The sequence below is a fragment of the Monodelphis domestica genome, chromosome 3, assembly GCF_027887165.1.
Source record: "Monodelphis domestica isolate mMonDom1 chromosome 3, mMonDom1.pri, whole genome shotgun sequence".
Taxonomy (NCBI): Eukaryota; Metazoa; Chordata; class Mammalia; order Didelphimorphia; family Didelphidae; genus Monodelphis; species Monodelphis domestica.
This window is the reverse complement of record NC_077229.1, coordinates 99,189,550-99,460,709: the sequence shown is the minus strand read 5'-3', so window position 1 is coordinate 99,460,709 and position 271,160 is coordinate 99,189,550. Positions and strand designations below refer to the sequence as shown.

General features: G+C 38.0%; 3 protein-coding genes and 1 pseudogene across 10 annotated transcripts; 3 read left to right on the top strand and 1 right to left on the bottom strand.

Annotated features, from left to right (window-relative positions):
* Positions 1-53,966: 53,966 nt before the first annotated feature.
* Positions 53,967-116,621, top strand: LOC103104724 (zinc finger protein 271-like). The gene is made up of 7 exons (XM_016431992.2): positions 53,967-54,311; positions 62,764-62,848; positions 68,071-68,162; positions 78,717-78,843; positions 79,256-79,369; positions 82,432-83,634; positions 108,764-116,621. The coding sequence occupies exons 3-7, from the start codon at positions 68,130-68,132 to the stop codon at positions 109,942-109,944; spliced, it is 2,658 nt and encodes an 885-aa protein (XP_016287478.2). The 5' UTR covers positions 53,967-54,311; positions 62,764-62,848; positions 68,071-68,129; the 3' UTR covers positions 109,945-116,621.
* Positions 116,622-119,242: 2,621 nt separating this feature from the next.
* LOC103102244 (zinc finger protein 420-like) lies at positions 119,243-200,567 on the bottom strand (annotated as a pseudogene).
* On the top strand, positions 137,786-166,530 carry LOC100014895 (zinc finger protein 345-like). Of its 8 annotated transcripts, XM_056822798.1 has the most exons (7): positions 137,786-139,072; positions 146,875-147,046; positions 147,801-148,072; positions 151,012-151,086; positions 152,598-152,724; positions 153,262-153,375; positions 162,214-166,530. In XM_056822798.1, exons 4-7 carry the CDS (start codon positions 151,051-151,053, stop codon positions 164,403-164,405), a joined length of 2,469 nt encoding a protein of 822 aa, XP_056678776.1. In that variant the 5' UTR covers positions 137,786-139,072; positions 146,875-147,046; positions 147,801-148,072; positions 151,012-151,050; the 3' UTR covers positions 164,406-166,530. The 8 variants fall into 8 exon arrangements, with proteins under 8 accessions (XP_056678776.1, XP_056678778.1, XP_056678779.1 ...); XM_056822800.1 differs by lacking the exon at positions 147,801-148,072; XM_056822801.1 differs by having other exon boundaries at positions 147,801-151,086.
* Positions 200,568-200,612: 45 nt separating the features above from the next.
* On the top strand, positions 200,613-205,411 carry RPL8 (ribosomal protein L8). Its single transcript, XM_001363997.4, has 6 exons — positions 200,613-201,224; positions 201,548-201,695; positions 202,167-202,308; positions 203,120-203,338; positions 204,460-204,575; positions 205,190-205,411. Exons 2-6 carry the CDS (start codon positions 201,558-201,560, stop codon positions 205,346-205,348), a joined length of 774 nt encoding a protein of 257 aa, XP_001364034.1. The 5' UTR covers positions 200,613-201,224; positions 201,548-201,557; the 3' UTR covers positions 205,349-205,411.
* Positions 205,412-271,160: the final 65,749 nt, after the last annotated feature.

Here is a 271,160-nt window from a genome sequence, read left to right as displayed (position 1 = left end):
ATCACAAGACTACTGTGAAAGACATTGGTACATATCTTATTGACTTATAGGTATGTAATGGTTGTGGCATTTCCCTGATCGGTCATTCTAATGACTCTACTAAAAAGAAAAGAAATAGTTAGCCTGACATATTATGTCCTTAATTAGTCTATTCTTACTTCCTAGGACTTCATGAGCTATCTATTTAATAATCCATTATAGAATTCTATTGGGATTAAATTGAAGAATTCTCATCAGTTTTCCCATCTCCATTCCCATAGCACCCATCAATTCTCCATAGTTTTTAAAGAAAATAATTGGAAATTATTAATTAAATTACATATACAGTCTTACAAGATGTGATTTAAGACAAAATGACTCATTAAGATCAACTAGGAATGCTCTTATTTCCTTAATATCCTTGGTTCCAATCCTACTGTCAAATCATTTTTTTTTCCTGGCCTTCCATTCTGAAGGACACTGAGCATTATTAAGAAAACTGAAGTAAAATAAAAGGTGAGTAATTCTGCCCTTTCTTGTGGTTAAGTTATCTTCCCATTTGCCTCAAGAAGTACTCATTCCTTTTTCTTCTTGTCTCTAACATAATTTTTCTTAGAATTTATTTATCTTGAGACGGTTTTAAGCTTTAACTTTCCTTGACTAGAATTTATACTTTTTGTAGTTATCCTTAATTACTCACCCTTTCCATCTTTTTATTCATATCTTTTTTAAAATCCAAGTTCAACAATGAACTCCTTTGCCTTGCACATCATTGGGAGAGAAAAGCAGGTAGGGGAAATTAGTTCTCCCTTTCTTGCCCATACTAAAAGTACAATGACCTCTCAGTGCCCTGTCTCATTGCTGACTGGCACAGTAGTTTGACTTGTTCTGTTTACAACCTTTCTGGGTTAACCCCTCCTTAGTTAGCCTGATGGTCCCTCCAGAGGTCTCGCCATATTGGAGCCAGACTTAGTGTGTCCCAGTTTAGCTTTAGTTCTACTGTAACTGAGTAGTCCTAAACTTAAGCAGTCTACCAGCTTTAGCCTCCTCAGTAGCAGTGATTACAATGTGGTCAACACACCTGTGCACATCAGTTTCTTAAGATACCTATCAAGGATCTCATCCTGGGCCATAGATCTGAATGACCAGTCCAGCTTCCTGAGCCATAAGCTCCTCTTTAGAAGGGAATATTGCCTTGAGTCCAAAAGTTCCCTCCTTCACTAATTTCTATACGGATAGCAAAAGTATACCTAACTCAAGTAGGAGTCTTCTTAATCTTAGTCCATGAGTCTATGTGATTCCTTGTGTTTAAAGTTCTTAAGTTACTCAGTTCTTAAATATCTCCTTCCCTTCTGCTGCTTTTGTCATACCTAAATCCCTGATCTGAAATGCTCATTCCTTCATTGCTTCTATCACAAATGCCAGGCAAGAGTTTACTGTTAAAGTTTGATCACAGAGGACCTAAGATACTCCCAATTTCCTTAGTAGCCTGACTCCTTCAGCACCTAGCCTATAATCTTTCCTCTCATTTCCTGCCATCATCCTTCAGAACTTCTAGACTTGTTTTGATGTCTCATCTAACATCCCACTATCCCTTCAATAGATCTTTTCCCTTTGCCACCCATCCATTTTTATCACCCATTCAGACTTCAACTACTGATAGGCTTCTAATGCCACTAACTCCAAATCACAGAATGTTAGAGAAAAAAGATAGCTTGCATGTGTGTATGTGTATGTGCATGTGCACACATGCTGAATCCTATGAACACCCTCTCAGGATAATGGGTTTTAGATGAATAAAATTAATTACATAGGATTACAAAGAAAGCCAATTTTATTGAAATACATTTCTCACCTTAAAGAAACTATTTCACAGATGTTCTGAAATCTGTTGGTGGACCCCTTCCCAGGCTCTGGATGTCAGATTAAGAACTCCTGCTTTAGAAAATTCCATCAATTTAACAAGAAAATAGTCCAAGAGATGATGTTACACCAAAGTTTTACTTTGCCCAAAAGTTATGCCACTTGCTAGCAAAGAGAATTGGGGTCTTAGAGCAGAAACTGTTTTTCATTTTGTCATCTTTAGCACTTAGCATAAGTACTTTGCACATATTAAGTGGATATTGGGTCAAACCCAAGTCTTCATATTCTCTGGTTCAGTGAATTTTCTTTTATGTCACAGCTGCCTTTATTTTGAGCTAGTGAAATGTCTCTAATTTCAATGACCTGCTATGTTCCAGGCATTGTGCTAAGCACTGTGGAAACAAAAAAAGGCCCCAGAAAAAGTTCCTATCCGCAAGAAGCTCATGGTCTAATGGGGGAAAGAACATGCAACCAACTATGTGCAAGCAAGATAACAGGATGAATTAAAGGCTATTTCAGAGTAAATCACTCAGACTGAGAAGGGATGGCCTCTTGCAGAAAGTGGGATTTTAACAGATCTGAAGGAAAGTGCATTTTTAAGCATTAGGGACAGCCAGTGATAATGCTTAAAAGTAGAGAAATGGAGCATCTTATGGGAGGAATAGCAAGAAGGGCATCATCACAGAACTGTAGAGTTGGTGGGGATGGAGTAGGGGGTGGCACAGTAAGGTATTTAGAAAACTGAAAAGACAAGAATGTCAGGCTATAATGAAATTTGAAAGCCAAACAAAAGATTTTATATTTGATCCTAGAGGTAACTGGAAGCCATTGGAGTTTTTTTAAATAGAAGAGTGATAAAGTTGGGTCTGTGTTTTGGGAAGATCTGTTTGACAAAAGGACAGATTGGAGTCTGGTGAAACCTGAGGCAGGAAGGCCAACTAGTAGTCGAGATGTAAGATGATAAGAGCCTGCACTAGAATGGTAAAAGAGAGAAGTGGGGCAGAGATGTTACAAAGGTAGAAAAGACAGGACTTCACCATGAATTGAACATTGGTAGTAATAAAAGAATGGAATATTTCCTCAGTAAAAAAGAAGTCCATATGTTTTTAAAGTTTATCTTTGTTTATACATTACAGCAGTCTGTCTTCAGAAATAATCTCATATTACTGTGTTAATAATATTTTCCCAGTGAGTTAACAATGAAAGATGTGACAAAAAGTTGCAGATGGAGAGTTGAGTATAAAAGAAATCTGACTTACATTTTCATATTTGTATACCCTTGGTGATACCTAAATTTTACAGTTTTTCTAGCTTCAAGTATAGTTTGACCCCTATGATTTTGTTTAGACCTGGAATCTGCTCACAACACTACCACCACCCACATAAACACACACACATACATTTATTCTAAGCCCACAAAGAAAACTTGATTGCTGGTAGACAGTGCTACACCCATTCATATATAATCATATAGCAAAGTGGAAAGGTTCCCTCCACCCTAATTAGAAGATTGGAATAAAAAAATTTTTTTAACTTTTTTTTAAAACTTATAGTAAGATATTTGGAATAACCTGCATGTAACTAAAGTTTCTCCATCACTCAAAATACAGTGGCTAACAGATTCCCAAAGTTCTCATACACAATAATCCTCTGGAATGATGATGTCATTGGATTGATGAGAGTTCTTAAAGTCAGAGTTGTTTCTTTTTATACTTTTATTATTGTATAAATCCCTTTTTCATGATAATGCCTATCATTTTGCTTTCTAAGCGAGAGCAGTTGTTATTGTTTCATTCTGTGGATCCTTCTATCCCCCTTGATGTAATGTCTCAGGTTCTGGTATCCCACCTATCCTATTCTTAAATCTGAAATACTTAATGTCTAGGGTACTCATCAGAGTAGAGTTCCACTCATCAATTACAAACAAGTTGGCAAGGCAAATGGCTCATCAAACAGAGATTCAGGCCTGGAGATACGAAGTTCTGAATTCAAATGTGGCCTCAGAAACTTCCTAGCATATGACCTTGGGCAAGTTAATCGCAACCACCTAATCTTTACTGCTCTTCTGTCTTGGAACTGATACTTAATATCAATTCTAAGACAGAAAGTAAGGGGTTGGGAGTTTTTAATGGCAAGCCTGGGTGTCCAGCAAGTTGAATTCACTATCACTACTCTGTCAACTTTGTAATCTACATAAGGAATTCACAATTTAATCTCTTTCCTTCTCCCTCTCTTCTTATACATATCCTTTATTTCTCCTGATATATGGTTCTTCATTTACAATATTTCTCTATTGATAGGTTAATGTATTTTTCCTTTATTTGAACAAATTGTATAACCTCTTCTATTATTATATTCCAGTCATGATTTGCATCCTAACATATCTTAGTAATACTTAATGCAGTTATCTTTTTACCCAAAGTGAAGACTTCTCTAGCAGAATGGGGAAATGAGAACAATTTGTTCCAACAACCATGAAAGTGAGTGAAGCAGCTGCTATGGAATGGTACCAAGGTCATCTTGACTTTTTATCTTGTCACTGGATTTTGATTTCTCTGGAGTTAAGAGTGGAAATTGTTGACTTCATGTCACTCAGCCTGGCTTAAATCCAATTAATATACAAATCAAAAAGTTACCCTATGATGACTTTAGTCCTCTTCAAAAACAAAGGATAAATAATATAGAACAATTAACATTTATCTCCTGTATATGAAGATCTCACTCATACTCACATGCTAGTATATAAATTCTTGAAACAATAATTTTCCCATACAAATTACTGGAGCCTTTCACTGGTATTACCATACCAAACCTGGTGCTCTCTCTGGTATCTGGTTTGATAGTGTACATGGGCAGTTTTCTCCTTCATTTTCACTTTCAAGCCCTTCAGAAGTAATCAACAAGTCTCCAGGTCCATATAGTCCTACATTAGCTAATAATACAAATCAGTCAAAAGTCCATCTTTTAATCATTTGTTTATCTTCTACATTCTCCTTTATTTTCTACTAACTTTGCTTTCTAATAAGCAGCAATTTTTTTACCCAGAATTCTTGCCACTTTCCTTCTGATATATCATCAGAAGTGGGTGGTTGTCTGAATCATTTTAGAAGGCCTCCATAACATAACACCCAATGAAGACAATATCCCTCTGAAGTAGTCATATCAGAGTACACCAGTATTTTCACTTTTCAGTGGGAATACCATCTACTATAAAACAGCTCTTCTCCAGTTAGAGGTGTCCTTACTCTGTGGCACCTATTTTCTCTTTTGTTTAAATAAGAAAACATATCTTATACTTTGTTTTACTTAGCATTAAAATAAAATATAATTCAGGATTTTAAAAAAGTAATCTACATCCAACATCAGCATGCAATATTCAAAGCAAGTGCATGTAAATAGTCATAGGTGTTATCATTCATGGTTCAGTCACATACCACCTTTTATATACTCTCCACATAATCTTGGCATACTTTCGACCTACTTCTTAAAGACTGCAATAATTTTCCATTGTCTTTACTACCTGGCAGAACAACTGTTGGAATGTCTGTTCCTGCCCTCCATGGAAACAACAATAGCTAGTAGGTTTTTGTGTTTGAGGTTTGGGCCTTTTTTTTTGTCCATTCCATATTTCCTCTGTAAATAACTGGAGGACAACAGACTGTATACCCAATCCAAATATCCTCCAAGTAGCCAACAACAACAGATTGAGAGGCAAGAGGCATAATGGGCAGGGCTGAATTTGAAGTTAGGAAAACATGGTTTCAAATCGCATCTCTAGCCATTGGTTGTGTGGCCATGAGCAAGTCATTTGCTCTAAATAGGTTTTTCATCTATAAAATGGCAATGATAATATGTGTAATGCCTACCTCACAGGATTGTTTTGAGGCTTAAATGAGATATAATATATATAAAGTGCTTTGCTGTATAAATGTAGGTAATTATTATCATGTTTAATTGGATAAAGTAGAATAGCATCCACTACTGGAGTTGGGACAAAGCTTCAAAGTGAGATTGTAATCATCCTCATCACATTGTTTTAGCTACAGAATCATATACATTCCTGAATACACTGACAGAAGTGAAGAAGCATCCACAATGGAAGTTTCCATAGTTGGAAACTCAATTCTGACAGCTAAGGTAACTGCCACTTCAAAGTTGGTTATAATTGATCAAAGTTGGGGAGTTTCTGGCTCTTTTACCCTCTCATCACCAAGTAAATGTTTTCTTCTCTTTTTGTTTTAAATCATATTAACCAAAATAGTTTGTCTATTTTGTTGATTTATTAAATAAAACCAACTCCTAGATTTATTCCTTAATTCAATACTTTTCTTATTCAGTTTTATTGATTTTGCCTTTAATTTTTACAATTTCTAATTTAGTATTTAGTTGGGTATTTTTTCTTTTTCTAGTTTTTAAATTGTATTTCAAATTCATGGCTCTGTTCTTCATTTTATTAACATAAGCATTTCTTTTCCTCTTAATTACTGCTTTTGCTATGTCCCTCAGGTTTCGCTATGTTGCATCATTATTATCATTCTCTTTAATGAAATTATTTATTGTTTGTATGACTTGATCTTTAACCTATTCATTCCTTAAGATTAAGTTATTTAGTCTCCAATTAATTTTTACATTCTCTCTCCATTATATACAATTTTTATTGCATTATGGTCTGAAAAGGATGCATTTAATAGTTGTTTTTCTACATTTAATAGTTTCTGTGCCCTAATATATGAACAATTTTGACAAGGTACCATATACTGCTGAAAAGAAGGTATACTCCTTTCTATTTCCCATTCAATTCTCTCTATCATATTTAACTTATCTAAAATTCTTTCTTTTTTTTTTGTTAGATCTAGTTCTGAGAGGAAAATTGAAGTATATGATATGGAAATCACTTTGAAAGACTGATATATATTAATTTAAGATCACCAAGGAATTCAGCTATTTAATTCCTAAATGAAAACTCAAGTCAGCTGTCAACCTTTTTATGGTGTTTTAATTACAAACAGGAGGAAGAAAAGTATTAGAGGGAGAGAGAGAGAAAGGGAAAAAGGAAGAGAAGGAAATAGGGCTTAAATACCCACTCTGCTTAGGCTGAGCCAAAGGCTCAAGGCCCTGGATAGCCGAAGCAAAGAAAAAAAGATCAGTCCCTATCACTCACATGACCAAAATGGAGAAACGGTCTGTGGGCTCCTCCACTCCAAACACCAGGCTCCAACAACCACCACCTTCTTCCCTCCACACAGGGAGTCCCCAGAACTCCTGAGCTGTCCTCTACCTCACTTCCTGTGTCTCACCTGTGATGGCTCTAGCTTAACCTAGGACCTCCCAGAGGTCTGTCCTTTTTTGCACATGTCTGGTGAAGGCCATATTCTCAAATAATTAAATCTTGAGTTTTGCTGCAGCCCTTCCTAATCTTGTTACCCTGAGTAGGGTGGAGATTGTAGTTTCCAAGACCTGATTCTGTTGTTCCAAGTATCTCTATTGTTATTGATCAGGAAATAGCTAAATCCTATCTTCTAAAGAATGGTCTGAATAGGGTTGAGTAGTTTTGAAATTCACAATCCCCCTGAGGCCCAAGGAAGACTAATCTCTCTGATGGGTCTTGTAAACATACCAGCTATGAAATTATAATAGTTAGAGATAAGGGAAAAATAGGAGAAAGAGAGAGAGACAGCAAAACCAATGTTTTGCTGGGCACATTGACAAAAGCCAATTAGGGGGCAGTACATTTTGGCAGAAGAGTGTACATTCAAAATAAATTCAATCAACCTTCAGTTCAAGCAACCACACCCAAAGGTTCATTCTTGATCTTGATGTAATGTAAGTTTTCTGGCATCTTTCTGCAACAGTTCATTCTCTGGATTTAGGAGTTATCAAGCTTCTTCCTTGAAGATGTTTCTCAAACATAAAAATAACTTTTCAAAATCTTGGAATTTTATAAAAATACAATCCCCCCTGAAGTGGGTGTTAAAAAAATCCAGTTCAGCTCAGGATGCATTGTTGAGTTATGGGGGTATATGAGTCAGTTATTAAAAGAATTCAAAAATAATAAAAACAAAACAAAAAATATAAAGGGAAAAATATGGAAGAAAGTAAAACTTTTGTGAGAAAGGGAAGAAAAAAAATTCAAAATCAGAATCAAAATACCAAAATCTATGTATGAAATGTTGAGTAAACAAGAATAACTTCATAATGGGCCCTTGTAAAGGGCCAATTTAAAGTAATTTCTATCCCACAAGTCTGTAAGACAGAATGCAGTAATATTTCACTCACCCATTTGCAGCCAAGAATACAGGAAGTCAGGCATCAAAAGGAAGGAATGTACCTCTAGGGGTCCTACAGACACCATTCTAGGGGGAAGTCTTTTAACTCTTTGGGATATTCCTGATACACCCATTACATTCTCTGAGCCAACAGAATAACATTGTAAATCAGGTGTTCTCTTTAATACAGACCAGGAAGCTCCAGTGTCTAATAGACAATCATAATAGGTGTTACCCACCTTTAAAGTAACATGGGGTTCATTAGTATGAGGGGGGTAGTGGATAGGGACATTGGGTAGTAGGACATCAGGGTCCAGAAAATCAAAGGTTGTATCCTCTGATTCCTGTGCCCCAGCCCTCCCCAGGACACCATTGTGTTTGGGAAGTTCCTTGGGAACCCCCCTGAAAAGCGCCCCCCTGAAGGGCACCCCCCTGAGGGGCATTAGCACCTCAAGTATTTTTTCGGTGAGCACCATTTTTTATATTTTGTTGTGGAGTTATTTCATTTGAGTTATCATTTTCCCAATATCCATTCCTATAGTCATCATTCCTAAAGTTGTGGTTTTCATTGTCATAATTATATGTATTCCAATAATTATAATTTCTGTAGTTGTTATTAAACTGTGTATTCCTTCCTATAATCTTGAGAAAAGTTCTATACTGTACCATATTGTGACCCTTCTTCCCACAAAAGTGGCAGGTAATGGATTGGTAATTAGATTTCTGGAGTGGGACAAATGTTGTTGGTCCATTATCATGCTCACTTTCTAATTTAGCTATCCTATCTTTACACATCTCATTTTTTTCTTAATTTCCTCCATGTCATCATTATTTTCTTCTTCCTTTTCTTTGTTTCCCTTTAAAACATATATAGCTGTTTTCCGCAATTCTTCAAGGTCCATCTCTGACCATCTTGGACATTGTGTTCTAAAATAATTCTTAATCACTTTGCAAGAGTTATTGACAAAGATCCTTCTAATTTCTCTTAAGCTATTCTCTTTAGTTAGGTCCCAATCCAGGTATCTGTCCCCAAACTCAATTATTCTATCCATGAATCTGGAGGGTGTTTCTTCCTCCTTTTGCTTAATTTTTTCAAGTTCCATCCACTTATCTGTACTGTCTGCACATTCCTTCAATGCTGTAAGGATGGCCTCTCTACAACGGTATAGTTGTAGATAATCTTCAGGGTTGTTATAGTCCCATTCAGGATCCTGAGATGGCCAATGTGCTGCATTTCGCCCCCGGGTCTTGTCGACATGAGCAATTACTTTCTTTTTCTCACATTCAGTTAAAAAAGCCTGTAGCAAGTTCTCAACATCCTTGTAAGATGGATTATACTGAAAAAATATATCCCCCATCTTTTTTGTCACTAGAAAGGGATCTTGTTCATATGTGGGGATATTTCGTGTAAATTCGTTTATTTCTTGGGGAGTAAACAGTATCCTGTGTCTTAAAGTCACCACATCTCCATTCCATCCTATTTCAGGTACTTCTCTTAGAGGAAACAGGCCTCTAGTTGAATTTTGTACCTGTGGGTCAGTTTGACAAGGACAGATTTCTCTAGGAGGACATGATTTCTTTTTGGCTGGAATTTGGTTTTCTGTAGGAGAGGGAATATGAGAAACTGGGATTGCAGGGGAAGGGTTTGGGGGATTAAATTCAGTCAAAATTTGCACTACACGAGAGAAGTAGTCTGTTAACTGAGCTATAGGGAAGGTGTTTTCCATCTCTATTTCAGGGAAGGAAATTTCCTCATTCAAAGGTTCAGAAACAGGTCTGTTTCTGGTAGAGTGGGTGTTTGCCCATTGATCCTGTAAGAAATATTTTAGATCTTCTAATTGGGCTTGCATTTTATCCTCAATTTTTTTTCATTTTAGCATCTCTAAATACAGTATTGAGGAGTACAAAAATGACATTACATATTAATATAAAAAATTGGAGGTATCCTGCATTCCTCAATGCCCCTAATTCTTCAACTACCATATAAATGTCAAAGAATGTAGTATTCATTTGTATGTATATATATATATATGTATATATATATATATATATATATATATATATATAATATATAGTCATTATTTTTCTAACAATCTTCACAAAACACATAGGGAGCAGGACAAAGCAAAAACTTTCCACAGTTTGTTGTTGTTGTTGTTGTTGTTGTTTACTCCTAATCTAGGTAGTTGTTCCCTAAAGGAAAGGATATTTAGAAACAGCTCTCCCAGCCAGAACTTTAGGGTCCTGTTGCTAAGATTTAAAATGGCTGTTTTCTATCTAACTATCAGAGTCACACAGCTGGGGAGTATCTGAGGTCCGATTTGAATCTAGGACCTTCTGTCTCTAGGCCTGGCTCTCAATCCACTGAGCCACCCAGCTGCCCCTTAAGATTAAAGGGAAGAAAAAAAAAACCTGCTGATTCCAATTTAGCTTAAAGAGAAAAGAGAAGAGAGAAGTTTTTTATACTCACTTGTTCTAGCAACTGTGTCTTTAAGCCGAGTTAGCTGTTAAAAAGGACTGAGTGGTGAGAAAGTAGAGTAAAAAGGCACAAAAATTCAGAAAGTTTATTGAGGGAATTCTTTAGACTTCCATGGTCAGCCACAATGTGATATGGAAATCACTTTGAAAGACTGATATATATTAATTTAAGGTCGCCAAGGAATTCAGCTATGTAATTCCTAAATGAAAACTCAAGTCAGTTGTCAACCTTTTTAATGGTGTTTTAATTACAAACAGGAGGAAGAAAAGTATTAGAGGGAGAGAGAGAGAGGGGGGAAAGGAAGAGAAGGAAATAGGGCTTAAATACCCACTCTGCTTAGGCTGAGCCAAAGGCTCAAGGCCCTGGATAGCCGAGGCAAAGAAAAAAAGATCAGTCCCTATCACTCACATGACCAAAATGGAGAAACAGTCTGTGGGCTCCTCCAATCCCAAGCACCAGGCTCCAACAACTTTTCTCCCTCCACACAGGAACTCCAGAGCACTCCTGAGCTGTCCTCTACCTCACTTCCTGTGTCTCAACTGTGCCAATGGTGGCTCTAGCTTAACCTAGGACTGCCCAGAGGTCTGTCTTTTTTGCACATGTCTGGAGAAGGCCATATTCTCAAATAATTAAATCTTGAGTTTTGCTGCAGCCCTTCCTAATCTTGTTACCCTGAGTAGGGTAGCAATTATAGTTTTCAAGACCTGATTCTGTTGTTCCAAGTATCTCTATTGTTATTGATCAGGAAATAGCTAAATCCTATCTTCTAAAGAATGATCTGAATAGGGTTGAGTAGTTTTGAAATTCAAAAGCACCCCACTCTAAGTGTTTTCTTATCTATTTCTATTTATAACCCATTTAGCTTTTCCTTTTAAAAAACGGATGCCATAACATTTAGTTCATATAGGTTTACTATTGATAATGCTTCATTATGGTACCTTTTAGTGTAATATAATTTCCCTGTTTATCTCTTTTGATCATATCTAATTTAGCTTTAACTTTGTCAGAGATCATGTTTACTATCCTTGTCTTTTAATATCAACTAAAACATAGTATATTCTGCTCTAACTCTTTATTTTTACTCTAGGTATATCTCTTAGTTTTAAGTGTGTTTCTTGTAAATAGCATATTGTCAAGTTTTTTGGATGTTGATTCATTATGCTTTCCATTTCTGTTTTATTGGTAAATTCATCCCATTAACATTCAAAGTTATAATTACTAGTTGTGTATTTTCCTCCATTCTATTTTTCATCTATTTGTCCTCTTCCTCTCCTTTTGCTGTGTTCCTTTGTTGTCTAATTTCTTCTGTCCACTACCTCTCCAATTCATTCCCCTTTTTAAAATCATCTTTTATCCTCTCCCCTTGCCCTCCTAGTTCTAAATCAACCTACCCTTCTAAGAATCGCTCCTTTGTTCCTTCCCCCTTACCTCCTAGTTCTTATTCCACTCCCCCCTTCCAAAAGTCCTTCCCTTATCCCCTCACCTTGCCCTCTTATTTCTTGATATATACATATATTCCCTTTTAGGAATCGCTTCCTTTTCTTATTCCCTTGTCCTCTTTTCTCTTAATCTACTTTCCCTTCTCTTACCTTAAGGGGACTCCTAGTCCATTGATGGGAACCCTTTAAGAGAAGGAATGCCAAACCCTGTTCCCACCCTACTCCTAAGACCCCTCCTTATCCTAGACAGGGGAAGGAGGGAGCACTCCTATTGGGCTGCTGGACAGAGGAGTGGGTGATGAGAGGCATGTGTGGAGAGGGGAAGGAGAGTGGCCCAAGGGCTATGAGCTATGCTCCCCTCAAACCTAGCTCCTCTCCAACCCCACAACCAGAATCACCTTCACAAATTCAACAGGCTGCTGTCTGCACTTCACCCTCATGCAGAATATAAGTTCCCTACCCCCACCCCCAGTGCCTTACCCCAGACAGGGGAGGGAGGAAGTGTTCCCATTGGGCTGCTGGGGAGAGGGGTGGGTGATGTTGTCCTCAAGTTCATGGAGAGAGGAAGGGGAGCTGCCTTGCCTCAAGTCCCTCTGGCTTTCTAGTAAGGAACTTTACCGGATGTCTGCAGGCATGTCCACAGAGAGGACTCTGCATGCCCTTTTTGGCATGTGTGCCATAGGCTCACCATCACTATCCTAGTCCTTCCCTTCTTTATCCTATCCTCTTTCCTTCATATTTCTCTGTACTTTAAGACTTTTACCATTCTAGTTTTATATGTTGTTCCCTCTTTAACCCAGATCTGATGACAATAGGATTCTAATACTACCAGTCCTCCATTCCTTCCTCCCCTTCTCTATGACAGTTCTTCCACTCATGCCTCTTTTATATGAGATAATTGTTCCATTTTACCTGTTTCTACTCTATTGTCATTTTTAGTTCCTTTCATTATATTCAATTTGACCTCAAGTCTTCAAGCTATGTATGCTATTTCAAACTACCCAAGTAATGATGTCACTCTTTTTTTTTTTTATAAACCCTTACCTTCCGTCTTGTAGTCAATACTGTGTATTGGCTCCAAGGCAGAAGAGTGGTAAGGGCTAGGCAATGGGGGTCAAGTGACTTGCCCAGGGTCACACAGCTAGGAAGTGGCTGAGACCGGATTTGAACCTAGGACCTCCTGTCTCTAGGCCTGGTTCTCAATCCACTGAGCTACCCGGCTGCCCCCAATGATGTCACTCTTAAGGATTATATATAACATTTTCCCAGGTGAGAAATAAACAATTTGACCTTGTGAAGTTCCTTATAATTGGTTTTTCATGTTTACCTTCTTATGATTCTTAGAGAAAAAATTTTCATCCTGAGTTCTGTTTTTTCCCTAAAAATATTTTGAAATTCCTTTAGTTTATTAAATCTTCATTTTTTTCTTGTGTAATTATGCTCAGCTAGTTTGTTATGTTATTGTTGGTTGTAAACCCAGCTCCTTTGTTCTTCAAAATATTGTGTTCCATGCCCTTTTTTCTTTTAATGTTGAAGCACCTAAGTCTTGTCTTATTCTGACACTAGTTTCCACTGTATTTAAATTGGGGGGGGGTGTCCCCCTTATTGCTTGTAGTATTTTCTCCTTAACCTGGTTGCTATGGAACTTAGCAGTAATGTTCCTGTGTGTTTTCATCTTGGAATCTCTTTCTGGTGGTGGATTCTTTAAGTTTCTATTTTACCCTCTAGTTCTAGAACTTCCAGACAATTTTCTTTAATGATTTCTTGGAATATTGTGTCTAAACTTTTTTTTAATCAAAATTTAAGGTAGTCTGACAATTTTTATACTCTCTCCACAATATATTTTCTAGGACAATTGTTTTGTAATAAAATGTTTAATATTCTGTTATTTCATTCTTTTGATTTTGCTTTGTTAATTCTTTTTGCCTTAGGAACTGATTAGCTTACCATTGTCCGATTCTAATTCTTAATGAATTATTTTCTTCCTTTAGTTTTTGGGTCACTCTTTTTGAATTGAATTTTTCTTTTGTAATTTTCTTGATTTTCATGTATTGTTCTTTTTTTTCCTAGTTTTTCCTCAACCTCTCTCATTTGGTTTTTTAAATCTTTAAGCCCTTCCAAAAACTCTTTTTGGGTTCATGACCTTTTGATGTTTTTCTTTGCTGACTTAGAAGTAGGACTACTCTCTAAACTGGAATGCAAGTCTTCTTTGCCCTTATAATAACTATCTATATTTGGGTTCTTTCTCTTTTGCTTACTCTTTTTTTTCCCTTCAAATTTTAGCAGCCAAACCATTACACTCTATTCTCAGGGTATGAAGGATGATGTCTTAAGTTTCAGGACATTTATTTGTTTATTTCCTGGGTCATACTTAGTTCTTATATTTTCTATAATATAGTGTACTCCCCACCCACCCACCCAAAATCCAGTCTGTGACTGACCTCAAATGGTCCAACTAGAACCCTGCCACTCCTCAACCCCAGTTCTGTCACTGCAAGTAGATAATTTGCCTTCTCCCAGGGACTCCATCCTCCTGTGTGTGACCATAGCTACCAGGGCCTCAACCCCTCAACAGCACTCACCAGTGTGTGCTCCCTCTTCACTCCTCTCCGGATGTCACAGCCTGGGACAGCACTAATGTGTGGGCAGTAGACCTAGGCCCCTGAAGTCCTTCCTTGTTCAACTATCAATTCTGAGCTGTGTGTGAGTGGGGATCTCTGCATCTAAGACTGCAGCCCACACAGTGGGCTCCCAGGGCTCTCTGACTATTGACTCCATTGATATCTCCCACTGGGATATAGGCTCCTAGGTCAGAGACCCCTCTCCCAAATTATCCCTTGTTCTGCTTCACTCCTCACTCTTACATTTTGCTGCTTTTAGCAAATTCTGTGGAGCTATTTCTAATTGTTAGTGGGGGAGTTTGGAGAGCAGCAGTCTCACACCCTACTCTTCATTTTTCCCAAAACCCCTGCCCTCCTCCCCAGCTCATCATTACAAAGTAAATGTAAGTCATTGTTGAGTGCATGAAGCAGAAGTATGAACTCTCTCAGTCTATAAATGTTACACATCCACTTGAACAATAGTGAAATAGTTCTGAAGATCTTTTCTACACACAAGGGCTTGTGATCAGCTCTGAGTATAGAATATCAACATGTAAGCTTTTTGAGGTCTGAAACCATAAGAAATCTTCCCATCTTCCCTTTACCAGTGTAAAAGCAGCGTGTTCAGAAGGTGACCAGGAATAATAGGACTGCCATATTTTACATGCACTTCTCTTGCTGTGTTTCACATGGTATACACCTTAGGGAGCTAAATAGCACAGTTTGGACACTCCAACTACCTGAAAGAGATCACATTCTCTGGTATATCACAAGTACCTATAGAACATTCACATTTGGTTGAAGTTACTTTATTTTAATTTTGCTTGGCTACTATCACCACAGTGATTAGGCATATTCTGGTGGCTCACAAGTACTTCCATTACAATACATGGTCAGATTTAGATGATCAGTCATTCCTTCAGTTTTTGATTTGGTTTTTTTGGCCACTGATCTGTTTACATTATACAAATGCCTATAGGGTTAGACCATTTTGCTTTCTTGCATAGATAAATTATGATGTTTTAACACAGCAACATGAATATGAATATAGTATGAAACTAAGCCCTTTCAGCTTAAGAAGTTTAGGCAAACTAGAACTTTCACCTTGGAAATTTTCCTTTCCCATTAAACCATCATGTCAATGTTAATTCCTTTAGAACAATTCAATATTCAGCTAAAATTCCAAGTTATCCAGGTTCAATTCTGCTTACCGTACACAAGGTTTACTATAGTCAACATCTCCCTTTCTACTTCAACCCCAATTGCAATACCAAATTTCCAACTCAATACCAAGATTCCTGGACATAAAAATGTATAGATTTCCACCTCACTAGCAATTTGGCTACCTCATCTTCTTGGTCTCAAGATTCCTTGTCTCAGCAAACTGAATATACTCCCCAGTGGATCAAGACTCTTTTTCTGCAGAAAGAAACTTGCATATAGAGTTCACCTAGCTCTTGACTTCCTCTGTAAGAATTCCCAATTGTTCCTTTGGAAAAGAAAACTGGTAAAAATAAAAAAATAAATGACAAGGGGACTTGAAATCATTATAAGGCCTGATTGAACAAATTTAGGGTGTTTTGCTTAGAAAAGAAAAAATTGGCTGGAATCAAATTGTTGAAGAGCTAGCATGTGAAAGAAAGGGTAGGATAAATGTAGGTAGCTTTTGGCCAAAGAGATCAGAATCATGACCATGATGAAAGTTACAAAGAGACAAGATGACATGGTAAGTGATGGAGAAGAAGAGGCTGCCCTGCAGCTGACTCCTGTTACTATCAAGGAACTAGAATGTTCTAAGCATTTCCAGGTACAACCTCAGAATCATATGTAGACTTCACTGTGACAGTGGCCCTAATGAACCCATTTATATATGCAAAAGTATTCCATTGTATAAATGAGGTCAAAGCCACTTTCAACAAATATTTCATTTTATACTTGCTCAGATCTAGTCTTTTGTGATGGAGGCCTGTGATTCATGACATGTTTTTCCTTTCCAAAGAAAGTGTCTTCCAATACAAAACCCTCTATATACTCATCTCAAAAATTAACTACAGTGGTCTGAATCTATGTAATGAAAATATTAGTAGAAGCAGTATGACTGTCACCCTATTAGTTTCAGGTTTAATGCCGGAACAAAATGAGGCATCCTTAAAATTAAACAGTTGACAAAAGTTTTATTTAGTCTTAATAAAGCAAGAATATTAAACAAGGCTACAAAAGCACTTATCTTCAGTAGACAAGGCCTCTGTTGTCTACATATGGTATTTAGTGGGCAACGGAGGGTATAATGACTTACTTAAACTCAGTATCTGCCAGGTGAGAAAGGTGTTGACCCCATGAAAATGGAAAATTTTATGTCCTTAAGTGACCTATATCAATACAGCCAATGGCTACTGGAATCTGACAAAGGAAGCATAGGACAAGCCTTATCCCTCTCCTGAGCCAATCAAGTTTGTGTGGTTGCCTTTTAGGGAAAATTTAGCTTAACTGGGAGAAGAGGATAGGCAGGGGAGATTGGAGAACCCTGGTAGATATTGGTTCCATTATAAAGGAATGAAACTCCTTGTAGTAAAGACTTCACTCAACATCCTAGAGGTATTATTTGAATAGTGCCTTACACCCCCATTGGCATCCAAACATCACAAAAATTAGGAACATCACAAACTACCTAAAAATTCAACCAGTAGATCCAGTGAACACAAATTTTTATCTAACTTTCACCAATATATAAATTGCCTGGGAAAATCATTGACTGTGTTTATTGTCCTCTAAGATAACATTCCACTAACCACCTTACCACTGCTGACATTCCTACCATTTAACAGTGATATATCCCTGTCAAGATGCCTTAGAACTGATTATCCCAATAGCCAAGCCTATAATTTGACTTAGCTGACCACATCTGCACTTTTACACACACACACAGGGTATCAGTTTCCAATGTGCTTCTGTACCTTTATATCTGACCTCCCTGGACACTTACTGGGAAAGGCTCTGTCTATGTCAGAGGCTATCCATACTAGAGTAGAATCTTTGAAGCCCAATATATTTATCCCCTGAGATTTATGATTGTCATAAGTTTGAAAAAATGCCAACCACTAATTAGGATCATGTAGTTGAATGTACCTGTGCCAAAAACCCCATCAGAAAGCCAACATGGTTACTACAGCCATACTTGACAGCCTTCAGATAATCAAAAACCTGGAACCTTGGAATTTATCATTGACTTGAACTATCACCTTTTACCTATAGTCATCAACACAGTTGAAAATAATCTACTTCAATCCAGCTGTGACACATTATTTCTGCTGAGCCCACTTTCCTGTTTCTTGGGGAGATGTTTAGAGTTATCTAAGTAGAATAGATGGAGAAGCTACATAGCATGATGGATAGGGCACCAGGAGTCAGGAGGACCTAGATTCAAATCTGGCCTCCAATACTGCCTACTCTGTGCCCCTGGACAAATCAATTAACCCCAGTTGCCTAGCCCTTACCACTCTTCTGCCCTAGAACTGACACTTAGTATCTATTCTAAAACATAAGTTAAAAGTGTTATTTTTAATACTCGTTGATTGATAGATGTTACTAAAGACTTTCTACCAGATCCACACCAATTCCATAAGTAATAATAGTATAAAAATAATAGTTAGCATTTATATAGCACCTCAAAGTTTACAAAGCACTTTATATATATTATCTCATTTTATCTTCACAAAAGCTCTGGGAAGTAAATGCTATTATCCCCATTTCACAGACAAGAAATTAAGGTGACTGAAGGACAGTCTCCACACCTGGAGTGCTTACTGGTGGTTCTTGTACCTTTCTTCCTTGAGGGGATTGGGGGGAGCAGAGTGAGTCAGTGCACAGGCTCAGCTGGGGCTCCCTGCTCTGGAAGAGGACTTTCTGTTCTCTAACTCCTGGGAAGAGAGAGAAGACGCAGGTGGACAAGTTGTGGGTATACAAAGAGGAGGTCTCCCTACCTTGGGGCTCCCAACACCTGAAGGACCACAGCCTGTCTGGAGCAGAGATCCCGGAGGCAGAGAGAATGGCCCCCAGGACCCTGAGGTTCCCATCCCAGGAGTCAATAACATTCAGGGATGTGGTTGTGGGGGAAAAAAGAAAGAGCTATACAAGGAGGTCATGCTGGAGAATATGCAGAATCTACAATCTGTGGGCATTACAGTTCCCAGAGAAAATTTTGTCACCTGTTTTCAGCAAGGGGAATCACCATGGCTGCTAGAACAATAAGACCAATGGAACTCCTGTCCAGGGGTAGAGACTAATTTTAAAGCGAAGGGGATATGTACCAACCTGAGCTTTTTTGTAGAAGTATCTGGCCACCAGATGCATCAATGAGGGCCCTTGTGACTTTATTGTGAGAGAAATCTGTGACTCTGATAATAAGGTAAATAAAATTCCAATGAGTGACTATGAATTTGAAGAAACTGCAGAGAAATTCAGCCAATATTCAGTCCTAAATCTGCACATGAAATTGACCTTGGGAAATGACTTTGCAGGATAGTGAATACAGCACATGCTTTCCTGAAGAAGTAGGATTTATTCAGTTGCCAGAGAAACCTCCTGATATGCTCATGTATCAAGGTAACCTAGGTGAAATGGCCTTTGGCTAGAGTTTAGACCTCATTAGTGTGAATCTTAAAAACTACTCAGACTGTACTTTAGAAGATTTTATTTAGCTATTTCCTTATTGTAACAATGGAGATACTTGATCTAACAGAATTAGGAATGTCTTGGGAACTTTACATTACTCTACCCATACTTAGACATATTTTAGGGGAAGATAAAGTTGTAAACTCCTGATTGAACAATGAAGGTACTTAACTCATACCTCATAGTGAAGCTAGAACTTAAACTAAGTCTATTTTTAGATCTAATACAAAAAGTTGTTAAGTACCTGTAAAGGTTAAATTAATCACAAAAAGGTCAAGTAACTCACAAAAGGCAAGCTTAACAAAGAAGTGTGAAGTACACAAAAGATATAATTTAACCAGAGAATGTGAGAACTAAGAATGAGCAGTCCTGGAAAAAAAAGCATCTACTGTGATTGGTAGGTGTGAAAATTTAGGGGAGGTGACATAAGAGAAAATTTCTTTAAAAGGAGGGGTAAAAAGTCAGTTCAGGCAATTCAGTTCAGAGTGAAATTGGGTTCTGAACTCAGTTCAGGAGATTGAGTTCAGTGGAGGACTGGAGCTTCCTTGGAGACAGTCTTGTGGTGACTGATAAGACTGACTCCCTTTCCTTTAGACTCAGGAAGGCCACTTTTGCCAAGTTCTTTAACAACTTCCTGGCTCAACCTGAGGCAGAGCAGTTTAAATTAATTCTCTCTTTCTCTCTCCCTCTCTCTCTGTGTGTGAGTGTGTGTCTCTCTCTGTCTCTCTCTGTCTTTCTCTGTCTCTCTTTTCCTTAATTCCTTCTCTCTATATTAATTAAAATCTCCATAATTCCCAGCTGACTTGGATATTTTATTATTTGGGAATCATCCCTGGTGACCAAATTATTTATATTTAAGTCAAAATGCTAAAATTATCCTTGCATTAGCCATCCAAAAAGTAAATGTATAGAGATGCTTACTGTGAATAATAAAGTTGGGATAAATTTCAGTCAAAACTCTGAGTTTGGTTCTCATCAAATATTCCACTCTCGAGAGAAGAAACCTTATGAATGTACACAGTGTGGAAAGGCTTTCACAGAGAGGGCCTCTTTTCGTCTACAACAGACAATCCATACTGGAGAGAAACCTTATTAATATAAACAATATAGAAAGGCTTTCATACAGAAGGGTTCTCTTGGTGTACATCAGAGAACCCACACTGGAGAGAAACCTTGTGAATGTAAACAATGTGGAAAGGCTTTTAGAGAAGGGTTCTCTGAACCTTAAAAATTCTCAGACCCTACTTCATAAGGTTGGATTGTGAACCTTAAAAATTCCCCATTGGGACCATTCCCCATTTGGGAAGTGAAAGTAACTTAGATCAGGAATGTGAGAACTCTACTTAGATCAGGAATGTGAAAACTCTACTCCACCCCTACTTAAGCCTGCTTTAGGGGAAGAAACTCCTTGCTGAATAATGAAAGATATTTAAACCTATACTTATAGTAGGACAAAAGTTCTTTAAGCCATGCCTATTTTAGGACTAACACAAAAGGGTGCTAAGTACCTATAAAGGTCAAGCAACTTGTGAATTTACAAGGAACAAAGAGGTGAAAACTTACTCAGAGATTCTAGTCTACTCAGGTGTGAATTACTCAAAAAGATTAGTCTACTCAGGTGTGAACTAAGAATGGTCTGATCTTTGAAAAACATCTACTGTGATTGGTAGATATAAGACCTTGAGGGAGGTGACATAGGAGAAAATTCCCTTTATAAGGAGATGACAGTCTCCTAAAAAAAACAGTCTCTAAGGAGGCTGTTGGGAGAGGCTCTGAAGAGTCTCTAAAGAGGCTCTGAAGACAGTCTGAAGGAGGCTGACTCTGGCTGGAACTCCCTCTGAGGAGATTCTGTCCCTCTGAATCCTTGCTTGGACAGATCTTGTGGTGAGTGATTAAGGATTGACTGAGCTCTCTCTTAAGACTCAGGTCTAGGCCATGTTGGCTTAAGGCCCTTCATACTTATTCCTTTCTTATTCTCTCTCTCTTTAATTCCTCATTGTATTAATTAATTAAAATCTCTATAAAACCCAGTTGACTTGGGTATATTTCATAATTGGGAATATTTCCCTGGTGACCACCTTATATATTGATTAAAAACAAGACACTGTAGTGAAAACATATTTTCTGCAGTCACAATTTACTCATCCACTCTTTTATCTACTACAATTTATATCTTCCACTATTTTAATCACTACAGTTTATGTCTCCCACTATTTTAATTACTACTGTTTTCTTGGTGCACATCAGAGAATACACACTGGAGAGAAACCTTATGAATGTAGACCATGTGGAAAGGCTTTTAGAAATAGATCTGATCTTTGTAAACATTAGAGAGTTCACACTAGTGAAAGGCCTTATGAATTTATATAATGTGGAAAGGCTCTCTTACTGAACATCTGAGAATCCACACTGGAGAAAAATTTTATAAATGTAAACAGTGAGGGAAGGCTTTCACACTGTCTTGCTGTTCATCAGAGAACCCACACTGGAAAGAAACCTTATGAATATAGGCAATGTGGAAAAACTTTCAGACTAAGGCGTCATCTTGCTAGGTATCAGAGCATCCACATAGGAGAGAATCTTTATGCATGTCATCAATTCAATTAGACTTTCCAATGAAGTTCCATAGTTGCTTCATTTCAGAAAATCTTCACTGTAGAGAAATCTCATGAGTGATGCTAATCTTATAATTGCCTCTTTAACTTATTTAACATGAGAGAATCAACACTAGAGAGAAACTGTAGGAATATGATCAATGTGGTAAGGCCTTCAGGCAAAAATCATGTTATTCCCATCTAAGAATTCCTTTTGGATAGAAATCTTATTCCTCTCATGAATGAAGAAAGACATTGAAATGGAGAGTCCAGAGCTTGTTCAGTATGGGATGAAGTCTTCTGAACAGACCAGTTCCAGATGGATTCCCTATAGGAAGACTTTCAGCCAGAGATCATCCCTTACTTTATATCAGAGGATTCATAGTGCAGAAAAACCTGATGAATGTGCTCAACTTGTACATGTTTTCCTAAGGAGGAGGGTGATCACTATTATTTAGAAAATTAGAAAAGGTCTTTTGCTGTAGCCCAGCCTTTATATATGGTCCCACAGAGGAGCCCTCATTAAATACCCCAAATTTCATACTGTGTAAAAAATGTTACAATGATAAAGACTTTCTCTGAAAAAAAAAATTAAGGTGACTTGCCTAGGATCCCCCAGCTGGGAAGTGCCTGAGGCTGGATTTGAACTCAGGTCTTCCTGACTCCAGCTCTAGCATTTAATCTATTCTACTTAGATCCCTCTAAACATCATAATGTATGACTGAAAAGGATAGTCTCCTCCTTTGCAGATGAGTATAAGAATAAAAAAGAAAGTAAGAAGTCTAAAAATTACAACAGGGATAGAATGAAGAAATATAGCAATTATATCTTAGTTTTGGGGCTTGGAATATTTACTCTAAAATATTTTAAAGCATATGTTTGATTAAAGCTGCATGACATAAATGAAGAATTTAAAAATATATAATGGAGTGGGAATTTATAATGAAATTTGTGAGAGGTAGCACAAGGAGCCACACAGAAAATAAGGTAAGACCTTTGCTCTATAATTCAATTCATGTGAAAGGTGCCACCAAATGGCAGGCAACATATACAACATTCTAGAAGGCAAAAATCACCCTAAGAAAGTAGAATTTGTTCGATAAAATTCACAACCGGGAAGATTTGCCCTAGGTTGTCCTTCCAGAATAACTACTTGATAGTTAATAAAGCTGGATAAAGTACTGGATAAAAACTTGAATGCTTTAATTTTATCTACATACTGTTTCAGAGTAGAAGTGCCTTATCTATGAAAGTGAGATATTATTACCAACTTCATAAGAATTTGCAATAAGTATTCTATAAACATTAAATTGCTATAGGAATGGGAGTTTTTGTTATTATTTTGCTTTTATTTATAAATCCCTTGCCTCAGTTCAAATAAGATTAAGAATTTCTTGTCCTTGAAAAAAACTACAAACCCTCCTGAGCATTTCAGACATCTCTTTGACTCATTAGGCCAGATGCTCAGATATGAGTTCCCCAAGAGAAGGCTTACACAGAGAGATCATGTTCCTATAATTTTCCAACATCATATCTCTATATAGAGGCCCCTCTGAACAGGGCATAGAAGATCCTACTCTTTCTATGAAACAGTTAGAGAATCTATGAGGTTTATCAAGATCTGGGGGAGATAAGGGAAAGGTTTCAAACTATAATCAAATTGGGAATTTCTATTACATCTCATTTGCTTTTCTTTTAAATATATGATCAAGTCAATATACTACTTTCAAAACTGTCTTGATTTTCTGTGATTTTTTTTCTGGTATTCCTTTTCTTCTGTGCATTTCAAAACATGTTCCAATAGCCAGATCTTTCTTTTTCTTTTCTTTTTTTATGATCCTATCTCTAGATTTTCTTTCCCTCTTCTAAGTTGAAGAAAAAAAGAAGCAACTAGGTGGCTCAATGGACTGAGAGCCAGCCCTAGATTGAGGGTAGGGGTCCTGGGTTAAAATCTGACCTCATTTACTTCCTAGCTATGAGAACCTGGATAAGTTATTTAACACCAATTGCTAACCCTTACCACTCTTCTGCCTTGGAACCGATACTTAGCATCAAATCTAAAACAAGTGGTAAGAAGTTGTGGGGGGTTTTATGCTTTGTTACATTTATAGTCATTTGTTTCAGTAAACAACTGTCTCCTTGTGCAACTTGAGTTCACTACTTCCTTAACAGGATATAGGACATGTGCTTCATAACTGGTCCTCTGGAATCATGCATGGTTTGGTAATTGCATCTAACAGAGCTCTTAAGTCTTTTGAAGTCGTTTGTCTCTGCAATGTTATTGTTTTTGTACACATTGTTCTCCTGGTTCTGTTTACTCTATACCAGTGCATACAAGTCTTCCCAAGTTTCTCTAAAACCATTCTTTTTCTCGTTTCTTATAGAATAATAGTATTCCATTACATACATATGCTCTAAAGTTGTTCTGCCAATCCCTACTTGATGAGTACTCTCTTAGTTGCTAGTTCTTTGCTATAATAGTGTTGTCATAAACAGTTTTGAAAGGTAGAACCTCAGTTATTTTTTTTAATTTCAAGGGAGTCACTTCTGGTTGGAAATTGTTACTGTTTATCAGTTATTTGTTCAGATAAATACCATAACTTGATATCCCCTAACTGTTACAAGGCTTTTGTTTTTCTTTTTTTCCATTTGGAATGGGGACTGAGATGGGGGGGGGGGGGGGGGCAATAAATTTTTGTTATTTGGAGGGGGAAATTTTTAAAAATAAAGCCTTGTGTGAGAAATCAAATGAAATGTAGGCACTGATATTTTCTTTCCTGATACTGTTTTCATCTCTGCTGTCAGAAGGTAAGGATTTTCAAAAAGGGAGCAGCATCTGAAATGTGATTACAGTTGACTAAAAATTTGGTGTCAGAAAATGGGATTTGTCACATACCTTTACATGCTATATATCACTGACTTCAGATGTCCATGTAGTAGAGTATCAGATAACAGACCAAGTGAAATGGAGATCTGAAGACTCCAGAGATAAACAAGCATTGTATTAAAAAAAGAAAAGGAGAAAAAAAAGACATCAACTAAAATCTAGTATTTATTAACCACCAACTACGTATCTGTCAGGTAGTAGGAAATATAAGAACAAAGGATAAAATAATCCCCATTCACAAGGAAATCACATTCTGATGGAGAATACAACAAATAGGTACAAAAATATACATAATATAAATACAAATATGTACAAAGTAGTTAGGTAGGACGAAGTATGCTATCAGAGGAATCAACACATGATTAAAGTAGAAGCTACATCTTAAAGGAAGAGAGAGACTCTAAGAGACAGAGGTAAAGAGGGCTGACATTATAGCCATAAAGAAATTCCAGAGTCAAGGCATAGGGACAAATGATGGAGTGTTGTTTGCAAGGAACAGAGGGATGGCCAGTTTGGCTTAATCAGAGTATGGGGAGGAGCAATGTCCAGTGTGACTGCAAAGACAACTTGAGAACAGATAGTAAAAGCCTTTAAAGTAATAAAAGGAGCTTATATTTGATCCTAAAGATAATAGGAAATCACTAAAGTTAACTGAGTGGGAAAATCACATGGTGATGTTTACCCTAAAGGGAAATTCATTTGGCACAAATCTGTAGAATGGAGTGATGCCAGACTTGAGTCAGGGAGACCAGCCAAAGACTAGCTGTGGGGGAGGGGCATGGCACTCAGTTGGGGGGGGCACAGTACTCGGTGGGGGGCAGGACTATCAGGGGACAAGGCCCAGCACTCTATCTCCAAAAGGTTCGCTATCACTGCCTTAGAGATTCTTCAGTTCTATGGAAATTCCTGTGTTGGAAAAATTCCCATTTGTAGTATATTTTCCCAGATATGTCTCAGAGCTTAGCTCTGCATGGCATTGGTGTGTGTGAACATGACTCTATGGTAGCCATAAGAGCATTTTCTTCCTTGTACTGATTAAAGACATGTTCTTTGTAACTGCTTTGGTGGTTCTGTTTTTCCAGAGAACCAATGCTTAGTGTTCCAAGATGGAAGTTATAGATTTAAAAAATGAAAAACAAAAATTTTTCTAACATAATAGCAGAATCAGAATCATTAGATATAATCCAAATTAGAGATAGGTACAGGTGGTTCAGTGAATAGAGCGCTAGGTGTGGAATCAGGAAAATATGAGTTTAAATCTGGCCTCAGACACTAGTTGTATGACCTTGGGCAAGTCACTCAACCTCTATTTGTCCCATTCCTCTTCTGTAAAATAAAGTCACCCTAGGGAAGGAAGTAGCAAACAAATCAAATACCTTTGCCAAGAAAATCATAGACAAGTTCATGAGGTCACAAAGAGTAAGACATGACTAAACAACAATAACATTATCACATTATTTACACTTATTTTGTTTCAGGGAGTAGATTCCTTTATGTTTATTTCATTGGTAAATTTTTAGTTATTTACTATCTTAATTCTTTATTCAAACTTTCCAGTTTTACCAAATTATCCATAATGAACTTTGGTATCCCCCCCCAAAAAAAACCCTAACTAAATATAGATGCTGATTATTTTACATGCACTTTGCTGACATACTAACAATCAATTTACCATGTTGAACTTGCTTTAAGGGAAGTCCCAGACTGATCTTATCTTAGACTGAACAATGGACCACCCAGCACCCATTAGGCATCCTGAAGAGGACTGATAGAAATACTCAAACCTCAAGCATCCTTTTTGTCTTAAAAGTTTCTCCCATTGTATCTTAGGCTACTCCCTGGTACCCCAGCCTTTTTCCCAAGACTGCTTATAACCAATCAGTGTGTGTTTCCTGTTCTTCATTTCCCCAGAAGGTATATAGAACCCCAAGTTCTTTAGCTCATCGGAAAATCTCCTTTCACAGTGCTTTTTCCTAAAGACATTGTTCCCACAGTCCCAGAACTTTGTCTCTGTGTGGCATCTAGCACATGATTCTGTGTAGTGGCCAATCAGAGAATTGTCTTCCTTGTCCTGATTAAAGACTTGTTCTACTTTAGTACTTGTGTGTTTTTCAAGGTTGACAACCATAAAACATATTATCATATCTTTTCAGTGACTGATTTTATATGACCATGAAGCTATTAGTCACATGATCAATTGCAACCAAACTCTAATAGTTCTCCACTAAACTGAATTGTGAATCACTAACACATAAAACAAAGTAGACAGGTTTGGAGTGTGATGCAGGAAACCCAGAAGTTTAGGGGACACCTCAAGGAGTTCTCTAAACTCAGGAACCAGTCTGGTCAGAGACTTTGATAGTTTATATTTCATTCAGAAATTATTTTTTTTGGATTTTTATATTTTTTATTTCTCTTGCCAATTGATTTGTATACCTCATAACTCAGCCATGCATCCCTAAGTGATCCCTGTGTTTTTCAATCGCCCTCTTCAGGGAGGTATGTATAATTATTGTTATTTTACATTGCAAAGTGTAAATCCCTTTTGAGAGTAATTTTAGGTTAAGAAACATGATACCTCTCCAAATCCAGAAACTGAACTGTTTGGAGAAGACACCATGAAGATGTCTCCACAGACCACAAGCTGCACCAGAAGATCCAGAGTGAACTTTGGAATGTGGTGATTCGAACTGTGTGGGGTTGAATGCATTTGTTTTGTATGTATACTTTTATACCAAAGGGGACTGCCCCCTAACTGGCTTTTTGTCAATGTGCCTAGTGTAAAAATGGAGACTTGAATCCAGGACTTAAATCCTCAGAAATCCTTGCTCCACTTCCCCAGAATGCTTTGTAATCTCACTGAATTCTCACCTGGGTCAAGAGCAAATCATTATTTAAAGGATCTCCTCCCACGGCGGGGTCTCTTCTTTTCCTGTCTCCGCTGGCAAACAGACGCGACTCATGATGTGAGTGAAATTTGGCTTGGCCTCATGGCCCACCTAGCACGTGCTTCTCTTACTTGTGTTTTCTTTATATTTTAATCTTCAATAAACCTCTAAAAATATAATACTCCTTGCAGAGAGAAACTAATTTCTACCTGCCTCAGTTTCCCCTAAATTTTAATCTTTACACTAGCAATTATTGGTTTTGTTCTCTTTTCCTTTTATCCCCAAATTATTGTAATTTCAAAGTTGGTTATGCTTACAAGATCCATTGGAGACACAAGTCTTCCACAGATCTCAAGGGGGGAATGTATAATTGAAAATATGTTATCCTATAAAGGTTAAATTGGTTGAGACTGAATATAAATATTATTTTGGTCACCAAGGATTTTAATTTCTAAAATCCTAAATGAAACACTCAAGTCAGAGTGGAGTTTTATGGTGATTTAATGACAATAGGAGGAAGAAATTAAGAAAAGGAGAGAGAGTTAACTCAACTACTCCGGCTCAGGCTGAGCCGGAGGCAGGAGTTCAAGGTTTTTTGGCCAAGGGTGGCCTTCCCCTGAGAGCCAAGGGAAAGGGGAATCAGTTCTTATCACTCACCCACGTGACCGATTGAAGGAAAGCTGTCTGCAGGGCTCCTCCAAGCTCGAGTTCTGGGATCGAACTGGCGTCTAGCCCTCTCCACAGGAAGAGACGAGAACTCCAAAGACAGTTCTCTATCTCACTTCCTGCATCTCACATGTGCCAATGGTGGCTCAAGCTTGACTTAGGACAGGCCAGAAGATAGTCAGTTGTTTCTGATTTGTCATTTGCTAGCACATGCCAGTGTATTGTGGGTGTGTACATCCCTGAATGCTAGACCAAGCAAGATGGGGAAAATCTGAAAATCACAACCCTAAAAAAAAAAGAACTACATATTCCAGGAGCCCACTGACTTCCTGTCATTACATACTTCCTGTAGACAAGGGATTTTAGGTAGAGACATGGAAGGTTCCACCTCTTTACTTCCAATCTCAAGGTTGGTGGTGGTAAGGGAGGTGTTTGAACTGACTGATCAGCCATGGACAAGTGGTCTTTATTTTGTATCCTCTTTATTCCTTGATTTCTAATGATCATTAACAAATCTCCTAAAATATAATATGTTTATTATTGAGATTGTGAAGATTAAATTTAAGTCTCTGCTGATTGTGAAAATGAAAATAATTAACTCTCCCCTGATTGTGAAGATTAAATTTTAACCCCTGCCTATTTTTAGATTTTAATCAACAAAAGTGTAAACACCCTACTTAAAAGTTGAGTATAGAGATCTGTCCATTTTTAGATCTAATTGCCAAAAGTGTAAACACCCCACTTAATCATTGAATGGGAGGTCTGTGACCCACATGTGTGATAATGGGTAACAAATCAGAATCAACTGACTGGCTTCTGGGTAGTCCTAGAGCAGAGCATCAACTGTGATTGGTAGACATAAAATTAAGGAAAGACACAGGAAGTGACACAAGAGAAAATGTCCTTAAAAGGGAGTGACAACTCCTGAAGGAGTTCAATTCTTCACACTTTCAAGTTGAGGTTGGTGAAGAGGGGCAGAAGGATCTGCTGACTGGACACATGTGGTGAGTGAAAAGCTGACTCCTAACTGCTGGATATTCAGAAGAGACTAACCTCAGGAGAGACTTATCCTCTGGAGAGAAATTCCTTGCATTCCCAGAGCCTTAACTACAAGGGCTGAGGCCCCTCCGGTTAAGAACTAACTCTCCCTGTCCAGGGGCCAGGGGTAAGTTACTTAGTGTTTAGGCTAGATATCTTACCTTATTCTCTCTCTGATTTCTTATTTCACTCTTTCTACATTTTGTAAATAAATTGTAAATAAAATCTCTTTGGTATTAATTAAATTCCTGGTGACCACACTCTTAAATAATCAAGTCCAACCCTTCAAAAAAATAACCCCTTTTTTCCCTTACAAGATCTAATTGTAATTCTTACAACAGCTAGGGAGTCAGCTTTGAACCCTGGTCCTTCCAATTCCAGGCCTGGCACTTTATCCACTGACCCATCTAGCTGCCCTTTAACAACTAATATATTAAATTCTTTTTTTAACCCTTATCTTCTGCCTTTGTATCAATTCTAAGACAAAAGAGCAACAAGGGCTAGGTTAAATTGAGGTTAAGTGCCTTGCCCACCATCAGTTAAAAAACATTTGAGGTCAAATTTGAACTCAAATCCTACTAATACTGGACCTGTCATTCTAGCCACTGTGCTACCTAGTTGCCCAAAATCCCTTTAGCAAGCAAATATTTTCTCATTTTAAGTCTCATTTAATATTAATAATCAAAGGGTCTGTAAAGATTAAAATTAATATACAACTAAATATTATATTTTATAAAGTTTCATTAATAATAGCTAAAACAAACAAACTGCCTGAATTCAGCCCAGTTGCAGGTCAAAAAGAGTGCATGAGAGGAGCATACATCCACTTAAAAACCAATAACATGATCTTGCCAACGTGAAGATGCAGTAGAGATTATAGGGAATTTTGGGAAATACTAAGGACTTCTGGGGAATGAAGTCAAAGGTTCAAAATCTCCATTTATACATCCCTCCTGTGATCCTTTTGGGGAAACCAGTTTCCCCAAAAGGATCATGGAAACAATCAATTTAAAAATTGCAATAATTTACAGATAAAAGGGGGGAAAAAAGAACAAAATCAGTGATCACTTGGTTGACAAAAAGCCAATTTGGGGGCAGTCTCCTTTGGCATAAGAGTATACATTCAAAACAAAGGCATTTCAACCCCACATAGTTCAATTCACATCCCAAAGTTCACTCTGGATCTTCTGGTACAGCATTTGGTCTGTGAAGGCATTTATCTTCATGGTGCATTCTCGATTCTGGGAGGTAGCAAGTTTCTTATCCTAAAATTGCTCAAATTTAAATAAAAGTTCACAACAATAACTTGGCTCCCCTGAGGTGAATAATAACAAACACAGGGATCACTCATGAGGTATATGAATCAATTTGCAAAAGAAAATCAAAAACATGAAAAAATCCAAATAAAAGAGAAAAATAACTTGTGGATGAAATACAAAATGTAAAGGTATCATGTCTAAAAAAATCTAAGTAAAGGAAAAACAAATTTATAATGGGTCCTTGAATAAGAGACCAATTAAAATGATTTAAGAAATTTTGCACTACCCAATCAGTAGCTAGAACTACAGAAAATTTGCCACACCGTGAAAGATAGAAAAAGGACTAGATTTCAGCAGAAAATGGGAGCCAAGTTGGCAGCAAAAAGGAGGTGATTGATAAAATGTGACTCAGAGGAAGTCCAGCCTCTGACATATGTTAAAACAGCTGCAACCTTGAACCCAAACTTGATTAAGTCCTTGTGCTCTTTGCGCAGAATGTCATCAATCCACGTATGATTGGTTTGGTCTCTTTGTATTCCCTTCTCCTGGAATCAGATAGAATCATTAAGCAAAGTCCCATAATTTTTTTAAACAATCATTGGCATCATTTTTATAGTCTAAAGCTTTTTGGTTATGCATTAATATTAGAACAAATGTATTTTAAACTTATATTACTACAAAATAAAAAAATTAAAGAAAAATATTCTCTATACTGTTGGCATGTGCTTCAAATACAAAAAGAAGAGAAAAAATAAAACCCAGATACTATATTACATATGCAAGGAAAAACAATAATAAAAAATAGTTTTAAAAATAAAAAACATTTATCTTAAAATCAGTGACACACTGTGTCAGCCATGTGTGAGTACAAATGATTTACAGAATAAAATAATAACACAATAGATAATGCACATTCAAAGAAGTACCAAAGTCCCCAAAATTCACAATACCCCAGTTAATTACAATAGCAAACAAACCCACTATCATATTTCATATAAGTTGCTGTATGACATAAAAAAAACTATGAACTGATGTATAGTTGTCACAATTTTTACAGATATAGCAAATCTTTCAACCTTGGCAAATATATTTTTAAACAAAGTAAAACTTATTTGGGTCTAGAACATTACTAAAAAAATCTAGATTGTTCTGGTGGAAGTAAATTAACTTGGAGAGTTTTGCAGGAGCTCTTTTTAGCTTCCTGCTTCATATAAACACCTTGGTAGTGCAAGAACTGATTATCACAACAGAGAGATTTGCAAATAGATGCAAGAAATGGAAGCTTGAAGGTCTGTCAATCAAGGAGAGAAGGAAAGATTCCAAAGAAGAATCTGGTCAGGAGGGAGGCAATTAAATAAGCTAGCACATGAATCTGTTCATTCAATCTTTCCTTTTGAACTCTGAGGAAGGAGCTGGCAAATAGACTACTCCGGATTCCTGGCTATTGACTTCACATTGAAAGATTGGAGTATAGCTCTGAGGATCTTTTCAGTTCATCAATAATATCCCCTTAAAGACAAATAACTTTACTTTCCTATATTGAACTTATAGACAATTAGGGAGATCCTAATTCCTCCTCCCTCTCCCAATTCTTTAATCTTCCTTCTTTAAAATAAATCCCGTTTAGAAGGTACTATAGTGTATAATTAGTCTTTTTAATCTGCTGTCAACTTACCATCTGAGAAGAACTGTTAAGACCAGTTGAGAGAGAGAGGGACAGGAATAAAATATATTTTTAACCCTAGACTTCAATCCCCAGAAGTCCTTGATATTTCCCAGAATTCCCTATAATCGCATCAGAGTCTCCACCAGGGCAAGATCACAATTAGTATTTAACTGACAGTAATGCCTACCTCACTCTCTTCCATTGCAATGATGTAGTAAGTAAACTTTGAATGGGCTAATCATCCCTGGGCACCTGGTTTCTTATTTTGTATTTTTTCTTTATTCCTTGATTTCAAGTAATCCTTAATAAACCTCTTAAAATATAATACTTTCATTAATAGATATAATTTAATTTTTGCAATTACAATAGGAACATTTCTTTGTTTCTTTACCTTTAATACAATATTCTTTATAATATATAAATGTTTTTTTTAAATCATCCATTCAGAAACTACTAGTTATCTAAAATTATTTCTGAAGACCCCTTATGTCACAGGCAAGGTCCAGCCTCACTCACAACTCCTGGGGTTCCCAACAAGTGGTGAATGATTAGTCAAGAAAATAACAAACAGAAGATAGCTGTATATTTACGGCATGCTTTGCATGATAGCTGCTCCGCCATCCCCAGGCTTGATGTTTATTTTCATACCCATTTTCTTGGCACACAGATACATTACCTAACACATGTCTAAATAGAGATAATTGGAAAAGTGATACATTTAACTTTTAACAAATCACTTAATTAACATTCTATATTCTTATATTATGATTATAGATTCTTGACAGAAAAAAGGTTTTACACAAGATAAATGATTTTGTCACAGGTGGCTTGATTTTCTCATTACCCTATGAGAAGTTCTGAGCTTACAAACAATCAAGGAAATTAACTTATTAGAAGTAATCGATCAGAAGTTCTTAAAGACAATTCAACAATCATATCACTGAGGTTAAGAGGTACTGGGAACACAATTCAGATTTTATATTAGACTGATCATTTTTCAGGGTTTACTAGGGAGTTTCTCAAGGGGAAGAATCAAGTTACAGAGGCATGATCAAGCTTGGTGTACCTGTACATTTTGTGTGGGTCTTTATGATTGATTTGTATGCTGGCTTCATTAAAATATGTTTCTGTGAGTGGGAAAGTTCTGGGCTTGGCTTGTAGGTACAGTTTTACTGGGAATTATGTACCTAAGTAAAAGTTAACCCATAATAGTCTTTTGGGATTGGGTTTGAGGGTCTGATCTTTTGGTGATGTTTTCAAGAATTAGGGTACAGGTATTTTGCTCTTGCATTATTCCTTCTGAGACTAGGGGGAATAATAATCATGTCAATTCCTTAGGTAAGGGATGTTAATGAGAGCGGTTATGAAAAGGAGATTGAGTGGGCAATCACATCTTGCCAAGGGCCACTCTGTGGCCTCCTTAGCTACCATGAGTGACTTTGTCAAGACATAATGGCCTGATGGCTCCCAGCACCCTTAAAATTACAATTTAAATTCTTAGCTCATTAAATTCTCCAAAGGTTACATACAATTTAACCAGTTTTGTTGAAATCCATATGTCACCATCTATGTGACAATTAACAAAGTCAACATGTGATCTTCAATGGATCTAGTGACAAGGGTTTGGGGCAAGATGTTCATGGGCTTTGTTAATGTTAAAAACCGTGAAGGCCAAGCTTGTAAGGTTTTGGCCAAACTGGTAAAAATGATTTTTAGTGTCTTGATTTAAATCTAAAATTAAGTGGTTGCCATAGGAAAATTCCCAAATATGAAAATACCCAAGTCAGCTGGGTTTTATGGAGATTTTAATTAATACAAATGAAGGAATTAAGGGAAGAGAGAGAGAGAGAGAGAGGGAGAGAGAGAGGGAGAGAGGGAGGGAGGGAGAAAGGGAGGGAGGGAGGTGGAGGGAGGAAGGGAGGGAGGGAGAGGGAGAGGATAGCCAAGCAGTAGAAAAGGGCCTAGGCCTTTGGCCTAGGCCTGAGCCTAAGGGAGAGCGATTCAGTCTTTATCATTCACCACAAGATCATCTCCAAGCAAGCTCCTGAACTGAGTTCAGAGTCTAACTCCACACTGAATTCAAATGAGATCTCCATTCAAAATGTTCTCACTTCAACTCTGAACTCCAACTCCAATCACCTTTTACCTCCAACCTTTTAAAGAAATTTTCTCTTATGTCACCTCCCCTAAATCTTCACGTCTACCAATCACAATAGACACTTTTTTCCAGGACTGCCCATTCTTAGTTCTCATCTTCTTTTGTTCTCACCTTCTCTGAGTAGATTAAATCTACTGAGTACTTCACACCTCTTTTGTTAAGCTTGCCTTTTGTAAGTTGCTTGACCTTTTAGTGATTAATTTAACCTTTATAGGTACTTAGCACCTTTTCATATTAGATCTAAAAATAGACCTAGTTTAAGGTTCTAGCTTTACTATAAGTATGAGTTAGGGATTTTTTGTTATTCAATCAGGAGTTTGCGACTTTATCTTCCCCTAAGGCACTGTGTGAGTAGGGTGGAGTAACTTTAAAAGTTCTCAATACATTCCTAAGTATCTTCATTTGTTAAAAATGGGGAATAGTTTAATCAAATCTTCTAGAGTCTGAGTAGTTTTAAGATTCACAGCTTATACAGTGATATTTTGTTCTTCAGCAGAGATAAAGGTACAAATTAAAGATCAATATAGGCAAAACATAGTAGCTTAAAATGATTCAGTATTACAGAAAGGTATCAACTAATATAGATAAACTTAAAAAAATATTTAAAACTTAAAGCAATCAGCAAATACAATATATAAACAAATGAGAAGATGCAGGCAGGCAGGCAGTCAAAATCCATCTTTACCAATCCCAATAGACTTGTTCTATATTATAGAAGGGGAATAAAATCAAAATAGTTAGCAATAAACTTCCAGATCTCTTTTAAAGTTTCCTTCCCCTCCCCCAGTATTTATCATCCATTTGCATCTCTTTTGTCAGAGCTCTGAAGTTTCTGATAGAAGCAGTGGGCAGAATCTCCACTCTGCATGTTGAGAATATTTAAGACTTTTAGAACTTTGTCAAAATATTTCAGTTTGATTTGTAGTTTAAGTAGTATAGTTTGCTGCATATTCTTGAGGGGAAGTAAACAGAATGGGAAATAGCCAATGAAAATACAAGCCACTAGTAATAGATTCAAGCAGAGCCAATATGTGCTTGCCAGATCAAGCAATTCAAACTGTTCTTTGAAAGTTTGAAGAATGGTTTGGAATAGAATTTTTTTTCCAAAAAAATAAAAGACAGAATGGAAAGGAATTAGTTAGGAGGCTTGGAAAAGTAGAGAGAAAACTTCAAGGGAAAACAATAGCATATTTGCATATGATAGAAAAAGTACTGCTCCTTGGTGTTTGGGGTCAAGAAAAAGATGGGAAAAAAACAACTGGTTTATTTCCCACTAAAGTAGGAGCCCAGGATCAGCTTAAAAAAAAGATCTGCTTGAAAATTAGAAGGTGGGTTTCTTTCTCCACACTGAAAAATGGGTATGGCAGGCTAGAAACACACCCATGTGATGTAGAAAGGGATTGGAATGGAAAGATTTTTTATATATATCCCTGGGGAAAAAAATGGCTAGCATTGGTAGGCTCTTCTGGTGGGTCTGGTCTTATCAAGAGGAGGCTCCAAGCTGGGTGGAGAGCTGTGATGCATGCTGGCTTAAGCAGATGGACTGGAGAAACAGCAGACAGTGGTAGGCTGAAGGGCAGGGCAGGGCAGGGCAGGAGTGTAGGCATACCCCACCACCAGACCCTCTGGACCATCACATTGGGCAATGATGAGGCAAACTTACTATCTTTACTGTGAGGCTATCTGCTCAAAAATTTGAGAATTCGTAATTGCTTCATGGTAAGCAAAAATGTAAAGATTAATATATAATAACTAAATATTATATTTTATAAAGTTTTATTAATGATGGCTAAAGCAAAAGAACTTCCTGAATTCTGCCCAGTCACAAGTCAAAAAGGGTATGGGAGGAGCATACATCCACTTAAATACTGTTAACTTGGAAATAATAAAGAACTATTAAATAGTCAGAAAAACCAAGTCTTTAATCAGGATAGGGATAAGTCCAATATGGCCCTTTACTCAGAGTCAGCGCCACAACCTTTTCAGGGTGCAAACCCTGGACTCTGGGGATGTTATCCCTAGGGAGTGCCACAACACTAGATGACAACTCCTAGGAACAAAAGAATTTGGGGAACCTATATACCATTTGGGGAGTCCAGGGGCAGGGAAAGATAATTAACATCACTATAGCTACAAAGGAAATAGGAGTATTCAAACTACACAGACAGGATATGTAGCAGTCCACAGCTGCATTTACTCAAGAGAGATAATTAAGCTATAAAGATGATCTTAGGAGAGCACATTCTCTATCCTGCTCATGGCCAGTAAGGCACTGACCTTTGACCCCCAGGAGTTTAGGCACGAAATCAGGTTTCTTTGTTCTCACCAGGATGTGAAAAGGCTATGCCCTTATCTTGTCACAATTTACTTTTCTACCAATGATAATCCCCTATGTCTTTAATTAATATGCATTATGTATCTTTACATGTGAAAATCAATAAAAGACAGCTCACAGGCCCAGCCCAGCTTTTATCCACTTGTCTCTCTTCCTTACTACTATCTCTCTTTCTCTCTCTCTTGGAGCTGGCCTCTGGCCGTGCTCAGCACCTTTGTTTCTCTAACCCCTATCATTAAGCTGTAACAATCTGGATTCAAAGCTCAACTTTGAGGACTGGGCTTTGACTCTCCTGATCTCTAAGCTTATTTCTGATGCCCATGATGTTGTGTTATGGTCTTCTCACTGTCTCATGTATCTATGAAGTGGAAAGCCGAGGCTAAGTCTGTGAGCTCGAAATTCATATATTCGGTGTCTGGTTCTCTCTCTTGCCATCCCTCCTGCTTCAGATCCTATTCCCCCCAAAAGATAAACTTCTATCTTTCCTCTTGTGTGAGGGCTGCTGGCCAGTCCCTCCCACAGGATACAATCAAGCTTGGAAAAGGACTCTTAGCTAGAGGCTAGGGTGTAAAAGAAGAGGCTGCTTACAATAGATACTAAAGGATAGTTCTTGCTCAGGTGTGGATCTTCTTGGGAAAGGTTCTAATACAATAGGGGAAATTACCTAAAACAAAGAGGGTCCTTAGCATATGCTTATCTCACCCAACTAGGATTGTCAATCCCCTGAGGGTCTCCCACTCATATCTGAAACTGCTAACCTGGAATTCCCTTCAGGGTAGATTCCCATGGGAACAGGGAACAAGTACAAGCTTTGGGGTCTCCAATCTACAAGCTAGTCCTGAAACTTGGGGTTCATCAGATCCCACTAGGCCTCAAGTTTGGGATTCCTAAATTCCATGTTGACAATACCAATAATGTGACCTCACCAACATGGAGACGTAGGAGAGATTATAGTGAATTTTGGGAAATACTAAGGACTTCTGGGGAATGAAGTCAAAGGTTCAAAATCTTCATTTATATAGGTCATAAAACAAAGTTATTTCTGTTTCAGCAACTTTTCTCACTTATAAAATGGAAATAATTATACCTATAGTTAATTATTATTCAGGATTATGATTGGTATTATAGATAATATATATATAAAGCATTCTGCAAACTCAAAATCATTATATGATTATAGGTTATAATTTTTATTCAGTTTTTACCTTTATGTAGACCACTCCCAAATCCAGCAACTAACAAATAATATTCTTATGGCACAGGTCTGACTATGTGACTTCCCTGCTCAGTGAACACTAGGAACTCATTATTACCTTTAGAATCAAATACAAATTCCCCTGCTTGGGAGTTAAAGCTTTTACAACCTGATACCAATCTCCCTTTTCTCTCTTATTTATTGCACAATTACTCCTTTTTATACATGCTATGGTCCAGTAAAACTGTCCCTTTTGTTGTTCCTTATTCATAATACTTCACCGCCCATGTTCATCCTCCATGCCTAGAATATACTCCTTCTTCATCGCTGTCTCATAGAATTCATAGTTTCCTTCAGAGCTCACTCAAAAACTACCTCCTTAGTGAGGCATTTCCTAGTACTTCCAGCTAATAGTACTTCTCCCTCCCATCCCAAATTAGCTTTTATTTATTTTAAATATGTGCAAGGAACAGAAGGCAGTGTGGTTTGGTGGGTAAAGCACTAGACTTGGAGTGAGGAAAATCTGGGTTAAAATCCCACTTGAAAAAACATGATTTATCACATGGTTCTATGGGTATACAATTAGAGATTTGGGTTTCATATTACAAATATGAAAAACATGCAAAATCTTTACAAATATTGTCTGATCTGGGAGGATCTCACAACCCTGGGAGTGCATTGATTTAGAATCTTGAACCCTTGAGACTACATTTCCCACAATCCCCTTTTCCTGTTTGTGCGTCTCCTTACATGGAGGGAGTTTTGAGTTTCCATTTTCCACCCATGTCCTCTCGATGGATCCATGTGGAGGAGGGAAGAGCAGCACTTGGTTTTTTGCTAGCCTTACTTCCTTATACTTCAAGATAAATATTTAATAAATATTATTAAATATATAGTTGGAGTATTGGATATTAATTTTAATCTTTATAGGAGAGAAGCTATTGTGAAAAATAATTTGACCCCCATCCTATATGAGTAGACCTTTGCCCACCTTAAATCAAGGATTCTATTCCCTATGCTAATATTTAATTAGTGTAATCTAATTTAATATGATTCCATAAGGGAGTAGATTCTTTTTTCTAATGTTAAATTTATGTTCAACTTTTTTTTTAAACATTATTTTATTTGGTCATTTTCAAACATTATTCCTTGGAAACAAAGATCATTTTCTTTCCTCCCCCCCTCCCACCATCCCTCCCATAGCCAACGTGTGATTCCATTGGGTATCACATGTGTCCTTGATTCGAACCCGTTTCCATGTTGTTGGTATTTGAATTAGGGTGTTCATTTAGAGTCTCTCCTTAATCATGTCCCCTCCACCCCTGTAGTCAAGCAGTTGCTTTTCTTCGGTGTTTTTACTCCCACAATTTGAGAATGGCCAGGGGGATAGCAAGGTGGGACAGAAAGATGGGGAGCAGTTCCTGGGAGGACAGCATGAATGAAAAGGATGTTCCCCATGGGAACAGCATGGGTGGAAAGTCTATCCCCCAGATGACATCAGTTCTGGGGTTTTTATACTATTTAGATGCTATGTCCTGTTGTGGACATGACCTAGAGTATTAGTCCCTCAGGAATTTGGTGGGGTGAGGTGGTCATCTGACTGGGGTCTGCCTGGAGGCATAAAGATTCATCTCTTTGTCCATCTTAAATATAGAGGACAATTAAGGAGGATAAACATCTCAGGACCCTAGGGGGGTCATTGGGTGTTTCTAAGTTTCCCTGATAATACTTAGCCTGGGTTTCTAGGGATATAGTGCCCATGTCATCTCCCCCCTCTCCTAATATGTAAGGGTAAAGGGACAATGGTCTCAGAGTCTTCTGTAACTTCTTCAGAGCTGAGAATGGGCATAGAGTTGTCCCTGCCTAACGTTAGGAGAGAGAGGTATTGACTGTAGGTCATGTTCAGAGCATCAGGCTGGGATGGTTGCTGAGGTTATGGTGGCATCTGGCATCTGGGTGACTCCCATGAGTGCTTTTACCCTAGAAGCAACTAGAGAGATGACAAGGTTACAAATACAAGGTCCACATATCCCACGGGGAGTAGCCAAAACTGGAGTGGTTGCTAATCTCCTTAAAGCCTCAGGTCTTGGATATAACTCAGAGGCATTGAGTCCTTGGGCTAGAGGCCTGGGGTTCTCTCCACTCTGGGGGTGCTTCATACAGACCCAACAGTTAGAGGGACCCACTTTGGCTACTGCCTCTCCAAGCTGAGTCAGAAAATTATATGTCCAGCTGGCTGGGTATGCATGATTTAAAACATAGGAGAAGACCCAACATTTAAGGAAAGAAATAGTTATGGTCAGGTAGTTAAGAGCTAAAGTAAAAGGGGTTGAAGATAATAGGGAAGGAAAGGCTGTGGGCACAGGGTCTTAGGGACATGTCCTCAGTGAATGCCTGGGTCCTAGGTAGCTGGGAATCTGCTTGGAGATGTGAAGGATGTCCAGTGACTGCTTCCCCTGATGGGCAGAACAGGTCACAAGGGGAGAGTCAGCCCCTAAGATAGAAGTGTAGAAACCAGGACTACAGCAAACACTAGAACACCAGATAGAAACAGAGAACAATACAATACAGTACAATAGCAATTGGCATTACACATTTGCATTTGGGTATCTTAGCCAACAGACTTCTTCAGAAGTCATCTTCTGACAGGGATAGATACCTTTAGGAAATCGGATTCCTGAGTTGTTTGCAGAGCTGGTATGTGATGTTTCTATTAAAGAATATCCTTTTGCAATGTACACATTAACTATAACATCCATAAACACTTGAGTAACAATATTTTACAGATGAATTTCTTTACTCCAGATTCTGGGGAAATTCAAGAGAGCTTTGAGCTATTCCAAGCTCAAGATCCAAACTTCAATTAAGGCTGCAAATATAAGCCATCAATTAATAAACTTCACCTACTTCTCAAAGTATGTTCCCTAACAGTTTGAGAATGTTCAATTCTTAACCTAATAGGTTGTTTGGGGAAATGGAAACTTTAATTTTCCAATTTGTATTATGTGCTGATTATGGGGAATTTGCCACAAAGGAAGAAGGCCAAAAAAGGAAAATATCTCCTCATGCCACAAAGGACACAGTGAGTGGCTTTGTGTACAAAGCAAGGCTATCACTGCCATTATTGTTTCACTCAAGGATTAGCAGCCTAGATGGTCAGTTAAGTCCTGTCCAAGGTGAGCCTTGATCTGCCTTCTCTAACTATCCTAGGACTTTCTCTCTCCTTTGTATACTTTGCCACCATTAGATCCCAGAAGCCTTCCTTTTCCTTAAAGGACAAGTCTCACCCATTACAGCTCAGAGAAATTCTGCTTATCAGCAGACCAGAAACAAATTTCCATACCCTCAAACAAGCTTTTCTGACCATTTGCCCTCTCTAAGGATTTCTTATAGCCTATGAGTCTACATTATAGCAATTATTCTTACATATTTTTGCAATAATTAATTTTCACAATTTAGTTATAAGACCTGAACAGGAATGTTGAATTCATTAGCTCTATAGTGATATGCAAATCTGGGCTAGATCAAATCCTGACCTTAGGCCATCTGAAGGAACTAAGACAAGGAATCTCTCTAAGGAATTTTCAGAGAAATTCCAGAATTATTTGTGATTTTCCAAAACTACATACATCAATTCTAGAAATGATCCCTAAGTTAAAGATCCAATTATGAGGACAGAACATCTATCTGTTCTCTTTCACCTTCTCTCTCTCTCTCTCTCTCTTTCTCTCTCTCTCTCTCTCTCTCTCTCTCTCTCTCTCTCTCTCTCTCTCTCTCTCTCTCTCTCTCTCTCTCTCTCTCTCTCTCTCTCTCTCCCTCTCCTTCAAAACCCTCTGCTTAAAAAGCAGAACACAACTTCCATTCTTCCTTCACAAACCTGCATACTTAAGCTTTATGGACTTTAGATCAAAGTCCCTCTTTCTTCTGAATTCAAACCCAATATACCTTCTCTACTTTCTCTGATTTGCTTTTACCATCATAAGTCAACCAAACATTCCATTGGTATCACTTCAATTGCTAATCAGTAACCAAAAGAATTCTGATTTAAAGGGTTGCATCATTGAACCATCATTAGCATAGGGCTCAACCATTATAAATTTCAGTTCATAGTACAAATTGGTAAACTGAGGTAACCATTGAGTATTGAACAAAATCTATGGTAGAGTCAGGTTTACAATGAGCTCTTGTTTACATCCAAACAATATTTAAAATACATGTTTCAGCAGCAACTCATATAACATTTCAAAAATTTTCATAAAGCATTTAGTATTACAGGACCTATTTTAAATTTAGAGATTTTAAATCTTTTAAGGACTTAAAGCAAGCCTTTTGATAAGCAGGCTGATTATCTATTTTCAAGATAAAGAAGTTAAATGTAATAATAAAGTTAGTCCAACTTTAATACACTGGAATGAAAAACATTGAGATGAAAACCATTTGATAATTTTAAACAAAAACTCATTTTTGGTAAGTTTAAACACTGCTAAAACCCATTTTACAAAACTGATCCATGGCTTTTCTATACAAACTGAAATTTCACTGTGTGACAAAATTAAAATTAGGATGTTATTTTTTAAACCCATATAAATACATGATCACAATTTTGAAATAAAATACCAATAAATACCTCTAATAGATTTAAGCATTACTTCCTTTTAGCTAGCAGACAGGGAAAGGAGAGTTATCAGGTCTTCTTATCTCTCCCTGTTTACCTCAAAACAGAAGATAATTAATAGGTTGTTCTACAAGTTGAAAAAAACCTTAGTTTTGAAAGTGTAAGAAAAATCCCCAAAACAGGGCTTTCTCACCAGTTGTCTCTCTGTTCAGAATCAACCCTCTGGCTCTCTGCAGCAGAGGAGAAGGTAGATCCGATCAGTGAACTGATAAGCTTCCCGGTTTCCTTTTCCCCATCTCTGCCTGGATTTCTTGGCGGGCCCTTGCCTTAAAATCCAAGTAAAGAGTAGAGTTTGGAGAACTGGGATCCAGGTGAGGGAATAAATCTAAAAGGTAAGGAGCTTCTGTCCATAAGATATGTCCAATTGCCACCTGGTGGTAGAATTTAGTGTAACAAAAAGTCAATTTCCTCATCATTTTTTTCTTTGATGGTGCTCAGCTATTTAACATGAGAGAAAACAAACAAACAAACAAAATCCAACTGAATTTTTTCTCAGGTTGCTTAGACTTGATCCCTTCCCAACAGGAGAGGCCTGCAAGCCTGCTTCTCCCTTTCTCTTAATTGGGTTGGCTAGTTCCTATCTGGCTTGACCTCAAGCTGATAAAAGGGTGCCATGGATAGGCCATGCCTCTTGCTTACCAAAGATGTAACATGGCCAGTCAACATTACAAAAAGAAATTAGTTGCTTTTTCTTTTTTCTTTTTTTTGTCATTTCCTTCTCCACCTTTTTTTTAAAACATTATTTTATTTGGTCGTTTTCATACATTATTCACTGGAAACAAAGATCGTTTTCTTTTCCTCCCTCCCTCCCCCCCTCCCCCCCCCCCCCGGCCTTTCCCTCTCCCATAGCCGACACATGATTCCACTGGTTATCACATGTGTTTTTGACTCGAACCCATTTCCCTGTTGTTGGAATTTGCGTTATAGTGTTCATTTAGAGTCTCTCCTCAGTCTTATCTCCTCCAACCCTGTAGTCAAGCAGTTGCTTTTCATCGGTGTTTTTACTCCCACAGTTTATCCTCTGCTTGTGGGTAGTATTTTTTTTTAGATAGCTGCAGATTGTTCAGGGAAATTGCATTGATACTAATGGAGAAGTCCATCACCTTCGATTGTACCACAATGTATCAGTCTCTGTGTATAATGTTTTCCTGGTTCTGCTCCTTTCGCTCTGCATCACTTCCTGGAGGTTGTTCCAGTCTCCATGGAATTCCTCCACTTTATTATTCCTTTTAGCACAATAGTATTCCATCACCAATTTATACCATAATTTGTTCAGCCATTCTCCAATTGAAGGGCATCCCCTCATTTTCCAATTTTTGGCCACCACAAAGAGCGCAGCTATGAATATTCTTGTACAAGTCTTTTTGTCCATTATCTCTTTGGGGTACAAGCCCAGCAGTGCTATGGCTGGATCAAAGGGCAGACAGTCTTTTATCGCCCTTTGGGCATAGTTCCAAATTGCCCTCCAGAATGGTTGGATCAATTCACAACTCCACCAGCAATGAATTAATGTCCCCACTTTGCCACATCCCCTCCAGCATTCATTACTTTGCATAGCTGTCATATTAGCCAATCTGCTAGGTGTGAGGTGATACCTCAGAGTTGTTTTGATTTGCATCTCTCTGATTATAAGAGATGTAGAGCATTTTTTCATGTGCTTATTAATAGTTTTGATTTCTTTGGCTGAGAACTGCCTGTTCATGTCCCTTGCCCATTTATCAATTGGAGAATGGCTTGATTTTTTGTACAATTGATTTAGTTCTTTATAAAGTTGAGTAATTAAACCTTTGTCAGAGGTTTTTATGCAGATTGTTTCCCAATTTGTTGCTACCCTTCTGATTTTGGTTACATTGATTTTGTTTGTACAAAAACTTTTTAATTTGATGTAATCCAGATTATTTATTTCACATTTTGTAACTCTTTCTAATTCTTGCTTGGTTTTGAAGTATTTCCCTTCCCAAAGGTCTGACATGTATACTATTCTGTATTCGCCTAATTTTCTTATAGTTTCCTTCTTTATGTTCAAGTCATTCACCCATTTTGAATTTATCTTGGTGTAGGGTGTGAGGTGTTGATCTAAGCCTAATCTTTCCCACACTGTCCTCCAATTTTCCCAGCAGTTTTTATGAAATAGTGGATTTTTGTCCCAAAAGCTGGGATCTTTGGGTTTGTCATATAATGTCTTGCTGAGGTTGCTTGCCCCCAGTCTATTCCACTGATCCTCCTTTCTGTCTCTTAGCCAGTACCAAATTGTTTTGATGACCGCTGCTTTGTAATATAGTCTGAGATCTGGGACTGCAAGACCCCCTTCCTTTGTATTTTTTTCATTCTTTCCCTGGATATCCTTGATCTTTTGTTCTTCCAAATGAACTTTGTTATGGTTTTTTCTAAATCAGTAAAAAAAATTTTTGGAAGTTCCATGGGTATGGCACTAAATAGATAGATGAGTTTGGGTAGGATGGTCATTTTTATTATATTGGCTCGTCCTACCCATGAGCAGTTAATGTTCTTCCAATTGTTCAAGTCTAGTTTTAGTTGTGTGGAAAGTGTTTTGTAGTTGTGTTCATATAGATCCTGTGTTTGTCCCAGGAGATAGATTCCTAAGTATTTTATTTTCTCTAGGGTAATTTTGAATGGGATTTCTCTTTCTAGTTCTTGCTGCTGAGCTGTGTTGGAATTATATAGAAATGCTGATGACTTATGTGGGTTTATTTTGTATCCTGCAACTTTGCTAAAGTTGTTGATTATTTCGATTAGCTTTTTGGTTGAATCTCTAGGATTCTTTAAGTAGACCATCATGTCATCTGCAAAGAGCGATAGCTTAGTCTCCTCCTTGCCTATTTTGATGCCTTCAATTTCTTTTTCTTCTCTAATTGCTACTGCTAGTGTTTCTAGTACAATGTCAAATAGTAGAGGTGACAATGGGCATCCTTGTTTCACTCCTGATCTTATTGGGAATGCATCTAGTTTATCCCCATTGCAGATGATATCGGCTGATGGTTTTAGATATATACTGTTTATTATTTTTAGGAATGACCCTTCTATTCCTATGCTTTCTAGTGTTTTTAGTAGGAATGGGTGTTGTATTTTATCAAAGGCTTTTTCTGCATCTATTGAGATAATCATGTGGTTCTTGTTGGTTTGCTTGTTGATGTGGTCAATTATGTGGATAGTTTTCCTAATGTTGAACCAGCCCTGCATCCCTGGTATAAATCCTACTTGATCATGGTGGATGACTCTTCTGATCACTTGCTGGAGTCTTTTTGCTAGTATCCTATTTAAGATTTTTGCATCTATATTCATTAGGGAGATTGGTCTATAATTTTCTTTCTCTGTTTTTGGCCTGCCTGGTTTTGGAATCAGTACCATGCTTGTGTCATAAAAGGAGTTTGGTAGAACTCCCTCTTTGCTTATTATGTCAAATAGTTTGTATAGTATTGGGATTAACTGTTCTCTGAATGTTTGATAGAATTCGCTGGTGAATCCATCAGGTCCTGGGGATTTTTTCTTAGGAAGTTCTTTGATGGCCTGTTGGATTTCTTTTTCTGATATGGGATTATTTAAGAAAACTATTTCTTCTTCTGTTAGTCTAGGCAATTTATATTTTTGTAAATATTCATCCATATCACCTAGGTTGGTATATTTATTGCCATATAGTTGGGCAAAGTAGTTTTTAATGATTGCCTTAATTTCCTCTTCATTGGAGGTGAGATCCCCCTTTTCATCCTTGATGCTGTTAATTTGCCTTTCTTCTTTCCTTTTTTTAATTAAATTAACCAGTACTTTGTCTATTTTGTCTGTTTTTTCAAAGTACCAGCTTCTAGTCTTGTTTATTAGCTTAATAGTTCTGTCACTTTCTATTTTATTAATTTCTCCCTTAATTTTTAGGGTCTCTAGTATGGTTTTCTTCTGGGGGGATTTAATTTGTTCATTCTCAAGTTTTTTTATTTGCATTTCCAATTCCTTGGTCTCTGTCCTCCCTAATTTGTTAATATATGCACTCAGGGATATGAATTTTCCTCTAAGTACTGCCTTGGCTGCATCCCATAAGGTTTGAAAGGATGTTTCGCCATTGTCATTTTCTTCAACGAAATTGTTAATTGTTTCTATGATTTCTTCTCTAACTATCCGATTTTGGAGTATCATGTTATTTAATTTCCAATTAATTTTTGATTTGGGTCTCCATGTACCCTTGCCAATCAATATTTTAATTGCCTTGTGATCTGAAAAGGCTGCATTTATTATTTCTGCTTTTCTGCATTTGAGTGCCATGTTTCTATGACCTAGTGTATGATCTGTTTTTGTGAATGTGCCATGTGGTGCTGAACAGAAGGTGTATTCTTTTTTGTCCCTATTTATTTTTCTCCATATGTCTATTAACTCTAATTTTTCTAAGATTTCATTCACCTCTTTTACCTCTTTCTTGTTTATTTTTTGGTTTGATTTATCTATATTTGGTAGTGGTTGGTTCAAGTCTCCCACTAATATGGTTTTACTGTCTTTTGTTTTACTGGGTTTGCTTTATTGATTCTTGCTGTTTTATCATCTCACTTTCTTCGAGGTGCTTAATTCTGGTCATTAGGGACTGGTTTTGCTTTTCAGCCTTGTCTGCCCTTCTATTGGATGCTTCGAGTTCTTTTTCCAATTGAGCATTCTTATCTGTCAGACAGCTGATCTCTTTCTCCCATTTTTCTTTCCAGGTTTCCATCTTTTGGATAAGTTCCAGTTTGAGATCTTCCAGAGCTTGTTGATAGTTTCCATTTTGGGAGGCGTGTTCTGAATTTTTTTGGATTTCCTCCTCATTCTCCTCTTTTCCTTGGGTACTTCCACCATAAAAGTTTTCAATAGTCACTTTTTTCCCTTTCTTCCTGGAGGCTTGATTTTGGGCCATGTGAGCCATCCCTTTGGTGGTTTTATTCCCCTTTCCTTTTTGGTCTGGGATCTGGGTTATATGGGTGGTTTTTCTGTGAATTTAGGTTGCTTCAGACTAGTTCTTCCCAGCCTCCGAGGTTTCTTAGAGTGCTGGGTCCCTGATCACAGCCACACTGCCCAGGTGTTCAGCTCCGCCCAGATAATCAACGCGTGGTCCACCCCTGTCTTTGTTGAAGAGGAACATCAGCTCTGCGGAGATGTTCAGCGCAGCCGCCCCAAGTACAGCTCCACTGAAGGGCTGGATTCTCCAGTGAAACCGCCCTGAGATGTTTGTTCCTGGCAGTCCCCAGATCCCAAGGACCCTGGAGTGCCCCCCCCCAGACAGAGATGTTCCCCACTCACTCGTTGTCCCGCTCACTCTGTTTTAGTGGGGGAGGTGGGGGAAGGGCGTCTCAGTTCACTTTTCTGTGCAAGCTTTTCCTTCTTATTTTAGTGTGGAAATGTTCAAGCCCCACGTACCTTTGCCTCTGGGGGGTCCTGGGGAGTCCTTCTGTTCCTCCAAAGGTGATTTTATGCTCCTTTGATATAGTCTATTTCGTTCGGTGCCGGGGAGAGGAAGCATGTGGTGTCTAGATTGCAGCCATGATTACCCAGAAGTTCTCTAGTTGCTTTTTCTTTAAGTTGTTTAGTGCCAATTTTTTTCCAATTTTTAAGTATATACCCCAAAGGGAAATCTCAGGGTACTCTCTGTCTCTGTCCCATTTAGATGCGGGATGGCCAATTCCACACCAGAGGGTCAACAACTGTGCATCCACAGAGGTTACCTGTTCAAGAGCACTCAGTTTACCACTGAGGCGAGACTTCCCACACACCAGAATGTCTTCCAATATAGAAGGGGAAGCCGATAGATAGACCCCAAAATCCAGCAGCCAGATTGATCTGGGGCCAATGGGAGAGAGAACATGAAAGAGTTCCCACAAAGATATCACCCAAAAGATGGGGGTTTCAGGAGTCAAAGAAAAGGCTCCTTCCTACCTAAGAAATTGTGTCCTCATGGAAGATCCGGGGTAGAGGAGTAGCTTTCAGGAGAGCCAAAAACGATGGGCATCAAAATGTTATGGGGTTTGGATGTGTACCCCTGGGGTTTGGGAAGGATACCTTTTGCAAGAATGCAAGACTCCAAAACTTAGCTTAAAAACAAAGTTATTAAGTTAGGGAGTAATGTTGAGAATGGCCAGGAGGATAGTAAAGTGGGACAGCAAGATGGGGAGCAGTTCCTGGGAGGACAGCATGAATGGAAAGGCTGTTCCTCCATGGGGACAGCATGGGTGGAAAGGCTGTCCCCCAGACGACATCAAACTTCAACTTATCAGCATGGCTTGCAAGATTATTGGAAGAAGCCTCCATCTGAGGCCTGAACAGTTTAAGTATTGCAAGATAGAAATGTCACAAAATTCAGGAGAAAGCCCTCGATATAAATTAAGAGCCTCTTCATCCTTTGCCATTTCTTTCTCATGACCTAGGTGGGCTTGAACAAGGGGCTGGACCTGGTGACCCCTCTTAGCCAAGTTAAACCAGGCCCTGTTGCTAGAGTATTGTCATGTGAATGGGAAAAAGGACAGGTTGCCATGTGCCCACCCTGTTGTTTTATGGCAACCAGACTTAGGGAAGGTCTAAGAGTTTGGAATTCACTAATGAAAAGATATACTTTGTACTAACAATGACTGGACCATCCAGATAGTTAAATACTAGGATGACACCCTGAAGAGTATGATAACTGTAGTCTGGAGAAAGTAAGGGTCTCAGACTTTGGGGAAGGTCTAGGATTCTATTTGTTGATGAGGGACAGGTGCCTTTAATAAATAGTTAATGGTGGGGTAGCTAGGCGGCTCAGTAGACAGAGAGTCAGGTCTAAAGTTAGGAGGTCCTGGGTTTAATCTGGTCTCCAACACTTTCTAGCAGTGTTACCCTAGGGAAGTCACTTAATCCTGTGTGAAGTAAATATCTAGGGGACCTCCATCCCAGTCCAATCCCAAAAAGGACTCATTCCAGTGGATGTATAGAGGAGTCACTAGTCACCTGTCTGATATGATGGCCTGAGGGAACAACAGAAGTCAGATGGCAAGCTGTTGAACAATGGAAGGAGTTGGAGGAAGGAGCTTAGGTTTGAAGAGCCATTTTGGGAGACTAAATCACTCTCTTTGTGTCTGCACCTACCTCTGCTCAGACTCTTTCTCTCTGGGCTGGCTCTTTCTCGGAGCTCATATCTTATCTTGCCATCTCTGGCAGGTGGAAGCAAGGAAGGAACCTTGATGGTTGTAATTTGAGACCTGGTTTTTACCTTAAGTTAGAAAGGTTGGAAATCTTATTTCCCTCATTTTTCATTACTAAGAAATGTTTATAAATTTAGTATGAAGCATCTAATATTAATTTTTATTTATATCAACCCCAGTTTCCTAGCCCTTACTATTCTTCTGCTTTGGAACCAATACTTTAGTATTTATTCTAAGATGGAAGGTATGAGTTTTTAAAAATAAGTAAATATTTTTTGGCTGAGAGCTCTGCCTCAGTTGTTTTGTTGCAGATTGGATAAATATTTGGTATTACACTATAATTCTCTTCATTTTAAAGATGAGGAAAATGGGATAGGAGGTTAAGTGAGTTGCCCAGGGTCATCTAGCAAGGAAATGTCAAAAGTGGGATTTGAAAGTAGGCCTTTCTGCCCCTAAGTCTAAGATTCTATTCACTCTGCCACGTAGACATTATTTTGATATTATATCTAGTTTATGCTCCACCTAAACTGAACTACTTTGTCATTTATGTGATCTGAGCCCCTTTTATGGCCATGTTGTCTTCTACACCTAGTACACCTTCTTCACCTCTTTTACCCCTCCCCACAACCTTGTTAAACTCTTCCTTTCTTAACATCTTTCAGAGACCAATTTAATTTAACAAGCACTTATTAAGTCCAGACTATGTGTAAGGCACAGGAATTAAAAAGACAAAAAAATAAATAAATTTCTGCCCTCATGGAGCTTTCAATCTAGGGAGGTAGTGAAAGAAATCTGTAAGTCAGAAGGCAATATGAGATAGAAAAGAATGTTAACAACTGAACTAATGTATCCTCAGGTGTTAGCATAGTGCCTGGCCTTCCCCAAAGTCTGAGACCCTTACTTTCTCCAGACTACAGTTATTATACTCTTCAGGGTGCCATCCTAGTATTTAACTACCTGGATGGTCCAGGCATTGTTAGTACAAAGTATATATTTTCATTGATGAATTCCAAACTCTTAGACCTTCCCTAAATCTGGTTGCCATAAAACAACAGACTGATTGATTGGTTGGGGGTGGGGGTGTAGTAATGAGGAAGAGATGGCACCTGAAATGAGTCTTGAAAATTTTTTAAATAATATTTAACTTTTTCTCAATTACATGAAAAAAAATTTTTTTAACTTTTTTTTTAAGTTTGAGCCAAATTCTTACCCTCTTTCCCTCTTTCCCTCCTCTCCCTGAGAGGGCAAACAATTTGTTGTAGATTTTAAATGTGTAATAGAGTAAAGCATCTTTCCATATTAGTCATTTTGTGAAAGAGAACTCCAAAAAAAAGTGAAGAATTAAAGTGAAATATATTAGGTCTCAGAGTCTGCAGTTAAACTCCATCAGTTCTTTCTCTGAAGGTAGACCTTTTTCAACAAGAGCCCTTGAGGATTGTTTTAGATCACTATGTTGCTAAGAAAATTGTCATTCATAAATGTTCATCATATAATATTGCTGTTACAATGTATAATGTTCTCATGCTTCTGATCACTTCATTTTGCAACAATTTATGTAGGTCTTTCCAGGTTTTTCTTAAATCATCCTTCTCATCATTTCTTATAGCATAATAGCATTCCATTAAAAATATATACCACCATTTGTTCAGCCATTCCCCAATTGATGGACATTTTCTCAATTTCCAATTCTTTGCTACCACACACACAAAAGCTCTAAATATTTTTATATAAACAGGTTCTTTTCTCTTTTCTTTATTTCTTTGAGATTCAGACCTAGTAGTGGCATTGCTGTGTAGCATACCAGGCATCTTAGCATCTTGGAAGTATGATTGATGTATTGATATTGTATCCTGTATATTCATTTACCAGACACATGGTCAGATCACTTGATGTTCATTGTATGGAAAGGGACAGTCCAAAGGACTAGCAAAGGACTAGCAAATTCTTGGGCTGGGTGTTGACAGAGTCCTGGCTTGGACTACATTCATTTACAAAGTGTGGGTTGGATTAATCTCCTCCTCTGTGATTCCTTCATTGTCAGTGCTACCAATATAAAAACCTATGTCATGTCACGTATTCATTAATCACCTCCCACTTGACATTCCTAAAGTCCCCAATAAAGGCTGGGGAACATGTGCAAGCCTCCTCTTCCCTTCTCTTCTCTTACACCTCTTACTCTCACAGGGTTTGCTCTCCCTCTGGCCTCTTACAATATTGATCTTGCTGTGGCCTATTATGTTCCTCCTGTCTGACTGACTTTCCCATCTCAGCTGCCCCACACATCTCCCATTACTCTCGTGGCCGTGTGGCCCATGGGGGATGTCCCAGAGTTCTCAGCTCCACACAGGTTCTCTTGGTCCTCATACTTATAATTTCTCCATTTGCTTTCTCTTTCTAGAGAGGTAATTACAGAGCTCGCATCTCCCCAGGTGTTTTAACTTATGGTCTCTGAGTTTTTATTCCTGCATCTCTTGCTCTGACTGCCTTATTTATCTCACATCCATATTCCTCTAGCCTCCATTCTCCTTCTCAGGTCACCCCCCCTACAGATAATCTATATAGGAACCGCTATATGTTGGATTAAAGGGTATGCACAGTTTTAAAGCCCTTTGAAAAAAAAGGTTGAACCACTTCACAACTTCAACAGTGCATTAGTGTCCCAATTTTCCCACATTCCCTCCAGCATTTATTTTTTTCCTCTTCTGTTCATTAGCCAATCTGATAGGTGTGAGGTGGTAGCTCAGAGTTTTTAATTTGTATTTCTCTAATCAAGAGGGATTTTAAACATTTTTAATGATTTTTGATAGCTTTTATTTCTTCATCTGAAAACTGCTTATTCATATCCTTTATTAATTAGGGAATGACATTCTTATAAATTTGACTCAAGGCTATTAAGATTTTTAAACAAATTAAATTTTTTTCAAGTAATAAAAATCAAATTTTTCTCCGTTCTGCCTCCTCTTGTTTCTCTAATCAAGAGCAATTTAGAACATGTTTTCATGTGATTTTATACAGTCTTGATTTTTTCATTTGAAAACTGCTTCTTCATATCTTTTGGCCATTTATCAACTGGGGAATGATTTGTAATCTAATAAACTTGGCTCAGTTCTATATATATTTGAGAAATAAGGCCTTTGACACCTGAAATGAAAATCGAAGGAAAATAAGGATTCTGAGAGGAGAATGGTGGGGAGAAAGGGAGTGTATTTCTGGCACCTAATATTTTAACCATCCAGTTCAGGAAATAGTTAATGCATGGCTAGTAGAGTTCATGAAGGAGAAATAATATGAAAAAAAAAAAAGCTGAAAAGTAGGCTGGAACTAAATTGTGGAGTGCTTTCAAAGCCAGGTTATGTTTGTATTTTAAAGGCAATGGGAAGTCACTGAAGGCTTTTGAAACTGGAGTGGCAAGGTCAGCTCTATGATCTTGGCATTACTTTTGGCAGCATTTATTGCAGAATGAATTGTTGAGGAGAGAGACTTGAGGCAGGAAAGTTTTTAATTAAGAGGCCAATGCAATGATCCAATTACTGAGCTCCAACTGTATACCAGACAAGGCGCTAGGATCTGGCAATAGAAAGAAGAGAAACAATCCTTGTCTTCAAGGAGTTAACATTCTCTGGGCGAGACAAAATGTACATATGGGAGGAGGATTGAGAAATGCTTTTTTCTAGAAAGGTGGTGCTGAAGGCAAGTCTAGAAAAAAATCGGGAAGTGTAAGCGGAGCGCGGAAGAAAGTGAGTGTATTTCAGGTAAGGGAGTCCCTAAGGCAGGTAAGCTCGGAAAAGTGAGGCGACTGAGGCACGCATTAGAGAGAAGGCTGGCTGCGTAAGTGGAAGAGTACTGGTGAGTATGCAGCGCCTCCTCCACAAAGCCTTTCTAGCTACTGCTGAGCTAAAGCCCCGCAGCCCGCCTCAGATAGCCCTGGATTCGGGTTTCTGGAATACTCCGCCCCAGAGGACTGTTTACCAAGGCTTAAGACAGTGTCCGGGGCAGTTCTCTCAACAGCACGGCGCTCCTTGTAAGCTCGACCTGGAGACCCCGTGGACAGAGGCGCTCTATGACCTGCCCCGCCTTCTTAGACTCACCCACTACCAGGTAGCCTACACGCGCCGAACCACAACAACCCGGCGCGGGCCGGAAGTGACGCTATCACCTACCTCGTGGGGCCTAGTTTTGTCCCGGGACGGAGGCTGGTGGAGGAAGGCTCCTCTCCCCCATCCCTAACCCACCCCACCCCACCCCACCCACCCACCCCTCCAGAGCCAAGGGAAAGAGTAACAAGCAACGGGGACCACCGAGACCGTGACTCCTCCTGGAGGCCTAGAGCAGTCTGAGGCCAGCCGACGGCCCGGATTGGGCGGCTCCCAGGGGCGGGGTGTCGAAGCATACTTCCGTCCAGGGAGGGCGACCTCGGGAGGGGTGTTGAGGCCTTTGGAGCTCGGCCGTACTGTGCCCGGCTGCGGAGCTGCCGTGTCCACGTTTCCTGCACTGCCTGGGAGCAGAGGGTGAGTCCGGCCTATGCCCCGAGGCCCTGGGGGATAGAGGCCCCGGAGCGGAGGGCTAGCCAGAATGGGACGGAAGGGCACCCAAGAGGGTGCCTGGAGGGCGAGCGCACCCGATACCGTGACTGTGGCCTATCCCCAAGGGCCGGAGCGGCGCAACCGTCCCTGCCCGCCATGTCACGTCATGCTATAGATTTCTCCGCAGCTTGCAGCCCTCCAGCTCCCCAGATTTTCTTAGCGCAATTTAGCCGTTTCTCCCCGATATGTAGCCCAAGTGTAAGACTTTACATTGATCCTTTCTTAAATTTCAGGGGGGGTTGGGACAAGCTTCAGGCCCGTCCGAATTTGTTTGGTTCCAACGTGTTCTCATTCCAGGCTTTGGAATAAATTAGTAAACTTAATGAGTATACTATCATCTATATTTATCCAAATTAAACAGTAAAAGGCGAAGCACAGATCCCTGGGGCACTCCACTAGAGACCTTCAAAGTTGGTATCAAACTACCACTACCTATTTTTGAAGTCTCCTCATTTTGAATCTACTTAGTTGTACCATTATTTCATCTAGCGAACAGCTCAACATTTTCTCTACAAGGATAGCTTGAAAGACTTTTGATGATGTTTTCCATTAAATATCTAAGCTAAATTACTTTGATCTGCCAGTCAAATAACTCTGTCAGAAAAGGAAATGTTAAACTATTAGTGAAGCCATCAACATCATGGAGGTTCTTTGTTGTCACCGTTTCCTGTTCTAGCAGTTAACCAACCATCCATTTAATAATGTACTCTGTATTTTCTCCAAGTTAGTTCGCTTGTTTAATAGATATTTATTTTTCTCTGCAATTGAGATATGTTAACTCATCTTCTTTTTCCTGTTTAGTTACTAATAGTAATAATTATGGCTAGCATTTATATATCAACTTAAGGTTACAACAGTGCTTTATGCGTTATTGCCATATTTTACAGATTGCTGGAAACTAAGACGGGTTAAGTGACTTAAAGTTAGACATTTTTATTGCATTTTCTGAGGCAATTTAAAGTTTTAAAGTACTTTATATTGTTATCTCTATCTTTTACTATTGAGGAAACTGAAGGAGATCGAGATTAAGTAATTTAATGATAGTAACAGATAACACTTTATATATTGCTCCATATTACAGTGATTAGAGGATATGAAGTTAGTTTTCAAAAGAAGAAATCCAAACTATCAACAATTTAAAATGTTCCAAATCACAGATTATTAGAGAAATCCAAATTAAAGCAACTTTGACATTCCACATCACACTCATCAGCTTGGCAAAGATGACAAACAGGAACATTGTTGCACTCTTGGTAGAGCTGTGAACTGATCCAGGCAAAGCAATTCAAAGCTCTCAAGGTCACTAAATTGTAGCTTATCTCCCCAGGGAAATTATAAACTCTCACAGTATTCCAGTGATTAAATTTCTGGGTGTAACAGAAGAGGGAGAAAAAGGACCGACAGCAGAAAGGCAAAAAAGTGGTAAGACCACAAAACTGAAAGATTTAAGAGGAAGAAACGGTCCTTGAGTCTATATCTAAGTATGTGATTATAGGGGTATTTTAGATTAGCAGTGATACCACTATTATTTTTTTTTTAAACTCTTACCTTCTGTCTTTGAATCAATACTGTGTATTAGATCCAAAGAAGAAGAGTGGTAAGGGCTAGACAATGGGGTTTAAGTGACTTGCCCAGGTTCACACAGCTAGGAAGTGTCTTGAGGCCAAATTTGAACCTAGGACCTTCTGTCTTTAGGCCTGGTTCTCAATCCACTAAGCTACCCAGCTGCCCCTCTATTAGGTCTATATCTTAAAGTAAGAAGAAAGGGGCTCATTCCTACAAAAATATTTCTAACATTTTTTTTAGTAGCAAATGTTAGAAATTCCCAGTAAAACCAACAAAAGGTGAACGAGAAAGACTTCAGATACACAATAGACATTCCCAACCCTAAGTGGATGGAAAGCTAGCATACCTTACTTGCATGAAAGGGATATTAAGACTATGTGCAAGGAAAAATGTTTGTAGGACTGGACAGCTTCATTGTATCTCCTGCCAAGCAAGACCAGAAATCCTCAACTCAGGGAGTCAGGAGGAAGAAACTTCTGCTGAACTTAGAGTTCCCTGACTGAAAAAAGCTTTGTAACACTCCATCCAAAGAGAGCACAAAACCATTTCATATTTGAATGTCAAAAAAATTATATATTGGCAGCAGCTTAGGTGGCTCATTGGATTGAGAGGCAGGCTTAAAGACAGGAGGTCCTGGGTTCAAATCTTTCCTCGGATACTTCCCAGGTCTGTGACCCTAGGCAAGTCACTTAATCCCTTTAGCCTAACCCTTACTGCTCTTCTGCCTTGGAACCAATATACAATACTGATTCTAAGATGGAAGGTACAGGTTTATTTAATATATGTAGCTACCCATCAAAAAACAAGCCACAGAGACTAGGGGATCCACCCAGCAGAGATGCTGTACTCTGAAAAAAGCCCAATAGCAGAGCAACCTAACTTGGCAACCTGGCAACATATCCCTACCAATAAAGTGGCCTGCTTTATCATAGAGAAGACATTTAAATCCATAGTAGCTGATAAAATCATAAGGAGAGTATATAGCAAGTGCCCAAGAGTCATGAGTGCATCTGTGGTGAAGAGGTAGTAGCATGGAAAACATAGGATTACAAAGGAAATCAATTATATTTAAATAGTTTTGAAGGTTTTTTAAGTCCATGGACCTCAGGTTAAGAATCTTTTTGGGGACTAGGTGGCTCAGTGGATTGAGAAGCAGGCCTAGAGACAGCAGATCCTGGGTTCAAATGTGGCCTCAAACCCTTTCTCCATGTGTGACCTGGACAAGTCACTTAATCCCCATTGCCTAGCCCTTACTGCTCTTTAGTCTTGGCACTGATAACAGTATTAATTCTAAGATAAAAGGAAAGGTAAAAAAAAAATTAAACCTCTTGTCTAGGAGATATTCTACAATGGCAGATGCTACAGAGGTCAAGAAGATGAGAACTGAGAAAAGAATCAGATACACCAATTAAGAAATTATAGGTAACCTTGGAGCAGTTACACTTGGAAAGGATTTTCCTTTGGATTGTGAGGTCCTCCTGGCATTCCTGTTTGCCACTAACTTGTAACCCTTACCATAGATAATTGGTTCTGATTTAGAATCACAAATACCTTCTCCCCTCTCTACTTTCTTTTTTCTGGCTTTTTCTTTGTTCATCTTAAACAGTGATTATATACCTATATATCCAACTTTGATATTTTGGACTTTGAAATATAGATCTTTTTATAATTATATATTATATCATATTTATTTTATGTTGCACATATATTTTTATATTTTCTACATTATATGTTTACATATTATGTGTAACTATATTTTAAATGTTTTTTTTTCCCCACTATAAAATGAGGAAATTAGACACCAGTCTCAAAGATCCTTGCCCTCTCTTAAATCTTACAGTCCTATGGTCTTTTATACCGTTTTGCCCCTTTGTGAGGAAGTGTTCCATTTCCTCAACCCCTAAGGTTAGACTTGGTAATTTAATCAATGGAATTCTGTTAGTTTATAATTTCCATTTGGAAGATAAAGAAGCTAGCATTTCCGGTTTGCAACACTTTTTTTGGAGTTTGCAACTCTTTTTATCCACATAGCAACTCTGGGAAGTAAGTTATTATACTCATTTTCAGCTGAGAAACTGACAAAGGAAGAGGTTAAATGACTTATCTGGGGGTCACAGCTACTAAGTGTCTGAGGTCAGATTTGAATCAGGTCTTTCAGTCTTGGGCATTGAGGCTCTACCCATTAAGTCACATCTATTAAGTTTACATATATTAAATATATCTACTCTTGGGGGCAGCTGAGTAGCTCAGTGGATTGAGAGCCAGTCCTAGAGATGGGAGGTCCTAGGTTCAAATTTGGCCTCAGACACTTACCAACTGTGTTACCCTGGGCAAGTCACTTGACCCCCATTGCCTAGCCCTTACCACTCTTCTGCCTTGGAGCCAATACACCATATTGACTCCAAGACAGAAGGTAAGGGTTTAAAAAATATATATATATATATATATACATATGTATATATACTCTTTCAGACTTCAACTTTTTATTACTAGCCAGTTTTATATATGTATTTAAGTATCTTCCTGAGGTGGAATGCAACAAACTTTATTAAGTACCTTCTATGTGCATTGTACTGTGCTCAGCATACAAAGACAAAAATGAAATCATCCCTTCACCAAAGCAATCAGGGAAGATAACTACATGTATATAGAAAAGTAAATACAGAATCTGTACAAAGAATTTCAGGAAATGAGTATAGAACAGTTAGCAACTGAAGGGAACCAGGAAAAGCATGAAAGTATAGAAAGAAGTTAGGCATCTGAGCTGATCTTTGGAGGTGCCTGGGCAAAGGGGAGAGGGGAGAGCTTTGCAATCCTGAAATGTTTTATTGGGGAACAAGAAGAGAGGTAGCTGGGTGAAACAGAGTGAGCAAGGGGGAATAATATGACTAAGCCTTTAAGTGGGGTAAGCATACTCCTTGCCCAACTCAGATCCAGAGCATCCTTAGAAGAATAACTTTACTCCATCAATTCTTTGAGCTCATTTTTAATGTTAAATGTTCATCTTTTAACTTCCTACAGAATACTTAAGCTTGCTGGGGTCAATACTCATGCTTAAAAATGTTATATTTGATCTATCTCATTTATTTTGTCTCTTGAATTTTGTGGGAAAATCTGTTGAAGACTGGTTTTGAGTATCTTTTTTTTTCTGGTTGCTTGGAGAAGTTTTTTTATCACTTAAGTTTTGAAGTTTGCGAGTATGCCAGAATAAGCTGAATTTTTTAAGTTCTTTGTTAATTTTTATTGGGTATATTTCTCTTGCTGTATATCAGTTTCTTTCTTTTTCAATGTGTTTGCCAGTACCAGGAATTCTGAAGTTCTTTCTGGACCAGCAACGTTTTTCTGAATTGTTTCCAAATCTTTTTTTCCTAGTTTTCTTATTTTCCAAGTTTTTTTAATTCCAGCTGCATTATCTGTTTGTTCTACCTCTTTCATTGTTTTTTATGTATCTGTTGAGATCAATAGGTCCTCTGTGTTGTAATTTTTTTTCCTCATTCTGTGATTTCTTGGCCACATTCAGTGCTTTAATTCCTCTTGTAATTTTGTTTTAGAAATTGGAATATTCCTTTAATTCCATTAATGTGCTTTTTATGCATTCTTGAAATTTTCTTACCTTGTATCTAAAGAAACTCAGATATTTTCTTTTTATTCATTTTGTTGTCTTTTTAGCACATCTTATTGTCTTATAAGTGTTTTTCTTAGGAATTTTATTGCTTTTTTTGTTTCCACTGTTAATTCTGAGAAAGACAATAAGTTACCTGGCTCTTTTTCTATTGCCCAATTCATCATCTTCCTAAGATGGAAGCTTTTTCAAAATTGTATATTGGGCCTGCTGTGTAGGAAATAAGTGTCTACTCTCTGCTCTTGAGAAGACAAAAAGTATCATGTCTGATTCTAAATACATGGCATGGAAAATCAGCAGAGCCATAGATTTTTGAATTGGAAGGTACTTTATAGGTTAGTCTACCTACTTAGGGTAGCATATCTAACCTGTGGTTATCCAGGCATTGTTTCATCTTTTCATTCAGATCTCACTACTTTACAAGCAGTCCATTATTACATATGTATTCAATTGAGCAAGAATATGCTTTGTAACCTATATCTACTTGTCCTAGTTCTTTCGTCTGGAACTGCTATCCTTCCACATGACAACCCTTTAGATGTTTCAAGATAGTTCCTGTGATTCTTTACTGCATTTTCCTTTCCACACAGATTTTGCCAATTTCTCGATTATTGCTAAACTCCCTATCATGGCCTCCGTCTTCTGGCCAGCCTAACTAGTTAGTGTCCCTTTAAAAATGTTGCAAGGAGAACTGAACTTAATAGTCATTTGTTTCGACCATTGCCAAGTAAAGTGGGCCTGTTATCATAGCTTGGCATTAGTTATTTTGGCAGTCATGCCATGCTGTTACTTTCTATAAAACTGTAGCCTGCTAAAAAACCCCAATATTTTCTTTTTTGCTTTTATATTGTTATTTTTTAGCATTCTTTTTAGATATTGAATTGTAAATTCTCTACTTCTCTTCCACTTTTCCTCTACCCATTGAGCAGATAGCAATATGATATCAATTGTGAAATCATGCAAAGTATATATCTCAAAAAGAAAACTAAAGAAATTTGTGCTTCAATTTGCAGTTCTCTGTTTGGAGGTAGATAACATTTTTTCATCATGAATTCTTTGGAATTGTCTTGAATCATTGTGTTGATCAGAGTAGCCATTGCTGTTACTGTGCATAATGATTTCCCAGTTCTCACTTCACTGCATCAGTCCATATAGGTTCATGCCACTTTTTTTTTTCTGAAACCACCTCCCTCATCATTTCTTACAACATAATTATATTCCATCATTCATACACCACAATTGTTCAGTCCTTTCTCAGGTAATACATATTCCCTCAATTTCCAATTCTTTGCCACCACAAAAAAGGGCTACTACAAATATTTTCATACATATAGGTCCTTTTCCCTTTTATTTGATCTTTTTGAAATATTCATAGGTGCGCTCTTTGTGGTGGCCCAAAACTGGAAAACGAGGGGATGCCCATCAATTGGGGAATGGCTGAACAAACTGTGGTATATGTTGGTGATGGAATACTATTGTGCTAAAAGGAATAATAAAGTGGAGGAGTTCCATGGAGACTGGAACAACCTCCAGGAAGTGATGCAGAGCGAGAGGAGCAGAACCAGGAGAACATTGTACACAGAGACTAATACAATGTGGTATAATCGAACGTAATGGACTTCTCCATTAGTGGCGGTGTAATGTCCCTGAACAACTTGCAGGGATCCAGGAGAAAAAAACACCATTCATAAGCAAAGGATAAACTATGGGAGTGGAAACACCGAGAAAAAGCAACTGCCTGAATACAGAGGTTGAGGGGACATGACAGAGGATAGACTCTAAATGAACACTCTAATGCAAATACTATCAACAAAGCAATGGGTTCAAATCAAGAAAACATCTAATGCCCAGTGGACTTACGTGTCGGCTATGGGGGGTGGGGGGGAGGAAAAGAAAATGATCTATGTCTTTAACGAATAATGCTTGGAAATGATCAAATAAAATATATTTTAAAAAAAAGTATTTTATCTTTTTGAGATATAAACTCATTAGTAGTGTTGTTGGGTCAAATAGTATAAAGGGTATGCACAGTTTTATAGCTTTTCGGGTCCCATATCTTTTTGAAAGGAGCTGTCCTTTTAAAAGGACTTCCCCACTTAGGAGGCATTTGGTTTTTATCTTCACGATGGTCCTGAATACAGGAGATAAATATCTATCCTATAAACTGTGGCCAGGTTATTTTTTTTAAGATTCCATTTTTCATTCCAGTGTTCAGAAATCTTCTGCTCCATACTCCTTAGCTAGAGTCCTGGACCTCTGTTTTTGGCTGCATCATCAAGAATACTGGCTCTGACAACAGAGAACTTGGCCTCAAATCCCTATTCTTCCACTTCATCTTGGGCACTTCACTTACCATCAGGGGATCTTGTTTCCGTATCTGTAAAATAAAGGAAGCAATCTAGATAACCTAAGAGGTACTATCCAGCTCTAAGTCTTTGAACTTAGGAATTTTATCTCTTCCTGTTTTCCCTATATGAGCCTTTTGCTATAGCCAAACTGGCATTTTCATCACACACACGCATGTGCATACGTGACATATTACAGACACTTGGGTGGGATAGGAGAATACAGAATGCTAGACTTAGAGTCAAGAAGACCTGAGTTTGACTCCTATCTCAAGATATTTAACTAACTTTGTGATCCTGGACAAGTCACAGAACCTTTTCCTGCCTTGGGTTTCCTCATCTGTAAAAATGAAAAAATTGGACTCATTGATCTTTCTGTATCCTTTAGAGCTTTAAGTCTGTGTTCCCATAACTTTGGGCTTAGATGCAGTAGGCAAGACTCACTGTTGAGCACTGTCATAATCAGTATTCATATCTAGTCACACTTATAGTTGATATGGTACATAATCTCACACCAACAGTAGCCAGCTAATGAAAAGATTCTTATGTCATGAAGCCCTTTGACAATCTAATGGAACCTATGGACATCTTCCCAAAATAATGTTTTTTAATGCATAAAACTTGTATGATTATTTGTTATGAATGAAATACATTTTCAAATATATATTTTTTAAATCATTAATGGACCCCAGCTTAAGAATACCTGGTCTAAAGCTTTGATAACAATGAGGTCCTAAAGGGTCCTATGGTCCCTAGAAGCTCACATGAGAAGGGTTATATTCTGAGTCTGGGTGAATACTAAGCCTGAACTGTTTCTCTTTCCTGCTTCTTTCTTTTCCTTCAGCTCAGTGTGATTCTAAGGTTCCTGTCTACCTCCAGAGGAAAGCCTAGGAGGCCAGGTGACCAAGCTTCTACAGAGTAGCTACCAGGTGAGCTCTTCTTAAAATTCCAGTGCTCCTTTGGTTTCGGTATAATCTTGCTTACTTCTCTTCAAATTAGTTTTCTTTGCCCAGGAGATCCTCAGCCAGAGACTGGAATCCCAATTCTCTCACGAGAGCAGACTGGGATAATTTTAGGGATGAGGACCTCCATAAAGAATTAACCTTAATTCTTTACCTATACATATATTAGATCTGAAAATAAAACCCTTAGGACCACCTCTTGGAGCTATTTGAGTAGCAAAAGTACTTTAAAACTAACAAACTTCTAATTCCATTCTTTCCCATTCCTCTCTTGAGAAATGGCCTTTAAACTTCCTTGAAGTTGAAGTATGTGGCTATAAATCTCATTGGAAGAAATATAATTTTTTTTTTAACTCTTCTTGGAGGGGACTTATTGAAAGACATGATTGATTCTGAAAATTAGGTTTTCCTGGGTCTGGACTATGTTGAACTTCTTATCTTCCTGCTTTGAAAATCAAGTGGGATCTGCTATGTTTAGATTCAGAGATCAAAGATTTTTAATCATATCAGAACAGCCTTTAATCACAGCCTTGTTGCTTCCTAAACCCAAGTTATCTTAGTATACCTACGTATTCCCAAAATCAGAGAACTTAAAATCTGTGAAAGAGAACTCAGAGGCCATGTAGTCCAACCCATATTTGATGGAAACTCCTCTCTAACATCCCTAAGAAGTGATTGCCCAACCTCCATTTGAAGACTTCCAATAAGAGAACCTGCTTCTCTCCAAGTAATCCATTCCCCTTTGAGGTACCCCTAATTGTTAAGAAGGGAATTTTGTTTTTGTTTTACTTGACTTCCCATGTTGGCTCAGCATTTATTAAGTTCCTATTATGTGCCAGGCACTGAGATTACAAAAAAGGGAAAAGATTGTTCCTGTTCTCGGGGAACTTACAGTCTAAAGTAGACAACATGCAAATAACTTGTGTACAAATATTGGGCCTCTATTTGGCCTATCTTTTCTTTTTCTGAATACTTTGAAATACTTTTTCCAAAATCTCTATCATGAACTCAGTGAAAGAAGGAATGGCACTATGGTATAGGGTAAGATTCCTATCTTTTCTAGCTTAACAACCAATACATCTTGTTGGCCAGAATCGCACCTAAAGTAGCAGTTTTCCTTGTCTTTTCCTCTACCATTGAAGGATGAAATTATTCAAGGCAAGTCACAAATTTATTTGCTGCTATACTTTTGGCAGCAAGTACCAGCAAGTGTTGGGATAGATGACATTCCCCTTTGTGCTAAAATCACCAGCTACCTTGATGCAAGTACTGTAGGGAACAAAATTGTGAAGCTCTGGCTGGATCACGTTTAGGATTTCCTTGGACCTCCTGCAATCACAGCCTTTCTATGTGTACATTGTTCTTCTTTTCCCACTTGCCCCTTGAAAGGGTTAGGATTGAGCTCAGGATAAAACATCAGGCCCCCCATTTTCTTTTCCACAAGCAGAATTTCCAGGATTATCTGATATAATCACACAAGGAATTGAGGGGAAAGAGATCCCAAAAGGTAAGTGAATGAGAATTTTTTCAGAAATTGAATATGGATTTTCAGAGCATCAGCTGTTTGCTTGGCTGTGCACTACCCACCACCATTGGCTGTATAATCAGAGAATGTTGAAGGGCCAGTTGCTTTTGGGAAAGGATATAAACCTTAAATTTCCATGTAGTGGAAACTGTTGCTTATTTAAGCCCTCCAAGGGATCCCATAAAACTTAAATCTTTTACTTGTTCTGTCACCTTGGAATTGAGGCTATTTGGAACTAATTAAAATCCAGAAGTAAGTATTACTGAGTCCAATATCATAAAGTGAGATTTGGATGGGTGCTCCCAGGCCACCTTGTCCAACCCACTCTTGGAATAGGAATCCCTTTTACAACATACATGACAAATGGTAATCAAGACTTTGCTTGGAAACCTCCCAAGGCAACCCATCACAGTTCTGGAGATTTTTTATTAATAAAACTTTCCTTACATTAAGCCAAAAACTGTCTTTCTGCAACTCCTCCTTTTTACTCCTAATTCTACCCTCAGGAGTCAAACAGAACAAGTCTTAACATTCATCCACATTCCTTTAGCTCTTTGCCATATTTGCTATGTCCTGAATGAAGTCCCTTCCCAGTCTTACCAACCCTTCTCAGGATATTCTCCAGTTTGATAAATACTTATTGAATGAATCAATACCCTTTTTTAAATGTTCTGCCTCAAAACATGTGCATGATACTCCAGATGTGATCCAATGACAGTAGGACATTAACATTTGGCCTGCTCTAAACCAACCAGTGGAATGTAAATCTCATGAGAGAAGGCCATGTTTATTTATTTTTGTCCAAACTTAACACCATTGAAATCATAGGTCCTTCCTGATCTGCTGTATCCCCTTCATATGTCTAAGATGTTACCTTATACATATAAGACATAGGATATAAATACCTGTTGGATTAATAGCTAGTAATAGCTAGCAGTTATATAGAACTTTAAAGTTTATAAAGCATTTTATATATGTTATCTTGTTTGAACCTAACCACAACTGTGGGAGGGAAAAACTATTATCCCCATTTTACAGATGAAGAAATGCAAGCCCAAAAAGGTTATGTGAATTGCCCAGAGGTGCACAACTAGTAAGTTTCTAAAGTGGGATTTGAACTCAAGTCTGCTTTACTCCAAGTCCAATGCCCTTACCCACTGTGTCAGCCCAGTTGAAGCATATTGACCTTGAAATTCCACTAAAACTCTCAGATCTTTTTCAGATAAATTGACCTTTAGGTCTAGCCCTCCTTAGGTGTTCCTTATACTAGTGACATCACAGAACCAGAGCAAAAAGAAAAAAAGATGCTCACATTGTTCAGGGTCACTGCTTTGTTCCTAAACTTGTGTACTCCCTTCTAATAATACATGCTAGGGATGTTTCAGTAAAAGAAGCTAAGGTCACTGCTCTAGAGGAGGCAAGCTTCTTCAGTGTTCTCACTATTCCATTTTTTAAAATGGAAGTAATATTTGTCCTTCTCCAGCCTTCTTTACTCTGGCACAAGGAGGTACACGGTGAAGGCTCCCAGGATTCATCATGGGCAGTCAGGTGCTCCTTGACTTACCTTTACTTTGTTTCCTTTTAGCAGTTTGTGTTTTGTCTGTTTAGTTCAAAATTCATTCTCTTTAAAGGAAAAATAGAGCCAATAGAAGATTTGAATATTTTTGCCTTCTCTTCATTGTCCCTCATCCCTTCTTTGATCCTCTTTTCTACAATATAGCTTCTTTGTTTAAAGGCCCTATACTGATAACTAACTTCAACTCTTTCTAAGCTTTAGTGCTCCTGACACTTCTTACAGGAGGATCATACTACACTCGTACTCATCTTCAATTACCTGCCCTTGCTTCCATCTTCTGTATGTGTTTTTTTTTTTAATTTAATTTGGTTGATAAATTCCTTTTATGCATTCACAGTGGTGTCTGCAAACACATTTTTTCTTAATTGGAATGATTGCTCATTGTGAAAGAAATCTTTTGATAATTTGTCTGGGTTAATAAAGTGTACTGATTTCAGCACACTTTTCTGTCCCTTTCTAAAATATCTATCTTCTTATCCTGTTTCCATAGATCTTTGTTTTCAATTATCCACAGTGTACTTAAGAATCCTTTTTTTTTTCATATCATTTATTACCTTTCAGATTTAGGAAAGGTATTAAGTCTGTTTTTCTTAAGAACTCCACACTTTGTCACTTTGAAGATATTTTCTTAGAACTATGCAGTATCAGTTACTAGGAGGCTAGAAATTTAAAAAGCTAAACCATTAGAATCTGATTGGCAGGTTGCTTTTTATCTCTCTTAGATTGATTCATTCCATTAACCTTCCCTACCTGCCTCAGATACAAGATGAAAACCTTTTGAAGTCTTTTCCTTCTCCTTAGAGTTAGCTGCTAAGCTTTTGTTGTTCCCTGCCCCTTTTAAGGAAATTGTTCTTTTTTGACAACAACCCCCAATATTACTTCTGCTGACTATAATATAAAGTCTTTCATCTCTTACCTTCTGTTGTACACTCTTTTCTTTACCAGTGGTTCACCCAATTGGCAGAGACTGTTCAAGGCATAGCATAGTGAATGATGTGCAAAAGTACAGAGACCAGAAAAGACAGATTAAGATCAGAAAGCAGCAGGTAATCTTTAGTATATTGTATAGAAACCTATAAAAGTAAATTGAGGGGTGACTCTAACCACCCCCCTTCTCCAGTCATGAATTGCTGCCCTACTCAGTAAGCTCCTATGGCTCGCCATTACCTCCAGGATCAAATATAAAGGACCTGCTTGACATTTAAAACCCTTCACAACCTGGGGGTTTTTCTTTTCAGTCTTCTCATACCTACTTCCTTCCATACCCTCTGTGAATCAGCTTCATTGGCCTTGCTATTCTTCAAGAATGACACTAAAGATAATATATGTATAAGCCAGTGGAATTGCTTGTCAACTCCAGGAGTGGGGAGTGAAGAGAGAAGGGAGACAACAAGAATCATGTAAACATGGGAAAAAATTAAATTAAATTTAAAAACAAAACAAAAAGAATGACACAGTCTCCTGAGAGCCTCTTTGCTGACTATCCCCAAGTGCCTGAAATGCTCTCTGTCTTGACCTGGCTTCCTTCAAGACTCTGCTCAAATCCCACTTTCTGCAAGAGACCTTTCTCAGTCTTCCTCAAAGCTAGAGACTTCTTCTGTTTGAAATTGCCTTATTCCCTGTAAGTTTCCTATTATTACAGTTGTTTTCGTGTTGTCTCCCCTAGTAGCCTGAGCTCCTTGACAGTAGGAACTTTTTTTTTACCACTTTCTTTGTATCCACAGTGCTTAGCACAATCCCTGGCACACAACACAGTAAGCGCTTACTGAATTCCACTGACTAAGATGACCTGATTTGAAATGTTTACTCTAATTCCACTGGTTCCATTGTTCTACATGCATTGTGTATGCCCCCATTGAAGGATTTTAAACACACAAAAAAAGTCATATTCAGTTTAGCCATACCTTCACTGGCAAAATGCAGTCCATTACAGAGTTGGTGTTCATGATGATTTAACAACAACATGACCTAATGGAACCTGTGACTCCCCAGAAGACCTTGTTGGGAGGGTGGTGGAATCCTGGCATGAGATATCAAGGGGCACTGTGGGCAGCCGTTTCTCAATCATGACTGCTTTTTTCCCCCCAGCTCTGCCTGCCCTCCAGGTTCCTGCACATCTTCTGAGGGGACCCCCAGGAGACCAGGTAATGGCAGCTGAGCTCCTGCCAGCCTGGTCCCAGGTGAGCCTTCCCACCAGAAATTCCAGTGTTCCCTCATTCCTTACCTTTGCCAGGACCTTTTATGTTTTGTAGGTATTCCTACCAGGCAACTTTATCCCTAATTTTCATAACCATTAGAGCATAGTTCAGGAACCATATGGTCTGCTCCCTGGTTCCCTTCATACCCCATTCCCTAGATTTTACCCTTCCTTTCCCATTCCCTTCAGCTTCACAGAATCCAGGAGTATAAATCTAGTCTTATCTAAAACTTACCTAAAAGGAGCCCCTGCTTTGCAGTATTTGACTCTTATTTTGAGGATCTCCAAGAACAGGGAACTCACTTCCTACTTAGGTAGCCCCTTTCATTTGTGATTCTCTCTAGTGGTGTTGTGCTAAAAAATGTCTCCCTTTAATACAATTAGTACCAGTTCTGCCCTCTAGCAGCCACTGTTGTTGTAGGACCATGCCTCTTTTTTATGTTCAATTATCTGCCATTACTTTCATCTCTTCATTTGTTGAGAGTACTGGATTTCTCCCCCCCGCCCCCACATGGAAGATCATGTCCATCTCTGTAGCTGCCTCTATGCTTCTACTCAAACTAATATGTTCTGTATCCCCTAGAGTAATAGCAATGTTAAGGGCTGCAGCCCTGAGAGAGACCTCCAGAGGGTGGCTGATTTATAGCAATTATCCATGTCCTTGATGCCAACTCTTATGATCTCCACTAGAAAATCATCATCCCTTTCTTTCCCCTTTGCTCTCTCCAAGCTATGTTGCTTTTGTCCTTACTGACATCATCTTCACCATCTCCTCAGTGAGGTTTTCACAAAGCTGAGCATTTTTCTGATTCAGTCAACCCTTTTATCTGTTTTATTCCTTCTGAACATGTTGTTCCCTGGCCTTTGTTGTGTTCAGATCATGAACCACACTACAAGCCACACTACAAGATGCCTGTGAAGTCATATTTACCTACTTACTTTATAGTCTGATTCACTTTGTACGTTTCCTGTACTGTGATCATTTAAGTATTAGCATCTTCAACTACAAATCCCATTTCTATGCCTCTTCCCTCTTTTTTACTCATAACTCTGGATTTTGGACACCTTCACACTATAGTTCTTTTCCTTTAATTACACCTGCTTTACCCTATAATATCTGGCTCAGTTGTAGCTAGATCATTTTATTCATACACCTACTTTTTTATTCTAAAATCATTCTAAATTTAATAACTATCAGGAAAGATAAACATAAAATAAAGGATCTTACCTAAAATTGTTAGTACATTTAAATTAAAAGAGTGACCAAACAAGAAATTTGTTTGTACTATTGCCCTTTTTTCTCCCAGTTTTTTTATTTTTTTCATTCAGTTCCGTGTAGAAACAATTTTTGACAATTGTTTTTTGACATTTTAGAATTCAGATTTTCTCCCTCATCCCTCTCTGTGAGGCAGTAAATAGCCTGAGATTTAGGTTATATACTCATACTTTTATGTAATTAACATGTTTTCATATTTCTCATGTCATGGTTAGAAGTCATATATCACACATACAGTAGAAAGGAAATATACCAGAATATGGCAGGCTCCTTTTTTGGCTGCGGGGAGCATTTTCTCATGAGTCCTTTGTAGATATCTTAAGAGATTTGCTTTGTTGATAATGATTTAGTCCTTCATGGTTGATCATCAAACAATATTTCTGTTACTGTATACATTGTTCTCCTGGTTCTACTCACTTTGCATCAGATCATATAAACTTATTCCCCTTCTAAGACTGTTGGAAGTTCTGCTACCTTGGGCTTTTTTTATTTGCAGAGTTATAGTCACTGTATGTGTGGAGTTGTGACTCCACTTTTTTGCTTTACATCATTTCACATGTGTCTTTGTTTTCTCTTGTTCATATTCATCCTTTTTTATGACACCATGGTATCACTCTGAAAGGTTTCGGGCTTCAAGCCTATGATTTCATCTGAGGAGAAATTCAGTGTGGACATACTTAATTGATATAGATTGAAAATTTGTTACTTTTAAGTCTTAGAGAGTTACCTTAGAAATCTAGAGATTATGTGATTTTGCCCATTGTCACAGCTAGTATTGTTCAGGCTCAAAACAAATACAAGGCTTTGTGATTTCCAAGACTACCATGCCATGCTGCCTCTAATATTACAGTAATGTGCTATAATTTAATGACATTTTCTATGGATATAGTTTTAAATTTTGTACTCTTGCAAGTAAATATACAAGCTAATATTTTTACATAGGTATGAATTTTTTTTTTAAACAAAAGATCCTTTTTTTCCTGACAGTGAATTGCAGGGTCAGAAAATACAATTGATTTTGTAACATTGTAGTCCCACCAACAATATATTGAGTGTGGATTTTCCTACAGTCTACCAATATTGTGTACTATTTTGGGGGTTTTGCCATTTTAGTGGAGAAAAATTATCTTAGGGTCAATTAATTGGGGAAATTGATCATTTTCTAATGTGGTCATTGACAATTTATGTTTCCTTCTTTGAAAATCTGTCCTTGGATCACTGAGAGGTTTTAAAATTTGGTGGGATCTTATATAGATCACAATTTTGTAGATATATAGAAGTGGTTTTTTTTAACAGCTTCTGAATATTAGACCTTTATTTGACAAATAAATCAATCTTAATCATTTTTTCTTTTATTTTTTAGAGGCATTACTGTTTGTTGTCCAAAATCCTTTTATCCTTTTTAGCATAGGCATAGTCACACACCCACTATACCAGCAGTTTAGTTGTGGATGGTGTTTGGGAATGGTAACTCTTAAACCTAAAACATTTACCATGTAATAATACAAAAGCAGTAACTTCACAACAAAACAGATGCAAAGCCTGTCTTTCCCCATTTCTCTCTATCAAACTAGAAGGGGCAGTAGAAGTCCACCAGGCACCTGGGAGACATCCCATTTCTAAGGCTGTAGATGGCGGTAGAGAGTAACATGCCCTAGCTAGCTCAAGGCAAGGCCTCTGAAGAAACAGCTATGTAAGCTGAAAGCTTTCTGTGCCTTCTGTCATAGGTCCTTGTTGTCTCTCCTGTACTCAACTTTCTCTCCTGTTTCTCTGGTTTCTTGAAGCTCTCAGTCTAGTAATCAGAGAAAGGGAGACAGAAGGCAAGAGAGACAGATAGACTCCAGTTACTTGATTTAATGTTTCTCAATTATAAAAACTTCAAACCTTAAAAAAAAAAAATTTTTTTTTTAAATCACATGCATGTGAACTGAAAGAGTATATTGCCCTGCAGTCATCCTTCCTGCAGCCATTTCTCTGCCTTCAAACAGTTCCTCTCAGTATATTCATCTGAGGGACAATTCTCTTTTTCATCCTGACAATATGTGGCTCGCCTCAGCATTTTATCTGAAAGATTATGTTTCACAAGTTGATTTTTATCAGTTTTCCTTATACCCCAAAAAAATTAGTCCTTTTCAACAGCAAAACTGTTTACCTGTGCAAATCAATGCCTTACATTTATATTATCAAACCTATCATTTTTGACGCCAATAATTTCATCCATGTATTTTATTGATAATGTTCCTCCCCACCATTGTCAGATCCGATATAGTTTCTTTCTTGTGGTTGGATTTTGTTGTTTTGTTTGTTTGTTTTTGGTCTTTTCATTGTTTTGGTCTATTTACATCTAGGTTTTTAGTTGTTAGATATCTTTTAACTTCAATTATTCTCTCTTATGTTAGGCCAGATACTTTATCCACTGTGCCACCCAGTTGCCCTTAATTATTGTTTCCAAAGATAATGTACCCATTATTAGTCTCATGTGTTATTGACCCACCCTGAACCAGTCTAAAAAAAAGTTTTTCTGTTTTATGTTAATTGTGTTGATTTCTTTTTCTTTTTAATGTGATTTCCTCTTTATGAAAGAAGCTTTGCTTTTGGATTTCCTTGTTTGCTCATTTATTTTTATCTCCACTTTTCCCCCTTTCTGTTTTCTGGAATATTAGGCAACACAGGATATATTTTGTAGGCCTGCATATTTTGTTAGCAACTAGTTTGTCATAAGAAAATTGGGAATTAATTTTAAATGTTCATCTTTTTTCACTTCAAGTCAACTTTTGTTTCAAACTTTCCTTGAAATTCATATGTCTTTTTGTAAACTTTTCAAAATCAAAATACTTCTCAAATGTCCATCTGTATAAAGACTGAGGTCTTTATACAGCAGACTTCATACTTCAAACCGAATTTCCCTGGGTAGGTTTAATTCATTTCCATGTGACCAAATTTTGAGTATGTAATCCATTACATTCCTTGAACTCATTAAAAAATTCTCCTGTAATTCTAACTTGGTTAAGTAATTTTTATGTTTCTGGCACCCTATAGCATTTTTTCTTTATCATTTTAAGAGTTTATGCTGTGTTAGATCCTGGATCTTTCCCAGTTGGAGTCTTGTGGATTTTTTATTTGTGTTGTCTTTTCCCTCCCTGCTTCTACAAAGAAACTGAATAATTTTCTGAAATATTGCATTTATACTGTTTTTCTAAATTTTCTGTGACATCATTATCCCTCAAATTATTGTTATCTTTGCCCAACTTCCCTGTCTTTTGAATCTGGATATGTTCTTGTTTAGATAATTCAAATATTTTCTGAACCTGTATTTCCAGGGCATTTCTTATTACCTGCCCAAGGTCACACAGCTACGAAGTGTCTGAGGCTAAATTTGAATCCAGGATCTCCTATTTCTAGGCCTGACTCAATCCACTGAGCCTCCTAGCTCCCAGCCCCTGCAGTACATATAAGAATAGAACTGGAAACAAAGTTCTATATTAGTTATTTCTACTGGGGCGGGGGGGGGGGGGGGGGAGGTGGTGAGGGAGTAACAAGGGAAGGTGTTATTATAGTCTACATATTGATTTAATTCATTATTTCTTTCCTGTCTTTTATCTCTAGTTTAATTTCTTTATGGGAATTTTTTTACTTCAGGATTCTTAATATGATCTTGTAAACTACTTAGCATATTAATTCTTGCCTTTTTTTGTCATTTATCTTTTTGAAGACACATTTCAAGATACATTGTTTCTTTTTCCACTTGCATCATTTCTAATACTTTAGTTTTAATTCTCAACAAACATAATTGCAAATCCATTACATAGAACTCATTCCTTTCAGTAGTATCAACATTGTCTTGCCTGTTTCTCCTCAGAAGACCCTCTCGTTTCCTGTTTTTTTTTTTTAAATCTTTCATTGAAGTGCTTTTCTTCTTTTACCCTTTTGTCATCACTTTCAATATGCTTACTGCCATACAAGCTCTCCCTTAAAACAAAAGCATATTCATGGAAAACAAATTTGTTTTGTAATGGTTGTGTCTAGAAATGTTCCTAATAATGGTAATAGCTTGGTCAAAGAGTTTGTGCAGTTCAGTGACTTTTTGAGCATAGTTCCACATTGCTTCCCATAATGATTGAACAAATTCATTCCTCTGCCAGTTGCATTAGTGTTCCTGTCTTTTCATAGCCCTTCCAACTGTTCCATGGTGTTTTTAAACTATATAAACACTTTTCTTAATATTTATCACTGATTTAGAAATTGCATTTAATTTTCTTGTGTGACTTTTTTTTAAAGTTCTTTCATGTTTGAGAGGGGGCAGGAGTACTTGGTTTTTTAAAAAGCAAGAGCTTGACTTCCTCTGAGCTTTAACTCATTATCTCATTTGGAAAACTAGTTTTAAAATATTCTTGGTTAGATCAGCAAACCTCTAGGTAAGTCCTTATCATTTCCATATCCTCTATCATGGCCCAAAAAGTCAAATCCCATTTTCTGATACAATTTAACCTACCATTCACCTTTCAGATTCTACTTTTCTAAAGACACTGGTGAAAGGACCAGAGATCACACCATGGAAATTTTGTTTGAGGAATCTGAGGATGTTTAGCCTGTATAAAAATATATAAGCATATGGTGGAGGAAGGGAGAGGTTGGAGAAAGAATGTTGCCAATTTTCAGATGTTTGAAGAGACAGATTAGACTTTTTCCTCTTAGACTTGATGGAAGAGCTGGGATTAAAGCAGATTTATTCTTGATATAAAGGTAAGAATGCCAGAGTCATCCAAATCTGTAATAGGTTGCCTAAGAAGTCACTAAATATGCTCCCTTCAATCTAGATTTTATTGTAGAGGGGATTCTTGACAAGTAAGTGTTGGAAGAAGTGGCCGCTGAGGGCCTACCCAATTCTGAAATTCTATCATTTGCCAGCATTGTGAAAAACATACCTGACCTATACATCCAGATCATTCCGTTTTCTGCCCAGAACTTACAATTCTTAGGGATTTTTTCCCTCTCCTCCTCTATCCATTCATTCACTTGTTCTTTCTAAATTGGAATCCTTTCATCAGTAAATCATGTAAAAAGCATTAAGTGCCTATGTGCCAATTAGTGTGCCAAGTGCTGGGAATTCCTCCACAGATACCTATCTGGCCTGGCTATGTGAAAAGCAGAGCACAGTGGAGAATTCTGAGGAAAGGGAAGAAGCTGCCAGAATAACAGTGACATATTCAAAGCACCAGTTAGAAAACAAAATTCTCTCTGAGGTTTGCTGAGGAAGGCCATTGCCTCATGGAGGAAGTGACTTCTGAGTTTTCATGTTCCTCCTTGATACTCTCCTTCATTTCCACATGAATCAAAAGAAGTTTCAATAGTACTCATCAGGTCTGAGAAGTTTCAGGTGACTTTCTTGTTTTAATTTTTTTTCTTTGTTTTAAACCCTTACTTTCTGTCTTAAACTCAGTATTGTGTTTTGGTTCCAAGGCAGAAGAGTGGTAAGGGCTGGGCAGTGGGGGGTAAGTGATTTGCCCAAGGTCACACAGCTGGGAAGTATCTGAGGTCAAATTTGAACCCAGGACCTCCTGTCTGTAGGCCTGGCTCTCAATCCACTGAGCCTCCCAGCTGTCCCCTCAGGCGGCTTTCCTAAATATTCCTGTTAATGCCTTAGGAAGGCAGCATCCCTACTAATTGCTCATTGTAAGTGAGCACTACTTTCTCTTTACTTCCCCACAAAGATTCACCAATGACAAATAATCTCTATCCTGTGACTACTATAGAAAGGCTTATCAATGGTTCTCAAAGTAGAGTTCAGAGACCCTGGAGAGTCCTTGAGCCCCTTTAAGGGAATCCATGATAGCAAAACCATTTTTGTAATTGTACTAAGACATTACTTATCTATTAAAATACTCCCTTTTCCATCCACAAATCTTTGTGCAGCCAGATTTTCTTCCTATACTTCAACCAAAACAACAGATTGCAACAGACTGAATGCAGAAGCAGATGGGAGAATCTAATTGTTTTCTGTGAAGCCAGACTTTAAGTAAACTATATAAAGCAATGCCACTTTTCTCAAAAAATTCATTTTGGAAAAGTTACTTCTTATTTTTAAAAAGTTATTTATGTTACCCTGTAATGAATTTATTATCTTTAAAATGAATTAATAAATATTTTAAGAATCTACTTTAATTCCTAATACAGCAAAAACTGATAGCTATAACCTACATAAGCAAAAACTCTGACGTCCTCAATAATTTCGTAAGAGTGCAAAGAAGACCACAAATTTTTTTAGAATTTAGAATATTTTTCCATGGTTCCATGATTCATGATTCTCTACACCCCACCCCACCCTGGCTCTTTACTCCCTCCTCCCGAAGCTGACAAGCAGTTCCACTGGATTATACATGTATCATTGTTCAAAACCTATTTCCATGTTGTTCGTATTTGTATTAGAGTAATCTTTTAATGTCAAAACCCGAATCATATCCCAATCAAACTAAGTGATCGAGCATATGTTTTTCATGTGCATTTCTATTCCCACAGTTCTTTCTCTGAATATGAATAGTATTCCTTCTCATAAGATCCTTTGGACTGTCCTGGACCATTGCATTGCTGCTAGTAGAAAAGTCTATTAATTTGATTGTGCCATCATGTATCAGTCTGTATAAGGTTCTCCTGGTTCTGCTTCTTACTCTCTGCATCAATTCCTGGAGGTCTTTCCAGTTCACATGGAATTCCTCCACTTCATTAATCTTTTTCAGAACAATAATATTCCATCACCATCAGGTACCACAATTTATTCAGCCATTCCCCAGTTGAACACCTCATCATTTTCCAATTTTTTGCCACCACAAAGAGCATGACTATAAATATTTTTGTACAAGTCTTTTTCCTTATTATCTCTTTAGGGAATAAACCCTACAATGGTATGGCTGGGTCAAAACCCTTTTAAAGCCCTTTGGGCAGAGTTCCAAATTGCCCTCCAGAATGGTTGGACTAATTCACAACTGTACCAGCAGTATATTAGAGTCCCAATTTTGCCACAACCCCTCCAGCATTTATTGCTTTCCTTTGCTGCCATATTGGCCAGTTTGCTAGATGTAAAGTGGTACCTCTGAGTTGTTTTAATTTGCATTTCTGTAACCAGAAGGGGACCACAAATTTTTTAAGAGTGTAAAGAGTTTTGAGACCAAAAAACCTTGAGAATCACTAGAGGAAAAACAGTTACTCTATTCACCTCCTTCCACCCCAGCCCAACACCTCCATATAGGTGGTTTTTGTTGTTGTTTTAATTTCATGCAGTATAGCTCTTTATTCCAGTTTGATTTTCAATCACATACATATTATTATATAGTAATGAAAATAATAAAAAAGAATAAGAAAATGAGAGATGTTAGATTTCACAGTTTACTTATCTAGTCTTCAGCAGTTTCCTAAAATGTAGATAATAATGCAGTTGACTGATTCCTGTTTGGGAAATCTAAAGGGAAAAAAATGTCGTTTTTCTATTCCAGGTTAGCAGAGGGAGACAAACAGGTCTATGGACATGGGGGAAGGAGCTTGACCATGAGTGTGCTGCAAAACATTCAAACACCTGTGTTTGGCTGAAGGGTGGGATGAGGTCCCAGGCCTGTACTTGAGTGTGACATTTTTCAGGGTTCAGGAATAGGTGCACCCTGGTAGCTTATCACCTACTACCCAGTTCCAGGTCACAGATCCAGAGTGGATTAAGGAAGGTAAGGAGTGGTTATAGGCCCCATGCCTTATACCAATTAAGGAAGAAGTTCAGAAGCAGCAGCAGCAGAATAGCTCTTGACCCCAAGAGCAGAGTTTGAGTTCAGTCTATTTTTAGCCCCAGCTGAAGTCTACAGAAGAACAGGGCACAAATCCCAGACAAAAAGGAAGCCTCCATTTCTATCATTTTGTACCAGCAGAGCTAATTGTAGCTGAGTCCAAAAGCAGTCTATAAAAAGTAACGAAGACTATGGTTTAATAGAAACTTGGGATGACTTTTATGTACTGATGTTGAGTAAACAGGGCCAAGAGAACAGTTTCTAAAATAACACCAATATGGTAAAGACAAACAACTTTGAAAGCATTCGGAACTCATAACAGTGTAATGACCAACCACAGTTCCAAGATGCTCATTATGAAACATGCTATCCACCTTCTGATAGAAGGACTAAGTGTAAAATGGGATTGAGAGATTGAGCTATACACACATTTCATGTGATACATATATGTTTCTTTTAGACATGGCTAATATAGAAATTTGTTTTCCTTGACTATACATGTTTATACATAAAGGGTTTTATTTGCTTTTCATTCTCACTTCAGGATTTGGGAGGGATAAATTTTTTTGATTTTTAAAAAATAAAATTTAATTTAAAAATAAAATATTGTACTTAAAATTAGGAAATCTACACCCTAATTCCAGCTATGATTCCTACTGACTGTTGACTGGGCAAAGTGACAATCTCTAGGCATCAGTTTGAAGCACCTCATAAATGTGAGTTCTTAGTTGCTTGGATATCATAGTTAAGAATTCTCTTAGTTTCTCCTCACTTTTAGATAGATTTCAACTTCTCGTTAACCATTTTTGTTCTGTCCTTTCCAGTCTTAAGGTCATTCTCTTTTGTAAGGAAAAGAAGAAAACTAGAAAAAAGTGATTCTGTCTTCCTGTAGTTCTCCGTTATTATCTTCATGCCATCTTGACCACCTTTGCTATTTCTGTAGACTCCACATAGTTTTAAAACCCTTTTTGTGCTGCATAGCATCTATCACTAGCCTCAGCTCATTCTGGGTTCTAATACACCTGGCCCTGACCTTACAGGTTCTGTTCAGCCCTTTTGTATTTGTACTCAGTTAATTGCCTTTATTTCTAATTTTTAGATATATCCTTTAAAAAATTAGAGTTAATATAATTTCCTGAGTATCTACATTAGACACTTTAGATTCTTCTCTTTTTTTCTATCAAAATAGAATCATTTGTCATCAGAATTTAGTTCTTCATTTCTCTTTTCACTTTTTAAAATCCATATCCATGCCTACAATTTCTCTATCTCATATCTCTCACCCCTGCTTAAGAGCTAGACCACATACATAATACATAATATGCATTTTATCATTGTACATCATATTTTGTACTTCTCACACATAAATAGATGACATACACATACTGAATATGTATCCATCTATTTATGTATGGCTGTTCCACTGAATGTGTCACCTCCTCCCCTATTCCCCAAGGCCAAGGAGTGGGACTGCAACATGAATGTGTTGTTTCAGGTGTTGGTGACTTTCACGGATGTGACTGTAAATTTCACCCATGAGGAATGGAGTCTTCTAAACCCTGCTCAAAGGGGTCTTTACAGGGACGTGATGCTGGAGAATTATGAGAATATAGTCTCATTGGGTAAGGTCTCTCCCCAATCACATCTGAGGTTCTTGACTTCTACTTTTCTGAATGAACATAGAATATGGAGAGCACATTTGGTTTTGGGTTCTGTTTCTAGCATCAGAAATCCCTAATTCCATCTGAATTCAAACAGGATATTTGTCTTCCCCAGCCACAGGCCTGGTCTTGCTGGGCATCTTCCTTAACTCTCCCCGAACTTGTATCTCTTTCTCTAAATTCTCTTTAGGAATCCAGGCCCAGGACCCTAAGGTCTAACCTGGATATTTGCCTAGACTGCTCCAGCCTATTATGGCATCCCTGGATGTTACCTTTCTCATCCCTTCTGTCCCTTACAGGGGCTGAGGCTGAGCTTGGGACAACTCTTTGTACCAGACAAACCACCAGGCCCTGTTTCCTTCCTCACAAACAGGGTTTCCAGCGTGTGAACCTGATGTAATCTCCTATTTGGAGCAAGGGAAAGAAGTATGGGTTTTGGACATGCAAGAAGCTGAAGAGAGAGAGATCATGAGAGGGGACTGCTCAGGTGAGTGACTAAAAACCTTTTAGTCATTAAACACAGTTATTTGATTGCTCTATATGAAAAACATCTCAGAATTTTAGGGGACTTCAAGCTCAGTATGAGTCAGTATACTGAGAATCTAAAAACACTGATGTATTATTCTTAAGCCACATTAACAGAGGAATAGTATAAAGAATTAGGATATTAGTTTCGAGAGCCATATTCCATAAACGATAACTGACAAAATGCATTTAGTGACCAGGCTGGGGAGACAAGGACATGAGAGTTGGTTGAAGGAACAGAGTATTTATCCTAGGAAAAAGACGTGGAGGGGACATAATAGCTGTGTGTAAACATTTTAAGGACTAACACGAGGAAAGGAAGTATATGTATTCTGCTTAACCCACTGTGTTAGTTTTATGTGATCTGCAGGTTTGATGAGCATACCACCTAGAATTTATCAAAGTCATTGATAAAAATGTTAAAACAGCACAGCCAAGCACAGAACTTAAGCTACTTCCCTGAGGCCCTCCTACTACATTGATACTGAACGGTTGGATCTAGCCAGATAAGAATTCACCAGATTTTACTACATTTACTACATTACATCTTTCCAACTTCTCCAAAAGAATGGGATTTGACATTTTATCTAAAGTTATCAAACTAGTTCAAAAACAAATCCAATTAGGGTCACATATGCTGTTCTTGATTAAGATATATACTAGCTCCTTATAATCATAGCTTCCCTTTCTAGATGTCCACTAACCATCTCTTTAATGATCAATTCTCAAAATTTTCCCAGGAATTGGATTCAAGTTCACTAGCCTTATAATATATTCCCCCTAAATTCCAGCTTTCTGGTCTTGAACCTCTCTGGATAAAGATAGTAAGGTTGATCCTTCGATTACCAACATACAATACATTTTCAGGCTTCTGCTCCAAACCTTTACATTTTAGTAGGATCTGCCAGAAACTGCTTTCTGCTCTCTTATCCTTCACAGGCCATCTGGCATTTTGACACTATGATTCTTTTGCTATATCCTAAGATTGAATTGATATTTTGGGCACTTAACTAACATTGACCATGTAATCAGTTAAAAACTGAGTTTGTTGAGGTGGTTTTTATCCCCCCAAATAAACTACTCACACTTTCCCTTCTATAGTTTTGAAAACTGATTTAATCCAGGTTTATAAAATTGTCTATTAAATTTCATGTTTTTCTTGGTCCTTGGCACTGTTTGATATGGAAGTTCAGCTCTCTTCCCTGAGCCTTGAGTCCAGGCTCTAACATTTATCAGACCTTGAGCAAAGCCTTCACCTCTGGAAACCAAAATTTTCAAATGATACTAAAACTTGTACAGTTTATCTGACAGTTGTGAGAAACGTGCTTTTTAAACCTTAAATGGCTATGTAAATATTAGTCATTATTGTTCACATACTTTATTAGTTTTGATGAATTAAATATACCTTCTAGATCTTTATCCACATCATATACATAAACTGTTTAACATAATATAATTGAGGACAGAAGCTTATAGAAACTTTGTTAGAACCCTCTATGTGGATTTTTATTAATCCATTAACACTTTTTCAGTTAGGATTTTTAATTTTTTATTTGTAAAAGAGAGAAAGAAAGATATTCCTCGGTCTTTCTAACTACCATAATCTCCCAGGTGAGCAGCTTTTTCATGTTCTGAATTCCCAACCAGCCCTGGCATATGTTTCAGGCCAGACAAATTAAGGCCAGAAAGAATGAGCTAAAGTTCAGGATGGGAGCTGGGCAAAAAAGCCCCAAGTTTCTGCTTGCCCCAGCTTTATATGACCCATGATGTTATACCTACTTGACTTTCTGATTGGATAATCTGCGTTATATGTTCTGATGTCCAGGAACCTAACCACGCCATGCCACCTAAGGTATCAGGGGCTTCTGCTCACCCACTCAGGAAGTCAGGGCATTTAGGTGACTATGTAGTCTCCCCCCTCACATGACTTGGTTGTATGTGCTAGCTAATAGATATTTTTATGTTAATTTCACAAAAAAATTGGTTTGATAGCCATTGAACTATCTGTCATCAGCTGACTGTTGGCCTAACCACATGCATATGATGAGACATTTAAAAAACCTTGCTGAAATGTCTACAGTATTTCCCTGGTGTGTACTGATCTAGTAATTATTTAATTTAAAAAAAGACATAGGATTAATTTAGCATGACATAAAATCATAGATTTTTTTGATTTGAAAAGAACTTCACAGAGACCAACTACCTGACATATGAATTATTTCATTTTAAAGAATATCCTTTATAACAATAATTAATGCTGGAAAAAGATTGTCTGGCCACCTCCTTTTTTTTAGTACTACTAGGTATTTACCAGTCAATAAATCCTATAAGCAATACATTCATTGGAGAGCCCTAATTTTTTAAAAGTTCTAACATAAATGAGCGCAAATCTACTTTTCTTATCCCATCGTTTTTACTTCTCACCTGGAATTAGCAAAACTACTCTATCTTTTGTCCATATGATAATTTCAAATACTTGTAATTATCATGTTCCTTTCTAAGATTTCACTAAAATTATTCATATGATATTATTTGTAATCATCTCACCATATTAGTGAGCTTGTAGCAGGCTAGATTATGTTTATTAATAACCCACTTAAAATGTGCCAAGAATTTAATACAGTCTTCCATATATGGCCAGTGTACTTGATAGGTGAATTTAGGCATGTGCCATAATTCCCACGGGGTTCAGTTACCTTTTCAGTAAAATGAGAGATATTGAGCTAGTTTAGTTGTTATCTAAGTTACTATTCATCTTATTATCCATCTTCCCTATTTATTGTCTATAATAGTCCCACTTATTCCCAATTCCAAATTTAAGCTATTCCTCCTTCTGTTCATTCTTTATACTCCAATGGGACCATACTAAGTAACTTCCTGAGGCTGGTATTAGTATCTATTAAACTGCCAGTGTGATGGGAAACAGCTTTGAGATTGTTCAGAGATTGTTCCTTTCCCACCCCCTCTTTTCGCTTCCCCAGGAAGAGAGAATAAGTAACATTTGTGTTTTTTAATTTGTTTCAGGTTGTGAGACCAGGACTGAGAATGAGGAGTTGTTGATAAAGCAGGAGATTTCTGAAGAAGTGGATTCCCAGAATATGATACTAGAAAGAATCATAGGGGATGTTCCCCATAGCCCTAAATGTAGAGAAGCCTGTGAATCTGAGGACAGGTCAAAGGATGATTTACAGTCTTCTGCAGGTAAATTCCTTTCTCACAAGATACAGTTGAGGTCAATGACAGTGATGGATCAAAATCCACCTGAAGAAGAGAAAGACCAGAAATGTAATGAATTTGGAAGAAACCTCAATTTGAACTCTAACCCTGTTAGAATTTCCTCAAGAGAGAAACCCCAACAATATGATAACATGGACCAAAAATCAAAACAGAATTCAGACCTAATTATACATCAGAAAAATCATACAGAAGGGAAAACCTATAAACCTAGAATATATGGAAAACATTTAAGGCAGAGTTCAACCTATGTCAAGCGTCAGAGAAAACGCACAGATAAAGTCTATAAATGTAATGAATGTGGGAAAGCCTTCAAACAGAGTTCAAGCCTCATTAGACATCAAAGGATTCACACAGGAGAAAAACCCTATGAATGTAATGAATGTGGAAAAACATTCATTGCATCCTCAAATCTTATTCAGCATCAGAGGGTTCATACTGGAGAAAAACCATATGAGTGTAATGATTGTGGAAAATCCTTTAGCCAGGGGTCAAGCCTAATTCGCCATCAGAGAATTCACACTGGGGAAAAACCATATGAGTGTAGTGAATGTGGGAAAGCTTTTAATGTCTCCTCAAACCTAATTCAACATCAGAAAATTCACACTGGAGAGAAACCCTATTCATGTAAGGAATGTGGAAAAACTTTCATCCTAAATTCTTATCTTATTAATCATCAGAGAGTTCATAGTGGAGACAAATCCTTTGAGTGTAATGAATGTGGAAAAGCCTTCAGTGATCGTACATCTCTTATTTATCACCAGAGAATTCATACTGGGGAGAAACCATATGAGTGTAACAAATGTGGGAAAGCCTTCAGTTTGAGTTCAGGCCTCATTAAACATTTGAGAATTCATACAGGAGAAAAACCTTATGAGTGTTATGAATGTGGGAAAATCTTCAGGGCATATTCAAACCTTATTCAGCATCAGAGAATTCACACAGGAGAGAAACCTTATGAATGTAAAGAATGTGGAAAGACTTTCATTCTGAGTTCATACCTCATTAGACATCAGAAAATTCATATCTCTTGAATGTAATAAATATGGAGAAAAACTAGTATGAGGGCATCTAGGATTCAAGATCAGAGAATTAATGCTGGAAACAAAGCACAAGGATTAATGATTGTGGTATACTCTTTGTCCAGCACTCCAGCTTTATTCAATATCAGAGGAGAGAAACCTTATGACAACTCTTTCAAGTCATAATTTTAGTTTGTCAATTTCTCTTCTAAAGGTGATATTCTTGCCTCTGAAACACTATTCATGTCATTGATTTATGCCTTCACCGGTGGCGTATAGTAGCAGTCACGTGAACTTGAAAACAAGGTGAATAGTTTACCTGACCTTCAAAGAATACTCCTGCTCAAGCTGCTATGCATGCCATTCCCGCACCTAGGGCAGTGCATTACACATAGTAGGCATTTAATAATAAATGTGTTGAATTTTACATAATCAAAATTAACCTCCAAACTATCTTACATTGGAAATGTGTTTTTATTAATTCAGTTAAATTAAGTAACTTTAAGCAAATATTGCATTTTAATTTGTTAAGAATTCAGAGAAAACTTTATAAAAAGTTTTAAAAACATCAACCAACATGAACATTTCCTTATAAGAAGAAAAAAGATTGTATATGATACCATGAATCTCTGATGCAATTTGTTTTTTAAAGATTAAATTTTACATGTTATTTCCAACACTATCCTATCTGCGTCCCCTTCTGAACTTCTTTATGTTTTCTTTCATGCAATTTAAAAGTGTTTCATTAACTTCCTGTTTTTTGGTATCTCTTATCACTTCACCCTCCACTACCTCCATAATTATCCCCCTCCAAAAAATAACCCTTCCTTATAACAAATAGATGTAGTCAAACAATCCACATACTCACCATGCATGTCTAGAAACATATGTTACTCTGTGCCTCTAGTCCATTACCTTTCTCCTAAGAAGTAGAAAGTATGATTCATCATTACTCTTTTAGCCGTGGTTGGTTATTATATTGATCATAGTTCTTAGGTCTTTCATAGTTGTTTTTCTTTATAATGTTATAGTCATTGTATCAATGGTTCTCCTGATTTTATTCATTTTATTCAGCATTAGTTCCCAAAAGCCCTCTCAGGTTCCTCTGACTCATTATTTCTAATGGCAAAATAGTATTCTATTATATTCAGATACCATAATTTGGTTAGTCATATCCCAATTGATAGGCACTCTCTTATAGTTCCAAGTTGCTTTTCAAAATGGCTGAACCACTTCACAACCCCACCCATGGTGCATTAGTATGCTTTTCCAACCACAGACACTCCCAGCATTTCTCATTTTTCTTTTCTATCATTGTCAATTGCATGAACCTGTTGTGAGGTGGGACCTAAGAGTTGTTTTAATTTACATTTCTCTTTATCCCAGATTTAAAGCTTTATTTTCCTTTAGGATTAATGAAAGCTTGCTAGAGGAATTGTTTTGAACAACCAGATTCTGAAATATTCAATTAGGTACCTCTCTTCATTCTATCCTTGTTTTCATTCTTAGTCCTATTCCTCCTTTACCCCCTAAATTCAGCTTTAAAGAGTGAGATTAGGCCCTTTCTTCCAATGAAAGTAGATTTTTTGGTAAGTTTAAATGATCTAATTGTGGTGAAAATATTTTTTGTTTTAGAGAATGTGGCTAACTTCTTTGAAATTGTTTTGAAGCCTTTGCTAGTAGTGACAAGATGTCATAGCTACTCTTGTTTGTGGCTGGTAGCTGCTCCCAGCTCTCCATTTCTGGTGACCTCATTTGATGTCACAGTATAGGCAGTTTCTCTCAACTGCCAGCTATGATTTCCCAACCTTAGTTTCTTCTTTTAGCCACCAGATGACCAGACAAAAAGGAAGATTTTAGAACAAGGATTCTTTCTCCTTTAACTTCTCCCAAAGCTTGCTTTCTTTCTCCACATAAGGAAGAAGGAAGAAGAGGAAGATATAATTGTCTCTTGATGGTGGGAACATAGACTCTTGTTCTGCCTCTTTCAACAGTAGATGGTCTTTTCCTTTTTGTCCTTATTTTAAGAGATTACTGTGCTCCTACTTCCTGCCTTCTAGCTGGGTGTAGTTTAATTTACATTCCAGGTAGATATGGATGCTTGTGCAGCTATGTATTTTATAGTCTAGTCATTTGTTCTATGTAGTTGGAAGTGCCTGGCACTTTATTAGTTAATTCATGAAATTGATGTGGATTTGTGTGCTAAAATTGTTCTCATTCATTAAAAAGTGATGATTTGTTTTTCAAATAGACTTCTGTTTTCCAGATTCATTACTCTTTCTCCTGTGTATTCATTGACCTGTATGAGGTTCTCCCATAGCTCCGAGGGCTCATAGCCATAGAATACCTTTCTGGGTGGGAGAGGTTTGACAGAGGGGCAGGATGGACTATATCCAAATTCTCCTTTAGGTCAAATGATCACCAACACTAGAGAAAATTATGACTTCGGAATGAGTTGAAGAGCCAAATGTAGGTATATAGACCTTTTTTTAAATTTCATAAAAAGTATCTAAAACCAAAAGCAAACTTTATATGCAATGGGGATATACTATGAACTTTCCCTATAAATACAGTAATAAAGCAAGGATGCCCACTTGCCACTATTTTTATATAGTTCTGGAAATGCCAACAATAAAATGAGGAAGAAATTAAAGACATGAAGATAAATAGAAGAAATAAAATTATTCTTATTTGATGACAAGAAACCCTATGGAATCAATAAAAATACTAATTGGGACAATGGAAATCCTCAAAAAAGCAACAGCTTTTCTATAATAACAAAATCCAAGAAACAACAATAGAAAAGGAAATCTCAGGGGGCAGCTATATGGCTCAGTGGATTGAGAGCCAATTCTAGAAATGGGAGGTCCTGGGTTCAAATGTAGCCAGACTTCCTAGCTGTGTGACCCTGGGCAAGGCCTTACCACTCTTCTGCTTTGGAACCAATAATGATTTCTTTTTAATCATGCAAAACACACTGCCGTATTGGTCATTGTCATAAGAGCACACTCTTACAAAACCTCAAAATTAAATAAAAAATACACATTTGAAAGAGAGTATGCTTTGATCCACATCCATCTAACTCCAACAGTTCTTTCTCTGGAGGTAGATAGCATTCCCTGTCAAGTCTTTCAGGACTGACCCAGATCATTGCATTGCTGAGAGTAGCCAAATTTTCACAGTTGATCATCAAACTATATTGCCATTACTGTGTACAGTATTCTCCTAATTCTTATTTCACTCTGCATCAGTTCATGCAGATTTTTCTGAAATCATCTTGCTTATTTTTTATAGCCATGGTAATGATTCCCAACTCTGAAGGTAAGAGTTTTAAAGGGGGGGGAGTGGTGTCATTCTAAATAACTATGAAATAGAAAAAAATACCCAGGGAACAACAGTCTACCAAAGCCTACAAAATACTTAAATCCATATGATTTAATTACAAAGTGTTACTTAAAGAAATTAAGAACTTTAAAAATTTAGAGGAATGTTCAATACTCGTGACTGATCATAATATAATAAAAGGGACAGTACTGCTAAAGTTAATTTATACTTTTAATGTAGCAGCAAATTGTCAGATATTTCATAGAAATTGATAAATTTGGAAAAAGAAAAGAAAACTGGAAAATAATGAAAAAGAGGTAGGGACAAAGAGGGGAATAACACTTCCAGACCTTAAATTAAATGACAAAACAACACTCATTAAAACCATCTTGAGCTTGTTAAAAAATAAATCATTGAAACAGAATGAACTATGGAGAATCTGAAGCAATGGAACTCAAGCCAAAAAAAACTCCCTATTTGATTAAAGCTGGGAAAATTGTGAAGGAATCTGGCAGAATATTCTACAACACAATTTAAATCCACGTGTAACGTTAGCATTAAAGATCATACTATTTTTTTAAAAATTAGAAAAGCAGATCATATTCATTTCACTGATTTTGTAGGAAATGTATTCTTAACCCAATAAAAGATGCAGGAAATTACAAAAGATAAAACAATTGATTACATGATCTGAAAAGCTACGCAAAATCAGTGTACTAGAGTAAGAATGGAAGTAGTCAAATGGAAAAATGTTTTTATCAGATTGATAAAAGTTTAGCATCCAAGATAAAGAACATGAGTTCTTAATAGTCCTAGTACAGTTTTAAGCTTATCATTTGGGCAATGGCTAAAATTGTAGTACATAAATATAATACACTATTACTGCTTTAGAAATGATAAAAACAGAAACATGGAAAGAACTATATAAGCTGACGGAGAGTGAAGTAATCAGAGCCAAGAAAACAATGTATACAATGACAATGTAATTGAAAAGAAAAACCGCAAACCAAAAGTGAAAGTGGCAAAATACAGAGAACAGGAAGAAGAGAGATAAGGATGTGACACCGGTAAGAGGAACATGAATGGAGTAAATTGTACACGTTTTCATGATTTTCCATTGTATTAATCAGTTATACTGACTTTGTCATTAAAAAACATTTTTATCATTTTATTTTATCTATTATTTAACTTCCTGGGAAGGAAGAGAAATACTGGGAAAATTTCTGATGCTGTAAAAAAAAAAATTTGTGAAACCAGTGGAAATCTATTTTTAAAAAAGAACAGAAAAATTAAACCTAGAAGTCAGAACCTCAGGGGCTAAAGAGTTAAACAGTGGTAAACAGCAAGGATTGTGGACCCCAAACATCAAAATATAACTGGGAATTTTTTTTAAATTTTATTTAATTAGCTGGTTATAAGAATCACATTCTTTCCCTTCCTTCCCCCACTCCTTCATAACTGGGAAATATTTAACAAAATAAAAATACAATAAAATACAGATGTTAATAAGTGGTTTTCTAAGTCAATATGCTGCCTGCAAGGATCCTTATATACATTTAAATTTTACACCACTACTATAAAGATATTTTGATCTTGACAAAATAAGGACCTTTCTCTCATTCCCACTCTGTTACTAATCAAAACTATTAAGGCTTCCTCTATGTCAGAAATTATGCTAAGACAAATGCAAAGAAAGTAAAAAATAGTTCTTGCCCTCAAGGAGCTTACATGCTATGGAAAAGACTACATATAAATACGCATGATATACACAGTAGAAGGAAAATAATCTTAAAGAGTTCTGTGTCATGGACCTCTGATTGGTCTGGTCAAGCCCATGAACCCCTTTACCCTTGCTTCATATTTTAAAAACTGGGCCATCCACAACATGAGCTCCCTCTGTTCCTCATCTCACATCACTGATGTTTTCTGTAACTTTCTCCTCCATCTAACATGCCAAGGTAACATGCATTCACAAGTGATCCTATTCTAGCCTATCTTCTCCGGCAGATCATCTGTTCCATCATTCCTATTAACTCACTAATCTTTAGTTTCCTCTCTACCAGCATTCCCCATCCTCAAAAAAAAAAAAAAAAAAAAAAACTTGATCTGTTCATTAGTAATTGCGATCATGCCATTTCTCTCCTTGTATTTACTTGGTAAGGCTGTACTTTTCCTACTTGTATCTCTGTGGTTGAACTTGTAATTTCATTGTTCAAACTCCAGTGTCACTCTATGAACACCAGGACGAACTATAAACCTGCTTTTTCCATTATCAAATCTAATGACCTTTTCTCAATTCTCATCATTCTTTACCTCACTATAACTTTTGACACATCACCTCTCTGTTCTCCATATATGGTGATAATAAGGATGGCCAAGGTTATTCTATGATTTCAGAGTCAACTGAGATAATATGACTCCACAGCCACAGAAATTCCTGGATATATTTGTGGATGCTAAAGAATACTTCTCTGTTCTAATCGCTTTTAATTCTCTTCCTGTCTGTCTGCTTCTCTCATCTCCTTTGCTTGATCTTTAGCCAGCACACACCCCTTAGAGGGGCAGTCCCCCAAGACTGTCATGCCCTCCTTATTTTCTCCCTCAATACTATTTTCATTTGGTGATCCCATTTCCCATGTTTTCAATTACTATCTTTATGCTAATGATTCTCAAATCTGTCCAGCCCTAACCCTTTCTCCCTATTTTAGGTTTTCCATCTGTAGCTGCCTTTTAGACTTCTTAAATTAGATGTCCCCTAAAAACCTTAATCTCAACATGTCCAAAACTGAACTCTCCACCAAAACTCCCTCTTCCTAAGTTATTACTCTCAAGGGTACCACTATTCTATTTACTCAGGCTCCCAACCTCAGTGTCATCCTCAACTCATTCTTTCATGCGCAAATATACCCCACTATGTTCAGTCTGTGCCATTTCGACCTCTAAAATTTTGTATATTGCCCTTTCTCTCCTCTGACCCTGCCCACCCTAAAGCAGGTCCTCATCACTTTACACTTGAACTACTGCAATAACAAACCCATTCTCCAAATATCTGTCAAATTGATTTTCCTAAGGCAGATGTGACATGTCACCTTCCCATTCAATATACTCCAGAGGCTCCCTGTCGTAAAAAGAAAATACTGGGGAACAATCTAAGCCAAAGAGACTTTCTTGGAAGAGCTGTAATCATGAAGTCAGGGTCTATGACTTAGTCTAAGTCCCCCAGCTTAAGTCTAAGAGAGACTTCAAACTTTACAGTTTTACAGATCTTTATAGCTTAGGCAGCAGAGTAAGATTACACAAACCCCCCTCATTGAAGCAGAGGAGGAGGAGGCAGCCAACTGAATCTTTTTCCTTTGAAAGTAGGGCAACCTTAATTTTGTTAGATTAAGCAGTTGTAATTTCCATTGAAGAGGGTCCTGCAGCTGAATTCCCTCTTTCAAAGTCAGGTTTATCAGTTTTCTGTAGCATAAATGACATAGCCATCCACTCCATATATGGTGATAATAAGGATGGCCAAGGTTATTCTATGATTTCAGAGTCAACTGAGATAATATGACTCCACAGCCACAGAAATTCCTGGATATATTTGTGGATGCTAAAGGCATGTACAAACTCCCTATGGCAAGGTACTTTTGTAAGACACTGGAGGGATTTTCCTTATTATATTGTGATTATTGATCACTGATTCTCCTACATAGTTCATTTAATAACTGGGATTATTATTAAATCTGTAGTTAAAATTTATCACTAAAATGCCAATATCCAATGGAATTAACATGCAGAGAGCATAAAGAGGCATTAAAACAATTACTATCAACTGAAGTTGTTTAATTAAATCATCCTTTATACTACTAATTCCAGGATGAAACATTAAATCCTCTGGTTAGCTTTGAGAACCCTCCATAACCTGGCCCTCTCCTACCTTTCTAGTCTTTTATTCCTTACTCTCCTCCACCAGTTGGTGAGTTAGAGGGATGTCTACCCCAAACACGTTAAGATTTCCCTGGGTGGAACAGGAGCAATTTGTTCCAACAGCCAGGAAGATGGCTGAAGCAGGTAATGTCTTGGTTTGAGCTTGGTCAAAACATCAAAGATCCAAGGTTATTTACTACATCTCAAGCCATCACCAGTAGTCCAAACTTGTCTAGAGAATGAAGCTTACTGCTCTGTACAACTCTGCCTCACTTCAATTCACTCACAAATCAAGCTATCACCCTCATGCTGTCCACTGGTCCTCTCGAAAACAAGGGATGAACAACAACTCTCCACATACTCTACAATCTGCTTACACTGGACTCCGGGCTGTCCCTTCCAGAAGTATGTAATGTGTATATATGTGGATGTTTATAGCTTGTTTGTACATAGTTGTTTTCATATTGTCTCCCCCACTAGACTGCTAGAGCCTTAAGATCAAGGATTGTTGTTTTTATTTGTATCCCCAAATATTTATTTAGCCTGGCACATAGTAGACAATAAATGCTAATTAGCTGGCTGATTACTATATTATCAACAATCTGGTTGTTTGGATATTTTATTTATCTTTCTTTGCCTGTAGGTGCAAACAAAATGATTACCCTTAATTTACCAAAGCTCCAAGTAGAATGACTGGAAATAAGCATTTTTTAGTTGGGAATTTAGGGATCCTTTGTAGTTCTAAAAATAGTAGGCAGCAAACTTCAAAAACTAGAAGATCCTTAAGTGCTTAAGAGACAGCTAAGGGACATAGACTTGTAGTGCAGGGGTTCTTTCCCTAAGGTCCACTTGCTCCTTTGTATATAGACTACATGACAAGAAAAAGTTAATTTGTTTTTGTCATTCGAGGGAGTTATTATCTAGTGTGTCTCCAGATATACAGAATTAGCAAATAACATTGCTCCTAGAGCAAATACAGGGTTAGGTTTCCAAGAGCTTCTGGTTGTGACATTTACGTTAGCACTTTCCAAAGCAGCTTCACATCCAAACTGACAAATTTCCCCCCTTTTTTTAACTGTACTTATTAATTTATTAACATCGAATTCACAGCCAACAGCTCTATAACTCATGCATGAAAAAAGCTTATCTAACACACTTCTTGTCTCCATGAGGCACGTCACAGTCTCCTTGTGCTTAGAAGCACTAAACAGCACTTCAGCACTGTGCTCGAAGGTCATTTTAAAAATTCAGTTCCTGCTGATGGTTTACTCTGCTTAATGTAGGCAATCAGTTGCAGGTCACTTTGCTGTCCATTCTGTATACTGGTACAATCTCCCTATTTTCAAAATTCTAACAATGTTCATCTTGGCAAGTGACTCATTTTAGGACTTTTTTATGAGCACCTTAATTACTCTAGATAATGGATTTCTGCATTCTAAGCACAGGAAAGAAAAAGAAGCCTTATGATACTACCCTCCGTGTTTCCTCAAGCCAATCACTGACTCAAGAATCACTGGGAACTAGATAATTGGAATATTGTGGACGTGTTAGAGAGAAGAACCTTGTATGAATAAAAAGGAATATTCAGTGAGCCTTCTTAGTTGCTGGTATCCTTCCACTAGCCCTTAGTAGTTCTACACCCCCCAGGAGCCATTTGGGAGCTATTAATACCCTCAGCTTGCTGAGCTGAGACCATAGGCCTTTGTGTTATCTAGATAGCTGGCAGAGACTCAAGAGAGACCTGAAAGAGACCTGGCTTAATTAATCTCCTGTAGAAAATGTTCTTCAGTAAGATTCATTAAGATACTTAAGTTACTATACATGTCTCTTTTTTCTTTGTAAATCTAGAGGTTAGTTTATCACTAACCTTATGAAATGATTAATGCTATTAAATGTAAGAAGTAAAAGAAAAATTCCTCTTTTCAATTATTTTCTTCAGAACCCAAGACTCACTAATTCATTAGGTATATACCATGGATGAACTGTTCTATGAAGGCCAGTCCTTGAAGCATGTGCAGATATTCTTTAGCTGATTCCAGTGCAAGCAACCTTGTAGAATCTTGGGGGAGCTGCTATAGGGCCATGCATGTAAATAAATAGGGTTGATATTTATGATGATGAAAGGTTTTCTAACTGGCCTTCAAAAACTGATGACTCAGGGATTGATGAGTCGGAACTGGATGTGCATTCTGACAGATTATGGGATCAAAACCCCTTTCCCTCTTCCCTCTTCCCTCTTCCCTACCAAGACCAATAGCGCCCTCTTCCCCTATACCTGCTGGGACTCCAGAACAAAACAAGTAGTTCCACTTCATAAGGCAATGTTACTCCTCATGCTGTGACCTGACAAATCCATGACAGATTGATGTCCTAGATTTATACTATCTGTACCATACTAAGGACAACACAAGCCTGGTAACCAAAAGCCCCCACCCCCAAAGCTGTCCATTAGGCCACCCAATGAGCTTCACCCAAGTACCCCAACTTTGCCCAATTATTTGCCCAAGATTACCTAATCCCAAACCACCACCCTATAAAAGATTCCTCCCTTCTTCACCCCAATGGAGCCTCTTAGCCATCTACAAGGCTGCCCCCTTGTTCTTTCCTCCTCCTCCCCACTTCCTTTCCCACAATAAAGCTTTGCTATGTTACTCAATTTCTCATCTCATTAGCCTCAGGTTGGACCCCAAGTTAGCCAGGTCTGACACATACAAAAGAAGAAAACCTCTCATTCTCTTTTTCTTTGGACTATTAGAGCTGGTCTCAAGAGCCTGAAAGGACAGCAACAAAGTCTAAAAGTCTCTAGGTGCATTTTGACCTTCCTAAAAGAGATCCCATGTATATGATTTGGGATTTTAGTATTTATAAGGTTATTCACTTACAAAAATGAATAATATGCAAATGTATTTTGTATATTGAGCAGCCAGCCTGCAGGAGATGGCAATCTGGAAACACCCTGAGTTTGCTTTACTGACAAGGTTGAGACCAGAACCAGGATTTTCTCTTAACACTTCCACTTTCTCATATAGCACCTGGGGCATCTACCTCTCAAATCAGAGACTCAATACTCCAGGTATTCAACAAATAACACACCTACTCAAAAGCATAACTCATAACTCAGCCTTCAGATATGTGCTTTTCCTCATTAATAAGCTAAAGGACACAATTCCAAGCAAAAGCATTTAATCAAATGGTATATTTAAAAATGTCAAAGAACTTTCCAAATCCAGGGTATGACAGGAATAAAAAGATGATTAGGTATTTTCCCCAGTTCCCACTGACTCTCAAAAGCTGCCCCAAAGAGCAAATTAGGTGCTATATGTAGGTCAGTAATTAGTATCTCCAATTCATCAATTGTTATTGTTCAGTAGTGTCAGACTCCTTATGACCCCATTTGGGGTTTTCAATGCCCTGAGACATGGCTCCCAAAACTAAACACAATACCCTAGATATGACCTGATCAGAGCATAGTACAGCAGCACCTACTTATGTTTAACACACAATATGTGCTTGGTAAATAAACCTAGAGTCTATATTGGGATCCTTCCTTGCTTCAGAAGCCTTTACTAGCACACCTCATCCTGTGCCTACCCTCTAACTAGCAATAAGTTACAGACATTGAAGCTACCTGGCCATATGAGGAGGAAGGGTTGAAAGGAAAGAATGCTGCCTTGTACTTGGTGCTACTCTAGATGTCCTAGATTATGGATCCCTGAAATTGGAAAGACTTTCCAGAACACCTTACTCATCCTCCCCTGACACTTCAAAAACTACACTAATTCAGCCCAGCCAGAGAAAAAAGGAAGAAAGCTAAGGAAGAAATTGAGGCAAGGAGCCATCATAAAAGAAGCAATTTAGGGTAGGGACTGAGGTTGGTGAAGTATAAATATCCAACACTGAAGAAGGTTGAGATAATTTTGCAGTTCAGCACTGAGGATTTCTAATCAATATCAAAAGAAGAGAAGTCTTAAAAGGAGGAATATAAGGGGGAATGCTGAAACATCAGAGGTCTAGATGTGATATGGAAGAGGATCCAGCAAAGGAGACGGAGGAGTGATTGGATAAGTAGGGGGAGAAAGAGTAGTATCCTGAAAACCTAGAGAGAATAAAGTGTAAAGGAGAGAGTGAAACAATATCAAATGCTTTTAAAAGGTCATTGGATTTGCCAATTAACAGATTATTGGCAATTTGGGAGAGAGTGATTTTAGTGGAATGCTAAATCAAGAAGCCAGACAGTAGAAAAGAAAGTGGATGGCCTTTTCAAGCAGTTTATAGACACAAAAGGTAGGAGAGATATATAGAATGATGGTTATTGGGGAATGACTGATTTTTGTTTTTTTCAAGATAGGGGAGATATGGATATATTTGTAGGCAATAGAGGAGCCAGTAAATAGAGACTGAAAATAAGTGAAAGAGTGAGGATGCCAGAGGGAGCAATCTGCTGGAGAAGGGAGAGAATGGAATCATTTGAACAAGAAGAGGGGTTAGCCTTGGTAAGGAGTAAGGTTACTTCATCGTGGGAGACAGGAGTGAAGGAGTCGCCAGTGGAAGAAGACATGAGTGATAGATGAGGAAGAGAGGAGAGGAAGCGTTCTACAAACAGCCTTAATTTTTATGTAAAATGATACAAGGTTCTTGATCAGAGCTGCAATAAAGGGATTTATGGCAGGGATTGAGTAAGAAGGATGGAAAGGCTTGGAGGTGCCCCGGTAAATGGAGGTCCCGGAACTCCCTCCTAGGTATAACTTGAGCCACTGTCCTGCACAAGGGAGGCGATCTGAGAGCTGAGCACGTAGAACTTTCTTGGAAAAGAAGGCGCAGAATGGGAGGGACGAGTTGCAATCATAGAGATGGGTAGGGACTGTCTTCCTAGCGGCCTAGAGAAGCCCCAGGGTACACACCACCCCCATCCGGTTTGGGTGAGACCACACCTCCGGTTGGGCGCCCCTCTTGAGGTTTGCCTGGCCTGGCACGAGTTGGGCTCCCCCTCACGTGGCCAGGGAAGAGGGTGAGTGCTCCCGCCTCGGCCGGAGGACTGAGGGGGAGGCGGGGCCGGGGGGGGGGGGCGGGGAGGGGCAGGGCACACATACACGGACAGACAGATGGACAGACGCATGCGCGCGCCCCCAGGCCTTTGCTCAGTTCTAGCTGTCTCTGCTCTGGGTCTCTACCTGGACGAAAAGGAAGTGGTCTCCCGCCGGCTCGGGCTTCTCTGGGTTATTCTCAAGGGTCTGGCCAGGATGGGAGGGGGCGGAAACTAGGTTCCTAGCAGTAGGGATAGACCATGGAGGGTGATTGCTTGGCCTGGAGAAGGGAAAGCTGAAGGTGAGAGGGCTTGGGCTTGAACACCCCTCTCCTTTTGAATGATAGCTGGCGCTGGTGTAGGTGAGGGTGGACGTTGCCAAGAGGCTGCAAATTCAGGCTTGTTGCCAAGTCATAGTTAGCAAGTATTTACTTATTATAATTTTTTAACCCTTACCTTCCGTCTTAAAATCAAATACTGTGTGTTGGTAGAAGAGCGGTAAGGGCTAGGCAATGGGGGTTAAAGGACTTGCCCAGGGTCACACAGCTAGGAAGTATGTGAGGCTAGATTTGAACCCAGGACCTCCTGTCTCTAGGCCTGGCTCTCAAATCCACTGAGCCACCCAACTATGCCCAGCAAATATTTATTAAGTACCTATTGTGCTCCAGGCTTGGGACTAATTCCTGGGGATATTAAGAAAGGGAAAAGGCAGCTCTGACTTACCCAAGAATACCCTGCTTTATTACCTAACACTGTCTTCCAGATCCATCATTACCTTCACATTGTTTCCTTGTTTTCCATTTAGTTACCACTCCCTCATTCTCCCAATTTCCTTCTTAAGCCACTGCCTGTTGCCACTTTCCTTTCCTATTTATCTGGCATTAACTTTACTTTCCTCTAGCCTACAATTCTCATTTCTGGAGTATGATTAGAGTTTGAGGAAATGTGTGGTGAAGCATTAAGGATGATTCCAAGGTTGTATATCCAAGAAATTAGAAAGATGATTGTTCCCTCAACAGAAATAGAGAAAATAGAAAGTGGGGAGAAATTTTAGAGAAAGAGAATGAGTTTTGGACAAATTAAGTTTCAGATGCCTGCCTTCTGTACATCACTAAATGGAGAAGTGTAATAGATTGATCCAATGGACCTGTCGCAAAGGATTAAGATTGTTGACAGATAATCCAGCCTCCTGAATCCTTAGCTCTTTGTCCAACCCAACTTTAACTTCTGGGTTTCTTTTGACTTGGTTAGCTATCCCACTCATGGGGGATTGGTGGCATTTTTGTTAATGACTTCTTTTCATTGTCTTAAAAAAATGCTTATCAACTTAGAGGGTGATAGGAAATTGGAATGGATATAGCTAGGACATTGAACAATGGAATTGATGGAATAGACTGGAAGCAAGATGAATTATAGTGAGGAGAAACTAGTAAGGGTCCTGCATGAAAGTTCTGAAGATCAGTGGCACAAGTTAGAGTCTAAGCAAAGTACCCTGGCAGGAAGTCACATGAAAAAGACCAAGAGAACTAGTTGACCCATAGCACTTCTGTGACTTGAATGAAGATCAGTAAGAAACAGACAAGATGGCTTCAGAAATAACATGAGGGAATTTGGTAAAGGAAAAGCAAAATGCACAAAAGAGAAATCCACAGCTCAGTGCACAATCCTTTTTTCTGTTTTCTTTTTAGGGGATGTTTATCTCTTTTTGATGTTGGTTAAATAAAATCAGAATAAAAAATAATTTTTAAAGCACTTTTGAGATTTTAAACAGTGATGGTATCAGTCATATGAGAGACAGCTCACTGCTTCTGTTCAGTTCACTGTGACTCAGTCCTGGAGCAACATAAAAAGTAGACAATTCTGAAGCATTTTAGTCAGTTAGTAAGCATTAACTAAGCACCAACTATGTGCCAGATACTGTACTAAGCTCTAGAGATACAAAGGAATGCAATAGGCAGTTTCTGCCCCAAAGAGCTCACAGTCTAATGAATTTCACATATTTTATCTCATTTGATCCTCACAATAATTCTGAGATGCTATTATTAACCAAAGGAAACTGAGGACTGAGGTTAACAATAATAATGAGGATTTATACAGTGTTTTTAAATTTGCAAAGTGCTTGCCAAATATCTCATTTGATAGAGCAAACCTGGGAGATAGGTCCTATTATTATTCCCATTTTACTGATGAGGAAATTGAAGCTAGTTATGGGAAAAGTAATATAGTTAATAAGTCTGAAGCAGAATTTGAACTCATGTCTTCCTAACTCTTAAATCTAGCGCTCTATACACTGTGCTAGATAAAGTGATTTGCCCATGGTCATATAGATGTAAGATTCTAAGTTGGGATTTAAACCTGAGTTAGGAATTTTTCTGATTGCCTATTCCAACATCAAAATGTATCCTGAGGGAGGCAGCCTCTGGGGTAGAGGATATAAAAACCATATTATTTGAGAATCATTGACTGACCCTACTAGCAAGGCTGGTCTTCCTTATACTCATTTCTCTTTCCCAAGCTCTTCATCCCCCTACCCCCCACCCCAAGTTCTGTCTATCCCCTTAGGGGAGCCTGAGAGACCAAGCAGTGGCTGGTGAGGCTCTGACAGCTTAGTAGCAGGTGAGCTCTGTCTTTCCTGAACCTGAACTGCTGCTAGAATCCCAATGTGGCTTTTTCCTTCAGCAGGGTGTTTTGTTTTTTTCTGCCTTTCTGTTTCCTTCTTCTACGTACAGTGGAGAAATTAAGTCTTTTACCTCTAGAGACAAAAGTTCTTTCAGCTTCCTACAGTTCCCTGGCCTAGACGAGGGGATGAGTAATTCCATATTGACTGCTCTCTGATAGCCAGGCTCTTCCTTGATGTTCTCTCCAGGTATGTCCCTATCTCTCAAGTTACATGACCATAAGGTTTTCAGACTTAGTTTCTGTAGCTCGTGAGTTACTATACTCAAAAGCTTCAAAAGATAAGTTAATGTGTATTTAACCCCTCTTTATGGGACGTTCTTAAGCCTCCAACCTCTCTCAACTGTGCCTCACTATTATATGTCCTACTTCATGCATTTACATGCTGAAGCCTTTGCAGCCAGCCATTTCTATCTATCTAGAGATAAAAATATATAGCTATAGATTTACAGATAGCCTAGACATTTTCAGTCATCCTCTCTACCTCTCTAAAACTGAAATTATTTTCCAAAGATAGAGTAATTTCAATTGTCTTTATGACTTGGGACACCCAGAAGCCAAAATAAAAATAAAAAAATCAAACTCATAAATAGATATCTACACCAAGCTCACCTAGCATCTCTCTCCACACCCAATGATACTGGCAGTTAGGCTTTACTAACTTTACTAATTCAACCAGGTTCCCAAAAAAAAGCCCAGTTTCATACCCTGGTCTGCCCTCCCTCTTTCCAGGGACATGGAGATCTCAGCTCCAGGCTGCAGGAGTCTGCTTAGGCCAGGACAGATAGCCAGCATGTCTCCAGACAGTGCTCCAGACCATGACCATACAACCAGAGCCATGATTGTGTAAGGATTGAATTTCTCAAGAGGCAGTATTTCTTAATTTTAAAATAATTTCTTAATTGGCCACTCCACAATCAGAACCCCAAGAGAACACACAAGCTCCCCACTCAGTCCCTCACCTAGACATCCTAAAACTTCTCTGATTGGTGAATAGCCACTGAGGAGATGAACTTAAAGACTTAAACTCTTCCCTCATCATCAAGTATCATCACAAGAAAGATGTGTCTTTGTTTCAACATGGAACATGGCAACACTTTCAGCCAGATGGAGTCCAACATGGCTGCTAAAGTTTGCTGGTTTTCTCTAATCTCTCTAGTGGGTCAAGATTTACTCTGCCCTTAATCCTTTTATTCTTTTAAGATCTAAACAAAAGAATGGAGGACCTATTCCAGTTTCATAGCCTGGGGAAGAAACTATTTCTGACCTTAGGATCAGATTATTGGAGAATGGGGGGAAGGGGGAAGCAGGGGAGATGGAGGTGGGGGGGGGGGGGGGAAAGGGAAATTCTTTTGCAAAAAATATCCCAATTCAATATTAATTTTCCACAGTGTGCTATGCTACAAAAGACCTCTCAGAAACAACAGGAAAGGAGCAGGACATGTGTCTGGGCCAGGGATAGGCACTGTATTTCAACACTCCCCACTTCTCTCTAAGACTAAACTACAAAATTTAGGGACTGGACCAGAAAAATTAATCCTATAACATCATAATAGCAGCTCTCTGAACTGCTTGAGCTGAACCATAGAAATGAGATAGAGTGAACTGGGGGGTGGGGGGTGGTAAGGGAGAGTGATATTCCACTAAGACTGGGGAAAAATACTGAACACCCAGCTGGGTCCAGTTATGTTCACCCAAAAGTCACTTCGGGTAGAGGCCTAGCCTGGTGTATGAAGAGAAGAAACTGAGATGCTTTGAGATTCCACCTACAAGGAAACCATCATCAGGGAGAAGTGAGTCAGAAATTCAGAAAAAAAAAAGTAATAGAAGAAAATAAGGTAAAAAAAGTTGAAATTACCAAAGCTCTCAAGAAGAAGAAACCCTTCAAAGACCTTAAGTATAAACAGATAAATCAGAGAACTCATTACCAGTAGAAAGAAGTATGGTTTCTGGAGCTAGTGAATGAATTCATGCATCTATGAATTAATACTGTAAAACAAAGGAAAATAATCCAACACTTGATGAGACAGAAGATCTTGTGGGATTTGAAGAGCACATGAAATTACAACTCTCTGTTCCTGGGAGTTCAAAGGAGAAATGAGAATTATGAGAGCACCACTTATAGTCTGCATGGCAAAAAATAATGGATAGGATAGAAAAACTGGAATCTGATGAAAAGTCTTACCAAGGAAACAAAAGAGAAAAATAGGCTAGAAATACAAATATGCAAAAGTAAAGGATAGTTTACAAGATGAGACCCAAAAAATCCAATAATATATATTTTTTAATTTGCTCACCTTGCAAGCAAAACATAGATTCCAAAGACAGACAACTTGAGGATCATAGCCTTCCAAGAAGAGCATAACAGGACAAAAAAATAAAAACAACACACACAAAAAAAAAACCTTACCATCATAATTCAGAAAATATTAGAAGAGAGCAGCCCAGAAACTTTTGAATATAGAAAATGAAATATTTGAAAGAATTCATAAACAAAAAACCCAAGGCTGCAAACTCCATGACACATAGTGATTCAATTAAACAATTCAGCAATTTAATTCAGAACTATTTAACATTTCAGAAACTCAGAAACAAGTTTTACAGTTGATCCAGAGAAAGTTCAGTTGCAAAGAAAAAGGAATTCAAATAACACAAGACTATTCTGCACTCACCCAAAAATGTAGTAGGCAATGACAAAGAACAATGGAGGTCTTTGGATGGAGCCCAGAGTAACCTACCCTACAAATCTGATCTAAGTTTTATTGGAAATGAAAAAAGATGGATATTCAATAATAAAGAGGCATTTGAAACATCCAGGGCTAATTACAGTAACAGAGTAACAACAAAGAAATAAGTAAAAGATTTCTTTCTAAGTGTGCACAAGAAGATGGGTGAAGGCAGAAATATGTTGGAGGAAGTAGTGGAGCCGTTCTTAGAATATTATGGACAGAACCAGGTAACACTGCCTATAGGTGAATTAGTATTTGGTTTGTGTTTGTGTGTGTGTGTGTGACATTACAACATGGGAGTGTGTATGAAAGAGGGAGGGGAACAGAAGACTACAAAGGAATATGTGTGATATGTTTGAGGCAAATTGAGGGCTAGCAAAGAAGGGAAAGTGATTCTTGTGGTCTCAGAAAGAAGAGCCTTCTATGGAATGGGTGAGAAGGAGTCTGAGAGAATTGGAGAAAGAGGAAAGGAAGAAGGCCTTGCTTTGGTGGTAGGTGGAGGTTCCACTGACTAATGCCCTTATGGATTAGGAGAGATGGTTTGTGAAGGGAGATGGTGACCTTGCACTAGACCTGGATTAGGGAATTTGGTACTTGAAAAGTCAACTCATACTATTTCTAGAAGGAAGAATTGGAACTTCTGGGAGCAACTGGCACCAGGGGTAAAAGGAGGATATGGATCCATGTAGGGAAGGGGGAGTAGAAGAGATTTTGAAGTAAATAGGGGGAAAAAGTAATGGGAGAGGTATAGATCAGAGACAGGCTGCATAATGAAGATATGGTGGAAGAGAGGTCCTACCATGAAGCAATGTCCTCTGTGGCACCAGCAATAATCAGCATTGTTCTGAGAGTAAGAAACAATAGAAAAGGGGAATCTATGGAGCAAGCTTTATAAAGCAGTGGCAGAAACTACCTAAAGGGAAGATTCCAGAATGGATACCTTGGCACTTTTGATTGCATGATGAATACAGAGAATAGAAATTAGATAATTATAGGAGTCATGAATCAGAGAATTAAGGTCTAGAAGATAGATAATGAAGAATGAGAAAAAAAATTCTTTTTTGAAAGAAGTACATAAACGAAAATTTAAAAACTAATGAATAGGACTAGCTGAAAGGAGAGGAAGGAGGAAATCTACTTGACCTAGAGAGAGAAAAAAGGGGATGGGGAAAGACATATAACTAAAAGCAGGAGATAAAAAAAGAACTAAAATGCAAAATCCCAAAAGAAGGGGAAAAGAGGGGATTAGGGGTAAGGGGAAGAGAGCTAGTGGGAATAGGACCACCTTAAAATATTAAGGTAAATGTTGTAAGATTAAAATTAATATCCAATAACTCCAAGCATTATATTTTATAAGATTTATTAATAATCACTTGAAGTAGAGGAAATAAAAAGAACAAAGGTAAAAGCCTAAGTAAAGAGAAGTTTTCCCTGACAGTGTTAGCGGGAGAAGAGAGAGCGAGGGCAGGGTTACAGAAACTTTATCTCCAAAACTTAAGGATATAATGTGAGGACCTAAGTGGGATTCTGGGAAATGGAGTTCTGGGGTACAAAATTCTAATTACAATGTGGAAGAAGTAAATATTGTAAAATAAATGAAGGATAGCATAGTGTGTTTTATAGCAGTAGAGGGGGGAAATAATGAAAAATATGAGAGACAAATGGAAAATATAAACCTAATTCTCAATTTTTTTAATTTCTTTTTTTTTTTATAAACCCTTACCTTCTGTCTCTGTCTTAGATATGTATTGGTTCTAAGGCAGAAGAGAGGTAAAAAGTAGGGAATGAAAGTTAAGTGACTTGCCCAGGGTCACACAACTAGGAAGTGTTTGAGACCAGATTTGAACCCTCCTGTCTCTAGGCTTGGTTTTCAATCCACTGAGCCACCTAGCTGCCCCCTAAATTCTCAATTTTAAATATGAATGTATTAAACAACCAAATATGATTAAAAAGTGATAGATTGGATAAGAAATCAAAACTCTACAATCCATTGCTTACAAAAAAACACATTTAAAAACCAGGCATACAAAATAAAACAAGGGATGGGGAAAACAAATTGCTATATATCAAGTGAATCCACAAAAGCAAGATTTACAATCATGGTATCTGACAAAGCAAAAGCATATAAATTCATAGTGGAAACATATGAGCTACAAGAAGACATTTTAACAAAATATTATATTTCTTTTCTAAAACTGTTTCAATTTAGGAGTCTTAACATAAACAAAAGGGAAAATATGTAGTGGAATAAAATACCAGAGAAACTAAAGTCAAAAGAGTTGTCATTTTGCATATAGAACTACAAAGGAATAAACACATTTCTCAGCACCCCATGAAACTTTTACAAAAAATAAAAACAAACATTTAAAAAAAAGATAGGAATAGTTAATACATTCTTTGTATATTGTAAAATGATAAAAATAGTCATTGGTTCAAGCACCACAAACAAAAGATATGAACTCAGATGGCAATTTAACAAAATCCAACTGAGTAGGTCAAAAAACAAATCACAGAAACAATAACTATGTAAAAGAAAATGATAGTGATGAAACAACTTACCAAAAGCAACCCTCACAGGGAAAAAAAAAAACCCATACCTACAAACATACATTAACAAAATGGAAAAACAAGGATTAATGAAATGAAGATATGGTTTTTAAATTAGCCAATAAATAAGCTAAATGTGCACAAAAAAATCTTAAGAATTAGAGGAAATAGATTAGAAATGAAAAAGGGAAATAAACATAGAAGTGATTTTTTTAAAAGTATATACAGAAGCACATATAAACTTAGTCTTTGCAATATCGAATTCCCTTTTCCTCATTCAGTAGAAGAGACCTCTGGGATGCAGTAGGAATATGTTTCAGATATCAGAGACATTTGTACCCCTCTTAGAAGGAGTGAAGCCATTTAGCCCCCCTTAGGTGGGATTTTTTTTGGAACAAAATGCTGAAGAATTATTGAATTTGAGCTCAGCTCAAGGATTAGATTCCTATTTCATCTGGGTTTAGAGACAAGGCTTTCTATTTGCAGGGTTTCTGCTCTTTGTACCTAGGCTACATGATCTCTGCAAAATAGAAATGTGTAGCTGTCCCTAAATATTCCCTATTCCCCCAAGTTCCCTTAAGGAAGGCTGTCCTTTCTGACCAGGTCAGGGACTCTTTCCAGCATCCATTTCCATCCTCTTAAAAGGAATGAAGACACATAAACCAGTTGTTTCTGGGAGACTGGATGATTAGATTAACTCCCTCAATCGGGAACACAGGAGGCTTCACTATACTAAAGGGCATTCTTTGCTGCTAATCTGTGCACCTACCATCACTCTCTTGTGTCAGAATTGGGCTTTCAGGACAATGCAAGATTTGAGAAGTGTTGCTCTCAGCCTGGGACTTTATAGAATCTTCATGACCTGAAGATTTTTGGCAGTAATGGCCACTCAGACTGAAGACAGAATCAGTTTATCTAGCCCACTCTATACAGGTGCATGTGGAAGCTAGCAGAGTCTCAGGAGGAGACAGTGAAGTTGTGTTAGTGCATGGAGAAAGAAGAAAAGCAAGGACTGAGCAGAGCTGGATGAGATTGCTATAGCCTGTGATGATGACAAGGCTGGAGCTGAGGTCCCCCAAGGGAGTGTGTGCCTGATCTCATTATTCTAAAATTTCCTCTGTGAAATGAAGAATACAGTCCATTGTCTAGAGAAATAGCTAGTACCATTGTATCTGTTATAATCAGTATGTTTATATTTAGGGCTTCTATCATCTTTTTGAGTAGTGAATTCCATGTTTTCATTATCTATTCCCTAAAGTAAGACTTGTTTTTTAAGCTAGAAATAATTCTCCTGAGCTTCAAACCATACATTATAATTCTGGAATTGGATGAGACAAATCCATGTGTCTATCTTTGTATTTTTATAAATCCCAGTCATATCTTTCTCAGCCTTTGCAAGGCAGATGTTGTAGTGGTTTTCAGACACTTCCTGAGCTGTAGAATCACAGAGAAAGAGCTTCATAGTTGGAAGGCATCTTAGAGATCAATTTCTCTAACCAATATTCAAACAGGAGCGCACAACGGAATAATTCCTACATGTGTTCCTTAGCCTTCTCTTTAAAGCATCCTGTGGAATTATGCCCTAAGTGCTAGAAAACAGTGCATACCTTTTGATCCAGTAATATTACTACTAGATCTGTATCCAAAGAGATTTTTTAAAGAGACCTGCTTGTACAAAAATATTTATAGCTGCTCTTTTTATGGGAGCCAAGAATTGGAAACTAAAGGAAATGGCTGGACAAGTTGTGTTATATGATGGTGATGGAATATAATTGTGCTATAAGGAATGATGAACAGGATTTATTTCAGAAAACTAGAAAGACCTACAATGCACCGATGCAGAGTTAACTAAGCAAAACCAAGAAAACATTGTACACAGTAACAGCAATATTGTGGAATGATCAAATGCAATACACTTAGCTACTATCAGCAATACAGTGATCCAGGACAGTTCTGAAAGACTTATGAAAAAGAATGCTATCTACCTCCAGAGAAAGAACTGTTGGCTTCAGAATGCAGATGGAAGCATATGTTTTTCAATTGTTTATTTGTGTTTGTGTTTTGGGGTTTAGGTTTTATAAGATTATTTACTTATAAAAATGAACAATATGAAAATATGTTTTGTATTATAATACATGTATAACCAGTTGAATTGCTTGCTGGCTCTGGGAGTGGGGAAGGAAGGAAAGAGGGAGACAATTTGGGTCATATAACTTTGGAAAACTTATATGGAAATTTGTTATTACATGTAATTGTAAAAAGAAGAAGAAAGAACTCTCAAACATGGAAAATCCCCCAAATAAATAAACAAATAAAACATCCTGTGGCAGAAAGTTTACCACCTTCCAAGGTAGCCTAATCCACCTATGAATAGTTCTAATTATTAGGACTTTTTTCTTTATATTAATCCTAAATCTAATTCTTTGCAAATTCCTCCTGCTACTGGATTTATTCTCTGAACTAAACAAAGTAATTCTAATCCACATTAACAGCCTTCCAAGGATCTGAAGAGCCCTCTCATGCCCCCCAATCTAAGTCTGTTCTGCAAGTTAAACTTTCCCTGCTTCTTCAGTTGGTCCTTATATGGGACAGAAACTTGATTCTCAAAACCTGTCATCTTATAACTAAAAATTGGATTATACTTCATCTTCATTGAATCATGTATTTTTTGTATATAATTCATATTACATACTTACACATTACATACATAATACAAAATACATACATAATACAAAAAAATGTAATTCTTCTTGCTCAAATGTACTCTCAAGCTCTCCTTGCAATCTCTGTTCACTGTTTAGATTCTTAAAAGTTTAGAGCTTGAGGAGACAGTTTGGTCCCATGAAAAGAGTGCTGTATTTAAATTCTTCCCCAAAATAAAGAAACTATAGGATGTTTTAAAACAACAAATACAAACATATTGTAGCACTATCATCAATATCCAATCTGTTATCAAGGCCTGCCAATTTCACCTTTGTAATAACTCTCAAATATTCCCCCTTCTCTCTTCTGATATCATCCCATCCTGATACAGACCCTTTTCACCTCATGCCTGGATTATAGTAGCATAGCTGCTGGTGAGTCTGCCAGCCTCAAGTCTCTGCCCACTTCAATCCATCCTCCATTTAGTCACTAAAATGATTTTCCTAAAGTACAGGTCCAGTCACATCGCTCCACTACATAATAAACTTCAGTGGTTTACTTCTGCCACCAGGATCAAATATAAAATGCTGTTTGGATTCAAAGCCCTTTATAACCTACCCTCCTCATACCTTTTCAGGTTTTTTATACCTTATTCCCTGCCACAGGCTCTTCAGTCTAATGATACTAGCAAATGTTCCATAGCCAATACACTTATTTTTTCACTCTGGGCATTTTCTCTGGCTGTCCTCCATGCCTGGAATGGCATCCTTCCTCAACACTCCTGCTGACTTTTCTGACTTCCTTTAAGTCCCAACTAATATCTCATCTTTTGCTGGAAGCCTTCCCCAATCCCTCTTAATTCTTCCCTCTGTTAACTATTTCCTGTATACATAGCTTGCTTTTTCTATATTTGTTTGCATGTTATTTACCCCATTAGATTGTAAGCTTCTTGAGAATAAAGACTATCTTTTCCTTCTTTTTGTATTCCTATTGCCTGGTACTTAATGGCTCTTAATAAATGTTTACTGGTTGATCAAAATGAGATAATATTTTGTAAGTGTTTAGCAAAGTGCTTGGCATATAGTAGATTCTATATAAATGCTTATTCCCTCCCCTCAGTACCCTTCCCACCATCTTTCTTAGTACTCTTTCTTGAGGATAAAGATAGTCTTTATTATATCTATTTCTCATTTATAATCCCAGTACCTAGCACACAGCTTTGCTTTATATCTCCTTTAGATGTTTGATGAAATCAGCTCATATCAGAACTCTCCATTTCTCCTTATCCCCAGTCATATCTCCCATTTCTTTCCCATGGGTTCCTTAGACTCATTTTGTCCATTGTAATCACCATTATTCCCTCCACTTTGGTCCCCTGCTTCACTCTTCTTTCCTCAGAGTTAATCTGGTAGGGTAATAGTGAAAAGAAAGTTGAATTTGGAGAAAGAAAAGGCCTTGGTTTGCATGCATCTCATCTCTAGCATTTACTTTTCATATGATCATAGGGCAAAGCACAGAATTTACCAGAGCTTCAGTTTCTTAATCTATAAAATGGGTATAATAATACTTGTAAGTATTATTGTGAGGAAAATAATCCAGAAATCTGAGTTGCATTATTGATTTAGCTAACATTTACATAATTCTCAACATATATTAATTATCTTATTTGAGTGTCACAATAACCATGTCAATACCAAGAGTTTTTAAGGTGTTTTTTTCATTTGGATTATCCTATTCTTCCCTAAGAGTTTCTTTTCTTCCAGAATAAGGTATAAATAACAGTTGAGTTTTGTATTTATTGTTTCAGATATTGTTTCAGAAGATAACTGAAAATAAAAAATTGCCTACAAGACTGGAAGTTTTTAAAGAAATGGAATTATGGAGTATGATGTCAGAAAGACTTAAGGAGGATATTTCACTGGAATCTGAGTATGAAGAAGCATTTGAATATCAAAGCAGTGAGGGAGATCTGGAAAGCTTTACAGGGGGGAAATTAAAGAAATCCTTTTCCCAAGAAAGAGAGTTCAGAGCAGTGACAGTGATCCCTAAAAAAATGTCTGCAGGGGAGAGAAACCAGGAAGGAAATTGTTTTGATAGCAACTTCAGTCTGAACTCAAACTCTAGTAGGCACTTGAAAGTTCCTACAGAAGAGATACCTCATCACTTCAAAAAGAATTCTGACGTAATCAGTCATCAGAGAATTCATACTGAAGAAAAACCTTATAAATCTAATGTTTATGGGACAGTATTCAGACAGAACTCTACTCTTTTTAGATATCAAAGAATTCACAGTGGACAGAAACCCTTTCTGTGTAAAGAATGTGGGAAAACCTTTAGTCAGAGCTCTAACCTAATTGATCATCAGAGGACACACACTGGAGAAAAGCCCTATGAATGTAATGAATGTGGAAAAGCCTTCAGTTTGAGTTCAAACCTCATTAAACATCAGAGAATTCATACTGGTGAAAAACCTTATGAATGCAATGAATGTGGAAAAGCCTTTAGTGAAAGTTCTAATCTTATTAAACATAAGAGAATTCACACTGTAGAAAAACCCTATGAATGCAAGGAATGTGGAAAAGCTTTTAGTCAGAGCTCACACCTTATCAGACACCAGAGAATTCATACTGAAGAGCTACGGTATGAATGTAAGGAATGTTATAAATTCTTCTATTCACGTTCATCTTTTATTCAACATCAGAAAATTCATACTGGACAGAAGCCTTATGAGTGTAATGACTGTGGGAAAACTTTCAACCAGAACTCAAACCTTATTAAGCATCAGAGAATTCACACTGGTGAGAAACCATATGAATGTAATGAATGTGGGAAATCTTTTAGTGTCCACTCATCTTTTATTAGACATCTTAAAATTCACACTGGTGAGAAACCCTATGAGTGTAATGAATGTGGGAAAACATTCAACCAGAACTCTAATCTTACTAAACATCAGCGAATTCATACTGGTGAAAAACCCTATGAGTGTAATGAATGTGGAAAAACCTTCAACCAGAATTCTAATCTTACTAAACATCAAAGAACTCATATTGTGCAGAAACCCTATCATTGTAATGATTGTGGGAAAACCTTCAGTGTGCTTTCATCATTTCTTCAGCACCAGAGAATGCATAATGAAGAAGATCCTAATGAGCAAAATGAATGTGAAAAACCATTTGAGTGTAATGAATGTGGGAAAGCCTTCAGCCAAAGTGGAAACCTAATAAGGCATCAGAAATTTCACACTGATGAGAGACCCTTTAAGTGTAATGAATGTGGAAAAACCTTCAGTGTGAGTTCTAACCTTATTAAACACCACAAAATTCACACTGGAATAAAGCCCTATGAATGTAATGAATGTGGAAAAACTTTCATTGAGAGCTCTAATCTCATTAAACATCAGAGAATTCATACTGGGGGAAAATTATGATTATAATTCTCACTGCTCAAACCTTATTTATGATCATAAAATTCATACTAGAGGGCATGAATAGTATTGATTTATACCCATTCAACATTGGACTTTGTGATGAAATTGGGAAAGCCTTCTAAGCTTTTAGTTAACCATCCAAACTTATTTAACTCCAAAGTAGTCATATTGGAGATAAATGTAATAAAACTGCCAATTCATGAGTTTTGCTCATTCAGCTCACAAGGATGTTCACTGATTTGTCAGTGAGCTCCCCCAGCAATTTACTACATCATGGTAATAGAATAGATTTAGAGCTGGAAGGGAAATTTAAAGATCATTTAGTTTAACATTTTAATTTTATAGAAGTGATGACTATGAGACAGAGAAACAATGCCCTGCCTAAGGTCATACAAGGGGTAAATAGTAGACTCAGAATGCAAACTTGTGACTCCAATTTTTCAATTTTTTAAATAACTTCCAATATATATATATATATATTTTTTTTTTTTTACAATTGGCCACCATAATGTGTATGGTCATTTCAATCATGTCAGACTCTTAATGATGCCAGTTAGAATTTTCTTGGTAAAGATACTGGAGTGGTTTACATTTCCTTCTCCAGCTCATTTTACAGATGAGGAACTGAGGCAAACAGAGTTTAAGAAATTTACCCTCAGGATCACACAGCTAGTAAGAATCTGAAGCCAGACTTGGATCTAAGTCTTCTTGATTCCAGGTCCAGCACTCAATCCAGCACTGCACCAACCTAGCTGTCACTATACTATACTACAGTATAATTTTATAATAAATTATAAAGAACAAATGTGACTAAAACAGTTAAACTTAGGCCCTTTAAACACTGAATTTTAAGATACCTTAATATGATTTTCCAAAAGTTATATTTTAGGGTATAATAATAAGGATACCTGAGTTTTATAAATCTTTAAAGATTACAAAATGCTTTATATATATATTATCTCATCTGACTTATATAACAACCCACTGAGGTATAAACTCTAAGTGTTGTCATTTTACATAAGAAAATATCTTCTCTGAGAATGCCTCACAGCTAGTATATGTCAGGTGGAATTCGAAACCAAATCTTCTTGACTCCACTATACCACATTGACTCCTTAATTTCATTCTTATCATTCCTTTTTCTTTATTATATCTTCTCTGATAGAGAAACTATGTATTTTTCATTTACTGTGGCAAAACAACTTTTTTCACCACATTTTGTTTTCCAAATGTTTTGCTCTGTTGGAAGACTCACAATTTCCTTTGCCTGAGGGTGTTTATTTGAATCCACTGCTAGGGCAGTTAGGCTATTAGAAATATTATATATTGACACATTTGGCTTCACTTGAGTCAGGGAGTAAATGAGATTACAGTCTAGGGGAACAAAGGAATAGAAGAATAAAAGATAGGAAGAGGTAGTCCCAAAAATGATTTCCTAAACCCAGGTCAGGAAGTTATGAGAAAGCAGGGTTAAGGGCTTTGATGTGAAGTTGGATTGACTTCTTTGCACCAGATGCATTCCAGAAGAATTGAGTTCAAGACTCAGATCCATTACTACCTGCTATACTTGAAGGTGTGTGCATGTGAGGAAAGGTGGAATTTGGTATCCCTTTTCTACCAGCTAAGTGATGTAAAGAAAGGAGGCAAATAATAGAACTAAGGACCTATTCATCTGTTCACTCTGTTATCTCTTTGTCAAAAAAGGTCTGAATTGAAAGTGGAGTTTGGCACTGGCAAACCTTAGTGACACCCTTTGAATAGTTGAAGAATTCAAGGTAGGGGTTAATGGAGTGTGACCCCTATACCTCTCCTAAAAGGCAGAAGGGGAGAGGGGGATTTTCTCTTCTTGCCTCCACCATTTGCCATGGTGTCTTACTTACATGGTGAGCTACTTGCACAACAGGAAATGCTGAATTCATAAGGAAGTGGAATTTAGAGAGCAAAATATCCAATTCCATATCCGCTGCCTGGGAGGGAGGGCAGAGACAGACTCACATCCCCTCAAATACCTCACCAGCTATATGAACAACTCTCTGAGCGCATTTCTCATTTGTAAAATAGGGATGATAAAATACTAAGCTGTTGTAAGTAAATCACTCATCCTTAAAGCACTCTACAGATGTGAAATACTATGAGTATAGATGAGATATAAGGAGTTCAAAGCATTTTGTAAACCCTGTTCTTGAAGCTCTGGAGCTTGTATCAACTCTAAAAGATTTTGACATCAAATTCTTTGTGTAAGATTATTATTATATTAAATTTTAAAGAAAGGTTTAAAATTAGTGTATAGGTTCATGTGCCTGTATCAGTCATTTCTTTTCATATTTGCTCTAAACGGCCAAGATTATTTAATATATATACATACATACATGTACATATGTACATGTACATGTATATATTTGCATATATGATGTATGTATCTATAAAAATATATACACACTGGAGAAAACTGATTATAATCCTTGCTGATTGCTCAAACTTTATTCATCATAATGAAATTAATATATATTCATATGCATATTGGCTAATGGTGTTTAACTTAACAAAAATGTATATTTTCCTATTAGAAGGAAAAATTAGCAAAACAACTTATAATTCAAATCAGCCCTGGGTTTGGTTTGTGTCTTCCCTCTCAAGCTAACTTTGTTGTAGAACTCCCACCTGGTATAAGTATTCCCTGATTATAGTAGCAGCTTCCAGGAGTGTGACTATTAAGTAACTTCACACTGTTTGAATTATCATGTTTCTGCCCTTTAAGCCTCATTTGGCTCAGGCCCTGATAGCTTCTTTGTCAGCCTACAAGTACAATTCAGTCTCTTATTCTCTCCCTCTCAGGGGTTCTCAATTTTTTTTTTGTCATGCATCCCTTCTTAGAATTTTTTTAATGCACAAAATAAAATATGCAGCATTACAAAGGGAACCAATTATATTAATATATTATTATATGTTAAAATATATTATAAATAAATTATATTAAAATACCAAAATATCTTTTAAAATAAGTTCACAGACCCTGCCATCAAAGGATGAAGTGTCAGAAAGAAAGGATGCAGTTTTCCTGGATCTATATAATTTATAGTTTCTTGCTCTGTAATGTTTACTTTTATAAGAGAAAAAATAGTCTAGCCCTAGCTCTGCCACTAGCTAGGCTAGCTATGTAACCTGGGGCAATTCACTTCTTCCTAGATCTCAGGTACCTTAACTATGAAATTAGAGTGTTTGGCTCTATGGTCCTAAGTTCCTTTATGTACTTCTACTGCCACAGTTTGTCCCTAAGTCAGAAGTGGGAATTTTAAAATGTTTAACTCACACTATGCCTACCACCTGCTTTCTTTGCATATCACCTCACCCTCCACATATGGGGTTTATCTTCCATTCAGGACCCATGATTAATATTCTCCTGCCAAATCTTCCCCAGTTGTCCCAGCCAAGTGTAATCTCTCCTCATTCTCATTGCAAAGACTGTCCAGGTGACCTCTAGTGTTAGGGGAGCTTCTCATGCTGCTGGGCAATCTAGCTGACTGGGGAAGAACCAGCAAAGGAGGGAAGGGAATGGTACCAGTAAAGGGGCATTCTACATTCAGGAAATGAGATATAGCTTATAGATGTAGACATAACATTTAAGTGATTTTCTTGTCTCTAGTAGCATTACTCTAGGCATTTATTGCTTGTTGAATAAATGAATATAGGCACTCTTCCAGACTATAGTCTGAGGGATCAGTTTATCTTTTAGAGTTTTCTATTTTAAAATAATAGTTACTTTGGCCATCAGCATTCTAGATCAAGAAGTTGGACCATTCAACCCTGGAGAAATTCTGAAATGCTAATTCAGGAGAAAAAAACATTAATAGAGAATCTTGAAGGAAGTTAAATACAGCTTCAATTATTATCCTGATAAATTGGAATTTGAATCTGTTTCTAAGAATCTAAGAAATTCAACTGTGTGAAATCATAGTTAATGTGGTATAAGAAGCTGGCCAGCTTCATGTTATTCAATTCAATTCAATAAGCATTGGCTCAAACACTGTCTATAATATGGCAACGAGCTTGTTTGTTGCCTAGGAATCCAAGAATGCAGGGAGCAAGAACCCTATAACAGGTAGCATAGCAATAAAGTAGATGAATGAGGCCTGCAGATTCTCAAAAGTTTTGATAACATCTTTTTAGCAAAGAAACCCCAGCATAGGATGCCACAGCAAAGCTAATAATCTTCTGACTAATATCTGATTACTTCAAGGATTTACTGTTTAGAAAAAAGAAAGCAGACCAATATCCCTAGATCAGTTTTGCAGAAAGCCACATGGGGGAAATAACTCCCCAGGTATGCCAAAGTTGTTCCAAAGATGCTCTTCTTAATTATGTAATTCTCATAGTAGCTATATCACTTTCCACAGCTTGTAAAAATTGTAAGGTGAGAATGAACAATTTTGTTTAAACATACTGCTATTCATTCAAAATTTTGTGATTATTTGTGTTACACTTTAGAAATGTGTTCATACATTCAATAAAAAGTTCCATATTATACATTGTACAGATATATCACAGTGCATTAAATAGTGATCAAATAGGGTGTCTGTGATCTTTTAAAACAAATATGGACACTAAACAATTGGTCATTTCAGTTCAATAATTGTTTGGGGTTTTAAGAGGGACAAGAGTTAGTTATAGGTTACTAAGGGTTAGCAAGTATGGTTAGTAGGGTTACCATGAGTTTAACTCAGAAGGCAAATTTTAATATTCCCTTAAACATAACTATTTTGAGTACCAAGATGGAAAAACTAAACTTGCAGACATAGCTGAGTAAAAAGGCATACACATAGGTATTTAAAGAGTAAGATATATTAAGTTCATTAAATTGTTTTCTCAACTAATACTCTTACTTGTACTAGGAACAAAACATTCTTTTGTTTTTCATTTAAACAAGGTTTACCCAAATTAATGTTCAGATTTTTGCTTTTACTTCATTATGTCCATTCCCTTTTTTAATTAACTGAAACATAAATTGTGTATAAGATTGATTCCAACATAAAATTCAAACAGGGAGCCAAATAAAAAATGTTATAGCTGTTTGCTGATAGCCTATGAAAAGGGAATGAAGATTGGGGTTGATGAAAATCAAGACAATGCTTTAAGTACTCACATTTAGAAAACTATCATCTTCAGTTCTATGCTTTATTGTTATACAGCATCAAAAAAAAGTCTGGTTTCTTCATGAAGAAGCATTGCTCTTTCATTTGTGAATTTGCTCCCTTGGCTTCCTTTCAAAGAGCCCAAACAACAAACCCAACTTTGTTACATCATATGGCCCACGTTTCTAAATGCCTTTCTGAACCACTAGGTACAATTACATTCTTTCTTTTGCAGATCTACATCGGACTGAGTATATTGGAAATGTTTTACCTAGTGAATGAGTCTTTGATGGCAGGGGTATGAATAAACTCAAAATCAATGCCTGGTTCAAATGCCATATTAATAAGGAGTATTCTGATATAAAATGGCAGTTTCTGTTACTTTTTCACATCTAAATTGGTGTAAGTAACATCCAAAAGTTTTTCTGTTTGAACTCTGTTGAACTACAACATGGCCTACCATAGGAAGGTGTAGTTTTCAGAACTTTGCAGAAAGATGCATGGAGGGAATCTAGTACTCATATGGATGAAGTTGTGGATCCTTGAACTATATGTGCAAAGCACTGTTCCTATGGAAACATTGGGGACAGGTTAGATTTTTTCAGTTTACAGCAACATTTCCAGAATCATAGCTTCCTGGAAGTACAAAGACTAGATTTTATGACCTGTCATTGGCTAATTTATGACCATTACGTAAATGAGTCAGTCCACATCCCAATTTAAAACCCCCATTGCAGGGATCTATGTGCCATTAAACACCACACCGAAACAGCAAACATGTTCATCCATTCACTTTCCTCTCCCTTTAGCTCTACACCTTCATTGATCCTTTGTCATAGCTCCAGACCTGATCTAGTTATTTCATGGAAATCTTAGGATCAAATGTCTTTGCAAAAATTAACCAGACTTTCCTGTAAACTGACAGAGAAAAGCAATCAGAGCATACTTATTTACTACCTCCTTTATTATATTTCCCATTGAAAAACTCCAGTATACTCAGTGGAAGCTGAAATCCCTCTGACACTCTCTCCCTTTTCTCATCCCACAAGATGTGTCATAATCTTATCTGAACAGTAATGCTCCAAATACTTCCTTACTTCTATCAGTTAAAAAACAAAACAAAACAAAACCCCAAACCTTAACTACCCTATCTTCCATCTGCAATGATCTTTCTTTTCTTCTCCCTTTTTGCAGTCAAGCTCAATCACAAATAATTTGTAGAATGTTACTATTTCCCCTGCCAAGGAATGGCTGGGACACAGATAATCCATTTCCCATCTCCTTGCCTTTTCATTGGCTATTCTGGCTGGGATGTTCCTCTTCACTTCTGCCACTTAAATTCTCCAACTTCCTTCAAGGCTAAATTCAGATACCAACATCTGCAGGAGACTGTCTTGTTCCCCATATCCTCAATTTCTAGTGCCTTCCCCTTTTGGATTGCCTTCCTTCTACTATGTATATATTTTGTATGTGTCTACTACATACAAGATTTTGGTACTCCTTTGTATCTCCAGTGCTGTATTCAATAAATACTTATTGACTAATTGACTTATTGACTAAAAGTCTTTTCAGTTTGCCAGGATTCACCTATTAGTCTTTTTATCCTTAGACCTAAGCCAGTTTTTGCCTAAGCCTGCTTATCATGTCAGCCCTCCTGCAAATTTAACTCTTTGATCATTATAACACCTTGGATTTAATAATAACTTATGATGTAGTAGATATAAAATGAGTTGCATAGTAAGAAAGACCAATATTCCCATACTGCTTTTGACATATACTAGTTGTGTGAAATTAGACAAGAAAATCACTTGACCTCTCAGTGCCTCAGGTCTGTAAATTGCAGAAGAGTTGTTTGTCACATTGGTTGATGAAGTCTCACACTAATGAAATCACAAGCCTGCAAAAAAAACCCCACTACTCTCCCCCAAAAGTATTATGTTAATAAAGCTATTGGATATGATTCCAATCATTTTATTGCCTATTAACAGCAAAACCCAAGATTAAAACAGTTCTTCCCACCACACAGACAAAATGTAGAACTAACATAACCAGCATACAATCCTCAACTTGGTTCCCAGGCCAAATAGTAAAATTCCCTTTAAAAAACATGCCATTTGCAAGAGCAACTTCTTTTCATCTCCTCAACTCACAGCACTCAGCTGTTTTTCCCCGCATTATCTCCTCCTTTCTCCATCTCACATGAAGAGGTGTCACTTTTGCTAATACAACATCCCAATGTAAGGGTTAAAAATGGTTTGACTAAATTTATGAGTTAAAAAAGAATTATTGTGGTCGCCATTTATAAATATTAGCCCTTAAGTCAAAAATGACTGCTAGCAGCTTTTATTTACAAGAAGGTAAAGATATTGAAAATGGATAGGAAGGAGGCAGAGCCTTGTCTAGCCTGCCTGCATAAGTGCTGCATTCACAAGTTATCCTAATCCATCCTATCTTCTCCTGTAGATTCTTCTTTTATTATCCCCACTCTCACTAATAATCTTCCATCTCTCCCTGCCTATTGGATGCTTCTTTGTTGCCTACAAATATGCCCATGTCTCTTCTATTCTTAAAAAAATCCTCACTTGATCTGTCTCTTCCCACTATCATCCTATATCTTTTGAGTCTCAGCTCTGAGAAAGCCATCTATAATGAATGCTCTACTTTTCACTCTAGTAAGCCTGCAGTCTGATTTCCAACCTTATATTTTTGTTTCTTTTTTTTTTTAATTATTCTAAACTTCATTTTTAAATTGAGTTCCAAAATTTTCTCCCTTCCTCATCTGCTGAAAAGGGAAGCAAAATTATATCAATTATACATACAAAATTATGCAAAATATACAGGCATACCTTGTTTTATTGTGCTTCACTTTATCGCACTTTGCAGATAATTGTGTTTTTACAAATAAAAGATTTGTAGCAACCCTGTCTATTGGTACCAGTTTTCCAATAGAGTGTTACACACTGTGTCTCTGTGTCACATTTTGGTAATTTTTTGCAACATTTCAAACTTTTCTATTGTTATTTTATCTGCAAATGGTGATTTGTGATCAGCGATCCTTGATGTTACAAATGTAATTATGTTGGGACACACCTATATAAAAAGGCAAACAATCAATAAATGTATGTGTTGGGACTGCTCCACTGATCAGCTGATCTTACTCCCTCTCTCCTTGGACTCCCTATTTCCTGAGGCACAATATTGAAATTAAGCCAATTAATAATCCTACAATGCCCTCTAAGTGTTCAAGTAAAAAGTCAATTTATGCAACAATATTCATTGATGCTTATTTTAAGAAACTGCTACAGACATCCCAATGTAAGGGTTAAAAATGGTTTGACTAAATTTATGAGTTAAAAAAGAATTATTGTGGTCGCCATTTATAAATATTAGCCCTTAAGTCAAAAATGACTGCTAGCAGCTTTTATTTACAAGAAGGTAGAGATATTGAAAATGGATAGGAAGGAGGCAGAGCCTTGTCTAGCCTGCCTGCATAAGTGCTGATCTGGTGAAGTCTGGCTCAGCCCCCAGCAAGGACTCCCTCAAGTCATGATCTCCACATGGGAAGTCCCAGTCACCAACACAAGCCTCTTCCTTCAGCCCAAGTCACTCACCCAGCAAGCCTCTCCAGTGTAGAAAGCTCCAGTCAAGGAAAAGTCTAGGACAATGTGACTGTATTCAAGAAGAATCTCCCTTCAGCTCTGCTCACTGATGCAGAGTGAATGAACCAGTCCTTGGGCTTGGCTTTTTATCCTCCTTTTTCCACATCACTTCCTGTACAGGAACCAATTGTAGTCTCCCAATTTGCCTAGCACTGCCCAAGGGGGAGCAGTGCTTGTGGCCTTTGGGGGTGTGAATTAGTAAATGACTTGTGAGCTCTCTTACCTAGTGACTTACCAAGAGCTAAGTAGGGGTACTTCAAATTCTTGATTTGATTAAATTAAATGTTGCTGGTTGATTACATTAAAATAAACTAAGAGAGTCTAATTCTCTCTTCACACCAACCTTTAGCAACCACCACCCTGATCAGTTAGAAGTTAATCAACATTGAGGCAATACCCTTCACCAGCAAAAAGATTACAACTCACTGAAGGTTCAGATGATGGCTAACATTTTTTTAGTATATGGAGTGTTCAAGGTGTTAACTTGGAAATAACACAGAAATACTCAAGTAGTCAACAAAACCAAGTCTTTAATCAGGAAAGAGATAGGTCCAAAAAACCAGCTGCTACACAGAGCCAAGTGCCAAGATACTGCACAGAGTTGGAACCCTGGGGCTCTGGGGTCAGTATCTCTGGGAGAATGCACCTCCCAAGATGATTCTCCTAAGAGTGACAGAACTTGAGGATCTGTTATACCCTCTGGAGAACTTGGTACAGCAAGCATGCATAGACAAGCTGCAAAGAGGTTGCAGCCAGTAGCTGGGGTATCAGGGAGAAAGTGGAGCTTCCTGAGAGAGGACTTTAATACAATGGGAGAAGCTACTAAGACAAATAAGGGTTCTCAATTGTTGATTCTCCCTACCAGTCCCACCAAAACTGGGGTCTCCAAACACTTCAAGGTCTATAGTTGAGTCCAAAACAGGTGTGCCTGATACTTGAATTCTCAAGAGGCAGGAGCAAACTTAAAACTTGTAGAAAACCCAGTTGACAAAAGGTACTAAGACTAGTATCACTGGTGTAAGGGCTTGCCAAGGCCTTCTCAAGGTTGCTTTCCTCCCTTAGTGTCCACTTGCTACCCAGTTCTCACCTGGGGGTCCAAGAAGAGCATGCGTAGTGGCCACAGCCCAGTAAACCATCTTGGCAAGGAGTGCTAAACTAGGTTGAGGGTAACTGACAGGCCTCAAATCTGTCAGTGTGTTTGTGGAGGGGTGTACCCAAAGCATGTGAAATTCTATCTCACTCCCCTTTGGAAAGGGCAGATGAGAATGATTTGTTCTAATGGCCATGAAGGCAGCAGAAGCAGGTACTATGGAGCATTTAGGGCTTAGATTGACATTAGAGAAGCCAAAGTCATCTACTGTTATCCCAAACCATTATCAGTCTTCTTGACTTTTGTCTTACCACTGAACTTCAAAGACTCTGGAGGAGTGAGGTTGGTGACTTTGTGCAACTCTGCCTCACTAAATCCAGTTCATGCATAAGTGAAATCGTCACCCTGAGATGTCACTGGTCCTTTTCAAAAACAAAGGACAAAGAACAAGCATTTTTTTTTAGCAATAACGCGTTTTTTAGATTAAGGTACATACATTTTTTGACACAATACTACTACATACTTAATAGATTACAGCATAGTGTAAACATAATTTTTATATGTGCTAGGAAAATTGTGTGACCCTCTTTATTTAGATAGTCACTTTAATTGCAGTAGTTTGGAACCAAACCCCAAATATCTCCAGGGTATGCCTGTATTTCCAGATGGAAGGAAGCAAGGAAGGAAGGAAGGAAGGAAGGAAGGAAGGAAGGAAGAAAGGAAGGAAGGAAGGAAGGAAGGAAGGAAGGAAAAAAAAGAAAATGACATGGGTACTGTACCCCCAGAAACCCAGGCAAACTATTATCAAGGAAACTCCCTTGCATCCTCATGACTCGGAACCTAGAAACACTTGATGACCCCCCTAGGGTCCTGAGATGTTTATCCTCTTTGATCATCCTCTAGATTTAAGATGGACAAAGAGATGAATCTTTATGCCTCCAGGCAGACTCCAGTCAGATGACCACCTCACCCCACCAAATGCCTGAGGGACTAATACTCTAGGTCACATCCACACCAGGACACAGCATCTGTTGTAAAGAGTATAAAATCCCCAGAACTGATGTTGTCTGGGGGATGGCTTTTCCATCCATGCTGTCCTCATGGGGAACAGCCTTTCCATTAATGCTGTCCTCCCAGGAACTGCTCCCCATTTTGCTGTCCCACCTTGCTATCCTCTTGGCCATTCCCAACATTACTCCCTAAATTAATAAATTTCTCTTTTTGTTTTTAAGCTAAGGTTTGGAGTCTTGCATTCTTGCAAAAGGTATCCTTCTCGAACCGCAGGAGTACACATCTGAACCCCATAACAGAAAACAAAGTAAGAAAATTATATTTCAATTCACATTCAGTTCATCAATTATCTTTCTGGAGGTGGATAGCATTTTTTCATCATGAGTCCTTTGATCTTAGATCATTGTGTTGATTAGAGTAGTCAGGTTTTTCACAGTTAATCATCATTATAATGTTGTTGCTATGCTGGTTCTGGATGCAATGCTCTCCTGGTTCTTCTTACTTCACTTTGCAGTAGTCTATATAGCTCTTGCCATATTTTTTTCTGAAACCATCTTCCTCACCTTTTCTTAAAGTACTACATTGCAATCACATGCCACAATCTGTTCAGCCATTCTCCAAATGATGAATGTCCTCTCAATTTCCAATTCTTGCCATCACAAAATAAGCTGCTCTAATTATTTTTGTAAAGATAGGTCCTTTTCCTCCCTTCCTTCCTTTTCTTCTTTCTTTCTTTCTTTCTTTCTTTCTTTCTTTCTTTCTTTCTTTCTTTCTTTCTTTCTTTCTTTCTTTCTTTCTTTCTTTCTTTCTTTCTTTCTTTCTTTCTTTCTTTCTTTCTTTCTTTCTTTCTTTCTTTCTTTCTTTCTCTCTTTCCTTCAGGATACAGACTTAGTAGTAGAATTGTTGAGTCAGAGTATGCAGTTTTATAGCCCTGAGCTACAAAGCATTCAGACTCTACTGCAAAGAAGGCAACTCTGATGTGCTAGCCACAATATTCAAATGACAATCCTATATTTGCCTAAACGACTATTTTATGGAGAACTCACACAAGGTAAGTGCTCACATAGAAGCCAGAAGAGGCATCCTAAAGGTTTTTCGGAAGAACTTTGGTATCAGTTATGAGACAAGGGAGACAATGGCACAGGACCATCCAGCATGGCATGCCTGCATCAATGACTACAACAATGTAAGTGGAAGGAACAACTGACACCAAATGCTGTAGAATTATAATGACCAGGCTTGGTGCCAAAAGATGAAAATCTATCTTCCTATAATCTTGGTTCCACTAAGGATAAATAACTTATACTTAATTCTACGTTGGCTAGTTTCACTGACCATATAAAAAATAATTTAAGTTCCTGCCCACTAGATTGTAATCTCCTTAAGGGCAGGGACTGTCTTTTGCCTCTTTTTGGACCCCAGCGCCTAGGACAGTGCTTGGCACATAGTAGGCACTTAATGTTCACTTACAGAAATTCTTACAAGGGTCATATATTTTAAAATGTATTTTACTCCTAAAGCACAGGTTTGACCATATCATAAGCTACTTAGTAAATTCCAGTTGTTCCTAATTACCTTGAGGATCCAATAAAAATCTGGCATTTAAAACCCTTCACAATCATGTACGCATATTGACCTTATCTTGGTATACAATGTGATATGTTAATTTATTCCTCTTGTGAAGATAGGGTTAACTCTCCTCTCTGCTATACTATATTTTACTTTCTTTTTTTAATTTGAGATCTCTTGCACAAAATAACTAATATGGGAAAATGTTTTACAAGATTACACATGTAAAATCTTTATCAGATTGCTTACCCTCTCAGGGAGTGGGGAGCAATAAGAGGGAGTGAAGGTGAGAGGGTGGGAAAGTGGGAGTAAATTTGGAACTCAAAAAAATTTTTAAATATGAGTTTTTTTTTTTAATTTACATGTAATTGGGGGGAATATAATAAAGCCTTTCACAATCTGGCTTCATTATTTTCCAGGTTTATTTCAAACTACTTACAAAGTAGGATAGCTAAATGGCTCAGAGAATAGAGTTCTGGGCCTGGAGTCAGAGAAACTTTATCTTTCTAAAATTCAATTTGACCTCAGACCCTAGCTGTGTGACATAGGCACATCACTTCACCCAGTTTGCCTCAGTTTCCTCACCTATAAAATGAACTGGAGAAGGAAATGGGAAATATGATTGCCAATAAAACATACAAAAAAAGCTGGGCATGACTGAAAGAACAATTTTTTTCACCCACTCAGGTTTAGTTGAAATGGCCTTACTATTTTTCAATCCTGGTATCCCATTCTCATGCTTTTGTACAGATTTTCTGTTTATAATGTACTTCTCTCGTTTACTTAGCATCCTGAACTTTATTCAAAGTTCAGCTCAAATATCAGTTCTTATGTGAAGGTTGTTTCTGATTTTATGCTGATGTACATGTTATTTCCTTGAATGGAAGCTGCTTGAACACAAGGGAATGATTTCCAGGGTGTAACATAGTACTTAGAAATAAATACTTGGGAAATTTCTTTTAAATTCTCAGTTTTAACGTAAGAGTGGTAATTTCTGATAATCTATATTTCTCATCTGTTGCGAATTCATACTCATTGTTGAATCTGGCATTTAAATTTTTCTTTTTCTTTGGCCATTTTAGCTAATGATTTCTTGATTTTTATATTCTTCCAAAAATTCAGGATTCAGTTTAATCCATCATTTTAAAAGCCTTTTCCCCAAAGATTTTATTTCTCCTTTGTTTTCTAATAAATTTTCTTTCTATGCTGTTTTGGGAATTTTTTATTTTCTAGTTACTTTAATTGCATATATTTTCAGTCTTCCATTTTCAGAGATATATATTTTTCTCTAAGGACTGCTCATAAATTTTAGATGTTTCACTGTTCATTTTCTTTTTTAAAACCCATGCCTTCCACTTTAGAATCAAAACTATTTATTGGTTCTAAGGCAGAAGAGTGGTAAGGGCTAGGCAATGGGGGCTAAATAACCCACTCAGGGTCACACAGCTAAGAAGTGTCTGAGGCCAAATATGAACTTAGGTCCTCCTGTCTTTGGGCCTGGCTCTCAATCCACTGAGCTACCCAGATGCCCCCACTGTTCATTTTCTTAAGGAAAATTAAAAATTGTTTCTATGCTTTGCTGTTTGATCTAATTAGAATATTGGTCTCTCATATGGTCCATATCCCTTGTTCCTATTTTCCCTCTTTGTAAATGTTAAGTTAAAGATACACTCAATATTTCTACTTTTCTACATTTATTTATGAGTTCTTTATGTCCTAGAACACTATCAATTTCACAAAAGTACCCAAAATTGAAAAATGAACTTTGTTGTTATGTACAACTCTTCAGGACCCAATTTAGGTTCTCTTGGCAGAGATATTGAAGTGATTTGCTATTTTCTTCTCCAGCTCATTTTGCAGATAAGGCACTGAGGCAAACAGGGCTAAGTGACTGGCCCAGGAACACATACCTAGTAAGTTTCTGAAACTGGATTTGACTTCAGGAAGATGAATCTTTCTGATTCCAGGCCTAGTGCTCCATACATTGCACCACCTAGCTGCCTTTAAAAATAAGCACCTTTTCATGTAGAAAAATAGTCTGTCTATATGAAATAATTCTCTATTGATTAGAGAAATGCAAATTAAAACTCTGAGTTACCACCTCATATTTATTAGGTTGGCTAATGACAGAAAAGGAAAATGACAAATGCTGGAGGGAATAGGGGAAAACTGGGACACTAATGCACTGTTGGTAGAATTGTAGACTCACTCAACCATTCTGGAGAGCAATCTGGAACTCTGCCCGAAGGGCTATAAAACTGCATACTCTGACCCAGTAATACCACTACTAGGTCTGTATCCCAAAGAAATAGAAGAGGGAAAGGACCTGTATATGTACAAAAATATTTATTGCAGCTCTTTTTTCTGGTGGCAAGGAATTGGAAATTGAGGAAATGGCTATCAGTTGAGGAACTGCTGAATAAGTAGTGGTATATGATTGTGATAGAATACTATTACGCTATAAAAAATGAACAGGATTGTTTCAGAAAAACCTGGGAAGACATGAACTGATACAAAGCGAAGGGTGCAGAACAAGGAGAACAATATGCACAGTAACAGCAGTATTGTACAACAATCAACTATAAATGACAACTATTCTCAACAATACAACGATCCAAGACAGTTCTGATGGACTTATTTAGAAAAATGTTATCCACCTCCAGAGAAAGAATGATGGAGATTGAATAAAGCCTAAAGTATACTTTTACTTATTTTTCTTGGGATTTTTTCTTTTACAACATGGCTAATATAGAAATGTTTTATATAATTGTACATGTATAATCTACATCAAATTGCTTACCTTATCAAAGAAGGGAGAGGGAATGGAGGGAGAGAATTTCAAACTCAAAAACTGTTTTAAAGAATGTCAACATTGTTTTTACATGTAATTGAAAAATATATTTTTTTTAATTTTAAAAGAAAAAGTATACCCAGATTACACCTATTCCATAATCTTACAATGCTCTTCTTGCTCTTTCATATTTAAATAAATTAAGTTCTGAAAGAGGAATGTCAGGGACTTACTATTTTTTTACTACTGAAGTGTTCTGGCTTTTAGGTAAACTTTTCCTTTAAAACATTTAGATGCTATGATATATGGTATATGTATAGTTCATGTTTATCAGGAAAGGCAATATAGTAGAGTGGATAAAGTGCTGGACTTGATTTTAAGTAGGTTTTGATTTAAATCCTAACTCTTAAAGGTATGTGACCATGGACAAGTTATTTCCCTTAGTAGATTTCTTCATTTATAAAATGGGAACAATACTTGTAGTACATAACAAGATTATTGTGAAGCTCAAATGAAATTATTTATAAAGCACTTTACAAACTTTAAGTGCTATATTAGCCAACTATTATCTTCATTCCAAGTTAGAGATAGTGTGGTATAGTGGAGAGAGTGCCAAGCTTGGAGTTAGAAAAATCTAGGTTCAAATGCTGCCTCCCAGAAATTGTCTATGAAGTCATAGAGAGGTAATAGACTTCACTCTGATTAAATCACAGGTCCTTTTATATATCCAAATATCTTCATTATAAGATTTCTCTTAACTGCAAATCTCCTAGAACTCTTACTGAAGATTTTCCTACATTCAAAGGATTTGCTTTTTTTCTCTAGCATGACTTTTATCACTTTAAATAAAGCCAAGGTGGTTTCTAAAGGTTTCTTTTAGAGTCAGTTTTGCTCCAGTATGAATTTTCAGATATTTACTAAGATGAGAGCTCTTTCTGATGTACTTTGCACTATTCATTATAACCATAGGTTTTCTTTCCATTATTGTATCAAATAAAGTTAGAGTTCCAAGTGTCTAAAAAAAAATCATCACATACACAGGATTAGTCACCAGTATAACAACTCTAATGCCAAGGAATGTCTCCATTCTGGCTAAAAGTTTTCCCATATTTCATAACTTTAAAGGCTTTTTTCCATTTCTTACTCAGTGAGCATTTTTGTCACTGTGCTTTCTAACGTGTGAAATAAAGAATAAACTTATCCTGAAGGCTTTCTCGCATTTATCATGTTTGCAAGGTTTCTCTCCATTGTGGATTCTTTGATGTTTATTAAGGTTAAAAAGTGCTGGCTAAAGGTTTTAACATTGATTGTTGGATTTCTCACCAATGTGAATTTTATGATGCTGCATAAAAGATGAACGAACACTGAAAGCTTTTCCACATTTATCACATTTGTAGGGTTTCTCCCCAGTATGAATTCTTTGATGTTTAGTAAGGTTGGAGTTCTGGTTGAAGGTTTTGCCACATTTACTACATTCATAGGGTTTCTCTCCAGTGTGAATTCTCTGATGCTTAGTAAGGTTGGAGTTCTGGTTGAAGGTTTTTCCACATTCATTACACTTATAGGGTTTCTCTCCAGTATGAATTGTACAATGTTGTATAAAAGATGATCGGGTACTAAAGGCTCTAACACATTCACTACATTCATAGGGTTTCTCTCCAGTATGAATTCTCTGATGGCTAATTAGATGTGAGCTCTGACTGAAGGTTTTCCCACACTCATTACATTCATAGGGTTTTTCTACTGTGTGAATCCTCTGATGTTTAATGAGATTAGAACTTTGATTAAAGGCTTTTCCACATTCATTACATTTATAGGGTTTTTCTCCTGTGTGAATTCTCTGGTGTTTGATGAGGTTAGAGCTCTGCCTGAAGGCTTTCCCACATTCCTTACAGACATAGGGCTTTTCTCCTGTGTGAATTCTCTGATGATCAATAAGGTTTGAGCTCTGACTGAAAGTTTTCCCACATTTATCACACTCATAGGGTTTCTCTGCACTATTAATTTTCTGACGTTCAATAAAGGTTGAACTCTCTCTGAATGCTTTCCTATACGTGTTAGATTTACATGATTCCCCATTCATGTTGATTCGCTGATATTTAACCAAGTTTGAATTCTGTTTGAAATTTAAGTTATGTGTAATATCTTCATAGAGTTTTTCTCCTGTATGAATGTTCTCATGTCTGACAGGGTTTGAGGCCAGGCTGAAACTTTCCTGAAATTCATTATATTTTTGATTTCTCTGACCAATAAAATTTTTTTTAGAGATCTTGTTTGGTCTGAGACCCCTCTCTTGGCAAAAGGATTTCTTCCTTATCCCAAATGGAAGATTTTCTTGATGTTTGTCTAATGTTCTTTCATAGTCCCAGGTTTCTCCAAAGTCAAGCCTCTGGAAGTCATCCCCAACAACTCTTTTGGACACCACTCTATGAAATTTCCTTTCTTTAAAAGATTCCAGCTTCTGGGGTAAATTCTCAGTGCTGGTTTCATGAACTGAAATAAATACAAAATTCAAAATATTACAATTGCTTTTTATGCATCAAAGTAAACTATTCAGGCAAGGATAAGACAAAATTAATGAAGCAAACGACTTTTGGAAAGACAAAGAATCATAAAATTATAGAATGTGAGAGTCATCAGTAAGTCAGTAAGCAAGGAACTCTAGAAATTCTTTAGTCCAGAATGTAACCTGGGGATTTAAAACTTGTTCCTAAAATATATCACTGAATTTAAGATTTCTTTTGTAATTTTGTGTATTTTGTTTTGTTCATCTAAAAACATTACTTGAAAAGGGGTTTGTAGGTTTCAGCAGACTGCCAAAAGGGTCACAAAATGACACACAAAAAGGTTAAGAACCTATCTTCTAGTCCAATATCTAACAACTCAGAGGAAGAAAATGAGGTTCAGAGAATTTATATGACCCACTCAAGGTAATATATATTGAAAGAGTGACAATACTGTGATTAAGTTTAAGGTTTCCTAATGGCAAAACCTGTGCTCTTCCAATAACTAATGTTTATGACAACTACTATCAGACATTGAGAAAAGGCTTAATTATGTGCAGTATACTTTGTTTGGAATTGCACAATTTTAGAATGGAAAGAAATCTCACAGACCATCAAATCCAACTTTCACCTAAATAGGAGTTCTTCCTAATTAAGAATTACCCAGACTCTGTTTGAAGATCCCTAATGATAGGGATTTACTACCTTTAGAAGTAGCCTGTTCAATGGAGGGCAGATTTAATAAATAGGAAGTTTCTTAAACAGAGTCAAAATCTGCTTCTTTGCAACCTTCCAGCCACCACTCATAGTTCTGTCCTTTGAAACCAAGCATCACAATTCTTTTATTTCTTCCACATCATAGCCCTTTAAATAAATGAAGTCAAGCTGTCTTCCCTAGACTAAACCATTCTTCATTTGATCTTTGAATGGCATAGTCTCTGGTTTTCTAACCATTCTGGTCATCCAATTTTTTTAAAAAATGTGGTGTATAGAAGTAAAAATAATATTCTAGATACGGTCTGACTAGGGAAAAGTTTAAGAGGAGGAAAAAGTTATATAAGTATTCCTATCAGGGCAGATAGGTGGCTCAGTGGATAGAGTGCTAGGCCTTGAGATGAAAGGTTCTGGGTTCAAATCTGGCCTCAGTCATTTCCTTGCTGTGTGATCCTGGGCAAGTCACTTAATCCCAAACATCTAGCCCTCTTCTGCCTTGGAACTGATACTTAGTATCAATTCCAAGAGAAACGGTAAAGGTTTTTTAAAAAGAAGTATTACTGCTATGTGACCCTGAGAAAGTCACTTAGCCCCCATTGCCTAGCCCTTACCACTCTTCCACCTTAGAAACAACATACAGTATTGATTCTAAGATGGAAGGTAAGGGTTTTTTTTTTTTTAAGTATTACTATCAAAATGTTAAAAATAACAGTAATTTTAGAAGTTTAAGGAAGTAAATTTCCATTATATGAAAAAAATTCACTGAGGTGAACTGAATAAAGGAGATAAAAGGCAAATTAGCTAGTTCATAATACTGACAAGGGCAAATCTTTGCTTTTAATAAAGCCCTGGTATATGTAGATTGCTTTGTACAAATTGCTGATGGATCATGGTTCACAAAGAGGAAAAATATCCTATAAAGTTATGACTTCTTTTAAGTTAAGAGAGGAAAAGGTTTTGAAGTCAACACATTGATATCTTAGCCCTAAATCTTAGTTTATTTGAAAGAAATGAGTCTTTTAGCTACAAACATTTTTTCTAACAGGAAATATTGTTTTGAATTTATTAAGAATGAAACTGGGAACACAAGGGTGTACCTGACAACCAGAAAGTTTCTAACAAAATGTAATAAAATTTACAAAACATTTTTACATAGGATACCTCAAATGAGGAAAAATCTTGTGAGGTAGCTACTACTTTTATTACTCCCATTTTACAGATGAGGAAACTGCTGTTTGCAGAGGTTGCTTTTCCTAAGGTCAATAACTCAAATTTCTCCTGAATTTTTAGGCTCTTTACACTACATCACTACTTCTCTTGGAATATACTCTCCCACAATTCTGAGGGACTTATGAGAAAGAATGCTATCCACATCCAGAGAAAAAACTGTGGGAGTAGGAACACAGAAGAAAAGCATTTTCTTGATCACATGGTTCAATGGGGATATAATTGGGGATGTAGACTCTAAATGATCCTTCTATTGCAAATATTAATAATATGGAAATAGGTGTTGATCAATGATACATGTAAAACCCAGTGGAATTTCTCATTGGCTATGGGAGGCGGGAGGGAGGAGGAGAGGGAAAGAACATGAATCATGTAACCATGGAAAAATATTTTCAATTAATTAATTATATATATACATATACTATCCCCAAAAACTGTGTGTAGTCTTAAGCCTTAATGGCTTTAAATAGCTTAAAACTGCACTCAGACTTAAATATCATATTTAAGAATTTCAAATACAAGAAATAAGTTGTGTATACTTAGACATCTTGAACTGGATATTCTATAGAAATTAAATTCTATAGGTCCCAAACTGAAATATCCTTTCCCTCCAAAATCCTCTTCTTGTTAGGTCAAGCTCAGGTTTATTGGTAAACTTCTCAATCTTCTCTTTTGTGCTAAACACATTTTTATAATGGTTTGCTTTTTCTAGTAACTGGGTTCCTTTTCATTACTTAAGTTATCTCTTAGCCTAATGGGAGGGTTTCTCCCAAGACTTTAAGGGAGGGGAAGATTTTAAGGATCCTAAAAAGATAAAGAAGGTACTAGTGATGGGAAATATTTTACAGTTGGAAATAGCACTGATATGGAGTCATGTTTTAGGGCCTAGTTTTTGATACTGAATAATTATGTCATTATAGCAAGTCTCAAGTTCCCTAAACCTGTTACCTCATAAGAAAAGTAAGACTACAAATTCTCAAATTTTTGTAGCATTTTAAACTTTACAAAGTACTGCCCTCACAAGAATCCCGTGTGGGAAGTGTACAATCTAAAGTTTATTTTGAGGACTAAATGAGATCAGAGATGTTAAATGCTCTGTAAGCAGTCAAGAACTATAACGTGTCAGCTAATGTTATTACTGTAATAGCTCCCAAAGTACTGAAGTGATTCTAGGGTTTCAGAGATAAATAAAACAACCAGCAGAGGTTTGTTAAGGAAGTAATTTAGGGGACCTTAATCATGAGGATAGAATCTAAGCTCTGGTGCTCCCTGGGGTCAATGTGAAAGCCAGCAATTAAGGTGGGGGACAACAAGCTAATGTCCCCTGGGCAGCCCTAGCAAAGGAGGAAAGGCCAACAGTTGGCCCACAGGCATGACATATAAAAGCAAATGGGCTGGGAAAAGTTTGAAAAACCCAGGCAGGGAGCACACTGCTCTCTCTCTGGACTTCCGCAATAGAGATGGAATAGCTGCAATTGCAGTAAAAATATATGGCCTTAGCCATCCAAATGAAGAATCGATCCTTCAGGTTAATCTTTCCTTAAGGGAAATATATCTATATCTCTTTTCTCTCTCATCTCTCACTTTCTCATTTTATTAATATACATTTATAACTCTGGTCAGACCCCTTTTTATTCCTAAAAGAGGCTATCTCTGGGATTAGCTTAGAGAGATTCAGTAAAGGCAAGATTTTCTTCTACTTCCTTTAAACCTAGCCCCTTGAGCTTAAAACAAGAGGATGAGTTTAACATTTTGGATTCTTGAGCCCTGTATTCACAGAATAAAGATAGTAAATATAATAGGCAAATGATCTTTCCCCCTGACTTTTCACTTAACCCATAATCTAATGCTAGAATTTGTTCGTTTTCCATATTTATTGTGGTTCTCTAATGTTAAGAAGGTCTCTATGCAGAGGTAGACTCAAAATGGAAGAGAAGAAACACTTTAACTTAGATCTAACAACATATCTCTGCTCAACAACCTAGGAAAAACACACCAAACTAAATTCTGATTGTGAAAGTCAAGAGTAAGTCATGAGGGGGCAGCTGGGTAGCTCAGTAGATTGAGAGCCAGGCCTGGAGATAGGAGGTCCTAGGTTTAAATCTGGCCTCAGACACTTCCCAGCTGTGTGACCCTGGGCAAGTCACTTGACCCCCATTGCCTAGCCCTTAGCACTCTTCTGCTTTGGAGTCAATACACAGTATTGATTCTAAGACAGAAGGTAAGTGTTTAAAAAAAAAAAAAGAGAATAAGTCATGAATTATTATTTTTCCAGCTCAGGGCAGCTTAGGAAGACAGACAGGTCTGGGAACACTGAGGTAGGGACTAGACATGACTACAGCAGTGGGACTGGGAGGAATCCAGCATCCAGAGACAAAAAGGGAACTAAGATAGAGAACAAGGACAGAAAGAGATCCCCAGGGATCCCTGACCTAGTCATAAAAGCAGGAATGGGTATCATCTAATAGCTCTGTCACCCAATTCCCAGTCCAAAGTCATATATGTAGTGCAGAGAAGAGTGATCATGATTGAGCCCAGGGCCCAAGCTGAGCATTCAAAACAAATAGATTTCAGAAACTAAGCTATGGACAGGACAGAGTGATGATTTAGTTCTAACTTTCAGCTTCTACATATGCCTGCAGTAGAAACCAAGGTCAAGAGAGTGGTCAATTCAGTTGTTCTGAAACTGCAGAATTTACCATCAGGCTAACAGTGACTGAGTGCAGCAACAGTCTCCTGAAACTCATCAAAGCACACAAGCCAATAGATCCAAACCTGGATCACGAAATTATAGAACTTGGACCAGAAGGGCAAGAAACATACTTCCATAGGTTTATACTACATAGGCACTGAAAACCTGGAAGCCTCCAGATTGAGCTATGAAAGCAAAAGCTCAGGCCAAACATCTTCCCTCTCCCTCAGAAGTGAACAGAGCCCAACATCAACATAAGGTCCAAAGTTAAGAAAGAGGCCAGAAAAATTGGCAAACAAAAAAAGAACCCAACCATAAGGTGTTCCCATACAAAATATCTAGTATCAAAACCTCAAAGAAAAACACAGATTGGACTTACACCCAACAGGAATTTCTAGAAGAGTTAAAGAAAGAGATTTTAAAAAAGACAAAAAATATATTTAAACCAAAAATTTCTGTGACCAATAACCTTATCTAGATATTGGGAATTATATTAGGTTCAGATATCACCAACTAATTTAGGATTCTCAGTAGACTACTTATTGATAACAAAGTCATTCCTAGCCTGGATTGGTTTATGATATCTGGAAGTAGCTGTGGTGTAACAGAAATAATCCTAGATTTGGAGCCAAGAGACCTAACTAAGTTCAAGGCTGAAAACTAACTAGATCTTTGGCAAAACATATATCATCTCTGACCCTCAGGACCCTGAACTAGATAACCTGTAAAGTCTTTTTCACCTTACTACTGTGACCCCTGCCTAGCAACACACTGAACAAATAGGACATACTCTAAATATATGTTCACTTACTGAATGAAGGAAAAAATTTCACTCACTTACCTGAACAGTTGTCTCTAAAAATATCTCTTTCCTTAGCTCCTTGTTTATCCAAGACCCAGGGCTCTTCCCCTCGTTCCAGCAAGGAAATCACATCAGGTTTGGGCACTGGAAATCCTGATTATAAAGAAAGGAATGAGACCTAGGAAATGTTCTGGGTACAAAAAACTATACTAAGCTCAGTCTCAGTCCCTCAGTCTGTAGGGACTGGTGAGAGAAAAGCAATATCCAAAGAAATCAAGACAGGAATGTCCCAGGAAAATCTAGGCATCATCTGGAGGAGTCTTAGAACTATTACCCTAAGTGAAAGTGAAGGGTAAGACACTTGGTGACCTAAGCAGAGGGAACAATTAGTTTATTTCCCATCAGAAGGGTGGGAAACGCAATATCTAGGGATGTTCCTATTAAACCTTATTACTAGAACTATTAACAGTGTGCAGAGGATGCAAAGAGGCACATATTTCCTTTTATATAAGGAAAAGCTGTTTAATAGTTAGAAATGGCCACTTGGCTGTCTCAGTTTCAGGAAGGAACTTATTACTCCCATTACTAGAGTTCTTTAAGAAGGAAGAGGGGTGTCAGAGGGTTCCTGTTTAGGTATAAGTGCTGAAAGTCTCTGAATTCCCTTCCCACTCTGAGATTTTGTGATTTTAATGTCTGGGGCAGCAGGGTCAGGACTCAAACAAGCAATTCTGGAGATGGAAAAGGTATAAACTTAGGAAGAGAGCCAAGATACTCATCCATTTCAAGCATTACGGAGCTTAGGAACAAGTGGGAAATTTGTATTTTCTGAGCTCAGACATGATTGGGAATCTGATCCCTGAACCTGACTATATCCTTTATAACCCTGACTATTCACAAAGCCAAGAGGTTCAGATATGGGTACTGAGGGAAAGATCTTACCTAGTGAGACAATGTTCCCATAATTCTCTAGCATCACATCCCTGTAGAGGCCTCTCTGAGCAGGGCCTAGACAGCTCCACTCCTCCTGGGTAAGGTATACAGCCACATCCTCAAATATCATGTCTACCTGAAACAATAAGTTCTAATGTAGTTCCAAGAATGGCTCCACTAGTTAGGGTAAGGCAACAAGATCTGATGATGTAAAGTTCTGCAGGTACATGTTTATCACTGTAGGTGCTTAGGAATACCAGTATTTTAATTAACATATCTAGGTTTGAATCAAAGTATATATAGGCACGTACATAAGCATTGGGGAAGGGGTACGTGCATGTGTGATGACTACAGAAATGGTTATCTCTGTTCTTTTTCTCAGGAGATTATGGTACCATTTTAGAAGAACAAAGAGCATAAGACTACCTCCTCCAACTCTGGATTAGGGCTAACACATAGCTAGGAGACCCTATATAGGGAAAAGTAATTTTCTAAAAAAGTTCTGAAAGACACAGATAGGACTTTTCTCCTGAAACTCGATTTGTCTTGGGGAGAATGAGGATTGGATATAGAGGTTTCAAGCAATATGGAAGCCTTTATAATAGTTCAGCAACCCCACCCCACCCCCATCCCCAGGGGAGGGAACACTGAACAGTCCTTCAGCCAAAGGGAAGATTCAAGGTCATATTAGGACAAAGTGATGGAATCTCAGGAAGAACAGATCACCTGTGGTCTTTCCAGCAAGAGTTTAGCTGTCATCACTGGTTTTCCTGGGTTCTCTTCAAGAAGATGGTTAGGAACCTGGGAAGAAGAAAACTAAAGGAAAAGAATGAAGATGTGATATCAGACCACTGGAAGAAGAGAACAAAGCTATGAAACCAGTTATCTTGTAATACACCACATTTGATGTGGTCAACCTATTGAAATCCTCCACTTTCTTTTTTTTCCACAGTAAAAGTAACCCTTAGGTACTTGCAGATCTAAAACTATTATTTCACAATCTTTTAAGAACTAGGTGAGATGCTAATTTCCTCATGAAGGCTTCCTTTCTCTCTATCTAACTTTCTTCCCCATCCCAAAGAGAAATCTCCTTCATCTCACTCTGCATGTACCTCTACTATGCAGGTATCATATATTAATATGCAAGTTATAGAATACATAATTATTATATGTTCATCAGTTATAAAATAGTGCCATGCAAAGTCTGAGGGGAAAAGTTGTTACTAATTGAGGAGCAGATTTTATGAAGGTTTTCCAAGCTTAATCCATATCATTTCCAATCCCTTTAGTTCCAGATAAACTGGGCTTCTATTGTTCCTTAAAGACAAAATTCCATTTCCTCCCCTGTGACTTCTCCCAGGTGTTATACCATGCCTAGAATGCATTTCCTTCTCACTTCCACCTTTTAAAAACCTTTAAAATAAAAAAATTTTAAATAAATTATTTGCCCAGGATCATATAGCTAGAAAGTATCTGAGGCCAAATTTGAACCCCAAGTCACCCCACCCCACCCTGACTCCAGGCTGAGCACTCTATCTCCCTAGATGCCCCTTTATAGTCACTTAAAATTCCTTGAGAGCAGGAGCCTTTCCCCTTTTGCCTCTATATTCATATGGAACATAGTAGGCATTTAATTTGCTGATTAAGTGTTGATTATTATTGGAAGAAGTTCTCATATTGAGGAATGCTCCTCAATAAATATTTGTTGAGCACCTTACTCTGTGGTAGGCACTGTGCTAAAAGCTAGGGATATAAAAAGAGCTAAAAGACAGTCTCTGCTTTTAAGAAGCTTCACAGTCTAATGAGGGAAAACAACAAAGAACCACGGACAAACAAGCACATCCAGGATAAAAAGGATAGAATTAGCAAAGAGAAGGGATTAAAAGAGGGGTTGGGAAAGGCTTCCAGTATAAGGTAGGACTTTAGTTGGGACTTGAAAAAAGCCAGGGTATGGGGCAGGGAGGTAGCTTAATGGATAGAGCACTGGGCCTGGAGTCAGGACTTCCTGGGTTCAAATTTTGGACAAATCATTTTACCTTGTTTACTTAGCCCTTGCCCTTCTACTTTAGCGGAGGGAAAAAAAGGAGGGAGGGGGAAGAAATGAGGAGGGAGAACATTCCAAGTATGGGGGACAGAGAAAATATCTGAAGCCAAGATATGGAGTACCTTGTTCAAGAAATTGCAATAAGTTTCAGAATTACATAGAGTATATGGTTGGGGGTAAGGTATAAGGAGACTGGAAGGTAGGAGGGACTTGGTTATAGAGGGGTGTTGAATGCCAAAGAGACTTTACATAGGTGAAAAGGAGCCACTGAGTATAGAAGGTATGACATGGTCAGACTTGTGCCTTAGGAAGACCATGTTGAAAGCTGAGTGGAGAATGGACTGAAGTAGGGAGAGACTTGTGACAGGGAGACCAATGATCAGGTTATTACAATGGTCCAAGGCCAAAATGAGGACTTGTACAAGGTTAGTGGCGGTTTCAGAGCAGAGGAAAGGGTATATTCAAATGATATTACAAAGACAAAATTGAAAGCTCTTGGCAACAGATTGGATAATGGGGGGGCGAGAAAAAGCAAGGAGTTAAGTATGAGATCTAAGTTGTGAGCCTAAGTGACCAAGAAGATGGTGGTACCCTAAAATGTAACAAGGAAGTCTGGAAGAAGGGAGGATTTGGAGAGAAAGATGAGTTCCGTTTCACACATGTTAAGTTTAAGATTTCTATGAGATATTCAATTTGAAAAGTGATAGGCAAATGAAGATAGGAAGAATGTGCATGTGTAGACTGGGAGCTCAGGATACAAAGACAAAAATAAAGCTATACCTGACCTCAAGGTATTTATATTTTACTTATTTATATTTGTATATTTATTTATGTTTATATAAAACTACACAGATAAATAAATAGAAGGCAATTTTATGAAGGAGAAAGCACAAAAACGGGGGTGGGGGATGGGGGGGTAGAAAGAAAATGGAACATAGAAGGAAAAGAAAGATTCAGAGGTGGGGAGAGGAAGTACATTACAGACAGAGGGGACAACCTGTGTTCATGAAGAGATGGAAAGCAAGTCAAATTAAAAAGCATTTATTAAGCAACTACTTTGTACCAGGCACTATTTTAAGTGCTGGGGATACAAATACAAGTAAAAAAAAAAACATTCCCTGCCCTCAAGGAGCTTTCAATTTAAGGCAAAAAACAATCTGCTTTCAATTCTAATGGGATGCAAGGATGAGAACCAGTTTTGTTGGACTGTAGAATAGGAAACAAAGGGGGCAAGGTATGTTGGTGGCAAATTTTACAAGGTTTAAAACGATTATGGTAAATTGAGGAATGTGTACTTTATCCTAAACACAAAACAAAACCACTAAACATACCAGAGCAAGAAAATCGTTAATAACTGTATTAATTAGAATCTTGAACATTTGGACTCCAGAGGGGGAGGAGTTACAGCAAACTTAAATACCAACATCCTAACAGCTCGCTTACAAAAAGGGAATTGTGGGAGACATAGTCCAAGGGTTCAAGATTCTAATTAACACATAACTCATACTTGTAGAGCCAGTTATTGGGTACTTATTAAGCATTTTCTAAAGAATCAAAAATCACAGAACATGAGGGGCTTCAGTGGCTATAATAATCAATGTATTTACATAATTAAACATGCAACTTTTAAAGCTTGGTTAGCTCTGTTTATGACATCAAGGCCCAATTGGCCTTTAGTCACCTTCCAACCACAGCTTTTTGTTCTCCCTCCTCGATAAGAGCAAATCTAATCTCTTTCCACATTACTGCCCTTCCATTATAGTTTGAAGATAGCTTTAATGCCTCCCCTTTCCCCTATCTTAATTCTGCCCCTCTTCAGGCTAAATATACAGGTTTTATTGGCTTAAAACTGCCCTAAAGACTTTGAGGACATCCTGTTTATAACTTTCCTCTCAACCTGTAAAGATGAAACTATTTTACAGACTGACCTTCCACCCATTGCTTCTGGTTCTTCCAGAGACCTTCCAGGGCTCAGAGGTTGAGGGGTTTGTTCAGGGTCAAATAGTTCAGCCGAGGCTCTTTCCACATGCCCCTTTCCCTTGCCATTTGTGAGTTTCTAGGGGTTGAGAAAGCGAAGGCAGGAGGTATTTACAAAATGTTCGTGGAATTGCACCCCAACTTTTGCCAGATTCCCAGGGTCAGGGGAAAGGGAGCCAGAACCCTAGTCCCTGCCTGTTTAGAGGTGTGGGTATCTGGAGGCCAGGACCTGATGAGGGAAAGGGAGGGACTAGAGGGTGATAAATTGCAGCTATGCTTTGAGGAGCCGAGCCCGAGCCACCCCAACGACTCCAGGAGGCTTGAATGGGAAAGGGGTCCGCTCTGGTGTCTGTGAACCTTAAGTCGGATCCTTGGGCTGGAGTTTAGGAAGTCCCCCCGCGGAACGAGACCAACTCACCCTGAGCTCCTGGGAAGCCCCAACAAGCCACAGAAATGGGCTGGACGGGGCCACTCCTTCCGGCAACTGCCCGAGCCAGGCAGGATTCCGGAGCACCAAGGAAGGACCACTCTAGGACACTGGGAGGCCCTGCCACTTCTATGATTCTCTTTTCAATCTTCCGCTCCCTTCGCCGCCAGTGTTTTTACTACTAGCCGGGGTCTTCTCCAGACTAAACCATTCATTACCCAGAGTGGGGGTGAGCAGAAAGAGGCGTGAAGGATCGTACCATGTCTGGAGGGAAGCGCAGTGCACTCGCGACCCAGAGCTGGTCGATGTGTATCAGTCAGAGCTGGATGCTCTTATTCCCTTCTCATCAGGTCTAGATTTTCAGCTACATGACAGTTCAGGCAAACCTGTCACCAACCCGCAGAATTCTCGCTGCGCCTCGGAGTCATCCCGGGGACCCCGGACAGGATTGGATAAACCACCTCCCAAGGGGTGGAAGCTTGGGGGCAGTACTTCCGGTCTGCCGGGTGGTTTGGATCCCTTCGAAGGGTCGTCCCGGGGTCCACTATCCCTGGAGCCTGGGGTGAGTGCGGGCCCTGAGGGAGGGAAGATGGAAGAAAGAAGGAGGAGGACTTTGAAGGGACCCGAGATTGAGGGAAGGAAGCAGGCATGGGGCTGCTTGATCGAGAGAATGGAGCCCAGAACGGCCAGCCAGCAGACCTGTATTCGAATTCTGCTATAGACATTTAGAACCAGTGCCAGTGAGAGCAGATCACTGAGCCCCTCTGAGCCCCCTTCTCCATTTCGCCAAAATGGGGATGTAAGTGGACAGAACCCTGATCTTCTGGTTAGGAAAACCTGCGCTCCAATCTCGCCTGTAGAGTGTAAGCCCCTTGAGGGCAGGGGTGGCTTTTAGCCTTGTTCTTGTCTTCAGTCATTTAATATGTTTAAAGAAGTCTGGGTCTGAGTGTAATCCTAATATATCTATTCCAGGTTTTGGATTACTTTCTTCCCAAATTGTTGTCCATTTTCATCACACATAAAATTACATATCGAAACAAAAAAGAAGTGGGGAAAATACCTTTCATACAGGATTGGTGTGAAAGAAACATCGTAAGCCTTCAAAGATGATTCTACTATTTGAGTTAATAAGCCAAGTATCAGGAATATTATGATAAAAAATAAGCTATCCCTTCTCTTTAAAAAGTTTACATCCTAGAGCACAAAGCAGATAAGTAAATAAAAGGTCATTGTGTAGGTAGAGAGACTCATCAACTAGAGGGTCAGAAGGGCTTCCTATAGGAAGGAGCACTTGAAAGAAGCTGGTAATTCTAAGAAATGGAGCTGAGGAGAGAATACATTTCAGACAGATGAGTCAGTCAGTAAATATGAAGCACACTGTGCTGGGCACTGTAATAGATGCTGGAGATAAAAGACAAAAATGTTGGAAGTAAGGAAGGATAGGAAGATTTGGAAGGGAGGAGAGAATACATTTCATTCATAGGGAAAAGTTCACAGACTTGGAAATGGAAAGCCATGTATGAAGAATAGTAAGAAGGCCAGTTTGGGTAGATTTACATAGTGTGAGTTAAAGGGAGTTATGTGTAATAAGACTGGAGAGATATTTTGGAACCAGATTTTTCAAGACTTTAAATGCCAAAAAGTGGAATTTATTTTTAATACTCTAGATATTAAGAAGCCACAGAAGCTTATTGAGTGGGTGAGTAACATAGTCAGATCTATACTTAAGGAAAATCCCCCTGGGTAGCTATATGGAGAATAGATTGAACTGGGGAAAGACTTGAGGCAAGAAATGAAATGTTATCTATAAGAAGACAGCTAGTGAGCCAGCTTGCCTGAATATAGACTATATTAAGGGGAACCATGTGACATAATAACAAATTATGAAGGACTTTTCATGCTAGAGTGAGGTGTTTATGTTTTTATAGGCATGCCTAAAGCCACAAACACCTGTATTCGTCCTGTCACACAGGTAAGAGGAGAACCAGGAGAAAACAGTGTCCAAAAAACTGAGGGAGTATAAAAGAAGAGGGTAGTGAATTGAAGTGGTGCACATCATAAAGCTAGTCCAGACACCCAGAAGTTCAATTAATGGAACCAATATTTGTTTATTAATCTATTGATTAATAATATGTACCTAACTGGCCAGGGCAGCCTTCCTAGTGAAAGCCATGCTGAGGCAAAATTACACAGTTTTTTATAGGTTTACATACGTCAGAGAGGTAAAAAAGTAAAATGAGCTCATACAAAACTAATGTAGGATATATGGCTTTAAGTTTTTAAAAATGAAATATGGCCTGGGGCAGACTGACCAGGGAAATCAGGTCTTATTGGGCACAAGCCAGATGTACCATCCACTGGGGAAGATGGACATTCTTTGTAAATCTTCTCCTATACCTGATTTATCTCATCCTTGAGGAACCAGCCCCTGACCATCTGTTGTTACAGCCTGAGAAAGCACATTCCTTAAGCCTGCTTTTTATAAGGGAAAATATACTTTGTTGATTACTACCTTTACCAATTAATCAAGGACTTTGTTTTACTCTTATTTCAGAATATTAAAAAAACCAACAACCTGCAGATAGGTAAAAAAAAAAAGAGGAAGTCTGAGAAAAGGCCATCATCCAGATTTTGCAACTAAGAGGCCATTGATTACTGTCAAGGGTTGTGGAAGACTGGTAAACTAGTAAACTGTTGTTGGAACTATGAATTGATCCAACTTTTTTGGAAAGTAATTTGGAATTATGTTAAGAAAGTGACTAAAAACCATATCCTTGGATCTAGAGAACCAAGCTAGAGCTAAAACCCAAGCAGTGAAGTGATGTATATACCAAAATATTTACAGCAACACTTACTATGATAGAAAAACAAAACAAAACTAGATTCCTGTCAATTGGAGAGTGGTTAACAAATTGTGTTACCTAAGTGTAATGGAATATTACTGTGCTATTTAAAAAAATACAGAAAAGCATGGGAAGACATAAACTGATATGAAGAGAAGAAAAGACAGGAAAACAATATATGCAATGACTTCAACAATGTAAATGTGAAAAACAACAATAAAGTAGTTTAAACTGAATACTGTGAAATTAATAGAAAGACCAAGATTTCTTCCCCTTCTTTCTTTGCAGAGACATGGGACTATGGATATGAAACACTGCATGTAATGTTGGACTTGGCTGATATGTCAGTTTTGCTGAACATTTTTTCTTTTATTATTTGGAATAGCTCTCAAGTCAGGAGTGAGGATAGGGATATATAGAGAAACAAAGATCATATAAAAACATAAACATAAATACAATTTTTAAAAACAGATCATCAGTAATTTTGGAAAAAACTTATCTCTAGGAGATACTGAAAGCCAGATTGCAAGTGGTTGAGAAGCAAGTGAGAGGTGAGGAAATAAAGGTAAAGAGTCTATAATTCTTAGAATACACTAAAAGGAAGAAAAGAGAATAATAGTTTGAAGGGTTGAGAGCTTCAAAGGACTTAAAAATTTTTTTTTACTTATAGCCTTAAAAGAAAGTACTGCAGATTCCTTCTGTACCACCTTTCCTTATAACAAACTGTCACAACCATTATATCAAATGATCTTTTTTAAGAATGAGAAACAATAAAGAATTCAGAGAAATATGGGAACTTTTGTATGAAGTGATACAGAGCCAAACTAAGTAGAATCAAGAAAAAGAAATAGACTGCAACAATGTAAATTAAAAAAAAACATTAAAAGAAAGTAAAACAATATAAGTGAAAAAGGAATGAATGTGATGAAGAATGGGTAATGAAATACTTCTTTGCCTCATGGCAGAGAAACAGGAGACCACTAGGTTAGAATGTTGTACACATTTTCAGTTGTACTCACTTTATTGAATGTTTTTGCTTAATTGTTTTGCCTTATCTTAAGGGAGGGTTCAGTCTGGAGGGAGGACTGAAATGACTATGATGTAAAGATAAAAGACATCAATCAAAATATATTTTTAGCTTCTTTTAATGAATTGCTTTAAAAATAGTTAGGGAGACCTGTGCATATTCATATGTCCACAGCAAGAAAAGTGCCAGTAGTAAATAAGGAGAGTTTGAAGATTGAAAGGAGGAAGGTAATAGTTGAAAGAGACAACTACTGGAAACAGTGGGATCTGAGCACAATTGAAGAGTTTGCCTTTGGCGAGCAGAAGGGTAGCCAGCAAAGATGGAAAAAGTGGGAAATGATACTGAGGAATTTGAGGTATTGAATTAAGAGAAAAGATAGTCATGTTAGGATTTCTGTTTTCCTAGTAAAATTAGAAACAAGGACCTCTGCTGAGAAAGAGAAAGGAAGAAATGGTGTCGGTTATTAGAAAAGAGACCACAAGGTTTAGAATTGTAGCCTTGAGGAGTGTGATGACAGGGAAAAATAAAAGGATTACTGTTGCAGCTAGGAGGACCCACTTAGATTAGTTAACATAACTCCATAGTGTACCCATTCTGTAGGATTGTGTGATTTCCTCTACTGATATGGAAAATATCTGAGCAGGGAAAGCCAAGGTAACCCATGGTAAGGTTTTAGGAGCAGTAGGACAATGGGGCAAGAGATTCAACATTAGAATGCTATATAAATGTAAGTTGTAATTTTTTAGAGTCCAGGTAACTAAGATAAGTATACCTATTTCATAGATGAGGAAAAGTGCTTGAGAGAGATTAAAGGCCTTGTCCATAGTCACCCACCTAGGAAGTTTCTGAAACAGGATTTGAAAACAGACCTCTCCCAAGTCAAAATTCCACCATTCTTTCCACTACATCAAATTGTCTTATTATATAAAGTTCTTTGCAAATCTTAAAGCACTATTTAAGTAACAACTGTTTTGATTCTGCTCTTACATCATCCTGTATTACCTAATGTCTTTCAGTATGTCATTATATTTTTTATATTTTTAATTTCTTAAGGCATGATAATATTCCATTAACTTTGTGTGTCAGATTGAGCCGTTCCACCATCACTGACCATTTAGTGCCAGTTTTTTTGGTAATAAAAATAATGCTGTTAAATTTGTTCATACAAATAGATCTTCCTCCCCCCTCCTACCCTGTCATACACCTAAAAAGGGAATCTTTGATCTAATTAAGAAATTTAACTTAAAGTATGAAGAAGTCACCTTAATGGAATTATAGTATATTAGCCATTGACTGAAGACAGATGAGGGATATAGCAGTTGATGACTAAAGAATCAGCTACACTCCTAGTATCCTCTAAGGCAGCGACTCTCAACCTCTCAATTTGTAGCAATGAGAATACATAATGCATATCAGGTATTTACATTTCGAATCATAACTGTAGCAAAATTACATTTTTGAAGTAGCCACCAAAATAATTTTTTGGTTTGGGGTCACTGAAACATGAGGAATTGTATTGTGGGGTCTCGGCATTAGAAAGGCTGAGAACCACTGCTCTAAGGTAAATGAGACAATCAGCGATTAATTCTGTAAAAAAAGGGGTCAAGAAGAGAATCAGCAATGGGGAAAAAGTCAGTTCTTGAAAATGCCCTTGACCTTTTCCCTTTGATTCTCTTCCATTGGTACTTCACAAAACTTGAAGTAGGGATTACAATGAAAGTATATGATCAAAGGAGACATTAGGTCCAACAGAGATCAGGTCTAGACCTAGCTGTAAGGTTGAATTTAGTATCAAGGAACCAAGAATCCAGTGCCTGAAGTGGGGATCCTGCACAGAAGATGTCAGGCTTCAGCCTGGGCTCCTGTTCATGATAGGGTTGTGGGCTCCAATGTTTTTTTGTGAGCATGGCAGTACCCTGTGCCAGGATGTCAGCTGAGACTGGAGCCATTGGAGATTTGTCAAGTATCAGAGTTCAGGAGTAGGCTCAGGGAGGCCAGTGGAACAGCTCACCTTGTACATAATTTAAGGAGGTCCTGCCAGGGTTGTACATTGTCTAGGCTAAAGGTGTTCTTTTTGTTTGTGCCTCTCCATTGTGAATTCTGTGTATGTCCACTCTTCCCATTTAATCTATTGTGTGTTTGTAGGCATGTGTAACCTTCATTTATGAGGATTATATTTTGTTACCACTGTTATTTTGGCATTTCAATAAACACCTGTTTTGTGTATTAATTGTATCCTCTGAATGAGTAGAGTAAAGGTAAATAGGCGGGTGGGTAAAGGGGTATTGTGAATTATAATTTTAGAAGGTTGGATCCATAGAGTACATTGAATTTGCAGTAGTTCTCTAGGGGATCCAACCTACAAGTGCAAATCAGGATAGCCTGATGGAACACTTCATGTCCTTTAGGATATAGTTTTAATAATAGGATCACTGGGTCAAAGGGTATTTAGGTTTTTTTCTTAAACACTTATTATATAACTTCCTATTGCTTTCCAGTTGTACCAGTTCAAAACCATCAAAAATGTAGTATGATGCCTATTTCTAATTCAATGAGTATAAGGTAGTTATTTCACAGTTCTAATTTGGATTAATTTAATAAAGAGTTTGAATACTTTCTCATGTGGTTATTAACAATGTGTTTCTCCTTTTATTATCCTTTTTAAGTGACAATCACAAAGCTTGTGTCATAATGCTATAATAGCAATTTACTTAGGTGGTAATGAGGGCCTACACTGGGGAGCAGAAAGGAAAAAGTAGATTTGGGTATTACTACATAAACAGAATCAGTGGAATGAGGAAAAGGAAGATTCTTTTTTTTTTAACCCTTACCTTCCATCTTGGAATCAATATTGTATATTGGTTCCAAGGCAGAAGAGTGGAAAGGGCTAGGCAATGGGGGTTAAGTGACTTGCCCAGGGTCACACAGCTGGGAAGCATCTGAGGCCAGATTTGAACCTAGGACCTCCCATCTCCAGGCCTGGCTCTCAATCCACAGAGCTACCCAGCTGCCCCAGGAAAAGGAAGATTCTGAGATAATCCTAAAATGATGAGCATGGTAAGGATTTGATAGTCATCTTTGTGTAGATGACTCCCATATTTCTTTTTTTTCAGGCCTGATCTTGCTTCTGACCTCCCAATCCATATCTCCAACTACTTACATGGTATCTCTACCCAGATGTCAGTGGTCATATTAAACTTAACATGTCCCAATTAAAATGTTTTTCTTCTTAAAACTACTCCTGACATTACTATTTTGATCTTTGACATCACTTTGGACCTCATCTCCTTCTGGATATTCTCTCCTTAAAGATGAGAGATCCCTTAACGTGGATATTGCTTAAGAAACTCGTTTTCTCTGTATTTCTTTTTTTTTTTTTAAACCCTTACCTTCCATCTTGGAGTTGATACTGTGTATTGGCTCCAAGGCAGAAGAGTGTTAAGGGCTAGGCAATGGGGGTCAAGTGACTTGCCCCGGGTCACACAGCTGGGAAGTGTCTGAGGCCAGATTTTAACCTAGGACCTCCGGTCTCTAGGTCTGGCTCTCAATCCACTGAGCTATCCAGCTGCCCCCTCTCTATATTTCTTGATAATCTTGTACTTAAGCAAGATTGCCTAGAGAGAGAAAGTGGCCAGAAGAAGGAAATGGATAACAGTATAAAAAACTGCAGAGAAATGAAGGCTGTTGAGAACTGAAAAAGATTAGACTTAGCATGTAGGGAATGATTGACTCTTGAGAGAATAGTTTCAAGTAAGTGTGGAATACAGACTGCAGGTTGGCTGAGGAGCTTGGATAGTAAAGAAGTATTGGCATTGGGTATGATCAACTTATATACAGTCAACAGGAAAGTAATTGAAATGGTAGGTTAAAGGGATAGTAGGGTCAAGGTAAAGTTTTTCTTAAGGTAGAGGAGAAGCTTTTTAAAAATTCTCATAACCCAATATAATTTACTCTTTTTCCCATTAGCCTACCTACTCTAATTTAGCTGCCTGCTTTCCTATTCTCTTCCTCACTTCTTATTCCTTTCTGGATCTCTCCCTGGGTACAGAATTTGAGAATAAGATGCTAGGCTCTATTTCCAAGGGCCTGGCCAGAAGAGGATCTTCAGAATCATGGAGAACTAAATAGCAGTAACCTTACTACTGCTTACTGATGGTGAACCAAGTGCATTTGGAGACTAGAGTATTTTATCCTTAATTAGCTAATAACTTCTACTGAGGTCACACTCTGATACCTCAGTATAGCATGGAATAGAGCCTGGCTTTTCAGAGACTCTACTAATACAGCATAAACTGACAGGTTTCTGTTAGGCCAGAAAGGCTTCAGTTGGTGTCAGTTATCTCAGTTCTACTCTACTGAAATGAGAATCTCATCGTTAGTTGGCTGGCTATGAAGTAACAAATTTTTTTGGGTTGCAGCAACTTATGGAACCAGCTATTTGATGTTTTATGGGAAGGTTCCAAAGCATCAATTGTCTTTAAAATCCTCTTCTAGGTGCAGCTAGGCAGCTCAGTAGATAGAGAGCCAGGCATGGAGATAGGAGATCCTAGGCTCAAATCTAGCCTTGGACATTTCTTACCTATGTGACTGGTGAAGTCATTTAACCCCAATTGCCTAGCCCTTACTGCTCTTCTGCCTTGGAACTGATACTTAATATCTACAGAAGGTAAGTGTTTAAAAAACAAAACAAAACAAAAAAGCCTCTGTTGATTAGTAGCCACTGAAAGCCTCAATCAAAAATTCTTGATTTTAGAAAACAGTAACATGAAAGCAATATTTATTAAAATGTAACACCTCTAAGGAGAGAGTGCAGTTTCAGTAACAACCTTCAAGTTTGTAAATGGGACCTGGTTATTAAGTTACTAGCTGTACATTGTAATGGGGGGAGGGGAGGAAATGAACTTGAAATCAATTTTGAGATATGTTAAACTCCTATTTAAAAGAAGAGACCTTGAGTAAAATTCCAGTATTTCTGAATTTTCAATCTTTTCTGATGGCAAAAGTTGTTTGAATAAAATCTTGTGAAATCCATGTTTGTTTTAGTGTGAGAGTAAAAGTAGTTTGAAAGGAAATTGAAATATAAAGGTGTCTGGAGGAGGTTGCAATGGAAAGAACAAAACTTAGCATCAAGGGACCCAAGTTTGAGCAAATCACTTAACCTCTCAATATCTCAGTTTCCTCATTTGTAAAATGGGAACATTGGATTATATGACCCCTAAGTTTCCTTTTAACTCTAGAGCCATGATCCTGTGATTAAAGAATAGAGAAGATTTTTATTTGCTTTAGGGAAAGGAGCACCCACCCAAATGAATTGATGGGTCAACAAAATATTGAAATAGTTTATAACATATATTAGTAGTAGTAGTCTCTTGGTAACTGAGGATGACGATTGTCTTTGTGTGCTTTCATCTGTAATGTAGATGAGTGTGCACAAAGACACTTGTGCGTGAAGGAGATTTAAGTGGAAAAGTCGATGCACAGAGACAGTCCCACTCTCTCGGCGTTGGAAGCCTGAGTCCATTGGCACGAAAAATCTGGAGACTTCCTCAGCTGCATTGGATGGCTGTGTTGTCCTTTGTGCTCCAACACGCCTTAAGCACTCCACAGTGCTTTGCTGCATCGCCCTCTCAGCCCTTGAACCTTCTTATTGGTTTCTTCCGTCTGTTCCGCCGAAGCAGTCTTCACATGCTGGGTGAGCAAAGCCCTGGTTCACCAGGGGTCGACGATGACCCGATGGCTACCCTCACAAGGTTTAACCTGCCTGTCAAAGCTGTTGCCTTGGGTGTGGCCGCTGCCACATGCCAGCAGCTACTAGGAGCCACAAGTGAGAGCTGGGTGTCAGGTGGGGGTCAGAGGTTGGAGAGCTGCCCTAGGAGGGCACAACAAGCCCTCCATACCAGAGATACTACTCCTCCCTGAGCACCCCATACACCCATATTTACTGGTAAAGAATATGATCTTCTGGTTTTATCTTTTGCCTAGGATTCTTCTGATCTTTCTGGGCAACTAGCACACACCTCCATTCAATTCTTTATTTCTCTAGACTTCTACATGTTCCCTCATTTGGTTTTAAAGCCTGGTATTATGCCCAAGCTCCCAACTTCTTTGTACAGATTACAATATTTGCAGTTGTAGGGGACAGCCATGTTCTTGTAACTGGAATTAGTTGTTAGGAATTGGGGCACTTAACTATTTATCAAAGATATCTGTACCTTGTTCTGGACTTGGTTTTCCTGATAGGACAGTGGATAAAGGGCTGAACCTAGAGTCAGTATGACTCAAGTTCAAATCTGGCTTCTAGCTCTTAAAACTTTAATGTGACCTTGTACAAATTACTTAACAAATGTTATTTGTTTGCCCCAGTTTCCTCATTTATTAAATGAGGATAATAATAGCACCTACCTTCCAGTGGTGTGGGGGCAAAATGAGATGTTTCTTTGGTAGTAAAATAGATTATGGTGCTTTGCAGACCTTAGCTTTATATTGCTAAGTATTCTGGCTTTGATGTCATCCACATATACTGTGTGAAAAAAAGCTATCGGCTGAAAGCTCAATATGGATAGTATAATGTGACAACCAAAAATGCTAATTAGTAATACTTGATTGCATTAAGAGATCATGTCTAAAACATGGAAAGTGAAAGAAATTTGCTTGCTGTATTCTATCCTAATCAGGTTGTCCTGGAAGTGTTGTTTTCAGTTGTTTAGGAAGGATATTCAGCAATGTAAAGTGCATTCAGAGGATAGATAATAAGACACTTGAAATTCTGTTGTATGAAAATTGTTTGGAAGAACTAGGGATATTTAGCTTGGAGAAGAAAATAACATAACAGTTGTGTTCAAGTATTTAAAAGCTTCTTTGTCCAAGAGGACTTTACTGATAGCAATGAATAGAAGTTGCTGATATGCAGATTGCCACTTGAACTTCTACTTAGATCTATTCAGAAGAGGAATGAACTACTTCAGCAGGTAAGTGGGTTCTCCCTCACTAGAAGTCATACTGTGAAGACTGACCTGTTGAAGATGTCATTGTCGAGGACATTCTTTGGGGTATTTGAGTTGAAACAGATGACCCTTTTGGTACCTTTGAATTCTAAGGCGTTCTGATTCTGTGAAGTCTCTGTTGCTCCTCTTTGTGTGAAGTCCTATGGATTTTCTTAATCCTTCCAACTTTCTCCACCAAGGCCTTCTCCAGGGCCATGTTGGAGTGGTTTTAGGTAGGTCAAGCCAACAAAGTTTCTGAGGTACAACCTTGGTAAATATAGAGATGCTCATTGTAAGTAGAGCAGATGCCTAGTAATGAACTTTTTGGCCCTGGAAATTCACAAAACCATGGAAAATACAAAAGGTCCTCATTTCTGAGCAGTCTTTATCTACTTCTGCAGAGGTGCTATAAAGTGACAGGATGGTGTCTGCTTGCTGTTGGTAAGATAAATTTAAGATCCTTGTCCATTGATCAATGAGTAGACAAGTTATTGAAAAAACAACATCATGTCGATTTTTATTTTCTCAGCCTAAATGAAATGACATAAAGAAGTTGCAGCCAAATGGAACGATACCTTGTAGATTATGCCTTGTTTGCCCTAAACCACTGATGTTTGGACATCTTGAATAAAGGACACCTACAGCACCTTCATACTTGCTTACATTTCTCACTCCTGGATAAAAAGAAATTCAATAGATTCCATCCTGAAACAGAGAAACATTTGGCAGATCTTTTTATGTTGTTTAATGTTTTATTGATTTCTTTTTTTAAATTTTTCACCACTGTCATTTCCTAATATTCTTTCCCCTACTCAACATCAAATCCTCCTTGGTAACAAAGAAAAACAGCTGAACAATATCCACAGACAAAACAGCCATGCCAGTTAGTGTACACAGCATACAGCTCCCATAATCCTTCATATCTCTATTGTGAGAGGGGAATGTGTCATCTTTTGCTCTCCAAGATCAAATCTATGACAGTTCTCTGTTAGCAGATCCTTCCAGGCATTATCTCGGGTTTTTGAATACTTCAGTAATTCTGGTTGCAATCTATATCATTAGCAGGGGCATCCATGTCAATCGAGATTGCAAAACCATTGAATTATTTATGGTGTCTCAGTTGTTTTGATATCTTAAAGAGTTTGTACCTTTTTCACATTTGGTTATTTATCATTTGTGGGTTTTTTTTAAACTTCCTTTCCATATCCTTTTATCACTTGATTTCTTTGGGAACCCAAAGATGCATGATGTTCCGTTTCCATTAAAGTCATATGTTTCTAAATAACAATTAAGTTTCTGGAAATTTTGTTTAATAATTTTGGATTTGACCTAGTAACCATTGCTATTCTTTTCATCTTAATCTCTGCCTGATATTTGTGACATTTGGGAGGAGTATTAACACACCTTATCTGGCATGTAAACTGATCAGATGCACTGTCATGACCCTCCCAGTCTATCATTTGCACAATTGCTAAACTTAGTGCTTTGGTGGTGGTACAAGATAGGAAGAGGAATCTATCACAAGGTCATTGGATACTTCCAGGACAAAACTGGGGAAGCCAAAGAGGAGGGAGTGGGGAAGCCTTCTTGGGTAATCTGCTCTTACTCATGGCTCCTTCCTTTTTCTTTGGTTCTAACTGCTCCTCAGATTTCCATCCATCTCTCTGAGGGGCCCCTGAGATATCAGATGATGGCGGCTAAATCCCTGCCAATGGGGCAACAGGTGAGCTGTCTTTCCTAAGAGTCAGTCACTTGCTGTTATGGTCCTTCTGTGGCCTCAACTTCTTTAATTTGGAGCCATACTGCTTGCCTCAAGATGAAAGATCTTAATCCTTCTCCCAGGAATTTGGGAATGAAATATTGCATATAGTATATGTTCTCTCTCTTACTCACACATACACATGCTCTAGACTAGCATCTCCAATAACCTACAGGACATCTTCACTTGCATGTCCAATGGGCACCCCAAACATGTGTCTAAAATTGAACTCAACTTTCTCCACTTTAGCCTCCTGAGTAAGTGTTCCTGTTCCAGGATTATGGTGGGAATAAAGAGAAAGAGATGAATGTGAGAAATGTTGCAAAGATAGAATCAATCGAATCTGGTAACTGTGGGGAGAGGGAAAATGAAAGCTCAAAAACAACTCCAAAGTTACAATAGGAGAATGGATAATGGTGCCACAATTAGAAATTATAAAGTAAGAGTAGGAATAACCTTAAGGAGAGAAATAAAAATGAATGTGCTAGGAAATAACTCCAAAATAAACGGGCAAAGGAAGAAATATTAAATGCATTTTCCACAGATCATAATAGTAAAACTAAAAAAAAAAAAGCACTATGAACAAAAGACATAGACCTAAATGAAGACTAAGTAACAAAATCCTAAATAATGAACAAGTCAAAGAAGGCATCATAGAAATAATAAGCCTGTTTCATTCCACTGATACAATAGTCTTTCAGGCCCTCTTAAAAACATTTAATCTCATCTCTCCTCACCCTACTAACACATATCATGTTGTTGAGGTACCACTTTAAAGGCTAATTTAAGTTCAAACTCTTACAGGAAGCCTTCCCTATTTTCCCATGTTGGTAAGGCAGTCAAAAAATCAGTAGAGAAGCTACTGCCCCACCACCCAGTTGATTCCATGTGTAGACAACAGTGCTCATATTCAGTTGGGCAAATGGTGCCTACTGCCCAAAGCTGATCATGCTGCCATTCAGAGTGAGGGTGATATAAGGTTTTGGCATCAATAGGAGTGGGTTGCTCCATAAACTACTTGAAGTCACTTTACAGAGGTTTGGGAGAAGGATCTTAGAGACCAACCAATCCCCCCCAACCCTTTCCTTTTAAAGAAGAGGAAGAAGAGACTTAAAGAAGTGATTGATGCACTGTACAAGATCAAAAGTTTTGTTCATGGAAGGGCTGGGTCTTCTCACTGCAAGTCCAGAGCTCTTTTCATCGTACCTTCTCTTCATTTCCCCCAAATATATCCATTTCTACCCTATCTTTCAACCAAGAAGAGAGTGGATACATCTCTTCCTCTTCACATGGACAAATAGTAACACATATACACATGATTAATATACACATATTCACACATAGATTAGAAAACATCTGCACCCAAAGACTTATACAGACCCTTACCCCAAATTACTAGCTCTCTTCTCATTCCCAGATATGGCACTTGGGCTGATCCTATAGCTGGAATTTTCAACAGAAATATGTTGTTTCAGGCTTCCATGATGTTTGAAGACATAGCTGTGTACCTCACTCAGGAGGAGTGGGGCCTTCTGGAGCCTGCTCAGAGAAATCTATACAGGAATGTGATGATGGAAAATTATAGAAACATAGTCTCTCTAGGTAAGTCCCCTTTCTAGAGGGTCAAGTTCTTTTACTTTCTTTTTTGTTATCCAAAGTAGGATCTGAAGCTATCATTTGGGTTTTAGCTCAGAGTTCAGGATTTAGAGATTACTTTCTCTCCAGATTAAAACATAAGCAGTGTCTGCTTTTAATACTGAGGCCATAGACCTGGTCTTTGTAGAGCTGGGTACAGGAAGCTTCCTTAATATTTCCCAAGTCTACACCTTCTCTCCAGGTTCCTCTTTTTATTGCCCTTACCCTGGAAGTCTCTCGCAATATCATTGAATTTTCTATTCTAGTTGGAGATAGGATATATGAGGTCATTAACCCTTTCACCTTCACAGTCACCTCCCATACCCCCAATATCTCTCCCAAGGAAACAATTTTCAGGGTACCCAGGCCTACTATGAATCTTCTAGTCTTTCCCTTGCTACCTATTAATCATCTCCTTCCACCTCCTCCCAGACCACCTTGGGCATGAGATCTAGACATATCTAGGTCTGAGGACTGACAAATCTTTTCCTTTCCCATGATTAGGATTTCTAGTACCCAAACCTGATGTGATCTCCCGACTAGAGCAAGGAGAAGAGCCATGGGTCCTGGACATGCAGGAACTGGAGGGGACAAAGACCTTGAGAGCTAACCCTTCAGGTAAGTGGGCAAAATCCTTTTATTCAGTCTTCAAACATCCATTTACTGAGTATATTCTATATGTTTAGCAGTACACAAGGCATGATTTATTGGACCATAGATTTAGAGCTAGAAAAGGGCTCAGAAATCATCTTTTCCAACCAATTCTCCACTAGCTTTGGAATTGTATCCCGAAAGTCTTAGTGCCATTTAAAGCTGTAATACTTCAGAAGCATAAAGTCCACAAATGCACAAATATATTTGAAAGGCTAGTTATTTAAAAACTTAAAACCATTGATATTTATTATTAAAATTCAACATCACCATCACCTTGTACTTTGATGGTTCTAGTCAATTTTTGAGCTTTGTAAAAATTTCCACCAGCTGCTGATCAGAGACTGAAAGGACTGCATTTGTAACTCTTGCCTTAAGATTATTTGGAGAACAAGGCATACATGACAGTTGATGCATACATGACAGTTTTGACATAATCCCACAAGAGAAAGGCTAATGGAGATAGATCAGGTGATTGGGGTGGGCAAGCAAGAGGACTTCCTTTGCCAATCCTCTCATCTAAAAAGGTGTCTTTTTAATATAATACTTATACTATAGTGTACTAAATATGCAACAGCATTATATCTTTTAAAATGTATATAGCTTAATTAAAAATACTTTTGTGCTAAAAAATGCTAACCATCATCAGAGTCTTTGGTGAGTTGTAATCTTTTTGCTGGTAGAGGTCTTGCCTCAATGTTGATGGCTGCTGACTGATCAGGGTGGTGATTGCTAAAGGTTGTAGTGGCTGAGACAATTTCTTAAAATAATACAACAATGAAGATTACTACATAGATTGACTCTTCCTTTTACTGAAACACTTGGAAGCCATTGTGGGGTTATTAATTGACCTATTTTCAATATTGTGCCTCAGGGAATAGGGAGGCCCAAGAAGAGGGAGAGAGATGAGAAAAGGCTGGTCAGTGGAGCAGTCAAAACACACCCAATATTTATTGGTTAAGTTTGCTATTTCATATGGGTGTAGTTTGTGGTGCTCTAAAACAAAATGTAATAGTAACATCAAAGATCACTGATCATAGGTAAAATAATAATGGAAAGTTTAAAATAATTGTGAGAATTTCCAAAATGTGACACAGAGACACAACATGAGCACATATTATTGGAAGATGGCAGTAATATGAGGGCAGCTAAGTGGCTCAGTACATTGAGAGCCAGGCCTAGAGACAGGAAGTTGTGGGTTCCATTCTGGCCTCAGACTCTTCCTAGCTGTGTGACCCTAGGCAACTCACTTAACTCCTATTGCCTAGCCCTTACCACTCCTTGGAACCAATACACAGTATTAATTCTAAGACAGAAGGTAAGGGTTTAAAAAAAATGGCAGCAATAGATTTGCTCAAGACAGGGTTGCTATGAACCTTCAATGTATAAAAAACACAATATCTGTGAAGTGCAATAAATGATAAAATGAGATATGCATGTGCAGAGACCGGCTATCATCAAAGTGTGTTCTGAGAAGACTCATCAAGGGTGCCATGAGATCAAAACTGTTTTCATAATAAAACTAAGATGCCTTAATTTCTTCCCCCATGGTCATTTTATTGACCTTTTAATACATTTTAAATTTCAAATACAATAACTATCTATGGTTATAATTTATATAAACAAAAGCTCTTTTATGGATGGGAAAGGCCAACATAATTTTTAAGATTATGAAGGAGTCCTGAAAACAAAAAGTTTGAGAATCACCCACATACAGCACATAGGTACCATAAGGTGTCAGATCAGTGAACTGTTGAACTTCTACCAGTGGACTGGTAGAAATTCTAACACTGATCTACAAGGAAGAGATTTTTGGAAAACATAGACATCTTCTTAGATGTCAGCCATAACATTTTAGGAACATTCTCCATGAACCAGTTAGGTATGGCTTCTTCATGAATTTGTTCAAACTCTTCTTGAGTCTAGTTATATTTTCCTTCTTTAAAGAACACTGGATTTGGAGTCATAGGATGTGAGTTCAGATCCCTGTTCTGCCATTTACTACATTCAGCCTAACTCTGCCTCTGTCCAATTTCCACCCTTTCTTCCCAGTTCTTTTCATTGGGGCCTTGCAGAGTAAGTCTAATCTTTCTTTTGCATGACAACTTTTCTGATATTCTTTGTGTGGCATGGCTACAATCCTGTTCTGTCCTGCTTATACTCTTCTGAATAAACTCCAGATTGCCAGTGGCCATTCTGGAATGTGCTGCCAGAACTAACCATGGTATGCAAAGTGTAATTTGACCAGGACAGAATACAGTGGAATTATCACCGCCTATGCTACTTGCTTTCTGAAGATTTTCATAGGCTTCCTAGCATTTTGCCTTTATGTTTTATATTTATGTTGTTGATATCTTACTGTCCGAGACTAGTAATCTTGAGGATTCTGTGCCTTTCTTAAGCAGCTTGAGATCATTTTCATTTTTTGTTTTTGTTTTCATGTCATATACTTCAGTCTCACTGAGCTTGAAAGCACACAAAGCTCCCAGATCTTTGTCAAAACTCTCCTATCCCATTCTTATGAAATTAATTTTTTTAGTCCAAGTTTAAAATTTAAATTTATATATTAAATTTCATCTTGTTGCATTTTTTTTTAAACCCTTACCTTCCATCTTGGAGTCAATACTGTGTATTGGCTCCAAGGCAGAAGAGTGGTAAGGGCTAGGCAATGGGGGTCAAGTGAATCTTGTTGCATTCTGTTCATTATTTTAGCTTGCATCTGTCATCTAACATATTCTGCCAAGTTCCAAAACTTCTACAAATTTAAAAAGCATGCCACATATCTTCATCAAAGTCATTGATAAAATGTTAAATACCACAGGTTATTTAACCCAAGACAGATCCCTGGGCAGACTTCCACATATACCCTCATCCTTTGGTCACCTATACCTCCCTTTTTGGGGGGTTGAACTAATCTAGGCTCCTTTGCTTCCATATTTCATCATGATCAAGTTTCAAATAAGATAGTCAATTGCTTTGTTATCTGTTATCCTTAAAAAGACCCTATTTGATTTTTTTTCCTTACCACTATGGATGGGGCCTGTGTTGATTGAAACTCTATAAATATAACCTGTATAATTGTTTATCTTCTTTTCTGCCATTCACAGATTCAGTCAGTCAGTTTGCTCAGTAGATGGGAGATGACTTTGTCATCTCTATTCTCTTCCACTAGCCTACCTCTTTTCTCCTTCAGATCTTTTTTTTTTTGTCTTAGTTCAAATTTCAAGGCCTTTCATTCTGTTCTCCATCATCTATAAATCTCTCAAAATTGGAGTTTAGTTCATTTCAACAGTTGGGCATTTTCTACATAAGTAGCAGATGGCATTTTTCACCATATCTAAAGTATGATACTTTATCATAAGTAAGCAAGATACACAGAAAAGGTATGCTATCCAGAGGGAATCAAGGAAGGATATCAACAATGACATAACTTTTCTTGATATTTTCTCCTCGTTGATTCATACTTTTCTTTAAAAACAAAAAACCCTTACCTTCTGTCTTGGAATTAGAGTAGAAGAGCTAGGCAACTGGGCAAGTAACTTGCCAAGGGTCACATAACTAGTACATGTCTGAGGCCAGATTGAACCCAGGACCTCCTTTCTTCAGACCTGGCTCCCAATTTTTGTATCCAAAAGTGAGCAACCAGGGTGATGAGGGGTTGGGAAATCATGAATGAAAAAACATTTTTTAAGGGCTTGCTATGTGTAAAGCACTAAGTATACAAATAGAAAAGCATGATAATCACTGTTCTTAAAGAGCTCACATTCTAAAAGAGGATATATAATATATATAAGAGATTTTGACTACAAATAAGATAAAAATGTTCATTGGTTCTTAGGGAGCAACAGTAAAAAGTTGCAACTTCTCTAATGTCATTCCCACTGATGACAATCATATCTCTTCTAATGTTGAGCCATTTGACTGTACAAAGGACTTTGATATTTAGCACTTTCTTTTCTGGGTTTTTAGTAGCTATGGCTACTAATGAGATGAAAGTGCCATAGTACTTATAGAAGGAGTTGCTAGCTTGGGTTGTTTCCCTGGATAATGGCTACAGGGGCTATACTGGAAACTGAACCAGTAGTCTGGAGGATGCTATCATTTTCAGGGCTCTTGGGTTTATCTGCCTGTTGATGGCATTTGGTCAGGTGGTTGATATTGGTGGTGGTGAGATCGAAGGGCTCCTTCTTCAGAGATAAGTGGGAGCTAGTCTGGAAGCAGGGCTTGCAGTCACTTTTATTCCCAGGGCTCTTGGGTTCAGGATCCTGGGTCAGCATCATCACCGTCTACATGTAGACATGGTAGTAGTATTACGACTCACCTGGTACATGCTGCTTCCTATCTCTCCCCCAGAGACCCTGGTTGCTTCAATTATACCTTTGTTTCATATGAAGATCAGTTGAGGGAACCGAAAATATTTAGCCTACAGAAGAGAAGCCTAGTTGGTGATGTCTTAAAAGCTCAAAGGTGGGAGAGGGATTAGATGTATCTGATACCAGAGGGAAGAACTAGGAGAAATGGGCAGAATTTGTTGAGATGAAAAATTTGTTCCTGCCTTAGGAAAAAATTCCTAACAGGACTGACCCAAAGTGGGTGATAACAGGTTTCCTATGACCAGTGGTTTTCAAACAGACTCTGTAACTACTTATCAGGGAGATTATAGAAAGGGATCTAATTCTAGTAATGGTTGACCTAGAAAATCACTGAGATCCCTTACAATTCAGAGATTCTGTGGTTCTTACACTTTCCTCCTTCTCTATTATATATCAGTCTCTTAACACATTCAAAGATATTTATAGATTTAGGATCCCTACAATAAAATGAATATATAAAAAAAGCAACTTGCCACAGTAGACTTGGAGTCAAGAAAAAAAAACCAGGTTCAAATTCTGCCTCTGATATTAACCAAGTAGGTGATCCTTGACTCAACTTCTTTTTTTTTTTTTAAACCCTTACCTTCCGTCTTGGAGTCAATACTGTGTATTGGCTCCAAGGCAGAAGAGTGGTAAGTGCTAGGCAATGGGGGTCAAGTGACTTGCCCAGGGTCACACAGCTGGGAAGTGTCTGAGGCCAAATTTGAACCTAGGACCTCCCATCTCTAGGGCTAGCTCTCAATCCACTGAGCTACCCAGCTGCCCCCGACTCAACTTCTACCAGGTAGATCTCTAAGACTATGAATTTATGGAGGAACTTCCCCTCCACCAGGTGAGCCAGTCAGTAAACATTTATTAAGCACCTGCTTTGTGCCAAGTTCTGTGCTGTGCATAGGAATTCAAAGAAAGACAAAAGACAGTCCTTGCCCTTGAGGAGCTCACAGTCTTATGGGGGAGAGAACATGCAAGCAAAATATATACAAGCAAGGTATATCCTGGATAAGTAGGAAATAATCAAAAAAAGAAATGAACTAGAATTAAGAAAGGTTGGAAAAGACTGTAGAAAGTGAGATTTTAGCTGGGACTTGAAGAAAGCTAGGAAAATGAGTTGAGGTGAAGAGAGATCATTCCTTCCACGGTAGAGGGGATAGCCAGTGAAAATGCCTCAAATTGAGCATCATTTGAGGAACTGCAAGGAGATCTGTATCACTAGATTGAAAAGTACATGGAGGAACAAATAGGTAGCACAGTGGCTAGATCACCAGGTCTGGAGTCAGGAGGACCTGGGTTCAAATCTAACCTCAGATACTCTGTATAACTCTGGGCAAATCACTTAACCCCAATTGTCAAGCTCTATTCCTCTGCTGTTTTAGAACTGATACTAAGAGAAAAGGTAAGGGTTTACAAAGGACTATAAAATGTAAGGAGCCTAAAAATGTGGGGGACCTAGGATATGAAGGATTTTGAATGCCAAAGGATGTTATATTTGATCCGAACTGACAGGAGCCACTGGGGTTTATTTGAATGGGAGATGACATGGTCAGAATTGTAACTTTTGGAAAATCACTTTGATCCAGGTGGGAGGAGGTGTGATATGCCTATCTCAGAGGAGAGAAAAGGGTATATTTGAGAGATGGTACAAAGGTGAAATCAACATTTTGGCAAAGGATTGAATATAGAGGGGTGAAAAATATTAAGGGGTTGTTGAGGGACACATAAGTTTCAAGCATAGGAGATTGAAAAGATAGTATAGGCTTCAACAATTATAAGTAGGTTTGGAAGTGTAACCATGAAAATGTGGTTTCTAAGACTGTGGATTGCCAAAACTGTAAAGGTTTTGACCAAACTGTAAAGATACTTTTTAGTGTCTTGATTTAAATCTAAAATTAAGTGGTTGCCATGGGAAAATTCCCAAATATGAAAATACCCAAGTCAGCTGGGTTTTATGGAGATTTTTAATTAATATAAATGAAGGAATTAAGGGAAGGGGGAGAGAGAGAGAGAGAGAGAGAGAGAGAGAGAGAGAGAGAGAGAGAGAGAGAGAGAGAGAGAGAGAGAGAGAGAGAGAGAGAGAGAGAATAGTAGAATGAGCCTAAGGGAGAGCAAGTCAAACTTTATCACTCCCCACAAGATCATCTTCAAGCTGGGTTCTTTCACTCCGAACTGAAATTAGACTCCAAACTGAATTCAAATTGTAACTGAATTCAATTGCCCTAAACTTGTTCCTTTGATTCCTTTTAAAAGAGATTTTTCTGTTATGTCACCTCCCCTAAATTTTCACATCTACCAATCACAGTAGATACTTTTTTCTAAGACTGCCTATTCTTAGTTCACATTTTCTTTGGTTCTCACCTTCTCTGATTAGATAAAATCTACTGAGTACTTCACACCTCTTTTGTTAAGCTTGCTTTTTGTAAGTTGCTTGACCTTTCAGTGATTAATTTAACCTTTATAGGTATTTAGCACCCTTTTGATTAGATCTAAAAATAGACCTAGCTTAAGGTTCTAGCTTTACTATAAGTATGAGTTAGGGACTTTCATTGTTCAATCAGGAGTTTACAACTTTATCTTCCCCTAAGGCACTGTCTGAGCAGGGTGGAGTAATTTTAAAAGTTCTCAATACATTACTGATCAAGTATCTCCATTGTTAAAAATGGGGAATAGTTTAATCAAATCTTCTGAAGTAGAGCCTGAGCAGTTTTAAGATTCACAGAAATTGGGAGGTTTTTTGCAGGAATGAGTTCTGTTTTGGTCATGGTGAGCTTAAGACGGCTATAACACACTCTGAGATGTCTTAATAGGCAGATTAGGAGATATGAAACTGGAAGTTAGCAGATAGCTTAGAATTAGAAAATCAGATATGAGAATCATCAACTTAAAGATGCTAATTGGGAACTGATGAGATCCCCAAGTGGAATAATATAGAGGGAGAAGAGAAGAGGGTACAGGAAAGAACCCTATGGAACATCTACCTTAACCAGGAATGACCTAAATGAGTATCCAGCAAAGGAGACTAAGAAGGAGCAGTCAGATGGGTAGGAGGCAAATCAAGAGAAAGCAATGTCCCAAAAAAATGAGAGAGAAAAAAGTATCAAGCAGAAAGTGATCAGTGGTATCAAAGGCTCCAGAGACATCAAGAAGAATCAAGAAAGGAGAAAAGGCCATTAGATTTGGCAATTGAGAGGTTATTGGTAACTTTGGAGAGATCAATTTCAGGCAAATTTTGGGGTTGGAAACTGGATTGTAAGGGATTAAGGGATTAAGATGAACCTATGGAGAGTGGAAAGACCTATTATAGACAGCCTTTTAGAGTGTGAATCTTAAAAATTACTCAGACTGTACCTTAGAAGATTTGGTCTAACTATTCCCTTATTGTAACAATGGAGATGCTTGGTCTAACAAGAATCAAGAATGTATTGGGAACTTTTAAAATTACTCCACCCTACTTAGACAGTGTCTTAGAAGATAAAATCGTAAACTCCTATTTGAACAATGAAGGTACTTAACTCATACCTTATAGTAAAGCTAGAACCTTAAGTTAGGTCTATTTTTTAGATTTAATACAAAAAGGTGTTAAGTACCTGTAAAGGTTAAATTAATCACAAAAAGGTCAAGTAACTTACAAAAGGCAAGTTTAACAAAGAGGTGTGAAGTACTCAGAAGATATAATCTAACCATAGAAGGTGTGAACTAAAGAGTGGTGAAAACTAAGAATGGGCAGTCCTGGGAAAAGGCGTCTACTGTGATTGATAGACGTTAAAATTTAGGGGAGATGACATAAGAGAAAATTTCTTTAAAAGGAAGGGGTAAAAAGTCAGTGGAAGCAATTCAGTTTGGATTGGAATTCAGTTCGGTGTGGAGTTGGATTCTGAATTGGAGTTCAGGAGATTCAGTGGAGGACTGGAGCTTGCTTGGAGACAGTCTTGTGATGAGTAATAAGACTGACTCACTCTCCCTTGGGCTCAGGGAGGCCACTTTGGCCTAGGCCTTTAACTACTGCTTGGCTCAGCCTGAGCCAGAGCAGTTTAAATTAATTATCTCTCTCTCTTTCTCTCTCTATCTCCTTCCCTTAATTCCTTCTTTCTTTACTAATTAAAATCTCCATAAATCCTAGCTGACTTGGGTATTTTCATATTTGGGTATTTCCCATGGCAACCACTTACTTAGATTTTAAGTCAAAACACTAAAATTATCCTTACAGTTTTGGTGTTTACAAGAGCTACAAAGGACTGAAGAGATATAGGATGATAGTGAGCATGAAAGGATCAAGGAAGTATGTATTGATAGATATGTATAGATAGAATGTATTGATAGATAATGAGCATATGTGAATATGCTTTTAACATTCAAACAAATGATCTAAAACATCTCTTCCCCATAAGCTATCTATTTATTTAAGTTACTATTTATATTTTGTTTTTTATTGTTTCAGGCTATGAGACTGAAATTAAGAACAAGGTATTTACTCCAAAGCAAGAAATATCTAAGAAAATGGAATCACATACTTTATCAAGAAAATTCAAAGTAGATAGTCTTCAAGGACCTAAGTGTGATAAAGGTAAACATAATGACAAATTCAAATATCAGAGGAAATCTTTGAGACAGATATTAAGGAAATTGTCTTCCCAGGAGAAAAGTTTTAGTTCAAGAACAAAGATACAAAAGAAAATACTCACAAAGCAGGGAGGCCAGAAATGTAAAGAGTTGGGGGAAAATGTCACTATGAACTCAAGCTCTGTTAGACATTTAAGGGTTCCAACAAAGGAAGGACTCCATCAAAGTGATACATGTGGCCAAAATTTCAAAGAAAGTGCAGACCTAATTAACCATCAGAAAGTCCATAAAAGAAAGAAACCATATAAAGCTAAAATATGTGGGAAATTGTTTAGGCCAAGTTCAATTCTCAGTGAATCTCAGAGCATTCACGTTGGCCAGAAATCACATGAAAACACTGAATCAGAAAAAACCTCCAGCCAGAACTCTAATACTATTAAACACCAGAGAATTCAAACTGGTCAGAAATATTATGAATGTAATGAATGTGGGAAAACATTCAATGCACGGACATCCTTTATTCAACACCAGAGAATTCACACAGGAGAGAAACCCTATGAGTGTAATGAATGTGGAAAAGCCTTCAATGCTCTCTCATCCTATATTCAGCATGGTAAAATTCACACTGGAGAAAAGCCCTATGAGTGTAATGAATGTGGAAAATCCTTTAGCCAGCGTTCTAACCTTATAAAACATCAGAGAATTCACACTGGAGAGAAACCATATAAATGTAGTAAATGTGGTAAAGCTTTCAGTGATCGTTCATCCTTTGTTCACCATCATAAAATTCACAATGGAGACAAACCTTATAAATGTAATGAGTGTGGAAAAGCTTTCAGCAAAAACAGAACCCTTATTCAGCATCAGAGAATTCACACTGGAGAGAAACCCTATGAGTGTAATGACTGTGGAAAAACTTTTAGCAGGAGCTCTAGCCTTATTCGGCATCATAAAACACATACTGGAGAGAAACCTTACAAATGTAATGAATGTGGGAAAGCTTTCAGTGCCCATTCTTACTTTATTCAGCACAGCAAAATTCATACTGGGGAGAAAATATATGAATGTAATGAATGTGGGAAAGCTTTCAGTATGCGTGCATCTTTTTTTCAGCATTGTAAAATTCATAGTGGAGATAAACCCCATCAGTGTAGTGAGTGTGGAAAAACTTTCAGCCAGAGTTGTAACCTTATTGATCATCAGAGAATTCACACTGGAGAGAAGCCCTTTGAATGTAATGAATGTGGAAAAGCCTTCAGTCAGCGATCTGGCCTTATTCGACACCATAAGATACACACAGGAGAGAAACATTATGAGTGTAACAAATGTGGGAAATCCTTCAGGCAGAGCTCTAATCTTATTAAACATCAGAGAATTCACACTGGAGAGAAACCTTATGAATGTAATGACTGTGGCAAAGCCTTCAGTGACCGCTCATCTTTTATTCAACATCATAAAATTCATACTGGCGAGAAACCTTTTGAGTGCAATGAATGTGGTAAAGCCTTCCGTCAGAGCTCACAACTTATTCATCATCAGAAAATTCACACTGGAGAAAAACCCTATGAATGCAGTGAATGTGGGAAAGCTTTTATTTTAAGCTCTAACCTTATTCAACACCAGAGAGTTCATACTGGAGAGAAGCCCTATGAGTGCAGCGAATGTGGGAAAGCCTTCAGCCAACACTCAAACCTTATTCAACATCAGAAAATTCACAATGGAGACAAACCCTATCAATGTAGTGAATGTGGAAAAGCCTTTATTCTGAGTTCTAATCTTATTCAACACCAGAGAGTTCACACTGGAGAAAAGCCTTATGAGTGTAATGAATGTGGGAAAGCTTTTAGTAGGCGATCACAACTTATTCAGCATCAGAGAATGCACACTGGAGAGAAACCATATGAGTGTAATGAGTGTGGGAAATCCTTCACTGTACGATTATCCCTTATTCAACATAAAAGAATTCACACTGGAGAAAAACCCTATGAATGTAATGAATGTGGTAAAACCTTCCGTCAGAACTCTCATCTTATTAATCATCAGATAATTCACACTGGAGAAACTCTATGATAGCTAGGTTACTACATGATTTCTGTTTTAAAATTCATCTCTTAGAGGTTTATTTACCTTTCAAAATGTATCCCTCTAATTTTGGAATGCTACCATGGATTGGTGAAAGGGTGCCTCAATTTTAAGAGCTGAATATCCAGAAAAATATTTTCTCTAGGGTTCAAAAGATGTCATTCTGTTGTAGTCCTTACATATTTAACCTTACATTTCCATACCTTTAAGTAAACATATGAAGAATTATATAAAATAAACATTAAAACAGTTAAGCTTAAGTACTCTTAAGCATTCACACTATTTAAAGAAAATAGAGCAAAATGTTATTAAAAGACAAACATACATTTAGTTGGTTTTCCTTCAGTACTCAACAACTATTTATGCATACTGAGTGCCTGATATATGCTTGGTCCTATGGAAGATACAAAATGCATAATTCAGAGAACTTTCTCTCACAAAGTTTACAATCCAGATAAGATATACATGTAAAAATACGTAATACAATATAAACATGAAAGTCTGGTAAGAGAGGTACAAGTTCTATGCGCCTTCAAAATAAGGAAAGGTCATATCTAGATGGAAAGGTCATGAATGGTTTCATCAGAGAGATTGACCTATTGGATTCATCTATCAAGGGGCTGATGTATAGAATTTTAACAGGCAAAATTGAAGGAGATAAGAGTGACTGCAAAATAGTTTCAAACAGAATGGCATAAAATAAATGATTATTTAAGCTGAACAAATATCCAGGTCTTGAGAAAATAACAGGAATTTTGAAGTTAAGTTGACCTGAAGTTCCAGAGCTATTCATAAACTCCTCTTCCCTATCCCAGGAATATTTTGACACTTTATAAATTAAGTATGAATTATGAGAAAATTGTCCATGCATAAAATTGGAATCAGTTGAGAAGAAACAATATGGCTAAGGGAGTAAGCTAGAGCCTTGTATCACAGGTTTTTATCCCCTTTTAAAAATTTACTCAAAAATCATCTGCATTATTATGTGTTTATTTAAGTTTTAGCTGTTTGTCAAAGTTTTATATTTCATGAAAATGAAAAGTCATTTCTATTTCAGGCAATTGTGCATACCACTCATGCCATAATATTCCTGCAATAGTATGGTGCCACCATCTCCTGACAGTACCTAGATTATAGGAGATTCTAGCAAAGAAACTAAAGTGACAAGAGTAATCATCATCAATTTTGTATCAAAAGTCTTCATTGTCTGGTCTTTTAGTTGATGTCAGAATTCCAATAGTTTTGCTCTTACCTCCCACAGCCAGCCTCTTCCAACTACTTGAAGGAAGGAAATTAGGCACTGTCCTTGTGACTCTCTCAGCAGCCCACATCTCTAATAACTCTTTCAATTCTCAGAAGAAAGAAGTGTAGCCATTTCCTGACACTGAGAATGTAGACACAATCCTCTCTAAAGGTGTTCAATGGTTGAGTTTGGGGATTTTCTTTCCCAACTGTTCAGATCACTCTCCTACCCCTACCTGCTTATTTGCTGGATGTGATATAATTTACACAAAAAGTTAAGATTGTCCCAGAGTCAGACCTATTAATCTGATGTCTATTAATGAAACTTTTGTCCATGTTATTGATTCATTTTTCAGAATTTCATTTAAATTGTCCTCAATCAAAAGGTAATTTTATTGGGAAAGGATGAATGCTGGTTTTGGAGTACCTCACCTTACCTCACCTTAAATCCCAGATCTATATATAACTTACTACCTGTGTGATTTTCACTTAGTCTAAATTTTGTTTGGGCTTTAGTTTCCTCCTGTATAAGTTAAGGGAATTGTAGTAGATGAGCCTAAGGACCATTCTAACTCCAAATCCATGAACTGAAGTCTAGCTACACACCTTTCTGCTCTTTTTCCTGGTATAAGGTAAGGGGAAAGACATGAAAGAAGCTTAGAAGTGTCATCAGTCCTAGGTCCTGTGGGAAGGGGATGAGGATCAGGAGCACAGGAAGCAGATCTTTGGGTATTTGTCTTATAGGGCTAGGATCAAATGTGTTATAGGAAAATTATCTACATTAGTGCTGTTATAGATGTTAAAAAATGAAAGGTTGCAAATCTAAAAACTTGGTTTGTATATTGTTAATTAAAGTCATTAAAATTAACAATTTGCCTTGGGTATCTAATTACCATGTTGCACCCATTAAATATGAATCAGATTTTCTTGATTGTGGCCAAAAGCAAACTTCTTTCCTTTGAAGTTGTCTGATTCACAGTTGTCAGATTCATAAAATCTGATTTTGGAAAAACTCCAGAAGTTATTTAGTCCAACCAATTCTTGAACATAAATCCCTTCTTTAATATTCCTAAGAAATGGTCATCCAGCTTTTGTTTGGAGAATTTCAGTGAAAGATAACTATCTATTGAAGGAACCTTTATGTTTTGTCCAGGGTTTCTCAGTCATCTGTGAGGCTGGTAGAACTGAGTTTCAGAGGCTGTCATATCAGAGATGTGGCCCTAGTCTCTCGAAAGACTTTTCATCATATAACAGAGGATTGGCCCCTCAGCTGATAGGAAGGTGACTAAAAGAGAGGAAACAATTCAGTTCCCTGGGCCACCTTCAGTGGAATTGACAAACAGTAATACCCATAATGAAGTCTTTCCAATATTTGGACAACACAACCTTGTTCTTTCTAGATTCCAGAGACTCACCTGTATCCGAGATGCCTTCCAAAGATAGCCTAAACTTAAAAGTTCACAGCAGTGGCAAATCTAGTCAAGAAAGTCTACTAGTCTCCATTGTATACCACCACTTGGTGCCCATGCACAGCCTGATTCATTTGAAAAGAATTTGATAGTGTCCCTTTTTGAATAACTGACAGCTCAAAGTTCTCAAGGTTCCCATAAATCCAACTAGGGTGTTAACAACATTTTGCTTTGAGGATTTCTCATTTGTAATTTTGGGCTATTAAGCCAGGCTACAATTCCCACCTACTGCTTACCATTCTGACCTAATGCCAATGAAAATAAGTTTCATTCCTCTTCCTTGTGACAGATATTTTGGGGGAGAAGCAAAACAAAACAATTCTGCATTGATCAAGTCTTCTCTTTTTCAGGCTAAATATATCCTGTTCTTTTAACTGATTCTCATATTACCCTTTGGTGGAGGCTAGCAGTGGGCAGTGAGGGATAGTAGTAGGAACAAGACCCTCATATTCTGAAATCTTATATTTCTCACTATTTAGCATTAGTTAAACATTAACTGAAAACCTGTAGTTTCAGCCTTAGTCAAGCATGAATTGCAAAATCTGTATTGTTGGTCAGTTACCTATTCTATACCATCAATCACCTATATTGGATCTGGAATATTCTATCCTGGGCATCAGTCTTGTGCCTAACCTGTTTCATTAATTACTCATATGGTTCTTTATTTACTTTGACTCTGAACTGTTAAGATATAATTCATTACCTATGATGGTACTTCACTGTACTGCATTCCCCCTCCCTGCTCCCATTACTGAAAAAAATATTCCAGAAGGGTAGTGAAACCTCTCCTACAACTGACAAATGATGACAGGTGGACAATAGGTGGGTGGGTGGGGGCGCGAGGCATGGACCCTGTACACTAAGGACTCTGTCATTCCAGAAGAATCCCCTAAACCTGGGCATGCTCCTTATTCCCTGTGATATGTGTCAAACTCAAAACCACACCTCCACCCGAATTTGACCATGCCTATTTCCCAGGGTTTTTGAGCTTTACTGAAAAAAGTTGAAGATTTCTTTGGAAGCTCCCAGACCCTCAATAAATATGCAAATTGATCCACAACTTGGGTTGCTACTCCCCAGTTGAAGTTGCTACTCCACACCTGGGGCTGCTACTCCATTACCTATTGGGCTGTTCCATCAGCCCAGGGCTATGGAGCTGCAATTCTATCTGTTGCAGAGAGGTTACTTTACTAATTCCCAAGACTAAACCATTGGCTCTAAGGCTATCTGATTAGCTCCCAGACTATTCCACCAGCTATTAGGCTATTATACCACTTAAACCTCTTCTTCAAATAAAATTATTTTCTGACTTCTAGATTGAATGGAATTTGAGTTTCCCACTTTGGGGGCAAGACTTGGCTATAAACTTGGGTGTGTTTCTCCCACAACACCTTTCCCTGGTGATTAAATTCTTCTGGATGTGTCCTTGATAAAACATAGTGGCATAAGTGTGTGAAGCACACAGAGAAGATACTTTGATAACTGTCTTTTCCTGTTGGGTGATCTATAATAGAAACAGGTGATGGAGTAGGATTATCTACAGAGTGGCACAGTAACCTATGATCCCTATGTTAACAGAGAGCATAAAGATCAGGTTCCAGTGAAGATGAGTGTGAGGCATTAATTTTTCCTGAGGGGAAAATCAGATTTCAGTTAATGTAAGAAGGTGGAATGGTTAGGGAAGGGATTGAAAATCTAGAAGTGCTTCACAAAATCACTTAATCCCAGAACAGTAAAAATAGGAGATACCATGAAATCTTGGAATTTTAGAGTTGGGAGGGACCTTAGCAGCTCAACTTAGAAAATGATCCCTACCTAAACATGCCAGATAAGCAGTCATTCAGGTTTTTCTTGGAGACCATCTGTGAGCACAGCAAACCTACTACTTCCAAAGACATTTAATTTCAATGTAACTGTTAGTCAGTCAATAAGCATTTTTTAGTGCTTATGGAACTGACACTTTGCTAATTGTAGGGGGTATAGAAAGAAGCCAAAGACAGTCTCTGCCTTCAAGGAGCTCACAATCTAATGGAGGAGACAACTCGGAAATGAATATGTACAAATAAACTATATGTAGGTAAATAGGAAATAAGTATCAGAAGGAAGGAACTAGAATTAAGTGGGGTTGGGAAAGGTTTCCTGCAGAAGATGGTATTTTAGTTTGGACTTGAAGGAAGTCAGGGTAGCCAAGGAGGAAGATAAGTAGTAAGAGCATTTCAGGTATAGAGAAAATGTCCAGAGTTGACAGACAAGTGGAGTGTCGAGTTAAAAAACTAGCCAGGAGGCCATAGTCATTAGATCAAAGATTACATGGCAAAAAGTAAGGTGGGAAAAGACTGGAAATGCAATAGGGATTATGAAGGGTTTTGAATGCCAAAGAGAATTTTATACTGTATGCTGGAGATGACAGGGAATCACTGGAGTTAATGAGACCCAGCTTTCGGATGTTATTCTTAGCTCTTTTCTTTGGAACAAAAACTTCACTGCCTTCATAATGCAAACTGCTGAAAAGTTATCTAAACAGACTGAGGCAATGAAGACCTGGCATTTCTGAGACCTCCACCACTCACCTTCTCTATGGGGCTCTTAGAAATAGGAGATCATTAAAAATTATACTGAGCTAACAATGCAGGGGAGTCGTAGCATATGATTGGGCTTGGGTAGTGCCACATGCCTTTAGCCTGTGATGGGATTTCCTTCCTGTAGGTGAGATTCAACTGTTCTGTTTTCCTTGGTAAGACCAGACCTCAAGAGGGTTTGAATATAACCCTAACCCTACTCTTTGATGTCATAAGTTCACCTGTGCTTGAGAAGGTGAGCCCTTGTGCCCATTGGAGCTTCTCTTGTTTGACTGGATGCTTATGATTGGGCAGCTGCTGGGCACAGAGCTCACCTGCTGTGACCAGCTGCTGGCTGCACCTGGACACCTGACTCTCTGCCCCAATGTGCTCTAAGAAACACTAATGTTCTGGACTTGACCAGAGCAAGGTGGGCTATACATTCTCCCCCCACTTTCCTCCTAAATCAAGGTTTTTAGAAAGGTCTTCCTGTAGGATAGTGATTTTTCCCATGAGTCTTAGTTGCTAGGATTTCCCAATCAGGTGGGCAGGACTTAATTGTCAGTATTCTGTGCTCTCTGGCCCTGTATTCTTGGGTTTTCATTTGCATTTTGGGCCAATAAATAGGAATTTTCCTGTCTTACCCAATAAGTGGTTGACTCTTGTCCTCAAACATAAAAAAGAAAGAAAGTGGGAGTATGTGGCATGGCCAGACTTACATCTTAGGGAAGTCACTTTTTAAAAAAACAAACCTTTACCTTTTGTTTGGGAATTAATACATGATACTGATTTCAAGGCAGAAGAGTGGTAAGGGCTAGGTAATAGGGGTTAAGTGACTTGCCTAGGGTCACACAGCTAGGAAGTATCTGAGGTCTTATTTGAACCCAGGACTTCCCATCACTGGGCCTGACTCTCAACTCACTGAGCCACCTAGCAGCCCCCAGGGAAATCACTTTGGAAGCCAAATGGATAATAGATTGGAGTATAAAAACATGAGGCAGGCCAACTAATCAATATATTGGAATAGTCCAAGCATCAGTTGATGAAGGCCTGCAATGTGGTGGTGAAAGTATCAGAGGAAATAAGAAGGCATATCAGAGATTTTGCAAAGGTAGAATTGATTTTTGTTGTTTAGTCATTTTAGTCATGTTTAATTCTTCATGATCCCATTTGAGTTTGTGGTTTTTTTTGTTGTTGTTGTTTGTTTGTTTGTTTGTTTGTTTTACTTGGCAAAGATCTTGGAATGGTTTACCATTTCCTTCTCTAGCTCATTTTACAGATAAGAAACTGAGGCAAATGGGGTTAAGTAACTTGTCCAGGGTTGCATAGCTAGCTAGTACATGTCTGAGATCAGTTATGAAGATGAGTCCTTCCTCATACCAAGTAATCTCTCCATTGTGCTACCCAATTCCCAATCTATAGACCCTGATAACAGTCTGGATATGAGGGTAAGAGATGGTAAAGAGTTAAAGATGACAATTTAAGGCCCTAATTTGAAAGACTGGTAGGATTATGTTGCCCTCAATTATAATAGGGAAAATAAGAGAGGGTTTAGGAATAAAGGTTGGTTTCAGATATATTGAATTTAAGATATTTACTGGACATCTAGTTTGAGATATTAGAAAGGCAATTGGAGATGCAAGAGTGGAAGTCAGCAGAGAAGTTAGGGTAGCATAGTTAGATTTGAGAATTATCAGCATAGACATAATAATTAAATCCATGGGAGCTGATGAGATCACCAAGTGAAGTTGTAAAAAGGGAGAAAAGACAAAGACACATAGAGCCCTATAGGATATCTATGGTTAGAGGGTATGACCTAGATGAACTCTAGCAAAGGGTACTAAAAAGAAACAATCTGATAGAAGAATCAAAAGAGGGTGCTGTCCCTAAAACCTAAAGAGAAGATTGTATCAAAGAGAAGAGGGTGAACAACAGTGTCTAAGGCTGCTGGAGAGTCAAGAAAAATGAGGATTGAGAAAAGGCCATTGAATTTGGTAATGAAGAGATATTTGATAACTGGAGAGAGCAGTTTTAGTGAAATGATGAGGTTGAAAAACATTGTAAAGGGTTAAAAGTGAAGGTACTTATTCTAGATGGCTTTTTCAAGGAGTTTAGCCACAAGGGGCAGAAGAAATAGATGATAACAGGATTAGAAGGATCAAGTGAAGGCTTTTTGTAGATGGGGGAAACATGGGCATGTTTGTAGGCAGTAGAGAAGCAGTCTGTAGACTCAAGATCTCCTTGAAGATGAGTGATAGGATAGAAATGATGAAGCAAACAATCTGTTGGAAACAGGATAGGATTGGATTCCTTATGTGGGTGGAGGGGTGTGCCTCAGTAAAGAGTAAGTCCACCTCTTCATGTCAGCCAGGGGTGCATGCTCAGATCCTATTAGCCTGCAACCTTGTCAATGTAGAGGGGAAGCTGCTTCCAGGAGAACGCTGATGACAAAGAATAAGTATCTTGGGGAGACTAAAGTTGAAATCCATTTGTGAAATCTAATAGATTTTAAGTGGCCAAATGGAATTCAGATACTTGTTACTGACCCCTTAAACAGTGGTTGGTGAAGGAATATACCCATTGAAAGCTCAAGTCAATAACGTTAGAGAAAAAATACCCTTACTCCCAACAGGATATTCAGAACCATGATGGAGTGATGTAGCAGTCCTGTCTCTTCATGAATGAGCCAAATATTCTAAACCAATTTGGCATAGCTCTCTAAACACTAGAACATTTTCCCTTTTATTAAGTCAAAATTCACCTCTTTGTAACTTCCATGTGTTCAACCTTCTAGGGCCAACCCATTAAATTAAATCTAAATTTTCTTTTGAAAACCATATGAACTTAAAGAAGAGTTTCCAGACATCACATCCTTGGATGCTTTTTGCTTTCTTTTTGCTTTTTCTTAGTACAGAGCAGAGCCCAGAAATTTTAGACTTGACATTTTAGGGCTACAAGATGGTGTTAGGAGGATTCAGGCATCCCTGAATCCATTCCATGCATATATCTCACCCTTCAGTCAGCACCACTCCTAGCCAGTCCAGGCTGAAAGTAGCCAGATTTCTCAGTTTCTTAACCCTATTTCACCTTAGTCAGCCTCACTCTGAAGAAGGCACCTAACCTGGAATCCATGCTCCTCTGCATTGTTCAGCATAATGATAGGACTGAGACCACCTGTTGGTAACCCAATCAAGGGTCTTTTTCCTCTCTTGAAATTCCCTCATTCTTATTCTCCCCAATTAAACTGAGGAGACTCCCTGCCCCTTCTTATTCCACCTACCACAAAGAGTACACAATCCTTTTCCATAATCCACCTATACAGCAACTCCAGTTCACTTTTAGGACACCTCTACTATGTCTATCCCAGAACTACAAAATGAATTATAGTTTTTTTTAAAGCTATAAATCAGTAGAGTTGCCACAAACTAAAAGACCTGAGGTAAAATTTCTCCAGAAACCCAAGTTGAAGCTTTAGTGGACAAGATGAAAGTATTGAAAGAAAAATTTAATGGGACAATCAATGCAGCATATGATGCATTTGGGTGGTTATTATCATTATTATTCAATAGCTGAGCAAATTTGGTCTATGTATGCCATAGATTATTATGCTTTAATGCATGATGAGGGCAGCTAGGTGGCACAGCGAATAGAGCACTGGTGCCTGAAGTCAAGAAGACATCTTCCTGAGTTCAAATCTGGCCTCAGAAATTTACTGGCTGTGTAACCCTAGTCAAGTCACTTAACTTTGCCTCAATTTCCTCATATGTAAAATGGGCTGAAGTAACTATTCTAATATATTTCCCTAGAAAACCACAAATGGGGTCACAAAAGTCAAACAGTGCTCAAATAACTGAACATCAATACATGATGAAGGGAATGTTTTCAGAGAAACATAGGTAGACTTGTATGAACTGATGCAGTGAAGTGAACAGAACTAGATCAATTTATACAATAACAGTAGCATAAAGACAAATGACTTTGAAACTCATAAGAATTCTGATCAATTTAGTGACATGATTCCAGATGACCCATGATTAAGTAGACATTTCCTAAAATAATGGGGTGAAAGAATTAGGAAACAAATGAAAACATGTTTTGGTCATGGCCAATGTAGGAATTTGTTTTGCTTGATTATGAATATTGTTACAAGAATTTTGTTTTCTCAGTGGGGAAGGGAAAAAAGATTATTTATCAGAAAGAATACTACCATTTAGATTTGGCTGCGCCTACTTAGTGCAAGACATTATGATGAGAAAGAGATGTTCCTCAATTGGGGAATGGGCTGAACAAATTGTGATATATGATAGTGATGGAATACTATTGTGCTATAAGGAATAATGAACAAGATGATTTCAGAATGAACTGGAAAGACTTACATACACTGATGCAGAGTGAAACAAGCAGAACCAGGAGAACATTATACACAGTAACTGAAATATTGTGGGACAGTCAAATGTGATAGACTTGGCTATTAACAGCAATACAGTGACCCAGTATAATTCCAAGGAACTTATGAGAAAGAATGCTATCCACCTCCAGAGAAAGAACTGCTGGAATATAAATGCAGATGAAAACATATGATTTATCACTTGTTTATTTGGGTATAGGATTTGGGGTTTTAGTTTTATAAGGTTATTCACTTACAAAAATGAATAATATGGAAATATTTTTTCTGTGATAATACATGTAAAAGTCAGATCAAATTGCTTATTATTTTCAGGAGGGGGGGAGGGAAGAAAGGAGAGAGATAATATAGATCATATGACTTTGGAAAACTTATGTGGAAACATTAAAATAAAAAAAATTAAAGACATTATAGTGAGATACTTCAAAGGGTGATGCTTAAGCCTCCCAGAGAACTATTACATATTGGGAATATGTACACATATGCTCCAAAACATCTTTATTTCTTGGAACAGAATATATTTATCTGGGAAGAGAGTACCATGGGGGATTGATCAGGGGTATACTTGATCAATTGAGTCCCTTAATCCACTAGATGAGATTATAAGGGGTATGGGAGAAACTTTTTTCAGGAAGGGACTTCTCCCAGAGTAAGATAAGTACTCTGGCTCCTTGATGAAAGTTAAGCACTTTTCTGGAATGATGTAACTATACTGAATTGTTGCTTTGAGTCCCTGGGACTGGAAAACTGTGTTGGAGATGACTGGTGACTACACACTCTGTAGTCCTCACTGCCAGGAGCAATGGTAGCTTGAAGCCCAAGCACATGGAAATAGGAACATGAATCTGTATCCCTGGTCATTTTCTCCTTTTGTCTTTAAGTCTTTGGAAGATAGATGAGAAAAAAAACTAATTAGAAGACATTTTGAACTACCTCTTGAATTTGAGATTTCCTGATTTCTTCCTCCAAGATCTAAAGCATTGCTTCTTAACATTTTTTGTGTCATAGATTCCTTTGGCAGTTGGGTGAAGCCCAAGGACCTCTTCTCTGAACAACGCTTTCAAATCCATAAAATAAAATATGTAGGATTATAAAGGAAAATAATCATACTAAAAGGTTTTTAAGTTATCTACCCCAGGTTTTTATGCAAGACATTTGATGATTGAGCTCTAAATCAGATTCCAAGAACAGCAACAGTCATGAGGAGTCTAATCTGTGCATTATTCAGGAAGAAACAGCACAATAACCTCATGGCAGCCTTGTTCCAAGATTCACAGTGGAACGTACTCCTTCTAAACAACCCCCATCATACTTGGGGGTGAAAATATTGCCATAACTTACTATAATTAGAGATAAAGGAAGAATGTCTCCTAGTGCAGGAGGATGTGATTGTCATAGTTCACTTTTTTAGAGTGTTCTGACCAAGAAAATAGCTATATGTCACTGGCCCCTCGTATCTTAACTTTGGATTCCCCTATCCACCTTGAATCTCAAAATTTCTGAGTTAGAAGATCAGTTCCAAAGAGTACATGAAAAAAATCATGACACAAAAACCACACCAGTGGTCTAGTCTTTGCTTCGATATCAAGGGGAAAGCTGCTACATATAAAGGGAGCTCATTCTATTTTGTGATAGCTCTAAATATTAGGAAACTTGCATCAGAACAAGCCTAAAAACACTTCTTTGTAACTTCTACCCACTACCCTGAGGCCCAAACAAACAAGTCTAATCCTTGTTCCCAGTGACAAGCAATTTAAAAAATCAGCAATTTATTGTATATTTTATATTTGATTCCATTCTGTAACTGATTCTATTTTGTATTTTATATAACTACCTAATCCTTCTCTATTTCCAAGTAAAGAAACTCATGAGTTCAAAAACTGCCTCCCTTTCTCAGTTAAATGCAAGTCCAGTTTTCCTATCAATCACTATTAATTAAAGGAAAATCTGAGTAATTACAAAAGTCAACCACTTTAAAAAAAATATTTACCTTCCTTAGAATCCATACTAAGTAGAGTTTCAGGGCAGAAGGACAATAAGGGCTAGGCAATTGGGGTTGTGACTTGCCCAGGATCAAACAGCTAGGAAGTGTCTTAAAGCCAGATTTAAATCCACTGAGCTACCCAGCTACCACCCCTGTCCCAATCACTTTTAACTAAAGAAAAACTCTAAGTTTAAAAGGTTAGTGCTCTAAAAAAGACACTTTAATTCAAAGGGAATCACCTGCAAATCACTTCAGGCCAAGGAAACATGCTATTTTCTATACCATTAATTATACTGGTTCTGTTCCAGAATATCTGTTATCTCTATCAACCAACATGATGCCATTCCAGGAAACATTGTCTAGCTGTTTTTATATAATTAGAGGAAATTTGTCATTGGACAATATCAGTCAACACTGCACACCTCCATTATGCACAGTCCTTTAACCAATCATTGTTTTTCCCACCCATCAACTACTGTCCTTTGGAATGAATGCTTATAAAAAAGGGGCTGCCTCTTTTCTTCAAGGTCTTTGGGCTCACATGAACAGTCTTTATTAGTATATTTGAACTTTACTAATAAATTGATAAGGTTCAAAGCTTTGTATTTCAGACAACTTGATTTTATTTGATGATTTCCAATATTTGAAGACAACTTCAGCCTTCTCTTCTCCAAGTGGAGCATCTCTAGTTTCTTTAACCAGATTTTAGATGACATGGCCTCCAGGATCTTTACCAAATGGAGCTGCCCTTCTCTGCCCTCCACATTATCAACATCCTTTCAACAGTGCAGAACCCAGAATGGAAGAGGATCATACAGATGAGGTCTGATCAGAGGATACAAGATTCTCACTTATTCCTTCTTCCTATAAGACTTGCTATCTGCCTACGGATGACAATGGATGCTTCCTCCAATCAGTGTGAGGAAAAACTTTGTAACCAACTAGGATGGAAAAGGATATTTGTTCTGGACAACTCATTTCAATATTGCTTCTGGTAGGAACCCTACTTGATGTGTGCTAAGAACAATAACTACTCGTTCTTTTGGCACATTTGCTACACCAGAATTATGGTTTTGTAATTACTTGAGTGATTTATACCATACCTGAAAGGAGCCTTCTGTGTTCACCAATGGTTGGAACAAAAACAATCCAGTCTAGTCAGATACAGCCCCTTATCCCAGAGGGAGAAGTGGTGGCATGTGGAAATAGTAGAAAGAATTAAAAATCTATATTTGAACTACTGAGTGCTAAAGGAATCTTACCAAATTTTATATGCATCTTTACATAGCATGGTCATTGTTGAGTATAAGATTTGCTTACTCTAGCTTGGTGTACTTTTTTTTTTTAACCCTTACCTTCCACCTGGGAATTTTAAAACTATTCCACCCTAATCAGACCATTCTTTAGAAGATCTGATTTAGCTATTTCCTGATCAATAACAATGGAGATACTTGGAATAACAGAATCAGGTCTTGGAAACTCCACATTCTCCACCCTATTCAGTTTAGCAAGATTTTGAAAGGTCTGCATCAAACTCAAGATTTAATTATCTGAGGAGATGGCCTTCAACAGACATGTGCAAAAAAAAAAAAAAGGACAGACCTCTGGGCTGTCCTAAGTCAAGCTAAGTCCTCATTGGTGCAGATGAGATGCAGAAAAGTGATGTAAAAACGTCCATATAAGGCACGTCCATTTCTGCCTCTTTCTCTTTGCTGGAGAGACAACTCTGGCTGCAGCGTGCTAAGTGTTCCGACATCTTGGAGTGTTGGGTGGTGAGTTTTGCCCTGGAGCTGATTTCAGTTTCGGGCATCTTAGCTAAGCCTCTTTGGAGGTCAGGCTGATTCTTTCCTCCTTCACACTCAAAACCTTACTTTCTAGATCTCCTCTCTTCCTGCCCAGTACTAGCCCCTTCCTTCCTCGTCCTTCTCAAAATCTTCTCTACTATATCAATTAAATCACCATAAAATTTGGCAGCTGACATGGGTATTTTATTATTTGGGATTTCCCTTGGTGACCACTTAAATTTAGATTTTTTTTCAGTCTCAACCATAATTTCACCCTTTACACACCTTAGAATCAATACCATGTATTGGTTCCAAAGCAGAAGAGAGGTAAGGGCTAGGCAATGGGGGTTAAGTGACTTGCCCAGGGTCACATACCTAGGAAGTGTCAGGTCATATTTGAACCTACAACCTTCTATCTCTAGGCCTGGCTCTCAATCCACTGAATTAATCAGTTGCCCCTTGGTGTACTTTTTAAAAAAGTTTATTTATTTAATTAATTTAGAATACTTTCCCCTGGTTACATGATTCATGTTCTTTCTTTCCCCTTCTTCCATCCCCCTCCCATAGCCAATGAGCAATTCCACTGGGTTTTACATGTGTCATTGATCAAGACCTATTTCCGTATTATTGATATTTGCACTAGGGTGATCTTTTAGAGTCTACATCCCCAATCATATCCCCAACAAACCATGTGATCAAGCAGTTGTCTTTCTTCTGTGTTTCTGCTCCCACAGTTCTTTCTCATAAGTTCCTCAGAATTGTCCTAGATCATTGTATTGCTGCTAGTAGTGTAACAGTTAAAATTTAGGGAGACTGAGGCAGGTAGAAATTAGTTTCTCTCTGCAAGGAGTATTATATTTTTTAGAGGTTTATTAAAGGTTAAAGATTAAAGAAAATACAGAATAAGAAAAAACACGTGCCTAGGCCAGAGGCCTAGGCCAGATAACCTCACATCACGGAAGAGATGCATCTGCTCCAAAACGGAAGTCCAGAAGAGCCCTCAAAAGCCTTTGTAATCAGCTTAAAGACCTTCTCGATCTCGCCCACCTCAGAATTCCGTGGGATTACAAAGCATTGTGGGGAAGTGGAGCAAGGGCTTGTGGGGATTGAAGTCCAGAGTTCAAATCTCAATTTTGCAGTAGAGAAGTCCATTACATTCAATTGTACCACAGTGTATCAGTCTGTGTACAATGTCCTCTTGGTTCTGCTCCTCTCACTCTGCATCCATTCCTGGAAGTTGTTCCAGTTCACATGAAATTCCTCCAGTTCATTATTCCTTTTAAGGTAACAGTATTCCATTCCTTGGTGTACTTTTAAAGGGCTCTCATGATTAAAAACAATGAGAACTCAGAATCAGCCTTTAGTGCTGGTTAGAGATGATTTTCCTAGAAAGATTACATGTGCTGTTCCACTTCTTAGGATAAGGAAGATAGAGAAAAAGAATCCTTTGGTTATAAAGTGAATTAATTATTAGCATATCTCCATTTCTTATTATTCTAAATATAGGCTGCATCCCTCAAATATATCTTTGAAATGAAAAATTAGAAATATAAATTAAAAAGAATTATATAAAATTCTCATATTTTAAAAGCCCTGACTTATTTGGAAGAAACTCATTTTTTAAAGAAGCTTCACCACACAAATACATAAAACACCATAGCAAACTACAGGAAGCTCATGTAGCAAAGAACTAGAAACAAGGTAGAGGGTCATTGATTAGGAAATTGCTAAACAAATTATGGCACATGACTAAGGTGGAATATTACTGCACAATAAGAAATAATGAACATGAAGAATTCAGAGAAACATGATAAAATATGTGAACATATGCAGGCTAAAGTGAACAACACCAAGAAAACAATATACACAATGACAACAACAATTTAAATGGAAGAGCAATCAAATGAAACAATGCTAGAAATTATGACCAAGCTTGGCCCTATATTAGGAATGAGAAAATGCACTTCTCTCCATTCACTGGAGAGGTGGGGAATTATGGGTAAGGAATGTTGCATATGCCATCAGACATGACCAATACATTGGACCTTTCTTTTAAATTCCCTGTCACACACATGTAAAACTCAGTGGAATTGCTTGTGAGCTACAGGAATGGGGTGGAGGGAAGGAGAGGGAAAGAACATGAATCCTATAACCTCTTGTAGTTATATCTTAAAATTCTTGTGGGTGGACACCTGAGGAGATTGGAAACTGAGGGAAAATGGATAAAGGAGAAAAAAAGAGAGACAAAGGAATAAAGACTCAGAGACAAGGAGTTAAAAATATGGGCTACATGTTGCCATGCTCCTCAGATGGAATTGAGAGGAAGCTCCACAAGTGCCCTCAAACTTTTATTGGAGAGTTTAGGAATGTGGAGTGGGAGATAACTAATGAACATGTGACATGGCATAGGCTTTAACATTGGCTCAATTGACAATCACATAATCAAAAGAGGAGGAAGTTAATCAAACATGTGACTTGGAAAGGAATGTGGTCTAACAAGCTGTGAGCTTGTTAGCAGCAAATAATGTCCTGCTCAGGAATTCTTTTTGTCCTTTGGACTGAAGATTTGGTAATGCAATAATCAATAAGTAACATGCCCATGAGTCTGGTAAATGAATACATAGGATACAATATCAATATATCAATAATACTTCCATGATGCTAATATACCTGGTATGCTACAAGTCCTGTAACCATGAAAAAATATTCAAAATTAATTAAATAATATTTAAAAAGAGAGAGAGAGAGACTCAAGGCAAATAAATAAATAAATAAATAAATAAATAAATTCCCTGTCACAACAGGAAGGCTTCCTGGGTAGTAGAAGGAGAGAAGTATTTATTCAGAAATGAATCTGATCTAGAAATAAAAGGCATTAATAAAACTAGGAATAGTAATAATTAAGGAAACCAAGAAAATGAAGAAATTAGAATGAGAACCTGGGTTTGAAAATATGGAAGAGAAAATTTACAAAATCCAAAAAATTTTAAATTATTCAACATACCTTTTTAAATAATTTAAAAATTCAATAAGTCTATTTGATATAGCATAAAGTGAAGAAATATAGCTATCATATGATATATGTATTATACACCGAAAGAGTCCAGGATTTAGGGACAAGAGAATATCCTTAGGCAAAAAGTAATATAGACTTTGGGCCCTGGTTTGGTCACACAGGGATAAAGGGAAAAAGGACTATGACTAAAGCTTAGAAAATATTATTATTTTTAATGTTTGCTTTAAAATAGCATCTTTAGAGTATTTGCATAAGTTGAACAATTTTAATATTACTTTTATATGTTTAATTTTTTTTTAGATAAAAGAGAAAATCAATGGTTAAATCTATGAGGGCTATAGCAGAAAGCCACCCTTAGAAACTCTGAAAAGGCACACATGCTTTGGAATTCAGACCACAGATACAATACAGCCACACTACTGTCACAGAATGGCAGTATATCAAATTTGTGGAGAAATTTTTGAGAAGTGAATAAACCTCTTCAAGAGCTGAATTTTCAGAACAAAAGTCATTGAGTGAGAGTTTTGTCACATGGCTTATCACCAATATGACTTCGCTGATGCTGAATAAGATTAGAGTGTTGACTGAAGGCTTTCCCACAGTCATTACACCCATAGGGTTTCTCTCCAGTGTGAATTCTCTGATGCTGAATAAGAGTTGAGCGTGCACGAAAAGTTTTCCTACATTCATTACACTCATAAGGTTTCTCTCCTGTGTGAATTCTCTGATGTTTAATAAGATTAGAGCTCAGAATAAAGGACTTACTACATACATTACACTCAAAGGGTTTTTCTCCTGTATGAATTTTTCGGTGCTGAATAAAAGATGAACGGTCACTAAAAGCTTTCCCACAGTCATTACACTCATAGGGTTTCTCTCCAGTGTGAATTCTCTGATGTTTAATAAGATTGGAGCTCTGAATGAAGGCTTTCCCACATTCACTACATTCATAATGTTTCTCTCCAGTGTGTATTTTATGATGTCGAATAAGGCTAGATCGTTGACTGAAGGCTTTGCCACATTCATTACATTCATAGGGCTTCTCTCCAGTATGAATTCTCTGATGATCAATAAGGTTAGAACTCTGACTGAAAGTTTTCCCACATTCATTACATTCAAAGGGTTTCTCTCCAGTATGGATTTTACAATGCTGAATAAAAGATGATCGTGAGCTAAAGGTTTTCCCACATTCACTACATTCATAGGGTTTTTCATGTTCATTTTGCTCATGGGATTTTTCTTCCTTGTGTGTTCTCTTATGTCGATTAAAGGATGAGCAAGCACTAAACATTTTCCCACATTCATTACATCTATAAGGTTTCTCACCAGTGTGAATTTTACAGTGTTGAATAAAGGATGACTGGGCACTGAAGGCTTTCCCACATTCATTACATTTATAGGGTTTCTCACCAGTGTGAATTTTACAATGTTGAATAAAGGACGAGCGGGCACCAAAGGCTTTCCCACATCCATTGCACTCATAGGGTTTTTCTCCAGTGTGAATTTTGCAATGTTGAATAAAAGATGAACGTGCACCAAAGGCTTTCCCACATTGATTACATTCATAGGGTCTCTCTCCAGTGTGACTCCTCTGATGCTGAATCAAATTAGAGTGCTGGATAAAAGCTTTTCCACAATCATTACATATATAGGGTTTTTCTCCAATATGAATTTTATGATGTTGAATAAGCACTGAGTGGTAACTGAAAGCTTTTCCACATTCATTACAAGTGTAAGGTTTTTCTCCAGTGTGAATTATTTGATGATGAATAAGGTTAGAGCTCTGACTGAAGGTTTTCCCACATTCATTACATTCATAGGGTTTCTCTCCAGTGTGAATTCTCTGGTGATCAGTAATGTGAGAGCTCTGATTGAAGCTTTTCCCACATTCATTACACTCATAGGGTTTCTCCACAGTATAGATTTTACAATGTTGAATAAAAGATGAATGTACACTGAAGCTTTTTCTACATTCATTGCACTCACAGGGCCTCTCTCTAGAGAACATTTTTTGATTTTCAGTAAGGACTGAATTCTGCTTAAACTTTGATTTCTCATATACATTTAATTTACAGGGGTTCTCTCTTATATTAATTCTCTGATGTATGACAGGATTTGAGGTCAGCCTGAAACTTCTTTCAAGTTTATTACATTCCTTGCTACTCTGCATTGTGGGCATTTTCTTGGGTATCATTTTTACTGCTCTAAAATCTCTTTCATGGTAAAGATATTTCTTCATTTTCCCCTCTAAGTGTCTTCCCCAATGTGTCTTTAATTTTCCCTCAGGTTCCCAAGGTTTTCTCAGCTCATGTTTCTGGAGACTATTCTCTGTAAATCTTTTCAATATCATATAGTGGAATTGCATTCCCTCTGGAATTTTTTGCTCAGGAAACAATTTCTTGATCTCAGTCCTGGTCTCACAGTCTGAAATAATAATAATAAAAAAGCAAAGCAAGTGTCACTTTTATTTAGGGAAACAGAAAATAACTGAGAAAGAAACAAAACAACCCAAAAGAATTATCCCCTAGAAAAACATGATAGTTTCAGATCTAAATATCAGCATCACAATTGGGAAAAAGTATAGAAGCAGAAAGAAAGAGGAGTGGCAGGTACTATTGGAGAGCCACACCAAGAGAATGAGAGATTTAAGAGCAGTGTGCAAAGATAAAGATGGAACACTGGAAGAAGACATGATTGATGGGCAAAGACAATTGGTAGCAGAGGATCATAGGAAAAGAACAATGACCTGAAAGAGCTCCAAGAGAAACTCTGGATTTTTGAGATTGGATCTCAAGGTGAAGCGTTTTACCTTGCTAGAGATTTGTCAAGAACCAACTGAAGGATATCCAAGTGAATAGCCCTGGGATTTCTCCAGAAGAGTGTTACTACGTCCTATTATCTCTAATAACATCAACAGAGAGATTCTGGTCTCTTCGGAACTGTGAGGGACCTTGAATTCTCCGGACCCTCTCTCAGTCTATTGCACCTGCCCTTACTTTTACCTTGACACCATAAGTATTTAATTTAGCTTGATATAGTGGGGAGGGGAGGAGAAATTCTGATCTTGCTCTGAAGCTGTAAGAATGAAGGACCTCAGTGGGACTTAGAAATTAGGTATACTGCTACCCTCAAACCAACCCTCCACTTCCAAATATCCTGCATTTATTAAATCTATTCAAATGCAGTCAGATTTTAAGAAGGGATTTATTCAAAGGAGCTTTGAGGGAGCTACTCTCTGAGGTTACTGATCAGCCATTGCTAAATGCTGGTCAGGACCCCTCCCCTGCTAAGTCAGCAGAAAAAGGGGAGGCTTGTCTTCCTGGCCAATTAGTACTCAGGTATTTTGGGGATACCCCTTCCATCATCCTATAGGGGAGACTACCCTTCACCTACTTACCACTGGGGAACCACATTTTCCTGAGTTATAGCCTCTGTACCACAGCCCAGGAAGAGAGAGTGAGGGAACACAGTAAGAGTCACTCCACCTAGACTTCTACCTTTCCTTACTCATCTGTTCACAAATAGTAGCCTCCTTCTAGACCAACTAATACCATCCCCAAATAATCATTACAGAGGACATCTCATAAAGAGGAGAGGGAGGGAGAAGGAAAGGGAGAGGAGAGGAGAAGAAGGAGAGGGAGAGAAGAAAAGAGAAGGAGGGAGGGAAAGAGAGAGTGAGAGTAATCAGGGAATAATAAAACAATTGATGATGAAGGAATGAAAAATAATATTATTTGGAATAGAGAATAGAAAAACAATGAGGTTGGCTGGAGATAGGGAAAGTAAGTTCCCAGGTAAGGAGTAGGTTAAGAAAAACTGTGAAGGAAGTATACAAGGAAAATCTTCCAAACTGTGTTCTGGATATCTGAGATAGGATGTTAAATAATTATGCACATGCTTACTACTAGATCCTCAATAAAAATATGTTAATCAATGAAATGCCAAAAGGCACTATGTAGTAGTGAAAGATGAGTATTAAATAACATCGAATCTATATTGATACAACCCTCCTTCTGAATACTATGGAAGAAATTAATTGAATGCTAGGACAAAATGGGGAATTAATATAAAAATATGCCCATACAGCTAAAAGCTTTTTAAATATAACTGAGTTGGACCTATTAATAAGAACTCAATAGGGTAGAAGACCAGGAAAACATAGAAGAGAAAACCTTTTCCCACTTTTCTCACAATTGCCATGTGAGAGAAGGCAAGTGAAGAAGAATTTTAAGCTGCGCCTAAAACAATCCCAAAGGTTATCTCCCCCAATTTATCCAATTTTTCCCCCTGAGTTTTTACATACCTCGCTGACAGTGTTCAATAATAAAGTAAAATGCTAATAATTGTGAGTAGAAATTCAATACTGAATAATAAGAAGAAAAGAACAGTTAAAGGCCATATGACTAAATAAATGAGAATGAACAGTAAATATTAAATCAAATTAAACACACTGAAAAACTGGATCTGTTAGTCAAATTATCTATAATTTGGTAAAGCATAGCATTAGACTGGGATAATGTAGCATACCAGGCGTGTTAGCATCTTGGAAGTATGATTGATGTATTGATATTGTATACTATGTATTCATTTACCAGACTCATGGTCAGATCACTTAATGATCATTGTATGGAAAGCAACAGTCCAAAGGACAGGCGAATTCCTGGGCGGGGCATTGCTGGTCACAGTGTCCTAGCTCATGCTTTGTCAGACCACCTTCCTTTCCAAAGCGCATGTTGGATTAATCTCTGCCTCTTTGATTTCGTGATTATCAATTCAACCGATGTTAATACCTATGTCATGTCATGTATTCATTAATTGCCTCCCACTTCACATTCCTAAAATCTCCAATAAAAGTTGGGGAAACATGTGCAAGCCAGTCTCTTACATCTCTTGCCCTTGCCCTTGCCCTCCCTCTTGCCTCTTACATCTCTTGATCTTGGTCTTGCCTATATTGCTCCTCATGTCTGCTTGATTCGCACAACACAGTTGCCCCACATATCTCCCATTAATCTTTTGACTATATGGCTCAGCTCCCCACATGTTCTCTTGTTTCTCCTACTTATAATTTCTCTACTTGTTATCTTCTTCTAGAGAGGTATTAATGGAGCTCGCTAATCCCCACATGTTTTAACTTCTTGTCTCTGATTCTTTATTCCGGCGTTTCTCCCTCTATCTATAATCTATTAATCCATATTCCTCCAGCCTCCATTCTTCTTCTCAGATCACCACCCACAACCTGACTAAGTGACTAATGTGAACCTTAAAAATTCTCAGACCCTACTTAATAAGGTTGGGTTAAGACCATTCCCCATTTTAAACAATGAAGGAACTTAGATCAGGAATGTGAGACTTCTACTTAGATCAGGAATGTGAAGACCTCTACTCCACCCCTACTTAAACATACTTTAGGGGAAGATAAAGTTGTAAACTCTTTGCTGAACAATGAAAAGTATTTAAACCCAACTTATAATAAGACAAAAAGTTCTTAAGATGTGCCTATTTTTAGAACTAATACAAAAGGGTGCTAAGTACCTATAAAGGTCAGGCAACTTGTGAACTTACAAGGAGCAAAGAGGTGAGAACTTACTCAGAGATTCTAGTCTACTCAGGTGTGAATTACTCAAAAGTTTAGACTTAGGTGTGAATTAAGAATGGTCTGTCCTTTGAAAAAACGTCTACTGTGATTGGTAGATGTAAGAATTTAGGGGAGGTGACATAGGAGAAAATTCCCTTTAAATAGGAGCTCAGATAGAGCTGAAGGGGGATTCTGATTCATTCAGATTCAGGATTGAGCTGGTGGAGTCAGCTGAGATGAAGCTAGCCTGGTGTCACTAGAATCCTTGCTTGGACAGATCTTGTGGTGAGTGATTAAGGACTGACTGATCTTTCTCTTAAGGCTTAGGCCTGGGTTGGCCAGGGCTGCCCTGGGCTGGCCTATCCTTTTCTCATTATTCCCTTTTTCTCTCTTTCTCTCCTTTTCTTTAATTTCACATTTGTATTAATTAAAATCTCTATAAAACCCAGCTGACTTGGGTATATTTAATAATTGGGAATTTTTCCCTGGCGACCACCTTATATTTAATTTAAAACAAGACACTGTCTTGAACCATATTTTCTGTGGTCACAATTTACTCATCCACTCTTATATCTACTACAATTTAAGTCATCCACTATTTTAATCACTAGTTTATGGCTTCAACTATTTTAATTACGACACTAACACCACCTGAGAGGACAGTGTTGGGTTTGAGATTGGAGACAAATCAAGCAGACATGAGGAGCAATATAGGCAAGACCAAGATCAAGAGATGTAAGAGGCAAGAGGGAGGGCAAGGGCAAGGGCAAGAGAGGCAAGGCAAGAGATGTAAGAGACTGGCTCGAACATGTTTCCCCAACTTTTATTGGAGATTTTAGGAATGTGAAGTGGGAGGCGATTAATGAGTACATGACATGATATAGGTATTAACATCGGTTGAATTGATAATCACGAAATCAAAGAGGCAGAGATTAATCCAACATGCGCTTTGGAAAGGAAGGTGGTCTGACAAAGCATGAGCTAGGACACTGTGACCAGCAATGCCCCGCCCAGGAACTCGCCTGTCCTTTGGACTATTGCTTTCCATACAATGATCATTAAGTGATCTGACCATGAGTCTGGTAAATGAATACATAGTATACAATATCAATACATCAATCATACTTCCAAGATGCTAACATGCCTGGTATGCTACAGATAAGCATGTGTGGTTTCTAGATAACGAAAGCATTAGTTTGGAGAGGCTACCAGGTACACCAGAAAGTGTTAGCTTAAAGGTGAGAACCCAATTTTCTATTATGGCTCAAACATCTGCTAGCTATGTGATCCTGGACACATCACCTCACTTCTCCAAGCCTCATCTGTGAAATGGGGATAATACTTACACTACTAAGCCAAACAAGGTTTTGTGAAGACAGCACTTTGTAAATTTTAAAATAATTATATAAATTAAAACAATCATTACTATCATCTTAATTTTTTAACAAGTAAAACCTTAAAACCATATATGGTAAAAACTAAACTAGGTATGAAGACCAGAAAAAAAGATAATGCAAGAAGAATTTAGTGTTAGATAGCTGGGACAATGAGTGGTGTACAACCTATGGACCAGGAAACCCAGGGGAACTGAAGTTATTGCTGGGGGTCAAAGCCAGTTATGAATCTTCTCATTCAATGAAAACTAATAACTAGTATCATAGGGGAAAGGGATTCACAAAATTTTTTGTTTTTTGTTTTTTAAGTGTTCTAATGAATTGGCAAAAGTCATCATAAAAATTAAATTCATATTCTTGTGAGTAAAACGTTGAAAAAAAATTTTAAGACGAAGTGTTTGTATCACCTGAAATAACATAGGAATGCTACCAAAAAATGCTGTGACCTGGAGGGAGGAATGCCAAATGAAAGTTGATTAGGAGATACAGAGAAGAAGGTAAAGATTATTTTCCTGCTGGATACAAACCTTACATGGAAAAGGTAAGTTAGATAAAAATTCCTTTGAGTGGTAATAAAAAGGAATCTACAGAGTGAGATGGTGAGTTCTGAGGAGATTGATCCTTGGTGGTGTTGGGTGACCTTGAAGCTTTCAAGGATCTAGGCCTGAGATATGAAAGAAATGCACCCTTTTACCAAAGAGAGAGAACAAAATAATGTGGATAAATATTTTTATATACTTTGTTACTAGCCAGGCAACAAAAACAGTGTTTTTGAACCCCACAAATATCTGCCTTTTCCAGAGGAATCTAAGTAAAGATTGTTGGAGCTGGATAACAACTTACACTCCTTACACATGTGAAAACAAATGAGACTAGAGCAAGATTGTTGTTAGCTCCTGGCATGGTTATAATATCTAAGTTCCAGCCAGGCAAGAGACTTCTGAAAATATAGTACCTACCCCTCTTTTTACAGATAACTAAACTGAAGCTCACAGAGAGAAGACATATATTCCTTCCTTCCTTCCTTCCTCTTTCCTTCTTTCCTTCTTTCCTTCTTTCTTTCTTTCTTTCTTTCTTTCTTTCTTTCTTTCTTTCTTTCTTTCTTTCTTTCTTTCTTTCTTTCTTTCTTTCTTTCTTTCTTTCTTTCTTTCTTTCTTTCTTTCTTTCTTTCTTTCTTTCTTTCTTTCTTTCTTTCTTTCTTTCTTTCTTTCTTTCTCTTCCTTCCTTCCTCCCTCCCTCCTTCCCTTCCTCTTTCTTTCTTTCTTTCTTTCTTTCTTTCTTTCTTTCTTTCTTTCTTTCTTTCTTTCTTTCTTTCTTTCTTTCTTTCTTTCTTTCTTTCTTTCTTTCTTTCTTTCTTTCTTTCTTTCTTTCTTTCTCTTTTTTTTTCTTTTTGGACATGGTTTAATGGAGGGATTTGTTTTGCATGACTATATATGTTTGTAATGGGTTTTAGTTTTCTTTATTTCTCAATGGATGAGAAAGGAAAATAATTTAGAACTGAAAATTAAATTTAAAATGAAACATTTGCCTATACTGTAATGCTTGATCTCCAGAGTAATTTTTTAGTTCTATAAACTGACTGATATGTTAGTACTAAATCACATTTTTTTGTTGTATAAAAGGTGCTTAGGGTTCTGCAGTCATGGTAGCCAGTTTCAAATAGCATCTTTACATTTTCCAGTCAGTTAATATTCCAATGGTAGTTGTGTCCCTAGATTCTGGGACCCAGAGGTGTCAGCACAGGCAGAAGAGCTCTTCAGTCTTTCTGCATGTAACTTTTGAGCAACAAAGAGCCAATCTGATAAATTCACAGCATGGTCTTTGGCTTAACCATTAGTTCACATCATCATCATCATCATCTTCATCATTGACAGAGTTCATACCTAGCTGTGGGTGATGCAGTTGGTTATTATACTGAGCCCCTTGTGGGCACAGAAGGAGATTTCACCATCTTTCTCTCCCTACCTCACCTCATATTCAAACTATTGCCAGTACCCACCAATTTTACTTTTGCATCATCTCTTAAATATACCTCCTTCTCTCTTCTGACACTTCTACTACTCTGATTGAGGCTCTCATCATCTCACATCTGGACCACTGCAATAGCTGCTGGTGGAGCTTCCTGCTTCAAGTCTCTCCCCACTCCAATCTATCCTCCATTCAGTCACTAAAGTGAATTTCCTAAAACTCAAGTTTGATCATGTCACCCTCACCACACTTGATAAATTCCAGTAGCTCCCTATTACCTCCAGGAGCAAATATAAAATACTCTAATTGGCATTTGAAACTCTTTATAACAGGACTGCCTTGTACCTTTTCAAGATGCGTACACTGTTCTCTCTGACATGCTTTCTTTGATCCAGGGACACTGGATCATAAACAAGACATGCCATCTCTTGACAATAGGCATTTTCTCTGGCTGAATCCTATGCCTGGAATACTCTCCCTCTTCCATTCCAACTACAAACCTCCCTAGCTTTAAGTTTCAATAAAATCTGGTCTCCTACAAGAAGCCTTTTTCAATATCTCTTAATTCCAGTGCCTTCCAATTGTTAATTATTTTCTATTTATCCTACATAGACCTTCTTTGTATATATTTGTTTCCATTTTGTCTTCCCCATTAAATTGTAAGCTCCTTGAGAACAAAGACTGTCTTTTCCTTATTTTAGCATCCCCAGCATGTGGCACAATGCCTAGGACAGAGTAGGCAGGCAATACGAATTTCCTGAATTGAATTGCACAGAAAGGAATTCTAGGATCCCTTTTAATGAAGTATATAGGAAATAATCTTAACTAATATATATTTAATGACTGAGCGAAACAAAAATTGTTATTCACTTCTTAAGATCTCTCTACCTTCAGTGTCCTGCATGCCCAGGAACCATGGTTCTCCTTTTTGTTCCAGCTGTAAGATCACATCAGGTTTGGACACTGGAAATCCTACTTGTGAAGAAGAAAGTGAGATCAATTCTGTGTACAAAGAACTGCCCTCAGTTCTGTATTAGCCACTGAATCTGCAGGGGATGGACAGACAAGTAAACAGTATCCATGTAAGTCACACTAGGAAGACCTATGCATTCTCTGAAAGAGTTTTGTGTTTCTCAGAGGAGAGGTAGGGATTCAAAGAGTTGATGAGGTGGGCACAGAAATATACTCTCTTTGAAAGGTCTGGAAACTTCTACCTCTAAGAAAAAATCTAGAACCTGGGTTGTCAAAGCTGGGCCACTGCTACATATATTGCTTATAGGAAAATTAAAATGTAGATTTGGTGAGAGCTGTGTGTTTTAACTTGTGCATAGACACACCTGTCTCCTGGAAATAAAAAGCAGAAATGTTCTATCACCAAAGCCAGGTAGGATTAGGAATAATGATAAAAATGGCAATAATTGTAGCTCACATTTACATAAACTTTAAGGTTTGCATTTTCAAAATACTTATATGATCTCATTGTAATTCAATTCAACAAGCATTTATTAATCACCTATTAGGTACTGAGACTATAGGAGGGGCTGGTGACATAAAGCAAAAAGCAATTCCTGACCTCAAGCTTACATTGTACTCTCTATTTCTCTATTAACCTCCCAAATACCTAAGAATCTAGGAGTCCAGTCTTAGTATTATTTAGTAAGGCTCCTTCATCTCAAAGAGCGGTTGACTTATATAACACTATCTGTATAACATTATTTATGTGTATAGGTCATAGTCCTTTACTAGATGCCCTGAGCTTCTCATAGATTATGTCTTCTCTAAACTATTATCATGCTGGGACACCTAGGTAGTACAGTGGATACAAAGCCAAATTTGGAATTGGGAGGACTTGGGTTCAAATTTGACCTCGGGTATTTCCTAGCTGGGCAAATCATTTAATCCCAATTGCCTGCCCTTGCCACTCTTCTGACTCAGAATTGATTCTAAGATAGAAGGTAAGGTTTAAAAACAGAAAAATAAGTAAACTATATGCCCTCCAGAGCTAAGCACAGAGCTCTACATACAGAAGGCACATAAATACTTAATGAAGTGGAATCCATTATGGATTGAAGTGGATTCTTTTCCATAGATTCCAGTAGCCCTCTGAATCACAGCCATTATCAATTTTTGCCAGAAAACTAAACTGTGGCTCTAAACATAATTCATTGGAACCCATTAAATCCATTTATTGAGCAAAAAGAAAGCCAACAGTCTCAGATATAAGTTCTGGGGAAAGTCCTTACCCAGCGAGACCACGTTGCCATAATTCTCCAACATCACATCCCTGTAGAGGCCCCTCTGTGCAGGGCCCAGATGGCCCCACTCCTCTTGGGTGAGGTACACAGCCACATCCTCAAAAGTCACTGATGCCTGAAAACAACAGTCCTATTACAATCACAGACAGATCCACTGAGTTCTGAGGGGAAGGAGGTGTGTGTAAATAATAATCTTTGGGAAGAGTGGGGAGAAGTTACAGAGAAGAGCCATTCCCCTTCTCCATGTTGAGAATACACCAATATGGAAGCATTTGCTCTCAGGGAAGGGCACTAAGATTCAGCCCCCCGGAGTAAGATTTCCTGGGTAAAGACATCTAGGCAAAGGGAAAGGACAAAGGCCAGAGAAACTATAGCAAGAGTCTCAGAAATTCCATACAACTCACCTGAGGCCCTGTTGGCAAGAGCTTGGTAGCCATCCTTTGGTCTCCCAGGCTATTCTTGTGGGGCTTAGTAGAAAGCTAGAAGGAAGGTAGAGCTGGAGAAATAAAAAGAAATGGGAGGAAAATGAGTCCTGCCCTCTGGCTCCTTTACTAGCTTGGCATTCCCTAGTTCTCTCCCTGACACTCACAGTTGTCAAGGCTCTTCAAGTACTGAGTGTGCCCATGGACATGCACTGCCTGAGGCTTTCTATATGTGAGATTCTCTACCACCAGGAAACCATGCTCCACTAACCCCCAAATCACAGTTCTGTCTAGCACAACAAACATATATTAAGGATCTACTATGTGCAAGACACTGTTTTATGTATTTATGAAACAAAGGAAGATAACTGACATTTAGGCAGTGCTCTGTCTCCCATCTATTTCTGCATTGACTATTCCTCATTGCCTTATATGCTCTCCCTCTTTACCTCCTTTCCTTCCTCATCTCTTCTCAAATGTCCTGCTTTCTTTTGACTCAACTCAAATGTTACATTCTGTAGGAAACCTACCCAATATACCCCAGCTGTTTGAGCCTTCCCCTTCTCAAGTAGCTGTCCTATTCCTCAAGTAAATCACCACTTATTTACAAGCAGCCTCCCCGGCTTTATTTTTATTTATTCCTCTGCCCCTTAAAGACAGGGTCCATTTTTACCCCCTCTTTATATCCTTAGTATGTAGCTGTATGTGGCACACAGTAAAGGCTTAACAAATGCTTGCTGATTGATTGCTTTGAAGTTTGCAAAGCATGTTCCATAAAACACTCCCTTTAAGCCCCCCAACAGCTCTATGGAGCATGTACCACAGTTAATATCAGCCAATTTTACAGATGAGGAAACATGATAGAGAAGGAAAGTTATTTGTTCATAATCCCACAGAGAATACAGAATAGAAGCAAGATCTGAACCTAGTTCTTCCTAGCTACAAAGCCAACACTCTATCCATTATACAACACTGTCTCTAGATAAAAATCAAAGTAGTTCAAGGCCAGGGCATGCTGATTAAATACTTAACAATTAGCTCTCCAAAAAGAAGCATGTAGGACTTCAATGTTTCCTCTAAATTATTAACATTTTTTACATCACTTTCTTAAGTCTAGACAATTCACAAAACAATAAATCAAGCTCTGATTTCAGTCTAGCATTTGCTAATTTCTAAGGTATAAATGCTTGCACTCAAAATTAGCTGGCTCCAACACACCACTGGTTCTAGGTAATATCATATGTGTATAGAAATATTGTGTATATTTATATATAGAATAAGTATTATGTATATATATTAAGTTATATGTTTATGGGGGGCGGGGTAAGTACAAGGAAATTTTTAAGAGAAAAAGAACCAGGAAAGGCATCACAGAGGAGAGGAGATGAAATCTGGGTTTATTCTTGAATGACAAAGATTCTTGAAGGCTGAAATGAAGAAGGTATGATTGCCAAACTCCAGAAATGGCTTGTGCAAATGCCTAAATTCAGGAACAGCTACTGTTCGTTGTGCATGAAGGTAAATAATGTGAATCAGGGCCAGAAAAGTAGGTTAGATCCAGATTCTGCCAGGCTGGGTAATTTGGGTTTTATGGTAGAAGCAATAGTAAACTTCTGAAGACTGGGGGAAGGAGGTGGCATGATAAAAGCTATGCTGTAGAAAGATATTTTAGAAAGATATAGAAGAGGGGAGAGGGGAGAAGGGAGGAAATCACATATGGGCTATTACAATAATCCAGGTGAGAGATAAGCCCGTTAACGAGGTGCAGCTATGAGGGAAAAATTGCAGGAGATCCAGAAAGTTGAAGAGACAGACTGGACAACTGACTGTCTATATTGGAAGAAGGAGGAAAAAGTCAAGGATGGATCCAAGGTTGGGAACCTGAATGACTAGAAACAAGGTAGAGCTCTCAACAGAAACAGGGAAATTTAGAAGAGTGATAGGTTTAGCAGAAAGATGATGATGATGATGATGATGATGTTGATAATTCAACAAACATTTATTAAATGTCTGTGTCAAGCACTGTGTTAGATAAAAATGATATAGTCCCTGCCCTCAAAGAGTTAACATTCTAATGAACTGCTTGATTCATATATGAACTTGAAAGACTTCCATGAACTGATGTGGAGTTAAATGAGCAGAACCATGAGAACATTGTACACAGTAAGTGCAATATTGTGGGGGTGAGCAAATGTAATTGTCTTTGCTACTAGTAGCAATGCAATGATCCAGGACAATCCCAAGGGACTTATGACAAAGAATGCTATCCACATCGAGAGAAAGAACCATTGGGAGTAGAAACACAAAAGAAAAATATATAATTTATCACCTGTTTGTAGGGGTATTGTGAATCTTGAAATTTCTCAGACTTGTGAATGTTAAAAGATTCTCAGACTCTACCTTAGAACATTTGGTTAAGACCATTCCCCATTTTAAACATTTTAAAGCTACTTAGATCTAAAATGTGAGAACTCTACTTGGATCAGAAATGGGAGGACCTCTACTCCACCCCTACTTAGGACTGCTTTAGGGGAGAAAACTCCTTGCTGAACAATGAGAAATGCTTACACCCATACTTAAGCCATGCCTATTTTTAGAATTATTACAAAGGGGTGCTAAGTACCTATAAAGGTCAGGCAACTTGTGAACTTAAAAGGAGCAAAGAGGAAAAAACTTACACAGAGATTCTAATCTACTCAGGTGTGGATTACTAAAAGGCTCAGGTGTGAATTCAGAATGGGCTGTCCTTTGTAAAACGTCTACAGTGATTGGTAGATAGAAGGGAGGTAACATAGGAGAAAACCCGCTATATAAGAAAAAGGAGAGACTGTTGGAGAATCACTTGAGAAGAAGGCTCTTGAGATACAGGCTCTAAGGAAAATCTCTTGAGAAGGAATCTCTTGAAGGACAATCTCTAAGGAGGTCTCTCAAGGGAGGTTGACTCTGGCTGGATCTCCCTCTGGGGAGACTCTGTCCCCCTGAATCCTTGCTTGAACAGATCTTATGGTGAGTGATAACTGACTGACTGATCTTTTCTCTTAGGGCTTAGGCCTGGGTTGGCCAGGACTGGCCAGGGCCGGCTTATCCCTTTCTCATTATTCCCCTTTTTCTCTCTTTCTCTCTTTCTTTAATTCCTCATTGTATTATTAATTAAAATTCTCTATAAAACCCAGTTGACTTGGATATATTTCATAATTGGGAATATTTCCCTGGTGACCACCTTAAATATTTGATTTAAAACAAGACACTGTAGTGAAAACATATTTCCTGCGGTCACAAATTTACTCACTCACTCTTATATCTATCACAATTATATCTTCCACTATTTTACTCACTACAGTTTACGAACCTCACCCACTATTTTAATTATTACAGTTTATGTTCACAACCATTTTAACTCTTACAGTTTATGGCTCCCACTCTTTTAAATGCCACAGTATATGATTTGATGTTTTGGTTTTAAAAGATTCTACTACAAAAATGAATAATATGGAAATAGGTATCAAGTGATACTACATGTATAATCCAGTGGAATTGCTTATGAGCTCCTGGAGTGGGGAGAGAAAATGAATCATGTAACCATGGAAAAATATCTTAATTTTTTTTTTAAAGAGTTCACATTCTTCCCCCTCCCCCATCTTTAGAACCCTTTAATATAATTCAAGCATTAAGAAACAAGAAAAAACCCATAATATTTGGCATATGGTAGTAAGAGGGAAAAGCTATACAGCAGTAGTCATGTAAAATAAAGGCTATACAACATGAGGATTCATTTAGAATATTGTAATTATTCCTGTTGAGTAAACTGTTTTTTTTCTTCAAGAGAGCTACTCTAAAACCGGGGTCCCCAAACTACGGCCCCCTGAGGCCATTTTTTCCAGCCCCCACCACAGTTCTGGAAGGGGCACCTTTTTCACTGGTGGTCAGTGAGAGGAGCACTGTATGTGGTGACACCAAAAAGTGAGGCATTGCTCACGAACAGTACTACTTCTGATGACATAATCCTTTGTGTGGCGCCTTGTTCTGAGAGTAACTGAATGAGAACGAGGCACCACTCTAAGGATTATGTGGCTGCACAATGGAAGACATCAGCATGGTAAGCGGCAATCTGGGAGAGGGGATTCTGCACTGTGTATACTGCTGCCCAGTTTAGTGGTGGAGGTGATGGGCCTGTGAAAGGTATGACAGGATTTTTTTTTTAATAGTGTGGCCCTTCAACCGTCTGAGGGACAGTGAACTGGCCGCCTCTATAAAAATTTTGGTTTTTATATAATATATATTTATTATTATATTTTATATTATTATTATATTATTATATTATATATAATATATAAGTATTATATATTATATAAATATATATATAATATATTTTAAAAATATAAAAATTTGCTCTAAAATATTCTATTTGCATTCTTTGGAGATTTAAACAACCTGAAAAAATCTTCCAATTAAGTCAATTCAAAGTATATTATTTTGGTTTCAATAAACTACATAAACAAATGATCTATCAGTCCATATTATAACATTGTATCTTACAGAATACAGTAGTTTTGTCCTTTGGACTTGCAGAATTTCTAGAGAAAGAAAACTATAGCTTTCAAACCTAGATCAAGAACAATGTCTTCAATCAAAATAACTGCATCCAAAGGAGATTTTCACAAAGAAGGGCTGGAACTCAAAGTAGTATTTAGCATACCTAATGGGATAATTTGGATGATGGCTACAGAGGATGAGACTGCAGGGGAAGGTTTAGTTGGAAGATTAGTTGGAGATGAACTGATAGTACATTCTAAACAATCACTTGCACATGTGGCATCTTTCCTATCAAGACAGGACCTGAGGTTGGAGCATTATTCATAGACTTTTGGTGCCAAAGTCAGGGTTATGGTTGGCTCAGTGGCATCAGGAGATAGAAAGTGGATTTCATCCTGGGCTGGGGAGTGAGTGACAACTTTAGAAAGGACTCAATGGAGCTTATCATTGTGGGCAATGTGGTCTCAGACATGATCAGCATACAGACATGTATAGGTCTGGAGGAAGAGCCAAGAGAGCTCCTGTATTCCCTGCTTGGGGAGTGATGCTCAGAAAACAGCAGCAATGACACTGCCTAGGAGGTGTTAAAGTTTCCTCCACCACAGCTGTCCAAGGAAATAGAGGACACGCACCCCCTCTTTTATCCTTTCTTTAGGCCAGACACATCACCTGTGACCTATGTTTGGAGTATTCACATGATGTCTAGTCATGCAGTGCAGGGACGCAGGTCAGATGACCCATGGGGAGAGGGTTCTCTTTACATAGGGGGGAATCCCAAAGAGTACCCTTTATTGAAAGAAACAACATACACATATATGACATATAAAAAATATTCAGCAGATCTGTATTCTTATTGATTGGTTGCGATCTTCACAGATTATAAACCAGCCATGCCTGATCTTGTATAACTTTCATCTACATTCTTCCAAAAATCTGCCACAGCATTTGCAAAGCACTTTCCAGATATAATCTCATGTTTATCCTCATAACAATAGCACCTACCTCACAGAGTTGGTATAGAGGTTTTCCTGACTTCAGGCCTAATTTATCCTTTTTTTAATTTTTTCTCATTCCTTCTGGCTCTGCCCTCTGGAGCCAAAGAGAATAAATCTAATTTCTCTTCCACATAATAGCCCTTCACATAACTGAAGATAGCTATCATATACCTGCTGCCTTCAATGAATCTTTATATGGTATAAATCTGAAACCTTTCTTCATCCCATCACCTTTCAACATTTTCCAGATTATCATCTTCCTTCCTAAAATTTGACAAGAACTGAATATTATACTTCAGATGTGGTCCAATGAGGGCAGTATATAATGAAACTATTATTTCCCTAGTCCTGGATACTGTATTTTCTTTAATGTTGCCTAATATAATATCAAGGTGGGTAGGTGGTGTAGTAGATAAAATGCTGAAACTGAAATCAGGAAGACATCTTCTTGAGTTCAAATTTGCCCTTCAACACTTAGTCCCTGGGTGACTCCTGGCAAAACACATCTAGTTTCCTTACCTTCTTCATCTATAAAATGAGCTGGAGAAAGAAAGTGGCAAGTCACTCCATTATCTTTGCTGAGAAAACCTCAAATGGGGTCCTAAAGAGTCACATGCAACTGAAATGACAATATATCAGATTTTTTGGTTGTCCTCAGTCACTTAAACTGAATTTATATCCACTAAACCCCTCATATCTTCTTCTAACAACCTTAATTCTATCATCTCATATAGGATTAAAAACAAACAACCCTAGTGTAAGATTTTATTTACAAACCCTATTAAAATTCATTTAGTTAGATTTGGCTTAATGTTCAAGTCTGTCAATATCTTTTGGGATTCTGATTCTATGATCCAGTGTATTTTCTATCCCTCCCAGCTTTCTGTTATCTATAAATTTTATAAGCATTCTATTTGTTCCTTTAAGTCCTGATAAATATGTTAAATAACAGACCCTGAGCTCTTCCAACTTGATTAATGCCTAATGCTCATGACTATTCCATGGGTATTCATTTAACCAGTTCTGGGCTATTTGCATGATCACTTAGCCTACATCCCTTCTTTACCACAATAATAGCTTAAAGAACTTATAAATTGTTAAAAATCTAGATAAGCTATATCTACAACTTAAAGATGAGGTTAAGGGTTTTACCCAAAGTTATATAATTGAGCAATTAGGTGTTGCAGTGGACAGATCTCTGGTTTCATGAGTTCAAATTCAGCCTCTGGCACTTATTAGCAGTGTAACTCTGGACAAATCAACTAATTTTGTTTGCCTTAATTTCCTCATCTATAAAATAAACTGGAGAAATAAATGGCAAACCACTCTAGTATCTTTGCCAAGAAAACTCCCAAAAGGGTAATGAAGAGTTGGACATTACTGAAACAACTGAACAACAAAAATACAACTAATAAGGATTAGAGGGCAGGATTTTAACTCATATTTTCATGACTCCAAGTCCAGTGCTCATCCATTGTACTACCTAGCTACATTTGAGCTACTTTATGATGAAACCCTCAAGAATATCCATTGTATCACCCCAACTGGTTAGTAGGGAGGTGATATCCAATATAAGTGAAAAAAACAGTCCAACAACAAAAAGCTGCTTTCAATGAATTCCTATCACCAGATCCCGATGAACTATATCATAAGGTATTAAAAGAACTATAAGATGGCTGTACTGGGCCATGGTTAGTGACTTCTAAAAGATTATGTAGGATGGAAAATGTGTTAGAAAACTGAAGAAAGGTAAATGTCCCAATTTTCACAAAAAAAGTTAACACCTACAAAGTACAGATCAGTGAACCTGACTTTTATTCCTGAAAAAATTCGGAGTACATTTTAAATGGATGGTTTGAGAACATTTAGAAAGAAAAGTCATGATCACTAAAAGCCAATATGCTTTATTAACAGTTCATTCCAGATAAATCTTATTTCCTTTTTCAGCAAAGTAACTAGAGCAGTAAGTAAGGAGAATGCTAAAGACGTCATCAAATATTTTGTTAAGAATATTAAGTCTCTTGTACTAGTTGAGTGGACTAGTTGGATAAATGTTGGATAAATGATAGTACTTTAAGGAAAACATAGACAACCTGGGGACATGTTTCAAAAAGGCATCCATGATAATGAGAAAGAACTGGAGTGAAGTTCATGAAGTTTAGCATAACTTTTAACATCCCTTTTCCTTAGATTAACTGTCACAGTCCCTTCACCCCATCCTTTTACTGCATGTTCCTGGACTCTTGCTTGGATCACAAAACTCCAAACAAGCACTGTTTTCACCAGAACAGAACGTTCCCCTCGGATTCCCCACAGATTCAGCCCCTCTGCCTGCCTAGCAACCTGGTCCAGGCCACCACGCCCCCATCTAATACCCATTAGCAGTGGCTGGAGGAGAAAGGCAGTGACCGCCATCCCTTCTGGACTCACCCTTAGCTCAGGGGCCGCACGGAGGGTGGGGCTGATAGAGACAAGACACAATACCAATCAATTGCACAAGCACTGCTCTTGCCCCAGTCCCAACAGAGCCATTTCATCCAGACCCCAAACATCACCTCGTCCTCCCGCCCCCGGGGAGTCGCCCAATCGGAAAGCAGGGTTGCGCTGGGCGGAGCGGAGGACCTAGTTGGCATCTCGGTGGTCCTGGAAGCCGAAGGGGCTACGGCTTATAGATTAGAAACGGGTGGCCACAATGGGGCTCCGTCCCCTCCAAGGCAGCTAGGCGGAACCCGGCCCCGGACAAGCTTCCCTCCCGACATCGTCCCCGGATTCTTACAGGCTCCTTGGGCACAAAAGCCCACAACAGCGACAGACCTGCCAGGAGGGGCAACCTTCGCAACCACCTAGAACCGGGGCAGACACCCCACTACGGGCAGCAAAGTGTGCGCACCCGCCGAGGTCAAAAGTTGGGAGTGGTTGGGAGAATGAGGGTGCTGAAGTCTCGAATTGGAGAAATGGACGCTAGCTTCGGAACGCCCCGGAGGCAAGAAGAGGAGAGGCTAGCGGGGTCCTCTTGGGCTACGTTTCCCAAAGTGCACCATAGAGACATTGAGTTGTGCTGCGGAAGACTACATGCCCCATGATGCAACACTCCCAACTACACCCTGCCAGTTGGCTCCTGGCTCCTTTTCCGGTGCCTTGCCTCGCCCCGGAAGATATAACGCTGCTGGGAGGTTAGCTTCCTCTTTCTAGCAAGTCCAAACCCAGGTAAGACCTACTCTTGTGTCTCTCTGCGGCCTTCAGCCATCCATGCTCAATCGGGGTCTTCGCAGAGCCATCCTCCCTCGAGCAGTGACCCGAGTGTTTCGGGGACTCTCTGTTTCTATTTTTCCTTGGGCGCTGCTTTCCTGGGTCCAAGTTGGTGACGGCGCTGAGCCGGACCCGGCGCCTCCTCCCTCCGCCTGACTGACATGGCGGCGTTTTGCCTCCACGAAGCAGCCGAAGCCGGCATGCGAGGCCGCTTGGCCCTAGGGGCCCCTAGAAAAGCGACGCACGGGCTCCTCTTCCTCACTGCTTTTCTCCCTTCCCAGACGGCGCGAGATGGGCCGGGTGATTCGTGGTCAGAGGAAGGGTGCGGGCTCCGTCTTCCGAGCTCATGTGAAGCACCGAAAAGGGGCCGCCAAGCTACGGGCCGTAGACTTCGCTGAGAGGCATGGTTACATCAAGGGTATTGTAAAGGTGAGGCTGAGGGACGGGTGGAGAGTTATCGGGTGCAAACAATTATATGCATTAATTGGGAGGTAATTTAAGGTAAAGCAGTCGGTGCAGGAGTGGGCTGTAAAAGTTCTCTTACAGGGGGTAGAATTTCGAATTAAGTCTTCAAAAGAAGCCAGTTAATAAAGAAGAGAATTCCAGGCCAAGAACAGCCACTGAAAAGCCAGAGGGGTTGAATTCTGTAACAGTTTCTGGATATTATATTGGAAAGAAGTGTTAGAACTGGAAGAGTAGGAAGAGGCCAGAAATTTCAAGAAGGAATTTAAATTCACTAGCTTTTATTATATTCTCCCTGCCTTTGTGGTAAAATGTTGGGCTAGATGGATTTCTTCATTGTGACAGTACAATTTTGAGATCCTATAAAAACACTTGAGTCCTAATTGCTAACTGATAACTTCAGTTGACAGGATTTAGTAAATTCTTATGTTCCTTCAGGACATAATCCATGATCCAGGTCGAGGGGCTCCTCTTGCAAAAGTAGCTTTCAGGGATCCATACCGATTTAAAAAGAGGACAGAGTTGTTCATTGCTGCTGAAGGCATTCATACCGGCCAGTTTGTATACTGTGGTAAGAAAGGTAAGTTGCAATTTTATTTTTAATAGCTGACATATTTGTTCACTGATCCTGACAGACTTTTCACTAGGATGTAATTCAAATGGCTAAATAGTATATTCATTTAATAGAAGGCAATATGACTTTCTGATCACATGCTACTTGTTGGATGTAGGATTTTAACTAGGGTTTTCCAGGCTATCCTGATTCTAGCACTATTGGTGTATTACCTGTTTTACCTGTATCTTTTGTTGGTAGCAAGTTTTCCTTTTGACTTATAAAAGATCAGTTTTGAGTAATTTTATAAAACCTTGTATAATCCAGAGCATCTCCTGGTTGGAGTATATGTCATGTCTGCAGCACTTTCTGGTCATTTTCTTATGATTTAAACACCCCAGTGATGGGGAGGTCACTATCCACAATTTTTAATATACAAGTGCCCCTTCTCACAAAGAATTATGTTCAAGTCCATCCTTAATAGTTTGACTGAAATGAATCTGATATATTGATATTTGGGTAAACAAATCTCATACTAATGTAGAATTACCCAATAAAGTATTTTTCAGGCCAAACTTTGCTAGCATCCATTAGCAAACATTCTTTGAAAAAGGCCTTGCTGTTTCTAAATCTTGTCAAGCTTCTATTCTCTGATTAAATCACTGGGACTCGAGGATTTTGAATTAGGATTGAATTGTCTATGCCATTGTCCTCAGGTTTATCATAGGAGTTTGTGTATGTTTCCCTCATTGAGTAATGGGTCCATTGAATTTTTTTATCCACATGATAATGCCACATAGTAGGTGCTTTTATTCAATGTCATTTTCTTTGTCTTTAGCTCAACTCAACATTGGCAATGTCCTCCCAGTTGGTACTATGCCTGAAGGAACTATTGTGTGCTGTCTTGAAGAAAAGCCTGGTGACCGGGGTAAGCTTGCCCGTGCATCCGGAAACTATGCTACAGTTATTTCACACAATCCCGAAACCAAGAAAACACGGGTGAAGCTACCTTCAGGCTCTAAGAAAGTGATCTCCTCTGCAAACAGAGCCATAGTTGGTAAGTGACTGAGTCAAAGTTGGTTGAGTACTTAATTGCTTTGCCATGGAGCCAAATGTTAAAGAAACCCAAAATGTCTGCAGAGAATTGTAGAATTGCCATCCCCGTAAAACAATGTTTAGGGGGACAGCAGGGTGGTCAGTGGATTGAGAGCCAGGCCTGGAGATGGAGGTCTTGGGTTCAAATCGGATCCGTTGACACTTCCTGTGTGACCCTGGTCAAGTCATTTAACCCCCATTGCCTAGCCCTTAGTGCTCTTGTTTTAGAATCAATACATTAAGGCATAAGGTAAGAGTTTTAAAAAACCAAATAGTATTTAGTACTCTTGCTTGAACTTGGAGCTTGCAACTAAAAAGCCTCTCCTTTCAGTCATGTCTTAAAGGTGTTTCGTCTGCTTTAATCTATAAAGTTTGCAAAGTATGTTACATTATCTTAATTGGTCCTTACAACAACCCTGTGAGGTAGGTGCTGTGCTCTCCATTTTACAAAGAATAAAGGGCCAGGACAGGTTCTTTGACTTGCCTGGATCACAACTATGTCAGGCAACAACTCACATTTATATGGTACCTTAATATTTGTAAAGTGCTAATGACTACTTGGCTACCTATCCTGGCTTTATTTATTTTTTTTTACCTCAAATAAGTTTATAAGTGAACATAACTCTTGAAATTCATTGGTGGGCAATCTATTGAACAAATGTCCTGGGAGGTATTTTAGCCTTTGTTGTTGCTACTCTCCTAATTTTATATGTAAACTTAGCACAAAATATCAGGTTTCTATATTTGCTAATAGGAATAAGAGCTAGTCTGTTAATAGCAGCTTAGAAGGTTGAAGTTCAGAGGCAAAATAACTTTTTCCCAATTATACAGGCCAGGGAACAGGAGAGTTGGGGGGGGGGTGCCCACAAGACATCCTAAACTAACCAAAATGCTGAAACTGTTAGGAAATGGTCATATTCTCAAAAATTGTTTATTTTGGAAAGTGACTTAAAAGGATTATTGTAATGCCCAGTCTAACAGAATTTTAAAGGTAGAATCTTGTTGTTCAGGGAACATAGAAAGCATCCTCACTATTTCCCTGTAGAACATCACCTCACTGGATCCTAAACATTTGTTTCATAGGTGTTGTTGCTGGTGGAGGTCGTATTGATAAGCCCATCCTTAAGGCAGGTCGTGCCTACCACAAATATAAGGCCAAGAGAAACTGCTGGCCTCGAGTCCGGGGTGTGGCCATGAATGTAAGTATCTTGGGCTATGGAGTGAGATTCTGGATCTATTTTATATGTTATTTATATTAGTGGTTCAGACTTGATGGTTATATACCTATATTTCTAGTCATCAGTCTTTCAGACTACTACCCTGTTTGGCTGGGTAAGTGGGGAAGTGAAAGAAGGCATAAAAACATTCAGTCAAGCCTGCCCTGGATTAAGATCTGAGGTATTAAGTTACTTTGAGACATTGGTCAGGTAGTTTTCCATTTACACATCTCTGAAATAACTGTACTCCTCAGATCTTCAGGAGCTAAACAAGGAGATTGTGGGGAGGGTAAAAGCTTATAGAATTGACAAAGTTTTTCTTTCGAAAATTTTGTTGTCTTTGTTTTTATGTCATTTTCAGATCTTTCCTTTACCTTTACCCCCATGCCAAAAAACCATCCTTATAGCAAGGAATAAATGGGGAGGAGTAGTTCAGTAAAACTAACCAATATATTAGGATCTGACAGCTTTGTATGGGGGTGAGGTGGGATGGGATGTTTCATCCTTTTCTCTGAGTTTAGTCAACCTGGGATTAAAGAGAGGCAGTCTGTTTTCGTGCATGCCTGTTGATGTGAGAACCCTTTCTGTCCCTATAGCCTGTGGAACATCCCTTCGGAGGAGGTAATCACCAGCATATTGGAAAACCGTCCACCATTCGAAGAGATGCCCCAGCTGGACGAAAGGTCGGTCTCATCGCTGCCCGGCGTACTGGTCGACTCCGGGGTACCAAGACTGTACAGGAGAAGGAGAACTAAAGTACAGAATCCTGACAATAAAAATTATTTTGGAAGTTGTATAAATAGAATTTATAAATATTACTAGTGGTTGTTTTAGAATTTGGGACCTTACAATGCTATACATCTAGGCAACATTAATTGCTACTTGTATAAAGGCTTTTATATTGGAGAAAAAACTCAGGGCCTCTGACACTAAAAGTTCTTATTCTTCATTTCCTCATCAGTAAATAACTTGAGCATGTTGTGTTCATTAAAATAGAAGTTTTTTTAAAAATTAGCTAAACACAAAATACTTGAACTAGATTCAGTAGCTTTAGACTTTGCTGTGGGGTAGGTGTTAGGTGATATGGGGCAAAAGAAGAGATAACAAATTGAAGAGAACCATAGTAGGTCTGATGAGTGGTAATCCTGAACTGGGGTGGTATGTTGGTAGAAATGAAAAGATTTAGAAGCTAAATATGAGTCAGTGAACACTTAGTTTGTAGGTCTAAAGGGAAGCCAGAAAGTTCAAAAGAGGTTGAAACATGATAATTAACATTTGAGAACTTTTAAGTTAGCAAGTAAAGAGTGGCCATCTTCACGGATGGGACCCCCATTAAGGATATGGCTGTGGAGGGGGTCCAACCAAAAAACTCAGAATGAGGAAGGAGAAAGTAACATGATTGCTGCAGGAAGGCTACATAGGAGTTGGAAGAGAACTTTTCAAGTAAGAGTCAAAATACAGAAATACAGAATAGTACCTAGAAGATGGTGGTTGGTTTGGGGAAAAGAATAAGGACTACTGCAAAGATGGTACAACCCATTTTTCCTTAATCGCTGCTTTGGAGGACTGATTGGGTCAGAATTGGATTTTTGCTTTGGGGGAATCACTTCTGGTACAGTGGATTCAGTAGGGCCTGAGGTTTCAAATCCCTAAAATATCTCACAACCTTCAGATAGAAAGTCAGCAGCAAAGGAGCATCCAGACCTGGATTCTGGAAGATGGACTTTAATTTCGGCCTCAAAAAGTTGATGTGTGACCCTAGACAATGCATAATCCTTGTTTAGAAGGAGGCAAAGGATGATTTACAGGCTGCCAAATTGTACTATCTCTAGGCACTTGCCTTGGCTGGGTCGCAGGGTCCCGGCAGTCTTCCTTCATGGCTGCACACCTCGGTTTCCAGTCTCATCCCTGGACAGACCTCTTTGCTCTCTGCTCTGCCTCAGAATGAGGTCCCCTATGTTTACGGCAAAGTCTTGGGCTGGACGGGCGCTGGCCTTGGTAAGTGGCCCCTAGACCCGGAGCGGCAAGCTATCCATTTCTGCGTTAGAGCCAGAGAGGGCCTATCAAACGACAAAACATGGAAGCGACACCCTACAGTTTACGAAATCTACGTGCGCTCGCGGGACGTCCTTTGCGCAGCCGCGCGGGGTTGTGGCGCGTGGTGGCCACGCCCTCACGTAGGGAAAATAAGTAGGCTCTAACCCTGCGCTGTGCGTTATATTGTGGGATGCTGGTTTTGTAGGAGGCGGGAGGGGAGAGCAGAGGAAGGGGCGTGGCGGTTAATGTACTGGCGATAGCAAAGAAGCCTAGGGTGCAGGGGTGGGATGGGAGAGAGAGAAAAGCTTGGGGGCGCGAAGGCTTAAGTCTGATGAGGGGAAAAGGCAGAAGTCTGGCCGGGAAGGCTGACTCAGGGAGGCCATTTCTGTTGGGGGCAGATGAGGGGAAAGAAAAGTCGCAGTAGCCATCTTTAAGGAGGGAATCATTTTGGGGAGGGGGAAGAGGCGCTGTAGTGGCTTCTCCACTTCCTGACTCAGCCTAGAGACGAGCCATTGATATAAGGGCCACCCGAGTCTTTTCTCTAGTCGTGGGGTCGCCAGCATTCCTAACTCCACAGCCTGGGGTTGGGGAGGGAGTGCCACCCAGCCTTCTTTCCAGGAAGGAAGAACCCTTCCTGCCCATCGATGTTCGAATTTAACATCCGAGTGGCCGTCCTAGAGCGGCCTCACCAAAGTCCCGGATCGCTTCTGGGGGGTCGGGTCGGAGGTCGAGGGTCGGGACGCAGGCTCTTCCGGGTGGGCTATTGCGGAGGCCCGTGGTCTCTGTATGGGGGTGTATCTTTCTTCCCTTCCCTGCGGTGGGTGAGTCCGGGCCCGAGGGAGGTGGGTGAGGGTTGGAGGCTGTGTGGGAGGCCCAGGGTCCTCTCTTCCCAAATTTCTCCTTTGTCTCTCCTGGCCGCTGGGATAATTATACCCAGCTCGTGGGGCCCACCTGACTTCGCACCTCCCCGGTGCCTTCACGAGGTCTGTGTTACTGAGCTTCATTGTGGGCCTTCTTTGGCTCTTAAACTTGAGGATGGGCCGGGTGCTGGAGCCCAGCGAGAGGCTTTGTGTAAAGTAGGCCATTAATTTTGTTGGATGGTAGAGTTGCCCCACTGTCTCCCAAGACCAGTTTCCACATTGTGGAGCGGTGGTCATCAGTGGCTGGCTGGAATCCTGAGTTAAAAAGAACATCTGTGAAAACTGGGTTGGGGGCTGTGCCTTTTTGTATGCCCTAGACTCTTAGGCTGTCATCTTGCTGAAGCCCATGGACTACTTCTCAGGTTAATGCTTTTAAATAATTAAAATTTCAGTTAGAAATGAATGAAAATAAAGAGGTAAATTTTTTTCCCTCCAAGTTCAGAGACTCCTGGAAAATTACCCAGGGGTTACCATGGGAATCAGTGGACACCCTGTTCCTCTCTCCACTTCCATCACACCAGTTTAAAGCCCCTGCTATAGAGAAAAAAGCACTGGATCTGGAGTGGAGAGAATGAATCTCAACTTTAACATTAGCCGGCTTTATAATGTGTCCACCTGTAAAATGGGAGTAACAAAAGAAACCATGCAGAACTCTTTCCCAGAATCATTTAGCTCTAAGTCTAGGTATATGGCATATAGCTTTAAAACTTTTTTAAAGTATACTAAATCCTATTACCTTCATCACTAGCTTATGTGTTCTGCACTTTTTTCTTAGACTAAATTCGTAAGTCACTGTTATGGGGAAGTCTCCATGCAAATATGCAGCTGCCCTGCAACTCAGGGTTTTGGGGTCTTGACCCCAAAGAACTTGGGGTTCTTGACCAGATTCATTTGACTAATGGGAAACACAGAACTTTCTGATTCCCAAGTCTAGCACTGTCTTCTAGACTAAGAGTTCCTTTAGGATGAGTACAGTGTCATGGACCTCTTTGATAGTATGTTGAAGCTTATGTACTGGTATTTCAGAATAATGTTTTAAGTATTAAAAACATAAGATTATAAAGGAAACCAATTATATTGAAATAAATGTGGAATTTTCCCCATACAAGTCCTAAACTTGACATCTATCTACAGACCCCTTCAGGTCTGTGAACCCCAAATTAAGAACCCTGGTCTAGACCATATTACTGTTATCTTTTTGATTTAGAGCAAAAAGGGATCTCAAAGAGTTCTTCTAGTCCAAACACTTTCCATATAAGGAAACATTCAGAGAACTTAAGGGTTATTAGGTTATAAGTGGTAAAGGTAAAGATGAGATTTGAATTTAGGTCCTGTGACTAAATCTGATGATCTTTTTACTATATTCCATACCCCCTAGATATTGCAGGATAAATTCTGAATCTGTCTGAAATTCATATTCTATAAATATTAAGTGCCTACTATTTGCATGTCACTTACTTGGGAATCAGGGCTTTAAAGAGAAAAAGATAAATATTTATAAAGTGAGGTAAAAAGAAAATTAAGGAGAAACAGATATGAAAGTATGATGAAAATAGTTTGTAGAACTTTAAAAGCCATATGAATTACTGTTATTATTGAAAAGTTAGCTGGGACTTTACCTATATTTAAATTCTAAGAATAAATTTAATATGGATAGGAAAAGGTAGGGCCTTATAGAGAGAAAGCACCAAGGGTTGAGTGAAAGTGGGAATGGCATGGTGTTTGAGGAAGAGGAAAAAAGATACTTAGGAGACTGATCTGAATGAGGAATTCATGCTGGATACTGAATAGCTCACATTTACAAAATAGTTTCTTCAACCACTACTGGGCCCTCAACATAGGAAGCAATTCCTCATATACCTTCCCTGTAGATTTCCTATTTTACCCTCTACAAAAACTATTCCAGATCCTCCTAAAGGACAAGTCTGACCAAATCACCACCCTATTCAATCAGTTCTCTTGACTCCCTTTTGCTTCTATGTTCAAATAAAAAGACTTTTTTCTTTTAAAGCCCTCCATAACCTGGTCTCCTACCTTTTCAGTTTTCTTACACATTACTCCCCATCTACTCCCCCCACACCACCATCTAATACTCCATCTAACTCACTGCCTTTTCTCAATTCCTGGAACTCTTCTTCCTCAGCTCTGCCTCCTAGTTTCCTTTAAGTATCAGATAAAGTCTTACCTTCTGTAAGAAACCTTTCTAAACTCCCATTAATACCAGTGCCTTTGCTATGAGATTATCTCCAGTTTTCCATATATATCTTGTTTGTACATAAAGAGAGGTGATCTATAAATCTAGCCTCAAACACTAGCTATGTGACCCTGGACAAATTACTTAACCTCTGTTTGCCTCAGTTTCTTCAACTGCAAAATAGGAATAATAATACCTACCTTCCAAGGTTGTGAAAATCAAATGAGATAATATACAGTCATAAAACGCGTATTTTATGTATATTTTAGCACAGTGCCTTGTACATGGTAGTTGCTTAAGGGCTTCTTGATTCGAGTCTTCACTTTTCCCATACCTTTTCTTCCACCCTCTTAGCTGAAGATCTACCTTTTATTCCCTGAGAAAATGTAAGCCATTTTCCATTAGTTGCCTCCTCTTCCCTTTTCTATATAGAAATCTTATGACCGTGATGGAGAACCTATGGCACACAGAGACTTCTCTGTGGGCACATGCCTGTTACCTGACAGTTAGTTACTAGGAAGGCAGAGGGGCTTGGGTGGTGCTGTTCCTTTCTACTCTCCACTGCACCTTCCCATCCCTCTGCCTAGCAGCCTAATGTAAGTGCTTGTTCCTTCCCCTGGGCAAAGCGGTTGGGCCACTCCTCTTCCTTTCTCCCACCTCTGTCTGGGGTAAGGGGGGATGGGGCACAGAATTTGTTTCTAAAAGGCACAGAATTGGTTTCTAAAAGGTTTGCCATCACTATCCTATGACATGATTTCCTACTCTTTTCTTTTCCTTCAGCCTTAGATGATGAAATGAGTTTTCTGTTCTCCAAGACCAACCCTTCTACATGTACTCTTGATTGCATCCTCTCCTATTTTCTCCAGCAATTATATCCTCTGTCTCTGATCTTCAGCCTCTCACTATCTACCAAATCTTCCAAAATTTTCCAAATTAATCACTAAGCAAAATATGCCCTTTCCCAAATTATCAGGGATCTCTTAATTGGCAAATCTGATAGTCTCTTCACTATTCTCATTCTTCTTGCCTTCTTTGCTGCATTTGACTCTAACCATAGGGGTCTCTCAGAGTCTGGTCCCTCTTTTTCTATATTATGTCAATTGGTGATCTCAACAGCTCTGATGGATTTAATTGCCATCTCTGTGCTGATTTTCTACAGGAAGCCTTCTCCAACTCTCTTAATTTCAGTATCATCCTAATGTTAATTATTTCCTATTTTTCTTGCTTTGTGTATATTTGTTTACATGTTGTTTCCCATATTAGATTATAATTCTCAAATCTATCTCTTAAAGAGAGAGATTGCATTTTGCCTTTTTTTAAAAAAAATTCTCTAGTGCTTAGCACAGTGCCTGGCACATGTTATTGTTCAGTCATATCTGACTGTGACCCCATGGAATTTTCTTGGTAAAGATACTAGAGTGGTTTGCCATTTCCTTCAATGTGTCCCCATTTTACAGATGAACTGAGGCAAATAAGAGTTAAGTGATTTGCCTAGGGTCACACAGCTAGTATCTGAGATCAGATTTCAACTTGAATCTTCCTGATTCCAGGCCAGGTAATCTTACCTACTGTATCACCTAGTTGCCCCACCAGACACACAGGTAATGCATAATAAATATATAGTACTTTTTTTTAAACCCTTACTTGTTGTCTTAGTATCACTTCTAAGACAGAAGAGTGGTAAGGGCTAGGCAATTGGGATTAAGTGACTTACCCAGGGTCACACAGCTAGGAAGTATCTGAGGCCAGATTTGAACCAAGTTATCCCAACACCAGGCCTGGAGCTCCTGGAGCTCTTTTGTGCTACCTAGCTGCCCCAATAAACTAAATTAAAAAAGATACCAAGTAGTCAAATATGCAAGAAAGGAGTGTCACAAAAACCCAGAAAGGTGAAAGCAGTTAGGCAAGGGCAATCAAGTAATATATAATATATTTTTACTTAAATACCAAGTAGACTGAGCATTTCCATACAGAAAGTAGAACAGATAATGAGAATTTTATATGAAACCACAAACCTCTGTTACACATAGCCTACTTTTCCTTTTAAGTATATGATAAATTCAGTGTTACTTTCAGAAACTGTCTTCACTTGTTTCTTCCTGAACTTGTTTATTTCTGTGCATTTTAAATGATTTGTTGACCCTCTTTTTTTCCCTTTGATTGCTAGTTTTTTGCTAGCCTCTCTTACCCCTTATTAGATAAAAAATCTAATTCTTCATCTTGATAATATCACCTCTTAGGAGATAGATAATATAATTTCATCAGTTCTTTAGAGTGGTGGTTGGTCATTTCATTGATCAAATATTTTAAATGTTTAAAAGTTTTTGGTTTTAACAATGTTACCATTATATAAGTAATTCTCCTGATTCTCTCCCTTTACTGTTCTATTTCAATAAGTCTTCCTAGTTTTCCCTGAAACCATCTTATCATTTCTCATTTGTAATACTGTTCTATCACATTCATATTTTTGTTTAATCATTCCCCAGTTGTTAGGCACCTTCTTAATTTATAGTACTTTGCTACAGTAGAGCTTCTGTGATAATTTTTGTACAGATAAGTCTTTTCCGTGTTTTTTTGGATATCTTTGGGGTTGGCCTAGACATGGTTTTACTTAGTCAGATGTTTGTAGTTTATTGACATTTTGAATATACAGTGATCCCTCACCTATCATGTGAGTTATGTTCTAGTGTAAACCTCAAAATTTCTCAGACTTATGAATGTTAGGGGTTTCCCCCATTGGGGAATCTTCTACTTAAAAAAATTTCCTAGCAGATGGTGAGAACTCTACTTGAGTGTGGGGGCTCCTAGCTTTGGGAATATCCCTACTCCACCCTACTTAAGACTGCTTTAGGACAGAAAACTCTTTCAGAACAATGAAAGTGCTTTGACCCATGCTTATGGAAAGTACAGGAAGTTCTTTGAGTCATGACTGTTTTAGAATTGATACGATGGGATACTAAGTACCTATAAAGGTGGGGCAACTTGTAAACTACTTAAACCTAAAAGGATGATAACTTATTCAGAGGTTTTTTCTTAATGAAATTTGTCGACACAGCAGCATTTTTTCCTGACTTACTAAGGAGATTAAAACTACTCAGCTGTGAATTCAAAATGGGCAGTCCTTTAGAAACATCTACAGTGATTGGTAGATGTAAGGACTTAGGGGAGGTGACAGAGGAGATTTTGCCCTTAAAAATAAGAGCTCAGAGAAGAGCAGGTCTCTCAATTTCTGACTCTCATTCTGAAGGAGAGCTCCTTGAGGAGCTCCTCTGAGGGGCTCTGTCCCTCTGGGGTAGGAGCTCTGGAGGCTCTTGAGAGAGGCCCTTTGAAACAATCTCTGGCTGGAAGACTCTTTGAGGAAGGAAGCTGGCCTGGTGTCACTAGTATCCTTGTTTAGTCAGACCTTGTGGTGAGTGTTAAAAAACTGACTGATTTCTCTTTTAAGACTCAGGTCTAGGCCATATTGGCTTGAGGCCCTTCATACTTATTCCTTTCTTACTCTCTCTCTCTTTCTTTGATTACTCATTGTATTGTTAATTAAAATCTCTATAAAACCCAATTGACTTTGCTTTTAAAACCCAAGACACTGTAGTGAAACATATTTCTGTGGTCAAATTTACTCACCCTCTCTTATATCTATCACAATTTATATCTTCCACTATTTTAATCACTACAGTTTAAGACCTCAACCATTTTAAATCTCACACCAGAGACCTCCATAATTGGTGAAAATCCATGAAGTATCGGGACAGCAAACAGACTGATGCTACAATCATTGAGCCAATCAGCACCCAAGATATAGAATGTAGCACTGTGGTCGGTTACCTTTCATTCCATTCATGTACAATCTTATGTTGGCAAACTTGTGCAAGCAGTAGGGGCATACTGCATATCCATTGTGTACAGTATGGTATTCATCCATAAAATCCCATGTTATAGCAAAAAAAAAATCTCTGTGATACAGAATTAGATATATTTTTTTAAAAAACACATAATACAATGAACTTCGATATAGCAAGGGATGACTAGTTCCAAACTGCCTTTTCAGAAAAGTCTGGACTAATACACAACTCCACCAGCAATGAATTATTGTGTTTGACTTCCCATAGACTTTCCAAAAATCTTCTTTTTCCCATTTTGCCAAACTGATGGGTATGAACCTTTGAATTGTTTTAATTTGCATTTCTCAAATTATTAGCAATTTGGAGTATTGGTTTTAGAGAGAAACTTTACCCTATTGAGGAAAGGTTTACTTATTCTTAAATTCTTCAACGTTTTTGTTTTTGTTTTTTAAACCCTTACCTTCCGTCTTGGAATCTGGGTATTGGTTCCAAGGCAGAAGAGTGGTAAGGGCTAGGCAATGGGGGTTAAGTGACTTGCCCAGGGTCACACAGCTGCTAAGTGTCTGAGGTCAGATTTGAACCCAGGACCTTCTGTCTCTAGGCCTGGCTCTAAATTCACTGAGCTACCCAGCTTCCCCCAATCCTTCAGTGTTTTTAACAAATAGAATATTTTTTTTTGTCAGAAACAATTTTATCTTCTGTTGAAATATAACTGTTGTTAATCTTATTAATATGATATGTTTATGTAGCAGTCCAGCCCATAGGTATTATAAAGAGACAAAGTTTGTGAATGGGCACATGGCCATTCTGCGCATGGCAATGAACTCTGTTCCCAGCATGGCTGAAGTTAGGGCGCGAAACCCTGCTTCCTTTTGTCTCACTCACCTGAGGATAAAAACTCCACCCTTCACCTTGTCGCGATTTGCAATTATCCAATGGCAATACACTATGTAACTCATCAATAGGTATTGAGGCGTCATGTAACTTATCAATATGTATTGAGTTCATTTACGTATCAAAGAGAATAAATTGGGAAGCCACAGCAAGCTCCTCCTCCTCCAATTGTTTATTTTTTTATCTGTTTAATTTGGGCATTTCATATTTTTAAATACTCATCTATTTCATTTTTGTTGGCATATAATTTGACAAAACAGTTTATGATAATATCCTTTATTCTTCTTCCATTTATTGCAGATTCTCCTTTTTGGTCTTGATATTGGTGATTTGGTTCTCCTCCTTTTCAATCATATTGGCTGTTTACCTACCTTAGATTTTTCACCTGGTTTTCTTGAACAATCCAGATGTGGTTTCGCATTTGCTTTTGTTCATCCTTTTGCTTTTTAATTTTTTTTCTTTTTTTTAACCCTTACCTTCCATCTTGGAATCAATTCTGTGTATTTTTTCTAAGGCAGAAGAGTGGTAAGCTCTAGGCAATGGGGGTTAAGTGACTTGCCCAGGGTCATACAGCTAGGAAGTGTCTGAGGCCAGATTTGAACCCAAGAATTCCTTTCTCTAGGCCTGACTCTCAATCCACTAAGTCACCCAGCTGTCCCTTTCTTTTTTATTCTTAAAAACCCTTCCTTTCTTTGTTCTAAGGCAGAAGAGTGGTAATTAGGCAATTGGGGTTAAGTAACTTGCCCAGGGACACACACTAGGAAATATCTCTGAGGCCATTTGAACCCAGGTACGTGTAACTCCATATCTACTGTGCTACCTAGCTGCCCCAATCTCTTTGATTTTTAACATTTGTTTTGTTGTTTAATGAGGAGCTTTTTTTGACTTTATGCTTTTCTCATTATTTCAGATACATGCCTAATTAATCTATTTTTTCTCCTTTATTAATGAAAGTATTTAGTGATATTAATTTTCCTGTAGAGACTACTTTGTCTATATCCTTAAGGTTTTGATACATTGTTTCATAATTTTCTTCAGTGACATTATCTATGGGTTCTATGATTCTTCAAACCACACATTTTTAGGTTTAATGTCTACAATTTTTAATACTTATTTCAAAAGCCCTCTTTTTGTTGTTGCATTGTGTTAAGAAAAGGATGCGTTTAGTATTTCAGCTTTGTTTGTGAAAATTTTCTACCCTAAGACATGCTCTGTTTTTTAAAAAGGGCCATTCACAACTGACAAATATGTATACTATTTCTACTCACATTTAATAATTGCCAGAATACCATCATATCTAATATATCAACAATAGTATTAGGTTCTTAACTTCTTTTTTGTTTATCTTTATGTCAGATTTACCCAAGCTTAAAAGAAGTACAGTGACCTCCCCAATAATTATAATTTTACTGTTTCTTTCTCCATGTAAATTGATTAACTTTTCCTTTATGTTCTTGAATACTATCATACAATTCATATATATTAAGTATTTATATTAATTCCTTTTCTCTACCTTTAAGCATAATGTATTTTTCCTATTTATCTCTTTTAAGTACATCTATTTCTTTTGTAGTTTTGTTTGAGATCATGATTGTTACCCTAAATTCTGCTCTAGCCCCTTATTTTAACTTTGTGTGAATGTTTCAAGTGTATAGTAAAATCTAAATTCTTCCATATGACTTTTTTTTTACCTCTTGCTCTTTGTTCTGCATACATGGCATTTTCAACTCCTTTCTCCTTTTTTTTTGTAGTGTATCCATTTTTCCTTCCCTTTACTTTCTTCATTTAGTATCATCAAGACATAATAAAACCACCCCCAGGTCCTCTGCTTGACTTTTTAACTGCCTCTGTGACTTTTGAAGACATCAGAATTTCCATGAGGTCTATTAGAATGTAAACACATGTGAAGTGCTGGCAGTCCTAAACACACCAATATTTGCTGAGTATAGAGCTCTGCTCTCTTCAAGGTTGTCAGAGGCTATTCATGTCAGTGTTGCCATCTTTCAGAGAATTGATTTATGTAGATTGATCACTATCTTCTGAGTTTGCCCTGGAGCACCCTTGCTCCTCTTCTGAGATCTGCTGGACCTCCTGTGGTTTTCTTGGTTAGAACTCCCTCAGTCTTCCTCACCAGGATCCTCTGCCTGTGTTTTAGTGGGGGATCAGGAACCAAAGTTTGACAAGTAACGGAGAGGGAGGGAACAGATAAAGAGGAACACCACTTCCCTTTCAGGCAGAGCTGTTGCAGAGAAAATGAGTTGGATCTCTTTTTCCAGAGCTGAAGGGTATGAGAAAATCCACTTCAATCTCTGTTATTATTCTCTTCTTTAGCTGATTGTATCTATGATCCCCTTTAGTACATTGAAGAAGATGTCTAGTTCCTCAGTAAGTTAAAAGATCTATTTATTAGAGGATGGGTTTGATATAATAGGTTAGGAAAGAGGGAACAGGAAGTCCCTGATCTATTTTCCACCTAGAGCTTCTTCAGGGGTTTGAAATTCAGGCCTAGGGACCAAGTCCAAGAAGACCTTATGATCTTTGCGTATTCAAGATGATGTAACTATACAGACAGATGGTTAGTCTGGATCTCTTCAGTTCAACAAGGGATTTGTAGCCAGATAAATTCAGTGAGAATTGCTCCTTTCCTCCTCATTTCAGAAGGGGAAAAGCCTGTATCCCCAACTGTTCACCTCCTTTTCTTAGCTGGAGATTCCATTCCCATCCCCTGTTGGCAGCCAGAGTTCTATCTCCTTTTTGCATGAGATAATACTGCAAAATCCAGTCCTTGTATTTCCTTCAGTATGTCTCTCTGTTTCACACCTGGGACCCTCTTTAGTGCTTACCTGTAAGCTTCTGCACGCCCCTTTTGCTTACCATGGCTAGATAAAAGTATTTCTTCATTATTGTTTGGACTAACTCTTTCTCTCTCTCTCTCTCTCTCTCTCTCTCTCTCTCTCTCTCTCTCTCTCTCTCTCTCTCTCTCTCTCTCTCTCTCTCTCTCTCTCTCTCTCTCTCTCTCTTGTTTTTGGAGTACACGTGTGAGAATTTGGCTGTTTTGCTCCTACTTACTCAGCTGTCTTTTATATCAGAAATGTTTCTCCTTTACCATCCCAATGTGCTCACTACCTGCATGTACTCTGTAACTGCATCAACCCCTACTTCTCCCCTGAAATTCATTTTTGCAGCCCCAAGTGCCAGTGTCCAGTAGGACACTTCAGACTGGATGTCATGGAGACACCATTATAACTAGCATTTATATAATGCTTTAAGAGTTTGCAAAATTCTTTACAGATATTATTTCATCTTTTACAAATATCTCAAATGCAGCACATGCAAAACAAAATTTCTTATCTTTTTTACAAATACACACCTTTTCTAAACTTTCCTGTTTCTATTAAAGGCATCATCTTTCATCTAATCTCCCTTTTCACCATCTGTACCCCATGTCTGGAATGTCCTCTCTCTTCATATCTTATCTGCCTTATAAAATCCCTCTGGCTTTCCATATCCCTTTCCCCCAATTACTAGTGCCCTCTCTCCCAACTACTTTGGGTTCGTTCTGTATATACATATTGATGTACATATACATATTTTCTCCTCTGATTAGAATATAGGCTTCTTGAGAGGAGGGATTTTTTTATTTTTAAAAGTTTTCTCCTCTGTACCTAGCACAACAGTGCCAGGAGCATAGTAGACACAAAAATGCTTGTTAATTGGTTAATTCACAACTATTTACAACATTTGACAGGTAGTATAAGTATTGTCATTTCCTTTTTTTACAGGTGCAGAAGTGAAGGGATTTGCCCATGGTCACTCAGTTAGTAAATGTCTGGCAGGATTCAGATTGAAGTCTCCTGACTGCAGGTGCATGTTCCTTTCACTAGAGGGTATCAGGAAATAAGACTGGAAACAGGTAGGTTGGGGCCACATTGTGGAGGGTTTTATCCTCCTTTCACTGCTTCCCTCTTGTATAAAAATTCAAAGCCTCTCCCCTCCTATACAAACCCCTTTATTACTGTAGAAGGCAAAACTATCTTCTCAGTCTCCCAAGCTGACTGCCTACGAGTCATTCTTAGCTCCTCACTATCTCTCTGCACTGTATCCAAGCTGTTGCCAAGACCTGTCAGTTTCACCTTTGCAACATCTCTCAGATATGCCTCCTTCTCTCCTCTGACATTGCCACCATTCAGGTGCAGGCTCCTTACACCGTGATTATTCTAGTAGCCTGCTGGTGGAGCTGCCTGCCTAACATCTCTCTCCACTCTAATCCACTCTCCAGTGAGCTGCCAAAGCAATTTTCCTAAAACATAGGTCCCACCATGTCACCATCTCACTCATTAGATTGCAGTGGCTCCCTATCAGTTCCTAAAATCAGATACAAAATCCTTATACTCCCCTCTTCCCACCTCTTCCCTAGTTCCACTCTCTCTTACACACACACATACACATACTCTTCAATCCAGTGACATTGGATTCTTTCCTGTTCTTTGAATAAGACATTCCTTCTTCCTGGGCTCTGGGCATTTTCTCTGGCTGCCCTCCATCTGTGGAATGCTCCCCCTCCTCATCTCCACCTACTGGATTCCCTGGTTTCCTTCAATTCCCATTGAAAATCTTACTTTTTAAAGGAAGCCTTTCCCAGTCTGTCTTCATTCTAGTGCCTCTTGTTAATTATTTCCTATTTCCTGTATTTAGCTTATTTGTACATAATTGTTTGCCTATTCTCTATCCCCATTAGATTGTGAACTCCTTAGGGCATGAACTATCTTTTGAATCTTTTTTGTAGTCACAGTGCCTGCCACATAGTAGGTGCTTAATAAATATTTATTGACTTCTCAGTCAAGTATAAGAATATATTTGGGAATAGTATCCTCATTCTCAGAATGACCTGGCTTATGTGATTTCTCTTTTGTGACAGCTTCCCTTTCGCTCTCTCAGTCTTTAGTGATTTTTTTCTCCTTAATTCTTATATTTATTTTCCTATGGATTATGTCCTTAAGGAAAATGATTATTTATTTCCCTTTTCTATTTATAGCTCTAGTTCTGAGCACAATATAAACCTTATATGATATTGGTACTTATAGCTTTATGTTGACTTAAATTTGCATGCCAAACACATTAATCTGACTACCCTTCAGGTAGAGGGCAGAGAGCTGGATGGAGCTGTGACTTTATAGGATGGTTTGGACAGGAAGAACCTAGAGTCAGAAACAGTGTCAAAGATTGCTATAGTACAGTAGTCCCAGTGAGGTAATGGTGCTAATGATGCCGAACAAGGATGGTTACTACGGGGGTGAATTCAAGAAACATTGAAAATGTAGAAGTACCTTGACTGAAAAAAAAAAAAAGATAAGTCTTTCCCCCTTACTCTGAACTCTTTTCTATACTCAGATTGAGATACCAAGGGGGACCACAGATATGCTACTTGATAATTTCAAAAGTTAAGAGTATCTCTAGGCATCCTAATTTCCATTATTAATGACTTGTTAATATTTATTTCTTAAGCATAGATCTAATTATATGACAACACTATTCAAAGCTATTAATGGCTCCCTATTGTCCACCAAATTTCTTATTCTTGATACTGAAAGCCTTCCATAATTGAGTACCTAATTTCTAGTCTTAGTAAATAGTACTCTCCTCCTCGCATTCCATATTTTAGCAAAATTGAACTTTGCTCCATCCCCCAAATATGCCTTTGCTTTTAAAAGCTATTCTTTGCCTAAAATACTTTGTCCTTCTCTGCCTATTAAACTCCTACTGATACTTTAAAACTGAGCTCAAATGTTGCTCTTTCCATACTTCTTCATACTCAAATCTTACATAGCAATTTGTTTGCTACCTAATTTTGTATTATAGCTATGTAGATGTCATTCTCCTGCCCCTTTCCTTACTGTGTAGTATAAACTCCCCAGGAAAAGGAATATTTTAGTACCTAGCACAATGTTCTGCCATTAATAAATATTAACAAGTTGGTTAAATTTTCCTAGACCCTTCTTGAGGCTATTTTGTTGCTTGAACTTGTATTACCTAAAAGATAATAAGTTTCATAATCAAATACTTGATGCATGCTTTTCTGTCAGGTTTTGTGCAGTGATATTTTGTTTCACCATTCATAGGATCATAGGTTTAGATTAGAAGAATCTTTAATTTGTTCCAACCCCTCATTTTGTAGTTGAGAAATTGGCATAGCACCCAGAGAGATAGAGTGATACTCTAAGTCACACTGCCTACTTGGTTACTCTGCAAGCATTTTAAGTGTCTTCTCTATGTGCCAATACTTCCCTATGCCCTATACAAGGGGTGATGTACCCATAGGCTTTGGGGATGCAAAGACAAAAGCTAGACTGTCCCTCAAGGAACTTTCATTCTATTGAGAGGAATACAATACCTTCATACAGAAGTAGATGCAGCCCATATGTAAAAGAATACAAAGTGGTTGGAAATTGGAATCACCAACAACTGGTAGAATTAGGAAAAGCCTTTAGAATAAGAGATGATACTTGAGCTGAAATTTGAAGGCAGCAGAAGGATCTAAGAGTTAGGGGTGAAGAAAAGAGTATTGCAGACCAGTTTTGTAAGGGTATAGATGGAGGAGCTGGGGATACCTCCCTTATTAGAATGTTGTATATGGGGGGGGGGGCAGCTGACCTAGAGAAGGAAGGGCCTAGGTTCAAATCTGGCTTCCGACACTTCCCAGCTGTGTGACCTTGGGCAAGTCACTTGACTCCCATTGCCTAGCCCTTACCACTCTTCTGCCTTGGAGCCAATAAACAGTATTGACTCCAAGACGGAAGATAAGAGTTTTTAAAAAAAGAATGCTGTTTATTGGGAACAGTAAACAGGCCAGAATTCTGACTTGAAACATGTATGAGGTGGGATAATATGAAATAACTCTGGAAAGTAGGTTGGAGCTAGATTACCAAAAGCTTTAAATGCCAAAGAGGAATTTGTGTTTTACCCTAGTAATAATAGGGAACCCCTGGGGTTTCTTGAACAAAGGAGCGGCATGGTAAGATCTTTGCTTCAGGACCTTCCCTGTTTAAGCTTCATAGCCAGAATATGTAGGTGTTCAGAGGCCAAATTTGCTATTCTCCCTCATATCTTTTACTCTGGATTTTCTATGTTTGTTCACATTGGGGAATAATGAGAGATACACTTATAGGAATAGATTAATGCCTGATTTTTTAGGGGACTTTGAATACAAAGCCAAATAATATGACAACTCATAGAGGGTCAAGCCTATAGAACGTGAGGAGCCACTGAGTTATTAAGGAGGTTTTGAATGAAAATGCTGTAGTATGATAGGATGGATTGCAAAGGACAGGAGGCTGGAGTTTCTTACATGACCAGAATTGATATTTTTCTGCCTTCTACAATGAAAGAGATTTCATAATCTTTTCTAAAATATCTCAGTATTCTACATTAAAGAAGATTCCTGCCAAATCTGGCTTCATACACTTCCCAGTTATACAATTCTGTGCAAGCCACTTAAACCCTATTGCCTAGCCCTTACCATTCTTTTGCCTTGAAATCAATACACAGAAAAAAAACCAAAAATGCATGAAATTGCCAAATAATCAAGTCCTTTGAACATCTTGCTTGTTTCCTTTCAGAGCATTCCCCAATTTGGCATATTCATCACCCATGACACTAATACTGAAATTGTTCTTTCTAAGGTCAAATTCAGTTGCCTTTTTCAGGCCTCACTCTACTTGATCTCGTTGAAGCCTTTCATGCCCCTGATACCCCTTCTTCCTTTAGCTGTTATGGTAGCAGTCTTTTTTCCTGCCTTTCTCCATCTTGTCTACTTGAGTGGCTCTCATGGAGAGTATTCCTTCCTTAGGATTCATACTTTCCTCATTATAATACACCAAGGGGGTACAGAGTAGCCCTTATCTGTTTTTTTCTTCATTTTATAAAATCTTTTTATTAAGGAGTTATTTTCATTAGTCAAGTTTTGTATCTCTTTTTTCCATTTGATCAGTTCTTTTATGATATATTGTCTTCAATTTTTTGCATCATTTTTTTTAGAAAAAATTTTTTACCAAGTACATATAATAATAATTTTCCATATAAGTTTTCTGATGTTATAAGATCCAAATTGTCTTCTTTCTTCTCTTCCTTCCCTCCTTCTTCCAAGAGATGGTAAGCAATTTGATCTGGGTTATACATGTAATATCATGCAGAACCTATTTCTATATTGTTTATTGTTGTAAAAGAATACTTATATAAAATCAAAATCCCCAAATAAAAACCCAGTTAAACTAAAGTGAAAAATCACATACTTTGATCTGCATTCCAAGTCTTAAACAGTTCTTTCTCTGGAATGAATAGAATTCTTTGCCATAAATCCTTTAGAATTGTCCTGGGTCACTATTGCTGAGAGTGGATAAGTCTTTCACAGTTGATCATCCCAAAAGATTACTGTTACTATGTACAATGTTCTTCTGGGTCTGCTTATTTCCCTTCACATAGGTTTTTCCAGCTCTTTCTGGAATCATCTTGTTAATCATTTCTTACAACACAATAGTATTCCATCACCATCATGTACCACAATTTGTTTGGCCATTCTCCAATTGAAGGACCTGCCCTGTATTTCCAATTCATTGCCACCACAAAGAGCTGCTATAAGTATTTTTATACAAGTAGGTCCTCTTCCTCACTTTAAAAAAAATCTCTTTAAAATACAGACCTAGTAATGGTATTGCTGGATCAAAGGGGATGCCCAGTTTTATAGCCCTTTGTATACACTGTTTTTTAATGCCTTTTATTTAAATTGATTTATGAGGCTCCTGGTAAGAAGACACTTTCCATCAATATACAATAGCAACTGTTTTTCCATTTATAGTCTTAGATAATTGCCTGGGACATCAAGAAGTTAAATGTCTTGTCCAGTCTCACACAAACCAGTAAGGCAGGATTTGAACTCAGGTCCTCCTGACTTGGGAGGTCAGCATTCTCTAGTGTGCTCCTTAACTTACTTCAGTGATTTCTTCTTTAGGCAATCATTTCAAATCTAAATTTATAGCCTCAAGCCTATACCTGTCCAGTAAACATTTCTACTTGGGTATCAGGCTTAATGCATCTAAAAATGAACCCAGCCTTCTTTTTTCTCCACCTCCCCTTTGTAGCTTCTGTCTTGCTATCAGTGGCATCACTATCCTCCCAATTGCTTAGATTTGAAAGAGTGGCTTCATTTTTAACATCAACTATTTCCAGTCACTAAATTGTGTCAATTTTTTCTTCAAAATTTCTGTCATACCTGTCTTCTCATTTCTTTTTTGTTAGTTTAATGATTCTGTCTTTCCCACTTTCTGCTTACCCATTCAATTCTGTTCATCTTTCAGTGTCCAACACCAGCCCCATCTCCACCACAAAGATCTCTCACCCATTCCAGCCTGTAGAGACTTCTGTGGCTCATTTATACTTAATGTGGTGCTACTGTTTTGTGCTCTTATCTGTTTCATGAGTGTAGAACTCATCTCCAAGTCAGGGACAGGGACTTTCTCTTATAGAGCAGTAGATATTTAAAGTATCTTCAATAATTTTTAACTGAATCAAATTGAATTCTTCCTCTCTCAGGATCCTGGTTTTGTTGGTAATATGTGTTTTATTTCCCTTTAATGAAAGTCTAGATACATACCTGTTTCTTGCAGATAATTCTGGTAGGCCTGTTGAAAATTAGATTTAGAAAAATTTTGAAAATTATCTTTAGGCTTAGGTGTATTCTGCCTATATAAAACCCCCTTTACTCATTGTAGGAAATAGAAATAGCATGGACTTTTTTTGTTATTGTTTAACATAATATAATTATATTGAGCTAAAAAAAAGCAAATACCATCTCCAATTAACTGAATTATATGTGTTTGCTAAAGCCACAATGCTATCACAATTCAGAATTGCTCTTTCACTTTGGGCTATACAATAAAGCTAAGAAGAGAGAAAGGATACCCCTACTGATTTTTTCTTCATTCAACTGTTTTAAAGGGTAAACGAGTATATTTTTTATCTATATATCTATATCTATATCTATATAGTGGTAGTCTCTTGGTGACTGAGAATGACAATTGTCTTTGTGAAGTTAGGATAGGTGAATGTGCACAAAGATACTTGTGCGTGAAAGAGATTTAAGTGGAAAAGTCGATGCACAGAGACAGTCCCACTCTCTCGGCGTTGGAAGCCTAAATAGACGCATGTGTGTAAACTAAACCGGGGAATCAGGCAAAACTAGCCATAACCCCAGTTGGCCTCAAGTGGTACGAGTTAGACAGTACCCTATCTCTCTAGAAGGAAAGGACTACAATCCATAATAGCTGATCTGGTGGATGACAGATTGTTAGAGCCTTGTATATCCCCTTTCAGTATTCCTATACTTCCTATTCATAAACCTGACAGGTCTTATGGACTAGACCAGGACTTGAGAGCCATTAATGGTATTATTCAATTCAAACTCCCAGTAGTTCTGGATTTTTATGCCCTCCTCAGTAAAATACCCCATGAGAGTGAATGGTTTAGTGTCAAACTTCAAAGATGCATTTTGGGTTTGCCCATTAGATGTGGGGAGTAGGAATCTATTTGCCTCATAATGGGAAGATCCTAGAATAGGCAAAAAGCAGCACCTCCAGTTGTGTACCATGACAAAATATGGGATTTTTCTTGACATTTCAGACTAGAGAGTGAGCATGACATAGTGGATAGAGTTGAGCCTCAGAGTCAGGGAAAACTTGGATTCAAGGACACACAGAAGCACCAAACTTATTTGGGCAGATCCTGGAACAGATTCTCCAGGGCTTTAATATCTCTAGGGGAATTACTCTCTTACAATATGTGGATGGTTTGCTGATACCTGGGAAAAAGAGAGATGAGGTAGTATGAGTCACTATTGAGTTATTAAATTTTCTGAAGGAAAAGGGTCAGAGTTTCTTGGGGAAAAATGCAACTTACAGAAAAGAAGGTAAAATATTTGCAACATTTTTTAGTGCAGGGAAGCTGAGGTTAGATTCCAGTTGAATTTCCAAAATCCTTCACTTAACCCCTTCCTGCAACAAAAAGTGAGGTAAAGAAATTCTTAGGACTGGTTGGATATCATAGACCTTTATATTTGAAATTACTAGATAAGGAACTAAATCAGACACTGTGGACCAGGCATTCCAAAGTTAAAGGCTCATGTGAATGTGAGGAATGGAGCTACTTTAGGGGTTCTAACCTAAATACGGGGAGACCAACAAATACTAGTGGCCTTCTTTTGTAAACTATTAGATGCAGTGTCCAGGAGATGGCTAGCACGTATCCAGGCCATGGCAGCTACTACCATCCTGATTGAGGAAAGTCGAAAACTGACCTTTGGAAGTGTCTAGGTTGTAAGTACACCCCATCAGGTTTGAACTGTTCTGAATCAAAAAGCAGGAAGGTTGTTAACTGACTCCAGGATACTAAAGTATGAGGTTTTCTTACTGGAAAAGGATGATTTAGTCCTAATAACAGAAAATTGTTTAAATCCTGCAGCCTTCTTATGGCATCATGTAGGGCAGGAAATTGAGAGCCCAAAGCATGTCTGTCCAGATATGATTGATTACCAAACCAAAGTTAGGGAGAACATTCAAGAATCTCCTCTCCCATCTGGGGAAAATCTATTTATTGATGGATCATCTAGGATAATTGAAGGCAAAAGGCATGATGGATACTCAGTTATTGATGTAAACAGTCTCTATAAAAGAAATGGATAGACTTCCCAATGGTTGGTCTGCCCAGACCTGTGAGTTGTATGCCTCAAATCAAGCTCTAAAACACTTGAGGAACAAAAAAGGGACCATCTATACTGACTCCAAGTATGCATTTGTTTTTAGTAAAATCTGGGAAGAATGGAAGAAAGGAGTTAGTGCCTAGGGAACCCCTCACAGAGGCATTAGAAAATGTTTGCCTACCAAAAGAAATAGCAGAAATGCATGTGAATTGGACATTAGGTTGGGAATTTGTTGGAGGCAAAAGGAAATAGGCTAGCTGATGAAGTTGCCAAGGAGTTAGCCCTTGGAGAAGAAAATGAAGAGTTTGTTTGTTTTGATCCCAGCTATTCTTGGGAAAGTGGGAAAACCACTGTTCACTGAAAAAGAGAAACAAAAATTAGAGGAGATAGGAGCAGTGATGAACTCTCAGGGAAGAGGGAATTTGCCTGACAGTAGGGAGATGGTCAATAAAGAAACAATGAGAAGCATTATGAATATCCTACATCAAGGAAGCCATTGGGGTTCCCAAAACTTATGTAACACAGTACTAAGGGAATATGGTTGCATTGGTCTCTATACTATTGCCAGACAAGTATGTGACAGTTGTCACATAAACATAGACTGTCAGCCCCTTCAGGAGGAAGACCTCTTGTGCTCCATCCATTTCAGAGTATACAAATTGACTTTACTGAGTTTCCATCAGTGGGGAGATTCAAATATATGTTAGTACTGGTTGCTCATTTCACTGGATGGGTCAAAGCCTATGCCACAAGCTAGCAAAATGTAACAGATTATTCCTGTTGAATAACTGACTGGTTGAAAACATAGATTCTGATAATGGCACTCACTTTTCCAGTCAGAGTATTGCAGGAGATAATGAGAATTCTAGGAATAAATTGGAATTTTCATATCCTCTGACATCCTCCCTCATCCAGTAGGATAGGCTCAAATCAAATCAAAAAGCAACTTACCAAATTGATGTTAGAAACCAGCCTGCCTTGGTCTAAGTGCTTGCCTATTGCTCTTCTAAGAATTCATATGAGATACAGGGTTGTCTCCCAATGAAATGCTTTGGATATCCTTATCTGGGAAGAAATACTGATCTTCCACAGGTTCTTGAAAGAGTATGTATCTGCTCTGGCTTCCTCTTTTTCTTTGCTCTGACAGAAAGGACTCTTGACCTAGACTCCACCTCTCAGTTTCCCCATTCACAGACTACAGTCAGGAGAGTGGGTGCTGATTAAAAGCAGGAAGGAGGATAAGCTGAGCCCTTATTGGGAAGGACTTTTCCTGGTGCTACTGTCACTCATACAGTCCAAACTGCCAAGAAAGGGTGGACTCATTACACCAGAGTAAGAGGACCCATACCAGTGCAGAAAACAGAAAGACCAACAGAGACTGATGGACAGCAGGAATGGGAAATAAAACCAACTCCAAATCCCCTGAAAATAACTCTTTGATGGGTTCCAGTTGGGAGAGAATGAATGAAAAAATCAGACTCTTTATATTGTGTCTCAGACTAATTGGACTAATAGCTCTCCTTCTAATTGGTACTGGGAGGAATTACATTCCACTAGAAAGCAGTACATCTCTTTTGGATCTGCCCACTGATACACTGACCAATCTTGGCCTCTTGCCCCTAAGCAATACATTCAAGGGTAGGCCTGCTGTTGAAAGGAGCATTCTACCTCCTGACCATGGTAACACCTGAAACATGCCCAGGTCAGCTCCCTTTTCCATCCTTTGTGGTTGGAAGATTCTGTCAAAATGGGCTCCTGGCCCATACTGCAGGTGGATATGAGGTCACTTTAGTTTTATATGTCACTAGTCATACCCAGTAACTTTAGAATTTGATTATTTGCTCTGTGGCTAAGTGGGGGAGCCTAGGGAATCAGCAGGCCCTTCAGTCTAGCCCAAAATACTTGTGCCCAGAGGACATCAAGACAAATGGGAAAAGAACCTTCCCATGCTACTACTGGTCTTATGTATGGTGAACCACTCAATATAAGGGGTGGACCAAAATAGGCTGAATTCTCCAGTGGGGGAATCTCACTATATCAGGACCTTGCTGCACCTGACTGTCAGCTTTATTAATGTAATCGCTTAAGATTGACTTTAGAGGAAAATCTGGGCGGTTTAGAATTTAGGGTGTAGGACTTCCAGTCAAGATGGTGGCTTAGAAGCAGCAAAAGTTCAGACCTCTGAAAACCCTTCCTTACCAATCACAAACTGAATTCTCCTAGGGGACCAAAATTCAAATTTAACAACAGGACGGAGGCGGGGAACCCTCCTTCTGGACTCAAATCAAAAGGTATGCCCCCCAAAAGCCGAAATCCTAGAACACTCAGATCTAAGGGGAAGGCAGAAGGAAGGTCCCAGGACCCCTCCCCCCCAACCCAGAGTGCTGAGCCCCCAGCAGCAGTGGGAACCTCTGGGCCGGCAAAGGTGCTGTTCTGAAGGGTGCACCTTGAAAGCAACCTGGGCCAGGCTCGGGGTGTCCAACACAGATGGCAGGGAAGCAGCCAGAGAGAGACGAGGGGAGCCTGCAGTCCCATGGCTGGGTCCTTCCATCGGAGTATCACCGGAGGCTTTTGCCTCGGGGCACATCCAGACCAACCCAGTTGAACCTAATCCCATCAGGAGTCCTCAGAGCTCAAGGAGGCCAGGACCCCTCCTCCCCTAGAGTGCAGGGCCTCCTGAAAGGACAGGAACCTCGGGGTGGGCAAAGGCACTGGGGTACCTTGTGGACAGTGCTGTGCCAGGCTCAGAGCATGGAAGTAAGGCATCGAATAAGCAGCTGGAGAGAACTGAGAGCAGTAACACCCGAAACGCCGGCAGGCGGGGGGGGGGGGGGGGGGGGGAAGACCCAGGGCTTTCCCAGGAAGACAGCGCAGCTGCAGAGAACAGACAATTTGCCTGGAGCTAAAGCTTCGAGCATTAGACACATACACTGAGAGCCAGACCTCCTCACTCAGATTTCTGACTGGAAAGGGGAGGAAAAACCATAGAGATGGCAAACAGTGCAGAGGAGCAACAGCCTCCAAACACCAAGAAAAGCAAGAAGAAGGGGGTGACTTTGGACACATTTTATGGAGCAAAAATACAAAATACAGAGGACATAGAAGAGGAAACACAAACAAATGTTCCAAAACCTTCCAAAAGAAATGGAAATTCTCCACAAGCTCTTGAAGAATTTAAATTGGAAATTATCAAAAAGATGGAAGCCTTCTGGCAGGAAAAATGGGAAATAATGCAAAAGGAACTCAGCAATCTGAAGGACCAAAATATGCAAATGCAGAAACAGCTAGAAGCCTCAAAAAACAGGTCAGATCAAACTGAAAAGGAAAACCAGTCTTTAAAGGTCAGAATCAGGCAACTGGAAGACAATGATCTTGCAAAAGAGCAAGAATTAATAAAGCAAAGTCAAAAGACTAAAGAATTAGAAGATAACATACAATATCTCACTGACAAGGTGACAGACCTGGAAAACAGAGGAAGGAGAGACAATCTGAGAAGCATTGGTCTACCGGAAAAGCCAGAAATAAACAGTAATCTTGATGATATAATACATGATATCATCAAAGAAAACTGCCCAGAGATTCTAGAACAAGGGGGCAATACAGGCATTGAAAGAGTTCACAGAACACCCTCTACACTAAATCCCCAAAAGACAACTCCCAGGAATGTAATTGCCAAATTCCAAAGCTTTCAAGCAAAAGAAAAAATCTTACAAGAAGCCAGAAAAAGACAATTTAGATATAAAGGAACACCAATCAGGGTCACACAGGACCTAGCAATTTCCACTCTGAACGACTGTAAGGCATGGAACATGATATTCAGAAAATCAAGAGAGCTGGGTCTTCAACCAAGAATCAGCTATCCATCAAAACTGACTATATACTTCCAGGGGAAAGTATGGGCATTCAACAAAATACAAGATTTCCAAGTATTTGTAAAGAAAAGACCAGAGCTCTGTGGAAAGTTTGACATCCAAACACAAAGCGCAAGAGAAACTTGAAAAGGTAAATATGAAGGAAAGGGAAAAGGAGAAAAATGTTATCTTTTTCTTTTATAGAATTTAGGGTGTATGGGATAGGAGCAGATGTCAGTGGTAAGGACCCTGTGAGAAGATTTCTAATAGCACTGCTAAGGAATTGGACTCCCTCCCTGGGACCAACAACTCAGAGGCTGAGTGATATGATGAGAATGAGAAGTAGTAAGATCAGGAAATTAGGAATAAATTGACCTCAAGACAGAGTTAGAAGAAATTTATAATAAATGGAATGAGAGGAAACCAGATAAAAAATAGAAAAAGGAGGGATTGTGGGTAATAGAGATAGCATGGACTACTCTTAAGGCACTACATCTAACTGATGAGATAAAGAAGCCAAGTTTTGTTTTCCCTCTCTCCTTTGATTGGTTAAAAAATAGATAGGCTTGAAGCAATCCTTGTTTTGACCAGCTAAACCTCAACCCTTGTTCTGATTGGTTAAACCCCATTACTTGTTCTAATTAATTAATTTGAATAATTAGGATAATTGGGTTTGTAAATTGCACATTCTGATTAGCTAGCTTTCAGGCTAAGAGTGTGACTCTCAAGTAAATAGCCAATGGTGAATGAAGGAAGTGAGGCTGTGAGTGCACACACTTTTCACTCACTTGTAGTATATTTTCATAAGTACCTTTTCTCATGAGAAAGAAATAAAAGAGCTGGCACCTAAAAGAGCTTCTACCATACTGTAAGGGTATTTGAAGATTTATTTGAGCTGGTGTTCATCTCATTCACTCACTTAAAAACTGCAGTTTCATATAAACCTTTTCCTTAACTAATTTCACATACCTGGAGTAATTTAAAATTTCCCCAGTGATATTTTTTAATTTTTTTCAGTAACTTTTTTTTTTAAAGTACATCTGCAAGGGGCAAGCTAGGTGGTTCAGTGTTTAGAGAGCCAGACCTGAAGATGGACGCTGAATTTTTATAGAATTTCTTACCCAAGATAGTCTGATCATAGGTTAGGAATAGAGCCTGCATCTGTGATTTCATTGGTATAAAGAAATCCCAGGTGAAGCATTGACCTCTACCAATGTAGGTTGGCATCTTATCTGTGATTCATAGCATTATGGTTGCACAGCCAGCATTTGTCAGAAGTGGGACTTTAATCCAAGTTTTTCCTGATTCTGAGGCCCAACTCCAATCACTTTGCCATGTTCCCTCTCTAGTCTGAGATTTCAAGAAAAATCCCATATTTCTACTAAAATCAGAAAGGTCGTTTTTCTTTGGGTTATTTTTTTTCTTAAGAACATTCTGAGGGATCTTCAAGGACCTTGCAGGTATTAGTCAGTTAACAAATTTTAAGTATTTACTATGTGCTGAACACTGTGCTCTACAATGAAGATACAAAGAAAGACAAAAAAATATGGTCCCTACCTTCAAAGAGTTTATATTCTAATGGAGGAGACAATATACAAACAAGGCCCCTGCCCCCTCCCACCTGGATTATTGCAATAGCCTACTAATGGACCTATCTGCCTCAAGTATCTCCCTACTCTAATCTAGCATTCATTCAGCTACTAAAGTAATCCTGTCTCTTTGCATCTTGTCTTCCCCATGAGCTTGTTAAGCTTCTTGAGGAAAAGGACTGCCTTTTGCTTCTTTTTTGTGTCTCCAGTGCTTAATACAAAGCTTGGCACATAGTAGGTTCTTAATAAGTGTTTATGATTGATTAATATAAAATATATACATTGCAAATGAGGTAATCTCAGAGGAAAAGCACTGAGAAGTTAAGAAAATGAAAGAGGAAAAGGGAAGTCTCTTTTGGAAGATGACATTAACACTGAGAGTTGAAGGAAGACAACAAAGCCATTGAAAAGACATATATTTGGGAAGTGGAGTGTCATATGTGAGAACAGCAAGGAACCCAGTGTCATTGGATCATAAAGTGGAGGGAGTAATCTGGAAAGGTAGGAAGCAGCCAGGAGATCTGCTCCTAGGGGGCAATAGGGAACCATAAGAACTTATAGGGAGGTGGCATAATCAGGCCCATACCTTGTGCTGATCACTTTAGCAGTTATTTGGGGGAAGGACTGGAGTAGGGAAAGACTTAAGACAGGGAAATTAGATGTCTTAGGATGTAGTCATTTGGTTTTAAAAACTTCAATTCATGACATTAAAACCATTTTTAGGAATTCAGATGCAAATTCAGCAGAACTGATAGATAACAGCAAATAACATGCCTATATTTTAACAAGACATTTGATATGTCATTCCCAGACCTTGCAAATCAGATGGAGAAAGATGGGCTAGATGATAGGAAAGTAAGGTAGATTTGAAACCAATTGATTGATTGTACCCAAAAACATCATTGTGAAGTAGTGTTTCTAGCTCAGGGCTCCAAGAGATCTCTCCTTGATCCTGTTCAGTTCCACATTGTCATCAGTACCTGGGATGTAGCCTTGGTTGTGTGACAGGCCTCTGAGCCTTGAAGTTGACCTCAAACTGGGAGAGATTACTACTATTAAGATACAAAAATATGCTCACAAGCTAGGATAGGGGGCTGAAGCTGACAAAATGAAATTTAAAAAGAAAGTGAGACTGTGATGTAATAGAGTCAGCCTTAGTCAAAAAGGCCTGGATTCATATTTTGCCTTTAACACAAACTAATTATGTGGCTGACCCTAGGCTGGTCACTTATCTTCTTAGGGTGATTTGTTGATCTGTGTTGGTGCAGGAAACTTGAAGTTTTCATTCCCTATACCAACAGGTGTAAGGGAACAAAATTTATGTATGTGTGTGTGTGTGTATATATATATATATATATATATATATATATATATATATATATATATACATGTATATATATATATACATGTGAACTTAAGTTCAAAATATCTACTAAATAATTTTAGGCTGTAGGTAACCTGTATTCTTGCTAGAAAGCAGTTCATATGGAATACACCTGGGGTTGCTAGTGGTCTGTAAGCTCAAAAAGTCAGTTGTGTGATGTGAAAGGTCCCAAAGTGAACATGGTCTTAGACTTCATTAATAGACTTCTGTGTCCAGAGGAAGAAAAGCAGAGGATCTGTTATATTCATCTCCTGTTATACCCTATCCAAAGTATTGGGTCTAGTTATGAGCATCACATTTTAGAAGGGATGTTAACAAGTGAGTTCACATGGGATAATCAGGATGAGGAGGATATTTGAAGACTCTACCATGAGGATTTTTTTTTTAAGGAATGGGATGTTTAGCCCAAAAAAGAGAGAATATTTTGGAAATAAGAAATATCTTTCAGATATGTGCAGGTTTGTCATATAGAAGAAGGGATTACCTTTGTTCTGCATGACCACAGAAAGAAGAACTAAGGGTAGTAAGCATGGTGGGAATGGAAAGAGGTAGAATTGAAGAGAGATAGGTCTCAGCTCTATGTAAGGAAAATTTTCTACCCCAAAATGGGTTTGCCTACTTCATATGGTAGTGAGTTCCTTGTCACTGGAAGTATTTGTTTTTTTTTTAATTAAAAAAATTTTAATAAAAATTTTCCACATAATTTTTCCAAAGCTATATGATCCATATTGGCTACCTCTCTTCTTCCCTCACTCCTCCCAGAGCTGAGAAGCAATTCAATTGGGATTATAAATATATTATCACATAAGACATATTTCCATGTGTTAAGATTAAAATTTAGTGAAACTGAGGCAGGTAGAAATTAATTTCTCTCTGCAAGGAGTATTCTAGTTTTATGAGGTTTATTAAAGATTAAGGATTAAAGAAAATACAGGATAAGAAAACACATAACTAGGCCAGAGAGGCCTAGACAAGATAATCTCACATCATGGAAGAGACGCCTCTGCTCCAAAATGGAAGTCCAAAAAGAGAGCGAGCCTATTCACAACCAGGTTTAAATACCTTCTCAATCTCGGCCCACGTGAGAATTCAGTGAGATTACAGGGCATTCTGGGGATTGAAGTCCTGGATTCGTGTCTATTTTTTACATTTCCCTATGTGATCATTTGAAAAAAAATAATTTTTTTCCAAAGGATCATGAAAACATAATCAATTTAAAGATTACAATAATTTGAGGATAAAAGAAAAAAAGAATAAAACCAATAATTGCTGAATGCATTGACAAAAAGCCAGTTAGGGGGCAGTCCCCTTTGGCATGAAAGTATACATACAAATAAATGTTCAATCAACCACACCCAAAGTTCATTTTGATCTTGTGCAGCTTGTGGTCTGGAGACTTCTTCATGGTAGCTTCTCCAACAGTTCAGTTTCTGGATTCAGAGAGGTAGCATCTTTTTACCTAAAATTCTTCTCAAAAGGAATTTAAACTTTGCAATTTAAATAATGATTTTTTTTTACATTTCCCCGTGTTGTGGGTGATTGATGTAAGATTTAAAATGGTTGAGGTCTTAAACTGTAGTGATTAAAATAGTGGAAGATATAAACTGTGATAGATGTAAGAGAGGGTGAGTAAATTTGACCGCAGAAATATGTTTCACTACAGTGTATTGGGTTTTAAAATCAAATATAAGGTGGTCGCCAGGGAAATATTCCCAATTATTCAAATACCCAAGTCAATTGGGTTTTATAGAGATTTTAATTAACAAAACAATGAGTAATCAAAGAAAGAGAGAGTAAGAAAGGAATAAGTATGAAAGGCCTCAAGCCAATATGGCCTAGACCTGAGTCTTAAAAGAGAAATCAGTCAGTTTTTTAACACTCACCACAAGGTCTGACTAAACAAGGATACTAGTGACACCAGGCCAGTGTCCTTCCTCAAAGAGTCTTCCAGCCAGAGATTGTTTCAAAGGGCCTCTCTCAAGAGCCTCCAGAGCTCCTATCCTAGAGGGACAGAGCCCCTCAGAGGAGCTCCTCAAAGAACTCTCCTTCAGGATGAGAGTCAGAAATCAAGATTCCTCCCCTGAATGAGATTTAAGCTCTTATTTTTAAGGGCAAAATTTCCTCTGTCACCTCCCCTAAGTCCTTACATCTATCAATCACTGTAGATGTTTCTAAAGGACCGCCCATTTTGAATTCACAACTGAGCAGTTTTAATCTCTTTAGTAAGTCAGAAAAAAAATGCTGCTGTGTCAACAAATTTCATTAAGAAAAAACCTCTGAATAAGTTATCACCCTTTTAGGTTTAAGTAGTTTACAAGTTGCCCCACCTATATGGGTACCTAGCATCCCATTGTATAAATTTTAAAAACAGGCATGACTCAAAGAACTTCCTGTCCTTTCCATAAGAATGGGTCAAAGCACTTTCATTGTTCTCAAGGAGCTCTCTGTCCGAAAGCAGTCCTAAGTAGGGTGGAGTAGGGATATTCCCAAGGCAAGGAGCCCTCACATTCAAGTAGAATTCTCACTATCTGCTAGGGAATTTTTTTAAGTAGAAGATTCCCCAATGGGGGAAACCCCTAACATTCATAAGTCTGAGAAATTTTGAGGTTTACATTTAGGGATGCATGGCTGAGGTATGAGGTATATGAATCAATTGGCAAGAGATATTAAAAAGATATCAGAAAAATCCAAAAGAAAAGAAAAATTTCTCAATGAAAATATAGACTATCAAAGTCTTATGTGAAAAAATTCTAAGTAAAAGAAAAATAAATCTATAACAGGTCCTTGAATCAGGGCCCAATGATCTAAGCAATGATGCATTTACCCAGTCAGTAGCCAGGACTACAGAAAGGTACCACACTATGAGAGGCAGAAAAGGAGACCAGATTATAGGAGCCAAGGTTTGGGGATACTCGTCCGTGAGTATTTTCAGAGTAAGTGTGGACACAAGGAAAGCCTATGTCTAGCATGTTAAACACAGTAACCTTGAGTCTTCACACTAGGTTCAAGACCTTTGTATTGGCCTAGAAGTGCATCAATCCATCCTGGATTGGCTTTTCTTTGGCTCTGTGCAATGGCTCTTGTGTGTATATCTTGTCTTGGGATCAGACAGAATCATTAAGCAAAGTCCCATAATTTATTTTAAACAATTAATGGCATCATTTTTGTAGTCTCAAGCTTTTTAGGGCATGGGGCATGCATTAGCAAATGTATCTTAAACTTGTAGTACTGAAAAATCAAAAGTTTAAAGAAAATCTTAATACTGGTGACATGTGCTTCAAATATAAAAATTTAAAAAAATTAAAAAAACTGAAAAAGTATATTGCACATGCAAGAAAAAATAATAATAAAAGAGCTTTAAAAAATAAAAATGTAGCTTATAATCATTGACACACTGTGTCAGCTAAGAAATATAGAATTCAAGGCTTTCTCACCAAAAATGAGATCCATTTACTCTTAATATCTGGCCATTCTCCACTGTGAGTAAAAGGCAAATGAATTGAGCAAGGTAACATTTTTCATTGTTAAAGAACAGTAGTACAAATATGTAGATATCAATATCCTCAAAATTCTCAATAGCCCAATTAATTACAATAGCAAACAAACACACTATCATATTTCACATAAGTTGCTGTATGACATTTTTCAAACATATGAATTGATGGACATTTGTCACAAGTTTTTACAAACGTAGCAATCTTTCAACCTTGGTATTTAAACATATTTTTTAAACAAAGTAAAACTCATCTTTGGTTAAGGACATAATCAAGAAATCTATATATTCTGGTAGAAGTAAAATAGTGAGCTGAAGAGTATAAATGAGAGATGCTCCTTTTTTGGAGGCTTTTTAGGGGTACAAATGCTCTGAAATTAACTGCTCCAACTTCCATTCACATATTTAGAAATGTGGGAAGGTTGTGGGTTATAAAATGTATTTCACTTCAGCTATTAGAGTGAGCCTTACACCTCGTGGTAGGGGCAGGCAAAATAACCAGAGATTGTTAAAAAAAATTACAAAAATCATATTTAAAAAACCCTTAAAATCATTTGAGGTATTTAGCACATTAAATTTTCCAAAGGTTGTTATACAATTATAACCAGTTCTGAAGTCCCTCTATCCTCTATGTGACAATTTACAAAGGCAAAAAATAGAAAAAAGCTGTTTTTTTCATATATGGGCTTAATTATTACAATGATATATATATTTCAATATATGGTTATAGGGGAAAAGCAACAGAATTTAACAGTAGTTAACCCAGTACATTAAAATGAACAGTATAACAGAATAATATTGAATCCAGTAATATATGAACTTAAAATCACAAAGTTAAACCTTAAACAAAACAATCAGGAAAATGCAATGCAGAGGTTTTTTTTTTTTTTTAATAAACCATTGGAGTCTGAAATGCCTTAAAATCATAACCTCCAGTCTTTAAAGTTCCTTGGGGTTTTTTTGTTTGTTTGTTTGTTTTTAATTATCCATTTAAATGTCTATTGTCTGAAGGCAGAGTGGTAAGGGCTAAGCAATGGGGGTTATGGGACCCATCCAGGGCCCCACAGCTGGGAAGTATCTGAGGCCAGATTGTAACCCAGGACCACATGTCTTTAGGCCTGGCTCTCGGTTCACTGAGAGGCAGAGTTTTTTCCCCAAAGTTAGCTAAAAGTAACGCAGGTGAAGTCAATAAAAGAATCAATGCAATTAAAAGATATCCTTGTAAAATAGCCATGCTTTTAAGTTCCTGCTTGAAAAAACCTTTCTTTCCCTCTTGTCTCTCCCCTCCTACCATCCGCCCACGTGGTCAATACCCCAGTTTTGTTACCAGCTGGTAGAAATGAGTCCTGAGTGATGAGTGAATCTGCTCCAAGGCTAGAGTTTGTTGGGCAGGCAGGTCACCAGGTGATTGCAATCTTGGTTGAATCAGGTGGGCCAGGTGAGCGAGAGAGACCTCCGGGGTGGGCAGGGCCGGGAACCGGAGCACCAGGTGAGGACGGAGCGGCCAGGAGCAGCAGCAGGAGAAACAGGCAGGCAGGCAGGCAGAATTTAGCAGCCAGGTGGACGGCAAATGCAACAGGTCCGGAGCAAGCCTGTGAGCTATCTAATGGCTGGAAAGAGCAGCAGCTTTGCAAGGGTAAAAAAAACCTCGGCCAGAGAAAAGTGGATGAAAAAAAATTCTGGGCACTAGCTATTAAAAGCTGAACTTAAGATCAGAAAAGAATCAGAAGATTGAGTCTTTTTCTCCCATTAGGTCGCCAACTGTTAAGATTAAAATTTAGGGAAACTGAGGCAGGTAGAAATTAGTTTCTCTCTGCAAGGAGTATTATATTTTTATGAGGTTTATTAAAGATTAAGGATTAAAGAAAATACAGGATAAGAAGACACATAACTAGACCAGAGAGGCCTAGACAAGATAATCTCACATCATGGAAGAGATGCCTCTGCTCCAAAATGGAAGTCCAAAAAGAGAGTGAGCCTATTCACAACCAGGTTTAAATACCTTCTCAATCTCGGCCCACGTGAGAATTCAGTGAGATTACAGGGCATTCTGGGGATTGAAGTCCTAGATTCGTGTCTATTTTTTACACATGTTATTCATTTTTGTAAGTGAATAATCTTATAAGACCAAAACCCAAAATCATGTACCCAAATAAACAAGTGATAAATCATATGTTTTCATCTTTACTTATACTCCAGCATTTCTTTCTTTAGAGGTGGATAGTATTCTTTTTCATAAGTCCCTCAGAATTGTCCTGGATCATTGTATTGCTGTTAGAACAGCCCAAGAGTTGTTTTAATTTGCATTTCTCTAATCAAGAGGGATTTGGAGCATTTTTTCATATGATTAGTGATAGCTTTGATTTCTTCATCTGAAAGTGACCTATTCATATTCTTTTATCATTTTTCAAATGAGGAATGACTTGGATTCTTATAAATATGACTTAATTCTTTACATACTAGAGAAATGAGATTTTTATCAGAGAAATTTGTTATAAAGATTTTTTCCCCAGTTTGTTGTTTTCCTTCTAATCTTGGTTGCATTGATTTTGTTCGTACAAAACCTTTTTAACATAATAAAATTTGTTTGTTCTACATCTTGTATTGTTTTCTGCCTCTTCTTTGGTCATAAATTCTTCCCTACTCCATAGATCTGACAGGTAAACTATTCTGTGTTCCCCTAATTTACTTATAATATCACTCTTTATGTTTAAATTATATGCCCATTTTGACTTGGTCTTGGTGTAGGATGTGAGATACTGATCTAAACCTAATTTTTGCCATGCTGTTTTCCAATTTTCCCAGCATTTTTTTGTCAAATACTAAGTCCTTATCCCTGGGATCTTTGGGTTTATTAAATATTGCATTGCTGAGGTTCTTTACCCCATATCTATTCCATTGATCTACCCTTCTATTTCTTAGCCAGTACCAGATTGTTTTGATGATTGCTGCTTTATAGTACAGTTTAAAATCTGGCACTGCAAGGCCACCATCCTTTCCATTTTTTAGTTCCCTTAATATTCTTGACCTTTTGTTCTTCCAGATGAATTTTATTTTTTCTAGTTCTATAAAAGCTTTTTGGTAGTTTGATTGGTATGGCACTGAATAAATTAATTTAGGTAGAATTATAATTTATTTTATTAGTTCAACCTACCCATGAGCAATTAATGTTTTTCCAATTTTTAGATTGAATTTTATTTGTGTAAAAAGTGTTTCATAATTGTTTTCATATAATTCCTGTGTTTGTCTTGGCAAATAAATTCCCAGGTACTTTATATTGTGTACAGTGATTTTAAATGGAGTTTCTTTTTCTAACTCTTGCTGTTGACATTTGTTGGAAATATATAGAAATGCTGATGATTTATGTGGGTTTATTTTGTATCCTGCAACTTTGCTAAAGTTATTATTTCAATTAGGTTTTTTTTTGTGTGTTAATTTTCTAGGACTCTGGTAAGTATATCATCATATCCACAGAGAGTGATTGTTTAGTTTCCTTACTTTAATTCCTTTAATTTCTTTTTCTTTTTCTCTAATTGCTAAAGCTAGCATTTCTAACACACTATTAAATGATAGGGGTGAAAATGGGCATTGTGTGGAGTGAAATTCTGGGTGGGCTTGTACCTCCAAAATCACTCTAATGAGCAGACAGGAGACTTAATGCTGGCAGAGTTCATGTGATTTATTCAGACGTGGGGGTGGGGGGGGCATAGAGTGAAGAAATACTGTCTGGGCCTAGATAGCATCCTTGGAAGGTGGGGGGAGGTGTGGGCCAGTATTCTCACAAAAGGGGGGCTAAGGGTGAGATAATACTGACCAGACATTCCTCACAAGGGGTGGGGGTGGGTCAGAGAGAGAGAGAGAGAGAGAGAGAGAGAGAGAGAGAGAGAGAGAGAGAGAGAGAGAGAAGTGACTCCACAGTTTGAGTTCCCAGAAACAGTGGGCACTGATGGCTAGGTTTACTCAGATTTTATAGGGATCCAACACAATGCTATCTCTACTTTCCCATCCTCTATAACCTCCTTTTTCTATCTTCCTTCCTGTCCTTAGGTTTGCATTTTTTTAGTTGTCAGGATTTTAGGCCTGTCCAAGACTATCAGATTCAGGAAACACTTTTTGAAACAACTTCGGCCATAGCATTGCAACATTTCTTGGGACATGTAGTCAAGATTATAACTTGTAAGTTTTGAGATTTCTCTCATAGGAATTAGGTCACCCCTAAACTTCTTCCCATGGGAATAGAAGAAAGGAGGGGGAAGTCTCTTAGCCACATTTGAAAAAGAGTATATTAAAACCTATATTAATATATGTATATAAAAGTGCTTGGGGAGGGGGTTTATTCTACTCTTCACAAGGAGAGATTGATATCTCCTAGTGGAGGGCATCTAATTTCACTATTTTTCTATAGTAGATTGCCAATCTATGCTTACTAATACAAATCAATGTATATTGGGGAATAATGCATAAATCTCATCCCATACAGGCATCCTTGCTTCACTCCTGATCTTATTGGAAAGGCTTCTAACATTCCCATTGCAGATGATACTTACTGATGGTTTTAAATAAATACTACTTATTATTTTGAGGAAAGGCTCTTTTTATTACTATGCTTTCTAATGTTTTCAATAGGAATGGATATTTTTCCTGCATCTATTGGGATAATCATGTGATTTCTGTTAGTTTGATTATAGTTATGCTGATAGTTTTCCAAATAGTAAACCTGCCTTGTATTCTAGGTAAAAATCCCTCCTGGTTATAGTGAATAATACTTGTGATATATTGCTATAGTCTCTTTGCTAATATTTTATTTAAAATTTCTGCATCAATGTTCATTAGGGAAATTGGTCTGTAATTTTCTTTCTCTGATTTTAGTCTTCCTGGCTTAGATATCAGCACCATATTTGTGTCATAAAAAGAATTTGGTAGGACTCCTCCTTTGCTTATTTTGCCAAATAGTTTGTATTGTATTGGGGTTAATTGTTCTTTAAATGTTTGATAGAATTCACTTGTGAATCCATCTGGCTCTGGGGCTTGTTCAATTTCTTTTTCTGAGATGGGATTATTTAAGTATTCTATTTCTTCTTTTGTTATCTAGGCAATTTATATTTTTGTAAATATTCATCCATTTCACTTAGATTGTTAGATTTATTGTCATGTAATTGGGCAAAATAACTCCTAAGAGCTCCCCCAAATATCTTTAATTTCCTTTGACTTATAGGTAAAATTACAGTTTTGATACTGGTAATTTGATTCCTTCCTTTCATTCATTCTTTCTTTAATTAAATTAACCAATACTTTTATCTATTTTATTTGTGAGGTTTTTTCATAGACCCAGCTTCTAGTCTTATTTTGTAACAGTTAAAATTTAGGAATATGGGGAGACCGAGGCAGGTAGAAATTAGTTTCTCTCTGCAAGGAGTATTATACTTTTTAGAGGTTTATTAAGGATTAAGGATTAAAGAATATACAAGTAAGAAACATGTGCTTAGGCCTGAGGCCTAGACAAAATAACCTCACATCATGAAAGAGACGCCTCTGCTCCAAAACGGAAGTCCAAAACAGAGCTCAAAAGCCTCTGCCATCATCCCTTTTCGATCTCGGCCCAACTGAGAATTCCCGTGAGATTACAAAGCATTTTGGGGAAGTGGATGGAGCAAGGGCTTGTGGGGATTGAAGTCCAGAGTTTGAGTCTATTTTTACATCCCCCCCATTTGATCGTTATTGGGGAGACAAGTTTCCCCAAAAAGGATCATGAAAACATAATCAACTTAAACATTACAGTAATTTGAGGATAAGAGAAAAAAAAACAAAACCAATAATTGCTGAACGCATTGACAAAAAGCCAGTTAGGGGGCAGTCCCCTTTGGCATGAAAGCATACATACAAATAAATGTTCAATCAACCACACCCAAAGTTCAATTTTGTGCAACTTGTGGTCTAGAGGCATCTTCATTATGTCTTCTCCAACAGTTCAGTTTCTGGGTTCAGAGAGGTAGCATCTTCTTTACCTAAAATTCTTCTCAAAAGGAATTTAAACTTTGCAATTTAAATAATGATATTTTTACATTTCCCCCCGTTAAGAGGGTGATTGACAAATACAGAATCACTTAGTGATGCATGGCTGAGGTATGAGGTATATGAATCAATTGGCAAGAGAAATTAAAAAGATATCAGAAAAATCAAAAAGAAAAGAAAAAAAATTTCTGAATGAAAATATAGACTATCAAAGTCTTATGTGTAAAAATTCCAAGTAAAAAGGAAAATAAATCTAGGCTTTTTGTCAATGCGTTCAGCAATTATTGGTTTTATTGTTTTTTTCCTTATCCTCAAATTATTGTAATCTTTAAATTGATTATGTTTTTATGATCCTTTGGGGAAGGACTTCTTCCCAGAGGATCAAATGGAGGAATGTAAAAAATAGACTTGAATACAGGACTACAATCCCCACAAGCCCTTGCTCCACTTCCCCAAAATGCTTTGTAATCTCATGGGAATTCTGAGGTGGGCCGAGATGGAGGATGGATTTAAGCTGGTGGCAAAGGTTTTTGGGTTGCTCTCTTTTTGGACTTCCGTTTTGGAGCAGACGCATCTCTTCCATGATGTGAGGTTATCTTGCCTAGGCCTCTGGCCTAGGCATGTGTTTTTTCTTATTCTGTATTTTCTTTAATCTTTAACCTTTAATAAACCTCTAAAAATATAATACTCCTTGCAGAGAGAAACTAATTTCTACCTGCCTCAGTCTCCCCATATTCCTAAATTTTAATCTTTACAGTTTAGTAGTTCAATAGCTTTTTTACTTTCAATTTTATTCATTTCTCCTTTGATTTTTAGGATTTCCAAGTTAGTTTTAATTAGAGATTTTTAATTTGTTCTTCTTGTTTCCTTTAGTTGCATGTTTTTCTCCCTTTTACTGATAGAAGCATTCAAGGATATAAATTTTCCCCCGAGTACTGCTTTGGCTGTATCCCATTAGTTTTGATATGTTGTCTCCTCATTGTCATTCTCTTCAATGAAATGAGTGATTGTTTCTATAATTTGTTCTTTGACCAATTAGTTTTGGAGAATTATATTTAGTTTCCAATTAATTTTTAATTTGCCTTTCGATGAACCCTTATTGATTATGACTTTTATTGCATTATGATCTGGAAAAAGTTGCATTTATTATTTCTTCTTTTTTGCATTTGGTTGTGAAATTTTTATGTCCCAATACATGGTCAATCTTTGTATTTGTACCATGTGCTACTGAAAAGAATATATATTCCTTTTTATACCTATTAAATTTTCTCCAGGTATCTATTAACTTTTCTAAAACTTCATTCACTTCCTTTACTTCTTTCTTATTTATTTTTTGGTTAGATTCATCTTGTTCTGATAGGAGAAAGTTGAGATCCCTCACTTTAATAGTTTTACCATCAATTTTCTCCTTAAGCTCCTTTAGTTTCTCCTTTAAAAATCTGGATGCAATACCATTTGGTGCATATATATTAACTATTGATATTACTTCATTGTCTGAACCTTTTATCAAAATATAATGACCTTCCTTTTCTCTTTTAATCAGATTTATTTTTGCTTTACCTTTGTCTGAGATCGTGATTGCTACTCCTGCTTTTCTGGTCTCAATTGAAGTCCAATAGATTCTACTCCAATCTCTTACCATTACTCTGTGTGTGTCTACCTACTTCCAATGTGTTTCTTGTAAACAACATGTGTTGGATTCTGGTTTTTAATACACTCTGCTATCTGTTTTCTTTTGGAGGGGTGAGTTCATCCTATTTATATTCACAATTATGATTACCATCTGTGTATTCCCCTCCATCTTGATTTCCTCTTTTAATCCTGGCCTTTCTCCTTTCACTCTTTCCCTCCACACAAGTGTTTTGCTTTTAATTACTCCCCTTATTCCCTCTCCCTTATATTATTCCCTTTTCCACAACAACCCTTCTTATTCCCCTCTTACTTCCCTAACTTCTCCCTCCCTTATATTAACCTCCCCCAAACCCTTTTTTCCCCCCTTCTACTTCTCAATAGGGTAATAAGATAGGATTCTATACCTCAGTGAATCTGACTGTTCTTCCCTCCCTGAGCCAATTCCAGTGAGAGTAAGGTTTAGGTATTTCTCATCACCATCCTCATCCTCTCCTCCATTGTAATAACCCCCCACCCACTGCACCTCTTTATGTGATATAATTTACCTAATTTTATTTCTCTTCCCATTCCTTAATGCAATCTTCTTTTTACCCTTAGATTTTCATTTTAAATATCATCCTAAACAGTTTACTACCATTCCTCTATGTATACTTCTGATTACTATGATAATTATAACAATTTTTAAGAGTTATCTTTCCATATAGGGATATCAACAATTTGACCTTATTGAGACCCTTAAATTTTTTTTTCTGTCTTATTTACCTTTTTATACTTCTCTTGAACTTTGTATTTGGACATCAGATTTTCTCTTTGTTTTGTCTTTTCTTCAGGAATGCTTGGAAATCTTCTATTTTATTAAATAAGCATCCTTTCTCCAGAAAGGATATTGTCAGTTGTGGTGGATAGGTGATTCTTGGTTGTAAACCCAATTCCCTTGGTTCCAGAATATCGCATTCCAAGCCTTCTGGTCCTTCAGTGTGCTAGCTGTCAGATCTTGTGTAATCCTGACTGGGGCTCCATGATATTTGAATTTTTTCTTTCTGGCTGTTTGTTTTATTTTCTCCTTGACCTGGGAGCTCTTGAACTTGTTAATAACATTCCTGGGAGTTATCATTTAGGGATTTATTGTAGGAGATGATGTGTGTATTCTTTCAATTTCAACTTTACCCTCTTATTAGGGCAATTTTCTGTGATAATTTCTTATAATATGATGTTTAGGCTTATTATTTTGACCATGCCTTTTAGGTAGTCCAGTAATACTTAAATTGTTTCTCCTGGATCTACTTTCTAGATCAGTTGTTTTTTCAATGAGATATTTCATATTTTCTTCTATTTTTTTCATTCTATTGATTTTGTTTTATTGTTTCTTCTGTAAGATTTTAAATTTAGGTTTTATGCTAAATATGAAATTTCTAAAGTAATATTGTGGTCACCGATTTATAAATATTATAGTGTAAATAAAAATGACTTTTAGCAGCTTTATTTACAAAGAGGTAGAAAGAGTGGAAGTGGAAAAATGTAGATAAGAGACAGATTCTAATAAGCCTACTAGCCCTTATCCTGAGAAGTCAAGCTCAGCCCCGGCAGGGCTTCCCCAAGACTGTCTTCACGTGGATTTCCTGGTATTTCTCAGCCAGAAGTCCCGGTGGTGTCTTCAGCCAGGGTTCTACCAATGCAGCATCCTCAAAAGCCAAGGCAGGAATCTCAGTCACTCACCAAGCAAGCCAATGCAGGGTCGAGGGTAAAGGTCTCCTCCTAGCCAAGGCAGGGATCTCAGGAACCAATCTCACCAAACGCCAGGAAGGGAATGAATGCTAGACCATGTTGGTCTCTTTTTATACCCCTTTTTTCCATGTCGTTTCCTGTCACTCCTCCTTCTTCACAGAAACCAATGGCAGTCTTTCAATTTACCTAGCACTGCCCAAGGGGGTGGGTAGTGGCCTTTGGAGTTGTCACTTACTTTAGTAAGTGACTTGTGAATTTTCATAATGGTAAGTAGGGGTACTTTAAGTTGTTGATTTGATTAGCTAAAAATAGACAAGGGGGGAGTTAATCTTATCTTCACACTTAATTTCTTATGAAGTCATTCATTTCTATTTGTCCAATTCTGATTTTTAAAGAATGAATTTCTTATAGCACAATAGTATTCCATCACAATCATGTGCCACAATTTAATGGTGATGGAATACTAGTAAATACTAGTAAATATGATAGTGATGGATACTATTGTGCTATAAGGAATAATGAACTGCTTGATTTCTATAAAAACTGGGAAGACCTCCATAAACTAATGCAGAGTGAAATGAGTAGAACCAGAAGAACACTGTACATAGTAACTGAAACATTATGGGATGATCAAATGTAATAGATTTTACTATGAATCTAGGACAATCCCAAGGGACTTCTGAGAAAAAATAACATCCAAATCTAGAGAAAGAAGAAAAACATGATTTAGCACTTATTTTATGGGCTTGGGGTTTGGGGTTTTAAAAGACTACTCTATTACAAAAATGAATAATATGGAAACATAGGTATCGAGTGATAATACATGTATCACCCAGTGAAATTGCTTGTCAGCTTGTAAGTGGGGAAGGGAGAGGGGAGGGAGAGAACATAAATCATATAACCTTGGGAAAATACTTTAAATAAAATTTTAAAATAATTTTTTTTAAATATATTTTATTTGATCATTTCCAAGCATTATTCGTTAAAGACATAGATCATTTTCTTTTCCTCCCCCCCACCCCCCATAGCCGACGCGTAAGTCCACTGGGCATTAGATGTTTTCTTGATTTGAACCCATTGCTTTGTTGATAGTATTTGCATTAGAGTGTTCATTTAAAGTCTATCCTCTGTCATGTCCCCTCAACCTCTGTATTCAGGCAGTTGCTTTTTCTCGGTGTTTCCACTCCCATAGTTTATCCTTTGCTTATGAATGGTGCTTTTTTTCTCCTGGATCCCTGAAAGTTGTTCAGGGACATTACACCGCCCCTAATGGAGAAGTCCATTACGTTCGATTATACCACAGTGTATTAGTCTCTGTGTACAATGTTCTCCTGGTTCTGCTCCTCTCGCTCTGCATCACTTCCTGGAGGTTGTTCCAGTCTCCATGGAACTTCTCCACTTTATTATTCCTTTGAGCACAATAGTATTCCATCACCAACATATACCACAGTTTGTTCAGCCATTCCCCAATTGATGGGCATCCCCTCGTTTTCCAGTTTTGGGCCACCACAAAGAGCGCAGCTATGAATATTTTTGTACAAGTCTTTGTGTCCATTATCTCTTTGGGGTACAGACCCAGCAGTGCTATGGCTGGGTCAAAGGGTAGATATTCTTTTGTCGCCCTTTGGGCATAGTTCCAAATTGCCCTCCAGAATGGTTGGATCAGTTCACAACTCCACCAGCAATGAATTAATGTCCCTACTTTGCCACATCCCCTCCAGCATTCATTACTTTCCTTTGCTGTTATGTTAGCCAATCTGCTAGGTGTGAGGTGATACCTCAGAGTTGTTTTGATTTGCATCTCTCTGATTATAAGAGATGTAGAACACTTCTTCATGTGCTTGTTAATAGTTTTGATTTCTTTATCTGAGAACTGCCTATCCATTTCCCTTGCCCATTTATCAATTGGAGAATGGCTTGATTTTTTGTACAATTGATTTAGCTCATTATAAATATGAGTAATTAAACCTTTGTCAGAGGTTTCTATGAAGATTTTTTCCCAATTTGTTGTTTCCCTTCTGATTTTAGTTATATTGGTTTTGTTTGTACAAAAGCTTTTTAGTTTGATGTAGTCAAAATTATTTATTTTACATTTTGTGATTCTTTCTATATCTTGCTTGGTTTTAAAGCCTTTCCCCTCCCAAAGGTCTGACATGTATACTATTCTGTGTTTACCCAATTTACTTATGGTTTCCTTCTTTATGTTTAAGTCACTCACCCATTTTGAATTTATCTTGGTGTAGGGTGTGAGGTGTTGATCTATTCCTAGTCTCTCCCACACTGTCTTCCAATTTTCCCAGCAGTTTTTATCGAATAGTGGATTTTTGTCCCAAAAGCTGGGATCTTTGGGTTTATCGTATACTGTCTTGCTGAGGTCGTTTTCCCCCAGTCTATTCCACTGATCTTCCTTTCTGTTTCTTAGCCAGTACCAAATTGTTTTGATGACTGCTGCTTTGTAATATAGTTTGAGGTCTGGGACTGCAAGGCCCCCATCATATGTGTTTTTTTTCATTATTTCCCTGGATATCCTTGATCTTTTGTTCTTCCGAATGAACTTTGTTATGGTTTTTTCTAAATCAGTGAAGAAGTATTTTGGTAGTTCAATGGGTATGGCACTAAATAGATAAATAAGTTTGGGTAGGATGGTCATTTTTATTATATTGGCTCGTCCTATCCATGAGCAGTTAATGTTTTTCCAATTGTTCAAGTCTAGTTTTAGTTGTGAGGCGAGTGTTTTGTAGTTGTGTTCATATAGTTCCTGTGTTTGTCTTGGGAGATAGATTCCTAGGTATTTTATTTTTTCTAAGGTGATTTTGAATGGGATTTTTCTTTCTAGTTCTTGCTGCTGAGCTGTGTTGGAGATATATAGAAAAGCTGATGATTTATGTGGGTTTATTTTGTATCCTGCAACTTTGCTAAAGTTGTTGATTATTTCAATTAGCTTTTTGGTTGAATCTCTAGGATTCTTTAAGTAGACCATCATGTCATCCGCAAAGAGTGATAACTTGGTCTCCTCCTTGCCTATTCTGATACCTTCAATTTCTTTATCTTCTCTAATTGCTACTGCTAGTGTTTCTAGTACAATGTCAAATAGTAGAGGTGATAATGGGCATCCTTGTTTCACTCCTGATCTTATTGGGAATGCATCTAGTTTATCCCCATTGCAGATGATATTAGCTGTTGGTTTTAGATATATACTGTTTATTATTTTTAGGAATGACCCTTCTATTCCTATGCTTTCTAGTGTTTTTAATAGGAATGGGTGTTGTATTTTATCAAAGGCTTTTTCTGCATCTATTGAGATAATCATGTGGTTCTTGCTAGTTTGCTTGTTGATGTGGTCAATTATGTGGATGGTTTTCCTAATGTTGAACCAGCCCTGCATCCCTGGTATGAATCCTACTTGATCATGGTGAATGATCTTTCTGATCACTTGCTGGAGTCTTTTTGCTAGTATCCTATTTAAAATTTTTGCATCTATATTCATTAGGGAGATTGGTCTATAGTTTTCTTTCTCTGTTTTTGACCTGCCTGGTTTTGGAATCAGTACCATGTTTGTGTCGTAAAAGGAGTTTGGTAGAACTCCCTCTTTGCTTATTATGTCAAATAGTTTGTATAGTATTGGGGTTAACTGTTCTCTGAATGTTTGATAGAATTCACAGGTGAATCCATCAGGCCCTGGGGATTTTTTCTTAGGAAGTTCTTTGATGGCTTGATGGATTTCAATTTCTGATATGGGATTATTTAAGAATTCTATTTCCTCTTCTGTTAGTCTAGGCAGTTTGTATTTTTGTATATATTCATCCATTTCTCCTAAATTGGTGTATTTATTGCCATATAATTGGGCAAAGTAATTTCTAATGATTGCCTTAATTTCCTCCTCATTGGAGGTGCTGTCCCCCTTTTCATCTTTAATGCTGTGAATTTGCTTTTCTTCCTTCCTTTTTTTAATTAGATTGACCAGTACTTTGTCTATTTTGTTTGTTTTTTCAAAGTACCAGCTTCTTGTCTTATTTATTAAATCAATAGTTCTATCACTTTCGATTTTATTAATTTCTCCCTTAATTTTTAGGATTTCTAATTTGGTTTTCTGCTGGGGGTTTTTAATTTGATCGCTTTCGAGTTTTTTCAATTGCATTTCCAATTGATTGATCTCTGCTCTCCCTTGTTTGTTAATATGAGCTTTCAGGGATATGAATTTGCCTCTGATTACCGCTTTGGCTGCATCCCAAAAGGTTTGATAGGATGTTTCGCCATTGTCATTTTCCTTGATGAAATTATTAATTGTTTCTATGATTTCTTCTTTAGCTAAACGGTTTTGGAGTATCATATTGTTTAATTTCCAATTGGTTTTAGATTTGGTTTTCCATGTACCATTACTAATCATTATTTTTATTGCCTTGTGATCTGAGAAGGCTGCATTCATTATTTCTGCTTTTTTGCATTTGTGTGCTATGTTTCTGTGACCTAATGTATGGTCAATTTTTGTGAATGTGCCATGTGGTGCTGAGAAGAAGGTGTATTCCTTTTTATCCCTATTTATTTTTCTCCATATGTCTATTAATTCTAATTTTTCTAAGATTTCATTCACTTCTTTTACCTCTTTCTTATTTATTTTTTGATTTGATTTATCTAAATTTGATAATGGTTGGTTTAAGTCTCCCACTAGTATGGTTTTATTGTCTATTTCTTCCTTCAATTCTCCTAGTTTCTCCATTAGAAATTTGGGTGCTATATTATTTGGTGCATACATGTTGATTAATGATATTTCCTCATTGTCTATAGTCCCTTTTAACAAAATATAATTACCTTCCCTATCCCTTTTGATCAGGTCTATTTTTGCATTGGCTTTATCAGATATCATGATTACCACTCCTGCCTTCTTTCTATCAGTTGAGGCCCAGAAGGTCTTACTCCATCCTTTAATTCTGACCTTGTGGGTGTCAACCCGCCTCATGTGTGTTTCTTGAAGACAACATATGGTAGGGTTTTGGATTCTAATCCATTCTGCTATTCGTCTACGTTTTATGGGTGAGTTCATCCCATTCACGTTCAAAGTTATGATTGTCATTTGTGGACTCCCTGGCATTTTGATTGCCTTCCCTAATTCTAACCTTTTCTTCTTCGGCTCTACCTTTTAGTCCAGTGATTTACTTTGAATCAGTCCCCCTTGTCCCCTCCCTTGATGTTTCCCTTTTTAGTCCCTCCCTTTTGTTCCCTCCCCCTCCCCCCTCTCTTTCCCTCCCTTTTTGTTCTCCCTCTCCCCCTCCCCCCCTTGGTTTTCCCTTCTCCTTACCCTTGTTGGGTAAGATAGAATTCAAGATCCCAATGGATCTGGATGTTTTTCCCTCTCAGAGTTGATTTCCCTGAGATTGAGGTTTAAGTAACCCCCCCCCCCTCTCTTCCTCTCCTTCTTATAGGAGTTTTCTTCCCCTCCCCTTCCCCTGTGAATCTTTGTGTGAGAACCATTATTCTATTTGGTCTTTCTTTACCCCCTATTTATACATTACATTTTCCCCACATATTAGTATACATAGGTTGATATAAATGTAGTCCTTATAGAAGAGAGTTTGAGTAAAAGAAGATAACATTTTTCCCCTTTCCTTAATATTTACCTTTTCAGGTATTCCTTGCTCTTTGATTTTCGGTATCAAACTTTCCACAGAGCTCTGGTCTTTTCTTTGCAAAAAGTTGGAAGTCTTCTATTTTGTTGAATGCCCATACTTTCCCTTGGAAGTATATAGTCAGTTTTGCTGGGTAGCTGATTCTTGGTTGGAGACCCAGCTCTCTTGCCTTTCTGAAGATCATGTTCCATGCCTTACGATCATTCAGCGTAGAACTTGCAAGGTCTTGTGTGACCCTGATTGGCATTCCTTTATATCTAAATTGTCTTTTTCTGGCTTCCTGTAGGATTTTTTCTTTTGTTTGATAGCTTTGGAATTTGGCAATTACATTCCTGGGAGTTGTCTTTTGGGGGTTTAGTGTAGAAGGTGTTCTGTGAGCTCTGTCAGTGGATGTATTGCCCCCTTGTTCTAGAATCTCTGGGCAATTTTCTTTGATTATATCTTGTATCACCATGTCCAGTTTGGTGTTTATTTCTGGCTTTTCTGGGAGTCCAATTATTCTTAAATTTTCTCTTCTCCCCCTGTTTTCCAGATCTATCACCTTGTCGGTGAGATATTTTATGTTCTCTTCTAATTTCTTGGTGTTTTGGCTTTGCTTTATTAGTTCTTGCTTTAAAGCCTGGTTTTCTTTTACAGTTTGGTCAAACTGGTTTTGTAGATGCGTGAATTTCTTTTGCATCATTTCCCACTTTTCCTCCCAGAGGGCTTCCATCTTTTTGGTCCTTTCTGATTCAAATTCTTCATGGGTTTGTGGAGAGTTTCTATTTCCTTTGGAAGATTTTGGAGAATTTTCTTGTATATCTTCTTCTATCTGCTCTGTATTTTGTATTTTGGCTCCATAGAATGTGTCCAGAGTCGCCCCTTTCTTCTTATTTTTCTTGGTATTTTGGGGCTTCTGTGCTTCTGTGGAGTTTGTCATCTCTGAACGTGGAGGATTGGCTTTTCTTGTCTTTGTCTGGTGATCAGAGGCTTTAGTCCTGGGCAGATGTTGGTTCTATGAGCGTTCCCTGGGTTAAACTGAATATGCCTCACTGGAACTGGAATGGAAGGGTCGGACCACGAGGCCACACTCTCCCCCTGGCTCGATTTCCGGAAGTTGCCTTCAGAATCCCTGGCCGTGAGGCTGTTTCGTTGGCCTGCGGGGGGATGGGCTGCCGCTTCCCCAAGCTCCGAGAGCACAGACTTTCACTGAGACTTGGATAGCAGGATCCAGCCGGTGAGGCTGTCTTGCCCGCCCTGAGGGTTGCTGTTGTTTTGACCAGCTCTCTGCAGCGGAGGCCCCAGGCAGTAACTTTCACCCGGACCGACCGGCTCTTTGCAGCGGAGGCCCCAGGCAGTAACTTTCACCCGGACTGGGACTTGGGTAGAAGACCCTGAGGGTTGTTGTTCCTCAGACCCTGCTCTCTGAGCCCGGCGCGGCTGCCGCTTCCGGGAGCCTTGGACTCTGCGCTCCTACCCCTGAGGTCCGAGGGATCTCGGGTTCTGGCTTTTAAGGGGAGCCGTACCTTTTGAACCGGGTCCAGGTCCAGGAGGAGGGTTCCCAGGGTCTGTGCTGTTGATCGTTTTGAATTTCGGCGCCTTAGGAGCTTCTAGTTTGAGATCGGTCGGGAAGGGTTTTCCGGAGATCTGAACTTCAGCTTTCTCTAAGCCGCCATCTTAACCGGAAGTCCTAAAATAATTTTTAAAAAAAGAATAAATTTCTTCCATGTCCTTTTGATACTCCTTTTTCATTTGGTCCATTCTACTTTTCATGGAACTCTTTTCTTCATTGGAGGTTTTTTTTGCCTCTTTTTTCCAGTTGACCAATTTTGCTTTTTAAGCTGTTATTTTCTTTTTGCATTACTTTAATTTCCTTTCCCCATTTTTCTTCCATCTGTGTCATTTGATTTCTTAATTCCTTTTTGAGTTCTTCCAGTGCTTAAGACCACTTTCCATTTTTCTTTGAAGTTTTGTATTTTTTTGCCTGTGGAATTGGGAATTCTGAAAGCTGCTGATTCTCTCCTTTGCTGCTAGCTTGCAGGGATTGACATTGTGAGTTATTTTGCCCTGGGGCTAGGTCTTCACCTCAGAATAGGCTTGAAAGGGCCAAGTGCTATGGACTGCTGGCCCTCACCGTGGAGTGGTACCAAAACCTAGGACTTCAAGATGTGGATCTTGGAATCTTGTACCGTGGGGGGTGGGGGTGGGGTTGGCCAACTCTCCTTTGAGTGCAGTTTTGCTTCTGGTTCCCTATTATCTCATGAAAATCAACTCTCTCTGCCTACCTTTTAAGTTGTATTCAGCAGGAGAGCCTCCTCACTCTTTTGTGCAGTTGGTTTTTGACTTATGTTGTTTTGAGGGGCTTTTTAAAGATTGATTTGGAAGGATTATCAGTGGTTTTAGCTTTTGCTGCTACTAAGCTGCCATCTTGGTTCTGCCCCACCCTGGAAGTATTTGAACAAAGCCTAGATGACTACTTAGGGATGTAGAAAATGATTCCTGGCTTGGTTAGGGGTTAGTTGATGACCTCTGAACTGTCTTCTAAAACTGAAATTTTGTGGTTTCATGGGAAGGAAAAAGATGTGGAAAGGAAATCTTCATTGCTACATAACCTGGAAGCATTCAGCCAACATTTATCCATATTAAAATAGTAAGTAAATTAGCTATTGGGCAATGGAATGAATTTGCTTGGAGTCATCCCTAAACTGAAGTTTCTTCAGCTTTTTTCACTCCTTAGGTAGCTTTCTACTGGCACCACTCAGCGGAATCCTGACTTATTTTTCAGAGCCCACACCTCTGGAAGAGGACCTTTACTCTTACCTTTTGTGGGGCTTACTTCCCCCTCCCTTATGGCATCCTCTGCACTATAGCATATGAAATCAGCCATCTGGAGTGTGGCATGGATTTACTATACTGTATGACTATCTCTGGTTACAAATATGTGCCATCTCTACTTCCAAGTTCATGCCTTGTACAAGCTCCACTCCTTTCCACCATTTCCAGAGCTGTTTTTCTCAGTAGTTTTGGCCCTTGAGGAAGTAAAGTCCATTCTATGTTAGCCCCAGAGCTAACATTTTCCTGAAAGTGAACTTTCCTTCCTCAGACATACATTTTGCCTGGATCTCTCCTGTGTCCTTGTTACATCCTGTCTTGTATCATAGCTAATTGTGTACATGTGTCACAGATTTCTTTTTTGGGTCATAGGTTTTATTTCTTTTTATTAAAATTCACTTTTTCATTTTGAGATCCAAATTCTTTCCTTTCCTCCTACACCTCCACTACCCATTGAGATAGCAAACAATATGATATAATTTTCTTAAGATAGGATCTCTTCTTGTAGTATCTCCAATTCAGGGGGACCCTAGAGACAATCTTGTCCAATTTCTTCCTAAAGAGAAATCCTCTCTACAACATATTTGACAAGTGATCATCCAACCTTTTTTTTGAAAACCTCTAGTGAGAGGAAACCCACAATCTCCTAAATAATCCTTTCTGCTTCTAGAGAGCTCTCATGATTTTTCTAATGTCATTACCATATGAGGATCATTTGAAAGAAGCAGCCATGTGTAGCCTGAATCTTTGACTGATGTGGTTTCTCTTGGCTCCTTTCTGATACCTTCTAGCCCTATACCTTGAGTATTGTTCATCTCCACAGGCTCTTGATATACTTTCTTGGACAGTACATTTTTCTTGACAGATTTCCTTTGTGTAACTGTGGTCTATTGTCTGGGGGATCCATCTATCTATTTCCTGAGAGCAGGATACAAGGAAGGGTCTTGTCCTAGATGGAATTGAAACTGTGGCCATGAGCTTTGCCTCCTCCCTGTGTTCTCTGTTCCAAACTTTCCCCTTTCCCTCCTTGCTTCTTCATATACCTTGTGGTCCTCAGGTCCAAAGTTGTACACAACAATAGGAGATGGTGATGACAACCTTTGGAGGAGCATCAGAATCTCCACCAGCTCTGCCCCATATCAGTACCTCCTCACTTGGAACACAGCCTCAACACTGTCATCACAAGGTTCTGCTCCCCTTCCATGATCCCCAACAAGGTTTTCTTCACCATCATAATCACTCATGCCTTCAGGTTCCAGATTGCCCCTAAAGCCCAAGTATAGTTATGCATTTAAGAGGCAATTTTAAAGGACTATTGCATACTGTGTCTTTTCTGTTGTTTTTTTTTTCATACTGTGTCTTATGTTAGATATTGGGAGGATAACAGAGTTGAGATAATGTACAGTTCCTCTGTTCATTATGTAATCCAGTAACTAAATTCCATAATGTTTTATGATAAATACACTAGAGAATATATAAACCAAAGTGCCAGGTGAGATCAGAGGAAGGAGGTCATTCATGACAAGGGGTGGGGAGGATTGAAGCATCCAGGATTTCTGTGGTAGTATTTTAATTAAGATAGGTGTGAAGGACATTCTATGTATAGGAAAGAGTATGAGCTAAAACACAAGGTGTCTAGTATTTGTTTTGGAGGCAGAAAATCATCTCATTTAGCTGAACCCAGGAAGTATAGAAGGAATATGAAATAAGGTTGGAAAGGTAATATGGCAGCAGATACTGAAACGCCTTCAGGGACAGACAGAAGAATTTGAACTTTACTTGGGAGTCACTAAAATTATTTGAACAAAAGAGCGACATTACTAGAGGAATGTGAGAGATTATTCTAATGATTGATGTAAGAATTGAAAGTGAAAGTAATGAGATCTTTTAGGAAGCTATTGCAATATTCTAGGCAGATGGTAATGAAAGCCTATACTAATATGGTACCAATTGAACTAGAAAGAAGGGGATAGATGGCAAAGATGTTGTGGAGGTAGAATTGGCAGGAATCTGGTAATTTATAGGATGTGAGAGTTGTAGGAGAGAGAACAGTCAGGGATTATGCCAAGATTTTTGAATGTGGATGATAAAAGTAAATTGTACTAAAAATAGTGGAATTTGAATAAGGGGATAATATAATCCAAATTTGAAGGCATTTAGTTTGGTATTTATTTGGTAATTAAACATATAGAGGTGGGAGTCAGTGGAATTTCCAGAGAGAAGAGAAGAGGTCCAAGGACAGATCCTTAAGGAATCTCCATGTTAAGATTAAGGAAAAGGATTGAAGAGTTTATCAACCTGGGAGGAGCTAGAGTCAGAGAGCCTTTAGGGGAAACCGGTTAGAGGAGATTAGGAATGTAAGGTATTTTAAAGCCAAGGGAAGAGAAAGGATCCAATAAAATGGGATTTTCATCTTTGTCAAACACTATAGAGAGGGCAGAGAACTAAGCCTGAAAAGAAGCCAGTGGATTTAACAGTTATACTGTAGGTCAATTTGAAAAGAATTCAGCAATGAAGAAAGGAGAAAAATGAGAAAGTACTTGGATGATCTAAAAGGATCAAGAGAAGGCTTTTCTTTTTCTTAGAATTGGGGAGATCTATGCATGTTTATAGGTAGATGAGAAGGAACTAGGAAAGAGGGTGAAACTGAAGATAGATGAGTTGAAGGAGAGAACTGCTGGAGTCTTAGAGAATGAGAGAGGGAAAGGAATGAATAGCTTAGGGAGAGGGGTTAATTTTAGTGAGTAGTGGGAAAGCTCTTCTGTGGTTATGCTCTGGTTTTGTAAACTTTGGGCACATACATTTTCAGCATTGGCCACTTTGGTTTATATATTCTCTAGTGTATTTATCATAAAACATTATGGAATTTAGTTACTGGATTACATCATGAACATAGGAACTATACATTATTTCAACTCTGTTGTCCTCCCAATTTGTAAACTTTGGGCATGTACATTTCAGATAGAAATTTTGAAGGAAAAAAAAAGTCCAGAGCAGAGTCCATGGACACATATAAGTGTTCAGAAAGTTGTTTGACTCTCATAAGTAGAGAATTTGTTACAGTATTCCATTGTACTTTCAAAGCTCTAATAGGAAGTTTTTCCTTACCTTTTTTTAAATTGAAGAACATTTTACACATGGAATGCAGGGGTAATTTGATGCTGAGAAAACAAAACAATAAATCTTGTCAACAAAATAAAGAAGAACATGATCATATTATTAGAGACAAAGACCTTCTGTGAAACAACTCATTTATGTTGGAAACATTTACAAATTTATGAGTAGAAGGACTTCTTCAGCATGACAAAAATATGTGACCTCAGGATTACATATAGTGGAAAAATACTAGAGCTATCCCCCATTAAAAACTGGTGTTAAAAGAGGAATGTCCACCCTCCCTGTTTCTATTTAATATTGACTTAGAAATATTAGCAAAAACAATGTTTTTCATGAAAAGAAATGGAATGTATAACCATCAGCAGTGAAGAAATTAAAACATCTTATAGATAACATGCTTTGAAAACTTAACAGTAGGTCAAAAAATGAATAGAGGTAATAATGACTTTGGTATATAAATTTTCTCCTCTGCTCTCCCTCACCCTTCCCTCCCCCCCGCTCCCAAACTACATTTCAAAAAATCACTACTACTAGTAAGAACCAAGAGAAACTGTTAGAGAAATTATAGAAATGACAGTAGATCAAATATTTGAGCACTACCTCATCCAAACACACAAGAAACTTTACAAAGACAAAATGAATTTGACAGAAATCAAAGGAGAACTGTACAGCTGTAAGATGTATAACGTCCAAATCCTGCCTCTGACAGCCACCACCTCTGTGACCACAGGCACATCACAAGTCTTTCCATTCAACAGAACGAACCTGCTTCTTTGTAATTTTCAGCTACAGATCCCTCTGGTGAGCATGTTAAGTGCTTGACTAAACTATATTTATAGCATTCTCCAATCTATCAGTCTAGTAATGCTCTCAGAAGAGGAACTGCTCAGTCAAAAAGTATGACCTGCTTTTTGGTGAAGCTATGTTGAATCTTTGTGATCAATTGAATCTTTCTTCCTTCCTTCTTTTCTTTTTTTTTAATCCTTATGATTTTTTAAATCCTGTCTTAGAATTGTTACTAAGTATGGGTTCCAAGGTAGAAGGAGCAGTAAGGGCTAGGCAATTGAGGCTTAACCCCACTTAATGATTTGCCCAGTCTCAAAAAGCTAGGAAGTTCCGAAGGCTAGATTTGAACCTAGGAACTCCTGTCTCCAGGCTTGACTATCCACTAAGCTTGTAGAATTTTGCCAGAAATCAAAGTAGCTCACAGATCTATACTTTGCAGGTTATGCTCCCTTCCCATTTAAAAATAAATTCAGGACAATATTTGCAATTCTTCAGTATTGTGGCATCCCTTCTTATTCTCTGAAGCCTTTCAAAGGGCATCGATGATGTTTTAATGACATCTGGCGCTTCTTTCAATATCATAGATTGTCATCTAGGTATCAACTGCCTTTGAGAAATTTTCATTCTATCCTTTCCAGTTGAAAGATTTTTAGACATGTTATGATATAGTAGCTAGGTGGCCCAATGGATAAAGTACTGACTTCTCAGGAAGACCTGAGTTCAAATCCTGCCTTAGACACTAGTCATGTGACTCTAGGCAAGTCACCATCTGCCTCCTTTGCTTCTACCTGCACTGCTAAATGAAGAAGCAAGCATACAATTGTTTCGACTAGTTTCACTACAAAATTATATTACATAACCATAATCCTCCTATATTTACCACCATCTGCAGTCTTCACAGCAGCTCTTCCTTCTCATCTAAGAACCTTGCCTCATTTTACAGAAAAAATTGAAACCATTTACTGTTAAGCCTCTTCTTTTCCCTTCATCCTCATCTCCTATCACTTACATGACTTCTGCTACTCTCCTCTTTCACTCATGTCTCATTTGAGGAAATGGTCTTACTCCTCTAACCTTTTTACCTAATCAAGCTATACCATCCTTTCCCATCTCTTCCATCATATCCTTCCCCTCCACCATCCCCACTTTGTTGCTTATTTTCAATTTTTCCTTGATACTACTGGCTCCTTCCCTATTATATACAGACATGTTCATGTCTACTCTATCCTGAAAACACCCTAATTGATACTTCCATCCCTGCTAATTATTGTTCTTTATCTCTTCTACCCTATATTCCTTGAAAAGGCTATCTACAATTGATGCCTGCAATTTCTCTCACTTGTTCTCTTCTTGTAGCCCAGTTTCTGGTCTCATCATTCCACCAAAACTGCTATCTCTAAAGTTACTAATGATTTTAGTTGCCAAATCCAGTGCCCTTTTCTCAATACTTTTTCTCCTTGCCCTCTGCAGACCTTAAAACTGTTGATCACCCTCTTCTCCTTGTTAGGTTCTTTTTTTCCCAAGTTTTCCAGACACCACTCTCTTGGTTTTCCTGCAACCTATCTGATGGCTTTTTCTCAGTCTCCTTTGCTGGAATCTCCTCCAGATCATACCCTATAATCTTAGGTGTCCCATAGGGTTCTCTCCTGGGTCCTCCTCTTCCTCTCTGCTATTTCCCTTGAAGATCTCGTCAATTCCTATGGATTTAATTAATTTATTTACTGCCAACAATTCTTAAATCTATCTTTTCTACCCTAACTTTTCTGTTGACCCCCCTAGTCAGACATCTCCAACTGCCTTTCAGACATCTTGAACTGGATGTGCATTAGACATCTTAAACTCAATGTGTACAAAATAGAACTCTATCTTTTCCCCTAAATCCTCCTCCCCTCTTTCACCATCCATATTAGAGGGCAACACCATCCACTCAGTCCCTCAAGCTCACAACTTTTCACTATCACTCTCTATCCAAGCTGTTGACAAAACTTGCCACTTTCATCCTTGCAACATTCAAGTACACCCCCTTCTCTCCTCTGACACTACCACTTCCAGTACAGGCTTTCATCACCTCATAGGTGGATTACTGAAGTAGCTGCTGATGGGTCTTCCTGCCTCACATCTCTCCCTACTTCAATCCTTCCTTCTTTCAGTCACTAAAGTGATTTTCATGCAGGTTCTCTCTCTCTCTTTCTCTCTCTCTCTCTCTCTGTTTCTCTCTCCTCTCTGTTTCTCTCTCTCTTTGTTTCTCTTTCCTCTCTCTCTGTTTCTCCTCTCTCTCTCTCTCTCTCTCTCTCTCTCTCTCTCTCTCTCTCTCTCTCTCTCTCTCTATCTCTCTGTCTCTCTCTCTCTCTCTCTCTCTCTCTCTCTCTCTCTCTCTCTCTCTCTCCTCTCTGTTTCTCTCTCCCTCACTCTCTTTTGCCTTGTTTCCTCTCCCCTTCGGCACTCAAACTCCTACAGAATCAAATATACAATGCTATGTTTGGCATGCAAACTCATTCATAACTTGGACCCCTCCTATCTTTCCAATCTTTTTATACTTTACTCCCTGACATGTTTTTTGAACTAGTGACACTGACTTCCTTGCTCTTCCTTGAACAAGATAATTCCATCTCTTGGCTACAGGCATTGTCTCTGGCTGTCTCCCATACATGAAACTCTCCTATACTCTGACTGCTGATTTCCCTGACTTCCTTTAACTTCCAGCTAAAATTCCATCTTCTATAGGAAGCTTTTTCAAATCTCTAATAATTCTAGTGCTTTCCCTGTTCATTATTTTCTGTTTTTCCTGTAGATAGTACATTTGTATATATTTGTTTGTTGTTTTCCCCCATTAGATTGTGAGCTCTTTGAGGGATCTTTTTGCATTCCTGGTGCTTAGTACAGTTCCTAGCATATAGCAGGCACTTAATAAATGCTTATTGATTGACTTATCTCCCTCAGCCTCAATTTCCTCACTTATAAAATGAGGATAATAATAATAACTATCTCCTAGGGTTGTTATGAATATCAAATTAAATAATATTTAATGCATCATTTAACTATTATATATTATTGTTACTATTTTCCTTGGAAGAAAAAAAGAAAGACAAAACTTTCTATCATTTGTTTTCTTTTCCATAGCCCCCAGTTTTATCTTCCTCTTTTCTCTAGAATAGCTTTTAGAAAAACATCTTTTTTTGTTGTTGTCTTTAGGTTTTCTTGCCATCTTAAGGTTATTTAGATCTTTAGCATTAAAGGATTAATACAAGGTTTTGTATTCATCTCCTGTTTTGTTTCCATCTTCCACATATGTCTATTTGATAGCTAAGTTAGTTGGTGAGTTCCCTTTATATGCACATTATAGTTTCTAGATAATTCTCCATTTTTATGCTTATCAGATTTTTTTTCTGAGTTTCTAGAATTTTATTCTTGAGAGCTTCTTATTCTTTTTAGACTGATTTCCCTTCTAGAATTTCAGTCCATACTATATTACCTGTCCTTTCTCTGAACCCTTTGAAATGTCCTCCCAAGTATATAGGCTCTGGGTCATACCAGTTTTAATATTTCTTTCCTCAATCTTCAGGGACCAGTTCCTCCTTGTTGAAAACCCAGGCTAGAAGTTTCCTTTATTGGTTCCTCTACTTTTTGAAGGATGTTGTTAAGTCATTCAGTAATGTCTGACTCTTTGTGAACCCCTTTTGTGGTTTTCTTGCCAAAGACATTGGAGTGGTTTGCCATTTCCTTCTCCAGCTCTTTTTACAGATAAAGAAATGGAAGCAAACAGGGTCACAAATCACTTACAGTTATCCCAGGTCACACAGCTGATAAATATCTGAGGTCAGATTTGAACTCGGGTCTTCCTGACTCTGGGCCCTGCATGCTATCCTCTGTAACCCTAAAAAGGGCTTTTCATTAAGACAAGTTGAGATTATTAACTGATCAACTTTTGATGGAGAGAATTCCAACAGTTACCCAGATAACTGAAATCCTCCATCTGTGCTGTGCTGGGCTTTATTTCCTGAACATCTCATCTATTTTCTTCCTATTTCATATTCTTCTTCTTCTTCTTTTTTTTTAATCTTTAACTTCTTAGTACCAGTTCTAAGACAAAAGAACAGCCAGGACTAGCCAATCAGGTTAAGTGACTTGCCCAGGGTCACACAGTTAGGAAGTGTCTGAGGCTACATTTGAACCCAGGTCCTCCTGACTCTAGGCCTGGCATTCTATATCCACTGTACCACCTAGCTGCCTTCTATCATGTATTCTAATAACAATATTGCTTCTGCTTTTGCTTCCATTGTTCTTCACTCAGATGCTCTCTAACATGCTTTTCCCCTTTGATTCCTGGGTCTTTTCACATCAGGGTACTTCATCTTAAACTCAACATATCTAGAGCATAATTGATTGTCTTTCCCTGAAAATCTTATCCCTCTTTTAAACATCCTACTCCTTTCTTTCCCATTTCTGCTTAGGGCACTGACATCCTTCCATTCACCAAGATTCACAACCTTAGTGTTGTCCTTTGCCCCTCACTCATCCCACTTATTCTATTAGCTGCCAAATCTCACTTCTCCTTCCCCACATTTCATATGTCCCTCCCTTTCTGTCTGTTCACACAGCCCCCACCCGAGTTCAGACTCATCATCTTTTCCCTGGGACATTGCAATAGCCTTCTGCTTGATTTCCCTCATGATGTTTGTTCCCATTGCAGTCTATCTGCCACAGAGCATACGTCTGGCCATGTCTCTCCACCACTCAGGAAGCTCCAAGGGTTCTCTCTTGCCTTTAATATCAAATCTAAAATCAATCCTCTCTTGGACTTAGAAAGCCCATTCCTAACCTGGCTCACCTGTCTTCCACACATGGTTCTGTCATGCTCCACCTCCCACATTCTTTGGTCATGTCAGACTGGCTTTAGAATTATTTATCACATGAGACCCTCCAGGTCCTGGGCCATGCCTGTGCAAAGACTCTCCCACACCCATGGAATGGACTCCTTCTTTATTCCCTTTTCTTAGAATCCTTTGTTTCCCTCATAACTCAGCTCAAGGCTACTTTCTATAGGAAACTTTTCCTTATTCCCCCAGCAACTAGTTCTCTAGATTCAAAATTACATTGTATTTATTTGTCTGTTTAAGGTTGTAGATTTAGAACTGGAATAGAGACCAATGATTCCACCACTTGTCGTTCCCCCCCACCCCATTTAGATGAAGAAACTGAGGCACAGAAGTTAAGTCTTAAACTTAGCATGGTGCCAGGCACACAGTAAGCACAAAATAAATGCTTGCAGATTAGTTGATATGCAGTGTTCCTCCTATTTCAGGTTCAAGAAATGCAGGGAGCTGGGGGGAGAAGGCAAGCGGGGAGATCTCCTAAGAGATGCTACAGTTTTACATGATAGTCTGAATTCAAAGAGGGGACAACATCCTGGTGGTTGTGATTGTTGAAGTCAGTCACCTTCTGACCTCTTCTCTCAGGCTCTAAACTCCATGAAAAAGGTGCTTTTAAAGGACTGAGTAAATAGATCATCATTATGTCATGAGGGCAAGTAATACATCTTATTTATCTACATACCTCCTCAGTGCAGTTGTTAATAATTTTGTATCTTTGCTTATTCAGATGGAGAAGTCTCCTTATCATTTCCAGTCCCCCTTGATGCTGAAAATCATATTTGCAGACTTTCAACTCCAGTTATTGTACCATTTTTCTCTCTTCTTCCTCTCCCCACAGTCTCCCATAGAAACTCTTCCCCGTTGAAAGCTCATGTTTCCATCCCCAGCCAACCCCTCTTCTTATCTGCTAATCCCTGATTTTCCTCTTTGCATTCAGTTCTATGTTTCTTCCTCTTTTCAACCTTTCTGTCCTCCTTGAAAGACTTTCTCCATTTTCTGGATTCTTACCAACCCTCTGTACCTAGCCTTGCCTTCCCTTTGGTCTCCTCCTTTCTCTCCTCCTTCCCCTTCTTACCCTCCTCGATGGATTCCCTTTCTTATCTGTGCCCACTGTTTCTTTCTCTGTAATCTGTGTTGGTTGGTCCCCTGCTCCCCTCTATCCCATTTTCATTAATTTCTGTCAGGCTCTGGGCTCCCCTCCCCTGTGTGCCAATCACCCCTCCCTCGGCTGTTTTTCCCTGCTCTTCTCTTTCATCCTCTTCCCCCAGACTGTGAGGATGATTTTAAGATCTGTCAGCACCATCTGCTCATGAGAGTATTGTGCTTCTTTGGGAGTGTCCTGTTCTTGCCCTGGCACTTCCCCTGAGTACAAGAAACTGACATTTATATTTTGTGTCAATTGTTTCAGATTGTGAGCCAAGAACTGAGAACAAGGTGTGGGACATTTTTAAAGACATGCAATTAAAGAAAGTGAAAAACTCACAGGAGATGTCCCTCAGGGACCTGAGTTTGGAGAAAGCAGTGAATTTGAAGGCAGGCTAGAGAAACAGTCAAGAAATTCTGAAGGGGAGAAACCAAGTAAGACCTTTTCCCAAGGAAAAAAACTGTAGGCAAGTAACAGTCATCCACAAAAGATCCTTAGGAGGCAAAGCCCAAGAATATCATGAATTTGGGAAAAGTTTCATTCCTGGCTCCAAACATGTTCCACCTCCAAGAATTCCAATAGGAGAAAGATCACATCAAGATGATACATGTGGCCCAAGCTTCAAACAGAATTCAGATTTAATAAAGCATCAGAAAATCCATGCATCAAAGAAATTCTTTAAAAATAATGAATGTGGAAAGTCATTCAGAAAGGGCTCAGTTCTTGAATATAAGAAAGCTAATGCTGTGTGAAAACCCTATGAATGTAGAGAATGTGGGAAAACTTTTAGCCGGAGTGCAACTCTCCTGGAACATCACAGCATTCATACAGGACAGAAGCCTTATGAGTGTAGTGAGTGTGGGAAAGCCTTCAGTCATAGCTCTACCCTGATTCAGCACCAGAGAATTCACACTGGAGAGAAACCTTATGAGGGTAATGAATGTGGAAAAGCCTTTAGTCGGAATTCAAATCTTATCGAACATCATAAAACTCACACCAAAGAAAAACCTTATGAATGTATAGAATGTGATAAAACCTTTAGCTGGAGTTCAAACCTTATAGATCATCAGAGAATTCACACTGGAGAGAAGCCACATGAATGTCATGATTGTGGGAAAGTTTTTAGTCACAGCTCAACACTTATTCAACACCAGAGAATTCACACTGGAGAAAAACCCTATAAATGTAATGAATGTGGGAAAGCCTTCAGACGGAGCTCATCCTTTATTGAGCATAAGAGAATTCATACTGGAGAAAAACCTTATCTGTGTAATGCATGTGGGAAAGCCTTTAATCAACGGTCAGCATCAGAGGATTCACTCTAGAAAATAATCCTGTGATTGTAAGAAATGCGATAGAAAGCTTTAGTCAGACTTGTAGTTTGTTAAACTCCTTCAGCATCAGAGGATTCACTCTAGAAAATAATCCTGTGATTGTAAGAAATGCGATAGAAAGCTTTAGTCAGACTTGTAGTTTGTTAAACTCACATGGAGTTACAACTCCATAAAATTGTAAGTCATTTAAGGACAGAACCTGTTTAAGGCATCTTGCCCATTTATAGAAGCACAGAGACCTTCAATAAATAGCTTTTGTTTGATAAATGGGATGAGTGTGTGAAAATTTTTGCTTAGAGATTACTTTTTATTCTTATCAGAGACTTGTCAACTATCTACCCATGCGACCTGGTACATTATAGTCAATGAAGAGATGAGGGAGAAAGCAGTACATTCTTGTGGAAACAATAATTAGTGATTTCTAAAAACTTGTCTTCATGATCCCTGGATTCATGTCCCAAATCTGTTACCAATTTATATCTCTAGCAAGTTATTTGGGCTTGCTTGGCCTCGGTTTGCAAACCTGTAAATTGTGGCTAATAATATTTGTTTTATTTACCTTACCAGATTTTGTTTTCTTAAGAGGTTTTTGTTTTTTGTTTTGAGGGTTTTTTTTTTCAGGGTATTTTTATACTTAAAAAAATCTGGAGGGTGGGGGAGGTTAGTGTGTATCTTTCTTCACCAGAACAGATCACTGTTGCTCCACAATTGAGTAGGTGATTTTCAAGAATTATTATAGCAGAAAAATTTATCACACTTTCCGTACCTGGTAAAGATGAGTCTTTCCAACTTAGCTTGGCTGGTCCTCAAACAAAAGACATGCAGTATATCATGAGGACTATTCTCAAAGCCTTTCCATTTGCTTGAAACTACAAAAGCTGAGGCTCCATCTTTGAGAATGCCGGGTCACTTCCAATGAGAAGGCATCAAATGTCAGTGGAGAATAAAATGAGAACAGATATGGGAAAAATGTGAGTCATGAACATCTTATATGTTGTTATGATACTGAAATAGATCAGAAAAGAAAAAAGGAAATTTTTCAAGAGAGAAGAAACAAAGAGACTATTTATAGGACTATAGGATGGCCAAAGGTTGAGAGTAAGATGAGGTAGATGGGAATCAATATATAGCAACTGAAGTTGACAGAAAATGTGGAACTTCTCAGTACCACCTAGTAAAATGTCACCTAATCAATCAAGAAACTGTGAGACTAGTCAGAATCAAGGATAAATGTGAAAAACAATGATTTTAAGGATTGCTCCTCTTGAAAGCTTTTTTGATTCCACCATGAAAGTGATCTCTGACTTTTTCAGATATTACTAAATATTCCTGTCTTGATTTCTCCTTTGTTCCAATCACATTTTATTTTGTCATATTTATGTACATGTCATATCCTGCACACATGCATACACTCATTAAATTGTAAGCTCTTTGAAGAAGGCAAGAATTATGAATGAGTATAAATGAATCATCTTTATAGCTCTAGCTCCTAACTCATGCCAGCACAAAGCATGTACTAAATATTGGAGTTGAGTATTCTTTTCAAGTATATAACAGCTACATTAAGGAAAGGCTACCATCTTGAAGTCTAGCTAGTTATTGTAATTGGTAGGCATTGAAATTGGTCATCAGTTGTCATTAGTGTGCTTGATAATGTTTTCTGGCCTCCCCTTAATGTCCCATAACATTTTTTTTAAACCCTTACTTTCTGTCTTGGAATCAGTATTGTGTATTGGTTCCAAGGCAGAAGAATGGTAAGGGCTAGGCAAAGGGGGTTAAGTGACTTGCCTAGGGTCATATAGTGTCTGAGGTCAGATTTGAACCAGGACCTCCCATCTCTAGGCCTGGCTCTCAATCCACTGAGCTACCCAGTTACCCCCTTCCTATAACATTTTAATGGGGAAACAAGATTTTTAAAGCTAGAAGAACTTTTGAGTCCATTTAGTCCAATCTCTTCATTTTTTTCTATAAGGAAGGTAAGGCCTGTAAAGATGGAAGTTTATTATGATGAGAAGAATACTGGATTTGAGTCAAAGAACCTGGAGTGGTGTCCCAACACCTTTACTTGCTATACATGTGATCTTGGACAGTCTCATTACTTCTACGGGACCTCATTTCCTCATCTGTGAAGTGAGTTTAGACTATGTTATCTTTAAAGACCCTTCCAACTCTTAATTCCATGGTTCTAGGTTAAGTAACTGGTTTAAGGTTCGGAAGCTCACCAAAGGTCAGTGACAGAGTCTTGACTGTGATAAAAAGACTCTATTATATATTGTGATTTCTTGCCATTGTTCTTATCAATGAACTGTAAGTGACATTCTGATTAAGATCAATCAAGTCAAACTCTTCAGGGCTGACATTGGAGACTATATAGAAAGCCAACATGCTGTGGAAAGAGAACTGACCCAAAATTAAGGGGATGAAGATTCAAGTCCTAGATCTAATTGCTGGTTATGCATCATTTATCTGAACCTTAGCTTCATGTCTAAAATGATCATAAGATTCATATACCTACCATCTAAGATGGGGGAATTACTTTGTAAACCTAAAAACTCAGTGTATTAGCACCCTGCCTTTTTTTTAATTCTTACCTTCTGTCTTAGAATCAGTACTGTGTATTGGTTCCAAGGCAGAAGAGTGGTAAGGGCTAGGCAATGGGGGTCAAGTGACTTGCCCAGGGTCACATAGCTGGGAAGTGTCTGAAGCCAGATTTGAACCCAGGACCTCCTGTCTCTAGGTCTGGCTCTCAATCCACTGAGCTACCTAGATGTCCATTATGAGCCCTTTTTCTGTAATGAAATATGAAACCTAATAATCAGAATCCTTGAAGCTGGGTATCCTGATTTTTGGTCCTCAAAGATGTTCATAGAGCATAGGTAGGTGTGCTGGGCACTCCTAGTCCATGTTTCCTGTAGGCCTATGTAATTAGGATAGTCATTATAAACAAGACAGTGACTAATGTTTGAACACATCAGGAAAGATAAGCTTAGTTAGATGGCAGGAATTTGGGGGTGAAGGATAAATTAAAGGAATAATGGGCTTTGGGCTTATAAACATAGAACTTGGGTAATGGTTTCTGGAACCTGCTAAAAAATAGTTCCAAGTCCCTGAAGTTTGAGATCAAGAAAAGCACTTAAAAATTGACCTAGAAGTTCAATCACACCCCATATGCCAGGGGTCCTATAATCTAATATAATGGATAGATCCTATAAAGCAATAATCTGATAATAGTTAATAACCCACTATTGTTTGCAATGCATTTTACATATATCACTGTATCTCTTTGTAGATGTTCAACCACATTTTATTTCCTGAATTCTGGATCCTCATCACCAGCTGCATGTCCTGTAGACACCTCAAGTACAACATGTCTAGAACTCGGTTATCTTCATCTGTAGACCAACCCTTCTTCTGACTACCTTCTGTTGAGGATAATACCCTTCTTCCAGTCTCCAAGGTTTGCATTCTTATCATTATCCTCAACTTCTGACTCAATCTCATCCCACATATTGAGTCTTTTTTCTAGTTTCTCAGTATCTTGCATTTGTCCCCTTCTCACTATTCACATAACTACTATCTTATTTAAATGCCCAGAACATCTTCCACATAGGTACTAAAGTGATTTAACATTTTTTGCCTCTTTTATTATAAATTTAATAAGCATAAACAAACATGAACATTTCAGTATACAAAGAAAAACAGTAAAGATGGGTGGTATACAAGTCTATGAACTTCTTTTGTTTGGTTTTTAAGTGAGGAGTTTTTCTTGAATAATTCACATTTAACATGTGAATTACTACCAATACTGCCCTTCTAGTCTTCTGTATTCCCTTCTGTACTTCCTTATGCTCTTTAAAAAAAAATAATTCATTGACATTCCTTTCTTCCTTTCTTAGTATCATTACAGCCCCATCTTGATCTCAATTTCCCTTGCCCCCCATGAATGAAAATCATCCTCCCTTATGACAGATAAATATATTCACATAAAACAAATCCATACATAGCCTGTATGTTGAGAAAATTCAAGTTATGCAGGACCTATGTTTATCTAATATTGACATCTGTGCCAAGAAGTGGGAAGCATGGTTCATTATCAGTCTTCTGGTGTCATACTTGGTCACTGTGTTCGTCATAGATCTTGAGTTTTTCATAGCTTTTCTTTACAACACAGTAATTGCTAAATAAATTGTTCTGGTTCTGCTCACTTCACTATGTACTAATTCATACATAATCTACCCAGGTTTTTTTGAACCATACCTTTCATCATTTCTCAAAACAGATTATTATATTACATTCATATACTATAATTAGTTCAGCCATTGCCCAAATTGATGAACACCCACATTGTGTACCCCTCTGGCCTCAACCTCCTCATCTGTAAAATAAGAGGGTTAGACTAGATGATTGTGAAGGGATCTCCCAACTAGAAAATTGATTTTCCAATCTCTCCTAACTACCTCCCCTCTCTGTTTTTTCTTTGCTAGCTCATCATCCTCTTCCCAGACTTTAACGTGGGTGCTGCCCTAGGGTCTCTCCTAGAAGTTATCTGTTCTCTCTAGATTCTATTGACTCCCATGGTTTCCATTGCTATCTATATCAATGGCTCCCAAATCTAAATCTCAATACTTGATTCATCTCAAGAGTGCAGTGCTGAGGTTTAGGCTTTCAGATATGCATATACAAATGCACAAATTTTAGATAACAAGTAGGTGAATCAGAAGCCCTAGTACTAGAAGGCAAGTTTGATCTCATAGGTATAACTAAGACATGGGACTATGGCTGTGGATAAGTTTATCTTATTCAGAAGAAGCAGAATAGGTAAGAGGCAGGGCAAGGTAGTATTTTATATTAGGAAGATAAACTCAGGAGGACATCCAGGAATCAGGAGATAAACATGGAGGAAAGCATTTGACGAAAGATCATTGGAAAGAGAATTCAATGATTATGGGAAGGATACAGTAGAACACTTGGACAGAAGAAGGAAATAAATGAGTTTGAGAAATAGATAACAAGACCAACACAGAGGTGTGATATAGTAGTGATGGAGGACTTCATTTAGACATTTGTAACTCTCTGCCAAAAATAGCAGCTAACAGTTTCTTGACTTGCCTTATTGATAAGTTTCAGCCTTGAAGAGGTAGAGGAATCAACAAGGAGAGATTCTCTTATGGATCTGATTGTTATTAATACAGAGGAACTGGCTTTTGGAAGATTTTTAAAAGAATATATGGAAAGCAGAAGCAAGGACAGATAACAGAATGGATTAAAAAGCTTGGCATAGGCCTTTAAGGAGTGTCAGAAAGGTTAAAACTCAGAATTCTAAGTTTCTCAGCTCTCATGCCATATTAAGGAAAATAGAAAGGGTTTGAAAAATGTAAAAGCCATATTGTAGGAAAGAGGAAAACATAAGAAGGGACAGAACTGTTACTAAGGGGGATGGGAAAATAATAGCTGAGAGCAAAGCAAAGGCCTTTCAGTTAACATTTGCTTCTGTTCTCTGCCAAGGAGAATCATCTTTGAACTGGAAAGGACAGGATAAAAATGGCTAATAAAACTGAAGC

Bases quoted from the DNA above. Each gene is read 5' to 3' on its own strand.
- LOC103104724 (XM_016431992.2), top strand. From the start codon at position 68,130: ATGGCAGCTGAGCTCCTGCCAGCCTGGTCCCAG. The intron at 68,163-78,716 runs GTGAGCCTTCCC...GTGTTGTTTCAG, and splicing joins TCCTGCCAGCCTGGTCCCAG to GTGTTGGTGACTTTCACGGA. The intron at 83,635-108,763 runs GTTCATACCTCA...TTTATGGGACAG, and splicing joins TGGAAAGACTTTCATTCTGA to TATTCAGACAGAACTCTACT.
- RPL8 (XM_001363997.4), top strand. From the start codon at position 201,558: ATGGGCCGGGTGATTCGTGGTCAGAGGAAGGGTGCGGGCTCCGTCTTC. The intron at 203,339-204,459 runs GTAAGTGACTGA...TTTGTTTCATAG, and splicing joins TGCAAACAGAGCCATAGTTG to GTGTTGTTGCTGGTGGAGGT. The intron at 204,576-205,189 runs GTAAGTATCTTG...CTGTCCCTATAG, and splicing joins TCCGGGGTGTGGCCATGAAT to CCTGTGGAACATCCCTTCGG.
- LOC100014895 (XM_056822801.1), top strand. From the start codon at position 150,793: ATGCACTGTCATGACCCTCCCAGTCTATCATTTGCACAATTGCTAAAC. The intron at 151,087-152,597 runs GTGAGCTGTCTT...ATGTTGTTTCAG, and splicing joins CCCTGCCAATGGGGCAACAG to GCTTCCATGATGTTTGAAGA. The intron at 153,376-162,213 runs GTAAGTGGGCAA...TTATTGTTTCAG, and splicing joins CTTGAGAGCTAACCCTTCAG to GCTATGAGACTGAAATTAAG.